The 288,358-nt window shown below is 37.2% G+C and overlaps 1 long non-coding RNA gene and 1 pseudogene across 3 annotated transcripts; one reads left to right on the top strand and one right to left on the bottom strand.

Annotated features, from left to right (window-relative positions):
* Positions 1-131,307: 131,307 nt before the first annotated feature.
* Positions 131,308-254,237, bottom strand: LOC144456921 (uncharacterized). 3 transcript variants are annotated; one of them, XR_013486145.1, is made up of 6 exons: positions 253,758-254,237; positions 162,015-162,071; positions 160,592-160,943; positions 158,252-160,126; positions 154,745-154,913; positions 131,308-131,676 (listed from the first exon to the last, which is right to left on the bottom strand). It is a non-coding gene; the product is annotated as an uncharacterized LOC144456921 (long non-coding RNA). The 3 variants fall into 3 exon arrangements; XR_013486146.1 differs by having other exon boundaries at positions 158,252-160,120; XR_013486147.1 differs by lacking the exon at positions 160,592-160,943.
* On the top strand, positions 207,829-209,072 carry LOC110215398 (COP9 signalosome complex subunit 2 pseudogene; annotated as a pseudogene).
* Positions 254,238-288,358: the final 34,121 nt, after the last annotated feature.

Below are 288,358 nucleotides of genomic sequence, written 5' to 3'. Positions count from 1 at the left end.
AGTTCCAGTACCTTGGCTCTGCTAATTATTTCCTATTTATCCTGTATATAGAATGTATGTGTGTGCGTGCATGTGTGTGTGTGTGTGTGTGTGTGTGTGTGTGTGTGTGTGTGTGTGTGTGTGTGCAATTTGTTTGCATTTTATCTTCCCATTAGATTATAAGCTCCTTGAGGGAAGGGACTGTTTTTTGCTACTTTTTGTATCTCCAGCATTTAGCATGGTAGCAGGTACTTAATATATGCTTTATAATATTAATTAATTGAATAGAAAATGCCTTATCCAATTATTAACATGCATCAGAAATCATGATGATTATTGGAGGGTAAAGGTGATCTAGCAAAGAAAACAAGACTTCTGACACAAAAACAGATGCCAAATGGCCTGGAACTTCCCCACCAAGTGTATCTTCAATAGCACTAACCTACTTAGCCCTAAACCCAGGATGAATAGTGGTGAGTAGCTGCAGACTCATTTGCAAGATTCTGTCATAAAAATCCTACCAGCAGCTATCTCTGGATGGAGGTAAATCATCCCATAATTCTGATCAAGGTGAGACTGAATCTGAGTACAACTAGGAATTTTAAAATGCTACAAAGGCTATTTAACCTATAGAAAACACCTTCGTTGGCTGAGGAGAGAAGATCAGTGCAGAGACAGATACTTTTATTGCTGTTACAACTCCTTTAGCTGCGGAAAAGAGCCCAAGAACTATATAAGGCCCTATCCACTCAAGGACTGAGAAAATCTCAATCACCCTGAGGTATTCTGGCTTGAACCACAGTCTGCTGGATACTATGCCTGAAAATAGCCTTCCCCATGGATAATAAAGAAATAAAACATGCTGAAGTTTCAGTAAATCACAGACATGTTCACATTATTTGTTCACCAAAGGAGTCATTCGTGAGTCAGTAGTATAGAACATAGATGCTTGCAGATACATAGCATCATATTTCATCAAGAGGAGTTTGGTAGATAACTAACAGAGTGCTCATAAAATGTACTGTATCTGAATGTTGCATACTGTATAATATGTATATGTATTTTATGTGAATATTTTGCAAGTCTGGTGTAACTTTAAAGTTCTTCAAATGTTTTAATGAAAGAAGAGTAATATAGCCATGGTTAGATGCATTATTCTCTTATCCCTCCAAAATGAATGTTCCTTTCATTTGAAGTTATTCGTTTTGATAGATGAGGATGATAACTGGTAGAAACTGGAGAAATAAAAGCAGAGAGAGCTAGAGAGTGGGAATGGTGACAACAGAAGAAAAGAGGAAGGCCAAGCACCTGGCCTCTAGCTGTAAGCTGTCTTCAAAACTCTCCAGATTAAAATGTAAGAGGAAAATGTTTAACAAAATAAATATAAATTTAATACAACATAGATAATGTTAATACATGGTTTTCTAAGTCTACATACCTTCTATTTGAGTTTGATATCATTTCTCCAGAGGTTTTGCCCTAATTCTGTATAAGTAAAATGGCATCAAATGTAGTATTCACTTAACTCACCCACAACAAGCCCAAGAAATTGTTGGATGAGTGGCCATTCTATAGAACAGGGAAAAAAATGTGTAAATTTGGAAAGATAGAGACAGAAATGCTACTTTCCTCAAAGGCCAGAAAGACAAGACAGGTCAAGTCAAAACTTGAGGATGAGAAGAGGGGTGTTTTCCTCATATGATTCTTCATTTTTAGGACTATATTTGATTCAAGAAAACAAACATCTAACAGCGTATTGAACTGAATAAAGTAAATGTTTGTTGAATTGAATTGAATTTGCATACATTCATTTAGACTAATAGTTTCTTGTACAACAGCCTCTGTTTTGTATGTCTCTTTTTTTAAATAAATTTTTCTTTCTGATATCTCAAATTGTGTGCTTCCAAAGTAAAAATCTAGGCTTGCTATACTTCCCGATACCAGGGTTGTATATTCTCAAGTTTTTGTATCATGAGAGTTTCTGACACAATAACTCGTAAATTGAAGCAGAGGGTGGGGGTGGGGCAGTGTTTGAAAAGTAATTAATCAGTACCATTTATAAGGTACTTACTATTTGCCAAGAAACATGTTAATTGCTGGGGATATTAAAAACAAAACAAAACAGTCCTTATCCTAAGGATCTTACATTTTAATGGCAGAAACAATGCATGAAAAAAAAATGTGTACATTCAAGGTAAGTGCCTACTTACAAGGTATTATCTAATTAATGTTCCTGTGTGGTTCAGCTCAATTCCATGTCAATTAGCAGCTTTGTTTCCTTATTTATTGAATTTATTGAATGAATACAATAAAATGAAGTCTTTATGCTTTCTATACCTCAACTCTCCTTCCTTGATTAAATGTAAAAAATTGTTACAAATCTCTTTTGACTCCATAAGAACAAGGAAAAAGGCTTAGAGGTAGAAAGAGAGAGATGAGATGAAGTCTTGGCTCTATCCATTAATAGCTAAGTGACCATTGATAAGTGACCTCACCTCTATAAGCCTTTGTTTCCCTACCTGTAAAATTATGGTGTAGGGCCAAAAAATCTTTAAGGTTCTATTTGGATCTCACATTTTAAGATTGTATTTTTTATTTCCCATTTTTACCCCAGAGCCAAGTATAAATCTAGACATCCAACAGACTATAAAATGAAATTTGAAGAATTCAGCATAAACCAGAGCCAGAAGATAGGTCCATCCCCTCTCCCAACCTTTCTGTGACCATGCCTCTGTGGGAGGAGCAAAAAGACAGATGACATAAATATTTACTAAATATATTATTTGTTCATAGTACCAACTAGCAAGGGAACTTGCTCACATCATAAGGTGAATTTCCAAAGTCAGCTAATTATGTTCATTTTCACTATCCAAACCCTTCATTAACATTGCCTAAATCCCAGAGAGAAGGGGGATAATCTCTCTGACCTCTCTCTATTCCATTGTAATAGGGTAGTGTGCTCTCTAGAATAGATTTCTTTAAGGTCCCCAATGCTCCTAGGGTATAATCCCTCAGAACTGCATGTAATGGAGCTTGGGTTGAATGAATAAAAACAAAAGAAATGTATTGCTATATCCCACCACTCAATTTGATAAGTAAATAAGATTTTAAATCCTAAGCCAGTAGGTACTAGGCAAGCTACAGAATGGCAAAACCAATCAATTTAGTTGCCTCAACCATCTGCTCAGACTACACCACAATCAGCCAAGCTCTGGTACATACAGGCAGTGGAAAGACTGGTCATTTGAACGTTCTAGTTTTACTAAAGTGTGTTCCAGAGTAACCCTAGCCCTTATTTCATTTAATATTGTGTTATCGTGGAACAAATTGATGATGCCAAATGAAATACACATATTTGAGACAACACATAGTTTTTCTGAAAATAAAAATAATGATATCAATAGTAATTACAATTACCACAATAATAAGAGTCAGAAGTTAAATAGCATTATAAGGTTTACAATGTGCTTTATAAATGTTATCACATGTTATGCCCACAATAACTCTGGGAGGTAGTGATTTTATTGTCCCTATTTTACACATGAGGAAACTAAGGCAAATAGAGGTTCAATGATTTGCTCATGATCATGCAGCTAACAAATGTCTAAGGGTAGATTTGAACTGAAGTCTTCCTGACTCCAAGGCCACTACTTTATCTTCTATATCAACAAACTGCCTTGGTGGCAGAGACAAGATGGTGGAATGAAAGTAGTGACTTGCTGGAGCTCTCCCCCAAACCCCTCCAAATACCCATAAAAATGGCTCTAAACAGATTCTGAAACAGCCAAACCCACAAAAAGACAGAGTGGAACAGATTGCCAGCCGGGATGATTGATCAGAAAGGTGTATTGCACAGGGCTGGGAGCTGAGTGCAGGGCTGCGTGGGCACACAGGCAGCAACAAACCTGGAGCAGGCCTCAGAGGATTGAATCTCGGGCAGCTGTGAAGGTTTCCAGACTCCTCAATCCACAAATGCCAAAGACAACTTAGGAGGTCAATGGGAAAAGTCTGTTTCTGTCGGTGCTGATAGAAGAAGGTGGGGGTCTCAGCTCCATTCCCCAAGAGCATGGCCCTGGGGGGGGGGGCAGCTGCTTCCCAAGCTTCCAGCCCACAGACTGAGGGGGAATCCAGTGGTTGATCAGACAGGGATTGCACGGATCTCTTTGCCAGTGCTGAGGCAGGAATCTCTTGGTTTGCTTGTCTTTGGACCTGGGTCACAGTTCTGGGCGGCAGTGCTGGGGTGAGGAGGAGCACTGGTGTGGTGGAGCTTGTAGTGGCTGTGGAGAGGAACCCCTTCTCACAGTTACAGGACAGAAAGGAATACTTGCGGTCACAGGCCAGGAAAGGAGTAAACACCTCGCCCCTTATCATACCACCTTGGAAGAACTGAAAATTTACAGGTCCCTAGAAGTATCTCTGAAAACAGCTGTACAAACCCTGAAGCTTGGGGACAGTACATTCTCCACATTGGAAGCAGACTCTTACCTTAACAAAGAGTTTAAAACTCAAGTAATTGGCCGGATCATGAGCAAGCAGCAAAAAGAGTCAGACTATATTATCTTACTTTGGTGAAAAAGAAGATCAAAATATACAACCAGAAGAAGACAACAAAGTCAAAGCTCCTACATCCAAAGCCTCCAAGAAAAATATGAATCAGTCCCAGGCCTTGGAAGAGCTCAAAAGGGATTTTGAGAAGCAAGTAAGGGAAGTAGAGGAAAAACTGGGAAGAGAAATGAGAGTGATGCAAGAAAATCATGAAAAACAAGTCAACAGCTTGCTAAAGGAGACCCAAAAAAATACTGAAGAAAATAACACCTTAAAAAATAGCCTAACCCAAATGGCAAAAGAGGTCCAAAAAGCCAATGAGGAGAAAAATGCCCTAAAAAGAAAAATTGGCCAAATGGAAAAGGAAGTCCAAAAGATTACTGAAGAAAATACTTCCTTAAAAATTAGAATAGAGCAATTGGAAGATAGTGACTTTATGAGAAATCAAGACACAGTAAAACAAATCCAAAAGAATGAAAAATTAGAAAACCTGTGAAATATCTCATTGGAAAAACAACTGACCTGGAAAATAGATCCAGGAGAGAATTTAAAAATTATTGGACTATCTGAAAGCCATGATCAAAAAAAAGCCTAGACATCATCTTTCAAGAAATTATCAAGGAAAACTGCCCTGATAGATTAGAACCAGAGGGCAAAATAGAAATGGAAAGAATCCACAGATCTCCTCCTCAAAGAGATCCCCAAAGGAAAACTCCTAGGAATATTAGCCAAATTCCAGAGTTCCCAGGTAAAGGAGAATATATTACAAGCTGCCAGAAGGAAACAATTCAAGTAATGTGGAAACACAATCAGGATAACACAAGATTTAGCAGCTTCTACATTAAAGGACCGCAGGGCATGGAATATAATATTCCAGAGGGCAAAGGAGATAGGATTACAACCAAGAATCACCTACCCAGCAAAACTGAGTATAATCCTTCAGGGGAAAAAATGGTCATTCAGTGAAATAGAGGACTTTCAAGCATTCCTGATGAAAAGACCAGAGCTGAATAGAAAATTTGACTTTCAAATACAGGACTCAAGTGGAACATGAAGAGGTAAACAGGAAAGAGAAATCATAAGAGACTTATTAAGATTGATCTTTATATTCCTGCATGGAAAGATGATATTTATAACTCATGAGACCTTTGTCAACATTAAGGTAGTTGGAGGAAAATAATTATATGATAGATAGATATAGATAGATAGATAGATAGATAGATAGATAGATAGATAGAGGCAGGGTGAGTTGAAGATTAAGGGGTCATATCTGGAGAATAAAATTAAGGGATGAGGGAGGATTATACTCAGAGAAGAAGAAAGGGAGAGGTAGAATGGGGTAAATTATCTCACAAAAAAAATAAACAGGAAAGAAAAGGCCCTTACAGTGGAGGGGAAACAGAGGAAGGAAGAGGGAATGAGTGGATCTTATTCTCACAGGATTTGGCTTAAGGAGGGAATAAAATACACATTCAATTGGGTATGGAAATCTGTCTTAACCTACAGGAAAATAGGGGGGGAAGGGGATAAGAGAAGGGGCAAGGGAGAGATAGAAGAGAGGACAGACTAGGGGAAGGGATATTCAGAATGCATGCCACCTTGGGGTAGGAGGAGGGGTGAGATGGGGTGAAAATTTGGAACTCAAAAACTTGTGGAAGTGAATGGTGAAAACTAAAAATAAATAAATTTATATATTAAAAAAACTGCCTTGAAAAAAAGAGATAAATTTTAAGTGACACTGTAGTCTCAAAGTATTAGGGAAAACAAGAGTAATAACCCAGGCCCACAAAATATTTTAGTTTATAATAAGCTAAAATAAATCAGAATCAGAGAATTTCAGAATGAGGAGAGACTTAGAGATCACCTACTCTAACCAAAATTGAACATTGAACCCTCTTCCTTGTATTTTGTTCAAAAGGTCACACAGTCATTGCTGTAAGATCTTAGGGAGAGGGAATACACCACCTCCTGAGGCAGCGTGTCCCACTTTGGAATGGTTTTACTTGTTTTTCTTTACATAAAGCCTTGCATAGACCAACCTCATTGAAAATCTGTTCCCCATGTGTCCTAATTCAGTAATTTCTACATCATTTACCAAAATACCTAATGATGGAAATATGATTGTACAACTTTGTTTTACAAAGATGCTATGGAAACCTGATGGGTATATTTTTAGAGAGGGGTACTTTAGTTAATATTAATATATTTTCTTAGTGCAAAGAGACGAAATTTTTCAATCAGTCAGTTCAAAAGTAGGAAGAAGCCATCAATATCAAAGCAGAGCAATTTGTGTATAGCTAATTAATGATCAATTTATTCAGCTCTATTAAGTATATATCTATTTTGGTTTTTTAATCTGCTTACACACATTAAAAAATTTAAGTCAACTAGTCTAAACGTATTTCCATCTAAATTCCACTCTTGCAATATAAAAAGTATTTATCAAATTTAAAGTCTTTTGCATCTGAAAGGGTAGGCTTGGGGCTTTTTCAGGAATGTATGCTTTCTTTTGCAGTCTTCATTGTTTTGCCTGCCTTTGTACACTTTATAGATTTACTGATTGAGAAACTTGTATATAGTAGAAACAGCAGAAGACTTGGAGCCAGAAGCAATAATAACAAAAATAAAAGCAACAATAATAATATTTATATAATACTTCAAGATTTGAAAACCTCATTATACATATGTTATCTTATTTAATCCCTACAACAACCCTGGGAGGCAGATGCTATTATTACCTTCATTTCACAAATAAAGAAATTGATGCAGACAGAAATTAAGTATTTTTTGAAAGATCATACAGCTAATAAGTGTGTGAGACAGGAATGGAACTCAAGTTCCTGGTTGCGTAAATGGGGAAGAAGTAACTGAATTTTTATGAAACTTGTTTTCTTTATTTATTAGAGATAAAGACACTAGTACTACCCAGAATTCTAATTAGTTATTTTGAAACCTGGCACAAGCTTACCAAAGTCTTTCCAAAGAAAGGAGCAGAAAATGGGACTTCAAATTATCTTTTTGAGAGAAATTGGATTAGATGGTGCTGAGAATGGAAGAACATTAAACACTGGCCCTGCGAATAAAGATCCTGGGAACTATGAAGAAATTGTTGGGAAGCCAGGGTACTAAGCTCATTTGTTTAGCTGTAGTAGGAATATAAATAGCATCAGTGCCCTCTAAATTTTCATATCTTGGTGCAGAGTCATTGTCACCTTGGCTTAGTTATGGCTATGGTATTACCTATTTCACTGCATTCTTTATTGAAAAACTCCTTTGTTTAGGATTCTGATGGCTTATGTAATGAGAAGACACTTTAGAATATTTAAAACATGGATTAGGTACTTTGAGATGTTATATTTACACACACACATATACATATACACATGCATATACACATATACTCATATACATGCATATGTATATACACATGCACATACACATGTGTATATATGTGTATATATATAAAGGTGGTATATGTGTGTCTATATATGTTGATATGTATAAAAATGTGGGGATATATATGTGTATGTATGTATTTGTGTATATATGTATATAAATGTGTATGCATGTATGTATGTATGTATGTATTGTTCACAGGGCACTGCAAAGCTTAGTAAAACAACAAAAATACCATCCAAAGGGTACCAAAAAAGATTGTGTTTATGATATAGCATGGTAATTTAATATTCAAACTAACACTTTCTTTCAGATGGTCTTCAGCTAAAGTTCCTCCATTTCCATCCCAGATTCCAGCTTATTTGTTTGTTTCTTTTTTTAAATTAGTATGAATTTATTAAATACTTTTAAAAAGCTGTACACAATAGATTCATAATTTTATATAAAATCCTTTTTTTTTGTCCTTGCATATGGAAATGTTTGTCAAGTTTGGAATAGTAAGGTTTTTTTTTTATTCATTTTGACAGTTGTATGGAAGGTGGATTGGGGTGAAGAGGGACTTGAGATGGGCAGACCAATAAGAAGGTGGTAGTGGTGAGGCTCTGAACTGTGGTGGTGGCTGTATGAATAAAGAGAAGGGGTTGTATGTTTGGGGAAAGAAATAACAAGATTTGCAACTAGTTGAATATATAGGGTGAGTGAATGTGAAGAGTCAGAGTTCACACTGAGGTTACAAAAAGTGGATGACTGGGAGAATGGTGGTGCCCTCAACAGGAATAGTGAAGTTTGGAAAAGGGAAGGGCTTGGAGAAAATATAATGAGTTCTATTTTGGACATGTTAAGCTTGAGACGTCTGAGGCATCCACTTCAAAATGTCCAATAGGCAATTGGTAGTGTAGAAATGGAGCTCACGATAGAGGCTAGGGTTTGGATACATAGATCTGAGAATAATTTGCATAGATAATTGAGTGCATGAGAGCTGGCAAGATCATTCAATGAGAGTATAAGGAAAAGAGGAGAGAACAGATCCTTCGGGGACACCCTAAGTGTTAAGTGGGCATAACATGGATGAAGATCTAGTAAAGGAGACTGAGGAGGAGTCAGACAGGGAGGACAACCAGGAGACAGAACCTCAAAAACCTGGAGAGTAGAGACTATCACAGAAGAAAAGGTAGTCAATTGTGAAATGTTGCAGAACGGTTGAAGATTGAGAAAAGGCTGTTACACCTCAGGGCACACAGTCCTGGCTACTCTTGGGGGGAAAGAGATTTTTTTGCTATTGTTTTTCCTTTACAGATTGCCTTGGTGAAAATGCAAGCCTGGCACCCAATGGCACGAAGTCCCCAAAAGACAGGAAATTACCAGTGGGCAGTCTCTGAGTAGGAGGAGCAAAAGAAGGTTTTTCTCAGGGAATCTCCCCAATGAAACAAAGGGAGGTAGGATCTAATGAAGGTTTTTCATGGATGAAGGAGATTGGGGTATATTTATAGCCATCAGGAAAGGAACCAGTAGATAGGGTGAGATGAATATTAGAGATGGAAGGTGAAAAATAAAAGAAAAAAAGAAATGAGATTTAGGGTACACATAGAAGGGCCAATTTTGGCAAGAAGGAACATCTCTTCCTTGGAGCCTGAAGTGAATAACGAAATGGGAGGACAGTTCATCTGTTTCTGAAGGCTATCTGAGGCTTTGAGTCAGATGAATTTCAAAGTTTGGTTTCACACAGGCCAAGAACCACTGGCTTAGTATCATATCATAGAACTAGAGTTGTAAGTGACCTCAGAGGCCATCTGGTTTTCCTCATTTTAGAGATAAGGAAACTGTTCAAATTTGTAAAAGTAGTAAATGACAAAGGAAGGATCTGAACCCAGCTCCTCTGCCTTTAGAGCTAGTGTTTCTTTCCACTCTACCATGGCAACTATTTTAAGTGAATCTACCTCAACCCATTCTCCACAGGCCCAAGTGACACTGGCTGCTGTGGAAAGTATTAGAGCTGATTTAACAGTATTTGTCATTCTAGAGTGCTCTTTTTCTAGGCAGCTAGGTGGCACAGTAGGTAGAACACTGGACTTGAAATCAGGAAGACATCTTCATGAGTTCAAATTTGGCTTCTGATATCTACTAGCTGTGTCCATAGGCAAGTAACTTAACCATGTTTGCCTCAGTTTCTTCATATGTATAAATGAGCTGAAGAAAGAAATGGCAAGCCATTCCACTGTCTTTGCCAAGAAAACCCCAAATGGAGTCACAAAGAGTTGGAAATGACTGAGTAAAAACATTCTTTATAGCATGCATAAGAGGAGCTTGCCATAGGACTACATTTTGTTTCCATGTGGGAGTTATCAAACATAGGAATCCTTAATCAGCTAAACCACTGTGTCTGTACCCAGTGAGGTCAGGAGAAGAAAGTCTACATTTTAAGCCCTATATAAAAAAAAAAAAGACATTTGCAAAGTTGATGAAGACATAATCAGCACAATTGAGCTAGCTCTTTGAACCTAACTGTGAATCTAACTCCAATGCAGAGACTTAAAGAAAGGGTCAAGAAAATTTTCTTCCTCCAACCTCAAACTTGGCAAGGTGTGTTGTTTTTGCCTTATTGATCTAGAAGAATGTCATTGGAGAACATATTCTTAATGGGCTTACATTGGATGCTTAACAATATCCTCTTTTTGCATTATAATTGTGTTTATGCTCATTTAAGACAGGTGTTTTCAATTGAGTTTGGGGTATCTATATATAGGTAGGCTGTTTAACTTTGTGACAATTCTTTTTTATTGTTGTTCAGGTGTTTCAGTTGTGTCTGACTCTTCATGATCATATTTTGGATTTTTTTTTTTGGCAAAGATACTAGAGTGGTTTGACAGTTCTTTAGTAAGGCATAAAAGGTTTTATGATTTGGCTTTTTTTTTGGCTTGGTTTTTGAGGGCTTTTTTCCATTTTTTCCATAACAGAAGAAGAAGTATTTGTGGATTTGTGAAATATACCTTTTGGTGATGTCTGTATAATGGAGAGACTACAAAGGATTGCAAAGTGCTTTTCAGCCATTTATAAATTCCTCAAGGGTGTGTCTGTACAATCAAAAGAATGCCACTTGAATGTAGACTGTTTGAGTGGTGACTCCAGGGAGACTTGTGTCTATGTGATAAATGGATCAAATTTGACTGTTCATTTGATTTTGTGGGTGATTTAGTAGCAGCACAGACCCCTTCAAACTAGATTTTCAAAGTGCTAAAAGAGCAGGTATCGGATATGCTTGGGGCACAGTTTATTTGGATGCATGTAGGGAATATGTTTAAGAAAGCATTATACACATATTCTTCATGGGTTGTCTGAAACATAGTCAGGGAACCATTGGTGCTTAAAGTACTAATCTCTTATGGCATCAATATTCATGAAATTTTTTCTAGCTTTTATTCAAAATTGATTTACTTATGACATTTAATGAAAGAGAGGCAGCCTGGCATAGTAGGGAGTAGGTCAGTCTTAGAGTCAGGAAGTGCTGGGTTCAAGTACTTTTCCTGATACCCTAGTGACTGCATGACCATTAATAAGTCAAGAATCACTGCCTCCCCCACACACACACACAGAAGTCTCTCTGTGATTGTAGAGATAAGTTGCTATTGTGCATTTATGAAGGGAATTTTCAAATTCAGAGTTCCCTCAAACCAATAAATCTACAGTTCTTGATCAAAGAACAAAAACAAACAAAAAACAAAAAAGTCATTTTATAATTGGAGATCTTATAAAAGCAGCGTTAGTCATTCAATTAATTTTAATGTTTCTGTAGTGACACCTAAGAACAAGTGAGGGTAGATTGCATTTGAGGGGCCGTCTTTTGATCCACCAAAGCAATCTACATGTTGAAGATATTTGTAAAACTCTAAAATGCTTATTACTTTATTTTCTTTTGAGCAGTAAACCTATGGCCCTAGGTCTCTTAAAATGTACCTTCTTTTAAAAAGTGGCTCTTTAGGTAGACTCAGGTATATATTGTGACACTAATTTGCCCCCCCACTTTAAGTATTATACCCTAAAAGATGAATCTAAACAGTAGACTATCTTCCAGGGCACATAGGAATTACCCAATTTGAGTATTAGAGCAACTCAAGAACATCTTTTTACAAACAAAGCCCCATGAATGGTGGTATCTTAACATAGGCAGCAGAACAGCCAAGAAGAAATTTCGGCCTCCTATTTCCCTCCTCATGGGTTTAAGTCACAAGCTTGACATTTGTGAATGTAGTTTACAGTGGTTTAATTACTATCATTATTATTATTGTAGATACAGACGTAATTATCTCTTCCTACTGTCTCATTATGTTTTGATCAATTCACATAATAAAAGTTTACTGTAAATATAAGGTTAGGTAACATTCAAGAAAACATGTAATTATGGAATATATAATCATATACAATCTAAACAGCTGAACATTTTCCAACATTTCTAACAATTAAATGTTTAGAAAGTAAAGAATTAGTGGCTTTTTAATAACATGGATGCCGCTCTGGAAGCAATGACTACAGAAGGCTTTATTTGTTGACCTAAAATTGCTTTACTTCTGTTATATTAATAACATCTAGGTTTCTCAAAAACCTGCTGGCAAAAAATCTTTTCAGCTTTATTAATGATTCATATGGCAGTTTCTGAAGAGACAAGTCCCACAGAGAAGGAGCACTTGATTAATGACCTGGAAACACTTTTCCTTTTCAGCTGATTAAATAAAATTGACTGGATTTTTACATTTTTATAATAAAATGACCCGCAGGGCTGAGATGACACAGTGAAAGCAGCATGTTCACTCTTCAGCAGATTTTTATTTTGTCACTTGTAAAAATGAAAGGGCTAACCACCCAAGCAGAAAAATGCACTTTATCACCGTCCACTGCCAACATGCTGACAAACGCAGCATACAAATACCACAACATGGAGGAAACTGTATGGTGGTTATAGTAAGCCTGATTTTGTCTAATGATGATAAAGGATTCATCACTTCTTAGGACAGAAAAATTGATATTATTTAATTGTTATTTAAAAAGAAAATACCAACATAAAAAGCTTAAACCATTACCTACCATCAGAAGAGGTAGCATGCCCATGTATAAACAAGGCCATTCTAAGTCATTTCTCAGACTTAGACTGGATCATATTTTTTTTCTCAGTTACAGAAAAAAAAAGGGAGAGGGGTAGATTTTTTTTTTAAAATAAGCATTCTGTTTATTATTGAAAGTCTATTTTTTCATTTACAGTTAATGTCATGCTCACAGATTTCATTTATAGCTAACCTCAGAACCAATAGGTTTCATCCTGAGCTCCATAACTCTTCAGAACACAATATTCCATTCCTTCCTACATTTTCTAGTGGGTGTAGAATAGTCTTGTGTTATTCAAATTTCCTTTGTATTTAAAGGTCTTTCCTTTGATCACTTATAATAATTATTGTTTCTGTTTGCAGTTTGGAGGCATTTTCATTTTCTGTGTTCAAGACTTCTGTACAATTCTATTACATCCAGCACTATTATGTTAAGGTCTTTTTCCATGTCATGGTCTTTGGGGAGATCTATGATCCTTAGGATCTACTTATCCTGATTTCAGGATCAGTATATGTGGTTAATGTAGTGAGCGTATTTTCTTTTAATGTTACTGTTTTTTACTCCTCTTTTTCTAGATTATCCTTAACTTCTGTGTATTTGTATTCCCAATCTATTGTTCTCTTTTTTATTTCTTTTGTGGAACTTGCCATCATAAAGTCCAGATTTTCTATCTGTCCTTTATCTTTACTGTGCATTTCATAAATTCTGCTCTCATACTTCTCATTTCTCTTTTGAGCCACCCGGGAACAATATATTGTAGTTTGATGTTCTCCTCACATTCCACAGAGTACTTTGTATCACCAAGTGTTAGACCGTCTTCCTCCTTTTGTAGTACCTATTCATGAAAGCCTAAACTATTTTCCTAAATCTGGAGGCCACATCTCCTTCTGTGGTTAACTACCAATTTGTCTGTTTTATGTTGAAGGAGTTTGAGTGTTCTTCTTCCATAGACTTTTGATAACTTTTCCCCCAATATTCCCCTTTTGTTCACTTTGTGACTGTCTTCCCTTCCAGTGATTTCCTTTAGGGTCTAGGTCTCAAAATGTCTCTGTCTCCTCCCACACAACGCAATTCATGATTCACCAGTGCAGATCTGCTCCAAGTGACTATGAGTGAACAGAACCAGCCCCAGCTGGATACTATGCTCTTTCCCTCAAGTTTGCGTAGTTCTGAACAGTCCTGTTCTCTCTCCCCCACCCCATATACACAGTGTCTGTCCTAATGCCCTATCCTATTCCTCTGCTCCTTAGTTCTATGGACTGGTGCTAGCAGTTCAGAGCTTTGCAGCATTGGTGCTATAAGGTTTTCTTCCGTGGTGTTGGCTATCTGTTTTGACCTCCAGCAGACTTTTGCTTCTGAAGCACTGCCACCACAGCAACCTTCTGCACCCTGGAACCAAGATCTCTCTGACACCGGAAAGAGGGAAGGGGTAAGGAGGTGCATTTGGATTGGTTTTCAAGCCCATGTGTCAAGTCCTTGGGTCTGCTGGTGCAACCTTACTGCTGGTAGAATGGGAAGGGGGAGGAGCAATGGTTGCTGAGTGAGTGAGCTCAGATTCAGGGAGCATCAGTTCATGGTTTGCTTTTTTTAAACCCTCTTTTAGAATCAAGGTGCCTACCTAGGCCAACTAAAGTTGCTTCATTTTTGGCGTATAATTTCAGTTTGGGAGAGACTTTAGAGTTCATACAGATAAGAGAAAATATCTAGCCATTCATCTTGTTGCTTAATAGACACAGAAATCAAGTCAAAGCTGTTTTTTTTTCAATATTAATCAATTGATTCAAAAATAGTACAGTCAGAATTATAAAGTGGAATTTTTTTTACTACCCTTTGCATCTTTGAAATTCTTTTTTTAAGCTTCCAAAAATCCTCATAACATTCTAAGACTACTCAGTAGGCCATTGAGTTTACTTTTTGCTGGACTTGTTGAAATTCCCTCAGGGAAAACTTTCCATGCCTTCAAAAAAAGCAATAAGTTAATTAGAAAAGACTAAAAGACATTCCTGGGAAGAGACCTTTCCCTGTAGAGCTCCTCTGGCCCTTTCAGATGACAGAGGTACATTTCAAACTTGGGCTCTTTTGAAGTTAAATCCCCAACATCATTACTTAATCTGCCAGGGTAGCCCAAGACCTACCCAGAACATCACTTTTGAATGCATGCAATGGACAAAAAAGACACCAACTAACCTCATTAAAATTTTGGCAGGTTAACTAGCTGAATTTTAGGTTACTGTCCAATTAATAACCAATAGCATTATATAGCATTTTAAGGTTTGCAAAGTACAAATAGTACCTCATTTTGTTCTCTCAACAACCCAAGGAGAAAAGCACAATTATTATCTCCATTTCATAGATAAGGAAATTGAGGTAGGAAGAAGTTAAATGATTTTGCTCAGGGCTATAGAGCTAGAAAGTATCTGAGACTGAATTTGAATTCAGGCTTTCCTGACTCCAGGCCCAAAGCTCTAACCACTGCACTTTCTACCTGCCTCCAATTAAGCTGCAATCACAGAGAACCAGACTTATAAAAAGTGGTGCAAGACTAGGTACTCATTGCAGATTTCTTTGTTGTCCTGATCTCCCAAAAGGACCTGATGGTATAAGGCATGAATAAATCAATCAAAAATATTCTGTACTGCTTAATTTCCAAGTGCGCTGGGTATCTATAGGGGTATGATGAACAGAGCACTGCATAAGGAATCAAAGGATCTGAGATCAAAACCCAACATTTGCAGCCCTGCGGAAGTCATTTATCCTCTTGAGAATGCATTTTCTTGTCTTCAAAATAAAGGTTTTGGATTAGAAAATCTCTAATATTTCATGAGTCTTACTATCCTATGATCTTATAATAGCTTGCAATTAACCTTGAGATAAGTAGTGAAAGCATTATTTAATATCGTTTCATAAAGGAGGCACAAAGAGATTTTCCCTTGTCCATAAAATGGAGTTTTGACTAAAAGCCCTGTAAGGACAGACTTGTGATCCCTCCCTTCCTCTGCTCTATCATTGTCTAGCACAGCATTCGGCACACCACCTTTTGATACTTTGACTGATTAGGGATCTCAACGTACGGGATGTTCCCTCTACTGTTCAAAGTTTGGCTGATTCTTGAACATATTGTGTTTTGTCTTGTTTTAATAAATTCTCCATTGTGCTCAAGACTTCTATCTAAGCCATTTAAAATTTCATAGACAGTTTTGAAATACTTGGGCTTGGCATCTGGGGATTACAATAATCCTCTTTTTACAACACAGTTTCCTCACTTCTTTTTCCAGTCACTGGTGTCATGGACATGATCTTTTACATCATTTCCAGAACACAATTCACTTTTCATAATGTGCCCAAGTCTGCTTAAATCAGCTATGTATCTTTCCATTGCCTTTTGGGTCACCTACAATTTTTATTCTTCTGAGATCATGGTATTACATAATTCCTAGCCAGTGTCACCAGGAACATATCAGGATTTTTGTGGAAAGAAGCAACTTGTAACTCTTAAAATATATGTACTTTTCCTAATGTTACTCAACTTGACTTGCTTCTGCTATTCAACTATCGACCCAGCTTTTGGTTCATCTGTAGGGCTTATCCAACTAGTCAATCAATAAATCAATCAATAAGTATTTATTATCTGTTGTATGCCAGGAATTCTGCTAATTTGGGGATAAAAATGCAAAATGAAACAATTATCCACTCACAAACAGTTAGCCTTCAAATGTGGCAGACATTACGAACATATGTAAGTACATACAGTATAAATACGAAGAAAATAAGCATAAAGCAAAAACATAGTAGTTTGGGAGAGAACAAATTCAAAGGGAGAGGGGAATCAGAAAAGGCTTCAAGTAGATGTTAGTATTTGAGTTTCATTTTAAGAGAGAGATTCTTGAGGCTAAGGTAATTAAGAAGTACATTTCTGGACTAGAAGACCAATGGTGGAAGGAAACTAAGATGGGAGGTAGAGTGTCACATGTGAAACATAGACAAATCCAGTTAGGCTGTATCTTATTGTGTGGGTGTCTGGGTTGGGTCCAGGTTGTGAAGGGTTTTGAAATCTAAATGGAGGGGTTTATATTTGATCCTAGAGGCAATAGGTAGCCATTGTGGTTTATTGAGCAGGAGAGCAGTCAAATTTATGATTAAAGAAAGTTATTTTGGCAGCAGTGTAGGGGATGCACTAAAGTAGTGGAATGGACAAAATAAGGGATACCAATTAGGAGATTCTTGCAACGATCTAGGCAAGAGGCAATCAGGTCTGAACTAAGGTGATAGTGATATGAGTAGGAAAAAGGGGTTGAATATAAGAGATATGGAAGCAGAAGGGACAAGTTTTGGCAACTGAGGAAGGGAGGAAATAAGGAAATAAGCATTCATTAAGCACATTATTGCTAAGCATTTTGCCTAGCACTTTACAAATATTATCTCATTTCATCTTCACAACAATGCTGGGAGACAGGTGCTTTAGTATTCCCACTTTACAGTTGAGAAAACTCACATAGAAGGAAGAGATGAAAGAGTCTAAGACCATGCAAAGGTTATAGGCCTGGAAAACTGGAAGAATGGTGGCACCTTAGATAGAAAGAAGAAAGATTTAAGAGGGGCAGGTTTGGGAGAAAGGATAATGAATCCAGTTTTGCACATGCTAATTTGAGATGTTACTGAATGTAGTTAGAAATAACCAATAGTCAATTAATTATATGGGACTTCAGTGCAGGGGAGAAAAATGGCATGAATGTACATATCTGGGAGATATTTGCGTAAAGATTCTAATTTAACCCATGGATGCTGATAAAGTTACCATAAAAGAGTGCAGTGAGAAAGTAAGATGTGTCCATTGTGTGTAATAATAAGCTAATTTGTTTCAGTATATCATAAGATCATGAAAGCACAAATTTAGAGTTTTTCAAAAAGGATCCTGAAGATCAAACATGCAACTGGGCAATAATCTGGTTGATATTCTTTCTCTTTTTAGTATTCCCTCTGTGAGTTACTGAGCTTACCTCCTGGAAGTAGCCAAGTAGCTCATTGCAGATTACATTTCTTGTCCTAAGTGCAGATGTCATTAGTACAATATCATCCACAAAGACTTGAAGACAATATGGCTACTTAAATGGAGGCAGAAGCTACAGCTTCCACATACATACTCTAGTCAAAACCTGAAGTTTACATGAAACTGAATAATGGTCAAGATATCCTTTGAGAAACTAAGTAAGTTACTTTTTCCGTATCAGAACTACTTAAGAAATTTAAAAAGTATTGATTATTTCTACATGTGTTTATATTGAATATCTGTGATATGTCACTTATTATTGTTTTTACCTTATTGATATGGTCACATTTAAATATTAAAAAAGTCATACTAATATATAGGACAATAGGAAAAGAAGTAGCCAGAAAAGTCAGCTCCAACATGTTGCAAACAACCTTTGCCTCCCAACAGCCATAGGCTTGAAATATGCACAGCCCCAAAGGATCTGACTGAAGGTAGAAACAAATATAAAGACCCATGGGAAAGCCTAGGCAGGTCAAAAAGACCCAAGGCAGTAATCTTAGAAGCCTTTGGGAGTGTCAGCTACCAGAGCAGCAAAACAGAGTTTAAACCAGAAGTCCTTAGTAGGCATGAGATCTTTAGTATAAAGTCATGAAACAACATTGAGGGCTCATAAAATTCAGCACGCTGAACTTTAAAGATCTGGAGGTAAGGTAACCCTGGAAACTGGAGATGAATGCGGGAACCCAAGAGACCCAGAATAAGATCAAGCAGGACTGACCACATGAAAAGTATAGAAGAGAACACAGCCTGGCCCTAGAACCCAGCCCTAATTTGGAAACGAAAGTGAGAGAGATGAATGAATCATAGAAAACATTGACCAGCATCAAAAATTATTGTTGCACTAGAGCTCCCGTAAAAGAATGAGGGAGGGGCAGCTAGATGTCACAATGGATAGCGTACTGGCCCTGAAGTCAGGAGGACCTGAGTTCAAATCTGGTCACAGACCAAATACTTGACACTTCTTAGCTGTGCAACCCTGGGCAAGTCACTTAACCCCAATTGCCTTAAAAAAAAAAAAGAATGAGGGAGTAACTTATAACTACAAGACATAACTCAAAAGAAAAAAAAGTAGTTTGCCTAAATATTATGTGCACAATCAACATATAGAGGGTAAGGAGACCAGGTGAAATGATGACAAAAAAAAATTAAACGAATGCTCTAGAGGACGGAATTGGAGAGGAAGAAGAGTTTAAAAGAGAAAGTGATGAATTTTACCTGAGTAAGAGACAATCTGAGTAGTAAGTTATAACAAACAAAAATCAGTGACTCCATAAGGCAACAAGAATATTAGAATAAAATTAAAAGATTGAATATAATAAAGTATATGCATCATGTGAAAATTAAAAAAAAAAACTTGGAAAATAGGTCCAAAAAGATAATTTAAGAAGTATTGGACTCCCTGAAAAATCATAATTTTTTAAAAAATCTGGAAATTAGATTTTTATGAAATCATAAATTAAATCCCCAGATCAATTAGAACCAGAAGGTGAAGTAAGGATAGAATCCACTGATCATATTCTAAAAAAAAAAATGACCCAAAAGTCCCAGTGTTATCATAGCCAAAATTCAGAGTTCCCGCATCAAAGCAAAAGCACTGAAAGCATCCAGAAAGGAGTTCAAGTAACTTTCAAGTATTTGTCAAAGACTGGAAGAAAATTCAAGGTTATTTAGCTTTGAAGGAAAGAAAAGTCCATATCATTTAGTCTCTGGGCACCTAATTACATATGAGCCGGAAAAATTCTGGGAAAGCCCTGGAGACCAGAACTAGAACAAATGGGTCATCATTGGAGAAAGGCAGATTTGGATTTGATATATTTTTTAAATGTCTTCACAATTCAATCTGTCAAACTGTAGAATGCAGTAGAGGTAGTGAGTCGCCCTTCACTCAGAAGTCTTCAAGTAGAGCCTGCACAACCACTTGTCAGAGGTGTTGTTGCAGGGATTTAGTCAGGTGTCCATTTGACTGGATGACCTCTGAGATCATTTTCAACTCTGAGATTTTTGTGTTTTTCTGAAATGTGTGTTTGCTTAAGCTTAGTGAGATGAAGTCAGGAAGGAGGGTAAGTGGTATAGCTAGATAGGATTGCTTTTTAATAATAAGATTAAGGGGACTTTTGTGAGGTGTTGAAATTTTAGGGTGGATAAGTGGGAGGAGGCATGTGACAATACTCTAGATATATCTGCAAAGACACACGTAAAAATAAGGTAGAACCACCCCCAATGCTTTACCAGAGACTATATTTGTACATTGTTTTCAGGGTCCTCAGAGTTGTGCGTATTGTCTCATATATTCCAAGATGTTACTGATGGTATGTATTTAGCTTCCTTAAATTCAGTACATTGCTTCTAAATCTTTTCAAGATAATTGAAGCCTGCTCCATTTCTGTTTGGAGGGATATCATTTTTGCTGTTTTGAGTTACATAATGATTTTAGCTTTGAAGTTAAAGGTCAGACTCAGGTCAAGGAGCACTTTACTGTGAAGCTTAGAAATATAAAGAAGTGTGAGTTTTACTCTTCATGGCCCCCTGCTTTTCTGTTAGTCAGGACTTAAGCAAGAATTTGAAGGATGTCAAATGTCTTCATAAAAGCAGTGTAACATTCCCTCACATACAATAAGGCAGGTGACATTGGACACATGGTGGTATGCCTGCAGCCAGGCTGAGATACATTACAAAGCAGTGTTTCTCAGGAGAACTTCGTGAAGCTCAGCACTTTTTCTAGATTTTACTGTGAACCTACTTTTGTATAATCTCCATGAGTGTTTTATAAAGTTGGTAAGGGATGGCTGAGTGTCCATATTTTTCATTTGAATTAAGAAAGGTAAAGGAAGGTGAAGTGAATAGGCAAATGTCACAGTAAGTCAAAGGGAAAACCATGACTAGAAGAGCAACACTTCACACACACACACACACACACACACACACACACACACACACACACACACACGGTCCTGGGAGGTCTAATTGAGACCACACTGTGAGGGTGACCTGGGAGAACAATTTCATGCTGCTTTCACTTTCAAGTTTTATAGGTTTTCAAAAGTTCAGAGGTTCAATTTTGGTGACATCATTAAAAGTTCAACAGTTCAAATCCTCCAAGCTCTAAAATGGCATGACGATAAAACCCAGAGGGCCATTCTTTGGATGTGACTTGAAATGTCTCTGCTTCTGGTTAAACTGTGAATTTCCCAAGAATTCCTAGGGCAGGGAAGGTTGCGCATTTCTTGTCCTGATCTATTTCTCACAAGACAGGTGTGAAAATGAACAATGGTGGGAAAAAGAAAGAATTGAAACTTTGGGAAAAGCTTGAAAGGTCAGGTAGCTTCCTCTTCATAAGTCATTGGATTTTGTCTTGGCAGTTGTCTTTTTTTTTACTATTAAAAATCTGCTTCTTGGTGGGAAATTCACATTTCTTTGGATCTAGTCAGGGCTTCTTTCATTTTTTCAAGATGACATTAAATTTTGAAGTCCTAGGTATGACTTTCCCCTGCTTTTGTGAATCTCCTGTGCTAGCACAGGCCTAGCAGTTACAGCCCAGAGAATACCATTTGATCATTATCCTCGCTTTATTACTTTTAAAACCTAATAAGGTCAATAAAACTCACTCTGCCAAACTTTGTGGGGTTTTTTTGGAGGGTCAATATTAAAATGTTGAAATAAGACCTAATGAAGAAGAGCCTAAAAATTGATCACCTTGGTTAAGCCTACTCTGTTCAATTCCAATTCGACAAATATTCACTAAATGGTCTTTATGCACAGAGCATTGTAGTAGACTGGAAGACAATTTAAATAAGACTTGGTTCCTATCTTCATGGAACTTATACTCTAGAAAGAAGTAGAGGATGGGGTGTTGAGTTTTATATACACAAATGATTATAGTGTACAATACCAGGTGCATATTAGATACAAATTACCAATGTTTTATGAAATCTGAGGTGATAGACTATTATAAAAGGAAGCTTCAAGAATTTCTTAGAAGCATAATCATTTGCTTTGTATTTTTAAGGATAGGTAGAAATTTGACAGGCAAAGAGGAAGAAAGGAGGGGGCATTCTCAGCATAAAAAAACGTAATGAGCATAGGCATCAATGAAAGAAATCATGCATGGTTTCTGACAGACTGTCCCATTCTTCTAACAGCAGAAATGATATCAACAGCTGAAATGCAACTCTGACTTTTGAAAAGGGAGAACCATTTGTGTAATCAGAAACAAAAGCTGATAGACAGACAGACAGACAGACAGACAGACAGACAGACAGATAGATAGATAGATAGATAGATAGATAGATAGATGGATGGATGGATGGATGGATGGATGGATGGATGGATGGATAGATAGATAGACAGAAGGATGGTTGGATCATTAAACAGTTTTAAGAGCCTACTATGTGCTAGGCACTGTGCTAAGTTCCAGGGATACTAAAAGAGGCAAAAGGCAGCTGCTGCCCTCAAGGGCCTTGTAATCTAATGAGGGAGACAGTAGATAAACAAATATAAGCAAAGCAAGCTACACACAGGATGAATAGGAAATGATCAACAGAATGAAGGCTTTGGAATTAAGAGAGGATGGTGAAGGCTTTCTTTAGAAGGTGAGACTTGAGTTGGTTAGTCAGAGAAGAAGAGCATCACAGGCATGGAGGACATCCAAGGGAATGCTCAAAGCACAGAGATAGAGTATCATGTTTGTGGAGCAGCCAAGATGCCAATGTCAGGATAGAAGAGTACAACTCAGGAGTGAGATTTAAGAAGATGAGAAAGGTAGAAGACAGCTAGGTTTTGAAAGGCTTTGAATACCAAACATAGCATTTTGTATTTGATCCTGGAGGTGAAATGAAGTCTCTGTAGTTTAGTTTAGGGTGAGGGAGAGGGGTGTTATGGTCCAGCTTTAGAAAAATCACATTGATGCCTTAATGGAGGTTGGATTGGAGTAAGGAAAGATTGGAGGCAGGCAAACAAACCCACCTGAAGGTAATAATCTAGGAGTGAGATTATGAGGGTCTGCACAAAAGGGATGACTGTGTCAGAGGAGAGGAGGGGGCATATTTGTGAAATACTGCAAAGGTGACATTGATAGAACTTGGTAACAGCTTGGAAACAGGTGGTAAGAGATAGTGATAAATCCAAGATGATTCCTGGGTTGCAAGCCTGAGGTACTTACTGGAAGAATGGTATTGTCCTTCACAGTGATAGGAAAGTTAGGAGGGCTGCAGGATAGGGAGGAGAGTTTAGGGGAAAGCTCTGTTTGAGATATATTGAGTTTAAGATATTCACTGGATATCCATTTTGAGATGTCTGAAAGGCAATAGAAGATACAAGATTGGAGTTTTGCACAAAGATTGGAGCAAGAAAGGTAGATTTGAGGATTATCAGCCTCAAATGGCAATTAAATCCTTGGGAGCTGATGAGATCACCACATGAAATAATATAAAGGGAGAAGAAAAGAGAGTCTAGGACTGAACATTGAGAGATAGCTACAGTTAGAGGGCATGGTCTGGAGGAGAATGCAGTAGAGGAGAAAGAGAACGAACAGACAGATAGGTAGGAAGAAAACCAGGATATATTTGTCTCCCAAAAAAACTAGAGAACAGATGGCATTACAGAGAAGAGAGTGATCTGCAGTGTCAAAGACTGCAAAGAGTTAGAGAAAGAGGACAAAGAAAAGGTCATTGGAGTTGGCAACTAAGAGGCGATTAGTAACTTTGGAAAGAGAGTTTTGGTGGAATGACAAGGTCAGAAGCCAGATTGCAAGGGTTTAAGAAGAGAGCAAAAAAAGGAAAAAGCTATACAAAAATGTGGATATGCCAATGTATATATCTATAACTACACATATGGCTATGTATATATAACTATACCTACACATATACAAAGCAATATTTTCTTTTTTTTTGCCTCTTTTTGGACCATCTCTCCGTCTTCCACTAATTCTGCTGAACTGAAAAGAATCAGATTCATTGACTGCCTAATTCCCCATCTAATTCTAAACATTTTCATTTAATGTTAAGATCATTTATTAAGTTCTCTCTTTTTTTTTCTGCAAACTGTGGAGGTTGTAGTGGATATGTTGTGCTTATATGGCTTTCGGCATTAAGTTCATAAAGATCTATAAAGTGAACTGCTGCAATTTCCTTGGGGTGGATGGAGGAGGTATTTTTCTATAGCTTGTTATGGGTTGAGGTATAATTCATATGTTTTATAGAATCATTTCCAAAAGGTGACTTTACCTTTGCCTTACTGCAGTTTCTGTATAGCAGGTATTTAGAGGTTTTTTAAGAATATCTTTTTGACAATATCAGCTATATCTCTTTTTATTTAGAATTCTCATAGCTTGGGGCAGCTAAGTGGCACAGTGGATAGAGCACTAGCCCTGAAGTCAGGAGGACCTGAGTTCAAATCCGACCTCAGACCAAACACTTGACACTTACTGGCTGTGTGACCATGGGCAAGTCACTTAACCCCAACTGCCTAAAAAAAAAAAAAAAGAATTCTCATAGCTTTCACATCTATACTCAGAAATATGTACATATAATATATAGATATATACAATTTATTTTGTGTAAAAATTTTTTTATTGCTCCTCTTTTAAAAAAAAAAAGGCCTTCCAAATTTCTCTGGCCTTTACTTCTAAGATTGGTTATAAGATTGCGTATACTTTGAACAAAAAGAGCCATCACTGATATATTTTTTAATTAAACAGAGCCTCTGTTCCTTCATGGAGTAGAATCCTTTGCAATATTCAAAAACGGGGAAAATTTCACAAGTTCCCAACTTTAGACAAGGAAGTTAGCATCAAGCATAAGACTAGAATGCAGAGTAGAACCAATAGCTGCTGTCAAACAATATTACTCCATCCAAGTGTTTTCCAGATGTAAGAAGAGGTTAGTAAAACCATGCTGATGCTAAAATAATAGCCAGGACCATTTTCAATGAACTCAACGAGTCCTATTCTCATGATAGTTGTAAAAATATGTAAAGATCTTCAGTCTACAACTTATTTGGGATAATGCAGATGTAAAAAACTAACACAACTCTTCTTCTGCCATAAGAAGTGACCCAGAATATTTACAATGTGTTTTCAATGACAATATGAAAATGTAGAGAATGCAATATCACTAGCCCCAGTTAAGAAAAAATAAATATCTGCTTCTTTTTACAATATGTTTGAGTCAAGGCATCATATTTTAAATAAAACGGCATTAGTATCTTTCTGTTTTATATTACCTGGATTTCTCTCAGTCTTTTTCCACCTTTGCCCTCACAGAGATCTATCCCATATAACAAGGAACATTTTTAAAAAAAGAAGAGAAAAAAATCATCAAAATTAAAAATATTTCTCAACAATGTTTCTCAGTCTCACTTGGATACAAAAGAGGAGCAAGAGAAAATAAATTGATTTCCCTAGTCCTAATAACTACCAGCTTTGACCACTGATTTGAATAGAAGACTTGTAAATCTCTGACTAGGAAGTTACTGAGCTTTGACAGTGACAATGATGATATGAGCATCATTGCCAAGAAACACCCAGTTCCTTTGGATGAGACAGAAAGAATATGAAGTCAATTTACTTCAAGGTTATGACAGGTCTGTTCCTCAAGATTAGTGGCACTAGCAGAGAATAACTTAGTTGAATGAATCCATAAACAAAATTCCATTCCTTTTTTTTTTTACAAACCTATTCAAACTTTGGCAGTCTTAGTTGTTACAAGCTATTTATGTGAATCTTTCAAAACTAGAATATCTAGAAAAGCAATACAATAAAATATTCCAACATCTCCTCAACTCAGTCATGATTTTGTACATCATTTTTCATAGACTTTGCTTTAACAGCTAATTATAATTATACAACTGAGAAATTTAAATCTTTTACACTTGATAATCCTATTCTCTAGCAATGAAAGAGGAAGAAAATTTAATCTATTTGGGTCAGTTTGGGTTAATTCATTATCTTGTTAAAGCCTAAGAAAAGTGACTGTATCTTTGTATATGTCTGCTTAACAGATGTGGGCAGGGGGAGAATGTGTGTCTCATTTTTTTTTTTTGGCTAGGCAATGGGGTTAAGTGACTTGCCCAGGGTCACACAGCTAGTGAGTGTTATGTGTCTGAGGCTGGATTTGAACTCAGGTCCTCCTGGCTCAAGGGCCGGTGTTCTATCCACTGAGCCACCAAGCTGTTCCACATGTCTCATTTTTAAAGCAGTATTTATTTGCTAATTTAAAAAAAAAACATTTAAGTTTATTTAGCATGCATGATTAAAAAATCATTTTGACCTAACATTAAATAAATATCCACCTCTAAAAATTATGACTAAATTCCCTAGGTGCACACACTTCACAATAAAATTCAAGGTACATGACTCTCTAAGCATGGTTTTATCTATTTCAATCACAGGGTGATGTCTTGACTCATGCATGAATTGGATTTAAGTGAGGTAGAGTTGCATAAAGTCATTAGCCTTACTCACTCTTCCAGAGTCATGGAAGTCCATTGGCAAGACAAGAGGCAAGATGACTAGTGATTGTCTTATTCATTTATTCATTCATGGTCAGGTCCTCCAGATTTTCATCTTTTTGCATTATATTATATGTGTTGTATTAAGCCCCACAACACTGAAGATCCTCTTGGAAGAGATTTGTAACTTCTCAGATGATCTTGGCCTAACATCCATAATCCATTAGAAAGAAAATAAAAAAACAAACAAAGATGAAGACTGCCTACTGCCCAGATTATGATATGTGATACCCAATACAGATGAATAATGAGTAGGGCAGAATTAAACAAAAGATGGTCAAGCTACATTGCCTTAAGGACATTCTAAAAACCCCTTAATGACCTGAATCTTCTTCCACAGGTAAAGCCCAACTTTTTAATACCATTTCTGAGACTGTACTATGGAATACTTCAGTATCTGAAGAAATAGAAATTAGTATCATTTGGGGGCAATAGAGAAGTACCTGATAAGCTTCATTATGGAAATGATGATTTCCACATTTACAAAAGGAATTAAAGAATCTAAGGTGTTTCATTGGGCATATTCCAACATAAACATTTATTCATTCATTCAACAAATATTTACCAAAAGCCTACAGCATTCTAGATTACATGGGGTATGAAAAGATGTGTAAAATACAGCACCTACTCTCCACAATTGTATTATCTAGTAGAAGTCCACTAGTGTAATGAGCTTATGAAATAGTGAAGGGTCACATGGAAAAATAGAAAAATAACTGGATTTAGCACTGAAAGAACTGAGTTCAAGTCCTAGCTGTGACAGTGACTTGTTCTAGGAGTGAGTAATTAAACTTCTCATAACCTGTTTTCTCATCTGTAAAATGAAATAATTAATGTTAAATTACCTAATTGACAAGTTGCTATAAGGAAAGAACTTTGTAAAATTTAAAGCACAATAAAAATATAAGCTGTTTTGTTTTGTTACGTTTTTATGTATGAGGAATATTAATATCTCTATTGGGGGCAGCTAGCTGGAGCAATGGATAAAGCACCAAGTCTGAAGTCAGAAAGACTTATCTTTCCTGAGTTCATATCTGGCCTCAGACACTTATTAGCTGTGTGACCCTGGGCAAGTCACTTAACCCTGTTTGCCTCAGCTTTTTCATAATAAAAAGATTTGGAAAAGGAAATGGCAGCCACTTGAGTTTCTTTGCCAAGAAATCTTGAAATGGGGTCACAAAGACATGGACATGCCTGAACAACAACAATAACATCTCTATAATACCAGTTTGATGCTGATAAGTAGGTAAAGATTAAATGAAGTTGTAGGATAATACATCAGTCACTAGAGTAGGGTTCCCTAACTATTTGGGAATGATAATATTTTAGAACTGCTATTCAATTACACGGCATGTCCCTCTTAATATAGTATATAGAATTTATGTTTTTAATCAGGGTAAATTTCAATTCAACTTTATTTGCAGGAATTTGTGGCACCCCTCAAATTTGTTACATGACCCTAAAAAGTCACTATATTTAAGAAGGACTATCTATATAGATATCTGCCCCTCTCCAAGTCATGACAATTGAAATATTATTTTAGGTGATTCTCCTATGTGACATCAAGAGAACTGTCTAAGCCTAGTAGTTTCCAACATTATTTATTTCCACAAATGTTTACTTCTGGTTTTCTAACGAATGGTTGGATATGAAAAGACTCTTAAACAACATAACATCAACTTGAGGTTTATATATTTAATTTTTAAAAGTAAAATGTTTAGGCTTTGTGAATTTATTTGAATAGCTTGATGTGCTCTTGGCACTCCTATTGGCCCTTTTTCTCGATTTTAAGGGCAAAGAAAATGAATTCAAAATGAATACATGCAGAAAAGCCATTGTGTCCTGCAAATAGAATCACCACATGTATGAGGAGGATTTCAAATGCGATCACAGCATGAGCTGAGATTGCCATGTGTATGTATGTTCTCATAAGCCATATTTCTGGAGAATTCTAAGAACTTACATGGCATGTGTGTGCAGCAGGTCTCACCAAGTTAATCTCCCTAAAATAAGCCATATGATCATGTCATTCTGTGTCTGGGAATAAATGTTAGATACAAGAGCATTACATAACCCAGCAGGGAATATCAATAGTCCTGGAAAAGATTCAGAGTTATTGTCAGCAAAATTTGGCTCTACTGCAAGTTAGGAAAAGAAAACCAAGAAACAGCCTTCAAAAACAGGTACATGGAACGTTTGAATTAGAAGGCATTTTAAGAGATCACAGAGAGCTCCTCATCTCTGCACCCTCAGGGCATACCTTCTCCCACTTCCAGACCAACACTTCTCAGTGCAAAAATCTTCAGCAGCAATGTGTTGCCTCTGCTATCAAGTTCAGCATTCTATGTGTTCCCCAATGAGACCCACCCTTCCTTTCTAGCCCTATCCCAGATTGTACCCCTACAGGCATTCTATGCTCCACCAAAAACTGAACTAATTAATCTCTGACCCCTGAGGATGAATTCCTGCCACTGTGTATTTATTCATACTATTCCCAGAATGTCTTCACATGCCTTTCACCTGTCAGTCACCCATATTCCTGTTCCACCCACTGGCAGTTATGACATTCACTTCAGACTTTATGTAGCACTTTGTTTTGTATCTCTCTTGTATACTTATCTCATATTAGGAAATTATTTTAAATTGATTTTAAAGTCTGACATCCCTTTAATGAGATACTGTAGGATCCATGATGGCAAAAACCATGCTTTATTTAAGTTTGTATCTCTCTTTCCAACCATAATGCTCTTCACACAATGGATGCTTTAACATGTACACTGATTTAATTGAATATGATCCAGACCCTACATTTAAAAGGTGAGGAAAGTCCCAGAGAGGATAACTGGATTACACCAGGTCACACAGCACACACACGAATTCAGGTCTCAACATCTATTCCAGTTCTCATCTTTCTACACCAAGGAAACATAGAAGTAAAGCAAAGCTAGTGTGTCCAAGGACAAAATCTAGACCATTTGTCATATCTAGAGTGTGTCTCATGACACACTTGAGCTGCCTCTAGCAATAGTAACATTGAAAGGTAGTAGACAGTGTTGGACTTAAAGGCAGGAAGTCATGGATTTTAAATTCTGTGACTGACATGTACTACTTTGTGTGACCATGGATAAGTAACTAATTTACCTTACTGATAAGATTCTTTGTCACTATAATAAAAAAGTAATGACAGTAGGGGGCCCCTGAACATTGGGAGGGATGGGCTAGGGCATGGGGTGGAGGGGGTTTCTGAAATGAATGATCATAACCATACATTACAAAAAGTACTGATGCTTTAACAAACTAGACCTATTCCTTACTATACACAGACTTATTCTGGTTGTTTTTTGTTTTTATTTTTAGACATTTGGGGTTAAGTGACTTGCCCAGGGTCACACAGCTAGTAAGTGTCAAGTGTTTGGTCTGAGGCCGGATTTGAACTTAGGTCTCCTGACTCCAGGGCAGTGCTCTATCCACTACACCACCTCGCTGCCCCCACAGACTTATTCTGGACCAACTTTCCAGTACTCTAAAATCATAAATGAACCATATGAAGAAAAATATCCTTGACCCTCCAATAAATCCTTCACACGGCTACTAAAGTGATATACCTAAGTCACATCTGATCATATCAAATGCAATCTTGTACAGTAAGTAATTCCAGATTTGGAATCAGAGGATTTGTGTTCAAATCTCAGCTTTGTAACTTTCTAACTATATGGCTCTGGGCAAGTCATTTAACCTCCATGGGACTGTTTCCTCAGCTACAAAGTGAGAGTGATGGAGAATTTCTAAGGTCTCTTCCAAATTTGAATCTATGATCCTATGATCAAATATCACTTCTGTGCTCAAGAAGCTCCAATAATTCCTTATTTCTACTACAATAAAATACATATGTTTGTTATTTTGAAGTCCTTAACCATCTGAATTCAGCCTACCTTTCCAGGCTCATTGCATATTATTCCTTATCATACTCGACATTCTTGCCAAAATGACTTACTTGCCTTTTCCCTATGAAACCAGAGGCTCAAAATCTACCTGCATAAGACTCTTTTCTTTAGTAGAGATTGATTACTCAAATGTTCTGTGCCTATGTGAAGAGCAGAGTTGGCAAGAATTAGGAGAGAAGAGATCCTTGGTATCCTTGTTGCCACTGCCAAGAAAGAAGACGTGTAGTTCCAGATTCTCTTCAGGGAGAAGAAAGAGAAATATTCTAGGAAGAAGCCAACACGTAGAGGAGCCAACCCTCAGCATCTTGATCATGTACCTCTCTCCAATTTCAAACAATAGAGACTTCAGAAAATGTCCACTTGGGTGATATCTGGGACTCTCGACTGGTTAAGCTGAGATATCTTCCTCCTAGTGGGTGTGATCATTCACTCTGTGTATTTTCTGATATATTTTCACCTGTATAAAGTCTCTGGGTTTTGTTTGCTATTGGCTTATATAAATAGATTTACTTGCTAATCGCTGCGTATGATCTTTGCATGGGTGGAATTTGGTGGGGATGGTGTTAAGCATTAGATCTAAAGTTTGGGGTACCTCTTAACCAGTGAAGATAGTATTTAAGAGCATGGCTAAAACTAAATAATCATTGCAAACCACTCATCTAGGGAAAATATTTTTATTGTTGTTCCATGAGTCTCTTTCAACAACAACAAAAAATGCATAATTTGAACTCCTAGGATAATAGTTTGTTCATAATATTATTTTAGATTTATTCATTAAGTGCTTACAGCAATAACTGCAGTGATAACTTTTTGCCCCCAAAGGTTACATATTATAATTCATTTTATGTAATTATATTGCATAACATATTATGCTACACATATTTGTGAAAACTCTAACCATATACTCTAATCTCTAACAATAAAACAATTAAAAATATTATATAAGAATTAAAAAATAAATACCGACCCAGCAGGATCTATTGACTGAAAGAAGGCTTCATATTAAATATCTTTGTTTTATAAATTTTATTGAATATAAATAAATAACATTTTAATGAAATAACTTCTAATTTGAAAGATGTTTTACATAATATAATAATCACATATTAACAATTTCAAAATTGAACTCTTATTTGAACAAATATTTGCTCATCAGCAAACAAACACTCTTAAATCTGGTTTTGCAATGAGTTTATTTCTGCATTTTAATTTAAAAAAGAATAAAGTGAAATGTTCCCACACAAATATGTGATAGAAAATGGTAGGAGAATTGTATAAACTCTCTTGAAAGGAAAGAAATTTTTTTTAATTTAACTAACTATTCAATGAAAATGAATAGCTAGTTATGATATAGAATGTTCTAAGTTGAATTACATTTAACACCTAATTTGTGACTTTTTTTCTCTTCTATCTACCACCAGTATAGCAGCAACACTCTCGCAGAAAGAATATTTAATGACTGATCATTATTACTGAGTAGTTCGTTGGAAAATCCACTAGAAAGAATGGTGATATAAATGGAATCTAAGTTTAAATCATTATAACCTTAATGTTACAATGAGAAGTGATATAAAGTTTGTTTCTGTAGAATATTTGTGATGATCTGTCACAGTTTCCAGATGACTGTACTGGACACACCCAGCAATTATGGCTTTCAAATATGCTAACATTTGTGCTGCAAGAGCCAAATGTTCATAACATCTTGGTCATGTGATTTCACCACTAATGAGGCACAATTACAGAGTAATAGCAGAAAAAAAAGAGCTACTCTGATGCATTGTAAGGTTGTAAATAAGGGTATGCACATTCCTCTGGCCATCTGTTAGGAATTAGTTTGCACTACACAGAATATTAAACTCTTGTGGTGATTTAAAAACAATTTGATAACTTGTTGAGAAACTACAAGAATATGTACTTGGCCTGAAACAGTCAGTTTGATGTAATTAACCATAAAAAATACCAAACTCTATGTGCATGTTCATGACACCTTTGAAACACTGCAGAAACAAAGTTTAGTTCAAACATGCAAATGCTTGTTGCCACAGAGAAAAAAAAACATCTGTAACAACACCGGACAATTATTTACTGCTTAAAGTGCCATTAAAGAATTTTTTGTCGCAAACCACATGGAGCATTTTTGTAAAACCTAAAGAGGTGTGTGAAACTAAACAGGTACCATACCCCTAGAATAACAATATATAACGGGGTCAGATAGATGTAGCTCTATCTTTGTACCCACTCTCTGAGGAGAAAAGAATGGCTAGCCTTTTGGCCTTAATCTTTTCCGCTCACCTCCTCGCAGGAATAAACATTTTCTTTGGAGAAGAGTGGGCAGAGGAAACTCTAGAGATATGTATTAATGCTTCTATGTAATCCACATCTGGATAGACCCATTCAGATATTCATAATCTAGGGGAAAACACACACACATATTTACCATATGCCCATAAATAACATTCCATCTCCAATCTACGTATCTTGGCATAAACTGCCCATTCATGACTGGAATATATTGCTTTTTTAACCTTCGGAATCATCTTTCTCTTTATGTCTCAATGTCACCTACTTTATACAAAGCTTATTCCCTATTTGCTGGTGCCCTTCCCCTACTGAAATTACTTTGTACATATCCTGTATATCTTTATTTGTATACAGGTTTTCCACCCTGCAAATACATACACACCTATACATATCTATGAATGTATGTATATGTATATATGTATAACATGTGTGCATATATACATATATTCACATGTGCATATATGTTCGTATCAGTACACATGTGTATATATACACCTGTGTGTATGTTGCACGTTCTTGCTGGCAAGGGTTGTATGAACTTTGTCTTTGTATCCCTAGTATTTGGCAAAGTGATATTTATGATGCTGGTCCCCTTACCTGGAGCTGTTGCCTTTCTTAATTCTACAAAAAGTGGGATGTTACTGCATTAATTAGACTGTCCATCAGATGACATTTTATTGAGCACCCTCAGCTCTACTTGCAAGTTTCTTTCTGATTCATAGTCATAATAGTCTTCCCAAGAAACTGGAGTATACATGTTCATAACCAAGGGGCATTTAGTTGACAAATGCCTAATCTCTGTCTAATACTGTAGCTTCCTTATGTGGAGGGGAGGGGAAGGAAAAGGAGAGGATAGAGGAGAGAATAAGGAGAAGTAGAGAGGGGGAGAGAGGAGGAGAGGAAAGGGGAAAGAAGAGGGGAGAGAAAAGGGAAAAGGAGAAGCAAGTGAGGAAAAAAGAATAGAAGGTAAAGAAAGCGAAGAGAAAGCAAGAGAAGGCAAGGCTCAGGATGGGATCAACTGGCATGGAAAGACAATTACCTAACACTGCACTTGCTGGACACCTGCCTAGGATAATATTGCAAGTCATAGATAAAATAATTTCAGAACCTGACAGGGGTGGCTACCCCTGTGACGATCAAAATAGAAGGCATTGTGGTCCAGTGGAAAGAGCACTAGATTTGCAATCAGAGCTACTGGTTTCAGCCTAGTCCTGCTACTTATCTGTGTAAACCTGGGCAACTCACTTAACTTCTGTTGGCATCAGTTTCCTTCTCTTTAAAATGAAAGAGATGACCTCTTAGGCGTCTTCCAATTCAAAAATTTATGATCTTTTTATGCTCTAGAGTTTTTGATGCATTTTCTATCCATTAGTCTATAAGTAAAAGGGTGTTAGTTTTGTTTGAACTTCGTGTATTTGCATGCTTATCCTCATATTTGCAGGTGACATATATAATCACTAAAAGAGGTTCAAACTATGCACCTTCGATTTCACCCTCCCCCACCTGGAAAAGGAAGGAGTGGGGAGGGGTAAAGGGTGAAACTCTCTTTTCCTATGAGAAGGATTAACAGATACCCTCTTGACTCATGGGAAGGGAGTGGGAGAAAGGAGTGACCAGCTTTGTAAGGAGTTTCTTTCTATTTTTTTTTATTAATTTATTTTGATTTATCAACAATCACTTCCATATGCTTTTGAGTTGAAAATTTTTCTCCCCCTTCCTCCCCACCACCCTCCCCAAAATGGCACCCAATCTGATATAGGCTTTACATTTACATTCCTATTAAACATATTTTCACATTAGTGAAGTTGTAAGTAAAAATTACAACCAATAGGAGGAATCATCAGAAAGATGAAACAAAACTCAACAGAAGGTAAAAATAAGTGAGAGTGATTTGACTTCCACAGTTCTTTCTTTGGATGTGGACAGCATTTTCCATCCTGAGGCCTCTGGAGATGTCTCAGATCCTCATAATGCTGAGAAGAGTTCAGTTTAACAATCTTAGTCATTGCATAACATGGTTGTTATTGTGTACCAAGTCCTCTTGGTTCTGCTCACTTCGCTCAGCATCAGATCATATAAGTCTTTCCAGGTTTTTCTGAAGTCAACCTGTTCATCATTTCTTGTAGCACAATAGTATTCCATTACATTCATATACCACAACTTGCTCAGCCATTCCCCAATTAATGGGCATCCTCTCAATTTCCAATTCTTTGCCACCACAAAAAGAACTGCTATGAATATTTTTGTACATGTGGGTCCTTCTCCCATCTATTTGATCTCTTTGAGATATAGCCCTAGAAGTGCTATTGCTGGATCAAAGGGTATACACATTTTTGTAGCCCTTTAGGCATAGTTCCAAATTGTTCTCCAAAATGGTTGGATCATTTCACAACTCCACCAACAATGTATTAGTGTTACAATTTTCCCACATCTTCGCCAACATTTATCATTTTCCTCTTTTGTCATGTTGGCCAATCTGATAGGTATGATGTGGTACCTCAGAGTTGTTTTGATTTGCATTTCTCTAATCAATAACGATTTAGATCATTTTTTCATATGACTATACATGGCTTTAATTTTTTCATCTGAGAACTGTCTGTTCAGATCCTTTGACCATTTATCAATTGGGGAATGGCTTGTGTTCTTATAAATTTCTCTTAATTCTCTATATATTTTAGAAGAGGCCTTTATCAGAGAGACTGTTGTAAAAATTCTTTCCCAATTTTCTACCTTCCTTCTAATCTTAGTTGCATTGGCTGTGTTTGTGAAAAAACTTTTCAATTTAATGTAATCAAAATTATCCATTTTGCTTTTCATAATGTTCTCTATCTCCTGTTTGGTCATGAATTCTTCTGTTCTCCAGAGAGCTGATAGGTAAACTATTCCTTGTTCTCCCAGTTTACTTATGATATCAGCCTTTACATCTAAGTCATGAACCCCATTTTGACTTTATTTTGGTATATGGTGTGAGATTTGGGTCTATGCCTAGTTTCTGCCATACTCTTTTCCAGTTTTCCCAGCAGTTTTTTTCAAAGAGTGGGTTCTTATCCCAGAAGCTGGGGTCTTTGGGTTTATCAAATAATAGATTACTATAGTCATTGACTACTGTGTCTTGCATATTTAACCTATTCCACTGATCCACCTCCCTATTTCTTAGCCAGTACCAAGCAGTTTTGATGATTGCTGCTTTATAATACAATTTAAGATCTGGAATTGCTAGGCCACCTTCCCCTGCATTTCTTTTCATTAGTTCCTTTGATATTCTGGACCTTTTGTTTTTCCAAATGAATCTTGTTATTATTTTTTCTAACTCTATAAAATAATTTTTTGGTAGTTTGATTGGTATGGCACTGAATAAGTAAATTAGCTTAGGTAGGATTGTCATTTTTATTATATTAGCTTGGCCTACCCATGAGCAACTGATGTTTTTCCAATTATTTAGATCTGATTTTATTTGTGTGAAAAGTGTTTTGTAATTGTGTTCATAGAGTTCCTGGGTTTGTTTCGGGAGGTAGACTCCTAAATATTTTATAATGTCTACAGTAAGTTTAAATGGGATTTCTCTTTCTATCTCTTGCTGTTGGGCTTTGTTGGTAATATATAGAAATGCTGATGATTTATGTGGGTTTTTTTATAGCCTGCAACTTTGCTAAAGTTGTTTATTATTTCAAGTAGTTTTTTACTTGATTCTCTAGGATTCTCTAAGTATATCATCATGTCATCTGCAAAGAGTGATAGCTTTGTTTCTTCTTTGCCTATTCTAATGCCTTCAATTTCTTTTTCTTCTCTTATTGCTAAAGCTAAGGTTTCCAGTACAATATTGAATAACAGTGGTGATAATGGACATCCTTGTTTCACCCCTGATCTTATTGGAAATGCTTCTAGCCTGTCCCCATTACATATAATGCTTGCTGAAGGTTTTAGATATATGCTATTTATTATTTTAAGGAAGACTCCATTTATACCTATGCTTTCTAGTGTTTTTAATAGGAATGGGTGTTGTATTTTATCAAAAGCTTTTTCTGCATCTATTGAGATGATCATGTGGTTTCTGTTGGTTTTGGTGTTGATATGCTCAATGATGCTGATAGTTTTCCTAATATTGAACCAACCCTGCATTCCTGGTATAAATCCTACCTGGTCATAGTGTATTATTCTTGTGATAAGTTGCTGCAATCTATTTGCTAGTATTTTGTTTAAAATTTTTGCATCTATATTCATTAGAGAAATTGGTCTATAATTTTCTTTCTCTATTTTGACTCTTCCTGGTTTAGGTATCAACACCATATTTGTATCATAAAAAGAATTTGGTAAGACTCCTTCTTCACCTATTTTCCCAAATAGTCTATATAGTATTGGAATTAATTGTTCTTTAAATGTTTGATAGAATTCGCATGTAAATCCATCTGGCCCTGGAGATTTTTTCCTAGGGAGTTCATCAATGGCTTGTTCAATTTCTTTTTCTGAGATGGGGTTATTTAAGTATTTTACTTCCTCTTCTGTTAATCTGGGCAATTTATATTTTTGTAAATATGTATCCATTTCACTAAGATTGTCAAATTTGTTGGCATATAGTTGGGCAAAATAATTCCTAATTATTGTTTTAATTTCCTCTTCCTTGGTGGTAGCTTCACCCTTTTCATTCTTGATACTAGTAATTTGGTTTTCTTCTTTTTTTTTAATTAAATTAACCAAAGGCTTATCTATTTTATTTTTTTTCATAAAACCAGCTCTTAGTTTTATTTATTAGTTCAATAGTTTTCTTAATTTCAATTTTATTAATTTTTCCTTTGGTTTTCAATATTTCTAATTTGGTGTTTAGTTGAGGATTTTAATTTTTTCTTTTTCTAGTTTTTTTAGTTGTATGCCCAATTCATTAATCTCCTCTTTTTCTATTTTATTTATGTAAGCATTTAGAGATATAAAACTTCCCCTAAGAACTGCTTTCCTGCATCCCATAGGTTTTGGTATGTTGTCTCATTATTGTCATTCTCTTGAATGAAATTATTGATTGTTTCTATGATTTGTTGTTTGACCCAATCATTTTTTAGGATTAGATTATTTAGTTTCCAATTATTTTTTAGTCTATCTTTCCATGGCCCTTTATTACATATAATTTTTATTGTATCATGATCTGAAAAGGATGCATTTAATATTTCTGCCTTTCTGCATTGGATTGTGAGGTTTTTATGCCCTAGTACATGGTCAATTTTTGTGTATGTGCCATGTACTGCTGAGAAAAAAGTATATTCCTTTCTATCCCCATTCAGTTTTCTCCAGAGGTCTATCATACCTAACTTTTCTAATGTTCTATTCACCTCCTTAACTTCTTTCTTGTTTTTTTGTGGTTAGACTTATGTAGTGCAAGAGGGGAGGTTCAGGTCCCCCACTAGTATAGTTTTGCTGTCTATTTCTTCCTGTAACTCCCTGAACTTCTCCTATAAGAATTTGGATGCTATACCATTTGGTGCATATATGTTTAGTAATGATATTACTTCATTGTCTATGGTGCCTTTTAGCAGGATGTAGTTTCCTTCCTTATCTCTTTTGATTAGATCTATTTTTGCTTTTGCTTTGTCTGAGATCAGGATTGCTACCCCTGCTTTTTTCACTTCAGCTGATGCATAATATTATTCTGCTCCAGCCTTTTACCTTTACTCTGTATGTGTCACTCTTTTTCAATGTGTTTCCTGTAAACAACATATTGTAGGATTATGGGTTTTTTTTCTTTTTTGCAATCCATTTCCATTTTATGGGAGAGTTCATCCCATTCACATTCACAGTTATGATTACTATCTGTGTCTTTTTCTCCATCCTTTTCCCCTATTTATGCTTTTCTTTCTCCTTTTTCCTTTCTCCCCTTCACTAGTGTTTTGCTTTTGACCACTGCCTCCTTCAGTCCCTTCCCCTTTTATTATCCCTTTCCCTTTTCTTCCCCTTTACTTACTGCTTCTTCCCTCCCTTCTTTCCCCTCCTTTTCTTTCCCCTCCCTTTTCTTTCCCCTTTTCCCTCCTGCTGCCTATAGGGCAAGTTAGATTTCTATACCTAACTGATTATTATGCCCTTCTTGAGCCAAATCTGATGAGAGTAAGGTTCAAACAATGCTCCCCCTCTTCTTTCCCTCTGCTGTAATAGGATTTTGTGTCTTTTCCTGTAATGTAATTTACCCTTTGCCTCCCTCCTTTCTCAGTACATTTTCTAAGATCAGATTGATCCACTTATTTGGATCCATTTAACCCACTTGATTAGATTTTTTTTTATCATTACATCAAAGTCAACTAATATCCACCCTCTTTATGTATACTCCTTTAACAAGGTGTAATAACAATACAGTTCTCAAGGGTTGCAAGTCATATTCCCTTGTAGGGGTTTAAACAGCCCCCCCCTTATTAACAACATATTGTATCCTTCTGTCCCATTTACCTTTTTAAGTCCTTCTTGAGTCCTGTACTTGAAGATCAAATTTTTTGTTGAGCTCTGGTCTTTTTATCAGGAAAGTTTGGAAGTCTCCTATTTCATTGAATATCCACCTCCTTCCTTGAAAAATGATGCTCATTTTTGCTGGTAATTGATCTTGGCTGCATCCAAGCTCCTTTGCCTTATGGAATATCATGTTCCATGCCCTGTGGTCTTTTAATGTAGAAGCTGCAAGGTCCTGTGTAATCCTGACTGTGGTTCCATGATATTTAAATTGTTTCTTTCTGGCTGCTTGCAGCACCTTCTCTTTCATCTGGTAATTTTGGAATTTTGCTATTATATTCCTTGGCATTGTCAATTTGGGATCTCTTTCAGGTGGTGATCGGTGGATTCTTTCTATGGTTATTTTCCTTCTGGTTCTAGGACTTCTGGGCAGTTTTCCTTTATGATTTCCTGAAAGATACTGTCCAGGCTCTTTTTTTCATCATGATTTTCAGGTAGTCCAATAATTTTTAAATTGTCTCTCCTGAGTCGATTTTCCAGGTCGGTTGTTTTACTGATGAGGTATTTTACATTTTCATCTATTTTTTCATTTTTTTGTTTCTGTTTGACTGATTCTTGCTCTCTCATAGAGACATTAGTTTCCATTTGTCCAATTCTAGTTTTTAACAGATTGTTTTCTTCTGTTAGTTTTTGTACTTCCTTCTTCAATTGGCCAATTGTGTTTTTTAGGGACTTGTTTTCTTCAGTGTATTTTTTTTCCAATTGGCCAATTGTATTTTTGAAGGACTCTTCTACCTCTCTCATTTGACTATTAAAATCCTTCTTGAGCTCTTCTAAGAAGGCTTTTTGGGCTTCAGACCAGTTCATATTCCCTTTTGTTGTTGCAGATGTGGGTTTGTTGACAATGTTGTCCTCTTCAGAATTTCTGTCTTGATCTTCACTCTTCTCATAATATGAATCTATGGTACGTTTCTTTTTACTCATGGTGTTTCTTTATTCCCTGGCCTTTAAAGAGATTGAGCTCTCCTGCTGGGGAGGGGCTGACCCAAGCTTCTTGTGTTGGGAGCCTAGGTCTTGGTCACTGGCTTTGTGTGCTGGGGCCTCTTATGCTGGCAATTGGAGGCTGTAGGTTTCTGGCAGCTTACCTGTGTTGGGCTGGAATCAGCAAGGCTGGAACTTTCAGGCAATTCTAGGTTGCCTGCTTTTCCTTTCCTTTAGCTTTCTTCAGCTCCTTTTAGATGGGTGCTGCCTGGGGCCTGCAGTGTTGTCTCCCTCTTTCTGCTAATGCACTGGGAGATTCCTTTGTGGTGGAGTGCCGAGGCTCCTGGTGGTTTTCTGAGCTGGTTTCCATCGGTTCCCCCTTTCCTCACTGAGGCACTCAGAGGTCCAGGTGTTGGTGTTTGCCTGCTCTACCACCTGGACTTCAGGATTTCTTCACAATTGGAGGCTTCAGGGTTCCTACAGCTCACCTGGTGTTGTGTTGGAATCATTAAGGCTGGGGCTTTAAGAAGCCTTTAGGTTGTCTTCTTCACCTCCTTTCAGATGAATGCCACAGGGTACTTGTCTGCCTGGGGCCCCTTGTAGTTCTGCCTCCCTTATTTTTGCTGAGGCACTGGGAGACCCATTTGCTGGGCTGCTGCACTGCTGCTCCCTCTTTCTTCTAGTTCAGGTGTTCCAGGGCTTTTTTCCTGGGGCGATATTTTCTGGGTTTTCAGAGGTTGATGGGGGAGAGTGACAGCAACTACCTTTTCACTCTGCCATCTTGGCTTCTGGAAGCGACTGTAAGGAGGAGTTTCAAAACTCCTTAATGATCAATCACAAAACCTACAGAAGCTGCCAAGATATTTTTAGCTGTTTTAACTTTTCCCTGTAATCTCCATGAAAGAGGATTCAGGAGTGTAGAGGGAAGGGAGTAAGTAAGACTCAGGGAACCAAAAAGCAACTGCAGTTCTGCTGAACTGACAGAATTGGGTATACACTTCCTTTTAGAATGTGTGTCCTTGTGCTGTGGAACGTGTACCTAGGTCCATGGCCTTGAACTGAATCAGTAGACCGAGAGCCTGAGAGCCCCAGGCCAAGTGTGAGACAGCCTCATAACTGTCTGCCTGAAAACCAACTCCAAAGCCTTGTTAGTTGGAGAGTGACCCCAACTGCAGAGCAAGAAGGGTGGGGGGGGAGGCTTACATACCTTCCAGTCTTGGCTAGAGAAGAACTTGGGATTAGGCAGTTTCCCAGTATGGGCCACCAAAATGTTGAGGTTTAGAGGTTTAGGAGTTCTGGGACCCCAATATCACTACACATGGGTGCTGCCCAAAAGAATTTGACCCAAGCCTTCTTTCAGTCAAAGACAAGGTTTATTTCAACATCTGTCATATTGGGCAGACTCTTAACGAGTCTGAATGTTAGTGAGCTATTGGCTAGATCATAAGAATCTGATTAGTGACTAGATTTTAAGAATCTAAGCCTGGAGAGCTCAACTTTAAAATAAAGGGAAGAGGCCCCCAAAAAAGATGAGTGAAAAACATCAACAACAAAAAATTCTGACCATAGAAAGTTAGGAAAGACAAAGACACAAACTCAAAAGAGGATAACAGTGTCGAAACACCTATGGACAAAACCCCCCCAAAAAATGGGAAATGATCCAAACCCAGAAAGAATTCATGGAAGAACTCAAAAAGGAGCTTAAAAATCATATAATAGAGGTAGAAGAAAAATATGGGAAAAGAAATGAGAGTGATGCAAGAGAATTATGAAAAAGAGTCAACAGATTGTAAATCTGCTTAAAAAGTAGAATAGGTCAAATGGAAAAGAAGATACAAACATCCACTGAAGGAAACAACTCCTTAAAAAGTACAATTTACCAAATGGGAAAGAAGTACAAAAGCTATTTGAGGAAGACAACACCTTAAACATTAGAACTGGGGAAGTGAAAGCTAATGACTCTATAAGACATCAACAACCAATCAAGACTTCCACTTCCAGGAGCCAAGACAGCAGAGTAAAAAGGTAGTAGCTCTCACCCTCCCCTATCAACCTCTGAAAGCCCAGAAAATATCACCCCAGAAAAAACCCTAGAACAGCTGAACCAGAAGAAAGATGTGGAGCAGCAGCTCAATAGCCCAGGTAGCTTGAGGGATTAACGGGAAAGGCCCCTCTTCCCCTGGGGGAAAGGGTGCAGTGCTGAATGAGGGCACCCCAGCCAGCTAGCAGAAAGCCACACTTTAGCACACCAGGAGGAGATCCTGGTGCCTCGAGCATTCTACATCAAAGGAGTCTCCCAGTGCCTCAGCAAAAATAAGGGAAGCAGCACTACAAAGGGCCCCAGGAAGATAAAGACCCTGCAGCATTCATCTGAAAGGAGCTGAAGAAAGCAACCTAGAGTTGTCCTAAAGTTCCAGCCTCACTGATTCCAGCCCAACACCAGGTAAGCTGTCAGAACCCTACAGCCTCCAATTGCCAACATAAGAGGCCCCAGCACACAAAGCCAGAGACCAAGACCTAGGCTCCCAACACAAGAAGACTGGGTCAGTGTCTTCTGCTCCCCAAAAGGAGAGCTTAATCTCTTTACCAGCCAGGGAATAAAGAAACACCATGAGTAAAAAGAAACATACCATAGATTCATATTATGAGAACAGTGAAGATCAAGACAGAAATTCTGAAGAGGACAATACTGTCAACAAACCCACATCTGCAACATCAAAAGGGAATATGAACTGGGCTGAATCCCAAAAAGCCTTCTTAGAAGAGCTCAAGAAAGATTTTAAAAGTCAAATGAGAGAGGTAGAAGAGTCCTTATGAACCAATCAAACAAATTCAAAAGAATGGAAAAAAAAGATGGGAAAAAATGTAAAATACCACCTGGGAAAACAATTGACCTGGAAAACAGATTCAGGAGAGACAATATCAGAATCACTGGACTACCCAAAATCTGTAATCAAAAAGAGGACCTAGACAGCATCATTCAAAAAATTATCAAGGAAAACTTCTCTGATGTCCAGGAATCAGAGAGCAGAATAGGCATTGGAAGAATCCACCAATAACCTCAGGAAAGAGATCCCAAAATAAAAACCATGGAACATTATAGCCAAAATTCAAAACTATCAGGTCAAGGTGACCATACAGAAACAGTTCAAATATCAGGGAGTCACAATCAGTATCACACAGGACTTGGCAGCCACAACATCAAAGGATTGGAGGTCATGGAACATGACATCCAGAGAGCAAAGAAGCTAGGACTACAATCAAGAATCACTTACCTGGCAAAATCAAGCAAAATACATCAAGAGGGAAAATGATCATTCAAAGAATTAGAAAAATTTCAAGCTTTCATAAGAAGGAGATCAGAACTGAATCAAAAATTTGACCTCCAATATCAAGACCCAAGAGAAACATAAACAGGCAAAAAGGGGGGAAAGCATAAGGTGCTGAGTGGAGTTAAACTGTTAACATTGCTACATGGGAAGATGATACTTGTAACTCTTAAAAATTGTAACACTAACAGTATAGACAGAAGGAATATACATAAACTGAGGGTACAGGTATAAGGAGAATTTGAAGGAATGACAAAAAATTAAGGGATGAGAAAGAGGAATACAATGGGTACAGAAGGAAAGGAGAAGTAGAATGGGTAAATTATCTCGCATAAAGAGGTGAGAAAGATTTGTTACAGCAGAGAAGAAGATGGGAAGCTGGGCAATGAGCATTGCCTGAACCTTACTGTCAATGGTATTGGTTTAAAGAGGGAATAATATACACAACCAGTTGAAAATAGAAATGTATCTTGCCTGACATGGAAGTAGAAAGGGAAGAGATTAAGCAAAGGGAGGAGGGGCAGATCAGCAGAGGTGGTAGACAGAGGCTAAACACTGGTGAGGTGGGAAAGGGTGAAAGGAGAGAGAGGACAAACAGGAGGAAGAATAGGATGGAGGGAAATACACAGGTGGTAATCATAACTTAGAATGTTCCATAAAACACAACTGGGTAGCAGAGTGGATCAAAAACCTGAAAGCTAAATACATTGCTTACAAGAAACACATCTGAAACAGAGAGAGACACACACAGAGTAAAGTTAAGGGGCTGGACCAAAATTTATTATGTTTCTGCTGAAGTAAACAAAGCAGGGCTAGCAATCCTAATCTTAGACAAAGTAAAAGCAAAAATCGACCTAACCAAAAGAGATAAAGAAGGAAACTACATCTTGCTAAAAGATATCATAGACAATGAAGCAATCAAATTAGAAGAGTAAGGGATAGTCTACCTGCCAGATCTATGAGGAGGGGAAGAATTCATGAACAAAAAGAGATAGAGAGCATCATGAAATATAGAACAGACAATTTTGATCACATTAAATTGAAAAGCTTTTGTACAAACAAAACCAATGCGACCAAGATTAGAAGGAAAGCAGAAAACTGGGAAATAATCTTTACTACTAATGTCTCTGATAAAGGCCTCATTTCTCAAGTATATAGAAAACTGAATCAAACTTATGAGAATACAAACCATTTCCCAACTGATAAATGATCAAAGGATATGAACAGTCAGTTTTCAGATGAAGAAATCAAAGATCTCTACAGGCATATGAAGAAATGCACTTTTGATTAGAGAAATGCAAATTAAAACAATTCTGAAATCCAACTCACATCAATCACATTGGTTAATATGACCAACAAGAAGGAAAATGATAAATTTTGGAGAGGATGGATATGGGAAAATTGGAATACTAATGCACTGTTGGTAGAGTTGTGAACTGATCCAACCATTCTGGAGAACAATTTGGAACTATGCCTAAAGGGCAACCAAACCGTGCATAGCCTTTGATCTAGCAATACCACTAATAAGTGCATATCACAAAGAGATCATTAAAAGGGAAAAGGACCTACATGTACAAAAATATTTGTAGTAGCCCTATTCGTAGCGGCAAAATATTGGAAATTGAGGGGATGCCAATCAACTGGGGAATAGCTGAACAAGCTGTGGTATGTGAATGCAATAGCATATTATTGTGCAATAAGAAATGGTGAACAGGCAGATTTCAGAAAAAAACTAGAAAGACTTCCAAGAACTGATGCAAAGTGAAATGAGCAAAACCAGGAAAACATTGTATATGGTATCAGCAAGATCATGGGATGATCAACTAGGACTCAGCTCTTCTCAGCAACATAATGATCCAAGATAAATACAAAGGACTCATGAAGGAAAATGCCATCTATATCTAGCTAAAGAAATGATGGACTTTGAATGAGGACTGAAGCATATTTTTTTCACTGACTTTATTCTTTTTCATGTTTTTTTTTCTTTTGATCTGTTTCTTTTTCTACAACAAGCATGTTTTCCATGACAGCACATGTATAGACTATATCAAGCTACCCTTTTCAAAAGAAGGGAGGGGAAGAAGGAAGAAAAACTTGGAACTCAAAATCTTGTAAAAAAAAATGCTAAAATTTTCTTGATATATAATTTTGGGAAAAATTAAATACCATTTAAAGCAAAACTAAATTTAATTAATATATGATATTATATACTGTTATATATCATAATATAATAATAAATAAATAAAATAAATTTTAAAATCTTATTTGAAAATTAATCTAAAATGTACCATTACATTCTCTAGCTTCCTAAGCAAGAAATACTGAATATCATTTAACCTTTCCTTGATGAATCATAGTCACTCTCATATAAAATAGTACATCTTATACTCCAATGAAAAAATATCCTCAAGGCTTACTGATACATGTACAGATGTTTGCCTGTGCACTATATGACCCCAGAAGATTGACATTTTGAATTTTCCCCACCTGTCTTTTCCCTAGTGGTCAAATTGTCTCCTTTCTTCTCATTGTTCTAAGGATACCATGCCGGACTATAATAGGCTATTCCTCTTTTCTTTTATTTGCCACTTTTACTCTGCTTAAGCTTTGGAAATCAGGTAATCAAGAATGTTTGAATTATATCTAAATTGGGAGTAAATACATTGGGTAGTCAAGCATAATTATTGGTTTAGCATAACTTCCTGTCACAGAATATGACATAAAATTTAAACATGGCTATGGAAACATAAAAACATTTTTATTGACTAATGGTCATATTCAGTTCAAAATACAATACTCAAATAATCTATTGGCTCTCTGTATAGAAGTACAAACAGAGAGAAAAAATGTGTTCATTGTGCTTGGCTGTAGTGAGCATTACTCATGATAAACAAAAGGTCTATGGTAGTAGCCCTTATAGAAAAATCTAATATCTGGGTGCAAAATGGTTTTTAAAAGTGGTCTTCAAATTGTAAGATAATGAACTAGACTAGAAAACTGCTACAGTGTGTTAATAAAGAAACTGTGAACACTTTAAAAAAAGAACCAAATATCACCTATAATCTTATCAGAAACTAGTCATGACAGATTAGTACCATTTACCTAGTGAAGCTCACAAACTTCTACCTAATGCTTTTCTCATAGTGATGCCAAGATAATCTTTGGTTCTCTAAGGCTATGCTAGCTGAGGTCAGGTCTTACTAAGCTGAGCTATAATAATAATGAAACCAATCTTCCAGGGCTATTGTGAGGATAATAACTCATTATCTTTCCTCCTAAACCTTCCCCTGTCCTAACTTCACTACTACTACCCAGGGCACCACTATCCTCCCAGTCCCTTAGGCTCATAACCTAGATGTCATCCTCAACTACTCTTACCATCATCCATTTCTCATCTCAAGACCCTCCATCTCTCATCTTTGGGCATTTTCTCTGGCTATCCCCCATGGATGAAATGTTCTCTTTCCTCATTTTCACATAATTGGCTTCCCTTGCTTCCTTCATGTCCTAACTAAAATCTCACCTACTACAGGAAGCCTTTTTTTAAAAAAATCATTTATTTAATTTTTAATTTATGAAATAAAACATGTATTTCCATAACATAGTATGAAAAAAAAGATGATTGCACATGAAACTGCGGATCTATTATGTAAAACTTGCTATTCCTTTTAAATATATAATAAAATTATCATGTAATTTTTTTTTCATTTTTTTCTTCCCTCTCCAAAGCAGCCCTAGAAATGGCTATCTTTAGACACAAATATGTATGTATAAGTGTATATACATATACATATATATGTATATATACGTAAAATCATTCTATACATATTTCGACTTATCAATTCTTTTTCTGGTTGCAGATAGTGTCTTCGTATGTCCTTTGTAGTTAATATGGATATTTATAATAGTCAAAATTACTTATTTGCTCAAAGTTGTTCTTAAAATAATATTGCTGTTACTGTATACAAAGTTCTCTTGGTTCTGCTCATTTCACTCTTCATAATTTCATAGAAATTTATTTTTATTTTTCTAAGATCATCAAGCTCATCATTTCTTATAGTACAGTATTATTCCATCACAATCATTTACCATGACTTATTCAGGCATTCCTCAATTGATGGGCATCCCTGCAACTTCTAGTTCTTTGCCACCAAAAAGAGAACTGCTACAAATATTTTAGAACATAGAGGTTCTTTTCCTTTTTTCCAACAATCATCTTTGGAAATATGCAAAGTAGTGGTATTGCTGGGTCAAACCTCTTTCTTAATTATTGCCTATTCTTTCTGTATATAACTTGGTTTTTTATATTTATTTTTTAATTTTTTTATATTTATTTTCTCATTGTCTCCTGCACGGAGCTTATGAATTCCTTGAGGTCAGGGACTATCATTTGCTTGTTTTTTATCTCTAGCACTCAGTACAGTGTCTGGCACACAAGAGACACATAATAAATGTTCATTAACTGATTGACAGAACTGCAAAGGCTTTAAGAATAACCAGGTTACAAACTATTTCTATATTCTGCATTTCAGCCAAATAAGTGTGTCTAAGGACCCTCCTAAGAAGTAATGTTTAACATAATAATAACAGAACAGAAATTCTCAAAGATTTCAATAGATAGTGGGTGATTCTAAGAAGCTGAAACTCAATAGAGGTAAATGAATTCATACAGACTTGAAAAACATATAGGCAATAAATTTCATGGAGTTTTGTTAGAGTGTTAGTTCAATATGAGCTAATGGTATGGAAAGAAAGCCAAAAAAGTTACATAATCTTGGACTGAATGAACAGAAGCCTGATGATCAGAAGAGGATAGTTTCACATTTTAGGACACTGCAAGATACTCTCTCCTCCCTTGCCTTTTGTGCCTTTGTATACATGTGTGTGTGTAGACACAAACATACACCCCTTTAATATGTGAACACATATATACATATATGTGTGTATGTACATACTATGTACTAAAATATATATAATATATAATGTGTCTAGTATAATAGTATATACAAGTACACATATACATATATGCATGTGTATGTATATGTGTATGTACACACATCATTAATATATGCATATATGCACATATGTGTGTATATACTATATATGTGTAGTATATACTATCACACATATGCACATATGCGTGTGTGTATGTATGTGTGAATATGCACACCAATAATGCATGCACATATATACATATGTGTATGTGTATATACTATATGTATGTGTGTATAGTATATACTATTATGCATATATGTACGTGCATGTGTTTATGTATGTGTGTGTGTGTGTGTGTGTGTGTGCACATAACTTGCTGTACTTAGTCCCTAAAGGTCAGCAATAGAAGCAAGAGGGGGAATTTGCTGAGAGGCAAATTTTGGTTCAATATAAGATTATCTTTCTAATAATTCAAGCTAACCAAGTAGAAGGAATTGCCACAAAAGGAAATGGGCTCTCACTCACTAAACGTATGGTTGCACAAGTTGGATAACCTTTTGTCAAAGCTTTTTTAGAGACGTTCTTAGATTCATGAATAGATTTCAAGGGGTCCATAAACTGGATGAGAAAAACAATTACATCTTTATTTCAATATAGCTAGTTTCCTTTGCAATATAATTTTATGCATTTAAAAATACATGATTCCGAGACAGAGTCTACAAATGTCACCAGGCCACCCAAAGGGTCCTTGGTACATTAAGAACCCCTGTTTTAAAGGGCAATCCTCAGAAACAAATTACATTTATTGACCTCTGATGTTCTTTACAAATTTGAGGTTTTATAGTTCCGTGGTTTCATTTCATTTCTTTCTGTTTAAAAAAAATCTAAAATCTCTAGAACAATATGTAAACCTGGACTCTCCTGTTTCATAAGCATGTTGGGTTTTTGTTGTTGTTGTTGTTGTTTGTTTGTTTGTTTTGTTTTGTCTTTGGTTAGGCAATGGGGTTAAGTGACTTGCCCATGGTCACACAGCTAGTAAGTGTTATGCGTCTGAGGGCAGATTTGAACTCAGGTCCTCCTGACTCCAGAGCCAGTGCTCTATAATTTGTGCCACCTAGCTGCCCCACAGCGTCTTGTTTTCAAAGTGAAGAGTGAAGCATCACTAATGTTATGGACAATATACCTTTGAATCTAAAGAGAATTTCCATTTAAGTGCTGCTACCCCTGCCTTTCTTCACCTGCCTTTCGCTTCTGAGCTATCTCTCCATCTGGTATAACTAGAGTAAACCATTTCTTGAAACTTTTCAAATATGGTCTGCCTAGACATGCTTTTATTTTCCTTTTGGAAAATAGTTCTTAAATTACTTCTAAAAGGACCTTTGCCTTTAAGAGAGGGAGAGAATTTTGCTGTCTCTGAAATAAATAATGCCCTTTGGCTTTGTAAGCAAAAAACACAAAGGTATGTGATTTATGAATGTCATCTTTGACAGGGAGCATGCTCCTTTGCTATGGTACTCCCAAATGAGCATCTTAAGACGTTAAAAAAAAAGGCAGAGATATAGAGAGTTCAGAGGAGAGCAACAGTAACAAAAGACTATCAGGGACGATTTGCAAGGTAAGCAACATTGCTTTCAGTGCAGCAAGCCTGGCCACCGAGTGGGTCAGTGTCCACAATAGAGCAATCATGAAGAGATGAATTGTTAAAAGAGTCTTAATGAGAGAGAAACAGTGGAGTGAAATTGAGCAAATAAAAACTTAGGGAGAGGATTTGGGAGGAAAAAAATTGCAGCAAGTGAACTTTTTAGACAGTGGCATAAAATGAAATATTTTAGATAAAGTGGTCATAGCCCTAATCTTTGAGACCTCTAACTCACTCCCATCTCAGTGATATGTTGTAAGGAGCTGCCACCCAATAGCATAGGATAGACAAGATAACCTACTAGGTCTTTTCAGCCTTTAATATCTATGATTGTATAATTTTGTTCCAGTACAGGAGTTTAGTTCATCTCAAGTGTGTAATACACTTCAATTGTGAAGTACTACAATTTCAATACTAATATGTTTGAAGGACCAGACCTGTTCTTTATGTATCTGGCAGAGCTGTTGGAATAGCTCCTGACAAAGCAGTCCCTCCTCCCTGCAATTTTGTGTGTGTGTGTGTGTGTGTGTGTGTGGTGAGAGAGAGAGAGAGAGGGGGGGGGGGAGAGAGAGAGAGATTTGTGTATGTGTGGCATGGGCACCCTGTTATAGGAAAGAGGTACAAGAATACTCAGGCTTAGTTTAAGAATTTTTTAACAGCTCAGTGGTATGAAAACAGTATACAAAGAGAGAGAGAGAGAGAGAGAGAGAGAAAGAGAGAGAGAGAGAGAGAGAGAGAGAGAGAGAGAGAGAGAGAGAGAGATTTAAAGATATTTTAAAGCAAGGTTTGTAGTTCTCTAAAGTGAAATATTTGCCAGCACCAAAGTTCTGATCATTATTGCACTTTCAAAAAACTCTCTCTCTCTCTCTCTCTCTCTCTCTCTCTCTCTCTCTCTCTCTCTCTCTCTCTCTCTCCCCCTCTCTCTCTCTCCACCAAAATTATGGACCAAGAAATCTGCAGTGTCCAAATGATGTTTGTAGTTTGACTGCTGCTATGCGTCTATTTAGCCATGTGATTTGTTCCATCACTGTGTCCAGTTGCAATACGGAATGAAAAAATCTCTGGTAACCTTCTCTTTGATTCAGCCTGAGCACTTTTTTTTTCACTTTGGAAATGTAATTTTTGAACTCCTAGGTCATCCCCTTGATTACTAGTGAAGATGAAGGAAGAGAAAGGATGCAGTGACTGAATTATATCAGCTCCATTTTCAGGCATGAAGCTTCCTTTGAAGGTGATGGGAGCTCCCAAACCCAGTCTGATCACTCAGTTGGACAAGGAGCAAGATAGGAAATGAGTCCCAGAGACAAAGGCAACTCAAAGGCTCTCACTCACTGATATCATGGGCTGAGAGGAGTGTTTCTCATTTATCTCTGTTATCTCTTATTCTATCATTTTCAGAGCACTTGAAAGGAAGAAAATAAAAATGTAATATGCTGGCCAGACCAGTAGATTCATTATTAACCTTTCAGTTGATTGAGTGCTTTCACTACTCAAAGCTAAAATGAGTTCTGGGTGTCTGTTCACTGCAGGGACTCCTGTTTAGACCCCATTGCCAACACTCACATGTTCAGACCAATGTGCAGGCAGCCTTGTCCAGCAATGGGTAACTCTTCTCATAAGAAGAGCAAGGAAACACATTGTCAATTTCCTCACAGGAGGTACCTTCATCTTTTCCTCATCCACAGATAACAACTTGGATTGAATTTCATTACTTAAAAGTAGTTTGATCCCTATTCAAAAATAGGAGGAAAGAAATGTAAGAGAAAAAATAGAAGTTACTTATGCCTCTTTTAGTTTTAAGGCATCTCTTTCAGTGGTGTCACATTAATCACGTGAGGGTTGAGGGGATAAAAAAGCAGTGGGAAAAAAGTGAGTTGGTGGGGGCAGTATGCACTCTGAGTTATAATACAAATCTGAGCATGTTCACTAATGGGCTGAATAAGAAATGTCAAAAGAGAGAAATCTGTAGCTCACTCCATTTGAGGTTCCCAGGACATGATGATTAGGACCCCACTAAAAAAAAAAAAGCTGATGGAGGTTCTTCTGATTGGGGAATGAACTCATTGGCACTGGTAGCTTGATGAACTTTAGAGTTAATATTTATTACAAGTCAAGTATAGAGCAACAGTACCTTTGGAACTCTTAGGTACTGGAATCTAGAACCATTTCTTTGCTTTATACGTAACCATTGTGGTTTGTGCTAGGTTCACTACTGGGGAAGCCTGATGTCTTCATTACGGCAATTAGGCTCCTTACTATAAAACTTACTGGATTGCGATTGACTCTTACTTGGTGTCCTAGGAATGATGTTAATAACAGTAAAAATATGGCTCACAAATATGAAAGGATGTACAAAACAAAAAGGAAAATAGGTACCTAATGCATAATGTAGCTTGGGTATGTCACATAGTTTATTTCTATGCATAAAAAATACTAAATGTGAAAAAAATAACATTGCACATTGAAAGAATTAGAACAGAGCTCTACAGCAACATGACTGTGGTTATAATAAGCTATACATCTAATACTTATGCACTGTCAGAACTTAGTAGTCTTTCTAATTATCTCTGTTACATTTGACCTTAGTTTATATTGTCCTAACCACTCACAGGACTTATTCATTGCTAAAGCAGCAAGCTTCAGGACAATCCTGTTGTCCATTTTCTCTGGTACGAAAGATGACTGAGCCTATGAGATCTCCCTCAGCTCCAAATCTATGATCCTACTATATTGAGTGGGCTCTGACTCCTTTTTCCCACAGTGAGGCTTTGATACCTTCCCTTTAGAATTTTAGGGTACTCTGAAGGAGTTGAGGTATCTTCTCTCTAATGTTATCAGCTTGAGACCCCACAAATTGTGTTCCTCTCACTACCATGCACCAGTGACTGATTGGGGCCCTGGTTCTGTTGCAATAACTTAACATCAGTTAGTTTTTATGAAAGGATATTTACTTCAAAAATATAGCAATAATAAAAGTACAAATACCACCCCCCAACACCTCAGAGGGATACTTTTCCCTCTCCCACTTTGGACTCTATGGAGAATGGGTTCAAATTTAGCTCAGTACTTTAATAAGATTGGTCCCATCAGGTTAACACCTAGATGCAACATGACTATCAAATGAACTACCATCAGGCTGGCACCTTAAAGTCACTTCTTGCTCCTCTAGGCACAGATGCTGAATTGGGTATGAAAGCTGCCTATTGGGAAACCCTGATATTCACTTTCTTAACTTTCTCAAAATGCACAAGTTTGGAAGCTCCACCCCTTTTCCTAGAATGAAAAAGAACAAAGAGAAAGACCAAGGAATAAGGCCTAGTTCTCTGGGTCATATGACCTTAAAAAGGTAAAGGGATTCCAGACCTCTTCACTTACAATGTTGTTTCATACCAGACATCATTAGTGGTGGGGTAAAACTACCAGAGCACAATCAAATCGAATGAGAAGAAGGCAGTAGGCTGAGGCTGACTCAGACCTTTTTGAAAACACCACCAGTTTCAGCTATGTAGTCAATTACCAAAAACAAAGAAAAAAGAAAAAAAATTAATCACTTCTCTTAACCATGTAAATAGCAAACTAGAACCAATTACAGAATGTGCACATGCTCCACAATCTTTCCAATTTCTATCCCACAGCATCATGGTTCTCTTTGAAGTAGCATTCTTAGCCTCTCTACCTGGGTAAATTACATCAGGCAAGCAAACCAACGAACTGCAGAGCAAATATGTGTCAATTCTCCACTATGCCAGGTAACAAAGCAGGCTTGTAAGGGGACAAAAGAGAAAAAAAAGTGAGATTAGTATAAGATGGGGAGAAAGGGAAAGGGAAGAGATGGAGTTCACATTAGAAGGTGAGAGACAGAGCCATGTAGAAAGAACAGACCTCTGAACCTTTTAGAACTCACATTGCCACTGCCAATCCTGGACACATCCAATATGATATGTATTCCCTCACCTAAAATCAGGAAACAATAAACTTAAAAGGAAAAAATGTGACCATTCACTCATGACCAGATAAGCTTCATCAAGAGGATGAGTGGAAGAAAACCATTGCCCCTACCCTTCCTGATTCTTGGGAACTTGTCTGAAAAATAGTCCACAGTCTTCACAGTCAGAAAGGAAGATAGAGAGGGTTAAATTAGGGTCTTTTATAATGTACTGCACTTATGTTCAGGTATTGAGTCATCAGCTCTTACAGCTCAGTAGTTAAGACTTCATTATCTTCCATTGCAAGTGGGACACACACACACACACACACACACACACACACACACACACACAACTTCAACATAGTTGTCTGGATACTGGAATGATGACTGGGCATGCGACATTGGGTATGGGAGTGGGAGAGTACCCACTACAACATAAGACTTACTCTAATGAAAGCAACATTACTGAGCAATTCATAGAGAGTTAACCTTCTTAGAAACAGAATCTGATGCCAGGTACATTGTCAAAGACTACTAGGAGATTATTTTGGTGTTAGAATCAGTCAGGGAGAAGAAAAGGTTCTGAGTAGATTGGTTGTAAATAAGAATTTCATTTGTACGAGGCAGATTTTTAACCAGCTGAGTAGTGAGAAAGAAAATCTGGACTTCAGTCTCTCAGGGTTTGTAGAGGGAGGTAAGGTCTGCTCTTTTTGGCCATCTCTTACTCTCTTCCTATAAATTGAACTCCCTCTTCTCTCTTCTTCCTCCTGCCAATTTTATACTGTTCATATTTTTCTCCTTTTCCTCTTCCCTGTTTCCCTTCTTTTAAAATATCATTGATTTAGCGCTGGAAGGCACCTCAGCCTCATATGTTAAAAGATAAAGAAATTGAGGGGGCCAGAGCCAAGATGGGGGAATGAAAGCAGTGACTTGCTTGAGCTCTCCCCCAAACCCCTCCAAACACTCATAAAAACTGGCTCTAAATAAATTCTGAAACAGCCAAACCCACAAAAAGACAGAGTGAAACAAATTGCCAGCCCAAGACAGCCAGGATGATTGATCAGAAAGGTGTAATGCACGGGGCTGGTTGCTGAGTGCAGGGCAGCGTGGGCACACAGGCAGCAACAAACCTGGAGCAGGCCTCAGAGGACTGAATCTCAGGCAGCTGTGCAGGTTTCCAGACTCCTCAATTCACGAATGCCAAAGACAACTTAGGAGGTCAGTGGGAAAAGTCTGTATCTGTGGTGCTGAGAGAGGAAGGTGTGGTCTCAGCTCCATTCCCCAAGACCATGGCCCTGGGGGAGGGGGCCAGCTGCTTCCCAAACTTCCAGCCCACAGACTGAGGGGGAATCCAGTGGTTGATCAGACAGGGATTGCACGGATCTCTTTGCCAGTGCTGAGGCAGGAATCTCTTGGTTTGCTCGTCTTTGGACCTGGGTCACAGTTCTGGGCGGCAGTGGGGTGAGGAGGAGCACTGGTGTGGTGGAGCTTGTAGTGGCTGTGGAGAGGAACCCCTCCTCACAGTTACAGGACAGAAAGGAATACTTGTGGTCACAGGCCAGGAAAGGAGTAAACACCTCGCCCCTTATCATACCACCTTGAAAGAACTGAAAATTTACAGTTCCCTACAAGTATCTCTGAAAACAGCTGTACAAACCCCTGAAGCTTGGGACAGTACATTCTCCACATTGGAAGCAGACTCTTACCTTAACAAAGAGTTTAAAACTCAAGTAATTGGCCGGGATCATGAGCAAGCAGCTCAAAAAGAGTCAGACTATATTATCTTACTTTGGTGAAAAAGAAGATCAAAATATACAACCAGAAGAAGACAACAAAGTCAAAGCTCCTACATCCAAAGCCTCCAAGAAAAATATGAATCAGTCCCAGGCCTTGGAAGAGCTCAAAAGGGATTTTGAGAAGCAAGTAAGGGAAGTAGAGGAAAAACTGGGAAGAGAAATGAGAGTGATGCAAGAAAATCATGAAAAACAAGTCAACAGCTTGCTAAAGGAGACCCAAAAAAATACTGAAGAAAATAACACCTTAAAAAATAGCCTAACCCAAATGGCAAAAGAGGTCCAAAAAGCCAATGAGGAGAATGCCCTAAAAAGCAAAATTGGCCAAATGGAAAAGGAAGTCCAAAAGCTTACTGAAGAAAATACTTCCTTAAAAATTAGAATAGAGCAATTGGAAGATAGTGACTTTATGAGAAATCAAGACACTGTAAAACAAATCCAAAAGAATGAAAAATTAGAAAACAATGTGAAATATCTCATTGGAAAAACAACTGACCTGGAAAATAGATCCAGGAGAGAGAATTTAAAAATTATTGGACTATCTGAAAGCCATGATCAAAAAAAGAGCCTAGACATCATCTTTCAAGAAATTATCAAGGAAAACTGCCCTGATTATTAGAACCAGAGGGCAAAATAGAAATTGAAAGAATCCACAGATCTCCTCCTGAAAGAGATCCCCAAAGGAAAACTCCTAGGAATATATAGCCAAATTCCAGAGTTCCCAGGTCAAGGAGAAAATATTAGCTGCCAGAAGGAAACAATTCAAGTACTGTGGAAACACAATCAGGATAACACAAGATTTAGCAGCTTCTACATTAAAGGACCGCAGGGCATGGAATATAATATTCCAGAGGGCAAAGGAGATAGGATTACAACCAAGAATCACCTACCCAGCAAAACTGAGTATAATCCTTCAGGGGAAAAAATGGTCATTCAGTGAAATAGAGGACTTTCAAGCATTCCTGATGAAAAGACCAGAGCTGAATAGAAAATTTGACTTTCAAATACAGGACTCAAGTGGAACATGAAGAGGTAAACAGGAAAGAGAAATCATAAGAGACTTATTAAGATTGAACTGTTTACATTCCTGCATGGAAAGATGATATTTATAACTCATGAGACCTTTGTCAGTATTAGGGTAGTTGGAGGAAAAAAATTATATGTATGTATATAGATAGATAGATAGAGGCACAGGGTGAGTTGAAGATTAAGGGGTCATATCTGGAGAATAAAATTAAGGGATGAAGGAGGATTATACTCAGAGAAGAAGAAATAGAGAGGTAGAATGGGGTAGATTATCTCACAAAAAAAACAGAAAAGTCTCTTACAGTGGAGGGGAAAGGAGGGAAGGTGAGAGGGAATGAGTTAATCTTATTCTCATAGGATTTGGCTTAAGGAGGGAATAACATACACATTCAATTGGGTATAGAAATCTGTCTTACCCTACAAGAAAATAGGGGGAGAAGGGACAAGAGAGCAGGGATGATAGAGAGGAGGGCAGATTGGGAAAGGGGTAATCAGAAGTAAATACTTCTGAGGAGGAACAGGGTCAAAAGAAAGAATAGAATAAATGGGAAGGTAGGATAGGATTAAAGGAAATAGAGTTAGTTTTTCACAACATGTCTACTATGGAAGTGTTTTGCACATGTACAAGCTATATGGAGTTTCTTGCCTTTTCAATGAGGGTGGGTGGGGAGGTAGGAAGAGAGAACATTTGAAACCTAAAGTTTTAAAAACATATGTTAAAAAAATGTTTTCACATGCTACTGGGAAATAAGAAACACAGGAAATGGGGTACAGAAGTCTATCCTGCCCTACAGGACAATAGAAGGGGAAGAGGATAAGAGAAGGGGGGAGAGATAAGAAGAGAGGACAGACTAGGGGAAGGGATATTCAGAATGCATGCCATCTTGGGTGGGGGAGGGGTGAGATGGGGTGAAAATTTGGAACTCAAAAACTTGTGGAAGTGAATGTTGAAAAGCAAAATAAATAAATTTGTATTTAAAAAAAAAAAAAGAAATTGAGTGACCAAGGGGTCAAATGATTTGCCCAAGATCACATAGGTAGTAATTAAAAGAGGAAGAATTTGAACCAAAATCCCTTGGTTCCAAATTCACTGCTCTTTCCATGCTGTCTCTTACCATACTTAACTCTATATGTATAAAGTAAACATGTATATGGATATATATGCTAATAAATAATATTTCTCTCAATAATTATTTTTATACATTTTGCACTACCACTTATTAATTATTAGGTAAGATAACTTGCTTTTTTTTCTATTTCTCTATGTCTATATGATTCTTAATTATTTTCCCTCTTCTAAAAATCTCTTGAAGGGAGAGAGGGAAGCAATTTACTCACATTTGCCTCAGCTTATACTCCAAACCTTCAACTTTCTGTGACTTTCTGGATGTAGGTACTTCTTTCCAAGACACAGATCAAAGTCCTACAGTACCTTGGCAGATAAGTTGATGAGTGGCTGGAGTCAAAAAATAGTCTACTACTGGCCAACTGTCTATGGTTAAGCTTCTCCAAGTGTAGCAAGACTGGGCTATGGACAGCAGATTGTAACCAGAATCATCCACCAAACTTTTCTAGCCAGGCAGCATCTGCCACAGTGTATGTTCCAATGGCACTGCCTTTAAAAAAAATAAAAATAAAAATAAATAAAAATAAATAAAGTCACTTCTGCCCTAAAAATCCTTTTCAGAGAAGGATCTTGGCAGAGTGTGACATGGATCAAACATATATATCAAGCACTTAGGGCTGCATTTAATTTTTCAAGTTGATCAACTATTTATAATTATAGAATCATGAAAATTTAAAACAAGAAAAGACCATATTCACATGGTAAGCTTCAGTGCATTAAATATTTTCAGTTGATTCGGTGAAACAATGCAATAAACCTGAATGTTACAAAATCTGCAACTGGAAGTGCATTGAGTGATCACCTTCATTTTACAGAATGAGAAAACTGAAGCACAAAGAGACTAATTAAATTGCTCAAGATCACACATAAATAAATAAATGAATAAATAAATAAATAAATAAAAAACAAACAAACAAATAAATAAATGAATGAATGAATAAATAAATAAATGAGTAAATAAATAAATAGATAGATAAATAAATAGATAGATAAATAAATGAATGAATGAATGAATGAATGAATGAATGAATAGAAGGGAATAAAGGTTTTGGAGTAGTTAGCTTCATTTTAAGGCAGGGGCAAAAAGAAAATTAATTTCACAGTATACTTATTTTCTCTCTTTCAGTATTTGTAGGACCAGATTGGTTTGCTATTTTCTTCTCCATGTAATTTTACAGATGAGGAAACTGAGGTAAACAAGGTTAAGTGACCTGTTCAGGATCACACAGCTAGTAAGTGTCTGAGGTTGGATTTGAACTCAGGAAGATGAATTTTTCTAGCTCCAGGCCCAGCACTCCATCACTGAGTGACACAAGGAAAATGCTTACATGGTGGTTAGAAGAAGTGATACAAAGACACTCCCAAGGTCTCCCTGAAGAACTTTGGAATTGATTGCATGACATGGGAAACACTTAAGTAGTGCTTTGGATATATTCTGCAAATTTTGGTACATTGTCTCATTATTGTCATTATCTTTAAAAAGATTGTCTTGTTATGATTTGTTCTTTGATCCACCTGTTCTTTAGGATTAGATTATTTAGTTTTCAATTGCTTTTAAACTATGTTTCAAAAATCCTTTATTGAATTTAATTTTATTGTATCATAGTCAGAGAACAAGACATTTAAAATTTTTGCTCTTCTGAATTTGTTCCTAAGGTTTTTATACTTTAATATATGTTCAGTTTTTGTGAAGGTGCCATGCACAGTTGATAAATAGGTATAATCATTTCTATTCCCATTCAGTGTTCTCTAGATGTCTATCATATCCAACCTTTCTAAAATTCTATTCCTCTCTTAACTTCTTCCTTGTTTATTGTATAGTTAGATTTATCTATGTCTTACTATTTATTTCCTTCTATAATTCATTAAGCTTTTCTTTTAAGCTTTTGGATGCTATGAATTGGTGTATATATGATCAGTATAACTATTAATGCAATGTCAATGCTACCTTTTAGCAAGATAGTTTTCCTGCTTATGTTTTAATTGAGTGTATTTTTGTTTTACTTTATCTGAGATCATTATTTTCACCCTCACCTTTTTTTTTTTGCACCTGATATATAATAGATTCTGTTCCAGACCTTTATTTCAAGTCTATGTGCTCTTTTCCATTTCAAGTGTGTTTCTTGTAAACAAAATATTATTGGATTCTGGTTTCTATTCCATTCTATCTTTTGTTTTATGGGTGAATTCATCCCATTCACAGTTATGATTACAAACTTTTTATTTCTTTCTCTCTATTCTTTTATACTTATCCTTCTATTTTTTTATCCTGTCTCTTCAAGAGTCTGTTTTGCTTCTGATTACTGCCTCTCTTGGTTTTCCCTCTTTATTCCCCCTAACCGTTTTCTCTCTTACCTCCTTGTTGGGTAAGATGAATTCCTGTAGCTAGCTGGGTATGCATGTTTAATCTTCCCTCCTTGAAACATTTAAGATGAGAGTGGAGTTCAACTGTTGCTCCCATTCTCCCCTCCATTTTATAAACTCTTCATTGTGTACCCCATTTATAGGAGATATTTTTCCTCTCCTTTCTTCCCTTCTTCAGGCATCCCCCTTTCAAACCCTTCCATTCTTCTTTTGAAATCATCCCAGTATAATGGAATCACCTAAGTCTACTACCTAAATACATTTTCACTAAGACCCCTGTTGATAATACATTTTGAGAGGTTACATGTATTTTCATTCCTTTTAAGAATGTAAATAGTTTAATCTTGTCTGGTCCCTTGTGATTTCTCCTTCATGTTACCCTTTTATGTTTTTCTTGAGTCTTATGTGTGAATGTAAAATTTTCTCTTCAGCTCTGGTCTTTTCATCAGAAATGCCTGAAAGTCATCTAATTGATGAAATATCCATTTTCCTCCTGTAGGATTATGTTCAGTTTTGCGAGCTGTAATCCAAGATTCTTGACATTCTGGAATGTTATATTCTAAGCCCTCTTGTGTGATCCTGACTGTGGTTCAACAGTACTTGAATTATTTCTTTCTTTTTAGAAATTTACAATAATTTCCCCTTTATCTAGGAGTTCTGAATTGTAGTAATAATATTCCTGGGAGTTTTTATTTTGGGGTTTCTTTCAAAAACGTGACTGGTGAATTTTTCCAGTTTTAACTTTGCCTACTGGTTCTGAGATATTTGGTTGGCTTTCCTTTACAGTTCTTTAAAACATGAGGTCTAGAGGCAGCTGGGTGGCACAGTGTATAAAGCACTGGCCCTGAACTTAGGAGTACCTGAGTTCAAATCCGGCCTCAGACCAAGCACTTGACACTTACTAGCTATGTGATCCTGGGCAAGTCACTTAACCCCAATTGCCTAAAAAAAATAAAATGAAATGAAATAAAATAAAGTAAAATAAAATAAAATATGAGGCCTAGGACATTTTTGTTGTTATTCATGAATTTCAGGTAGTCTAATTTTTTTTTAATTATCTTTCTTCAATCTGTTTTCCAGGTCAGTTATTTTTCTTATGAAATATTTCACATTTTCTTTTATTTTTCTTCTAAAGTCTTTTGACTTTGTCTTATGATTTACTAATGTATCATGGAATCATTATTTTCCCTTAGGTCAATTCTAATTTGAGAAGGTTTTTTTTTTAGTAAAAAATTCTTTAGTTTTATACCTCTTTTAAAATGGTATTAATTCTCTTTTTGTTGCTTTCTTTTCCCAGTTTTTTCTCTCCTGCCCTTATTTTTCTCTATCTCTAAGAATTCTTGTTGGGTTTGTGTCCAATCTGTATTTTTCTTTGAAGTTTTGTTTGCAGATGTTTTTAAGTCATTGTCTTTTGTGTTTGTGTTTGGTACTATAGTAGTTCATTATGATAGAGTTCTTTTGTTTGTTTGCTCATTCTTCCAGTCTACTTCTTGGTTTTGAACTTTATGTTATTGTTGGGCTCTGCTCATGTCTTTGGCTCGATGTTTGGCTTGAAGCTCCATTATTTTCACATCTCAGTCTGGGTGTCTGCAAGTTTTCAGTGCTTCCAAAGTGGTGTGATTCAGGGAGAGATCCGTTTTCTGCCTTCCTGGTCTGAGTTCTGCAATTTCGTGACCAAAGTTTGGGTATGTTGGTTTGTACATAGTTGGATTTCAGCAGAAATTAGCTGGACTTAATCACTGTTAGCCCACAGGGAGGTTCTGTAGGTTCAGACTGACACCCCTTTGGTCATGGTCACTTGACCTGGTTTGTCCACTACAGGCTTACTCTATGGACCAAAGGTTAGAACCAAGTCACTATTCTGCTGCTGTGTTCAGAGTCACACAGCTAAATTTCTGGAATTCATTTTGTGCTGCATGCCCAGCTAGGACCCCTGTCTTTGGTTACAACCACTCCTGTCCACCCTGGATTTGTGACCTGGAACTGGACAATAGTTTTCAGATTGCCAGAAGGCACCTGATCTTGCTCCTAGGGCTAATTTAGAGGTCTCCTGGGATGTTTTCTACCCCAGTGCTCTTTGCCCTGATATTTAGTTTCACCCCAGCCTCCACTGTTGTTTCACTATGCTCCTGGCCAGCTCCTTATTCCAGTGTGTGCAGACCTCTCTGTCCCTCTTCCTAATCTGCTCTGGGCTGAAATAATTATTTACTGTGACTTTTTCTTGGCTTTTCCCATCAGAAGTTGTCCTGGAATGTTATGGTGGAGATATGTTGGGTGAACTGGGCAAAAATACTGATACTCAACCATCTTGATTCTACCTCAAGAGCTACTTAAAAAAAACACACACTGCTATTATTTTCCAGTAATCCCTCAGTCCCTGTTCCTGGACTAATAGAACTGTCCTTTCTACCATAGTATAATTAGGCCAAAGCAAATGGACACAATTCCATACCTGACTCTGTAATATATTTTATTCTGATGTCTTCTGAAATGGTTCTTTTGCAGAAACACCATATCATACAGCTGGTATGGCAGGTTAATCCTTCTGGGCTTCATATCTCTATCTCAAAAACTTATGAACTTATATATAGAAAAAAATAAACATTAAAGTTATTATTTATAAATATATGTATTGTGTATATATTTAGTTATATCAGTTTCTCAGTAGGTCTTTCTTGATCCCCCTCCAGTTCCTATGATTGTACATTCATGAGTATACAAGTGATACATCTCTAAGTAAAATCTAAGAGTTGTCACTTTTTTTTTCTCACTTAGTGTATCATCTTTCTCCCCTGACTTTGTTTCAGAGTACAAGGAGGAATTAGCTTGTAGCATAGTCATAGATAAAAATAAAATCCTGTAAAATGTTTCTTGACAAAAATAAATAGGGGTTAAGGACAATTTATTCGGCAAGACACTTCTGTAATTATTGGCAGCTTAATTACTTCTTTGGTTCTCTTTGAAATTGCTGGTTTTCGAATGACCTTTCTACTGCAAGTGAAATGGGCTGTGACCTTCTCTTCGATTAAGCGCTGCATTCTAATAGGAGACTAGAAGAAAGTACCATTAGGAAAGATGTCAGAAAGTAGGAACTAACCACTATGCCAGCAAATCTGGGCCTCCAAAATCTGTTGCAAGTTCCTGAACTTTCAATGTAGAACAGTAATGTATAAGCAGAAAGTGTCTTCATTTTATTTTCCTAAGAAATATCACTGAATTTCCTGCCACGAGAAAGCTGATTAGAAAAACAAAATAAAACAAAAAACATTTGGTTAGCATCTAGTAAAGCAAGTGGTACCTTCTGCTGGAAGATGACACAGAGGTCAGGAACACAGTGACAATTACCTTTAATTTCTACATAATGGCTGCTCAAATGATATCTTCAGATTTTGCACAATATCAAGAGACTTTAAGAGTAGCCCTTTATAACACATTATTTGGATCATATAAGATAATCAGTCCTTTGTTCATGCCTGAGGCTGCATCTTGATTCCATATAGCATCTGGTGCCTTACAGTTAGAAACAAAAGTTGAATAACACCACCAAAAAAATCCAAGAGTAATTTTTTGATCCAATGGCAAAGCATTGTGTACACCCAAGAAGTTTCCTGCTACTTCTAACTTAATCTAATCACTTCTATCTATCTAATCACTGTCTGTCTATCTGTCTCTATCCACACATATATGAGAAACAATGCCTGTGTATAGGTATATACACATATACATAAATACACATATACATAATACATATATGCACAAACATACACACACACACACACACACACACATACATATGTGTGTTTTCTACACTCTACCTCTGTCACACCCTTAAGCTAAACTAAACTTCTCTATCTACCATTATGCCCTGTTCTTTTCTACAGACAGTGTTATTTTTCCACCGATACTTAGTCCCAGGTAATATTCTCTAAGCCATAGTAGAAGATGCATTGTTGTTTCTGTGGAAAAAGACAGTGCGGTCCAGGACTCAGGCAGGTATCATGAGTCTGGATGCTGTTCTTTGATCATGAAATACATTTTTCACCACTGATTTAGGTAAACATGTGACTTTGGAAACCTTGCTAGAAATTGTGGGCAAAGAAAAGATATCATTTAACTAAGCCAAACACTTCCTCTTTCACATACATTCAATATTACAGCAGTGGTGATTTACTTGTCACTCCCCATTCACAGCATTTTGTTTCCCACTTCTTCCTTTGTCATGTCTAGAATCATATCCTTCCTCCATGTCTTGTCTCTTAGAATTTCTAGCTACCTTCAAGGCTCATCTCAAGTGCTACCTTCTACAGAAGGTCCTTCCTGATCCCCCTACCATGAATGCCTCTCCAATGTTTCTTTGTACTTCCTTGTAATGTACATATAAAGCTCCTTGAAGGCAGGAGCTGGTTTATGTTTGCCTTTGCATCCCCAGTGCTTAATAGTGCCTGGTATATATTAGACACTTAAAATCATTGTTAACTGAAAAGATAAATGAATGGAGCTATAAATTATTCAGAATGCCAGGCATGACTAAAGGAGTAATAACAGTAGTACAACAACATCAAGGATCTGTGTTTCCATTCTCATGGAAATAAAAAAAGTTAACTCAAGCAGATTTGCTTACAGAAAAGGAAGGGATCAAGACAGTGACACAAGATCAGGTCCTTGCTTCCAGTACCTGCAGAAAGTTCATTCTGGACATATTTATTGATGAGAATTTTCCTAGGAAGTGTTATAAACTGTTCAAGACAGCCCTGTGAATTGAAAAAAAAAAATTAATACCTATGCAGGATTGAGGAAGAAAAGGTGAGCCAGCCAGAATCACACACATAAAGCTTGCTGTTCTTGCCATAAACTAATATATGGCAAATCCATATATTACAAACACAAAGCCAAAAATATCCTTGAGAATTCAATGAATAAACTATACTTGAATTAGAGCAGTATTGAAGACAAAGCCAGCATGTATTGCATTTACAACACACATACACACACCCTCAATAGATGTCACCATACTGAACTCTCAAACCTTCAACCTACATGGAATGGGAACAATTCTCAAAATTTAGATCGTAGATCTAAAGGTGGAAAGTACCTGAGAGATCATTCAGTCTAATCTCATTATTTTAAAATTGAGAAAACTGAGGCCCTGGGAGGCTGAGTGACTGATTTACATGTGATCACAGATTGCAGAAAAAGAAATCAAAACCATGCAGGAAGCAGATGGGGTAGACATCAATCAATCAATTCACATTTATTAATTGCCTACTATGTTCCAGTCACCATGCTAAGCTTTGGTTATTATGCCAGTCATTCTGTCTGCTATAAGAGTTGCCATCAATACTTTTTATCAGTTACCAAAAATACTAGATTTTATCTACCTGAGCAATAGTCTGCCAAACAATAAATATAAAATTATTGCAGGACATATGAACTTGTCATTATTTTCTCTCTGAATGCCATCAAACCCAAAGATGAGAATAAAATACCTTGGATGAATATGCAGCAGTGCATTAAAGTGTATAGAACATTTTACATTTGTTATCTTATCTGATCATAAATCCAAAGAATATCAGTTTCTTCATATGTTAAGTGAGGGATTTGTGCTAAATGTTTCTATGGTACTTTTTAGTTGTATGATTTGGTAAAGAAAAGTCTGGAAGAATATCATTGACTTCAGTCCTTCTATTTGTGTAAACCCCAGTGGATTTTAATGGGCTTGAACCCAACTTGATTGCTTCTGAAAACTATTTTAGCGTTCTGTAAAGGTAAATATTTATTTATATTGTGTTTCTGAGACCTCATTCCACCAAACTGGAAGAGTTTGTTTCACCCTGTTTGATTGTTCCAGGAACTAACTGCATTGGCAGTGAGTGAGTACACAAAGACACACTAAAAGTCTTATTTGCTCTATATCTCCTTTTCTAAACACTTCTGTTGAACTGTTTTGTTGACTATGCAGCTATTGGAAGAGAGATAAAAGGTGACTATAGGTAAGTTAGGTGAGTCCCCAACTTTTAGTAACAAGTAGTGAAATGGGATGACAGTATCTTGCTACCTAACAAGCACATTCCAAATCTTTTTTAATAAACATGGAGTGAGCAAGAATATCATATTAACAAGTTATATTTTAGTGAAAGAATTGCCACTTAGGTAATTTAGCTTTATGTTCAGAGCAGATAATTTCCTCTGATGAAGTTCTTTTCACATGTGTAAGGCATATTTACCCCAACATGTGCTGGGAAGTTGCAACAGAAGTTAGGAATTAACAGAGACCTACTTCATGTGTGCTTCATTCTTTCAAAGGTGGGATCAATAGCAGGCAACAGGGAGTAAGACTGAGAAACTCCAGACTGGGATTCAGGACATGTGGCCTGGAGTCCTCCCTTTGACAACAACTGGCCACGTCACCCAGGGCAACTCACTTCACAACCTAGGCTTCACTTTTCTCTTCTGTAGAATGAAGAGGTTGTACATAGTGACCTCTAAAAATCCTTTCCGACACTGGCAATCTATGTCCTTTCTTTGACATGTGACCATGTGTCCATGTAATCCGTGTGCCATGGATTCTCTGGATAAAAATAGTACCAGCACTACTCATGGCTGTTGTGAAGATACAATGAGCTACCATTTGGAAAAATTCTTTGCAACTCTTAAAGGGCTATATAAATGCTAGCTATTTTTAATGATGTGATCACAGTTACTTCAATCATAGAGTTGAAATCTCTGGATGATCTCATTCAGTGGTGTCAAAATCAAATACAAATGGTGCCATTAAACCCTTCATAAGGATCCCTGAAACCACATATGACTTAGAAAACCACATAACATCATTGTCTCTACTCTACTATATTTTTGTTTGTTGCGTTAAACATTTCCCAATTACATTTTAATCTGGTTCTGTACTCTGGGCTGTATGTTCAACAGCTCTGATCTCTTTTTCCTCTTTGACTCACAGAAGATGAGACTCAAGCTATCCTAGAGAGACCAGTTTTCTGTCTCCCCCACCCCAGATTAATAAAATAGCACATTAATGCTAAATAGCACATCCACTTAATCCATCCTAGATTTTAAAAAAAAGTGTTGAAAGTAGAATGAAAGCAAAGGAAAACAATGAATATCAGCATTCATTGAAAAGTTATATTTATTCAAGTAAAAATAAGATATTGTAATAATAATAGCACAGAGCACATTTACATTTACTATTTTGATCCTCAAAGTAAATAGTGCATTAGCCATAGCCCTGTTTTTCAGGAAATTTAGGCTCATTATATAATTTGCCTAATGCCACAGTTAGGATATAGGGCAGCTAGGGGACATAGTGGATAGAATGTCCAGCCTGGAATCAGGAAGCCTCATCTTCCTAAGTTCAAATCAGGCCTCAGATGCTTACTAAATGTGTGACCCTGGGTTAAGTCACTTGCCTCAGTTTCCTTATTTGTAAAATGAACTGGAGAAGGAAATGACACACTACTCCAGTATCTTCACCAAGAAAACTCCAAATGGGGTCATGAAGTGTAGAATACAATCAAAAGAAATGAATAACAACAGTAGGAAATGGCTGAACTGGGACTGGAATTAGATCTTCTAGCTCCCGGTCTAGTATTCTTTACACTAAACCATACTGCTTTAAAGAATGATAAGCTATTTTTTCTCAAATTTTACATGTCCTTAGAATTTAGTAAGTTGGTTTTATGTTGTCTCAGAGAACTGCTTCTGCTGTTTAGCTCAGAGTGATGATTTTACAGGGCTGGGTTCGCCCTCTACTGGGGCAATACTGGTGATGCAATAGAAAGGGCGCTGGATTTGGAATAATTTAAGACCCTGTGTTTGAATTCTAGCTCTCCTACTTAATAGTTCTGTAACCTTGGACAAACCTCAAACTTCTCTACTTCTCAGTTTCTTCACTTATAAAATGAAGACTAGATCATCCCTCCTCAGCTACAAATTGCATGATTCTATTAACCAATATATTATACATAGTTTACACACACATAATATATGGATGCACAACTAGGTGACAGCAGACAGAGCAGGGGGCCTGGAGTCAGGAAGACAGATCTTCCTGAGTTCAAAACTGGCCTCAGAACCTGACTAGCTGTGTGACTCTGGGCAAGCCTCATTTTCTTATAATCTATAAAATAAGCTGGAGAACAAAATGGCTAACCACTCCAGTATCTTTGTTTTAGTTGTGTCTGACTCTTCATGACCTCATCGGGGGGTTTCTTGGCAAAAGAACAACAACAAATATACATATAAAACATGTATTGTAATATGTTATATTATAGTACATATAATTTTACATATTACATATTATGCAGTATATGCAATATATACATTATACCGATACATATGGGTGTGTATGTGTGTGTATATATGTGTGTGTTTGGGTATGTGTACATACCCACAACACACACAGATAGAGAGAGAGAGAGAGAGAGAGAGAGAGAGAGAGAGAGAGGAGAGAGAATTTTTTAAAATAGCTTAATGCTGTTCCTCTGGCATTGAACCCCACAAGATTTATCTAGGTTTCTTTTCAGATCAGACATGTAATCCGCTGCTGGATCCATACTGAAATAATTAGATTTTTGTGCGTCTCATTATCCATTTACTTGTAAGTCCATCTCTGCCATGTGGCAGGAAGAAGCCTCATGGATCTCTTTAATTGTAACAAGGTTTATAGCTATATATGAAGTGTAAACTCATGGGGACCCTAGTAACTATGACGTGGGAAATGCATCCTAAAAAAACATATGCATAGAGAAGGGACCCCATCAACCCCCAGGAAGAGAATCTGGCCTGGCAAATAAATAGTCCATTAGTTAGTTATTGCCAGCCCTAAATGAATAAAACTCTTCAGAGGGAATCGGGACTGTGCTGTAATAATCTGCGTTAGGCCTGTTGAATGCTATGGAGAATGGCCCAAGTGTTCACCTGGCTGCCGTGAAACAGGGGAATGCAGGTGCAGAGCCAGGCCCGAGGATGTGTCTAATTTGAAACGTGGTGTGCTTCAGTCACTTAATGGCATCCTGAAAAACAGCTGGCTCTGAACCCTCAAATATTGATTCAGTGTTTGGAAATCTGGTTGGGTTTCTGGGCAAACAGCTTATCTAAACACATTGTACCATCTGGTTTTATGACTTGAGTGTTTCAAGCCCCTTCCCTCACCGTCTCGCCCTCTTTTTTCCCTCTCTCCAAGGGCAGAGAGGATGATTAATTTGAACAATTTATAGGAGTCCCTCACTTCCCTCAAGGTGGAGGAGGACTAAGCCCCAGTGGCTGCAAATGCTACTGTCTGGCATTAGGTGGTTTCGCAGTTAATGGTTAATGGCCAGAGCATCGCCAACCATGCATTTCTGTCCGGTAGGATGATAAGCTTCGGATCCCATAGAGCATAAACTTGCAGCCTGACAAGGAAGTAGATTTTTCAAGCAGTGTGTGCTTTTATGATGCCACATTTACCACACATTATCAAAGGCAAACAGAGGGAAAGGAGAGGGTTTGAAGAGACAAACGGGTTGTGGACCTTTTGCAAACAGCCACAGACGTTTTAAGTCTGGTAGCCAGGCAGTCCTGAAAGTGGAGTCCGTTTTAAAGTCTGTGGAATTCAGTCAGTTGAAAAAAAAAATAAAATGTTGGCGCTCACATTCCTTTCTCACTAGTCTGATTCTCCCACAGCACTGCCCTGGAAGGGTCGTCTGAGGCCTTGCAACTGGAGGAGGCATCTTTGTTGGACTGGGCTGGGAGCTCATGTACAAGATACATGTTCTTGTCTTGGGAAAGTAGGTAAGCAGCTATTACACACACACACACACACACACACACACACACACACACACACGCACACACACACGCCTGTCTCACAACATTTGACAAACGTTTCAATATGCAAAGAACAAAAAGGGTTGTATGGGAAACCAAATTCTTGTTGCATCTGGTTTAAGTGTATATTAAATTTGACAAAGCAGTAACAAATTGGCCTGTGTCCCCTTTGAAGTTTTTATTTACTTTGGTTTTGCTTGTTTATCTTTTTTTCCTAAGTATTTTAAATGATTTCTTTATGCTCTGGGCGTCTCTAGCACTCCCCATTAAATTGCCCCCAACAGGAAGAATGGAGGGCCTCTCTTATAATAAAGTAAGCTGTAAATAAGTTACAGTAAGTTATAAGTCAAGGAAAACACATCAGCACATTGCTCCTATCTGAAGATGCATGGCTCATTCTGAACTGCTGGAGCATCAACTCTCCACCAAGAGGTAGAAGACATTAAGCAGCTATTTCCAAGAATGAATTAGAGTCTAAATCAAATTCAGTAAGCCAAAGACTCTCAAGGAAATTTCTGTGGTCTGTTAGCCACCTTGTAAGGAGTGGACTACTCTTATCATCCATTTTCCTTATCCTTGAGCTATTAAAAAAAAAATCCCCCTTTAAGTTATTGCTCCAGAACAAAATGGAGTCTTTTTTTTTTCAAATTTTCAACAGAAACACTTAAAGCTTCACTTGTTCTCTTTCATAAGACAGTTCAATTCAGTTTAACAAATATTCATGAAGAGTCCAGTATGGACAAAGCCCTGTGATAAGAGCTGGCAGTCCTTCACTTCTAGTAATAGAAACAAAACAAACAAAACAAAATGACACCCTGCCCTCAAGGAATTTGCATTCTACTAGGAACATAAAACACATACACAAATAAGTAAATACAAATTATATGACATATAATGTAATTGCAACAGAGAGAAAGTACTAATAACCATGGGTGTACTGGTAAATGTTTCAGTAATAACTGAGGGCAAGAAACAGGGTTTGTCAGGAAGGACCTGGTGTAGAAGATGGCACCTGAGATATGCTAGAAAGGAAGATAACCTATAAGATAGAAGAAAAGAGGAAAATATTTCAATCATGGAAGACCATTTGTGTAAAAACATGGAAGGGTGAGATGGAATGTCATATTCAGAGAACAGCTAGCAGGTTGGTTTGACTAGTGCAGATTTTATATGAGGAGGGAAGGGCAGAAAATAATCCTGGAAAGGGAGGTAGGACAGAGATTGCAGAAAGCTTCAAATGCAAAGTTAATTAATTGGCATTTTATCATCGAGGCAATAGGGAGCCAATGAAGATTTTCTTTTATTAGAGAGAAAAAAGGAGTAAGATCAATATTTTATGATTATGGATTTGGCAGATTATGGAAGAAGAGAGAGACTAGAAGCAGAAAGACTATTTAGAAGTTATTGCAATAGAATTGACAAAAGGTGAAAAAGGAAAAGGAAGGAGGGAGGAAGAGAGGGAGGAAGGGATGGAGGAAGGGAGGGAGGAAAGAAGGGGAGGAAGGAGGGAGGGAGTTGAGTGTAGTCTTCCAGAATATTAAGAGTCTTAACAATGCACAAATATCTCAATCATACAGCAACTGTCAGGAAAAGCTTCCAAGAGAAATATGCCGTCACAAAATTGGCAGTTATTCCAATCATAACTATAAGAATTGTGATAGCAGATTTATAGTTAGTGACCTTAGAGGACACCTCACTTATAGAGGCAACAAGTGACACATGAAAACACTGGGCTTCAAATCCAGGTACTTTGACTTCAGATCTGACACATCTTCTTCTCCAACACACTACCTCCTTAAGCAGCAACCAGAATTTCCTCCTGCTTTTCTCTTCTTCCAAATGGAACTGATTTTATCTATTATGTTTTCTTGTGCAACATTGATCATAGAATAAATAAGTACCACCAAAAACCACCAATAACCCCCATTGTACCCAACATGGAGGACTCCCTATGTTATCTATACTATTACTCTATAAAGGTAGTTTTTTTTAAATTTTTTTAATTTTTCATTGGGTCTTTTAAAAAATTTATTTATTATTTTATTTTCCCCAATCACATGTAAAATATTTAACTTTTTTTAAAAACTTTGAGTTTCAAACACTCTCCCTTCCTCCCTCCCCACCTACCCCCCATTGAGAAGGCAAGCAATTCAATATAGGTTATACATGTATAGTCATGCAAAACATATTTCCATATCAGTCATATTGTAAAAGAAAACAGACAAAATATATAACGAAAAATAAAGAAAGTTAAAAAAAAATAAGCATGCTTCAATCGGTATTCAGACACCACCAGTTCTTTTTCTGGGGATGGATAGTATTTTTCATCATAAGTCCTTCAGAGTTGTCTTGGATCATTGTATTGCGGAGAATAGCTAAGTCTTTCACAGCTGATCATCTTACAGTATTGCTGTTACTTTGTACACAGTACATTTCACTTTACATCAGCTCATACTTTGCATCAGCTCATGTAAGTCTTTCCAGGTTTTTCTGAGAGCATCCTGCTCATCATTTCTTACAAGACAATAGTATTCTATTACAATCACATAGCACAGTTTGTTCAGGCAATTCCTAATATAAAGGCGGTTCTCAACCTGTAGTCTCTGAACTTAATAATAATGATAACTGAATTTCAGTATAATTTGTTTCCTTAGGGATCCTATGTAATTCATGTTTATTCATTTAAAAGCGTTATTCTGAGATGGGTTCATACACTTCGGATTGCCAAAGTGGTGCATGGCACAGAAAAAGGTAAAGAGAGGTAACTACTATTTTGGCTTCTATTGTCAAATAAGAAGAGAAAGCCTGTTAAGACTCAAGCATGAAGAGTCCAGAATGCAGGTTTGGCACCATTTCTATACCTCTTGAGTTTCCACTCTCAGCCTGGCTATTTCTCCTGCTCCTTGAAATTGGTCCTGTCCATGGCCACTGTCTCCTGGGTAGTTGGTGTGGTCCATGGACATCATCATATTTTGCCCCTAGAAGGGTAATGATTTTTCTGTCTCTCTCCCCTTCTTGTCCTCTCTCTCCCCCTCTTCCCCTTTCTCCCTCCCTTTCTCCTTCTCCCTCTCCCTCTCATTTCATTCCTTTTCACTTTAGTTCAGGAAGAACTTGAAACACGTTTGTCATTTAAAAAAAAAGAAACTTCTAATAGGAAATAAAAAAAAAACAATAACAAAATCTCACACAAAAGAATAGAAACAAAGTGATTATGTAGTGTAGATTTCTGAATTTAACTTTAACTATTTTCTAGAGAAAATTGTCTTTCACAACATAAAGGACATCAAGCCTCTGTTTTCTTCCCCTTACCTTAACTGATTCAGGTATACATGCTGAACAAAGGTACTCAAATGTCTAACCTGACATAAATTTGACTTGGCAACATTTTCATGTCTGGTGGTCTCCACAATCCCTGGCATAACCGCATCCCAACCAGTCTAATCTCTGAGTAAGGGCTATTCTCTCTTCTTGAATTGTATTTATTTCTTTTCTGAAGCTCATCTTGAATACAGGACTGTCTTCTAAGACCTATAATACCTCAAATGAGGTGAAGATTTTTACATCCACCCCCCAACATTTCCTCCTTAAACTTCAGATCATCCTGCACTGACCTTACATTTGACAGAATTAATTAGTTTTAAAGAATATAATAATATTCACCATGTTCCAGGCACTATAACTGCTAGGGATAGCAATGCAAAGAATGAAACGGACCCTGCTCTGAAGGATGTTATATTCTATCAGGGGACACAATGTGTATGAGATACAGAATAAATCTCTCTCCCTCCCTCTCCCCCCACAAAAAAAAATTCAATGTATTTTAAGGAAGAAGGGAAAAAAGGCACTACATTTAGGAAGTTCAGGAAGCATTTCGTGTATAAGGTAGTACTTGGTCTGAGTCTTGAAGGAATTAAGTAATACTAGAAGGCAGAGCCAAAGCAAGAGTATATTCTAGTCATGGAGGAAGGCTAGGCAAAAGGTATAGAGATGGGAAATGTAGTTTTGTTTATAAAATTTATGCTTGTGAAATTTTATGAAATTTTGTTTATGAAAATTATGAAATTGTAAAATGGAAAAAAGAGAGTATTGATGAATGAAGTCTTAAAGGTAAGTTGGGGCCACATTGTGAAAGGCTTTAAAAGCCCAACAGATAAGCTATTCTGTGATCCTAGAAGCAGCAGGGAGCCATTAGAGTGTACTGAGCCACTGTGCAATGTTCACACCTGTAATTACCCAACATCTCTTTGGCATTTACCTCATCTAGTCTTCCCAATAAGCATATGGCCTCCAAGATACATGCTATCTTTCCTTAAACTTGGTTCAGTTTGAGGCCATGGACCTGGGCACACTTTCTGCAGCATAGAGAACAAGGATGGACGCCCTATCTGGAAGTGTATGCCCAATTCTGTCAATTCTCTCAGTGCTAGGGAATTGGGGAAAACTACAGTTGCTTTTTAGTTCCCTGAGACTTACTTACTCCCTTTCCTCTACAACCCTGAATCCTTCTTCATGGAGGTTACAGGGAAAAGTTAGAACAGCTAAAAATATCTTGGCAGATTCTGGAATTTTTGATTGATCATTAAGGAGTTTGGAACTCCTCCTTACAACCTTGGTAACTCTCTTCCCTTGAGTCAAGAGGGTATCTGTTAACCCCTATCATAGGAGAAAAGAGTTTCACTATTTCCCCTTCACCTTTGATTTCAACCTCCCCCACCTGGGGAAAAGAAGGAGGGGGAGGGGCAGCAGCTACAGCATGGGCCCCACTGGCAATGGCCTTAGGCCCTTGGGGCAACCTTTGCCTGGAAGCATCACCCAGGTTCAGCACAGCCTGCTCAAGGTAAAGAAGCTAGCCTCTGAACTTGGGTAAGCATGCTCTTTTAAATTTGTAGTTTTAATGATGAGATGTTGATTCTATGTGTAAAGTAATTTGAAAATGAATTTAACAAAATTGAAGTCACCTGATTGATAATGGTTTTGTTTCAAGTTTCAAATTGGTGAACTTTTTGCATCCGTTATGTTAAGCAACTCTTCATAATTTGGCTACTGCTAAAATAATTTGGCAATTGTTGATTATTGTTTTAATGTATAAACTAGACAAAAAGCTTGTTTGGATTATGGCTTGCTGAGAATTTGTAAGTGTGTAGAAATCTCTAATGACTGGATTTTTACACCAGGACAAATTTAAGTTTGAGACGTAAATCCTGAAAAAGTTTATTTTTGGGGTTTTTTTTGTTTGTTTTTAAAGCTGTGATTAGTGAAACTTGCTGCATGAGGTAAAAACAATTGGGATTTTATTTGGAGTTGTCTGATGGATCATAATAATCCATCAATAATCAATTATCCACCATCTGAGAGTAATGCCACAAGCTAATCAGAGAATTCGATACTGGTAGGAAGTCAACATTAGGAAAAGCTGAGAGGACAATTTTAGCCTTAATCTAAGATGAGATCCTCCTGGCTCAGATTCCCCTTTATGTTCCTTTGAAAAGGAATGTTACCTTCCTGAGTCTGGCTATGAGGTGGATTTGATATTGCATGGTTGGAAAGCTGAATTATCTGAATCCAGACATAGCTAAGGATGTTTTATCTTGTCATACCTGGGCCCTACAGTCTTTTCTGTCAGATTTGTGTCTTCCAAACTACAGGCCATTCACCCACAATTGATAGCAAACAGTGGGTATCAGCAAATGTCCCCCCATCATTCCCTGGGTGCAGTCTGTGCTAGGTTCCAGCCAACCTCCTCTTTGGGATCCCCTCAAGGCAGGGACAGCTCTATGCCCCCTTGCCAGCAGGAAGCAATTTCAGAAGCTGAGACTTTCACTCCTTACCCCAAAAGAATTTGGGAGTTTGAGGGGGGAATGATGAGGATGGGATCAATTCTTCCAAGGTGGTATGATCAAAGGCGAGTTGTTTATTCCTTTCTTGGCCTGTGCCAAGAAAAAAAGAGCAAGGCCCAGGATAGAATCAGACTGGGCTATTAGTGACTACAAGCACTCTTTTCTGCCTTGGAACTATGAGGAGGGTTCCCTCTCTACCACCACCACTAGCTCTACCACATCAATGTTCCTCCTCACCCTAGGACTGCCACCCAGAGCTGTGGCCCAGATACAAGCATGGGTAAAGCAAGAGAATTCTACCTCGGCACCAGCAAAGAGATCCCTGCAATCCTCCTGTGATTAGCCACTCAATTGCCCCTCAGTCTGTGGGCCAGAAGCTCAGGAAGCAACTGCTGCCCCCCAGGGTTGTACCAGGACTGGGGCTGGGACTGAACTTCTCTCTCACCACAGTCACAGACTTTTCCTACTGACCTTCTAAGTTGTCTTTGGCATTTCTGGGTTGAGAAGTCTGGAAACCACCACAGCTGTCTGTGATTCAGTCCTCTGAGGCCTGCTCCAGCTTTACTGAAGCCTGTTTTGCTTGTGCACCCAAGCTGAACTGTGTTCCTCTTCCCACCAGGTGCAATAGACCTTTCCAGTCAACCATCCATGTTGTCTTGGGCTGGAAATTTGTTGCACTCTGTCTTTTTTGTGGGTTCTGTTGCTTTAGAATTTGTTTAGAGCCATTTTTTACAGGTATTTGGAGGGGTTTGGGGGAGAACTCAAGGAAGTCACTGCTTTTAGTCCATCATCTTGAAAAGGAAAGCCCACCAAGTGGACTAGTGTAGAAAGAAAAAAAGAGCAAGGCCCAGGATAGAATCAGGCAGGGCTAGCTTTTCTATCCTTGGGTCCTTCATATGAAAAGTAAAGACCTTTCACTTTGTGGGAAATGGATAAAAAGGGTCATTTCAAAAAGCTTCACTTGGAGATCAATTGCTTTATTCTCAAAAAACAAGGAATGTACACTGTACTAGTGGAGATAATAAACAGTTGCAGACATTGCCTAGACCGAGGTTTTGATTTTTGTTTTCTTATAATGTCCAACCAAACATTCATTCTTATCTCACATCTCATATATATATATATATATATACACACACATACACATATATATGTATATGTATATATGTATGTGTGTATATATGTATATGTGTTATATATATATATTCACATATATATTTATTATATATATGTATAAATGCAGTAGTCCTAGGGAGTTTGTTTATTTATTTATTTATTTCATCATGTGTAAGTTGGGAGATATTTCTTCTAGGCTTCCCATGTTTCTATGTTAAAAGCAAGAGAAAAGTAGGGACTAGAAAAACAATATGGCTCGAGTATGTGATCTCAGATATTGGAGGACTTGGCATTGGGGCACACAGATTTAAGCAAATTTGTGTGTTTAAGTGCTGAATATTTCATTTCTGCAGAATCAGGCAATATTTTATCTTTTCCAGTAGCTTAAGTTTACATTGTGTTGTCATCTGCCTGGCAGCAGGCCGTGCAGGTGGCAGAAGGAGTCAGAGGGAGCGTTTGACAGCTGAGTTAATTAGTAGATAGCAGTTTGGAGTGTTGTCAAGCTGCCAGTAGAAACTGTAGGTGCTTTTGGTGGGAGTATGCAAAGATGATCTCAAAGGGTCAAAATATTTGTGTTTCTCACATGACTTTAAATTTTTGTATGCTTTCACACTTTGGAGGAAATTACCAGGAATTAATTTGTAGATGTTGTTTCTATTCACGTACGAGTCAAGTTTCCAAGAAGTCTACAAAAATCACAATGTCTTATTATTGACTTGGTTTACACAGAAAACCTCATACCAAGGTGCTCAATCTACTTTTCAATGACTATAATATTCCTTGGTGGCACAGTGTATACAGTGTCAGACCAGGAGTCAGGAAAACTCATGTTTCTGAGTTCAAAAATCTTACCTCAGATACTAACTGTGTGACTCTGGGTAAGTCATTTAACCCTGTTTGCCTCAGTTTCCTCACCTGTAAAATGAGCTGGAGAAGGAAAAGGCAGATCACTCCAAGATCTTTGCCAAGAAAATCCCAAATGGGGTTATGAAGTGTCAGATGTGACTGAAAATGACTGAACAACAAATAATATTCCCACAGTGTATTTTCTTTATCAAGTTTTCAATGACTTCTCTTTCAACACTTTCTAGTTCTTAGGTTATATAAGATAATGACAAAAATGTCATTTTCTTTTTCATGTAGAAATAAATGATCTTTCTTTTTAGATAGTTTTTTTCCTGAGACCTTTAAACATATTTCTCTCAATTAGTAATTTTTAAGGGAGATTGTCTTTCAAGTATCTCTTCTGTTTCCTTTTACATTTTCAGTCTTTTTCAGCTGTGCCTGACTCTTCATGATGTCATTTGGGGTTTTCTTGGCAAAGATACTGGAGCGATTTGCCATTTCCTTCTCTAGTTCTTTTAGCTCATTTTACAGATTAGAGAATTGAGGCAAACAGGCTTAAGTGACTTGCCCAGAGTCACACAGCTAATAAGTGTCTGAGGCCAGATTTGAACTCAGGAAGATTAGTCTTCCTGACTCCAGGCCCAGCATGCTATCCACTGTGCCATCTATCTGCCCCTCCTTATGCATATCCTCATGTAACATGTAATCCATCTCTATAGATCTTTCTTTCAATGTGTATTTCTTTAGATAAATAGATATAGATAAATTATATATTATATATTAAAACTCTCCCAAAGTCTCCTTCCTGATGTGTCTGTAGTATTTGAATTCCTACCCACCATGTCTTCTCTGGGTTTTCATGACACTGCCTTCCTTCTTTATGATGGTTTCATCTCAGTTTCCTTTTATGACTTGTCATCCAAATCATGTTCCTAACTGGGAGAGTTTTCTCCAAGCTCTTTCTTGGACCTGATTGATAGTGACCTTCCTTGCTAACTAATTTTTATTTTTCTACTTTTTTTTATTCTCTTTAGATTTGTTCCATATGTACATATATGTTCTTGCTTTCTCCCCCACATGAACTCCTTGAGAGTAGGAACTATTTCATTCTTTGTATTATACTCTCCAGTGGTACATGGCACATTGGAAGTACTTAAAAAATGTTTGTTGATTAATTATAGAGATTGAATGTGTGTGTGCATACATCTGTATCTAAATATGTATAGATACGCGCACACACACACACACACACACACACACACACAAATATACACTCAGCCTCTGAAGCTGAGATGCAACAAAGTTTGGATCATTTCTCTGCTACTTGTGCTAATTTCGGCCTAACAATTAACACCAAGAAAATACAGGGACTCCATCAGCCAGCACCGCACCACCCATACATGGAACCATTGGTTACAGCAAATGGAGAAGTTCCGAATGCTGTGGATAAGTTCGTTTACCTTGGTAGTGTACTTTCTAGGGATATACGCATTGCTAATGAGGTTGACAGTCATATTGGCAGAGCTAGCTCAGTGTTTGGGAGGCTCAGAAGGAAAGTGTGGGGCAGAAGAAATATTAGACTATCAACATACACACAGATATACAGACCTATATACATATATATATGTATGTGTGTGTGGTATATACAAACACATATATATATATATACACACACACAAATGTATATATATGTATATTATATATTTATGTGTGTTTATATACACACACCTATACATATATATGTACATATATAAACCCCCATATATACATTTAGATAGATAAATAACATGACAATATTTATATATGTATATGTATATGTATATGTATATGTATATGTATATGTATATGTATATGTATATGTATATGTATATGTATATGTATATGTATATGTATATGTATATGTGTATGTGTATGTGTATGTGTATGTGTATATATATGTGTATGTATATATACATATGTATGTATGTATGAATGAATGTATATAGGCAGATAAAATCTAGAATTGCTTCGTATTTCCCTGCTGAAATTAAGTAACTCAGTTTCTGACTAAGGTGAGCAATCAATCAGGCCTTCTCACTGAGTAACAGCTACTGAACAACACTGAACAACTGAGCATCTCTTCCCATTCCCACTGTATTTTCCAGATGAGAACTTGAAAGTGTTTCACATAAATTGAACCAGGTTTTCTCAGTGTTACTTATCTTGGAATGAGTAGATACTAGCCTTTGCAATGCTCTACCAACTCTTTCAGAAAATTAGTGGAGGGAACCTGAAAGACTTGACAAAAGCTTCAAGAAAATCTAATCTGAAAGGAGCACTGTGGAAATTAGGCTAATTATCTTATTGCCACATGTGTCTCCTTATAGATTTAAAACCACATTTGATATTTTTTAAAGGCTCTGTAATTTGTAGCTAGATGGCACAGTGGATAGGCCTGGAGGCAGGAAGACCTGAGTTCAAATTCAACCTCAGACACTTACTAGCTATGTGACCCTGGGCAGGTCATTTAACCATGTTTGTTCCTCATCTGTAAAATGAGCTGAAGAAGGAAATGGCAAACCACTCCAGTATCTTTGCCAAGAAAACCCCAACAGGGTCATGAAGAGTTGGACACAACTGAATGATGACAACAACAATCTACCTGAACTAGAGATTGATGATGTTTCTTCTCAAGGATGAGGAAGTAAGTGCCTTGATTACCAACTTACTGGTCTTTAAGGACCTCTTTAAGGCTAGCAAATATCCATTAAACTGGGCCCAACCATGGCCAAGTTGGTTAGCTGTTGTATTTTGGCAGTTATTGATCATTATGGATTATGTGATGTACAACATTGATTGTTAAAATGGGCCAGAATGATTACAGGCAGGTGGTACAGTGAATAAACATTGTTTTTGGAGTCAAGGATCCTAGATTCCAAGTCCAGACTCTGTCACTTATTACTTTTGCTTTGGAAAAGTCACATAACCTCTCTGGGCTTCATTTTACTTCTTTAGAAAATGAAGGGCTTAGACTAGATCAGGGGTGGCCTTGAGGGCACATGTGGCCCTCTAGGTCCTTAAGTGTAGTGCTTTTGACTGAATCTGCACTAGATGCTCTCCAAAGCCTCTTTCAGCCTTAGACCTATGATTTGATGATCAAGTCAATAATGGCACGATTCAGTCCCTTTGTATGAACACAAGTAAACTATGTCAGAAAGATATTCAGTTCAACTACAACCCTTATGCCAGGGACACTCAGCCTAAAGAATCTACCTATGATTTGGGTGCTTGATTCAGTTCACTGAGTGTGATATCATTCACTTCTCTTGAAAGCGTGCAAACGAAGAAGAAGAAGAAAAAATATGGAGAAAAAGTTTCACTACTACTGGGGAAAATGGGGGAGCAAAACAAATAACAGCTAATAGAAAAAATGAAAACATGAAAGAGCAGCCCTCTCCTAGGCACTTGTAGATTAGGTAAGACTTCCTTTTCTAGTTCTTCACTTTCTTGCAACTAGTGCAGTTATCCACAACTCTAGGAGGCAGTACTCGTTTCTCATAGTCCTTTATGTGGACCACCAGATTTCCAACTGATTTTTCTAGTCCTGCAGAAACCCTATGGCACTATTGTACTATTTCAGTGATTTTTGCCAGCTCCAGAAGGTGGCAACACTACCCTTTTTCCAGAGGAGTAGCTTTCTTTCTGTTGGAAGATTAAATCTAAATGAAAGAAATAGGTGTTTCAGATTCCTTATTCTCATGGCATTACTACTAAATTACAGAACCAGATCACATTGTTCTCAACCTGCAGTTTATCTCTTCCCTCAGGGTTCTCACATACCTCTACCAACACACAAAAGTTTGGCCAGAAGTTAAGAACACGTGCACTCTTTTTTATTTTTGAATGGTTCTCCGTCGTTTAGGTCAGAGTAAATTAGTATTGTGATACCATACATCTCCCAGCTCCCAGAAAGGGTTTTCTCTCTAGAAACTTAGCAAAATACTCCAATTCTCTTCCAATTATCTCTAGGGTCCCATTTGGCCATTTACAGTCAACTTGATAGGGTTATTCAAATTACCATGTTCTACATGACAACATCCATTGTAAAGGGATGGCTGATGAATCCTTGGCATCATTGTATACTCACAAGAGAAAAATTTTCAATCCATCCTTAACATTTGTTCAAGATTTATTATGTGTATAATATTATTCTAAGTACTAGGAAACAGAACTTAGGTAAGATGGAGACCCTTCTTCCATAGAGTCCACAGTGTCTGGTATCAATATATTACATTCATACATTTGTAAGTACTCAAATGGATTTGTGATTTTATTGTGGTTGACTATTTCCTCCAATGATGCAAATCAAAATGCATCTATGCACTTACATTCATGTAAAATGCAGATTGTGCTGGTCTAAAATGAATATGGGTTTACTATTTCAGAATATCTTCTTCTTTCCAAAGGCAGTTTATTTTAAATGTTCTTCTTAATTCAATACCTTACAGCTCCATGATTTCATAAATGAGGGCATGTTGTGCATTGATGGAGATCACACTATTTTCATTCATCTCAGTATTACCAACCATAGCATCAATAAATCAATAAACATTTATCAAGCGTCTGATATGTGCCAGGCACTATAATAAGTGCTGGGAATACAAAAAGAGGCAAAAGACAGTCCCTGCCTCAAGAAGCTTATAATCTAGGGCAGCTAGGTGGCACAGTGGATAGAGCTCTGGCCTTGGAGTCAGGAGGACCTGAGTTCAAATCCGGTCTCAGACACAAAACACATACTAGCTGTGATACCCTGGGCAAGTCACTTAACCTCAATTGCCTAGAAAGAAGAAGAAGAAGAAGAAGAAAAGAAGAAGAAGAAGAAGAAGAAGAAAGAACAAGAACAAGAACAAGAACAAGAAGAACAAGAACAAGAACAAGAAGAAGAAAAAGCTTATAATCTAATGGGAAAGACAACATGCAAATAAATAAATGTAAAGTAAGCTACATACAAGGTAAGTAGGAAATAATTGAGGGAAAACACTGAGATTAAAGGGAGTTGGCAAAGGCTTCCTGTAGAAGGTGGGATTTTAGTGGAAATTTCAAGGAAGCCAGGGTGGGCAATAGAAGAAATAAAGGACAGAGAGCATTCCAGGCTTGGGGGACAGTCAGAGAAAATGCCCAGAGCTGAAAGATGGAGTGTCCTGTTCATGGAACAGTGAGGTGTTTAGTGTCACTAGATCAAAGAGTACATCACAAGGATTAAGATGTAAGAAGACTATGGGGGTAGCTAGGTGGCACAGTGGATAGAGCACCAGCCCTGGAGTCAGGAGGATCCAAGTTCAAATTCAACCTCAGATACATGATACTCACTAGCTATGTGACCCTGTGACAAGTCACTTAACCTCACCAAAAAAAAAAAAAAAGGAGGGGAATAGGTTATGAAAGGCTTTGAATACCAAAGAGCACATTTGTGTTTGTTCTTAAAAACAATAGGAAGTCACTGGTGTTTATGGGCCAGGGTGGGGATGGGGGTAGGAAGTTGTTTCATGATTGAACCTTTGCTTCAGGAAAATATTTTCATGTCCACAGACTAATGATTATAGCTTTAATTATCTCAGTGGTACAATACATTATTTCTCCTACATACACACATATCAGCAGTTGTAATGGAATATATAACTATATCCATGTAGCAAAAATAGGTAAATACATGATAGAGTATTGATTCTTGCTATTCCTCATATGTCAAAAACAATTCATAACTAAGTCATATTTAGAGACTTTTTAAATTGATTGGATCTGCAAAATTTGTGGACTAGAAATACTGTCTTTGAGAACCAAGAAGTTTTCCATGCCACAATGAGGCACTGAAGAAGCATTTTCATGAAAGAATTCTCTTTTTGCCATCTACAAATTGCTATAGGACTTTCCCATTTCCTTTAGTGAGCGATATACTTCATAAAATAACATTTCTAATCTCTGCAGTGTGCTATCAAAATATCGAGGCAGATACCTGAGGAATGAATAAATGAACAAGTGAAAGCAAACAAAACAAAGCATTCATTAAGAGTGGTCAATGTGCCAAGCACCATGTCAGCTCTGGGCACAATATTAAAATAAAATCATTGTTCCTCTCAAGAGCTCACATTCTAATTAGGGGAGACACACATGTGAAAAACAAAGAAGGAAAAGCCCAATAGTCTCTAAGGTGGAGTTGTAAGATGAATAGCAATGCCCAGCAGTCCTTAAAGTGTACATCCAGGGGTCCATATGGCATCAGGGTGGAGTAAATGGTAAGGTTCAGTGGATCTTAGGGAGTAACGGCCTGCAGACCACAAGGAAGAGTGGTCCATGATTGTATTTGTTTTATTTTATTTTGTTTTCTGTTTATTTAATATTTTAGTTTCCCCAGTTACATGTAAAAATAATTTTAACATTCATTTTTAAAAATTAGAGTTCCAAATTCTCTCCCTTCCTCCCTCCCCATCCCCCTCATTGAGAAGGCAAGCAATTCAATATAGGTTATACATGTATCGTCATGCAAAACAAACATAATAGTCATGTTGTGAAAGAAAACAGACAAAAAACAACAAAAAAGAAACTCAAGAAAAATAAAGTTTAAAAAAGTATGTTTCAATCTGCTTTAAGACACTATCAGTTCTTTTTCTGGTTATGGATGTCAATTTTCATTATAAGTCCTTCAGTGTTGTCTTAGATCATTGTATTGCTGAGAATAGATAAGTCATTCACAGATGACCATCTTACAATATTACTTTTATTTTGTACACAGTACATTTCATTTTGCATCAGACCATGCAAGTCTTTCCATGTTTTTCTGAGAGCATCCTGCTCAACATTTCTTATAGTACAGTAGTATTCCATCACAATCACATATCACAGCTTCTTCAGCCATTACCCAATTGATGGGCATATACTCAATTTCTAAGTCCTTGCCTCCAGAAAAGAGCTGCTATAAATATTTTTGTACATATAGGCCATTTTCCTTTTTTCATCTCTCTTGGGATACAGACTTATTAGTGGTATTGCTAGGTCAAAGGGTATGTATGGTTTTATAGACCTGTGGGAGTTCCAAATTGCTCTACAGAATGGTTCAATCAGTTCACAACTCCACCCTAATAATGAGAAAGGTCTTACAACTTACAAATATCATCTCCTCATATAGGAATATAAACAGTTTAAATTTATTAAGTCCCTTATGAGTTCCCTTTCCTGTTTACCTTTTTATACTTCTCTTGAATCTTGTATTTGAAAGTCAAATTATCTATAGCTCTGGTCTTTTCATCAAGGATGCTTGAAAGTCCACTATCTCATTGAATGCCCATTTTTCCCCTGAAGGATTATACTCAGTTTTGCTGAAGAGGTGATTCTTGGTGAGGAATGTGCAACTAGAGCTTAGAAAAGAGAGCGGAGCACAAGAAGTGAATGCAGACGTGGAAATTGGTATAGCTATAGCTGTAACTATAAATATTTGGTGATTGACAAATGAAACAAGCAGACCATGAGAAAACACTAACACAGAAGTCAAGAGAGGAAAGAACAGGAAGATAGAAGGGGAAAATCAATAATATCAAATGTCATTGCAGATATTAAGAAGGATGACAACCTAGCAAAGGATGAAGCATATCAAGTCAACAAGCATTTATTAAGTGCCCACTATGTGCCAGGTGATAAACACTGGGAACACAAAAAGGCAAAAATACTCAAGAAACATACAATCTAGAGGGGAATAGGGGGAGACAATATAAAAACAATTGTGTACAAACAAGCAGGATATATCCAAGATAAATTAGAGATCTCAGAGGGTATTAGTATTAAGGATGAAGTAAAGCTCCCTGCAGAAGATGAGACTTATCTGAAACTTGAAAGAATCCAGAGAAGATGGGAGGATCCTGTGGAAGAAATAGCAAGGATGCCAGTGTCTCTGGATCACAGAGTACATGGGAGGAAAATAAGGGGCTAGGTTATAAAGAAATTTAAAAACGCAACTGAGAATTTTATATTTGATCATTGAGGTAATTGAGAACCACTGAAGTTTACTGGGGGGGAGGGAGGAAGAGTCACATGGTTAGACTTCACCTTCAGGTCTGAGTGGAGGATGGACAGGAGTGAGGAGATTTGAAGCAGGGGGCTAACCTGAAGGTTATTATGATAGTCCAGGTATGAAGTAATGAGGATCTGCACCAGGACAGTGTCAGAGGAGAGAAGGAAGTATGTATAAGGGATGTTTCAAAGATAGAATCAAGAAGAGTAGGCAACAGATAGGATGTAGGGTTGGTGGTAAGAGAATGAGGAGTTGAAGATGACACTTAGGTTGGTAGCCTAGGTGACTGGGTCTATGATGATATCCCTGGCTCACATACAGAACTTTCAGTGGTCTAGTGAGCAGGCATCACACATCACTCATTTCCTGAGCTCACAATCAATGACCCATCCAAGTAATGTTTTTTCCCATAAAATAAAAAAGCAAATTATCTCCGATATGTTGCAGCCATAACTATCTAGTTGAAACATTTTATCATGTCCATAGATGCTTAACATGAAGGGTTAATCAGAGAACAAATTCTTACATAATAAGGTTTTCCACAATCTGCTATTTCAATTTAACATCTTGCCCCTACAACTGATAAAATGACCAAGTATGGTGTGATATATTCAGGTCTGTCTGAAACTGGTTGCTGGTTGCTAGAATCTGATAAACAGAGCCTATTAAAGTGTCATGCACTTTGCAGCTGCTGAGTGAATATTTATTGAGCATGGTGATAAAGAGAATATTGACGCTAACCAGAGTGGATCATATGTTTTCCTCCCACAATGCACACAATGGTTCAACCCCAGCTGCTAATCGTCCTAGTTAAACAGTTTCCAGTTAGGCAGTGTAGAATTGTGGAAAGGAAATAAACTCAGAGGACCTGGATTCCAATCCCTACTGAGCTATTAACTGTTTGTGTGACACTTGACAGGTCAGTTAATTTCCTCCTGAGTTTCATTTTCTTCAGGAATAAAATGAGGAGATTGTTCTAAACCAGGGGAGGGGAACCTGAGGCCTCATATGTCCCTCTAAATCCTCAAGGTCCTCAACAAATTTGTTCTGTGAAGTTTGGATTCAGTCAAAGGTTCTCACTTGAGGACCTAGAGGGCCACATGGCCTTCAGACTGCAGGTTCCCCACCCCTTTCTAAACAGTCCCACTAGTCATTTTCTGCTTCACCATGCACTCTTTGCCAACAGCTTCTTTATCCACCTTGTAATCACTGAACTAGCTGTAGGATAACAATACAATGGTACCATAAAAGAAATGTGTTCTGTTATTTTTTATTGCAGATTAGACTTTTAACACATATGAAATTTTGGTTCTTCACAATGCAAAATATCACATCAATTATTTTTAAATGGTATAAATTATGTTTAACTGAATCTACTTCATCTAACTTGAAAATAAGCAGACCAACAAATTAGAATGAAAAGAGAATTCTGGAGAGTTCTGTAACTCAGCATTAACATATATGAATCACAGGATCTTGGAGTTAGGACTAGAAGATATCTATATGACCTTATAAGTCAAATAGTCCAATCCCATTATTTTACAGATTAGGAAACTAAGACCCAAAAATGTTGAGTGGCTTTCTTGAAGTTGCATTTATAAGTGGCAAGGCTGAGACTGGAATGCAAGTCCTTTAACCTTGTGCTAGCCACAGAGGATATCCTTGTAAAGGAGAGACATTTCCATCCCTCAAGGAGCTTACATTCCACTGGGGAGATAGCTTTTGAAATTCACTGCCTGTGGCCTTCAGCAAATCATTTAACTACCCTGGGCTTCAGTTTGTTTCTTCATCTGGAAAATGACAAATTGGATCAGATGCCCTCTGAGTTTCCTTCTAACTCTGGACATTAAAGTAAATTTTTTTTGTTTGTTTGTTTCCATCTCTGTGACCCCATTTGGGGTTTACTTGGCAAAGATACTGAAGTGATTTGCCATTTCCTTCTTCAGCTCATTTTACATATGAGGAACCAAGGCAAACAGCATTAAATGACTTTCCCAGGGTCGCACAGCTAGTAAGTGTCTGAGGTTGAATTTGAATTCAGGAAGATGTCTTCCTGATTCCAAGCCTAGTACTTCATCCCCTGAGCCACTTAGATGCCCAGATAAAGTAAATACAAGATGTCTACAAAATAAATACAATGTAAATTGGAAAGAAGAGGCACTAATGCCTCTGGGAATCAGGAAAGGTTTTCTGAAGGACATGTCACTTGAGCCGAGTCCGGAAATGAGCTAGGGATGCTAAGAACAGTAGCTGCATGCTTGCCTGTAAGCATTATTAGACTTTATGAAAATATTGTCTTGTCTTTGCATGAACTGATGCTGGGTGAAGTGAGCAGAACCAGAAGAACATCATGTTCAGTAACAGCAATGATGACAAACTTTGATAAACTTAGCTCTTCTCAGCAATACAATGACCCATACAAAAGGACTCAAATGCTGTCCACAGGCAGAGAAAGTCTAATGCAGATTGAAGCATACTATCTTTCCTTTTTTTTTCTTCTCTTTCGTTTTGTTTTGGTTGGGTTTTTTTGAGAAGGCTTCTTTCTCATGGTTTTCCCCTTTGGTTCTAATTCTTTTTTACAACATGATCAATGTGGAAATATATTTATGATTGTACATGTAGAGCCTATATCGAATTGCATGCTATTTTGGAGAGGGGGGAAGGGAAGGTGGAGGAGAAAATTTAGAACTAAAAATCTTATAAAAGTGAATGTCAAAAACAAGAAATAAATAAAATGTTTTTAAAAAAGAAAATACTGTCTTGTCTATAAGCATTCATTGTTTTGCTTCCATGTTGCCATTTGCGGTCTAAGTTCTCTCTAATTACTTAGGTGTTGCTTTTTATTTCTCCAAATAGATATTATCTCCAAAAAAAAATTGATTATTATCTTCAACCTGGCACAGTTGATCTCCCATTTCCAACTCTCTGAAAGTGTCCTGTATAGACAAGTCAGATGCTTTCTCACCAACAAGCCGTGGGGCCTTGCCTCCCTGATTGTAGGTAATATCTCTTGGACCATTACTTTCAGTTAAAGCCCTAGCCATTAAACACTTCACTTCTGACTCTCAAGTCATCTCCTCTATAACCTCACCAACTGCTGGACCCCACTTGAGTATGCTTTCTCCACCCCAGCCCACTTCCAGGTTTGGAACCACAAGTATGATCAAATTAACTCTACTATTGCTGCCCCATAGAACTTCCAGGACTAAAATATCCCTTTCTGGCACTATTTTAAGCTTTCTCTCCCATTAGAATATAAGCTCCTTGAGGGTAGAAATTATCCTTGCTTATTATATTTATATTTCCCATGCTTAGCACAGTGCTTGGCATATAATAATGGAGATAGATAACTATCTAAATCTATAGACCTCTTTAAAATCATTATGATTGTACTTTAGAATATAATATAAAGGATCTATAGCACTCTCTCTCTCTCTCTCTCTCTCTCTCTCTATATATATATATATATATATATAATATATACCCTTTATTATGTACTGTATGTGTGTGTATATCATATGCCATGTGTGTACATGTGTGCGTATTTTCCTTATTATATGTCAAGCACTATGCTGTCTATATAGACGTGTCAGGCTTTTTCATTCATCCATTTACTCATTCCATGTCACCTTTCTTCTGCACCATTCATGCTATCTCCCACCCCCCTGAAAAAAAATGGAGCTGGACTTTTCATACACAGAACCATGTTCCATGGAACTTTTTAAAATATGTATTTCTATTCAAAATGAAAACAAGTAAATTATTTAATTATGTAACAAAAACAAGGTGAGTGTTTAATTATTATTCTAAATTTGAATCAATGATTTTAGAGTTATATGGCTTTAGGCATTTTGACCTCAATACATGGGGTGAAAATATTTTATACACATTTTAGCAACACAGAAGTTTGACTCTATTGACTGAAAACAGTTTGAATTAGTCACTTTCTTTTTGAGGTAAAAACAAAGTTTTGACTAAATTATTTACTTTTTTCCACCATTTATTTTAGGTTAGGTAGCTATAACCTTGCACTTTTTTCTAAGTGAATGCCCTTTTGGAATGGGAAACTCATGAAGTCAAGCATATATGTCATAGGGAAATTGTGCATCTTCCCTGAAGTTGTTTTAAAAGCACCACTACACATTTATCATATATATATTACAGATTTAAGAGTTGGCATATTGTAAGAATATGCTCAGTCATGTGGAAGTTAGTATCACAACTGAACTTGGGTCAGTTTTACTTTTCCTTGGAACAATATTTTATTTTTAGAAGAGAAAGTCCTTTCAAAAGATTGAAACTACTTCTTAAATATCAAAATACTTGAACCACTTTTTATTTACCTCCAGCTGAATTTGCGTCAAAGAATATATGTAATGGTACAATCTGTAACATGTCATATTAAAAGTCAAACTTAGGTCAAAAGGGCTAAATGATATCCCCAAGGTCACTCAGGTAGTAAAAAGCAGAATTGGAATTTGAATTCACATTCCATGACTCTATATCCGATATCTGTTCATCTATACCACAAAGTCCTGAGAATAAAAATCAAGAAACATTTGGAAAATGGATTGAGATAATTGAGAGCAGCTAGGTAGTACAATGGAGAAATTGCAGGGCCTGGAGTCAGGAAGACTTGGTTTCAAATCTGACCTCAGATGTGTACTAGCTGTTTGACCCTGGACAAGTAATTTAACTTGGTTTGCCTCAGTTACTTCATCTGCAAAATGAACTGGAGAAGGAAATGGCAAACTACTCCAATATATTTTCCAAGAAAACCCCAAATGGGGTCAGGAAGAATCAGACATGACCGAAACAACTGACCACTTGATTAATAGGAAACGCAGATGCAATTAAATGACTGCATTTAGTTATTACATATAATGTCCAAGTAATACACTATGTCCAAGCAATACAATATGACAAGCTCTTCACAGCTGGATGTGGGCGTCATGCTTCATATTTCATGAGAAAGAGGTCCTGGCATGCTGTCAGTTCAAAAGCACAGAAGCAATTTCTAGACTGATAAATGATAGTCAACTGCTTCATGGAAAGTCACAACAAGGCAAATACAAGGAAGCAAAGAAGAAGAAATGCTATAAGAACATGCTAAAGCAAACCTTTAAAATATACATTCTGCTTCCATATAACATCTCCATATGGCACCTATAAAAATAAAAAGAATGTTACATGGAAGAAGAAGCATAGGCTATATTTTCTATTATGATAGCCCATATCGCTTTATCTGAAATCAGTAACATATCTTGTACATAGTAGGTGCTTAAAAATGTTTGCTGCAATGAATATTGATGGAGGTAGAGAGAAGAAACAGGAAAAGTATGGAATATGAGCTATTGCTTCCAGTGGGTGAAAGATAAGCCAGGAGAAGACAAACTGATACAGAGCACATGGGTCATGTGTGTAGATGAGACATAGAAAGGTAAGGGAAGAAGCTTGCTTTGCCCTTGGCAAAGTCTTGTTGAGGTGTGGCTTGGGAGAAAAAAAAACTTCTTTATTAATGTGTTCAGGCAAGACTAACACTTCCCTTGCCAGTTAACTTTCTTATATAAGACTTTTATTACAGGCAGTTATGATCTTTGAGAGAGAAAATTAAAAGGTGGAATTACTATGGTAAATGGATAATCATTATAAAATACAGAATTTCAGGTCTCCCTTAATGCTAATACATTGCTTTTTTGAATTACCTTCAATTTAACCTGTATATATTTTGGTTGTATATAGCTGCTTACATCTTGTCTTCCGCCATTAGGCTGTGAAATCATTGAAAGCAGGGAGTACCTTGGTTTCTATTTGTATCTCCAGTGCTTAGGACAGTGACTTGCACATAGTGGATGCTTAATAAATGTTAGTTGTCTTATATTCATATAAAGGGGGTATTAACAGAATGAGTGACTAGTATAGCAAGAAAGAAAATAAGAATTACTTGGGCTAAAAGCTTGGTCACCCAGGTAACTCTATCCTTATTAAAAGTGGGGTTATGGTACTCTAGGAGAAATCTAACAGTAGGTAGCAAAGGCTTTATTCTTTTCAGTTTACACACAAAATTCAGCTATGGGAGAAAGACAAGGAGTACATTATTAAGTCTAGGCAGCAATATGAAAGGAAGATTAGTGAGTGTCTTGCTCACATTGGCAAGGATAGTTACCATTAGCAAGCCAATTTATCCAAGAAAAGATTTCTTGTTAGCTAACCTACAGAGTTATGTAAGCAGGTGTATTTAGTTCTGACTGTAGCTACAGTGGGCTATATGCAGGTCTATGGAACTAGAATTGAGAGGAAGAAGAAAAGATTGAGTAGAGTAGCAACTGAGAACTGGGGTTAGTGAGCTAGAATTTGCTCATAACACTTGAATATATTGTTTCTTCAAAATGTCTTCCAAATTGAATTTTCCCTGTTCACTCATTATCTAACTCATAGTATTATTTTGAAAAGGACTTTTTTGTACAAAAAAACATTCAAATGCAAAAGTATATGGTTTTTTTCTGAATCATCAATAATCTATGTCTGGAATAAGTCTACTCATTGGGTCCAAGCTATATTCATTGACATTATCCACCTGGTGACAGTTGCTACAGTTGGGGACATAAAAACAAGGAATTAATCAACATCTAGAAGACATGCTTCAGAAATACAATCTATTGAGATGAGTGACAGCAAAGTCACAGTGTAACTAATAAATACATCAAGCAAAGGAAGAAAGGAAAAGGATGGAAGGAAAGAACGAAAGGAGAGAAAAAAGAGAGAAAGAAAATACTAATGAATAGTAATTATTTTCCTTACTAAGGATATTAGTCACTCTCAGTATATGGGCAGGATATATACATAATTGAAATGCAATTATACATATTCATATTTTCATATTTCTCATATACATATAATAAATACACATATATATGAACCAAAATAACAATAAATATATAGATATGAACCAAAATATAATCACATACATGTATACTCATGCATATATATATATATAAATATATATGTAATATACAAAACCACACTCATATGAAACAAAGATGTTCATATAACATACATATGTATATGTATGTTAGATATGGGAAGAGTAGCACAGCTGCTGAATCTCTCTCTAATGGCCTAGAAAGCAAAGCACATGCTTTAATCTGATGTCTAGGCTGCATTTTAAGAAATTGGATTGAAAAGGATTAGATTAGATTAGACCTTCTGGATTTAGAAATGTTAAGGCTCCATTTATGCTTTAACATAATCTCCTTCTATTCTCTGGAGCCATCAAACTGAACACCAGTCCGGGGAAGCCTTTTTATATATTACATAAATTTATTATTAAATTTGTGTCTTTTTTTTCCATTTTAACATTCTGATTTCATATTTGCAATTGAAAGAAATCCTCTGAGAGTCAGTTGAAAGTTCTTTTGACCTGGTGAAGAAAAGGGCAGCCACTTAAGCCTCAGGATTTTACAATGATTTTTAAGTATTTGCACGGTCACAAATGTAAATATTAGTAGGTAGTTTTTATAGCCAAATGACAGTGAGTACTTTTGAGAACTTTGAATTTTTCTGGAGTCTTATTTTCCATTACAACAATTTATTATACAGTATTATTATTTTTAAAACCTCAGTTAAAGAGGCGTTGAACAGTATATCCAAATCTGACATACCTATTACCTCCAGGCTCAGTAAATAAAAAAGACAAATTACTGTACACTGTTCTCAGGCTACTGAGATTCAGAATACAAATAGGTTTATATTGCAATTTGGGTTTTCATGAAATGAAAAAAAAAGCATAATGAAGTTTAAAATTCTGTGGAGTATTCTGAAAAGGGAAATTTGAGAAGTAGCTTTTGTGTGATAAATGTAGCATTTCCCTTTAGCAGATTGTTCTTAATTCCCTAAGATTTAATTATCACCTCTCTCACACATACATATACATATACACACAAGGGCAGAAATTTGCTCACAAGAGCTTGGCCTGTTATGTTACCACTGTCTTTGGGCTGCATTTTGCCTAGACAAATTATGATTATAAATGATCATTTTAATGCCTGTAGAATCTTATATGGAAGACTTATGGTTACTTTCAGACAAATTAAAATTACTGTGCATCTGAGCCATAACAAACACTGTCATCTATCAAAAGAGCCCACGGGATATTAACAGTTTAATTAAAAAACTAAACTAAATTATATGTAAGGCCACCAGTCTAGGAAAACCCATGCTGGTCTATTCATCATTATCAACACCCTACTTAGTGAGGACATATAACATACAAGATGCTATGGGAGGTGGTATATACTAGACTGGTTTTTAGTTAGTGCTGATAATGTGATAATATTGTTACAAGTAATGGTTTACATTACTCTTTTATAGGGGCCCAATAACATATCTTTGGTCTTAGCCCATTAGTTTCATTTGGGGGCTTTAGATAAAAGTACTATTTTTTTTTTTGCGGGGGAAGGGAAAATGAAATCCTATTTTCAGAGTATCATGCGTAAGTGCAAGCTATTTCCCTTCCTCAATCCCAGATCCTGTCTTCGTATATTTAAAGAATGTCAGAACTAGAAGAGAAACTCTAGATCATCTAATCTAACATCCTCATTTGATACATATAGAAACTGAGTCCCCAGGTATCTTGATTACTAGGGCCATTGTCCTGACCTTTTCTTGCCCTCCAATTATAAAGGAGCCACTGGCCTCTGAGCTTCTAATTCTCCTCTTTTGTTTTTATGATTTGATAAGATCCCAACTTGGCCTGTGACAAAGGCCAACTACAGGAAAGCTATACCAATTCCATTCTGAATTTCACTAAAATCTCATGACATTCACGTAGTACTTTATGGTTACCAGGTAACATCATGTGTACTTCCTACTTGATCCTCCCAGCCTTTAAGTATATTGGACATTCCAGAGAGCAAAAAAGTATCTGCAAGTTAAGAAACTTGTACAAGTTAATGTACCTTGGTGGACTGGGGTGGAAGGTGAAGTAGATTGGGGGTGGAAGGGAGGGAAAGATGGGAATGAATATTTATTAAGTACCTTCTATGTGCCAGGTGCTGTGCTAAGTGATTTACAAATGGTATTGCATTTGATCCTCATATAACTCAGTGAGTAGAGTGCTACTATTATCCTCATTTTTATGGCTGAAGAAACTGAGGTCAACAGAGATTAAGTGACTTGGCCAGGGTCACACAGTTAGTAAGTGAATTCAGGTCTTCCTAACTTCAGGCCTAGTGCTATTTCCCCTGGGCTTAAATACCTACAAAATTAATATTAACTTTGGAAGAGAGTAGATAAAGTCCAACTCCAATATATCTCTCATTACATGGCACTGTCTGTTGTGATAACATTGCAGCTATAAGAAAGTTGAATTTAATAGTTTTAGTAATAATTTGGGTCTCAAAAAGAAAATGACAAATTAATTTAAAACTCAAATATATCTGATTTCACTGAATTTGGGTATTCATTCCAGGTTTACAGATTATAACCCATCCATAAAGGTGTGTGAAGTTATGAATGTATTCAATAAAACCTTAAATTAATCCAGAAAACCCAGGTGATTCAGTACATTTGTATTCTTGGACAAATCTAGGCTCAACTCTTCACATCTATTAAATAAAGTCTACTCTCTGGTGCTTCACACCCACCTCCCTAACCTCCACAGTTTCTAAACTGGAATGTACCTTCTCTTTTTAAGTCACTTATTAGCCCAGGTCCTGGATAACCCCCCTTTTCCCAGTATTCCACGCCTGGAAGAGGTCTGTTCATGCTCTACTGTAGATTAGAACAGGAATGATAGAAAATCCTTTTTGGAGATAACATGATCGATTGCCTGGGTCACAGGGCAAGTCATGAGATGTGTCTTTTCATGTACTATTGTTTATTATAGGTTTCATACCGCTATCATTTTAGCCCATGTGTTTTTTGTGCTATAGTCATCTCCAAATAAAAATATATTCATCTGTACATAAAGAATTGGGAAGACAGAGAAGAAATATCTAATATCTCACAAGTATTTTCATATCTTTGAAAGAAAGTCAATTTTTCAAACATTTGGCACTGTGATTTTACTCCATTCTTGCTCTGCATCCATGGTATACACTCACAGTGCCCTGTGAATAGTATGTAGACTTAGAAAACCAAAAATTAACATCATCTATAATTCATTTAAAAATTATTTTTGTTAAACATTTCCCAATTACATTTTAATCTGGTTCTGAAGGAGTTTCAGGTACCAAATTTGACACCCAGGCTCTAACACTAACTTCCTTTCTCAGATACAACATCAAATCAACAAGTGAGTACTGGCTTCCTACTCTAGCAGGGTATTGTGATAAACACTGGGACACACACACACACACACACACACACAACATGCAACACATAATCTGAGTCCAAAAGGATTTTATAGTCCAGATGAGCATATAAAGCATAAATACTACAAAAGTTAAATTTGGTTCAGTTCAACAAACAAGAAGTGTCAGCTACGTGCAAGACACTAATCTAGGCTCTGGAGATGCAAAGACAGAAATGAATCCATGTTATTTTTATTGTTATTGCTGCTGTTAATTTTATTATTATAAATTCAAATTGTTATAATTGTATTAACAATAATAGCTAACATTTATATAGTGCTTATTATGCACCAGGCACTGTGCTAAGCACTTTACAATCATTATCTCATGTAAGCCTCACAACCATTCTGCAAGGCAGGTGGTATTATCATCATTTTACAGATGAGGAGACTGAAGTAAACAGCAGTTAAGTGACTTGCCCAGAGTCACATAGCTAGTAAGTGTCTGAGGCTAGATTTGAACTCAGGTCTTCCTAGCTTTAGACCCAGTGCTCTATCCACTGTACCACCTAGCTTGTGTAAAAATTATGCAAGAAATGTTGCATATGATGCAGTGCATATTTGATTCCCAGCTTTATGGACAGAACAAAAACTGATAATTTATCCTGATGCAGCACAAGAAACAGCATGTAGCAGCTCTCAGTCACATTTCATGCAGGAACTGAGAAGTTGTGAAGAATGGCTCTTATAGGCAGTATCTTATTAGCTACCAAAGCAGTTGACTGTATCATTGTACTTTTATAAAAGGATAAAGGTCTAAGATAGTACATTTTAAGAAGCTCTAACTCTTGAAAGAAATTATGAAAGGGGACAAAAAATGTGATGATGCAAAGAAGAAAAGGAAAAGCACGAAAAATTAAAATCCGCAGTGTGGAAAGAAATGTTTAAAGTTGTAAATGAATTTTTTTAAAAAATATGCTTTGGGATGAAAATGAAGTATTAATGAGATACACTTTGAAAGACAGAAAAATGCACAACAAAAAAATGGGGAGGAGGGAATGCCATAGCAATGGGAAATTCTCAAACACATTATGTTAAAAAGTACTTATTTCATTTGGAACTTGTATTTATATTTTTTATGTGGAAAAAAAGACCAGCAAGTAATACATTATGTTAAAAGGTACTTATTTCTTTGTAATTTCTATTTAAAGAAGTAATAGCCTTAAATTACATATAGATTGAGTATGAATCTCTATTATTATGTTGTACTTTTTCCAAGCTCACAGTGATATACACTATTAAAAAAGAAAAAAGAAAAAAACTTTTAAAGAAAGCCATAATTATTGGTGCATTTTTGTTTGCTCCTTAAATGGTAAGCCCCATTGCAATGTTTTATACCAAGGTCTGTATGCAATGGTCCAATTTGGTCCCTGAACTTCAAATAAATTATTTGGGACAGAATCTTATTCTGAATTCTTCTTCCCATTTAACCACAATGAGATAGGTTCATGGTTTAAATCTCTCAGTTATCTTTCAAAAGGGAACTTTACCCTTCACAAGGATAAGACATTCAGCTCTATCAAATCAGGAAGGAGCCAGAACACTAGGGATTTGGAAATAAAGAGACAAGACTACCCTAAGAGAGCTTTATTCTAAGGATATGATCAGCATCATGAGCACCTTTACATGCCCTCAGTTGATAGATGGCCTATCAGGAGCTATTTGAGTTAATTGAAGAAAAATTCAAATAATTGGACAGAAAAAATTTGTGAAACCAACTGATTACTACCAATTCAATGTAATCAGTAGAGCCATTTAAATGTTCATTAGTATAATTTTATAAACTTCCTCATATTTTTCCCAATTATTAACTTGTTCTCCAAAGAAATGGGAGGTAGCAATGAATCTAATGTATTGGCACAAAATGTAAGTTTTTTCTCAGCTTTTTGGAACCTTTTACTAAATACTACTTTAGTTTCTCTTTGGCAATAGTTACTGAAGTATTTAGACATCTTTAAAAATGGACTCTTTCTCCTAGAAAGCAATTTATAGTTATAAGGAATCTTGGACACCAATTGCCAGATCCATAACTAGTAATGTTTGTATCCAGGGTCAGTAACATGAAATAACTTGGGCAAGTGCTATAAAATATGCCCTCTTCAAATTCATATGAAAAGGATAACTTGCTAGGAAAGCAAGGAATAGGCCAAGGAATAGCGTACTTAAAATGTGGCTACCGGTGTGACATCTAATAGCTCTGTATTTAATAGATCATTCATAAGTAGATGGTGCATTCAGGTGTTTTCATGCAGCTAACAAGCTGCAAACGCCGTCTGGATTAAATTTTAGGGAGCTAGGGAAAATCTCCCCTTGTCCCACCCTAGTTATGGTTATATCACTTACATATACCAAATAATTCACTGTAAACCTGAAGAATTATTATGGTCCTGAAATTATTAGGTTCTTATTCCAGCCTGTTTTTAAGAGTGAGGTTTTGGTTTTCATTGTGTTTTTAGACTGTCAGATCATTATGGAAATTTTCCCATCACAAACTATAGCTTTCATGATCTATATAATTATTTTTATAGCATCTTCAAGTACTAGCATTTTTTTACATTTTATTACCATCATTGAATCAATAGTAATCAGTTGAACTTTACCTTTTGGAGTAATGATTTAGAGTATGATAATTTTTAAATGATTCATAAGAATCATGCTTTTATTTCACTCATTGACTTAACATTTAGTTCCCTAGGAATTAATAACTTATTTAACCTTAAAACACTGAATCGCTATGAGCTTTCCTCTAAAAGAAGTTTTTATTCTTCTTTATACCTACTAAGATGAGGTTATAGTATCTGAATTGCTTAATGACTAGGAGTTGCCACAGAGGAATACACTGTGAGCTAAGAAAACACTTTTGAAAGTATCTTATATTTTGCCCTATGACTCACTCCTCGACATTAATTCCTCTCTATAAGGGATTAATGTACTACAGAATCAATATGCTTTCAGACAGCTACTATATCAGTGAGTTTCTTAGCTGGTCAGTATTTTCATTATTAACAACTTATGTCAGCTATATTCTCTGTTCGTTTGGTGGTATTTGAATTTATTCTTTCTTCTTAGACTTGACTGTTAAGCATTACGATAAAGAGCCTCTGGTAATTTGATTTAGCAAGGAAGACAATTAGGAAATTACATGTGCACTCAGGCTTTCCAGGTCCCAGGTAACAGAGGCAGATGGTAAGAGGTAATTAGATAAGGTACATGTATACTAAAGGTACTTCTTCATATTCTGTAGCTGATTGGGATTGTCCCCTGGATTTATACTAGAAAAATATGCAAGAAATTTTTTCACAGTTAACCATAGACACATTCAAAGTACTGTGGTGTAGGCAATCTGAAGTAGTATGGAAACTCTTTGAGTAGTACTGAATCCTTTGAAGTATACAATTGACAAGTCAATTTTCCCAAGACAAACTGTCTAGGACCGAGTTAGGCTCTGTGGAAAGAGTGGGCCTCTCCAAGGCAGGAGAACTATTTAGAAAATAAAGTGATTTTTTTTTTCTAAATGGTACCAGAAGAATCCATGTACCTTGAAAAGGAAAATGTACTGAATTGTCTTGTTCCTTTTCTCTGAAAAAAATAGCAATTATTTTTGGCAGGAAATAAGGCTATGAATATGATTATGTATTGGCGTATATAAACATTCTGCCTTTTGTTTTACTCCAATTTGGAAATTTGGGCTTATACCCTTGTAATTTATTATAAAGTTGCCCTGTAACTGGATTGTCTCCTGCAGAGTTCTCATGGGCTTTCTAAGTTGTTATTTAAACTTATGTCCTAGAAAGGGGAGATGAATAAAGATTTCGTGGTGTTTAGCTCATTTGTACTTCTTTTGTTTGTTTGTTTGGTTGGTTGGTTAGGTAATGGGATTAAGTGACCTGCCCAGGGTCACATAGCTAGTAAGTGTTATGTGTCTGAGGCCGGATTTGAACTCAGGTCCACCTGAATCCAGGGCCAGTCCTCTATCCACTGTGCCACCTAGCTGCCCCTCATCTGTATTTCTTAACTGTATACATTTATATCAGCATAAAATTGGTTTAAGGTTCTTTGACAGACTATGTTTCTATAAGTGGAATTCTAAGATCAAACTAGTCCAGATTCATTCCTTGGGGGCCAAGAGCCAAAAAAGCTTTAGGAAAGTTCAAGATTAAAACAACCTATCACCATATCCTCCTCATGAAAAATCTACCCAGTTTTACTATCTATAGGGCACTCTTGGCATTGGCTAAATACCAACAGATCCAACTATCCATCACTCATCCATATGTGATCCTGCTACGTGACTGGTTCACCTCCTTTTCTGATTATACCTCTCTCCAATGAGATTCTCACTCTGGTCTGTTAGGTGCAAACCTTGCTCTCTTTCCACACTACTTCCTTGTGCCTTTCTACCTCAACCCCATCCACCCTACCCAATGTCATACTCTAGATCTACCCATCACTTGCATTATGCCCTTTGGAATTCCTATCCAATGAAAAATGCCCTTCACTTTAAACCTGTTTATGACTCTCAGTCTTCTGCTCTTCACTGAAACATTGCTTCCTTTCCCTGTTCATGTACTACTGGTCATAACTGAACAACGCAATTAAAACATACTGCTCATCTCATATCACTCACATCTTCCGCCATTATCTCTCCCTTCATTACAATCTCAGTAAAGTGGTCTTTCTTTTTGGCAAATTGGACCCTTCGATATATGGCCTTGATCCCATTCCATCCCAACTTCTCTAACAAATGACTGCCACTATCATTTCCACGTACTCTTCTCTTCCACTTTTCCCTGTCTATTGCCTCCTTCCCTGCTTTCTAGAAACATGCCCATGTTTTCCCCATACACAAAAACCCGCATTTGATCAAACCATTTCCACTATAATCCACATCTCTCTTTCCCTTCGTGACTAATTTCCTTGAGAAAGCTTTCTGTAAGTGATGCTTCCACCACTCTTCCTCTCACTATCTTCTAGATGTTCTGAAATCTTGTTTCCGGTCTCATTGTTCCACTGGAAACTGCTTTCTGCAAAGTTACCAATGATTTCATAATTGCCAGATCGAAGGAACTATTCTCAATCTTGATCCTCCTTGATTTCTGTTGATACATTCATTTTTTTTAAATTTTATTTACCTTCTCTTCGTGGATCCTCTTTCTGCTCCAGTGGTTCTACTCTTAATGACTATTCCTTTTCAATTTCCTTTGCTAGCTCTTTATCCATTTCACATTCATGTGTTATATCCACCATTTCACATTCCAAGGTCCTATCCTAGTCTTTCTCTTTTCAGTCTATACTACCTCATTTTGTGATCTCACTAGCTCCAATGGGTTCAATTATTATATTATATATTATTATAATTATGCAGATTCCTACATCCGTATCCTATGCCCATTTATCCAACCCTAATTTCCCTCCATGATTCTTCTTCAGTTACATATTAGACATCTCAAACCATATGTAATATAGCCATCTCAAACACAGAATTCATTATCTTTTCCACAAATCACTTCCCACCTCTAAATTTCCTTCTTATGATTGAGAGTGCCACAGCTTCCTAATCACCTTAGTGTCATCCTAGACTTTTAACACTCTCACTCATCCTACATATCTAATCCATTGTAAAATCTTATTTCTTTCTTTATAACATCTCATGTATACTCCCCCCTTTCTTAACTCATACAGCCATAAACTTAGTCCAGATCCTCATCACCCCTTTCTTGGACTATTGCAATAGCCTTCTGACAGGTCTTCCAGCTTCAAATCTCTTCCTATTTCAATCTATCCTTCACTCAGCTGCCAAGGTAAATTTTTAAAGCATAAATTTATCTATCCCCTCATCACACACACACACACACACACACACACATACCACTCACACCCTATCATAAGTTCCAATGGCTTCCTATGACCTCCAGGATCAAAGAAAAACTCCCTGTTTTGATATTTAATGCTCATCATAATCTTGTCTATTCCTGCCTTTCAAGTCTTCTGACACTTTCCTTCCCTCTAAGGACTCATTCTGCATTTTAAATCTATCACTTCTCTAACAGGAGGTGGGTAACATGTTTCCTCTTCAGTCTTTTCAAATAGTGGTTTATCACTGAATTAATCAGAGGTCTAAAGTCTTTCAAAATTCTTTTTCTGTATAATGCTAATGTCATTGTGTAAGTTGTTCTCCAAGCTCTGCACACTTCTCTGTGTCATTTCCTAGAGGTCTTCTCAGTTTCCTCTGGCACTGCCCATTTCATTATTTCTTGTGGTACAGTCATATTCCTTTGTATTCATAGACCTTAATTTGTTTAGCCATTCTCCAATATATAGGTACCATCTTAGTTACAAGCTTGGAGCAACTGTGAAAAAGAGATATTATAAATAGTATTGTACATTATGGGTTCTTTTCCTCTGTGATGATCCCACATTTAATAGACTAAGAGCTAAGTAAACCTTTACAAATTACCTGAAAACTGTTATTCTTGGGCCCTTCTGCCCCCCTTTCTGCTACTCTTCCCATGTCACTGTAGAAGTGGAAGCAGGGCTGCACAACACTGAGGGCCATTTTGTATTTTTCTTTGCTTCACAGATTGTTATGGTCAAAGAATTAATAAACCAAGTGGCTAACCTGTTGGTAATTAGCTTCTCCATATTACTTTAGGTTTGTCCACAGAAAGCAGAAATAGTGTGTCACTTGAGCCATACTTGAAGCTTTTCCAGCAACACAGAACCTGTTAGAGCCTGCAGAGGTAGACTTCAAGGTCACTCAGGGTTACCTACGCACAAATATGAAGAAGAGGAATTGAGTCGTATGATTTTTCTAATGTCAATTTCACAAAGATCAACAGAAAGGGTCCTGAATAGTAAATCATACAGTTACAGAGTTAGAAGTCACCTTCGTTGTCATGTAGGATAATTTCTTGTTTTACAAAATAAGGAAACTGAGGACAGGAAGGTGATATAATTTGCTTAAGGTCATAAATCTAGTTAGTAGAAACCAGAATTAAATTGTGACTCTCAACTCAGTATTTATCACAGAATACTAGCTTACCTCTCTATTTCCCTCCACATGCTAAGGTAAATCATCCAAGTGATGGTACCAAGTGGGAAGACTGAGCTAAGAAGCAGAACTTGCAGCTCTACCAAAGACCTTGCCACCTTTAGCCGATCTTTCACCTTCTGCCTTTCCCCACCTCAGAGAAATATTGGAAGGATACAGGAGATAATAACATATGCTTTCATAGTCATCAACTCAGGGTGTTACCCATTTTATTTCACAGAAGATAAGACTCTTTGAGCTTGTAGTTTTCATGGAATGGTGAAGAGGAAGGGAGGAGGAGTACACAAAGGAGGCTTCTCAGTTCTGTGCTTTTATCACAGCATGCAATGGAGAATAGTGATCATTTCTTACTATATTCAAAAGCACTGAGATAGGTGCTGGGGCAACAAATATGAACAATGAAACAATTCCTGCTCTCAAGGAGCTATTCTTCATTTTTTAATATTACAAAATGATATCTTTGTCTGTATGATTGTTTAATTCCAAGTATTCCTAAGCATTAAAAAATGCATGCAAAAAATCCAAGACACATAGTAAGAAAAAACCCTACATATGCAGGTTCTGAAATGAGGACTGAAGAAATACGAGTCAGCATATATTAACCATGAATAATTCTTCTAGGGGCATTTCTTCCAGGGATGACATAACCCCAAATTTAGTTCCTTGGGCACTTTCTCTACCAGGCTTTGTAATATCTAGACACCCTAAAATGACTATGAATTTTCAGAATTTTATTAATAATCACTGGGGAGGACAGTGATACATGTGGTTTTATAAGTGTATAATTATATACCACAAATATATATATATATATGTATGTATATATACATGTATATATATATATGTATGTATGTATACACACACACATAGTATATATACATCTATATCTCTCTATATTTAGAGAGAAAGAATGAGAGTGCAGTAAGAGCCATTCCAGAATTGTTGACTTTTTACTAATACAAAGAAAACTGAAAGATAAAATAAGTCATTTCTTTTAATGACACATGATCTGAACACATTGTTATATTGTTCTTCAACTGTAGAGTCCCTTTTATCTCACCCTATATTTTTCAGAAGAAATATTACATGTTTCTTCAGATTCTACCATTTCTTCCAGGAGAGCTGTCTTGATTTCAAACTCAGCCACTGTTCCAAATGTATACAAAGGAATTGTTTCCTTGGCAACAGTCACCATGTACATAGACAGTTCCTCCCTGCTCATTCAGTTCCTTTCCAACCCAACAGTTTGCATAAAGGTTTGTATACAGAATTAAGGCTGAAAACTCAAATTCAACACCCAAGTGACAAGCACAAAATGAAGGTGTAATCAGAACTAAATCAGTGTTTATACTAATGCTCTGGCTAGGGCAGCTGAATAGAAAATAAGGCAAAGTTGAGAAAGCATACAAGTGTCACGATAGGAGATTGAAGGATATGGGAACACTAAGATACACAGTCCTATGGGTCATTAACTCTCCCCTCTCCCCATTGTCAGAAAGAATGAGAAATCATATTTGTGCCGTCTGTCCATAAGAACCTTGATAGTTTTGAAGGGGGAATAAAATAGAAACTCGTTACAGTGAGAGAGGTGCTTAGAAGAGTAGATTATGAAGGGTTCAATGCGGGCAAGTCAACTGAGGTGTAAAAAGTAATAGAATATTAGAGGTGTTACTGCTTCCTTATGGAAATAGTCTAGTATAGTGTAAAGAACAATGAGTTTGGAATGAGAAGGTCCAGATTTGAATCATGACTCTACTTCTTATGTGACCTTGGGAAAAATCATTTCACCTATCTGTCCGTCAGTTTCCTTACTTATAAAAGGATGGAGTTCAATCAGATGACCTCTAAGGTTTCTTCTATTTCTAAATATATGATCTTATAATCAATCACCTAACTCTTTAAACAAAAGGCAAAAAAAAAAATTTAAGCACTTACTATACACTGATGCTCTAAGGTCTTTGTACTCAGAGAATAAAACACACAAGGCAGTTCAATACAGGATGCATGAAAAGGCCTGATGGTCTTAAGAGGAGCAACACAGCTGACTAATAGAAAAACCCAGGGTTCTTTAAGGTGTATAATCTAGTGAGATAGAATAGCCAGGGGTCTTGAAGGCAGAGTAACAGGGCAGTTAAATGGGACAAAAGTTTTAATTTGCCTTGCACATTTTCTTCACATACCAAATTTGTAATCTCATTAGTGTAGGAAATTCCTGATGAGTCACCTGGGGAACTAAAAAAAAAAAAATCAAATTCTTTTCCCAGGGTCACATGGTGTGTGTCAGCAGTAAAACTTGAACCCAGGTCCTTCTGACTCATGAGACCAGCTCTCTACCCACATCATGCTGTGCCCCTCCCTCCCCATTTACATATAATAGGTTCTTAATGAATATTGAAGTAAATTATAAATCAGTCTAAATTAATACAAATAAGCAATGCCAGTAGCCAAAACTTCATTTACAGGTTGTTAATATCAAGCTGGAAGAGAACTAAAGATGTGATGAGATACTACCTGCCTCAGGTGTTGATGTCAAGATCAAATCAGAGAATGTACATAAAAGCCTCTTGTAACTAGACAGCCCTATATAAATGTAGGGCAGCTCTACTCCTCTCCCATACTATTAGGAAATGAATGACTAAAGCATCCAAGAATAGTCTATTTTCTCTTGATTTCAAATATTTTATCTCCCAATGTTTAAAAAACAAAATGAAAGGCCGCTTTGTATCCAACCCAAATGTTAGCTTTAACCCAAGCCTATGTCCTCATTTAGGGTCTTCTAGGCACAAGGAAAAGCCAGCTGGGGTTCCACCTCATAAAAATTCAGTAATAAAGTCACCACCCATTAATTGTATATCTTTAGGGATTAATGCCACTTCCCTTACTCTTTCTTCAAAGGAACTGTTTTCTCTCTTTTAAACTATTCTCTTTACTCTGCTCTGGACTCTCCAATTTTCTCACATTTTTTTCAAAAGGGTAAGTACCTTTATCCTCAGGACATGCCAATTTTCTTACTTAAACATAAAATCACTTCTACTTAAGTTTTTTTTTCTGTTTAAATGATATAAAATGAAATATGAATTTGAATTTTAAACTACTTCCAAGGTTTCTTTATTGTATTTTTAATGTTTTCCCCTACCCCAATGGGTTTAATATTTTATCTTTTTACTTGTAACAAGGATCAGAAAAGTCCCTGACTATTTGATGATCTGATAACTGAATTAGTATAAATAAATTCAAGAAACCCTTTTCAAGCCCTGATGTATCCAAGTCACTGTGCTAGGTACAAGGGATACAAAGACAGTTGACATAGATTTCAACCACGTTGTGTCTTAGATCAGTAGTTTGTATCCATGACTTGCTCCCATTATCAGATTAGGGGCTTCTTGAGGGTAAGCGCAAAGCAGCATTCTAGGACAAAATACCATGAAAATCTTTGAGAATTCCCCTGCTGGGGAAGGGAGTAACAGGATAGAGATCAAGGAAAGTTTCTTTGGGGAGGAAGGAGCTAAAGTGAGGCTTAGAGAAAGTTAGAGACTTCAGTAGTCTCACCCTGGGAGTAGGGTTGGGGAGTTCAGTTCTCTACCACTTTTTTTTCTTGATTCTCCTCCTACTTGACTGCTACTTCTAAGTTTCCTTTGCTGGATGTTCATCCAGGTTCATATCTGCTAACCCTGCATTTCCTCCAGGAAACTGTCCTGGGCCCCCTTTTCTTCCTCTATATAATTTCACTTGGTAATCTCATCAATCACCATGGATTCAACTATCATCTCTGTGATGATGATTCTCAAATCTACTTATTCAGCCCTAACCTCTATGCTGATCTCCAGACTCATATCTTCAATCACAAGTTGTCTTCTAGTAGACATTTCAAATTGGATGTCCGTCCCATACACATCTTAAACTCAAAATATTCAAAAATGAATTCACTCTCTTTCCTTTTATAACTGCCGTTCTTTTTAAATTCCCTATTAGTGTGGAGAACACCACCATCTTCCCAGTAATTCAGGCTCAAAACCCAAATATCATCTTCAGCTCCACACTCTCTCTTACTACCACCACCACCCCCATGTCCAATTTGTTGCCAATGCCTGTCAATTTTACCTTTGAAACAGCTCTCAAATATATCCACTTCCCTTCTCCGACACTGCTGCTGCTCTAGGGCAGGCCTTTATCACCTCATGGTAGACTATTGAAATAGCTAGCTATTGGGTCTGCCTGCCTCAAGTCTCTTCTTACTCCAATTAACCCTCCAATTCAGCTGTCAAAGTGATTTTCCTAAAGCACAGGTCTAACCATTTCACCTCCTCTACTCAAACTTCAATGTCTCCTTAATCACCATTATGACCAAATGGACCTCCTTTCACTTTGTCAATATTATTAGTGGTTTGGTTTTACAACTGAGTTCATGCATTTTTTTTTCCATTTCACAGGCTAAATGCTCAAGGTAACACATTAAGGGTCACTTGGTAGGCAAGTGAAATAAACAGACCGAAGGACACTAGAAACAACATTAAGGAGAGCTGACAGGGCCAAGAATTGTACTTAGGTAGACAAGAGAACAGGGAATTATAGAGAATGTAGAGCTAGGACGTGAATTCTTCCCCAAGCCAAAAAGAAGTTGTGGACACTGGGAAGCTCAGATTTTTCCCTTTTGAGGGCAATTGAGGGTAAGGGAAAGGAAGTACAAATATCACAATGTAGATTACACCATTGTTGGCAACTTGGCTTTGGGTTCAGTACACCATGTGAACAGAAGAAGTGTACCTGTTTGCTTCTCTTAATCTTACCAGAAGTGATATTGTACAAAGCCAGAGACATTTATTTTATTTCTTCTTCCACTCTAAAGAAATCAAACCAACAACAACAACAAACTTTTCTTACAGCCTCACTGAGGCTATTTCTACACAATAATATGTCTATATAACAATAAGCATATAAACCATGAAAAATGTGCTCAGTTCATGTAAATTTTATCCTCGTGACACTGCACAACTGATTTAACATCACACCCCAACCCTTAGTGGACTTTTTTTCCCTACTAAAACAATTGGTTTATATGTAATCTATAGGCCAAGTCTTCCACAACATAAGTGAAATAACTGATACTGCTGAGATATGAGATATGAAAAAATGAGGTGTTTAATACAGCATTATCAAAGAGTTCTAAGTCACTTGGTTGATTCCTTGTTGTAGTAAGAATTAGAGTAAGAAAGGATAGAGATAAAGTCTTTGAAGCTAGTGATTATTAGTAAAATAAGCTTAATTTTCAGTGGCAATTATGCTTCATCTGAATAGTGTATAAAAGCTTGAAAAATAATGAAATTGAAATCCAATACAGTCCCAAAATACAAGGGTCTCACTAGTAATTGCAGGGTAGGTTCTATGTTGTCAACTCTTGTTTAACAGAATGAAGGCACCAAAGCAGATTTTTCCCACCATCTCAAATGTTAATATTAATTGAACTAAAACAAAAAGATGAAAATGGATTTGATTTAGGTATAAAATCCACTGTTTTTGTAGTCTTCAAAAAGCTTTGTCATATTGGTAATTCAAATTATGACATATATTTGCTTTGTTTGGTATATATATATATATATATATATACAATGCCAGTTAGAATATTCACAATAAAACAGGAAGATAGCAACCATCTTAATGTTGGGTGCCTTTCACTGTTTAACAACTAAGGAACTGCATAAAGTCACAATTCCACTCTGGGCCTTTCATACAAACTATTATAAATTGCTGTGATCTCATTATACAAGTTAGATATCCTAATGATGCATGTGTGTCATCCTGTCTAGAATTTTCATAAGATGTTCTGACAAATTATGTTCTGGCTTCTTCATGATAAAAAGATATCATTTTCTTCAGACAGAAGGACGACAGCAAATGTATCCTGGGTGCATTAAAAAAAGTCATCATCATGCATGTCTGTGCATCTCAGGCTGATGATATACAAGGTAGACTCACAAAAAAAATAGACATGCAAAAGATGGATTGCCATTTCTTCTGTCCTCGACACTTTCTACTTATTTCTCAGATTATATTTGATAATATTTAGTCCAGTCCCACTCTAAGTAACCCAAGTTATGGGAGTTCCCAATATTTACCTTGAAAGATAACAGCTTAATGGATGAATATATCAAAATATTTAGCCCAAATTACTCTGGAATGAATCACATCCCTCCGTCTCTTCCAAAGGAATAATTTACCTTGTGACAAAACCTAATAACATCAGATTTTGGTTGGGGAGGGGATCTAAAATTATTTTTAAACTTTCACTCATTTGAGTTGTATTTCCAAAAACTGAACATTTGTGATATGTATTAAAATGTCTTCCTTGATTTAAAATATATTTATATGTATGTATATATGTATGTATGTGTGTGTATATGTATATGTGTGTGTGTGTGTGTATATATATATATATATATATATACACATGTAGGTATATCCAGTATCATGTTTTAACATGAGGTTAAAATGAAGAAAATATACACAGTAAGTGCTGTTATTGTTCAGTGTAAGCCATGAAATGGGAATGAAGGGTCAGATGACCCACAGTGGACAAGCTACCCATAGCTACAATGAATTAAGCAACTTCTTGGAAATCAGAGCCCAATATTTATCCTGAAGCTGATTCTCACTAACAAGGATGCACTGATCACTGTATAGGAAATGATGGAAACCTCAAAAGATGGGGAAAGGTTGACCATTCTCTCCTAAAGTCCATGATAGAGAAGAAGAGAAAATCAAATCATAGTCTGGCTTGAATTCTTGATTTTGGGAAATCAAATTGCAAAGGATCAGAGGAAGGATAGCAGCCTATGAATTAAAATTTAACTCAAGAAGGATAAGAGAAGCTTAGAAATGAAACTCTTAAGATACTAAAGAAAACAGTTACATGGAGGTAGAAAATGGAATTTATCTAAAGAGACCAATACTTAGGGAAATCATCAACCCACTTGGATTTTAAAAGAAATATATTGAACATGGAAGCACAGGCAGTTAATAAGATGAATGTGTTGTGGTCCTGTAAAAATATCGTGAAGTCAACAAGGCAACAAGCATTTAGAAAACACTTACTGCACACTCAGCACTGTGTTAAATGCTAGGAATGCAAATACAAGCAGAAAGAAAGGCAGTCCTTGACCTCAGGAGCTTATATTCTAATAGAGAATAAAAAGGAAACTGAAAAGAAAGGTGGAGAAGAAAGAAGATATCTATGCAGGACATGGTAGAGAAAGGTCTGGAAAGCAAGGAGGCAGACGTAAGGAGGAGTGAAACAAGGCTGTCATAAGTGTTTTCCTAAAAATGGAGGTTCTGGGAGGAACCAGTCAATCAGAAGAAAGAGCCATAGAAGCAAGTATACTTCTAGTGTTAGAAGTCTAGGGGTGAAGTGAACTTCAACTGTGAGTGGTCATTGTGCTTCTCACCTAGGCAAAATAGGGAGTCCTAATAAGAAGGAAGGAAAAATAAAATAAAATAAAATAAAGAAGCAAGGAAAAGAAAAAAAAGATCCAACTTAATGTAAAGTCTTACACTGGTACAAAATGGAAGTACAATGTGGGAGAGGCATGGTTAAATATCAGTTGTTCAGAAAATAGATCTAGGGAACTTAGTGCATTATTAACTGAGTTAGCCATGGGACACAGAAGTCAAGAAAGCTAATGTGACCTTGGGCTGCATTTGAAGATACATTGCTTTCAGGAAGAAGAAAGCTAGAGAGTCTGGGAGCACACTAGTATTGGGGGGAGGTCAGAAGGAAGAAAGGGGTATGAAAAAAAATCATTCTCCTAAGAAATGGAGAATGCTGGGCAAGTTGCCTGGCTTTACTCTTCTCTAGGGCCACACTCCCCTCTGGTGGCTATCTTGGGGAATTGTAACATCTAGGGCCACTGATTGACAGTCCTATCCCTCCTTCCCTACCTCCTCCCATTTCTCTTCCTTTCCACATCTACATTGGGAATCTGGACCCATGGAATTACAGGCATGGCCTTGGTTGAGGGAGGAACCATATGCCAGTACCCTCAGAAGAGGATAATCTTGGGCTGAGACCTCCCCTTTCTCGCTACTCTTCTAAGCCTGAGTAGGCATCTTGTCAGCGTCTCCCACCTCCTCTCATTCTCTTCCTGCATTTCTCATGACCCAGATATAAAATTTTAAAAAGAAAACACACTTTGAGAAAAGATAAACAACTGTTCTGCCCACATCAGACATCTGGATTATCATGATCAGCTCTGGGTATAAAAGTTTAAGAAAGATATTGATTAGCTAGAAAGGATCAAGAAGAGAATAACTATAATGGCAAAGGGCACTGAGTCCATGTCTTATGAAGATTGGTTGAAAGAACTGGGTTTTTTAGCTTAGAGAAGAGAAGGTGGGGGAGTAGATATGATGGCTGTCTCCATGTATTTGGTGGACTTGTCATGAGGAGGACAGATTAAAATTCTGTTTGGACACAGAGAGCAGAACCAGGAACAAAGGGATTAAATTGTACAGAAGCCAATATGAGCTTGATGTCAGTAAAATAACTTTCTAATAATTACCGCTATTCAAAGGAGAGATGGGTGCCCTCTCCTTGGAAGGGTTCAAGCAGAGGTTGGATGACAATGTGTATGGTGTGTTTTAACTGGGGTTCCTTTCATGAATGGGTTAGACTAAGTGGACAGTTTCCTTCTTTCAGATTCTATGATTCTATAATTTCTGACTACATTCACCAGAGGAACACTTTTTACTTTCCTGATTCTCAGTTTAGTTATGGAACTAATATGATACAACAGCGTATGCCAAGGCAATAACATGGGAAGTAGCACCATTTCTTCTTCCCTAAATGAGCCCCTTCCCTCCCCTATCATCTGTGACATTCATGTCACTCTGATAGCCTTTCAGCCTAGTTGAAGTAGCAAGGTACTTGAAAGGAGAGATAAGAGGCAGCATGTGCCTAGCAAATCAAACCACTACCACTACTTTGACCACCATCTCCCCTCAGATCCCAGTGGAGACAGCTCAGGACCCCGTGCCCAAAAGCTTTGGGCAAAGCAATTCTTCTAGCCCACTATCTGTAGCCATCATCCTGGAAAACAACCCCTATAGAAATGCAGTCTAGCTATTGTTCCTGTAGGTGCTAGGGCCATAGCTACTGAAGACCAAGAAAAAAAAAAGTTCTTGCCAAAGTCCTTGGCACTTTTAGATGCTTCAGTCACAAATTAATATTATTTTGTATATGGAAATGGCATTTAAAGAGAGGCATTACCATCTGCTTTGCTGCTACATCCTAAGGGGTGTAGGACCCTTCCATCCAACTTGCAACTGAAACTTCCATGTGTTTTGTCTCCCCAAGTAGAATCAGAGCTTCTTGAGAGCAGGGACCATCTTACTTTTCTATTTGTATCCACACTAAACATCATAATGCTTTGCATCCAAAGTAATCACTTAATAGATGCCTTTTTATTTCTCCCAGTGACTTATGTGCTTCAGCTTTAGGGAGTGGAAATGTCCTGTAGGTAGCTGGCATTTGGGGATTTGAGCTCAGGAGACAGAATAGGTCCTCAGGGCTTACCCCAAATTAAGAGACAGGCTATAGATGATAATCCAGGAAAGGAGCCAGAGTTGTTGGACGAGGGCCAAAGGAGAAGAATATCACAAAAACACAAAGACATCATCCAAGAACAAATGCTTAATAAATATTTATTTGATGAATGAAAATGAAGGAATGAAAGATGAAGATTCTTTAAATACAAAATATGTATAATAGTTCTTTTTCTGGTGGCGAAACCAAAAACAAAACTGGAAATTAAGAGGATGCCAAACGATTAAGGAATGACTGAATAAGATATGGCATATGAATATGATAGAGTACCATGTGTTATAAGAAATGAGAAATACATTATTTCTAAAGAACAAGGAACTTATATGAACTGATGCAGAGTGAAGTGAACAGAATTAAAAGAATGATTATACAAAAACATCAATATTATTAAAATGAATAATTTTGAAGACTTTTATAAATGGAGGAAGAATGAAATGAGCAAAACCAGTGTAATTTATATAATGACAATAATGTGAAAACAAACAAATTTGAAAACTGCAAGATTAATACAAAGACCGTTTATAATTCCAGAAGACCAATGATGAAGCATGCTAACCATGTCAGAGAGGCAGTGGATTTAGAGTGTGGAATGAGATGCATTTTTGTATATGAAAAGTGAGAGGATTTACTTTTCTTTACTATGCATATTTATTACAATATATTTTTAATTAGATGGGAGCTGGGAAGGAGAAAAAATAAATTTCTATTAATTTTAAAAATAGAGAGATGTGTGCTACAGATGTGAAATATTGCATGCCCTTGCAGATTAGGTCATTATGTTATTAGTTTTAATTAGATGTTTTACTTTGTTACAAGAGACCTCTAATAAAATGAGAGTAGTTTCTAAATATATGTAATGTAAAAAACAAATACATCAGTAAAACTTTTTAAAAAGTGGTCAAATAACTTACAAATACTCAAAATGTTTGGTAATGATTTGAAATAATCTTATCTCACTACTACTGGGGGATAAAGTTATAGGGAAATGCCTGGTTATAATTGGAACTGAACTTTTTAAGAGTGCAAGTCATCAGAACATGTTCTCATCATGAGGTTGGCACCTTCTCCTTCAGTTCTAAAGAGATCAACTCTAAACCTAAATACTTGTTTCTTTTTTCTTACTATTTCAAAATGTTCAAAATTGAGTTTATCACTAAGGCACCAAAACGATGAAATAGAATGTGACATCTGTGCGTTGAATGTGTACTTGACTGCTTCAGGGTTCTGTGGTTTCCTTGATTGGACTACTCCCTCCACCAACTTTGGTTTCATTCTTTCTGCAATTTACTAGATATTTTTTGAGAGATCTGAATTATAGACACACACACACACACACACACACAAATTGACCTGAGGCCAAAAGAAAGAAGAATCTCTTCAGTCAATAAACTATTCCAGGCACTGTCCTAAAATCTGGGTTAAAAAGATAGTGAAAACTAACGCCATCCCTCAAGAACCTTGCATTTGAATGGGAGAAAAAAAAACATGTGAATAAGTAGGTGTGTATAAGGGTATATGGAAGTTAGACTCACAAAAAATACAGAATAGATGAAAAGGTAATATATTAGATGAAAGGTAATATATTAGGAGAAGGCACTAACAATTGAGTTGATTGGAAGGACCTCCTACAAAAAGTAGAGCTTTAGGTAAATCTTGAAAGAAGCCTAGGAAACTAAGAGGAAAAGTGAGGATATGCCAGAAATGGGTCATAGTCAATGCAAAGGCAGACAAATGGGAGATGGAGTGTTATATGAGAGGAATAGAAAGTAAGTCAGTGTGACTGGATCATAAAGGACATAGTGGGGAGTAAAGCATAAGAAGACTAAAAAAGATCAGGAGAGGCAGGTTATGAAGAGTTTTAAATACCAAAAGGGGAACTTCATATTGGTTATGAAGGTAATTGGGAGCCACTGGAGTTTATTCAGTATGGAGATGATGAGGTCAGATTTACCCTTTAGGAAAATCGCTTTGGCAGCCCAGTGGAAGATGGATTGGATTAGGGAGAGCCCTGAGGCACAGAAATCAATTAGAATTCTATGGCAATAATCCAGATTTAGCTGTGCTAATCCTTAATGAAAGAAACAGTCTGTCACTGGGTCCCACAGTGACCTCCTACTCTGGTACTTCAAGGTAGGCATTAACCCTGCTTTGCCAGCAAAGTACAAACTCTAAAAGGTCTTACGATTCTAGAAATGTTTCAGAAATGGGCCTCATGATTATGAGAATGGATATCTAATTAAAATCTTCTGCAATGTATAGGACGGCCTTCTGCCTCAGATTTAACCATACCATTCAAAAGGTATTCAAAGATCACCAGAGACTCAATAATCTCCCTCAACAACTCATTCTTATTGCTAGATTTCTTTTTGCTGTTGTTGTTGTTGTTATTTTAGGCAATGGGGTTAAGTGACTTGCCCAGGGTCACACAGCTAGTAAGTGTTATGTGTCTGAGGCCGGATTTGAACTCAGGTCCTCCTGAATCCAGGGCCAGTACTCTATCCACTGCGCCAGCTAGCTGCCCCATAGGTAATTTCTTACAATTGTAGGCAGCGTGAAGAATCATAAGAGTGGTAGAAAGGAATGGGCTTAATTGTGGGGAAGTGTAAAACTGAAGGGAGAAGGGAAGTGAAGGAAAGAGGTTCCTAAGAATAAAATACACTCCATTAGGTATAGATCTTGTAGTGACATCTCTCCTCCATGTCATTCTCTCTCCTCCCTAATACTTTCAGGCCCTGGCTAACCTTCTTCAAATACTCTGGCTTCCTCAACTTTCATTTCCTTTATCTCCAGTCTCCTTCAACCATACTTGAGAATGATCATCCCATATATTCCTTGACTCAAATGAATTTATCTTAGGTGCCAGGATTCCCAGGTGTAATTCTGCCTCAGTTATTTCACAAACTTCTAATTTAAAAAACAACAACAACAACTCTCAGAACTAGACTGAAGACAATCCAACCCAAATGTGAAAGCTGGATAAACAAGAGTCTCATCCCTTTCTACCCATCATTCTTAAGATTACCTTTCTTCATTAACATTAAAATAAGTTATCTGCTCATTGTTTACACATAGCAAGTAATAGACTTGGATCTTCCACCTGGATATTTCACTGGTCACAAAAAATCAACATGTTCAGGGAAGATGACAGAGTAGGTCAAAAATTTCCAGGGCATCCAGTTTTCCTCCACAAAGAGACAGAAAATTACCTCAAAATGAACATAAAGCAGCAAAAATAAAGGGGTAAAGCCGTCGTCCTCCTATGATAAATTGAGAAGACCTCAGAAAGGATAGGACCTCCAGGAGATATGGTTTGGCCTGAGTGAAATTTAGACACCTGGAGGCAGACTCCGCTAAACTTACAAACTAGACCCTGAGGGCAGCTCCATCAGGAAGCAGACTAGGCCTCAAGAAATTTCACCTCACAAGCTTGCACCTCACTACCTCAGAAACTTTACCTCACAAATTTTCATCTAAGGAACAGCAAATGCTAAATGGGCGGGGGGGGGGGTGGAGGGCGGGGAATTGAAGCACCATCTCCACACCACACCATCTCCATTTCTGGAAGCCAGACCTAGAAGTACGGACCAAATGTGACCCCAGACTGGCTGTGGACCAGGAGGAGTGAGCACATTGACAGTGAGTACGGTACCACAGGAAGCAAGAACAACTTCAGGATGGCATGGGTGAGAGCGTTAACTGTGGCTTGGTTGATCCCCCAGATTAAATTCAGAAATATAACTATGTAAATAAAAGTAATTCATTATCTACTCCCCCATCCCTACCACCTCCAAATTTCCCAGTTTTTTAGAGACATCATTAACTTCCCAGCTCAACAACTTAGAAGTCAATCTGGATCAATGGATCAATTCCTTTTACTCACCACACAGAATCATTCAGTTGTCAAGTACTGTGGTACTATTAGTGCCATGTTCCTATTCCACAATGAGATTAGTTCTATTTAACAATGAAATTCAACAAGTCATTTATTAAGCATCACTATTACATGTGCAAGGCACTGATGATACCATAACAAAATAGCCCCTGCCCATAAAGAACTTAGTTTCATGTATATCATTAATTCCATTCTATAGATTATATTCTACTTTTGACTAGGACTGAAAAGCCCAGAAAATATTAAGTCTTTGAAGCATAGTACAGTGGAAAAGAACATTTCAAAAAAAAAAGTGAGTTCAAACCCTGGCTTTGCTTCTATGATCTTGAACAAGTTGCTTCATCTTTCTGGGTCTCTGTTCCCTCATTTTTAAAATAAGGAGGTTGGACTAGATGACCTCTAAGGCACTTCAGGCTATAAATCTAATACTATTTGATCCTCACAACTTTGTGATGTGAGTACCACTGTATCATTTAATTTACTGAAGCTAAAAGAGATTTACATATATTCCAACAGCTAGACAGTGCCAGAAGTGAGATTAGAGCCCTGGTCTCCTCTGAACCCAAATCTAGAACTTTTTCTACTATCGACATATTTGTGCAGGTTGGTATAAAGTTAGCAAGGCTATTCATCTTGTTCCATTGAGTTTAGTAGTCAACTTTCTAATCTTGTGTCAAATAAGAATAAGAATTAACACGCTAATAAGTATTAACAAATAGCATTTTGTGAGGCTCTGTAGCATTGTGTACTACAGAAGTCCAGACCAACAATAAATTGGATATAAAAAAAGTAAGAATAAAAAGTAGCAAAGAGGAGAAATAAAGACTGCACCTGCAATTTCACTGGTACTCCCAGATGAAGAAAATTCGCCTATTAATGCAGGTCAGCACCTCCTCTGCAACTTGCGATCTGAGAGATAGGGGTTGAACTCAGGTCTTCATATCTCTGAAGCCAACTAGTTAGCTCCTATACCTTACTACTGCTGCCTCTTCCCACTACTTGCTACCCATTTCTTCCCTCCTCCTTTTTCTCTTTCCAAGCACACATGGTGCACACACACACACATACACACACACATCCCTTCCAAGAATGTCTGCCAAGCACAATAGCACTATATGTCTATTACTTGATAATCAGTAGAAGAAACTGGAGGTTTGAAGAAGAGGAGATTTGGAGAGACATCACTGTTGTCCTCAAACAATTTGAAGGGCTGTCATATAGAAAAAAAAAAATAAGTAGATTAATTCCATCTGGCTCCAGAGGAAATAGCTAGGACTAAGGATAGAAGTTTTGGGAAGGCAGATTTGGCTCAATATAAAGAAGGACTTTCTTAATAATTGCAACTAGCCCAAAATGGAAAAGGTTACTCCCTGATGTTGTGAGATCTGTCACTGAACGTAATTGAGCAAAGATTGTATTCATGAATATGTCAGAGGAGCAGGGTGGACTAAATGAATTTGCAGGTTGTTTTAAACTATAGGATTCAAAAATTCTAAAAGAAAATAGATTGAAATAACAACATAGAAATTTAGGCATTTCTAAAATAAAGTAAAAAAGATTATAAATCATGAAGGACAGCATGACAAAGCAGAAGAATAAAGAAAGTGGGAAGGCAAGGCAAGACAGATATCTACATGATGATTTATATGTATTTCCACAGAACTGTATGTGCGTTATTTCATGTTATCCTCATCAAACCCTGGGAGCCAGGTGATATTATTTATGCCATTTGACAGATTATAGGATCATAGACATAATTAGAAGATGGTCTCAGAGGTCATCTCATCCAACTCTTTCATCTTACAATTGAGAAAACTGAGATCCAGCTAGGTTAAGCTACTTACCCAAGATCACACAGGCAGCAGCAGTAAATAGAAGAGGAGAGATTTGAACACAAATGTTCTAAGCAAATCCAATGGTCTTTCTACTGAACCACATAGCTTCATATGAGGAAACTGAGCCTCTTAGTATTTACTTGACTTGTTCAGTGTCATACTGCTAGATAAAAGGCAGAGCCAGAATGCTAACTGTCCTAGTGAAACTATTTCTGACTTCAAAATCACCTAACATTGATCTGGTCCCCAAAGACTGGTTTTGTACTCATAATTCAAGAAAGAAAAAAGTGCCTGAACTTGGTGAAATAAAATCCATTACTTTGATGAGGTAATCAATGCTCAAAGAAGAGTTTTTCCATGACCTTCTTGTTAATACCTCTTTCCAATATGTATCCCCAAAATTATAAATAAAACTATGTAGACCTCTGAGAAGCCTTAAAGAAGTATGTTGTGCAAGTAGATATTGAATGCTATTTAAGGTTATCAACTATTCTTGCTCCCTACCTCCCTCCAACCCCAGATCTGTGCTGCAGATAGCTTTCCCATGAGTACTTGTAATCCTCAAGGATGTTAATTGAAATGGCTGTCCGCATATGTTTCATCTCAACCATGAAATAAAAGTGTAAGTACAGATGTTCTTATGCACAGTGGAAAGCATGCTCCCTTGACATACATAGAGATGATTGCAAGTACAGTAACGAAGAAACAAAGGAGAAACACAGGAAAATTGAGCAATACTACAACATCATGTCAAGTTTATCATAGTGGATAAGGTTATGGCCTTGTAGTGAGGACAACTTGAGATCAAGTCCTATTTCTGACACATGGAGGCCATGTGACCACAATGAAGTCATTTAACATCCTAGGGTTACAGGCAGCTCTCTAAAGTTAAGTTGTACAACAAATGTTATCTGCCTTGGGAGAGGGATTTTCCTCACCTGGAGCTCATTGTATTGGTGAAGTGACAGGTCTGGACTTTGCTGAATTTGGTTTAAAGGATTGTGAGCTTCATAGGAACTCAGCTAAATCCATTCCTAAATCGGCAAATTTATTCACACTTACAAGGTCCTCTATCTTTCACAAGATTATATATCATTGAGAAGAGTAATTTCTCTGACCCACCATTTTGTAAGAGTCAGATGTATTACATTTCATTTCCTCCCAATATCCTAAATGGGGTGGGAAGTATCTTATCTCTACTATTGGCTCAATCCATTTGTTTTCCCCCAATTTTAGGGGATCCTTAGCACTCCAATTCCATTTCAATCACTTAGGTTAGCTTATAAGCAGTAATATTTACTTCAAAGGTATAGCAAGAACAAATGTATAACATTCTTCCTCAATACTTGGGGAATAAAATACCCCCCTTACACTAGTTCAGTCTCTGGGGAAAGGAGGCAGATTATGCTTGCAGTTTAACTCAGTTCCTTGTAGCATCAGTCCCACCAAGTTCCAGGTACAAACCCCCCCCCACCCATCCCAAACATGGATGCTGGGACCTTGGCTTCTCAGGGCTTCCATGATAAGCAAGGAGTCACAGATTGCCTAGAATCCTCTCTCCAAGGTCACCATGGCTTGAGACCAGGTCCAGGAATCTTGCTACCTGCACCTAGAACTGAAAAGGACAAATGAAATATACCTAAAACCCAAACTCAATTCTCATACAGGCCTAACAAGGAGATCAGGATGATAGCCCTTCCCCATCACCCAGCTTAGTGCATGGTGCCCTTGTTTCACATAAATAGGACCTCTTATCCCTGAATACCACCAGAAAAAGTGAGACTCTCCCAGTCTAGTAGTTTATATTCTGGCTATAAAGCGCTAGATAAAGGCTATTCCCACCCATGTGCTAGAGGAATGCTGAATATCTTCTTAGCCATCTCTCACCCTGTTTCTGTGGTGAACTACCATCATGACCTATAATCACACACATTTTCCCCTTGCATGAATTCGAAAAAATCTGAAGAACCCTTGGCCTAGGTCAAATCTTTTGAATATTATTCAATAGGAATTTGTTTTGTTTTGTTTTCTATATATGGGTTAGCTGGTTGTTAAATGTTACTTGATTATGGTAATGTCCAAACAGAATACCACTTAACACATCATTTCCAGGAATTCAGGTATTTGCAATATTTCTATGCATTTTAGTTTTGAACTTGTAGTACAATTTTACTCTATCTTTACTTAGCACAATAACTAAGTGGTACCTATAACAGTGCTTTACACATAGTAGTTACTCAATGTGCATTTCTTTAATGAATGAATAATGGGTTTGTGGATGAAGATCATTAACTTCAAACATTGTATAACAGAGTTTTGAATCCCTTCAACAGTCCAGTGATGCCTACAGACAGTTCAGAATATTTTAAATGCATAAAAGACAATATGCAAGAATACAAAGGAAAGCAGATCATATTAAAATGTAGGTTAAGAACCTTATCTATATGAAGAATAAGTAATCAAAACAACTCAAAATGAGAGCCTTCCAATCCAAGTGCTCTCCTGAAACAGATGTGCCTGTAAGGCAAAAACACCCTGCTTTGATGATGAAACAAGTTGACTACTAAAAGCCAACTTGAGGATGAAATTCACAAATGGATAATCCAATGAGTTTAAAAAGAGACTTTAAACTAAATAAATAGGTAAAAGTCAAATAGCTTTGTAAAAATCAAGCAAAAATCTGAGTGAAAAATGCTATGATAATTAAATTATATTAATTACTAAATAATTAAAATAATTAAATTAAATAATTTTTAAAAATAGATAAACCTAGGTTGATTTGATTTAAAAAAGAAAGAAAACAAAATAACCAGTATTAAAAATTAAAAGAGTGAATTCACAACCAATGCAGAGGAAATTAAAGCAATAATTAGAAGCTATTTTTCCCAATTGTATGCCAATTAATTTGACAATCTAAGTGAAATGGATGAATATTTACAAAAATATAAATTGCACAGATTAAAAGATCAGGAAATAAAATACTTAACTCTGTTTTGGAAAAAGAATTGAACAAGACATCAATGAACTCTCTAAGAAAAATCTCCAAGGCCAGATGAATTTCCAAGTGAAGTCTACCAAATATTTAAAGAACAATTCATTCTAATATTATATAAACTATTTGGAAAATAGGTGAGGTCCTACCAAATTCCTTTTATGACAGAAATATGGTGCTTATACCTAATCCAGAAAGAGCCAAAACAGAAAGAAAATTATAGACCAATTTCTTTAATGAATACTGTTGCAAAAATTTTAAATAAAATGTTAGCAAAGAGATTACAGCAATTTATCATGAAGATAATACAATATAACCAGGTGGGATTTGTACCAGGAATGCAAGGATGGTTCAGTGTTAGGAAAATTAATAACATAATTAACCATATCAATAATAAAACCAACAGAAATCATATGATTATCTCAATAAATTCAGAAAAAGCTTTTGACAAAATGCAACACCCATTCCTATTTAAAAACACAAGAGACCATAGGAATAAATGGAGTTTTCCTTAAAATGATAAGCTGTATCTATCTAAAGCTATCAGTAAGAATTATGTGATGGGGATAAGCTAGAAGCATTCCCAATAAATCAGGGTGAAGAAAGGATGCCCATTATCACCACTATTATTCAATATTGTACTAGAAATATTAGCTTTAGCAATAAAAGAAAAAGAAATCAAAAGAATTAGAATAAACAATGAGGAAAGAAAACTATTACTCTTTACAGATGATATGATGGTATACTTAGAGAATCCTAGAGAATCAACTAAAAAGAACTACTTGAAACAATTAACAACTTTAGCAAAGTTGAAAGATATAAAGCAAATCTACATAAATCATCAACATTTCTATATATTACCAACCCTGCCCAGCAGCAAGAAATAAAGAAATTCTGTTTAAAATAACTATAGACATTATAAAATATTTGTGAGTCTACCTGCCAAGACAAACCCAGTAACTATATGAACATAATTACAAAATTTCACACAAATAGCATTAGATCTAAACAATTGGGAAAATATCAATTGCTCATGGGTAGCCAAGCCAATACAATAAAAATGACAACTCTGCATAAATTAATATACTGTTTCAGTTCCTTACCAATCAAACAAAAATTATTTTATAGAGCTAGAAAAAATAATAAAATTCATCTGGAAGAACAAAAGGTCCAGAATATCATGCGAATTAATGAAACAATGCAAAGGAAAATGGCTTAAGAAGTGTCAGATCTAAAGCTATATTATAGAGTGGCAATCATCGAAACTATTTGGTACTGGATAAGAAATAGAGTAGTGGATCAGTGGAATAAGTTAGATACACAAAACACAGTAATTAATTACTATAGTAATCTATTGTTTGATAAATCCAAAGACTCCAGTTTCTGGAATGAGAACTCACTATTTGACAAAACTGCTGGGAAAACTGGAAAAGAGTATGGTCAAAAACAGGCATAGACCAATATCTCACACTCTATTCCAAGATAAAGTTGAAATGGATATATGATTTATACATAAAGGGTCATACCATAAGCAAAATGGGAGAGCAAGGAATCGTTTACCTGTCAGATCTAAGAAGAAGGGAAGAATTTTTTGACTAAACAAGAGATGGAGAACACTATGAAATGCAAAATGGATAATTTTGATTACATTAAATAAAAAGATTTTGCACAAAGAAAGCCAATGCAACCAACATTAGAAGGAAAGCAGAAATCTGGGGAACAATTTTTACAGACAGTGTTTCTGATAAAGATCTCATTTCTAAAATATATGGAGAACTGAGTCAAATTTATAAGAATACAAGTCATTCCCCAACTGATAAATGGTCAAAAGATATGAACAGGCAGTTTTCAGAGGAAGAAATTAAAACTATCTATAGTCATATTAAAAAAAATGCACTAAATCACTATTGATTAGAGAAATGCAAATTAAAACAACCCTGAGGTACCTCATATCTCTCAGATTGGCTTATATAACAGAAAGGAAAATGATAAATGTTGGAGAAGATGTGGGAAAATTGGAACACTAATGCATTTTTGGTGGGTTGTGAAATGATCCAACCATTCTGGAGAGCAATTTACAACTATGCCCAAAGGGCTATTAAACTGAACATACCCTTTGATTCAGCAATACCACTGCTAGGTCTCTGTCCCAAAGAGATCATAAAAAAGGGGAAAGGATCCACATGTACAAAAATATTTATATCAGCTCTTTCTATAGTGGCAAAGAATTGGAAATTGAGGGGATATCCATCATTAGGGAATATCTGAACAAGGTTGTGGTATGTAAATATAATGGAATACCATTGTTCTATAAAAAATGATGAGCAGGCAGATTTCAGAAATACCTGGAAAGACTTGTATGAACTGATGCTGAGTGAAGTGAGAAGAACCAGAAGAGCACAGTGCACATTAATAACCGCATTGTATGATGATCAACTATGAGAGATTTAGCTCTTCTTGGCAATACAATGATCCAAGACAATTCCAAAAGATGCATGATGGAAAATGCTATTCATATCCAGAGAAAGACCTATCAAGTCTGACCACAGATCAAAGCATACTTTTTTGGTTGTTGTTTTTTTCATTTTTTCTTTCTTGTGATTTTCCCTTTCGTTCTAATTCTTCTTTCACAACATGACTAACGTGGAAATGTGTTTAACATGATTGTACATATGTAATCTATATCTTATGGCTTTTGTCTTGGGGATGGAGGAGGGAAGAGAGAGAGGGAGAAAAATTTGCAAATCAAAATCTTACAAAAATAAATGTTGAAAATTATCTTTACATGAAATTGGAAAGATAAAATACTATTAATAGGAAAAAAGCTGATTGAGAGATGGGACACTGTAACAGCTGTTCAATTTGTGGATGCACTGGCCCATAAATACCCTTTCTGACATCAACCCCAAAGACCTCCATTGTACTTCACTGACCTGATGCTGATAAAACATAAGAGGACAATTCTAGAGCAATGTTAGAGGACCTCAGCAGCTCCCAGATAAAATTCTTCTCCATTTTGATGGCACAAAAAATTAAAGTTATAGCCTATACTTTATCTTACAAGGGCAATTTAAAAGATGACTAGCATACCATTTAAATCCAAATCCACTCTGCATCATTTACATGAAGAGGATTAAAGGGAGGTAGGGAAATTTCCTTGAATGTGTTTACCCTTGCTTATACTTTTCCAATTACTAGAGGGTAAGACTTGTCTTGTCCATGTAAGATGTGTGTATGACCAAATGGATGTCCAAACACATGAAGACGTGGCTTGAAAAGAAGCATTGATAGATATATCTGGAATCTTGCCAACTCCTCTCCAAATGAGACTTTATGTACTGTATTGAGGGGTACAGAAGACAAAGTCATGAGACTAGCCTCTCTACTTTTCTCTGAGGAAGGTACACAAGAATAGAATTATACTTATTTGCACTTCTTCAGTATTGCTGGTCTAGGGGCACTATTGATTTAGAACAAAGACCCATTTTTCTTGTGGCTATTCATTAAAGTAATAAAGTTACCCCAAACCTATACCCCAAAGCTTGGTATTTCCTTCTAAATACAAATTACACACACATGTACCCATACATGTGCACACATATACACGTGCAGATGTGTACATGTGCACACATACACACAGACATGTGTGTGAAATAATGAATAGTATCCAATTATCCAAGCAGATAGTAAAAATTAATCAGAGAGATTCCATGGATTAGAATATACCAGAACATGCACAAGAATGACTAAACTCTTTAAATGGGAGCAAGATGATATCTTGTTCAAGCAAGGAAATGACCACAATCTTACCCAAGTGGAAATTTCCCAAATTCTCTAGAAAGAATGTAAATCAAAGGTAGAGGAACTGGCTGGCCCCTGAATATGTGCAAGAAAGTTTTTCTCCTTCTTAAACGGCCCCAAAGAGAGCTTAGATCTACATGTGTCTTGCTCAAAGATGGAATGCAGAATGTCTCTCTTCTTCAAAGGTCTCAGATTTTCACTACCAGTTAGGAGGGTGCCATAAAAAATTTTCTAGCTTTGGCTGAAAACCTGAATTACAGCAACATCTATATTTAAAATGAACATTATAAAGCTATCATCTAGAGTTAATTCTTTCCTTACCTTGTTCTTGGCCTGCTAAGGAAGTAGAAGGCTTTTGTTTATCTATTGGGTGGTATTTTCTTAACTGGTAATTCTCTGATCTGTTTGACCCTTTAAAAAAATCCACTCTGTAAATGTCAAGTATCTAAATGTAAGTTATTAGTAGCATTAAAAGGTGTAGGGGGGAAAAAAAGGTTTCTTGATGAGGAAACTAGAAACATTCATAGCCTAATTCTCATATACCTGTATTTTACCCACTTTGCATAATTTCCTTAAATTTCCCCTGAGACATCTGTATTTTATGTTTCTGCGACCAATATGATGGCTATCAGGACTGTTGTTTATACTAAGAAACTGATTTTCATCTAGAATGAGCTGACATTTAATGAATTCCTACTGGGTGCCAAGTTCATTAGTTAGGTATTTTGGATAAGTAAAGACAATATAAAAGCAACACTTTCTGACCTGGTATAGTTTATAGTCTGTGAGGGAAGACAAGATGGATACAAATGTTTCCTGCCTTACCACTTTCATGTTGTTAAATGTGTTTCTATTGCCTTTCAGTTGTCTACCATCAAGACAAACACTGGAAAATATTGAAACAGGATACTAAGGAATATCAACATTACAGAGCAAGTTATTTATTTACCGATCACCTTTCCTATAAATATAAAAATCACTAATCAATTAAAAATTATTTATGAAGCACCTACTATATACCAGGCACTGTGCTAGGAATTGTGGATATAAAGACAAAAATGAAACCATTCTTGTCCTCAGTGAGGACTGTATTAGCAAAATAAATCTTTTTTGTTTTGTTTTGTTTTACCAGAACAACTTAAAGTATTAGTTCCAAAATTAAGTCTGGAGACATAGGAAAACCTTTCAATTATTTTAAAAAAAAGTCAGCAAACAGTCATGCCAAGTGATAAAATTAACCATTTGGAACTCGATGGGACCTTAAATCACCTAGCATAACTCCCTCATTTTACATATGAGGGAACTAAGACCCACTAAGGTGAAGTGACTTGACCATGTTGTAAGTGGTAAGGCTGAGATTCAAACTCATATCCTCCAAGTCCAGACCCAGTATCTTTTCCACTTCTTCCAAATATAATAATGTAAATGAGTTTTTATTTTTTCATCCTATCTTCATTAAAGCATGTTTGCATATAGGTATGTATCCTCTTAGCTAGTCAGGGAGTTGAATGTCATTTGTCGACAGAATATTTGCTACTAACATATGGCTCACTGGTTTCTGGGACAGTAAGAATCACTAATGGACTTAATGGTACCATTTCTTTGTGCTGCAAAATATCTAATGAGAGCAGTCACCACAGTGCACCATATCTATATGTGCTGTACAAAACAGTGCTTGGGAATTGATTTTTTAAAAGTCAGGTAAGGAATGGAGACAAATCATCATCAAGAGAGGTTTTTGCTACAATAAACCACATGGGCATGTATGAAGGAAAATGGGCAGTTTGGAATTGGTTATAAGATATAAAGACACTGACCTCTTAAACACTGATTTGAAATGAGGTTTGATCAATAGTAGCCAGATGTCCTAACATGTAGCCTTTTCAGTGCCATATGTCAGATGGCTCAACAACATGGAACGACAAAGTGAACCTAAATTGTCAACTGGTGAACTCAAATCAGTAGCCTAGAAACTAATAGAAAACAATGGCAACCAAGGCACTCTTGTTGGATGTGGCCAAGCCGGGATGGGAAACAGACTTACGTTTAATCTTTGGAGGATTTCTACCTTTAAACATATATACAAGCCAGATCTAAAATTATACAACAGGATCCATGAAGTATAAATATCACATTGATTCAACTGTTTTTCACAATGAGGAATATGCATATTGCTGGTGGTGACTGGTGCCAGAGATGGGTCCTCAAAGGTGAAAAATGAGTATTTCATTAGTAGTCTTAAAACAGAGGAATACACTTTAAATTCTAAATTCAAAAGCACTTTCTTATAATCAAAAAGATTATAATTTGGGAATATGCATAATTACAAATTGTATGCTTGACCTTTTTGTGTATCATGGACCCCTTTTTGTAATATTGTTTTAAGTGAATAAAGTACATGAAATGCTAAATTTCTCTTATGGATTAGTGAAAATGAAGATGCAGTATTTTCCCATACAAGTTCACAGACTCTAGATCCATGGATCCCAGGTTAACACTCTCTATACTAGTGCATACAGTGAGAAATGAGGATTTGTGTCTTCACTCTACCAGTGACTCCTTGTCCTCAGGGAAATCATTGTTTTCTGTGGCTCAGTTTTTCCAGATGGATAATTAATATAATAAAGCTTTTCTATTAGGATTTTCTGCAATGCTATGGAATATTTAGTTTACCTAGCTAGAGCAAGCTCAGAGATTGCTTTCCATCTAAGCCAATCTACATTGCAGAAACAAACACTATTCTATGGGCACAGGTTAAATCCCTTACCATGAACAGCCATCTTTCAGATATGAGTCATTCATCACAATGGGACCAGAGAATAGAGAGAGGCTAGATCAGTACAAACCCATGACCTTAATTATAAAAACAAAGCACGATGAATGTTATGCTGCCTGGGCTCTTTCTTTAAATACAAAGTTTCAAGCCTTCAGACGTATAAAATATCAACACTTTTCAAATTAAATATCATTTCAGCAATGAAACTTACTAATTGTGTCATCTGTTCTGTTTTTGAAAATATCAATATTTATTTTATCAGAAAACATTTATGAATTTTAATTTATTTTTTTGTAGTGCCTAAAATACTCATGTAGTTTCTGGTTGTTATGACACTGGAATGTCTTCCATGTGTTTCCAGTCGCTGGTTTCCTCTTTTTGGTCATTGGAAAGAAGTTTCTGAACTGTCAGACAGTGTTTTACAAGCAATAGAGTTCTATCTCTAATTAGACATAGTGAAAGGAGAACTTTGGAAGGATAAATCTATCTTGTTCTTTCCAAAGCAACCAAAGGTCTACAAGGAATGCTATTCTCTTTTTGATTTCAAGTGTTAATGGTGTCAGCAATTGTTGCAGTAAAAACACATAACTCTACGTCCTCAGTCTTGACAGGTAAAATGCCTCGCATTTAACCATGGGGTCATTTCTCTCTAGAAATAATGTCTTCAGGTTCTCACATGTAAAACTTCAGAACAACGAAGCAGCAAGGACTGCCAAGGAGCTCATAGTATCAGAGCTTTGGCAAACCTGGGAGGCCTCACTCAGAAAGTGTTCCAGAAGGAGACTGGGAAATAACTTCCATTACTTAATGGTCTACTTACATATTTCATATGTGCCTAATGCAAAGCAAGTTCCCTTGTGGGGACTTTCATCCAGGGTTAGAAAATACTTAGGCCTGCTGGGCCCTGAGTGATGTGAAAATGTGAGCCACTCAAGAAAAAAAAAGTATTGGTAAAAAAAATAAAGTGTTACATACCCTGTTGTTTTCCATCATATTGTGACGTGGTGACAGCTTTTCTAAGTTTTTAATAAAAGATTTGGGAGTGGGGGGAAATTCATGGAAAGGAATAACAAAAGCTCAAACTTGGTACTCTAAGTGACCTATTAGAGCTAATGAAATTGTCACTGTGATTATTTCATTATTGGTAGTCAAGTGAAATGAAAAGATCAGTTTGAAAACTATTTTCCTACCACTCGATAATAATTCAAAATATGAATATAAACACCCCAACGGGGCATTTGGTAATTTTAAAATACTGTTGAGTGGGTGGTCAATCACACAACTTCAAAAACACTTGATGTATATGCTAAATAGTCATGAGAAAATATAACATCTACCTGTACTGATCCACAGTGACACTCTCCCAAAGGTTCCAGAAATAGTTTAGAACAAGTATTCAAAGGGCAAAAACCAGATTTTGCTTCCATAATTCCTCTAGGATTCTGTAATTTCTTTAAAAGGCAGCTGGTGGTGAGTGGATAAGAGTGCTGGGCCAAGAGTCACTAAGATCTCAGTTGAAATCCAAGCTAGCTGTGTAATCCTGGATAAGTCACTTAACCTGTTTGCCTCAGTTTCCTAACCTGTAAAATGAGGATAATAACAGCAACTATCTCATAGGATCGTTAAGAGTATCAAATGAGATAATACTTGTAAAAGCATTTAGCACAGTCCCTGACACATAGTAGGTGCTATACACATGCTTGTTTCCTTTCTTTCTTCTCCCTCTAGGCTCTGCCCTGTGATATCTTCAACCAGTATCGGCCTACAGAAAGATCTCAAGCAAGCATCAATCCTGTATGCTAGTATCTACTAAACTACAACACTATGAAGTTGGGTCAATTTACAGAATCCTTTTTTCCTTGCTCAGAGCTTTGAGATGTACTATAGAGTAGTGAATAGATACTAGGTTCAGAGTTCAGAAGATACGGGGTTAAGTTCTACTTCTGACACTGACTTTGTGACCCTGGGTATTGACCCTTAACTTCTCACTGACCCCAGACAATTCTTCAAGACCGTCTTTGCAGGGGAAGTGTGCTTCTGTCAAGCCTAGGTAGGGGGAAAATAAGTCAGTGAGTCTGGAACTGATCTAAAAGATCAGTGTCTTTATCGGCTATGCTCTTAGTGAGAAATGAGCTAGAATGAATTTCAACAAACAAGCATCCATCTGATCTCATCAACTTCTAACCAATCAATTTATTCCCACTATAGTTCCTTCATTCAGTTAAAAATTTCCAACCAAAAGAAAAAGAGACTTCAATCATGAAATGTTATCCTATTATGCCTTATAATGAGATGAGGGCTATTAGTTCTATTTACTATCTTCCACCATGCTGTGTCTAGACTATCTTAGGGTCCAGATTTCTCATTTTGTTTAGACTATTCTTCCTGGTCCTCCTAGCCTACCCAAATTTTCCCTTTCCTTCAAAACTTCCCTGAGCTTGATCGCCCAAGCTGTGAAATGATCTTTTTACTCGGAAGTGTTTTCTATATCTCATTTAGGGCTTTGGGACAGATTTATTCTAGAACCTTCTACCTACTCGTCATACTCCTTATTATGTGGCTAGAAAGTACCTCAGTTTAACCTCTCAATTTCCTGTTATTTTATATCCTGCAATGCAAAGACACCTTTCTAGTTATTCATTTCTTTCACCTAACACCTCTCTGTTTATCTTTATTCATCTTATCTCAACCTCTTTCTCCCCACCTATAGCTTTATACTTCCACTCTGCCTTTTGGAAATCACTCTGTAAACACCTCCTCCCCCCAACTTTGAAATCTTCCTTTTATGCTTCTTCATGTCCTACCAAAAACCAAAGTAATGTATATGCTCTGAAATCACTATCCCAAAGTAAGAGTTGATAAATATGTCTGTTAAGTTTCTAGGGGTACTCTGAGGGTTTGGAAGTTTGGCTCAAACACCAACCAGTTGTGCCACCTCCATCCATTGTTAGGTCCCAGTACTAGCAAGGACACAGTTCCATTGAACCACTTGATACTGGATAGCTTTTACAAAAGGATATTTATTTAAAAGATATGACAAAAACGAAAGCACAAACATTTCCCCCCGACATCTCAGAAAGCACACTCCTCTATCTTACATCACTCTCTGAGGAGAGTGGGCTCACTCTTAGCAAAGCCTCTACATGACATTGTTCCCACCAAGTTCATAATCAGATGTGATAACATTGCTGGGTCCTCATTTCAGCCCCCATTAGTCTGGGATCTGAAGGTCACTCTTTGCTCTTTGGGTCATCAAGGTTGAGGGGGCTACAAAACTCAGAAGCTGGAATCCTGGGATAACAGTATACCCGAAGGCTTGCTCTCCTGACTTTTTGAAACTCATAAGATCAATGTCTCTAATGTCTTCACCTAAAATGAAAAAGAAAAAGTGGTGAGACAAAAAGCCCAAGGGCCACTTCCGTGGGGCCACAAGTAGGCTAAGTGAGAAGGTCGTAAGACCTCTTCCTTTACAGTATTTGTGTCTCGCCAGATACCAAAGGGGTCAAAGAGATTCAACAAGAGCAGAAAAGCAAATAACAATGTCTCACTGAGAGTCCTTTCTAAAAGTCACCTCCAGTTCCAAATACTTAGCCAAAGAGCCCGACGTTCCTCACATGGTTGGCAGGCCAGTAAAAATTATAGAATGCCTACAAGTACAAGTTACAAGAACGTCTACACAGGGCCCAATGTCTGTCTCCAAACTGTTCACATTCTATGTCCTCACAACTCATGTACCAGTCCTCGTTACACGAAAATTTGGATTTTTTTTTAGGCTTTCATAATCCTCCTCTACCCTTTCCAATGCCGACTTCTCTTTGTTCCATGTTCCTTAACTCGCTAGGCCTAGAAAAAAAATGGGTATGTTCCTTGCTTTTCAGGTCCACTTTCAGATCCCAGCCCTGATACTATTTACTCAAACACTTTCTTTTAAAAAAACGGAGTCATTTGATAACACCATGATTCTATCAATGGACCTCCAGATATTTTCTCATCCGACTCAATGAATCAAAGCCTGGTTTATGGTTTATCCCTCAAGTCTATCTCCTACTTTCATCTTTAGTTACTTCATTATTCATGACCCAACACCCTGCTCTTGAAGTAATTCAACCTCACAAAGCCCCTATGATCTGCTCCATTTCAGTCTCCCATTGGGGCAGACAAATTCTAGAAGATGCCATTATTTAAAACTATTCAGCCTCCAAAATCCTTTTATTTCATGTTTCCATTCCAGAATCTGCTTTTAGTCCTTACAGTGATCTTCAGTTCCTTGATAGGCTGTTAATCACCCGATCTACTAAATCCTTGTTCTGACTTTTCTTCCTCTTCAATATGGATACTAGAGTTAATCCAATTCTATTTTATAAATATTTGTTAAGTACCTATTATGTGCAAGGCACTGTGCTTGAAGCCGAGCACATAGATTTGAAAAGTAATACATACTGCTTATCCTCAAGGAGTTTGAGAAATTATATTAGCTAACATATATATTGCAGTCTATGAAAAACTTTGCATGTCTTAACTTCTCTTTCCTTATAACAAAGAACTCGCAGAAGTAAATATTATTTGTTGTTGTTGTTCATTGTTTCAGTCATGTCTGACTCTTCATGACCCTATTTAGGGTTTTCTTGGCAAAGATACAGGAGTGGTTTGCCATTTCCTTCTCTAGCTCATTTGGCAGATAAAGAAACTGAGGCAAACATGTTTAAGTGACTTGCCCAAGATCACATAGCTAGTAAGTGTCTGAGGCCAGATTTGAACTCAGAAAGAGTAGTTTTCCTGGCTTTAGGCCCATTATTCCATCCACTGCTCTACCTCACTGCTCATGGGTATTATAGGTATCATCATCTCCATTCTACAAATGAGGAAACTCAAGCTTAGAAAATTTAAGTGATTTGTTCATCAGAAAATTTGTAAATTCTTGAGGTAGAATTTGAACCCAGTTCTTCCTGACTATACGTCAAGTGCCCTTACCATCATGCTAGATTGCCAATCTAGGAAAAGACAGGTTTCCACAACTAGTAAAAAGGGAGACCTAGGCATGGCAAGGGTGGAGGAGGGAGATGGAATGGAGGAGGTAGCTTCTATGAAGGTACCAGAAAAATTAGATTGTGCTTCCTGGCAGAATAATGACCAAGGAAGGATTGGTGGCATAGGTACAAACAACTAGAATCTGAAAGCATTTCTCCATTTTAGAATTCATGATAAAGAAAAGAAACCAAAGATAGTATAACAAGAACTGTAGATTTGGAGAGAGAAATGTACAGGTACTAATAAAGAATAAACTATCAAACCCTAAAATCCAATAGGTGAAGTCAATCCAAAAACGACTGAGAGCTCTCAAGAATTGAATTCCAAAGCTGTTAACTGAGACAATTCTAATGAAGAAGAAAAAAGGGAGATTGTCTCAAGGAACTAATGAAGATGTGCAAGCAACATATAGAGGAGATGGAAACAACAAAATGAATTTAAAATGTAGCAGATCTTATAAGACCAATGTGAAAGACAACATAGCTTAGAGTGAATCAAGGCTACCAGTGGATGCTAAAGACAATAAGGAGTTTTTTCAAAGTCAGAATAGGAGAATAATAAAAGCTAGCGTTTATATGGAACCTACTATGGACCAGGCGCTATCCTAAGCATTTTACAAATAATATTTCATTTGATCCTCACAACAACCCTGGGAACTGGATACAATTATTATCCCATTTTACAGTTGAGGAAACTGAGGCAAACAGAGGTTAAGTGACTTAACCAAAGTTGCCTGTGTATTAAGTGTCTAAAGCCAGATTTGAAAGCAGGTCTTCCTGACACCAGGTCCAGCATTCAATCCTCTATGCCATCTAGCTGCCAATTATCAAAGAAGGAACAGAATCAGATAACATGGTGGATAGGATAAAGATAATAGTTAAAGGAGAAATGGCAGAACTATACAATTCATTTACTTCTGTTTTCTTGACCAAGGAGAATCACCTTTAACCTGGAAAGAACAGCAAAAATCATTAAAAGGGATTCAAAACAAGGTAAATAAGGGGAGATCATCTAACTGGTTAGTTCAAATCACCAGACTCAGTCAGTCAAACATTTATTATGCACCTACTAAGTACTAGGCACTGTGCTAAATTCTAGTTAGAGGAAGAAAGGTAAAATACAGGTCATGCTCTCAAGGAATGCACAATCTACAAATGACATTCCAGAATACTGAGAGAACTGCAGGTGTTATGGCTTAGCTTCTATCAGTGATTATTGAAAAGTTATAGAGAATGAGCAAGAGATTTCTGAAAACGGCCAAATATTATTCTAATCTTCAAAAAAAGTAAAGTGGAGTCTGAAAACTATAGTCCAATGAATTTGACCTTGATTTCCCAACAAAATTCTAGGAAATAATGAAGTGGTGACCTTTAAGAGTCAGCATGGTTTCACCAAGAAACATGTCTTGTTGGACAGGACTAATGGGCAAATAGGTCATCAGAATTTCATAATGGGAATTTGCTCAGATTTCAGTACCACAATCGACAAAGTAACTTCTGATGTACTTGTGGACAAGATGAAAAGATATAGGGTAGATAGCAATACAGTTAGGTAGATTTGGAACTACTTTAAAAATTCAACTAAAAGAATAGCAAGTAATTAATGGCTTAATTTCAATTTGGAGGAGGAGCTCTAGTAGTAATAATAATATTTATGTATTGTTTAAGCACTTTACAAATAGTATCTCGTTTGATCCTTACAATAACACTGGGAGGCAGGTGTCATTATTGTAGCATCTTCATTTTATTTGAGGACATTGAGGCAAATGGAGATTAAGTGACTTGTCCAGGGTCATACAACTAGTAAGCATCTGGGGCTGGATTAAAACTTAGCGCCTAGTGTGGTTTCTTTCTTTAGCTGTTTTGTCAACATTTTTTCAATGACTTGAATAATCACACAGGAGGAATGCTTAAAGTTTCAGATGACACAAAGCTGTGCAGGATAGGTAACTTATTGAATGACCAATAGAGTGTCCAAGATATTTTTCCTTTTATTTTGCTTTTTTAATTGATTTAATTGATTTTGATTTATCAATAATCATTTCCATAAGCTTTTGGAGTTTTAAATTTTTCTCCCCCTCCTCCACCTTCCTCCCTAAAACAGCTTGCAATCTGTTATAGCCTATGCATATACATTCCTATTAAATATATTTTCACATTAGTCATGTTGTAAGGAAGAATTAGAAACAATAGAAGGAACCACAAAAAAAAGGAAACAAAACTACACAGAAGAAAACAATAGCAAATAGTATGCTTCAATGTGCATTCAAACTCCATAGTTTTTCTTTGGATGTGGATAGCACTTTCCATCATGAGGCTCTTGGAAATGTCTTAGATCCTTGCATTGCTGAAAAGGGCTAAGTCTATCAAAGTCAGTCATCACATAATGCTACTGTTGCTGTGTACAACATTCTCCTGGTTCTGCTCACTTCACTCAGCATCACTCCATACAAGTCTTTCCAGTTTCTCTGAAGTCTGCCTGCTCATCATTTCTTGTAGCACAATAGTATTCCATTACATTCACATGCCACAACTTGTTCAGCCATTCCCCAATTGATGGGCATCCCCTCAATTTCTAATTCTTTGCCACCACAAAAAGAGCTACTATAAATATTTTTGTACATGTGGGTCCTTTTCCCATTTGTATGCTGTCTTTGGGATACAGTCCTAAAAGTGCCATTGCTGGGTTAAAGGGTATGCACATTTTTATAGCCCTTTGGGCATAGTTCCAAATTGCTCTCCAGAATGGTTGGATCAGTTCACAACTCCACCAACAATGTATCAGTGTTCCAAATTTCCCATGTCTCCAACATTTATCATTTTCCTGTTTTGTCATGTTGGCCAATCTGATAAGTGTGATGTGGTACTTCAGAGTTGTTTCGATTTGCATTTCTCTAATGAATAATGATTTAGAGTATTTTTTTCATATGACTATAGATGGCTTCCTTCATCTGAGAACTGCCTATTCATATACTTTGACAATTTATCCATTGGGGAATGATCAGTATTCTTATAAATTTTACTTAAATCTCTATATGTTTTAGAAATGATGCTGTTATCAGACAGTCTGGTTGTAACTTTCTACTTTCCCAGTTTTCTACTTCCCTCCTAATCTTAGTTGCATTGGCTTTGTTCGTGTAAAAGCTTTTCAATTTAATATAATCAAATTTATCCATTTTGCATTTCATCATGTTCTCTATCTCCTGTTTGGTCATGAATTCTTCTGTTCTTCATAAATCTGACAGTAAACTATTCCTTGCTCTCCCAGTTTGCTTATACTATCAGCCTTTATATCCAAATCATGAACCCATTTTGACTTTATTTTAGTATATGGTATGAGCTTTTGGTCTATGCCTAGTTTCTGCCATACTCTTTTCCAGTTTTCCCAGCAGTTTTTGTCAATTAGTGAATTCTTATTCCAGAAGCTTTGTCTTTGGGTTTATCAAATAGTAGATTATATAGTCATTAACTACTTACTGTGCCTTGCATATCTAACCTATTCCACTGATCCACCACCGTATTTTGTAGCCAGTACCAAGTAGTTTTGTTGATTGCTGCTTTATAATACAAGATCTGGAATGGCTAGGCCACCTTCCCCTGCATTTCTTTTCATTAGTTCCCTTGATATTCTGGACCTTTTGTTATTCCAAATGAATCTTGTTATTTTTCTAGCTCTATAAAATAATTTTTGGTAGTTTGATTGATATGACACTGAATAAGTCCAAGATATTTTAACAGGCTAAAATATTGGGCCAAATACAATAAGAAATGTGTTAGCAATAAATGCAAAGTCTTCTTGTTTTCAAAAAAATAATTCCACATATGAAAGATTGAGGAGTTGTAGCTAGATAAAAGATCATGTTAAAAAATCTGGAGGATTTAAGAGCACTAAAATTTCATTATATATAAATAATGAGCAATATAATCATGTACATATGTAAAATTTATAAAACAACTGAAACAACTTTTACATAAATAAATGAAGGCAAATAATTAGAGTGATATTCACTACTTATGGTGGGACTATATCAATACAATAAAATGACAATACTACCTAAATTAATTTTGTATCAAAACAGTCAAAACACTGAAGAGCTATTTTTAGAACTAGACCAAAAAGTAGAAAAATTAACTTTTAACAAAAGTTCTAGACTCTCAAGAAAAATAATAAAAATAGATTATGAAGGAAGAGAGAATTCCATTACCTAATTTCAAGTTAAATTATAAATCAGTAGTCATCAAAATTATTTGGTACTGATACTTTTGGTTAACATGGCAATATGAAAAGTTATAAAGGAGCCTGTACCTTTTATAAAGATGATAGATCTAATTAAAGCCATCAGGTTAAATGGAAACATAAATACTATACTGTTTATCAACTTGGGAAAAAAACTGAAAATTGTAGCCAAAATCTGTTTTCCAGGCCAAGAAAAAGTACTTCAAATAGCCAGAAAGAGCTCACATGTCAAGGGACCAGTAAGGGATAACATAAAACTATGCTGCAACAAATATAAAGAAGAAATATTAGAATATGACATCCTAAAAGATAAATTTTTAAAAAGCTTACAACCAAGAGTGACTTAATAGACAATTTCCAAGCATTCATGATGAATAGGACAGAGTCTAGTAAAACATTTGAAATGCAAATGTAAGAGATGAGAGAAACCTAGACAGGGAATTAAAGAGAAGCTAAAAGGTTTCTTTCCCCAGTGGTCTTGAAATAAAGCAAGACCTCAGCCAGCTGACTAGAAGCATCACATACTTACCTCCCCCCTTTCTGGAGCTGCTTCAGAACTGTGACTATGAAAGAAATTTATGTTGCCTATTTCTTCCCACAGAAGTCTGAAGCTCTGCTTTCACATTAAGAGTCTTCAACATGGAACTACCTCAGGTCAAAGACTCAGACTTAAAGAAAACAATTGGTCAGTTGGGAATAAGCTTTTTAACTTTAAACAATTTTATTACACAAAGATCATCACTAAACTGGCTATATCTCTACTTTGTATACAATTTTAGTCTTTGCACAGAAAGGCTGTTTCTGAACACTGTTTACAGTTATGGAAAACACTAAAATTCTAATTTAACACAATAATAGTAAAAATGCCATAGTTGGTTTAAGTTGAAAGCAGAACATTGGTAGATGGATCTTGCAGTATTAGGAAGATACAAATGTCTTTATTCAAAACTGCAAAATAAATTATCTGTAGGCATGGATGATGACAGCAGTAAAACATTACAGATTTTGTCAACCAAAACCAGTAATTGATGGTTAGTGATTTTCTTAAATATCAGCCTTTACTTCAGTCCTCTCTCCAATCGACTTCTCTGAAGTTAGCAAAGAATACTGCTTTGAGCCTTGCTTGCTTCACAATTCATAAAGATAGAGGATCATTGGGGCGGAGCCAAAATGGTGGAGTAAAATCAGTGACTTGCTTGAGCTCTCCCCCAAACCCCTCCAAATACCTGTAAAAAATGGCTCTAAACAAATTCTAAAGCAGCAGAACCCACAAAAAGCCTGGAGGAAACAAATTTCCAGCCCAAGACAACCTGGATGGTTGATCAGAATGGTATATCGTGCTGGGCTGGGAGAGGAACACAGTTCAGTATAGGCACATAGGCAAGGCAGTCCTCAGTGAACCTGGAGCAGGCCTCAGAGGACTGAATCTCAGGCAGTTGCAGTGGTTTCCAGATTTCTCAACCCATACACGCCAAAGACAACTTAGAAGATCAGTAGGAAAAGTCTGTGTCTGCAGTGAGAGAGAAGCATGGGTCCCAGCCCCATTCCCTAAGTGCAGCCCCAGGGTGGCAGCTGCCTCTGGATCTTCTGGCCTACAGACTGTGGGGGAATCAAGTGGCTGATAAGAGGGGGATTGCAGGGATCTCTCTGCTGGCGCAGGATTCTCCTGCTCTGCCCATGCTTGGATCTGGGTCACAGTTCTGGGTGGTGGTCCAGGGGTGAGGAGGAGTGCTGGCATGGTGGAGCTTTTAGTGGCAGGGAAGACAGAATCCTCCTCACAGTTCCAAGGTAGAAAAGAGTGCTTGTGGTCACTTATGGATCAGAGCACAGCCAGGAAAGGAGTAAACACCTCGCCCTTGATCATAGCACCTTGGAAAAATTGAAAATTTTCAGGTCCCTAGAAATATCTGTGAAAACAGCTGCACAAAACCCCCAAAGCTTGGGACAGTACAATCTCCCCACTGGAAGCAGACTTTTACCTTAACAAAGAGTTTATAACTCAAGTAATTGGCTGGGATCATGAACAAGTAGCACAAAAAGAATCAGACCATGGAATCTTACTTTGGTGATGAAGATCAAAACATACAACCAGAAGAAGACAACACAATCAAAGCCCCTACATCCAAAGCCTCCAAGGAAAATGTGAATTGGTCCCAGGACATGGAAGAGCTCAAAAAGGATTTTGAGAAGCAAGTAAGAGAAGTAGAGGAAAAAACTGACAGTGATGCAAGAAAATCATGAAAAACAAGTCAACAGCTTACTAAAGGAGACAAAAAGAAAAAATACTGAAGAAAATAACACCTTGAAAAATAGCCTAACCCAAATGGCAAAGAAAGTCCAAAAAGCCAGTGAGGAGAAGAATGCCTTAGAAAAGCAAAATTGGCTAGATGGAAAAGGAAGTCCAAAAGCTTACTGAAGAAAATTAGAGATGAGGGGCAAGTAGGTGGTGCAGTGGATAGAATACCAGCCCTGAAGTCAGGAGGACCTGAGTCCAAATCCGACCTCAGACCAAACACTTGGCTCGTACCAGCTGTGTGACCTTGAGCAAGTCACCTAACCCCAATTGCCTCATTAAAAAAAAAAATTAGAGATGGAGCAAATGGAAGCTAATGACTATGAGAAATCAAGACACTGTAAAACAAATTCAAAAGAATGAAAAAAAAATAGAAAACAATGAAATATCTCATTGAAAAAACAACTGGCCTGGAAAATAGTTCCAGGAGAGAGAATTTTAAAATTATTGGACTATCTGAAAGCCATGATCAAAAAAGAGCATAGACATCATCTTTCAAGAAATTATCAAGGAAAACTGCCTTGATATTTTAGAACCAGAGGGCAAAATAGAAATGGAAAGAATCCATTGATCTCCTCCTGAAAGAGATCCCCAGAGGAAAACTCCTAGGAATATTATAGCCAAATTCCAGAGTTCCCAGGTCAAGGAGAAAATATTGTAAGCAGCCAGAGAGAAACAATTCAAGTATTGTGGAAACACAATCAGGTTGACACAAGATTTAGCAGCTTCTACATTAAGGGACTCCAGGGCTTGGAATATAATATTCCAGAGGGCAAAGGAGATAGGATTACAACCAAGAATCACCTATCCAGTAAAACTGAGTATAATCCTTCAGGGTAAAAAATGGATATTCAGTGAAATAGAGGACTTTCAGGCATTCTTGATGAAAAGACCAGAGCTGAACAAAATTTTGACTTTCAGATACAAGACTCAAGAGAAACATGAAGAGGTAAACAGGAAAGAAAAATCATAAGAGACTTATTAAGGTTGAATTGTTTACATTCTGCGTGGAAAGATGATATTTGTAACTCATGAGTCCTTTGTCAGTATTAGAGTAGTTGGAGGGAAAAAATATATATGTATGTATGCATAGATAGACAGATAAATAAGGGCAAAGAGCGAGTTGAAGATGAAGGGGTGATATCTGGAAAACAAAATTAAGGGATGAGAGAGGATTATACTGGGAGAAGGAAAAAGGGAGAGGTAGAATGGGGTAAATTGTCTCATAAAACAGAAAAGAAAAGGCCTTAACAGTGGAGGGGAAGTGGGGTAAGGTGAGAGGGAATGAGTGAATCTTATTCTCATAGGATTTGGCTTAAGGAGGGAATAACATACACACTTAATTGGATATGGAAATCTATCTTACCTTACAGGAAAATATGTGGGGGAGGGGACAAGAGAGCAGAAGGATGACGGAGGGAAGGGCAGATTTGGGAAAGGGGTAATCAGAAGCAAACACCTCTAAAGAGGGACAGGGTCAAAAGAGAGAATAGAATAAATGGGGGGTGGGATAGGATGAAGGGAAATATACTTAGATTTTTACAACATGACTACTATGGAAGTGTTTTGGATGACTACACATGTATAACCTGTATCGAGTTGCCTGCATTCTCACTTCAGGCATTATGGTTTAAGAAAAAAGTTGTTAAGCTGATAGTAAAAAGATGGGATGGTACAGAATGTCTGGAGTCTATGGCATGTGAGTTTTGGTTGAAAGAACCGAATATGTTTAGCCTAGAAAAAAAAAAGATTCAAGGTACATGACAGGTTACTTCAAGGATTTGAGGGGCACTCAGGTGGAGGAAGACTTGTTCTTGTAGAAACAGGAGCAGTTGATTGACCAGGGAAGCTGGGGGAAAAAAAAAAGAATTACATGGATCCAATGTATAGCGCTTTTTTCTTTACTTCTTTTATTTGTTATAATGGAGAACTTCATGAATAGGCATGGGAAAAGTTGTAGTGGTACAGTGAGCATGTTGCAAAAATAAATAAATAAATAAATAAAGGGAGGAAAGAATTTTCAACATATTGAGTTTGAAAGAAGAAGGAAGATAGAGAAGGATGGAGAAAGGAAAGAGCACCAATGAAACTTTTTTTAATTCACAAAAAATGGGCAGAAGGAAATTCACAAGCGGATACAAGCAAGCAGGGCAGGACTGTTACTACAATTTTAACTTTGAAATATACTTACAAATAACTTGTATATAAATATTTGTGGTTCTATATAAATATTTTTTCTATTCTTTGTGCATAGAAATGTTCATGCCCATTGATGTTTAGTAAGTATTTTAGTAAGTAAATTTAGTAAGTAAATTTAAAAATAAGCTATTTAGTACTGCTTAAAGGTGTTTTTTTTTCAGTAACTCGTTGAAATTGACTTGATAAATAAGAAATAAGAAGTGACAGAAAACAGTGCTTTATGAACACAATAACAAATTATTAAGGGCAGGGTGACTTTTTTTTTTAACCAAGAATGACTGGGAAAACTGGAAAGCAATTTAGCAGACCAATATCTTATACTGTATGCCATGATAAACTCAAACTGGAAATGTGACTGAATAAAAATAGTAGCACCACAAAGAAGAGAATGAAATCAGGTACCTTTCAAACCATGGCTTGGAAGAGAATTCCAAATTGAATAAGGAATACAGGACATCACTAAAGATAACAGATAATTTTGTTATATAATTATAAAAATATATAATATTAAAAATATTTTGTGCCTGCTTCAATTAATTGAAAGATATTTTCTCCCATGCTTTTGTTAGTTTTCTCTTCATGTAGATATCCTGTAACTCTATCCTTCAATGTCTTCATGATTGTATTGCCTCTAGCTCAGATTTCCATAGATAGGATAGATAGACAGATATCTCTCTCACACATACATATGACAGAGAGAAAGGCGGGGGGGGGGGGAGAGAGAGAGAGAGAGAGAGAGAGAGAGAGAGAGAGAGAGAGAGAGAGAGAGAGAGAGAGAGAGATTGTTTTTAAGATATTGAAATCCATTTTTATTGACCCTAAGCTTCCCATAACAAGACACTTTTTTCAATACGTACATTTTACAAGTATTACTGTATGCCAGTGAGACCTGGAATACCCTTGCTTTTGAAGAAATAAGGATGACAGAGAGCATGACAAAGAGGGCAATGGAGAAGTTCATGGTAGATGTGAGCAGCTTAAAACATATAACCAATGAGGAACTCTGACAAAGAACAGGAGTAAAAGATGTCATCAAGGAACTATGTAACAGAAGAGAGATTGAGGTCACATGATGAGAACAAAGGGCAACAGGTGGGTAGCCAGAGTCTTCCACTGGTACACTCAGGATGTTAGCAGAAAGCAAGTGTGTGGGACAGCTGAAAGTCTCTCATGTGAAATGGAAGCTGTACTCCAAAAATTTAGTTAGAGGCTTTAGCATTAGCGGGGCCTAAGTTTCGTTTTCCTGTAAATCATGTGATCAGATCATACATCTGTTGCCCACCCCCTCCCTTGTTTTGTAACCATCACCCCAGCCTTATCTTTGCCAAATAAGGCAATCTTCTAGCTTCCAAGCTTGTTTTGGGTAAAATGTATCTCTTAGTTTCTGGATAGAATATAAGGTCTCTTACCTCAACCAATGGGGATGAAGAAATTCAGGTTAAAAGGTGGGAGGGTGGGGTTTTCTTAGAGTTTGTTTGCTTATGGGTATATAACTGCTTGCTTGCTACTTGTATCCTTCCTCCCTACTCCAGTCCGCCCTGGATAGGTGATGCCCAATTCTCACGCAAGACTTGCTAGAATAAAACTTCTGTTTCTACTGAGAGAAACCTCTGAATTTTTATTTGGGTAAGTGGTCTCAGTCCCATTCACAAGGAAGGTCTTTATAATGTTGGATGGGCCTACAAAACAAAATTTTGGAATTAACAGATAAGAATCACACAAGGATGGTCAAGTAGGGATGGATTGTGATTTGCTTCATTGAAATCAGATCCATATGAGTATTTGCTGAAATTCAAATCAGTGAAGACAGAATGGGAAATGATAGAGCAGGAATATTTCTATCAAATGCCACTAATTAGGACTAGTTCTTGGGGTGGTAGTTGTCACGAAAACTTGACTCAAGAAGCTAATCCACTGGGGAGGGAAAATAGATGTTTGCTAAGTACGCAATTAAGCCATCGTCTGAAATTTCACTTGGGATTGGGGCTTCTTAGAGAAAGATCAGGCTCCAGCTACAGCTAAGTGTACTAGACTTCTGTTCAAGGTTCATGGGGTGAATCTCAAGGCATGAAGAATTGATTGGGCTCTCCTTATTTCCCCAACATTTAGAGATACATATTCTTTAAATAGATAGTTATATAGTGAATGTTAATTCTATACTACTAAAAAGTGAGAGGAAAATTCAATACGTGATTCATGTAAATTCTATTGGGGTTTATTGAAAGATGTTACATATAGCCATACAATTCTCGGATGGATAGCAAGTACCAGAAATGTAAAAGAGGCCAGGACTCCCAACCCCAGGTGCTTCTAAAAGGGTGTGTTTCTCTGAATCTGTAGAATTCCTGGTCCTCCACCAAATTGCAACATGCTAATATAAGTACAATCTATCCTTAACCTTTGTGAGGTAACACTCCTAGAAAATGCTGCGAAAGTAAAAGTTACGAGTGTTGATACATTGAACCTATGGGAAACAAGTTCTTAGGTTCCTGAGACATTGCTAAAATGCACTTTTTAACATAGAATTCTTTGTAAGAAAACATGAATTCTGACAGTATGCACTTTTTCTAACATAGTAGCCATGAAGAAACCCCTAAAATGCAGTACAAAATAAAACTGGCAACATGCAAAACATTTTTTCTCACTAGTAACTCCCTAGAATCATGTGACCTTTTGTATTACTAGACCTCCCAAAAATTGATCTCAGACAATATTCACTTTTCATAACATGAAATCTATATATTCCTCCTTTTATCAATGTAACTAATTGTCAATCTATTAACATCAAACTCAGGGCCCACAAGTCCTAAAGACATTCCTTCATGAAATGTATCTGCTACTTCTATTTTCTCACTGTCACATCACTGACTTTGTACACTTGGGCTTAGAGCCCAAACGACTTGCACTATGCTTTGGGGGTATTATCGCAACACAAAAATTGAACTTCAGAGGCAAAAAAATGAAAATATGCAAAGAATGCATGGGGAACTCTTCATAATGGTAGAGTGAACAAGACCAGTGAAGGACCTTGTAAGATGCCAGCCACTCCACAAACTTGCATGCATCAAGCCTCTCATTTTTTTTTCTCTCCCAGGAATAGCTGTTTGCACCACCAATGTGAAAGCAAAAATGAGGTAACTAATAAAATCATTGGTGAATGTTTGAAGTTGCAAAAGTTAAACATGCAAATGTTGAAGATTGACTGTATGAACAACCATGTGAGTCACAGGCAACAATTCCATTTGAGGCTGGATTGTTCTTGCTTATGCAAAGAAAAAGCTCCACTTCTAACACTATCAAACAAAGTCTCATTTCCTACCAGTTTTAAATATTTGGTACCACTAATTGACCAGGTCATTTGTATTTGAGTGTGTGCACAATCTTTCCTTGTGATTGGTCTTTCCTATATCTTGGCTTTGGCACTCATTCCAGACACTCATTAGTCTCAGAGGCAGGTGACTCCTACAAGGAGAGTACTCTATGATGGACAGATTCTTGTAATTAGCTTAAGTATGCTGTACTGCCAGTGACCTAGACAGATATATCAATTATATCAGGATGGGCAGCTTACCCAGTTCAGGTATGAATAATTATCTTGAGAGTGACCTTGTAAGAAGTTATTATTATTTTGGGGAAGTGGAGGTGGCTCTCAGACCTTGGGAAAAGGTTACAAAGGAAAAAGAAAATTTAATTTGCAACATGGGAACCATGAGGTTATAAGCACCAGTGACTCAAAGAAAGCTATTAACTCAACACACAAGCAAAGGATAGGGACTGAATGTATGATTTCATTGATATATGAAACTCATTCTCCCAATGCAGGTTGACACCTCTGCAATTTATAATCTCAGAGAGTTGCCTAGAACAATGTTGTTAAATTTAAATAGAAAATGACCCATACAGGCTGCATTTTGACCTAGAAAACCACAAATATTAACTGATGTATTTTTTTTTATTTTTTAAACATTTCCCAAATATATTTTAATCTGATTCCAAGACACAGGGGAATTTTATAGCCAAGAGTTGGATACTTCTGGTACAGCACTCACAATTTAAGTTCTTTGAAGAGGGTCACAAGGTCAGTATGTGTCAGAAATAGAACTTGAAGTCAAGACTTCCTGACTGGAAGGGGCCAGCTCTCCATCTACTATACCAGTGGTTTCAGACTCGAAATAGAAACAAGGGCCACTAATTAGTACATAAGGATCCCAGTTGGCCAGATATTAACTTGGTGATGATATCTAAGTTTTATCATGCTTTTGTTTATCTCATTAAAATTTCCCAATTATACTTGAACCTGATTCTGGCTGTACCTGGGAGTGTTGCAGTGCTGCGAGCTTGACACCTGCAATTATACTGCACTGCCTTTAATGCAAACCATCAAAAAAAGAATTACAATCAACTGTGTTTTTAATACAAGTGTTCAACGGGTGTTTCTTCTATTTAAGAAAGGAACATGTCAAAAAAGGAATCATACTAACAGTTTCAATATACAATGAGTAATATAAATGTAGGTGCTCCATCTATCTCTTTGCTTCACTTCTCCAGGTAGGAATTACTATATCCATAGAGCCTCAAACTGTGAAGTGGGCCACAGTAGCCAAAATAGAGCACTAGCTAATGAAAAAGCCACCCTGAGCTTCTTCCTCTGAATACCAGTAGAACTTATTTTCCATGTGATTTATCTGGTATTTATCACATTCTGCTCTTCACTGCACTATTTCACTCCTCATCTATGTACATCCTCTCTCCAACTAGACTACACACTCCAAGAAGACAAAACTGTGTCTTATATTTCTTTATATGCCCTAAAATGCATAGACCAATAGATGCTCAATGGTTGTTTCTTGACTGAGCAAATCTATTGAGTAATAAAGTAATAACAACTAAAACTGAAGCATTCTTTCTAAGCCATTATTTTCCTTATCTTTCAAATTTGTGGAAATAGGCATGTTTGATTACTCTTTCCCCACCCTCCCACCCCCAATATTACCTCACCTCTTAGATTGAGCCAGATTAAAATGGAACAGGGAAATATTTAACAAAATTAATAAAAGTACAATAGAACACAGATAATGGTAATATGTGATTTTCTAAGTCAATATTCAGCCAATAGGATACTTAGTGCCACCCTCTCTATTTGAGTTTTATACCACTGATCTACAAGATCAGGTAAGAAGTTGTTGTCAGTGATAGTACTAGGTAATTGGCCATAATATGCTAACACAGACTTCCCTATTCCCCTGATCCTACCTCCAAAAGATTTGGACCACAGTGAGTAGATGCTACATTGACAAACAGTCAGTGACTAAACAACACTGTCCTTTCTTATATACTACCCCTTTCAAGGGGTAATGATCAGCCAATATTCATAATATATACTATAGCAAAAAATAACTCCAATCAAAACAAGGAGAGCAGCAATGGCTATTCAATAATAACAGGCCTACCACATATAAATTATCATGACACATATTAGGAATACAAACATTAAATGAGACATTCCTTGCTTTCAAGGTGCTTAATTCTGTTGGGGGGAAGGTTCAAGTTTATTATAGACAAGAAATAGGTGATTTTGAAAGCTGAATGAGGAACTCTGTACTTATTTCTGGGTTTCATCTTTGTTTCTAGGAGTATCAATCCCACCTTGATGTTCCTTTCTTTTTCAACCACGGAAATTTCAGACATTATTGTAAAGGATCACATATTTTTAAAAAGTATACTTATTAGACAAATGAGACATTGGGGCAGCTAAGTGGCACAATGGATAGATCTCCTGCCTTGGAGTCAGGAGGAGCTGAGTTCAAATCCAGTCTCAGAAATACAACACATGACACTTACCAGCTGTGTGACCCTGGGCAAGTCACTTAACCCCAATTGCCTAGCAAAAAGCAAAAAGAAAAAAAAAAGACATACCAAAGAAATGATGATAGAACTGCAAATTATCCCATCCATTCTAGAAATCAATATGAAGAGATTTGAATAAAATGGCTAAAATTTCTGTATCCTTTGAACCAGAGATTACAGTGTGAGGCAAATACCCCAAGGAGATCAATCACAACAGCAGACCTAGGTACACCAAAATATTTATAGCAACACTTTTTGTAGTAGCAAAGAACTGGAACAAAAGTAGATGCTCAAGGAGTGATGGTAAAACAAGTTGTGGTGCACGATAGTAATGGAATATTATTGTGGTGCAAGAAATGATGAATATAATATTACATAGAATCACGTGCACTTACATAATAACCAGAACCAGAAATAAAGTAACTACAACAATGTAAATAGATAGAACAATAACCATAAACAATAAAAAGCTGAATGCTACAATATTCCACCAACCAAGCTCTTCCCCAAAGATGACATGTAAGAAGGTTCCTCTCCCTGATTCTCTGTAAAGGGATGTGGTGGGGAGGCATTGTAGGTGTAGAAACATTGCATATAATGCTAGTTTTTTGAATATGTTTGTTTAATTTAACTTTTTACTTCCTTTTTATTATTATTATTATTACTATTATTATTATTTAATAAGAAATTACTCTCTGGGAGGGAGAAATATACATTAGGAAATGCTGGTGATATAAAAACAAAATAAATCAATACAATTTTAAAGGACATTCCTAGTGTATCATTCAGACAACTAGGTCCTGGCCTGGAGTCAGGAATACTTGAGTTCATATCCAGCTTCGAATACTTACTAGCTGTGTGATCCTGGGCAAGTCATGTAACCCTGTTTGCCTCAGTTTCCTCATCTGTCAAATGAGCTGGAGAAAGAAATGGTAAACCACTCTAGTATCCTTGCAGAAAAAACCCCAAATGGGGTGACAAAGATTTGGACACAACTAAAACAACTTGACAAAAATTCTACCACATAAAACATAGTCACTGAGTGGCATCTGATAGCTGTTGGCGACATACCATTTCTCATAGTTTTGTATCTTAGGCTTGCTCTAATCTGTTCTCCAGTTAAAGGCCTTGCATCCTAACCTTGCATCTGATATTTACCTGTGTGACTTTGGGGGTATTAATTCACCTCTGTGGGCCTCAGTTTCCTTATCTGTTAAATGAAGGAACTGGACTAGATGATCTCTATCCTTCCCAGCTCAAATCAATTATCAAAATGTAAAATATTTATATCAAGTTTGTTTTCCTCTAAATCACTGAATTTAAATTACGTCCAATATTCTCATGGAGAATTTATTAGACAAATAGTTCAACACCAGAAACAAATATAATTTTATATATGGAAATAGTAATAAAGAGGCATTACCCTCTCCTTTGCCACTGAACCCCAAGTACCATGGGACTTTTCCATCTGACTTGCTTCTGCAACCTTTAATATGACTTGTCTCCCCCATTAGAATGGGAGCTCCATGGGAACAGAGATTGTTATACTTTTTATTTATGTCCCCAGCTCTTAGCATAGTGCTTTGCACATAGAAAGCACTTAATAAATGATCTATATGATCATTTATACTAGTGACACTTTATCCAGATTTAATGATAAATATGTGATGATTCCATAAAGAAGTATAGATTTCCCAATATTCCCTTCTAATATTTCCAAAACAGATTTGCCTACCCTGTTAGGCAAGGTCAGTGCATTGCATATTTATAGTCACAACCTCTCCAAGCCTAAGTTTCTTCATTTGTAAAATAAGGGAGTTAGACTAGGGAACCTCTGGGGTCTCTTGTAGCCCTAAGTCCATGATCTTTCCATCTCTGATAATGCCTAGCACAGTGCTAAAGCACAATGTCCTCAAATACTTGTTGATTTCTTGATAAAGAATTTTCCTAGTAAGAGAATAGGCAGAGGATGAGAGGGTTAGGGAAGGGAGAAAGGGAAGGATAAAAGATGATCAAAATATCAAAGCTCTAGCCTCTTCCTTCCCTTTTACCATCTCTTTTTTGTCCTTTCACCCTCTTCTTGTCCTAAACCTATGACAGTGGCACAGTAGGCATTGAATACCCCTGCTGTCAGCAGTTTGGACTAAAGAGTTTATAGACTTCTAATATGAACTATATATAGGATGCAATTAGGTTTGTATGTAATATTAAACAGGCATTTCTCCCTTGAATTTATTAATTCACATTTCATAATTTTTCCTTAAAAAACAAAAAAACTTGCGGATGTTGACGAAAAAAGCTAAAATAAAAAAAATTCTTCTCTACTGGAGATAACATAGCAACAGACGATGTTACAGAACTAAGTCAGTGAAAATGTTTAGTAAATAAAGTAAACATGTAGATATTAATTGATAGGTAATTTAATTAAGAAAAGATGTGTGTAGCCACCTGTGTTAGATGCAGATATTAACTAGATAGAGAATTCAGCAACATGTTGTCCAGAATAATGAATCAATTTGACTTCTTGTCACTGAAGGGGGCTCAATTTCAAGACACTAAATGTATGAAAAATGCATTATGAATCAACATTGTGGTTAATCGAAATGTATGTGGATGAGGCTAAACTGGTATTTATTTCTTCATTGTATTTCACACTAGATCAATAGTCACTTAAGGGTATTAAAAATGTTTTGTTATGAAATTTCCTAAGTTGGTTCTCAAGCAAAATGGAGCCACGAGAAAGCATATTGCAAGCAATATACAAAGAACACTAATAGACAAATGGAAAGCCAAGTCATTAGAATTCACAATTCCCTTATATTAGAAAGGACACTTGACAACATTCTTATTCTAGATTGTGTGTGATAAAAGGACCAAAACATTATACTTAAAAACAATAGTCCATGGTATCAGTAGCAGAGCTGAGATTGAACCTACATATTCTTCTTCAAATACAATAGTCCCCCACCTGCTACAACCAGTAAACTCTCTTCAATTCGGTGGCATGATGTTTCTGTTATGAAGAAACACAGAAGGGGTTGTTTTGAGAGGCAGCTGGTTTTCCTTCACTAGAAGTTTTTAAACAAAGGCAAAGCAGCCATTTTGTTGTGGATTTTAGAGAGGAACATTTCCTAGGCAGATGTGAGTTGGACTAGTCAGCCTTTGAGTTCCTTTTCACCTTTGTACAGGAAAGAAAGGAAGAAAGGAAGGGCAGGAGAGGGAAGGAAAGAAGGAAGAGCAGGGAGGAAGGAATTAACCTTCTACTATGTGCCAAGCACTATGCTAAACATTTTATAAATATCTCATTTTGCTGTTCATCTTTCTTTCTCCAAGAGGACCTATTATTTCATTTGATCCTTACAACAACCCTTGGAGACAAGTGCAATTTTTGTTCTCATTTTATAGTTGCAGAAAATGAGTCAGACAGTGTCCCCAGGATCACAAATACCTAGCAATTGCCTGGGAACAGTTTCAAACACAGTTTTTTGGGGGGTTTTTGGTTTTGGTTTTGGTTTTTTGGTTTTTTCCCCAAATCCAGGCCTACTGATCTAACCACACCCTACAACATCTAGCTATTTCACTGATGTGGTATGATTTCACTGTCTTCCTACCCTACCCATCCAGAAAATTAAAAAAAAAATCTAATGGACAAAGAAAAGACTATTTAGTTGTTCTACATAAATAAAACAGAAGAAAGTACAGTGAGGTGCAGACATGAGGTTGGAGGGGAGGGGTGTGGAGGATGTTGACTTGAGTTTCAAAACTCCCAATCACATTTGAAACTGTCTGAAATGAATTCCTTGGATTCCTAACCCTTTCCTGTCAGAGAATATAGAAAGCTGTAAATGGAAAGTGGTATGAAGTCCTAGGTCCCTCCATCACCGTTTTCACAATCTTTTGAAACCCCTAAAGACTCAACAAACATTTTTATTATTTCTAGTGTCGTTCCCTCAAACTTCTCTCCACTTTCTCTTGAATAAACCAAAAGCTCTTCCTGCTCTAACAGTTCTTAGTGCACACTCCCTTCTTTACACTGTACCCCTTCCCTTCTATGCCAAAACACCAGCAGTAAATGGCTGGCACCTTTAAATAGGATGAAGGGAAGAGTAAACACCTGCTCATGCCTCTCCTCCCCACCCCCAGCTTTTGGCCTACAGTTGATCCTTCTTTCCCATTTAGCCCTATAGCATCATCAAGTTCTGACACAGGATGAATTAATGTGTGTAAAGCCCTTTATAATTGTAAAGTACTTTTATCACAGGGCCAAATCCACTAAATTATTGCACAAAATAGTGCATTGCTTCCTCACACCACCAACATTTTGCGTGCCCCACCCCCAGCATCCAGCTCAGTCAGATTTGCTCTTTTTGCTAAAATCCTCCCCTGCCCCTTCCAGAAACAAATCAGGTGCTAATTTACACTCCCAAATACTGAGTATTACTGGCTTATCTGGGCAGTATGATAACTCTTACCCCAACCATGGAATAGCTTTCATTCATATTCATTGTGGAAGTACTACAGAGGCATCAAACAGTCTACCCAGGTCTGAGTTTCTTATTTGATTATCTACCTTAATCCTATTAGACACTGATCTTTTAAATAGCGGGAAAACTGCTGACAAAATGCTGCTGCAAACATTAAAAATTCCCTATGTGGAGAGAATTTAATTTCACAATTAGCTGCTATGGAGGCTGATGTTTGATTCATTTAACTATTGATTTGGAGGCAAACTTCAAACAAAAGTGAAAGGCAATCTGAATCTTAAAAAATAAACCTTGTCTGACTTCATGCAAGCTTAGTGGGATTAGCTGACCTCTTGCTCTTTCATTCAGGAATCGGGGGCATTTCAGGTCCCTTTGTTCAGAAACTGGCCATATTACACTAGTTCAAATTTTCAGTTCCATTTGAATGAAAAATGAAATAAATATTCTAACTTAAGGGGGGGGCACTTCAAATGTTAGTAAATCAGCAAATATTTGTCCCATGCCCATTGTGTTCACAGCACTGTTTGAAACTGAGGTGGGGGAAGGCATCACCTCTTTCTTTAAGGAAGGCATATACTCACAGAAAAGAAATGAACATATGTTTAATTATGACTAATATAAATATAAAGCAATATTAAATGAAATTATGTAGATGGGCATGGAAGAAATATATCATCAGAGGTTGACCAGGGAAGGCTTATGATAAATGAAAATTCTATTCGAACTGGTAGAGTAGAAAGCCAAAGTCTTCATGACCCATAATAATGATGTGTGTGTGTGTGTATATATTCATATGTGTATGTATATATTTGTGTACATTACATGTATATATATTGTCCATGTCTCCATTTCCTCATAAATGATATAATGATATAATGACATAATAATATATCCCCCATTCAACTTCCAAGCAATTTAGGAATATCATTACATTCATATTGGTTAATAGCAAGCTCTTTCCTGATAAGGAAATTATTTAATTACTATTGTGTTGTTGTTGTTTAATTCTCATATTTTCTTAACCATGCAACAAAATAAATTAAAAGAAAAAAAGTCAAAGTAAAGGAAAATAATTAGAAAAGGCAAAATTAAGCTTTACCCCCAAGACAGAAACTCAATTCTAAGAAGTCTCTGGCACAGTAGTTCTCAAACTTTTTGTTCAAAATACAAAACATTTTGCTCTGAGGAATTATAGCAAGCTAATAAGTTGGCAACATACCTAAAAAGTCAAAATATTTTTGATGTGAAATTTTCCTTCCATAAGGACAATCATTTTTATTAAACTCTCTACTAGTTCAAGATTTGATGTGTTTTGAGAGTAGGGAGGATTTGTAATAGGCAATTTCCTTTTATTTTTATGAACACTATACTTAACATACTATGTATGTTGATCAGTAAGATTGATATTAAAATTATTTGTGATATTTCATCTGTAATATAATATCCAAAATTTCATGGCTCAGGTAACAAAATGTCCAGCACATATGTGTAACATTCATTAAGAATCACTATTTTCACAACTATAATAGTGCATTAGTATTCCAAAAATATACATTGCATGAATAAGGCAGTATGGTATAGTAGAATGAATCTTGAACCTGGAGTCATTAGATTACTAGGGTTGGGTTCTAACTCTTACAAATAACAGCTATGTGATTAAAAGCAAGCCACAGAACCTCTCTGAGACTCAGTTTCCTCATCCATATTCCAGGAATGAAAGTACTTCCACAGAAGTGAAATGGCAGCTATTAATGACAATAAATAAAAATAATTTGTCCAGAGGCAAATGGTTTATATGTCAAAAACTTTTATCTTCTAAAGATCACCTAGGTTTTTTTAAGTTTTCTTTTCTTTTTTAAGTTTCCTCCTCTGTTATTACATGAATGAATTAGTTAGAAACAAAGGAAATATTTTGTTAAATGGTCAAGTCCAACTCTGAGACCGACCCCTAGAATATTGGCATGAGTTTGTGCAAAGAAAGATGAAACTAAACGAAAACTAAATTAAAGCCAGTCATAATCACTGCTGTTGGATTGAAAATTAAAACATCTTTCACTGGTTTTTCTCGACCATACCCACCCCTTCCATCCCTTCACCTCCACCCAGTCTCTCACCTTATTGTGTTTTCTTCTGTCTCAATTATGTAGGTAGTAGCCTACCTACAATGCATGACTTCATGAACCAGGAGAGTTCCCCCCTCAAACACTCTTCCTCTCACCCACTTACCAATGCCTAGAATTCTACCAACATTGAAACTGTCCAAGCTTTTTGTTCCATAGAGGAGATTAGCTATTATGGAGGAAGCTAAAACCTAAAAACATTGGAGAGAAACAGCAGTAAATTTAATTACTTTTGTTAGAGTCTTTTCTGGGAACAGGTTTAGGGAAGGAGCACCAAGTCATAGAAACAAGAGTGTCAGGGAGACATTCAGGAGGAACTGGTTTCCATCACAGTTCTTCCCACAGATGGCTTTGGTGGGCTAGAGAGTTCCTCAAGAATTCATAGACTCTAAGTTTTACCTTAGGATAAAGGGAAAAAGAACAATTAAAAAAAAAACAACAACCATGATTATTCTGCCGTTCACCAACTCTTTAGTTATCAGATGTTAATATTTATTGTTGCAGAAGCACATGGACACTTGTTAGTTCTCTGACACTTCTAAAAAGTTATGAAAGGACAAAAAGAAAAAATAACCAGCTATACAGCATTAGAATGAGAGTGGTAAATTGTTACATAATTTTTTTATCATAAAATAAAAAAGTCTTTGTTACATTTTGCATATTATGTGCAACCCTATGTATTTGGTTCATATTGTTTATGGGATATGGTAAATACCTTGGGACAATTCATTTCTATAGCACCATGCTTTCCCTCCCCACCCCCTTCCCTCTTGAAAGTGCCAGTAAATGACTGTAAAATGTGTGTTACTTCTCAGAAAATCAATGATAATTGTTTGGAATTTTCAGATGTTTTTACAACTCTCAAGCTCCTAGTTTCTCCTCAGTTTCACTCCCAAGATCTCTTAAGGCTTTTTTTTTGCGGGGGGGGGGGTAATTTAACCATTTAATGGTTAAAGAAAAGAAAAATTGCCATGGACAAATGAAAGGAAATTTGGAGGCACAAAGACACATGTGTAAGAGCTGGGAGGGAAGACAGAAAGACAGACAAAGTGTCAGAGATAGGGCCAACAACTAGTAGCTTTGGATATTCCTTGAATTCTGTGCCACTCACCTCAGGGCTTAGTTTTCTTTTAGAGAAGAGAGGCAGCAAAATAAAAAGTGACATGTGAGCCAATGTAACTTTCAAATGGTCACTTATTAAAAGCCATTTAATGGGCCTAAGTGGAATTTGTCTAAAATTCATCTGATTTCTGAAACCTGATTTCTCATTTTTTTGTACTAAATTTTTGTTGAGAAATACTCACTAGAATTTTGTCTTAAAAGGAATGTAGTGCTCATGTTTGTAGTGTGATTGGATAAAGTGTTTTGTTTTGTTTTTTTAATGAGCATGCCTTTTAATCACAGAATCCAAGTCAAAGGAAAGACTGGATTTATCAATATTTTAATTCAAATGGAAAGACAAAGAAAATCATGCCATTTAGGATACTTTCTTTTCTTTATGCATTTTAAAATGGTTTAAATATGGATTGGATCACGACAAACTTTCTTGCCTCCCTCTGAATTTTCCCCATAATGAACTTATTTTTAATTTATCATGTGTTTGTTTTCGTTTGATATTCTGGGGAAGTGGGCAAGGAAATGGGGACATCAGGTTTTCAAAAAGGAATATGTCTGTTTCTCAGTAATAAGTGCTGACCAGGACAAATCAACATCAAGCACACAGGACTGATGCAAAATAGACATTTGCTGCCCTCTTTTGGAACAAATAATGGAACAATGCTAAAATGCTTCCCTATTTTTCCTATTGTCTGCTTTCCACTATCTCCACATTGCTCAGCAAACAAAGGGCCATGGCCCTATGAAGTAGAAAACTTGCAATGGAGACTGTTAGGTTCATTTTTAATATAACGTCATACATGCAAAAAAAAAAGGCAAAATTCTTTTCATGAGGCAGTGGCCTAATCACAAATGCAATGTAATTAAAGCTGTTCTGAATGCAATAATTCCAAATTAAATGGTTCCTCCCCCATGGGGTGAGTAATTTCCTAATTAATATTTGGAGTAGTATTGAGCCTTAGGCAAGATTGCAATTAAATAAACATTTGTGAATTTGTGGTATGGATCAAAGAATTAATGGTCTTCAATAAGGCTGAAATTAGAAAAGTGTTGGATTCATCTTAATAATGAAAGAACACTGAGGATTCCATAATCATGAGTGTATTTAGATTCAGCTTTGCTATAACATAAATAAATTTGTGACCAGTGCTCATGTTGTCTCATGAAAGTATATAATCATCCATTCGTCTCTTGGGGAATTTTAAAATATACTAGAATATTGTTAGAAGGCTTATCGTTGCAGAAATTCATATGTGATTGATACCTCTCTCTAAACAGATCAAATACATGCAGCAAAACCCAGATATAGCACCCATCCCATAGGTTAGTCTTATCTCATGATACCAACATTATTAAGGGCTTCCATAGTATAAAAAAAAATTGGGCTATATGCTGTGGATGTATTACATTCAGAACCAAAGGTGTTAGGGGGTTTTGTTTGCTTTATTTAAAAGCCCAAGACTCCTGTGGGCTACTATTACAATCCCAGCTCATAGTTTATGATTCTGCTTTGAAAGGCTCTGCTCCTAGTTAGGCTGTGAGATAAAAGAAACATTTCTGGAGACCTCGTGGAGCTTAAGACTAGCGGGTTATTTGGATTGGCTATGGACTTCATGATAATTATGAGAAAGCCACCTGACCGCTTAAGAAAAGGTTCCTTAGGAAGAACCCAAGAGTGGACATTTTGAAATGATTTCTAGCTAAGTCAAGAGGCTCCACCATGGTGAGGTTACTAACTAATGACTGATTGGACAAAGTGGTTGAACAGAGACTCATTTCTTCCTATTGCTACCTGAGGACATAGTGGGAAGAAAAGTGTGTCATTTCAGCTATTAAAGCTTAGAAGAGCACTAAGACTTTTGGAATGCCCTGTATAATATTGCTAAAGTCTGTGAAGCTCTTGACATCCATTACATCTCATTTAAGTCTCACAATAACTCTGAGGGAGGCACTACATGTATTGTTATCCCCATTTTACAGTTAAAGAAACTGGGCTGGAGTGGTTAAGTGACTTGCCTGGAGTCATACAGTGAGTAGGATAGGAGGTGGGTTCAAATACAGGTCTTTTTGCCTTTGAACTCTATCAGGTCATTTCTTGTTATAAAGAAAACTCATTTATGGTTTGGCTCTAACAAGACAATTGGCACAGTGGATAGAGCAGGCCTGGAGTCAAGAAGACTCATCTTTCTGAGTTCAAATCTGGCCTCAGACACTAGCTGTGTCACCCTCGGCAGGTCATTTCACCCTGTTGGCCTCAGTTCTCCCATCTGTAAAATGAGCTGCAATAGGAAATGGTAAACTACTCTAGCATCTTTGCCATGAAAACCACAAAAGGGATCAAGAAGTCGGATGTGACTGAAATGACTAAACAACAAACAATAAAAGAGGCGGTGTGGTACAGTGGAAAGAGCATGGGCTCTGGAATCAGAGGATGTGGGTTCCAATCCCGTCTCTGTTCCTAGGTGAGTGACCATGAACAAGTGACTTGACCTCCCTGGACCTCAGCTTCCTCATCTGAAAAATGAGGGAACTGGACTAGGTGACTTCTGAGGTTACTCTTAGCTCAATATCTATTGTCCTGTAGTTTTAACTACTAGAGAGAAAAACAGAAAATCTGCTACCAGGCTTCCCTGAACAATGATTTCATATGCTTCTAAAAGAAGGCAATTCTCTGCCATATCCAGTGTCTGTAGGAAAAGAGATATGAAAAAAAAATTCATTATTAACCCAGCAAAATCTATATATATTGGAATTATAATCAATAAAGTTTTTTTTAATATTGAATATAAATTTTATACAAAGTAATATCTGGTTCTATTGTATTACATTTGCAACTCAACAGCAAATAAATCAATTCATTTCCTGTGATTTTTTTAGCTGCCTGAATTGAAATGCTAATGAATATTTGTGAACTTACCAACACTTATATGGTTCAACTCAGACATATTAAAAATAGCATAAAGACATCAATTCAGCTATAAATCTACCACTGAGGGGGAAATGAAAGATTATTTCTTTCAATCTGGCTACAAACTAACATTGTAAACCGATTGACAAAGGTTTACATTATAAGGAAGAATTAATTTCTGGGTTGCCTTCAGGCTAAAACAGGGCAATTCAGTGTAAATGAAGTCAAATGATATGGTCCAACGATGAGTCAAAACATACAGGTGCAGCTAGTAATATTGGATATCGTAAATTATGTTTAGATCTATAGACAAAGAATTTGCCCAATTGTACACAACAAAATTAAATAGAGTTGTCTAGACAGAATGATCTCACAGCATATATGACCTACCATAGACAAGAATCTAATGAAAATTTCTGAATGTATTATTAAATAAATTTCCCTATCTGTGCCTTCATTTCAATTTTTACCATTATTACCAATTTAATTTCAACATTTACAGTGGCAATTTTGCATAAATGTTATCTTGTTTAAGAAGACAGTGTTAGAAAAAATCATAAATAATATGTAATATTCACCAATTTCTGCTATTGCAATCAAACAGAAACGGGTCTTGCTTGAGCAATATTTTTCCCTTTCTAGGGAGGTGTATGATATCCAGCTTTTCTTAAACTATGGGTTGAGAGTCATAGATTAAGAAGCACTGAAGGGGTCACAAATAGAAAAAGTTTCAGAAGCCCTGGATAGGCTAACAAATAACCATGGATTGGTAAGCACAGAATCCCATTGGAACTAGAAGCAATGGATCTCAGATGCCATCAAGTCCAATTTTGTCATTACAAATGAGGAAACAGTCTCTGGAAGAGATTAAATGATTCACCCCAAGTAACATAGTTAGGGGCACAGCTGTTAGAGTGGCAGTCCTGGAGTCAAGAACACCTGAACTCAAATTCAGACTCAGATGCTTATTAGCTATGCGATCCTGGGCAAGTCATTTAACTTCTGTTTGCCTCAGCTTCTTTATTTGTAAAATAGCCTCTCAGGGTTGTTGTAAGGATCGAATAAGATAATAATTGTAAAGCATTGCTCACAGTGACTGACATATAGTAAGCAATATATAAATGTTATCTATCATTATTATTAGTAAGGGGTCACATAGATATTGAATATCAGAAGCAGTATTTGAAACCATATCCTCTGAGGAAAGAATGGAGTTTGGATCTAGACTATACATAATTACTCCCTACATAGACTTATCTAAGTCACTGCCTCTGTAGAGACCTCAGAGCTGTTTCTGAAATTCAGAGGAGAAGTAAAACATTACATGTATTATACGGACCATATTGACCCTCACTGCCTCAAGTTAGATTTCACCCTTTCACCCTTCCTCCAGGGAGACTTGGATCTCTCAATCATAAATATATGAAAACTTACCCCCCCCCCAGCACACAGGAGTCCCAGATACCCTGGCTTGTCAGGGCTTCCATGCCAGGCTGGCTGGCTGCACCATCCCACCTGAAATCCTGGCTCCAACTATGTAATGGCTCGAAATCCAAGGTCCCATGAGAATTACCTCCAGCACCTGAAACTGAGGACAAATAACACAGAACAACAACAACAACAACAACAAAAGACTCTCCCCACCTCCCCATAGCCATTTCTTGGAGCAGGAGTAAAAGAGAAGTAAGGGAAGAAGTCCTTCCCCTCTCAGCAGTTCAGTTCATGGCATCCTCTCTGTAGGTGAACTGGCATCTTCACTCTCAGGGCTCAGCAAAAAGAGAATGGGAAAAAAGAGCAGCCAGATGATCAAGTTGTACATTCTGGCCAATTTTAAGGACTCAGTGAGTTAACCAAAGGAAGCTACCTTTAATCATGTAGTAGAGGATAAAGATGCCTCCATATTAGGCAATCATTTTTCAATTTATTTTGTTTTTAATTTATGGAACAAAACAATCATTTTCATAGCATAGTATAATGAAAAGATGATTGCACATGAAACTGCAAACCTATTATGTACAATTTGCTATTCCTTTTAAATATATAAAAAACTTACGTAAATTTCTTTTTTTTCTTCCTGCTGTATACAATGTTGTCTTGGTCTTGTTCATTTCACTCTTCATTATTTCATGCAAACGTTTTCATGTCTTTTCAATATCATTGAGCTCAATATTTCTTATAGCACAGTAGTATTCCATCACAATCATATACTACAACTTGTTCAATCATTCCTCATTTGATGGGCATCCCTATAATTGCAATCTAAACACTGTCAGAAGACTTCTCAGGACACCTGGAACTGGGCATGCTCAGACAAGCCAGTGTAAAATATAAATGCCATCTATTTTCTTCATGATTTGCAAAAGTTTATTCACTGTATTTGGAGTTGGTACTATTGGGAAGGCATCCTAAATAATCAGGGGATAAAATATTGGTCACACAAGATGTATAATCAAAATTTCTTAGATAAAGCAAATATGATAATAGTTCACATTTATATTGGGCTTTTTGGACCACAAAATAGCCCTATTAGGTAGGGACTCACTTTCTGCATTTTACAGATGAGGAAACTGAGAGATTAAGCAATTTGTCCATTGTCAGTTAGAACCCAGGTAAAATTTGAACTCAGTTTTCCAATGAATTAGTGTGGCACAGTAGGTAGAGCACTACATTTATTCAGGAAGATCTTGTTTCAAATATTGCCTCTAGGGGCAGCCAGGTGGCACAGTGGATAGAGCAAGAAGTCAGGAGGACCTGAGTTCAAATCCAGCCTCAGACCAAACACTTGACACTTACTAGCTGTGTGACCCTGGGCAAGTCACAACCCCAATTGCTTTAATGAAAAAAAAATTGCCTCTAACGTTTACTAACTATGTGATCCTGAGCAAGTCACTTTAGCTCTCTGAGATTCAGTTTCCATATATTCAAACAGAGAGGGTGGGACCTTTTGGTCCTCTAAAGTCCCTTTCAGCTCTATATCTGCAATCCTCTGATTTTTCTGACTCTAATTCCAACACCATTCATGAGGCAAAATAGCATTCCCAAACAAATGTCATCTCCTGCCTTGTTTTTATCAATCTGGATCATTTTCTTTCAGTTTGTTTCCTATGGTTTGGGCAAAGAAATATCCATTAATAAATTAATCAATAAGCATTAGTTCAGGCACTGTGTAACAGACCCCACTGGCCCCCACTGTCTGATGGCCAGGTATGTTAAACTTTATCCTTCTCCCACAGAAATTTGGATCCATTAAGGAGATTGAAGGTTGTCTAGGCTTTCTACAAATGGCTCTAGCCCATCCCTATGGTGGTCTCTCAATTGTAGGGGGTGGTTCTTTATACGCCAATTCCATTAAACCACTGATAGTTGCATTAGCCTTTACTCAGAAATATTTACTTTCAAAGACATAATCATAAATATACAAATTTATTCCCCCCCAGCACATGGGAGGCATAACCCTCCCCCCCTGCTTGTATTACCTTAGTCTCTTGGGAGGGGAAGTAAAATAGTCTTTGTCTTCAAGCAGTACATTCAAGCTAGCAGGCAGAAAAGAAGAAAGGGATGGTCGATGGTGAATTAAACAGAACACAACATATTAATTTTGTATTTTTTATCGTTAGTATGCAGTACAATGCCTTGAACATAATAGGCACTTAATAAATATTTGTTAATCAATTATTTGATAAACTGATTTAAGAGGCAGGAAACATATTGGAAGCATGTGATAGTGGTTTAGAAAGAGCAAATTGAGAAACATGGAACAATTGGCGATAAAAGAAGGAAGCAAAAAAGTAAAGAATAGCCATGTGGTAGAAGGAAAATCCAAAATTATTTTGGATAAACCATCACTATTCCCATAGTTTGGCCTAATGATGAAGCATTCTTTGAGGCCTTGGGAGAGTCTGTCTAAGCAATACAGTAAGGATTCACAAGCAGAGTATTTTTTTTTCAGTTGTAGCATTATAATGATTTTATCAAGAATTTTAACCAGTATATAAATTAATTACCCCAAATGGAGACCAAATGAGCTTTAGTCAGCAAACATCTAGCTTACTTGCCAAACAGAAAGAGATGGCTGCCAAAGGCAATACTGGGTTAGCATATAAATTTGCTTGTAAAAACTCTTATGCAAAAAAGAGCGATGGACAATTGTAAGCAGAGTTATCTCCTAAAGTGGAGGAAAGAAGTGGAAGGTAAATCCAGTTTAAAGAAAGCTTGGCAAAAGCCCCAACTTAGGAAAATCATCTGATATTCAAATATGAAATGGAAAGAGGACTAGAAGAAGAGGAAAATGAAAAAAAAAAGCCTTACAAAATCATGATAAAAATTGTTTTCTTCATCAGATATGGTGGACTTAGACATCACAATTTTGGATATACTAGAAAAGGAAGTAGAAAAGACACCCATGAGAACAAAAATGGAGGGGGGGGGGAAGAAGTCAGATTTTACCAAGCACATATAAAGACATCTGTACTGGAGGCAATTCTGAAGGAACTGAGACACTCAAATTAAAAAGTACCAGAAAGAGGAAAATAGAGCAAAAACATGGAAGAAATCTCAAAATGTAATGATGCTAAAAAAAATTGATCAAAAGAGCATTAAAACTACTTCTTGGAGGGTGGAGCTAAGATGGTGGAGTGAAAGCAGTAACTTGTTTGAACTCTCCCCCAAACCTCTCCAAATGCCTGTAAAAAAAAATGGCTATAAACAAATTCTAAAGCAGCAGAACCCACAAAAAGACAGAGTGAAACAAATTTCTAGTCCAAGTCAACCTGGATGATTGATCAGAAAGGCATATCATGCCAGGCTAGGAGAGGAGCATAGTTTGACATGGGCATACAGGCTGCAGCAAACCTGGAGCAGGCCTCAGAGGACTGAATTGTGGGCACCTGTGGTGGTTTCTAGACTTCTCAACCCACCAAGACGAAAGACAGCTTAGAAGGTCAGTGGGAAAAGTCTGTTTCTGTGGTGAAAGAGAAGCTAGGTCTCAGCACCCCCCCCACACTCCCTCTCCTTCCTAGGTGGAGGCTGCCTCCTGAGCTTCCAGCCCACAGACTGAGGGGGAATTGGGTGGTTGATCAGAGGTGGATTGCAGGGATCTCTTTGCCAGTGCTGAGGCAGGAATCTCTGGCTTTGCCCATTCTTGGATCTGGGTCACAGATCTGGGTGGCAATCCTGGGGCAAGGAGGAGTGCTAGTGTGGAGGAGCTTGTAGTGGCTTGGGAGAGGAAATTCTCCTCATAATTCCAATCTGGTCACTCATAGACCAGAGCACAGGCCAGGAAAGGAGTAAATGCCTCACCCTTGATCATACCACCTTGGAAGAACTGAAAATTTACAGGTCCCTTGAAGTATCTCTGAAAACAGCTATACAAACCCCCAAAGCTTGGAACAGTACATTCTCCACATTGCAAACAGACTCTTACCTCAACAAAGAGTTTAAAACTCAAGTAATTGGCTGGAATCATGATCAAGCAGCACAAAAAGAGTCAGACCATAGAATCTTACTTTGGTGACAAAGAAGATTAAAACATACAACCAGAAGAAGACAACAAAGTCAAACCTCCTACATCCAAAGCCTCCAAGAAAAATACAAATCAGTCCCAGAGCTCAAAGAGCTCAAAAGAGATTTTAAGAAGCAAGTAAAGAGAAGTAGAGGAAAAACTGGGAAGAGAAATGAGAGTGATGCAAGAAAATCATGAAAAACAAGTCAACAGCTTGCTAAAGGAGACCCAAAAAAATACTGAAGAAAATAACACCTTAAAAAATAGCCTAACCCAAATGGCAAAAGAGATCCAAAAAGCCAATGAGAAGAATGCCCTAAAAAGAAAAATTGGCCAAATGGAAAAGGAAGTCCAAAAGATTACTGAAGAAAATAATTCCTTAAAAATTAGAATGGAGCAATTGGAAGCTAGTGACTTTATGAGAAATCAAGACACTATAAAACAAATCCAAAAGAATGAAAAATTAGAAAACAATGTGAAATATCTCATTGGAAAAACAACTGACCTGGAAAATAGATCCAGGAGAGAGAATTTAAAAATTATTGGACTATCTGAAAGCCATGATCAAAAAAAGAGCCTAGACATCATCTTTCAAGAAATTATCAAGGAAAACTGCCCTGATATTTTAGAACCAGAGGGCAAAATAGAAATGGAAAGAATCCACTGATCTCCTCCTGAAAGAGATCCCCAAAGGAAAACTCCTAGGAATATTGTAGCCAAATTCCAGAGTTCCCAGGTCAAGGAGAAAATATTGCAAGCAGCCAGAAAGAAACAATTCAAGTATTGTGGAAACACAATCAGGATAGCATAAGATTTAGCAGCTTCTACATTAAAGGATCACAGGGTGTGGAATATAATATTCCAGAGGGCAAAGGAGATAGGATTACAACCAAGAATCACCTACCCAGCAAAACTGAGTATAATCCTTCAGGGGAAAAAATGGTCATTCAGTGAAATAGAGGACTTTCAAGCATTCTTGATGAAAAGACCAGAGCTGAATAGAAAATTTGACTTTCAAATACAAGACTCAAGTGGAACATGAAGAGGTAAACAGGAAAGAGAAATCATAGGAGACTTATTATGGTTGAACTGTTTACATTCCTGCATGGAAAGATGATATTTATAACTCATGAGACCTTTGTCAGAGTTAGGGTAGTTGGAGGAAAAAAATTATATGTATGTATATAGAGATAGATAGATAGAAGGCACAGGGTGAGTTGAAGATTAAGGGGTCATATCTGGAGAATAAAATTAAGGGATGAGAGGATTATACTAGGAGAAGAAGAAAGGGAGAGGTAGAATGGGGTAAATTATCTCACAAAAAACAGAAAAGAAAAGGCTCTTACAGTGGATGGAAATGGGGGAAGGTGAGAGGGAATGAGGGAATCTTATTCTCATAGGATTTGGCTTAAGGAGGGAATAACATACACACTCAATTGGGTAGGGAAATCTGTCTTACTGTACGGGAAAATAGGGGGAGAAGAGGACAAGAGAGCAGGGGGACGATAGAGAGGAGGGCAGATTGAAAAAGGGGGTAATCGGAAGCAAATACTTCTGAGGAGAGATAGGGTCAAAAGAAAGAATAGAATAAATGGGGGTGGTATAGGATTAAAGGAAATAGAGTTAGTTTTTCACAGCATGTCCATTATGGAAGTGTTTTGCATAACTGCACATGTATAACCTATATTGAGTTGTTTGCCTTTGCAATGAGGGTGGGTGGGAAGGGAGGAAGGGAGAAAATTTGGAACCCAAAGTTTTAAAAAACCCAAGTTTAAAAAAATGTTTTCACATGTAACCTGTAAATAAGAAATACAGGAAACGGGGTACAGAAATCTGTCCTGCCCTATAGGAAAATAGAAGGGGAAGGGGATAAGAGAAAGGGGTGAGAGATAGAAGAGAGGGCAGACTAGGGGAAGGGGTATTCAGAATCCATGCCATCTTGGGGTGGGGGGAGGGATGAGATGGGGTGAAAATTTGCAACTCAAAATCTAATGGAGAGAAGTGGAAGTAAATGGTGAAAACTAAAAACAAATTAATTCGTATAAAAAAAACTACTTCTCCCCTTTATGTGGAATCTTTATGAGAATTATTGATACATGCATTGAGAACATACTCTGTGAGGGAATCAGTATGTAACAAGTAGGCTTTCTTCACAAACAATAATCCACAATGGACTGCATCTTTATCATTTTATAATTAGCTGAAAGATATAGAGGCCATAAAATCCCATTGTGTTCATGTTTGTTGACTATAAAAATAAATTTGATTGGATAGAAAAAAATCATTGCCTTATGAGTTTTTTTACAACATTTTCCATTCACACATCTAAAGAATTTCAATATTCCTTGGAGTTATAATAATAGAAATAGTCCTGTTTAATCATCTTCTGATGATTAAACATCAGGGGAGTCTATGCTCAACAAAAATATTCAGTACTATCATGGAAAATGTCCAGCACAGAGTCAAGGTCAGAGAAGATTTCCCCATGGATTGTGTGGTCCTCCAGATGCTTTTGTTTGTGGATGGCATTGCACTGATTTCATCAAGCTCCAGAATATTGCAGAGATCTGCAATCACTCAAAGGAGTTTAGCCTGTCCAGAAAAGACCAAGTAAATAAAGAAAATTATTGCTCACACTTCAACCTGCATTTGGATAAACCAGTCCATCAGAGTGTTTATCTGGGACAGATAATATAGATGAATAGTTAGTGGACCTAAGATCTGAACAGGCGGGTAAGCACAGGATGGATTGATGTCGGAAAATTGCAAAATTCTAATGAAAGAAAAATCCCATCTTTTTAGTGTAAACGTTCTACCAAAGTTGCTATATGGCAGTGAGATATGAAATAAGCTTCCTCTGAAGAAATAAGAGTGACTATTACACAGAAGTTAATGGAGAGAAACATGGTGGGCATAAGCAACATATAAACATGGACCTGGAAGGATCCTCAGAGGCTGTTGGAACCAACCACCTTACTTTACAAAAGAAGAAACTGAGTCAAAGTAAGTTAAGTGACTTACTCAAAGTCACACAGGTTGAAAATACCAGAGCTGAGATTTGGACCCAAGTCCTCTGACTTGAAAACAAATTCCTCTTTTCTGTGAACCACACATCTTCAAATAAGCAATAAGGAACTCCAAAGAAAAACAAGAGTAAAAGATGTCATCAAGGAACTATATAATAAGAAGAAAAGATAGACTTATCACATGAGAGATGTCAAGTAAATTGCCAGATGATTCAGTGACACCATTAGAATGCCCAGAGGAAGTGAGGAAGGCACCAGCATATTGGGTGGAACTCTTATGGCAAACTTATGGGAAGACATGGATAAGAGTCATACAGCATAGAGGGGCATAGGTGGGTTGAGTTTTGGATCACTAGAAGGAACTCTTAGGAGGATACAGATCCATTTGAGTTGCCATTCCAGAACCAACACAATTATGCCTGGATGTTTATGTAGTGAAATATAAGCACTTTGAGGGTAGGGATTATTCCATATTTGTTTTTGTATTCCCAGGGCCTAGCCTAGTGCCTGGAACATAATAGGAACATAATAAATGTATGCTAAGTTCAAATATTTTGCATACATTACATTAGAAAGTAAGAGCTCAAGTGGGTTTTCTCAGCCTAGAATCAAAGGGAAACTGTCAGAGGGCCAAGAAACTTAAACCTTCTATACAAATATCTGAAAGAGCAGCAGCGTACGGAGACTGGAAATCAGTGTCATTCAATTTTTGGCTTAAGTTTGTAACACAGAAATAAAATAGCTTAGACTGATTATATATTGACTTTCATTGCAGTTCCAGGTTTAAGACTGAGGCCCTTTTTCTTCATGCTAAAATTAGCCAGTGGAGTTTTGCTGAGGGAGATTAACATTCTGACTGATCATATGGTTACTAAAAAAATTAACTTAAAATTTTGGACCTCATCCTCTTCTTGAATATGACAAATTTCTGTTGATCCATGTATGAACAGTAGGATTAGTCCCTGCAGAGGCTGACTTAAATATTTATGATGAATTGGTTAAATTAAGATACAAACAAACTGAATTAAGCAGATCAGGAGACTATATGGAGAAAAACAATAATCTCCAGTTAATGGCACACTGAAGAAGTCACAGTGATAATAAGGAAATGAACTGACATCATCTAGGTTACCAGGTATTGTTTTCTCAAACTGATTTCAGAATCTGAAAATCTGTTAGCAACAATTTCCCAGTAATCCATCTCTATACAGTAAGTACTGTAACACAAAGGATAAGTACAGCGAGGGAGACATAAATGCACATAACAGTCCTTCAAACACAAGACAAATTCTGCTGACTCTGCTCCTTCTAGCAAAGCTATAAAAACATATGGGGCATCAGCATTCCTTATTTTAGAGATGATCTATTCTGTATGTGGAATACTGTACTGGGAGCTGTCTACAACATATTCCTATGGTTATTGGCATGTTGGTCTCAAAGCAAACCCATCTTTCAGTTCAAACAGTGTTGGCTTCTGGCTGTAGGTTGCTAGCTGCTGGCTGTTGCCCCCTCAGTCATCTACAGAAGGGTATTGCTTAGTATCACCTCTTTGAAGCGCTGACTAATACTTCCTTAGATGTTGTCTCTTACCTTCACTTTCAGGTATCAGCTATATTTTCTTCTGTGATTAATTCAAAGAAATTGGTTCTAGGGAACCTCAAAGCTCGAGCATTTGAAATTTGATCCTGCTACTGCTTCAATTATGGCAAAGACCTATGCTTTTGCTAAGAGTTTGTAATCTACCCTCTTAGAGAAGTAAAGGGACTTGCCTGTGTTTACACAATTCGTGAGACAGCATGCTACAGTGGCAAAAGTCAATGGATTTGCTATCAGGGGATCTGGGTTTGAATCCTGGCTCTGTTGATAGCTATCCATATGACCTGAGCAACTATATGACTTTTCTTCAATTTCCTCATCTATAAAATGAGGAGGTTTAACCACATATCCTGGTCCTTTCCATCTTAAAATCCATGACCCTATCAGAAGTAGAATTTGAATCCTCAGCTTGCTGACTCTGAGCCTAGCACTGTATGCTTTATATTACATGGATCCTCAAGTGTAAATAGTTTTTAATGAAATTTTTTCCAGGAGATGGATGAGACATCACAGGATACCTCATTAGCTTCCAGTTGGCTCATCAGTTTTAGAGAGCTTTCCTTTGATCTAAGGGAAAAAATTGCCACCAAAAGGTAAGCAGTGAATCAATCTCTCAAGAAATATTTATTGGCTATTGACCATGTGTCTAGAATATACTTACTGTATTCATGCCAGATCCTGCTTATTTACCCAAAATTTCATCTCTGGTCACTTAGTCATTCAATTCATGAATGCTGAATTTAGAGAAATAAGGAGCTATTTCCAGCCCAATGATGTTTGTAAAATTGTATGACTATATGACAACTTAATCCATGAGAGATTGAAATATTAGCTTCTTTAAACTGACTTCAATTTGCATCATGATGCTGATGCAGCAGTCACAAACAGGTTGCTCCCTCATATAGAATCATCAAACAAATCAATCTTATTAAATCCAGGCCTTAGGGATCAAGTAATGTAGAGGTTCTTAAACTTTATTGTGCCATGGACTCATTTGACAGTCTGGTGAAGCCAGACTATGCCCCCACAAAGAAGAATATTTGTTGCCTATATTACTAATTGAACATTAGTGAAAATACAGATGAATTGTTTTTTTTTTCTCATCCATGTTCCTGGACACCTAGAATATCTACATGAACACACTGAGTGTCCATGTATCTCAGGTTAAGAACTCGCTGATTTAGTGCAACATATTCTTCAATATTTACAAATAAGTAAACTGATGCCTCAAAATATTAACTGATTTACCTAAATTCTCATAGCTAGTTGGTGGTAGAGTTAGTACTAAAATGCTTCATGGCAGAGCTGGCTCTCTTTGAGACCTATTTTAAATTTTGTGTCTTTTATGCGGCTAGTTCTTTCTCTCTCTCTCTTCTCTCTCTTCTCTCTCTCTCTTCTCTCTCTCTCTCTCTCTCTCTCTCTCTCTCTCTCTTTCTCTCCCCACACACCTTCCCACCCTCCTCCCACCCACAAGAAGCTATCTTCCCTCTTTGAATTCTCCTGGTATTTTATGTTTTTCTTATGTATCCCTCTCACTACACTTTGGATTTTCCTAATTTATGTCCATGTGTTCATCTCTCTTGGTTTGTAAAGTCCTTGAGGGCAACTATTGGCCTTACTGATATTTGTTTCCCCTCGGTGCCTAGTACAGAGCTTTAAATAGTGAGGTGCTCAATAAATGCTCCTTGAATTGAATTTCATCTGTACAATCCTTTTCTCATGTAGCTGAATGAATTATAGAAAGACATTTTACTCTGCCAGGTGAGTCAAATAATTTTTTTTTAATTTATGAGGAAACAAAATTTTCTGATTCACTTTATTATGTTTTTTTTTATCCAGAATGTTCTTTCTAGACACAACCTTGTGGACCTTTATGGGAATTTTACTAAATAGTAAAAGCTCATATTTATATAACACTTTAAAGTTTTCAAAATACATTCAATAAAAGTACCTAATCTGCTCATTACAACAACCCTTGGAGGCAAGTGAGAAAACTGAGGCTGAGAGAGGTTAAATTATTTGCTCTGGATCACACAGCTAATAAATTCCTAAGTGAGATCAAATGCAAGTTTCTATATATACATATATACTTGTGTGTGTGTGTGTGTGTATACACATATATATATGTATGTATATATATAAAATTTGTGCATATATGTATGCATGTATATGTATGTGTACATATGTATGAATATGTAGGTATGGATATATCTACCACTACATACATGAGACCATGTTTGTAGCCCCTCAGGTTTAGAAGGAGGGTCAGACCAAAAAGGAAAAAGGCCCTAGTTGTTGGAACCTATATTCTTTCCCCTGCTACAGCTTCTTATCTAAAGGGAAGAAAATTTCTAAGTAATTGTTATTGGATGCTGATGATAATGAAGGCTGTAGAGAGAGTGAGTGCAGGTCAAATCAAGCTCTCTCCCATTTAATTCATCCCAAAGTGAAATTACTTCACCAATGTACTTTTATCTCATTTGCCTTATTGGATGCAGATTCAAACACAATTATCCAATCACTACACTTATGTGCTCCCACACTCAATTCTCTTTTTCACTCTTAGAAATTCACGAACAGAAATGTATTCTCTAATTATTAGGAATATGGATAAAAACTGGAACTATAATTTCTTGGAGGAGGGAATCCCTTGAAGGAATTTTTATGCCAATGCAAACTGGCACCTTCTCTGTAACTTGTGTTGTGTCCTTTGTTCTCGAAGAGAACCATGACATAAGGGAGATGATGACATGACTTGTTTCCAGTGAGGGAGGGCTGTGCAAGGTCACCAGCCTCACTTTCTCCTCCAGAGCCATCTGGGTCCAATGGCCAGATATTCATCAGGACAACTGGAGATGGCTCAGGATGCAATGGGAGACCCTGGCCCTTTTAAGCTAAGGTCTTTTCAGGTTCTCACTTTGGATGAGGTAACGCCCATCTAGTGATTAGGTCTTTTTAAGAAGTGAGCCAAGAGATGAACCCTTTTAATTAAAAAAAAAAAGTCTGTAACTCAGAAAGTTGCCTAGATCCCAGAGCACTCAAGGGTGATGAATTGTCCAGAGTCAGTATGTGTTGGAAGTTGGACTTGAACCTATGTCTTTCTGACTTCAAAGCTGCCACTAAACTATGCTGCCTTTCTGGGTATTAAGGAAGGAAAAACTCCTTTCCTCTTTCTAAACTCATCTTGGAGCTGGTAACTTAAAGGCAGCACTGGGAAATTGAGGTGGTTTGTGTTTGTTTTCCTTACATTACATCTAAATCTGGGTTGATAACATAGAGCCATCGCTCCTAGTTCTGACCACTGGGGTCAATTATGAAAAAAAAGCAGTCTGGTCCTCTGCCCCGTGACAGAAACATCCAGCCTTCCTTCCCTAACGCATCCTTTCTCCTGGCTGGATGGCTCCATTTCTTTTCATCAGTTCTCCTATGGCATGACCTTGACATCTTTCAGCACTCTAACAATCTTCCTTAGAACACTCTCCATTTTATAAATGTACTTCCCTAAATACGATGCAGAGAAATGAACATAACATCCCAGATATGATCTAATCAGAGCAAAGTAGAGCAGGTTGATGACTAACCTCATTCTGTAATCTCTCAACGTAATATGAGATCATGGGGAAGCTGGGTGGCACAGTGGATAGAGTGCTGGGCCTGGAGTCAGGAAGACTCATCTTCAAGAGTTCAAATATGGCCTCAGACACTTACTAGCTGTGTGACGCTGGGTAAGGCACTTAACTCTGTTAGTTTCCTCATCTGTAAATTGGGTTGGAGAAAGAGATGGTGAAACCACTCCAATACCTTTGCCAAGAAAACCTCAAATGCGGCCATGAAGAGTCAGACACGACTGAACAACAACAATATAAAATCATGTCTTTCATATTTTATGCAGTGCTATTGACTCTCTGAGATTGTAGTCCACTAAAACCCCCAGATATTTTTTTGGACAAATTGCTGTTTAGTGACATCTTATACTTTTAACCCGAGTGAAGGACTTGATCCTTTTTCCCTAATAAGATTCATGTTATTAGATGTAGTCCATTGTTCTAGCCTATCAAGATATTTGTGGATCCTGACTCTGTCCTTCATATACTGTGATATTCCACCACCTTATTTACCTATTCTATTCTTTTTTGATAAGTTAGTCCTTCATCTTAGTCATTTTCTAACAAAGAATCTTATCTCATTAAGCCTCAGTTATATCTAAGAGGTCAAATTTTCTTCCCTGAATTTGAATCTCTAGACTTTGAGGTTGGTTATCTGTTTTACCATGTTTTAATCAGGATATATGCAAAACAAAAATGTAAGGACAAAAGATAATAAAAAAATTCCACAAGATGTATAAGATAAAAAAATTTTTTGTAAATACCCCAAAAATAAATGCAGATAAAATAAATATGTATATACAAGTATAAAGAAACAAGAGAGACACTATAATACTAGAATTTGTGATCAGATGGATAGATAGATAGATATGGTCAGATATAGTTGATAGAATAACACAGATGCAGATCTATTTATATACTCATCATAGAGTGAAAGAAGAAATATGTTAAGAAAACTTTTTAAAATCCTATATGTGTGTACCATAAAAAGGATTCTTAAGATGTTTCCTCAAAAAAAAAACACACATTAACTGTGATAGAGTGATGATAATGTCACAGCACTCCTGACAAATCAGTGTTTTACATTGCTTTGGGGTTTTTTTCCCCTCTGTAATCATACTTCAGAGCTGAGATCTGCATGCACAGGTTCACAAATATAACAACACAACACAAGAGTGACACCTTGAGGTCTTGAGCTTTTCAGACATTTCCATGGCATTAGCAAGCAGCCACCAAAATATCAAAGTTCTACTGATGATAGAGATATGGGCCTTTAGAGCCTGTACATATATATATATATATATACACACATATATATATATACACATATATATATATATATACATATATACACATATATATATACATATATATACATATATATACATATATATACATATATATACATATATACATATACATATACATATATACGTATTCACACATCATATATACATGTGAAAAGCATTTTGGTTCTAGATTTTTGTTTGATTTTGGTTTTTTTACCATTCTATTGATTAGAATAAAAGGTAAACTTGTTTTGATTTATTATGCTTACATGATTCAAGGATTCTCTATTGCTTTCTTGCTTGCTTGTTCTCTCTTCATTGGGCAAAGGGAGGTAGGAGGGAGAGAAAATTAAATGTTTAAAACTTGAAAAAATAAAAATCCATTTTCAAATGAATAAAAAGTAAGATGAAAACATTTGGAGGCTCTAAAAAGTGACACCCCCAAAGATATTTCATACAATTGTGTTGGGATCAAGGAACCAATGAGTCACATACTATGGTAAAATTAGGCATCTTCTAATTTACTATTTTGCCTTCGATAGAATTTTGGGAAATGCTCTTCTCATCCTCATCCCATATACAGTCAAACAATCAATACCCATTTATTCAGTGACACTATGACCCAGGTGCTGGAGCTACAAAGAATGAATGAGCAAATGAATGAATGGCCATTTATTAATTACTGTGTGCAAAGAACTGTGGTAAGTACTGAAAATACAACTAGAAAAGCAAGACAGTCTGTCCTCTCAAGAAGCTCACATTCTAATGAGGGGAGGTACCATATATAGAAGTTTCACATGCAAGTCAGATGGAAAGGCTTCATGGTCCTTAGGATACAGCAGCAAAGTAGATGGGATGCTTCTTCTTATAGACTGAAACAATTCTACACAGAAAAGTCACGTGCATTCTAAAGGAGGGCAGTTCACCTGTAGGAAATCCTAGTCCTTAAAACTAACTTCTCTGGAAGAAGATGATCAAGCATTTTGCCTACAGTTCTCTCCTCAGTGCAGCAAAACCGTAAATTTTGATGAGACATTTTCTCTAAATATTCTAATAATAGCTTTGGAACTAAAAGGAACATGAGAAGTAATCAAGTATCATTCTACTCCTCATTATTCTAAGGATGAGGTTAAAATAAGGTACAGGAAGGTTTAGGATACAGTCAAGGTCACTCCAGTAATAAGTGAGTGATCCAGGATTCTAACCCTGGACAGCTAAGCCCAAATTCAGTGTTCTTCTCATTGTACCACTTTGTCCCTCATGGATTTTTCATTAAGAAAGTGCAAACTATATACATACACACTGATTTCTCTCTTGTAAGATTTTTTTCCCTCTTCTTTTTGGCCACTCCTAACGTGGTCTTGTTCACCTGAATGGAACTTTTCCTACCCCTACTTAAACAACCTCAAACTTAAAATTGTAGTGGGGTAGGGGATATGATGACATTGACATTTACAATGAACAGCAGCTGTTAAATGTCAGAAGGTCACAAATAGCAACTTATCTTGTAGACATTTTGTTTTCTGGACACTGATGAACTAGAGTGGGAAAAAGCAAGCCCAATTATCTGTCCCTTGTGATTTGACTTTCTCCTGGTGTTCAAAACCAGGAGGTGTAAAGGTTTGTGGGGTGTGAGTGTCTGTGTGTGTCTTTTAACATTTGGATCATCTTCCAAGGCTTTCAGAGGAGTTACTATGTTGCCACAATGTGTGGCTGTGTGGTTATATTGCTAACTATTCAAAAATTCACCTGAGCTTTCTTAGCTCTCTGAAGGATGTCAGAGACTTTAACCAGATGAGTTTCTATTTTCTTATTTCAGTGAAAAGTTTACAAATAATGAAGACCTGATTTAAAGCATCATGCATATGATTCTTTCAATTGCATTCCTAAGTATGCAATCACAGAAACACACCTGAAGGTCATGGAAATCACAATATGTTACAAATAAATTTCACTAGATGCTTTCCTCATGTGTCCCAACCACAAATTAACATTCACCTTGTCTCCATGTCTTTCTTCTCTCTCCACCTGTGCATGTATCTCCCTCCCCCCAGCCCCAGGAGCCTAAATTGAAATGACTGTTTCTGTCCCAGGTGTTCAAGTTTAACAGGCAAGGGCCTAGTGTGGTAGAGGAGTCTAATCCCTAAAAACCCACGGAGAGCCTCAGCCTTGTGAAATAGCTCCTCTTTTCCAATCCAGTCCCTTATGTGAAAAAAAGAAAAATCTTGCTGTATAGTTGTTAAAGCCTAGAAAGCACGATACATGTCGATTCCTAGACCGAATTTTAAATTAAGCAGTCTTTGGGGCAATATAAAGAATGCTTTTTCCATCTACTACCACATGACCAGTCAAATCCCTAAATGCCCTTTGTCCACCAACATTCAACAGAATAACCAATCATTGCTGGAATTTATTGCACTGATTGTAGTGTGTGATATTTAAGGACTTTTCATAAGGAATAAAATATTTCCTCTTTTGAAGAAGAGTATGCAGAGTAAAGGTTGACACTTGTCATATTGAATAGTCTCACGCATCCTTCCTCTGTTCAGGGTCCAAGTCTGGACTCTTAGAGTCCATTTGGTTTCGTCAGCAGAATAAAATCACGACAGCCTGCACCTTTTTTTTTTTTATTTTTTGAGACCTCACAGTGACTGTGGCTCCTTCACACTGGCTACTTGGTATCATCTGTATGTCTCTCTGAAGAATCTCAAGGGGCTGGCATAACAGGAAGGAGAGAGCTAAGGGCCAGTGAGAAAGTGAAGCTTAGCTATCAGCTATTTTACTATCAATTTTAGCTTCCTTCAGGGGTTTAAAACTGTCATTCTGATCAAAGGTCTGGGCACTTGAAGGAGCCTTAGACAGCAAAAAGATAAGAGTTCTCCTACTTCACAGCATCCTACTATAACCATTCATGTGTTTATGCATAGAAATAGACATGCATATGTGTCTATATATTGATATATACAGGCATATAGATGTCTATAAATATAGACTACAATTTATATGATATCTAATATAACAGAACATATGGGTGTCAATAAATGTACATTGTATAGTATATAAATTATATATTCATATATAAGCATTATGTAGATATTTATATAGTCGTGCCTATATATTACATGCAAATAGCATGCACATTCTATAATTCATATATGATATGTGTATCTATTTGCCCATGTATGCATTTATGTTTATACATGTCTGAAAATGCACATAATATATAATATGTTTTAGGCATTTGTATGCATGTACATGTCTATATATAATATTTATAAACCATATTATATAATTTGTATAATATTGCATGATATACACTGGTAGACATTTGTATGCATGCATGCATGCCATATATACATTTATATGTATATATGTATATTATCTTATGAAGTAACATTAAATATCAGATCTTTTTAGATCTGTGATACCCTATTGATGGTTCCATTCCTAGACATCTGCCCAGCCTAACAACCCCCAAAGTATTTAGATAGAATTTTAAAAATTAAAATAAATCAAAATTTATTTTATTTTAGAAAATTCATGAAACCCCACGAAATGAAAAGTGATACTTCATACCAAAATAAGCAATGGGAATCACTACATTATCTTCACATGAACATGAAGTAGTGTAAAAAGTTGAATATTTTGTAGAAGCATAAAAACAGAATTATTCATCCATTTGTTCATAATAAAAACAACTTTAAGAATAAAATCAAGAGAAATATGGCAATCTAATTACATAATATATGCACATATTCACTGAGTTTAACAATTGGGAAGACAGCATCATATACTTGTGTGCTGGGGTGTTCCTTTAGTTTAACATTCATAAGTTTTGAGTTTTAATGATGTCCTATTTCTCTAACCAAAATCTTACAATCCCAGAGTAAACAACACAATTCAGAAGCAAAACAGCAACTCCTGGTTCAATTGAAGTTGGTATGGAAATTAAACTGAAATATTCTAACACTTGAGATAAATATTTTGTCGACTGAAAAACTGATAGAACTCATGTGAAAACAATGTTAGCGCTGCAGTAAAATACTATAAAATGCTATCTGAGAGCCAGTTGAATTGGGCTGGTTTTCAGCCTAAGTAGTTGAAATGCTTAAAATACCCAAAGAAGAATAAACTAGAAATGATCATCCATTTCAGCCTCATGCTCTATCTGTAAAGTGGCTGTAAGGACCAATATTCTGCTGGTTGCGCTCATTTTGGCCTAACAATTAACACCAAGAAAACACAGGTGCTCCATCAGCCAGCAGTGCACCATCCATATGGGGAACCATTGGTTACAGCAAGTGGATAATCCACCTACTTTGGCAGTATACTTCCCAGGTATGTTCACATTGATGATGAAGTTGACACACGCATTGCCAGAGCTAGCTCAGTGTTTGGTAGGCTCAAAAGGAAAGTGTGGGAGAGAAGAGGTATTAGGCTTATTACCAAACTGAAGGTCTACAGAGCCGTTGTGCTGACCTCACTGTTCTATGCCTGTGAAACATGGGCAGTATACCAGCGCCATGCTAGGAAACTGAATTGCTCCCATTTGAATTGTCTTAGGAAGATTTTAAAGACCATCTGGCAGGATAAGGTACCGGACACTGAGGTCCTCTCTCAAACTAAACCACCAAGCATTCGGACTACTACAGAGAGCACAACTCCAGTGGCCTGGCCACATTGTTCTAATGCCAACCATACACTTGCCAAGACAGCTATTTTATGGAGAACTCACACAGAGCAAGTGCTCACATGGTGATCAGAAAATGCAAAGTATACCCTTCAGGTCTCTCTGAAGAACTTTGGAATTGATTGTGTGACATGGGAGACACTGGCAGAGGACCACTCAGCATGGGGCGCCCTCATCAGAAAAGGCGCTGTGCTCTGCGAGCAAAGAACTGAACTAGCTCAAAAGAAATGTGAAATGCTCAAATTTAGAGAATCCACCCCAAATGTTCACATGGACTATTTGTGTCAGACATGTGGTAGAGCACTCTGAACTTGTATTGGTCTGATCAGCCACAGTAACACACACTGTAACTTGATTCTAACGTAGTGATGTCATTTTGCTTCTCTTCAAGAATGAAGTTCAACAACCAACCAGCTATGAAGTGGTAATAATTTAAATGATCTCATCTACCTTCTCTTGGGCAAATCTAAGCAACATCGTGATGTACCAAGACGGTTCAGCCTGCCTTAATAGAAATAAGTACTCTGCTTGCCTCTCCCTGACACCAAATAAAATCCTTGATCCGTTCTTTCAGTATTTTTTTTTCAATAGAGTACATTCAAAAACAGGTACCATCTATTAGAATTGACCAAAATGCCCCCATGAGTGTCTGAGATACTCTAATTTTCTGGGTGTTACTGATGTCTCTGTAATTGGGAGATAATTCTGTAAAGTTTTCATCCAAGGGCATGCTGACCACTACTATTGCTTTTTTAACTGTTACGTCTCACGTTTGGGTGCCCAGAAAAGTGGAAGGATGTCAGCTTCCTTTTGAAGTCTCAAAAGGTCCCATACCAAAGGAAAGAGGTACAAGCAGAAAGTGGCCCCTCCCAAACACAGGCTTGCCTAGGAGCCTATGTGCTCATGAGGTCAGCCTAGGGGGGGACAGATGTTCTCTCACTGACCCTCCAGAGTTTACAAAGTCATTCTTAAACCTAAAGGCCTTCTGGAAGGAGAACTTTGCCCTGTAAGATGCCTTGTAAGATTAGCTCAGCAGCCAATCAAAAGATTCCTCATCACAGACAACAAGCAGTCAGAGAATATCTGTACCTGCTCTAAAGTGTGTGTGTGTGTGTGTGTGTGTGTGTGTGTGTGTGTGTGTGAAGATTAAACAGAAAAACAACCTTAGGTAATATCTCTTTCTCAGTTTTCTTATCTGTAAAATGAGGGAATCCTCTCCATTTGCAGATAAGAAAACTGAGGTCCAGAGGAGTTAATTCACTGGTCCAAAGTGACAGAAGTAGTCAGTCACAGAGAAGGACAAGAATTCAGGTTTTCTGGCTCCCTATCCCATTCTTCCTCTATTAGCTTTATGGTTACAGTTTTAAACCCACACATTTTCACATCTATAAAACCAAGCTGCAAAAAGTTTTGGGGGGGGATGAAAAGAGTTTCAGTTTTGCAAGAAGGTAATTATAGGCAGTTCTTAGTTTTCCTATGTTTTTCTCTTTGGCATTCTCTTCATCAAAAGAACCTCCTAAAATATTTTCAAGGAGAATTGTCCATGTCCAAGAGAAAATGTTACCTGGCATTTTTACTTCATCAATTTGAAAAAAAACATAAAATTCTAAAAATGTCTTTGTAAAGGGGAAGACATTCTAAATAGTTATTGTGGATGTGTTTGAATTGTCCTTCCATCAAGGAATTGGTTTTGCTTACACTGTTGGTAGCAAATGGATACACATCCTCAAAACAGCAACACTGAATGACTTGTGAACAATAACTCATAGTTTTGTTTAATGGTGGTGTGAAGACTTACCACAGTCTTGGGCCAAATGTAGCCAAATGTGAGCAACTCTAGAGACAGACAACTAAATTACATTGTTAGATGATTTAACAAGGAAAAATATGGAAAGAATTTGAAAATATTGAAATATTGATATAGATATAAGGGACCAGTCTTTTCAGTATTTCATTTTCAGTACGCAGCCTATTTCCTGACTGAGGTTGTTCTGAGTCAGGGCTCCAGAAAAGCACAAACAAGGCATTACTTTCAAAGGTGCATAGGATCATAGATCTAAAGCTGGAAGGTTCTTAAGAAGCCATCTGGTCCAAACCATCTCAGTGGAAAGGGCCAAAGTGCTCACGAAGAACCCTGATCCCAGCACTCTGGCCCTTTCCACTGCACAGCACAGCATCTTTGAGATGGGCTAGAAAAAGTCCTAACTACTTGGGATCACTCAAAGATCCCATACACCTTCACGGTATTCGTATACCATGCCACAGAATCTTCCTTATTCTGGAAGTTTACTCTACACCTGGAGTTCTCACACCAGTGGTGCCCTCTCCCCTATGGTCCTTCCTCTGACTATGGTTCCTCCCAGAACCCTGATTTTAGGCAAGCACCAGGTCAACCTTGTCCTCCCTTCTCTCCAGGCTATACTCCTGACTCTCTGAGCTTTCTCTTCCATTACCCCAATCAGCACCTTCTTCCTTTCCTCCTCTTTTTTAGCTATCTTTTTTTCTGTTGTTTCTCCCCATTAGCATGTTAGCTTCTTGAGGGCTGGGATCGTCTTTCTGTTTGTATTCATGTTCTCAGTTTTTAGCACAGTGACCAGCACATACTAAGCACTTAATAAATACTTAATTGACTGACTGAAAGCAGTAAGGTTATTAACCTACTCTTCCTAATAATTCAGATAATCACATTTTCCTGGCAGGAAGACTTGTATAGTTTTACATAGATTGAGAAGCAAATTTCTTTCCTGAATCATTGTATAGTCTCTCTCTCTCTCTCTCTCTCTCTCTCTCTCTCTCTCTCTCTCTCTCTCTCTCTCTCTCTCTCTGTTAGGCATTTGGGGTTAAGTGACTTGCACAGGGTCACACAGCTAGGAAGTGTTATGTGTCTGAGGTCAGATTTGACCTCAGGTCATCCTGACTTCAGGGCCAGTGCTCTATCCACTGTGACACCTAGTTGCCCCATGTATAGCATCTTTACTTGCTGAACAGCAACTACATTTCAAATGGATAAGTGATGACTGTATGCTGTTATCATCATGTGGTTATAAAGCACTATACATTTTAATAATGTTTCTTAATTATTTCTCCTAACCATACTGTGTAATGGGATAGTATTATTCCACAAGGCACCTGGAATCATTTGACAGGTTCACTTACTGACATTTGCCAGCTCCCAAAGGGAACTCTTTGCCCCAGATAATTCACATTCACATTGTCTGTATACGACATTCTCATAAAAATGTATTATTTCTCAAAGCCAATATCCTAGTGCCTATAAGGAGCCAGAGGGACTAGTTTCTGTCCTTAGTAAGTCAAAGGTCCTAAGAGTGTTGTTTTTTTTAGAATGGTCTAAGAGTATCCATTACATTGGAGTAGTTTAGTTACAGTCTCTGGCCGCAAGAAGCCACTGAATGTCTGGTGGATGGAAACAATGATAATAATAATAATGATGATAAGAAGAACAACCACAATAGCAACAATAATTGATAAAACTTTTGATAATTATGAAAAGCATTTTGCACCATATCTGGACATGTCCAGTTTGCCTTACATGGAGGTCCCTTTGAGGGACTTTTGGAATATGTCTAAATTGCCTAACATGGAGGCCTCTTTCTCCCCTACCGTGTGGGTGCTGGCAGCCTCCTTTGATTGGATGCCTATGTCTTTAAAACTGCTGAAATAACTAAGTGATTTTTCTCTTTTTTTTGCTTTTTTTTTTTTTGCTTTTAGGCAATTGGGGTTAAGCGACTTGCCTGGGGTCATACAGCTAGTGTCAAGTGTTGGTCTGAGGCCGGATTTGAACTCAGGTCCTCCTGACTTCAGGGCCAGTACTCATCCACTGCTCCACCTAGCTGCCCCCCAAGTGATCTTTCAAGAGCTCTTTTTCAACACTCTTTCTACTGCTCTCTTTTTGGCCATTTTTATCTTCTTTATCCAGAGGGTAAAGACCCAAGTTCACCTACAGCAACAACACTCTCTACTCCCTCTTTTACCCAGCCTCTGAGAAATGGGCCTGTGGGTATTTGTTTCTCTTCTGAGTTGTTTGTGCTCTTCTGTTTCAGGTGCCTGCAATGATCCTCATAGGACCCAGGAGCTTTTGGCTGTGGTGACCTTCAAGCCAGGATGACAGTCAGAATGGTGCAGTTGATTCACCCGGAATGAAAGCCTTGAAAAGCATTTGAGCCCAAGGTAGGTTTTGGACTTGGAAACTGAGATTGCACTCTATGAGAATGGAGCTAAACTATGAACTAATCCCTTTTCCCTCCCCAGAGGCTGAAGTAGCTGACGGAGGACAGAATCATGCCTCCTACATGTTGGGGGAGTAAGTTTATAGACTGTATTTGTAATTATGTCTTTTGAAGTAAATATTCCTTTGTAAAAACAAATCTGATTTTAGTGGCCAAATAAACAGGTACAGGAGACCACCCCCTAGAATTGGGAGAGCACCGTTAGTGGAGGGGATGGAGCCATTTGTAGAAAGCCTAGTTACCCCCAAATCCCTTAAGGGTTTGGGAGAATCCGGGGGAAAATGTTAAAAATCTAACCTACCTGGATTTCTAGGCAGTGAGGTCCATGATAGTCTATGTTTCACGTATCATTATACATCATTTGAGTTTCACAACAACTTAGGAAAGTAGTTATAATGGTTCATATTATCTCCATTCGATGGACTTGGTGCTAATGGTCAAGTGACTGCCAAAGGTCACACAGTTATTACATGGCAGAATCTGGATTTGAACCCAGATCCTTGTCTAACACTCTCTGCTGTACCACTATAACTTCTATTTCTGGACCCCATGAAATCAGATATTCTAAATGTTATTTCTTTATTAGGCAGTGAGGAAAGGCTATTGGCATGTTTACGTTGCAGGATTTAAAATTTTGTGTTAAATTTAACAGAAAAGTAACATTTATTTTAAGATTTCTGGATAGATTATTATTCCTCAGAAGACACATTCCAACTACATAGAACACCTTGAACAATACAACAAAAGCTACCTAGATCAGATGAAATCCTTTCAGGTGAGTGGAGGCGGGGGAGGGGGGGTTCAATTTCTTTTTTTCTGCATAATGAAAGAGTTGGATTGGCTCCTTCTTGTTCGGAGCATCTCTGACTCCTACCATCCATATAGTAGAGTAAGGTTCCTGGACACTTTCACCCAAGTCCTGTGATACCCGTGGAAAATCTGCTCAGGCACCATGCTTTTACTGAAGAGAAAGGAAAACTGATCTGACATCTAGAGGCCATGCTATTTGGAGCCCATTTCATTTGCTTAATAGTACTACATACCAGTCTACTCCTCATTTCAGCTCCATTACTTTAGGAGGAGTATGACCCACCATGACATGCCTGGCCATAACCCAGTGATTTCCAAGAAAACATGTTTAGATTAGACTGAATAAAGATCTGTGAAGGCAATAAAGCAACCTGACCCATATTAGCTTATAAATAATTAAGTTGCTTTGGGAATTGGGAATTGAATGTCTGTCGCTAAAAGTATATTTGAGAGGACAAGCACAGTCACTTAGACTGAGACACAAACATCCCAGACCCAGGAAACTGCAGCGTGATTCCTTCTTCAGAACTAGATGCAAATTACCTGGCTAACATTGCAGGAATTCTCAATCACACAGGACACATTCTGAGGCTCTGCACTGTGTGTTGGAAGACATCTGGAGGATGAGAGTCTGACTCATCCTTGCTTTTTTGAATTGTTTAATTAAAATTATAAAGAATGAGACATATGATTTTGGATATGGCCAATATCAGGAATTTGTTTTGCTTGACTAGGCGTATTTGTTAGAAGGTTTCCCCTCCCAGCCAAGAGAGAGGATGTAGAGGAGGAGAGGGAAGGAGAGAAAATAGATGTTTGTTAACTGAAAAAAAAATTAAAATTATAGTAAATTATCTTAACTGATTTGTGTTAAGAATGCTGAGTTACAAAGTAAGGGATGGAAAATTACATTTTAGCACAATTTAACAGACATATTTTAAAATATAATAAATATTAAATTGAAAACTGCCACATCAATTTTATTTGCACCAAAGTAAAGACAGGGGGAAGATATGCCCTCCATATGACCTCAGTGACAACTAATAAATGATAGAGACTAGCTATGTCTTGATCTGGGAATAGCCAAGCGGCCCATAACATATCATATTTTAGTCACATTTTACTTTCAACCACAATAAAGGGAAAATTTTTAAAGGTTGGAGAGGGTAGAATTATGAGAACCCAGGACAATGCTAACACTGAATGTTTGTCCATATTAGGGATTGGCAGCTGGCCTTCAAGCCTTTCACTACTAGCTTTCTTAGCACAAAGGATATGTGAATAGAAATTTTTCCATGAACTAGAGTAGCTGTAGATATCATTTTGGTTCTCAAACTAACTCTTAAACATTTCTATCTTCATAGTCGACTAGTAGGCTGGTGGAATACTATTGAACCCAGTTAAAACAAGGGCTAAGACATCCAGACTTTCATCCAAGAGCAAACTTCCCTGCAGCATGACAAACTGGGTGAGGCCACAGATGCATACTGTCTTGTAAAAAGAACAATGGACCAGGAGTGAGGAGATCTTGGTCCTTGCATCAGCTCAGCCAGCTCTATGATGCTGGACAAGTAAAGAATATTCTGCACAGCACCATTGACCAAATAGTGGAAGAGACCTTCAAGTTCAACCCTTCATTTTACAGGCGAGAAAACTAAGGATCAAAAAGATTAGTGACTTACAAAAGCACATACACGTATTAAGTGGCAGAAATGATGTTTGAACCCAGGATTTCTGACTCCAAATGCATCACTTTCCACTCCCCCAGAAATAAGACTCTCCCTGCTTTGACTTCACTCATAGAGGATCAAATTAGGAAGAGTTCTGAAAAAAGATGAAGAACCATTGAAAAGCAGGTAGTATTATTATTACTCTCTGTGACAAAACAGAGAACATCACCATAATGTATAAGAAAAGATGTTAGATACAATGGGCTTTGAATCAACATTATTAGAATCACCATTATTATTGAATCAATCGTTATTAGCCAATACAAAGTACTTTCAAAACACTTGGAAGTTCAAAGGTATTAAAGACTACACAACCTTGAATTTAATTTGTTTTTGAAAGATCTTTACCAATGCCTTTCTTGTCAATGAGAAGGAAGTTTGTAAGGCCATAAAAATGGGGAATAATATGGGAGAGAAGCTTGATGTGAACTAGATTTGTGTGTGTGTGTGTGTGTGTGTGTGTGTGTGTGTGTGTGTGTGGTGTTTTGTGGCTCAGTACAAAGCCTTTGGCCACAACATCAGAGAGGTAAACTGCCCTTCCCTGCAACAAGGCAGTCTGGGAAGCAATGGGCAGCTCTGCAAAAGAGCATGGAGTCATGTGGTCCAACTGTAAAATAGAAAAATTGCATGTAATTATTTTACAAGCTGAGAGCAACGATATGAAAGGGAAGAACTAATGATGATGTACTCTGCTTGTTAGAGAGAGGCTTTTCCTTCTAGGGAGCTCAAGGCTGCAGGAAGTGCTGCTCACTTAGGTTTTGTTCCGTGTGTGTTGTGTGTGTGTGTGTGTGTGTGTGTACGTGTGTGTGTGTGTGTGTGTGCTGGTGTGCTTTCTCTCCTCCCCTCACCCGCGCACTAGAAATGTGATAGTTATAATAATTCTGCACTGAGAGGGTTAATAATGTTGCAAAGATGTTTTAAAATAATTTCAGCGACCAAAGCAGGAGATACAGGCCTGGCAATAATTCTTCCTGACTTCAGGCATCCTGTATTGATTGATTAATTATTCCACCAATGAACTAACAGATATTGACCTTATCTGGTTGAGCAGCATTTAGCCAAAAGTCAGTAATCTACATCGATCACTTAATGGAACATCAAAGCTCAGCATTCTGACAGTTTTATGTCATTCAGCAAAAATCTGTCTGTGTTTTGCTGATACCTTGACCTTTTATATTAAGCATTGTTTTTAGAAAACTAAAAGTAATGGGAAATTAAATATGGGAAATAATGCTTTGTTATGTAAAAGGAGGCTACACTAATCCAGCTACAAACTGCTTCTGCCAAGATTATATGTAGTGGTTTCTTAGCAAACTGAAGAGCACCCTTATGTCAACTTGGTGATACAGGATGCTTTGCTAGACCTAGACATTATCCGTAACAATAGGTTTTCTTGTAATGAGGTTCACAGCAGAACTCCACAGACAGGAGAACACAATGAGCCAGATCTTCTCCATAGGAAGCTCTGAGTCATAGTGCCATCATTCTCAGGGGTGACAAAGAAGGGAGAAAGGGAAATAATAATGACTGGCATATATATGTTTTGTAAAGCCTTTTGTATACATTACCTCATTTAAATCTGTGACATAGATGCGACTACTTGATATAATGAACCTTCCTATACAGATGAGGAAACTGAGAGTCAGATTGATTTGAACCAAATTCTTCCTGACTCCCCAGCACTGTATCCAACAGACCGCAGTTCCTCTCTAAGACACTGGGAGAAGACAAGGAAAAAGACAGAGAAAGAGCCAGTTTTCTCATTTGGATCAATTCAACAGAAAGAGAGGGTTCAAGATGGAAAAAAAAAAAAAGAGCTTTTATGTCCTGATCAGCCAAGGTGCAGGCAAGATAGGATCATAGCTTCAGATTTGAAGGGACCCCAGAAACCATCTAGTCCAATCCCTTAATTTTATAAATGAAGAGACAGGCCCAGGGAACGACATGGGATCATGGTTCTAAAGACAGGCCGTCAGAAAACATCTAGTACAACCCCATCATTTTATATCTCATATGCTTAGAATTCTTCAAAGCAATATTTTTAAGAGAAAATTTCAGACAAAAAGGTAAATAGGATAATTGAAGAAAAATAGAATGGAGACTCTGCTGGAACTTTTTACCCTCACAAAACTAAAGGAAGGGCAAAATAATGTTGGGCACTGAGACAGATTTTGTAATAACCTTAACATGAGAAGAGTACAGTGAATGATCCCTCCCCCAAAGATGAGCCGTTCCTCTTGGAACAGTTTAACAAAAAATAAGGTTTAAGAAGTCCAAACTTTTTGTTACCATTTTTTTTTTGCCCCAAATATGTGAATTTGACTTACTGACAGCCACATTTTCAGTACAAGACTGAAGCAATACCTGAACCCAGGTCTTTCTGACTCAAAGGCTTGCTATTTAGCCCCTCTATCTTGGTCTCTCCTGGAGAGATCATTCAGGGAATAAATAAAGAATACAAAGTGCAAATCTGTAGCCTCCTAGGAAGGAGGGAGTATTTGGACTTTCAAAGAGTCCTCTGAGTCTCAAACCTTTTGTCATTCAACTATCACAAGAAAGCATAGTGAATTATTCAAAAATTCCTTTTAAATGGCTCATTTGCACATTAGGATGATTTCCCCTTGAAAGAGGAACTAATTGTAAAGTACTGAGGTAGCAGAAATAACATTTGAAAAGCTGAGGAGAACAAACACGTTCTGCATCCTTTTTGTTCAGATTTTGTAGGACAGAGAAAGCCTTTTGTCTCTTAATGATCTCTATATTTGGCCCAGAAACATGTATCAACATCAACCAGTAGCTGGCTTTTCAGTTCCATACTTGCATGTTTTCTTGTTGTTGCTTTAAATGAAACTGGTCCAACTCTTACAGAAATATGCAGTCTCTTACTATAGAATTAGGACGATCATTTAAATCTCTTTAGTATCATCTGTGCTAGTTGTTGCATATAGCACAATGCCTTTTTTGGATGAGATGCTAAGAGATATGTATTTAAATGATTGGAAACTCTTTATCTTCCTCCTCTAGATATAAACCGGAAACTCCTTTTCTAAAGACACCAGCATTTAAGCCCCATTTACCACAAAATAATTCAAATACATATTCTTAGTTCATCAGCCAATACAGAGTACCAGAATTGTAAGCATGTCACTGACCTATCTCCATTTCAGCAGGACAGGGGTTCTTGACCTTTGTGTGCCATAGACCACCTTGGCAGCTTATAGCCCCATTCTCAGAATATTTTTTTTAAGTTCACAGTTGAAGAAAATGCCAAATTTCAGTTAGAGATTAATTAAAATAAAGATGTAATTTTTCCATCAAGCTCACAGATCCTCTGAAATCTAGCCACAAACTTCAAGAACCTCAATCTAGTGTATGTCCACCCTTCTTTATATAGCAAGAAGAGTAATCTGCCTGATATCACACAGATATAAGAGGAGAAAGGGAACAGACATTTATTAAGTGCCTACTATATGCCAGGGACTATACTAAGCACTTGGCCAATATTATCTCATTTCATTGCATCATATGATGAAAATACATCATTCCCTTGATTATAAACCTTTGTTGTCTCCAATTGCTTACCAAACAAATTACAAACTCCCAAGCCTTGAATTCAAGGGTCTCTGTGATTTGACGCCTTCCTATCTTGTAGGTTATACCTTATGACATATTGTTCCCTTTCATGCATCCTGCTGTCCAGACAGGCTGCTCTGCTCAATATGCCCCATCTAACCCTACCATACCCTATCATCATTCTTTTGCATATGACTGACCTGGGTACCTGGACTAATCCCCTCAATCTATGTCTTCAGTTGTGTGAATAGTCTTCCTTCACAGCATTGTCCAGGTACTACCTCCTCCAGAAGGTTTAAATGTTCCCCAATTACAAGTAATTTTCCCTCCTCCTTGAATCTTATGCATCACTGTTTGATCTTCTTCCATGAACTGATTATTTTCTAACTTGTATAACAATCACCTTGTGCTTGTCTCAGCCTCTTCCGTTAGATTATTCGCTCCTTCAAGGTATGGATTAGACCTTCCTTTATCTTTATATCCCTGGTACCTAGAAAGGTGCATTCCACATAAGAGGTGTTTAGAAAATGCTTGTCGAATTGAATTCAACAAATTATTAAAGGTCTTCTCTTCCTGCAAGACCCGATTCAGATGCCACTGTCTTCATACTGACACCTTTCCTGAGCACCCAGTGAAAGAGATCTCTCCCTCCTCCTACCATTTCTCCTGGAGCTCTCCTTTGCACTTACTCACATTTCTCCTCCTATCATATTTACTTGAGGACACATCTCTTCCCCCTTCTATTGAACTGTAAACTTGAGAGGAGTCAGTGTTGTGGCTTTGTTTTTCTCAGTGTCTAGTGCAGTCTTGCGTTGAGTATGTGCTTAAGAAATGTTTGTAGAATTGCATGTGTTAAATTGAATCTAGATTGATCAAACTTCAACTTTTTTTTTAACCTGTAATGAGCTTACTGGGTGACATTGTGAGATGATGCTATGTCATTAGCAGTTCTACAGACATCACAGTACTTTTCCCATAATGCTGCCAAAGAGTAAAAATAAAGGTTTTCTCCCTTTTAGTCTATAAAAGCCAAAAGCTGGGGTTTAGCACAGTGTTACATTCAACAGTTAGCTCAACCTAGCAAGTTGGCAGTGATAAAGACAGGGAAGTAGCCAAGCCAATTCCATATCCCTGGACCTAGTGAAATTGTAGACCATTATCAGAATCTGGCATTAAAAACAAAACAAAACAAAACAAAATGCTATCTGTTTGCCACTTTTTTATACACACCTACATAGACACATACCTTAATAGATGCATTATTGAAGAAAAGTGAAAGTAGCCTTTCAGAACCCTGCTACACATAAACTATGCTTTAGGTACAGAAAGTCATTTTACATGGATAGAAAACCCAAAGTACAACGGTGATTTCTGGCAGCTAATTTTCCTTTACATTTTGTGGAGGTGCCTTCTTCATAATGGTACATTTGGTTTCTACTTTCCCTGAGTTCAGCAATCAGTGTCAATTACCATTGGTTTCCATAGGAACCAGACAACTAACGGTTTTAAAATCTTCATTCATCCACTAGTTTTACAAATAATGGAGAGTTTGGAATGACTGCTTACTGAAGATACAATAGAAACAAGCACAGATAAATTTAACCCCTTCAAATGATGTTTAAAGTTTCACAAAATAGTTTTCACTAATAACAAGCTACACATTTATTAAAAAGTCAGTGATCCATGGCTGAAACACTACAAGGAGATTAAGGGTCCATCCCTAAAGGAGATATCCAATGGATTGAATAATTTGGAGGCAGCTGTTGGCCAGCCATGATACATTAGTTATAAGTACATGGGGGATACAATGACCTAAGATTTGCAAGGAAGTATTGCTCTTACTGATTCCACGTAGTTGTTTATATCTATATCTATCTATATACTTTTGTGCATGCATGCATATACAATATGTTATGCATAGATTTAATGATTCAAGTATACAATATTAATTATATAAGTATACAATATTATGTATTTAGGCATATATCGTATTATATGTGTGCCTATGTGTTGTCCAAATGTGTGTATAATATGTAAACATGTAATATATACATAACATTTATACATACATATATGTGATTCCCTGTCCTTTACCTCTAAAGATGAGGACCAAAGGAGGAAACAATAATAATTTTGACAGTGTATCATAAAGTATATTTTTCTACTTATATATTAATATTATTCATAAGTGATGTTTAGCTTGGATAAGGCTTAATCATTGCTGCCTAGTCATTGGATTTAGCTATAATACCATTCAAAAAAACATTTGTAAAGTGCCTATGGTGTGTAGTATACTATTAGACGTGGGGAATGGAACAAAATTCATCCAAGGTGTAGCCCCTGCCTTCATGAAGGCAGGAAGTAGGTCCCAAAGAGGTGAATGGACTTGCTCAAAAACACAAAGATAATAAGTAGCACAGTCAGAACTTAAACCCAGGTGATTGTTGTTTTAGTTGTTGTAGTTGTGGTTGTTGTGGTTATTTTCCTCCAAATTCCATTCCTTTCCTGCTATATCATGCTATCTCTCTTTGAAGTAGACAATAGAGAGCTAGTGAAAGGTTTTCAACAGAAGAGGGACATTACTTGAATTAATCTCCAGAAAGAAACTACATAAGATTAAAAACAGAGATATGATTACAGAATGCACCTTTGAAGAAGAAATTTGGACAAGTCATTTTTCTTGCCCTCATTTTCCTTATCTAAAAACTTAGGGTGCTATGTTATTCAATTTCTAAGTTCTCTTCAGGTCTATTTTATTAGAAATATGGTTTTATTATTTCGGGTATATTTTTATCAGTCTATTTGTTACATCAATGTCAGCTTTTCAGGTCATATCCAAATTAGTATGTTCATTCTTTTTAAAGACCAAAATATTGATAACAATGAAATATGCGTTGTTTCTGGTAGATACATTTCTTTTGAGGCAGAATCTATGTCTCAATGGACAGCTTGTTAAACTAGGAGTTAGAGGATCTGGATTCAAAATCAAACTACCACTCACTGACTTTCTCACTCTGAACAAGTTAATTCACCTCTTAAGGCCCATTTCCTCATCTGTAGAACGAGTGGTATAGACCAAATTATCTCCAAGATCCCCAGGTGACCTGGATTTAAATCCTGGTGGTAATGCTGATGTCTCTACCTTTGTGATCTTAGTTAAATCATTTAACTTATCCGGGCCTCAATTTCCTCAACTGTAAAATGAGTGGATTAAATTATATTACCTGTAAGGTCCCATCCACCTCTAAATCTCTGCTACCGTTTTTCAGAATTCTAGCTTTGAAAAGAAGTTCATATCTAATTTTATTATTTCATCACAATAGTTTTCCCCTTGAGTTTTTAAAATTACCATTAGCCTTCTCTTTAATTTCCCCCCTTGACCTCTGGAAAGGGGCGCCATCTTAAAAGCTCAAGTAATTCTAGGATAAAATTTCCAAGGTATAATCTAGTCTTGTGGGACTACTTGAAAGGGAAGGTGCCATTTATTCCTTGACGGTGTGAGTTTTTATGCATATATTCATTTTATCAGTGTAATAGAAGAATCATACCCCTCTCCTCTACTTAAGCACAAGGTGTCAAATTCCCACTTTAGAGCCAAACCCTCTGGGCTCCTCCAGGGAAGCTGAGTCGTCTCACTTTCTCAGTGACTGTAATTTACAGCCATCAGAAGTGCTTTATCTGTGACACTAAAGTTAAATCAAACCTCCCTTACACTTAGAGCAGATTACTTCTACATTTGTAAGGTTGCTCTCAAGTATAGTATTTGAGTTGTTGTTGTGTCCCTCAGTGGGGTTATTTGTCCCACATTTGTTAAGTTGAAAGGAATGTCAGGAGTTTACTACATATCAAGTACTCTGTTATCTAGAATTTCAAAAGTGAATTTTAAATCCCCAGCAGGGCCTTGCTGAAGCCTTTTCTTTCAATGTAGTCAAGCTACAGGCATAAACTATAATAGTAAAATATACAACAGAACAAAGTAAAAGGCCTATAACATATCCATTGTCATGCCACTACAAGGATTTCATAACATCAGCTACTGTTTTTCTCAATTGACATCATGTAGGCCTTGGCTAATGGAAAGAGACACAGAACATAATGCACTGCAGAGATGCTGGAAGATGCTGGATGGGAAATGGAGAAATGGACCGTGAACCCAGGCCCCCCAGCTAAAAGCAGCAGAAGTTTGAATAGCAAGGGTGCTAATGTTGGGAGCTAACCTCCCAGTCAAAATCCAAAAGCAGCATTGAGTGTTTTACTTTTCCAGGCCCCATCCCCACCCCTGTGGTGCAAGCCAGCCAGCCTCAATCAAAAGCATTCACTTTTAATGAATCCTGGCAACACAATAAAGATGCAACTGGCAGATTAAACGCAAATAGATGCCACAGGCCTGACTCACATCAGCATAGACCAAAGTGCAAAATTACTCAAAGTCAGAGCAAGTTCATCTAATCCCATGCCATTGCGGGCAGGTTGGAAGAAGGAACAGGGCTGCATCCTGGGTACAGTGGGACAGTCTTTGGGCTGACAGCACCCACTATGGCTGCATTAAGCCATTTCTGAATTTAATGATATCATCAATATTCCTGACCTGTCTGAAATGACTTTTAAATGTTCTTTAAGTCAACATTCCTCTTTCACTGTAACAAAGCAAAGCCTCAGGGGATACACAGTACCACATCAAATCAGGATAAAGGAAGGCTTTACAGACAAACAAGAGAGAGAGAGCATCACAACATATAAAATGTATAATTTAAAAAAAAAAACCTTGCACAAATACAACTAATGTAGCCAAAATCAGAAGGAAAACATAAAACTAAGGAAAAACTTTAACAGCAAGTTTCTCAGATGAAGGCCTTATTGCTCAAATACATAGGGAAATCAGCAAAATTTGTAAAAATAAGAACCATTCCCGAATTGATAAGTGGTCAAAGGATACAAACAGGCAATTTTCAGAAGAATAAATCAAAGCTGTACATAGCCACAGGAAAAAAAATGCTCTAAATCACTACTGATTAGAGAAATGCACATTAAAAACAACTTTGAGATACTATCTCATACATATCAGATCGGCTTACTTGACAGAAAATGAAAATGAAAAATTCTGGAGGGCATGTGGAAAAATAGGTACATTAATGCACTATTGGTGGAATTGTGAACTAGTCCAGCCATTCTAGAGAATAATTTGGAACTATGTTTTGACTCAGAAATTCCACTATTAAGTTTGTACCCCAAAGAAATCAAAGGAAAAAGGACATATTTGTACAAAAATATTTATAGCAGCTCTTTTTGTGGTAGCAAAGAATTAAAAATTGAGGAGATATCTATCAACTGGGGAAATGGCTGAACTAATTGTGGTATGTGACTATAATGGAATATTATTTTGTTATAAGTCATAATGAGCAGAACGATTTCATAAAATCCTGGGAAGATTTATATGAACTCATACAAAGTGAAGTAAGCAGAACTAGGAGAACATTGTACACAGTAATAGCAAGCAATATCATAGGGATGGCCAACTGTGAAAGGCATAGCTATGCTGATCAAGAGAAGGATCCAAGACAATTCCAAAAGATCCATGATGAAAAATTCTATCCACCTCTAGAGAAAAAAAAAACTGATGAATTCTGAATGCTGATTAGAGCATACTTTTTTTTTATACTTTCTTTATTTTTCTTGTTTTGTTTTTTGTCTATTTTCTTTTGAAGCATAGCTAATGGGGAAATGTGTTTTCCATGATTTCAAATGTATAATGGATTTTAAATTGCTTGCCTTCTTAAGAAGATGAGGGAAGTGTAGGTGGGAGGGAATGAATGTGAAACTCAAAAAAAAATTTTAAGTGATTGTCAAAATTATTTTATGTGTAATTGGGAAATATTTAATGAAATAAAAACATATCCAAAAGAAACTGAATACCAAAAGCAAGGATAAATTTTTCTTTTCAAGGATATACTTTATAAAGACTTTATGTGGAGAAAGCACCAGATAAATAGAAATGGAAAACCACTTGGAAGGCAGAGGGAGGTTAGTGGGTCAACAAGCTATCCCCTTTCTCACTGAAGGCTTATATGGGATTCTTTGTATTGTGGGGTAAGGCAGGGCCTTTGCATCTTTTGCCAATGAGTGAAGGTGGTAGGACTCAAATGTATAATTTAGAGCTTAAGTAGTAAGGCACCCTAAGGAAGAGACAGAAAGCAGAATGTATCAGGAGAGTTAAATCACCACCACTACCTCTCCTCAGACATTGATGGAGAGATCCAAGAATCTGAACCCAGGAGTCCTGATAGTGATAGCTCCCAAGCCCCAAACTATCAGCTTTGCTTCTAGCTTGGCCCTCAGAGCTATCATTCAGATAAGCAATCTGAGGAGAAGAAGCTCACTTTCCTCACTAAAAGCAACACTAACCACTAACCACAGCCTCAAACAGGCAGGTAAGCCCAAGAGCCTGGGGAATGGCAGTACCACCCAAACCACCAGTCCTGATTCCAGCTCAGGCCTGGAAGATATCTCTGGAAGTCACAGCTTCAGGAGCAACCCCTGTGGTGGTATGACTTGGCAACTGTTTTTGCAGGTGCTAAAGCCCCTTCCCCCTCAGCAACCAGCCTCTGAAGACCCAGAAAAGAAAGTTGATTTTCTTTTTACACCAAAGTCTTTGACAAATGGCTCAAAATCTGAATCATGATTATATCAGCAGAAATGTTAAAGTGGATGGATTCATTACCAGCTGCTTTGTCAATGCACCCTAAGTACTACTGGCCTTTGCCATCTGACTTGCAGCTGAAAATGACTATATATGTTGGCTCCTCCCCATTAGAATGTAAAATTCTTGACAGTAGGCACCATCGCTGCTTTTCTGTTTGTGTTGCCAGTGCTTATCATGTAATAAATACTTGTTTATGTGTCTTAAGAACTCCACTTTAGGTTATTATGGTGCTGCCTATAGTCCTTGTTCAGGATCTCTATGTTATACAATCTGGCATTGTTATCCTTTTGTCTACAATGGATACTCTTCTTGCCTTGGCCTCTTAAAATCAATGATTTTCTGTAAGACTTAGCCCAAGCACTACTTTCCACATGAAGTCTTTCCTGGTCCTTCCAGCTTCTAATATACCCAATTCAAATATACCTTGCATTCATTTTTTTTAAGTTTTGTTGATTTGTTTTGCTTTTATATTACAAATATTTACAGATTGCCCCCATTCCTTGAGAGGTCTCATATAACAAAGTAAAACAATTAAGTAAACATTTTTTTAAAAAATGACTCATCTGAAAGTACATGTAACATTTCATATTTGGAACTCTGCCTCCCCATCTCTATTTTTACAAAATTAGCAGAAATCTATTTTTTTTCTGTACCTCACTCTATTGAAAAACAAAAGAAAAAATATATTGTAATAAATGTGCATAGTCAAACAAAACAAGCTCCTTCAATGGCACACCTTATATGTATCACTTCTCTATTATATATCCATTTTGCACGTATTCCCTATACTGCCACAAGTTTCTTCCCACCATAGTTCTCTACTCAGCTGTCAAAATGATCTTCCTAAAGTGAAGGTTTGACCATGCCATTCCCCTACCGAGTAAACTCCAGCGGCTCCCTGTCACCTCCAGGATCAAATAGAAAATTTTTTGTTTCACATTCAAAGCCTGTCTCCCACAATCACCACTTTTCCGGTCTTCTTACACATTACCTTCCTTATTTACTCTGCAATACAGTGCCACTGGCCTCCTTGATATACCATCTGGCTGTTCCCCAGGCCTAGATTCTCTTCCTCCTCATTTCTGCTCCCTGGGTTTGCTGGCTTCCTCCAAGTCCTGTTTATGTCAACACCTTTTCCAAGAAACTTTCCTCAGTTCCCTTTCATTCCAGTACCTTCCCTCCGTAAATTATCTCCCATTTATCCTCCATACAGTGTGTTTGTAGATAGTTGTTTTCATATTGTCTCCCCCAATTAGATTGTGACCTCCTTCAGAGCAGAGAGTGTCTTTTGCCTTCCATTGTGCTTAGCAGAGTGTCTGGTGTTTAATAAATGTTTATTGACTGACTGACTTATATGTGTCTGTGTTATCTCGCCATTAGAATGTAAACTACTTGAAGGAAGGGGCTGTTCACTTTTGTCTTTGTATCCCTAGCACTTAGCCCAGTGCCTGGCACACAAATGTATGTTGTTTGATTAATGACTAGGGCCTGCACAAATGCCTTGAATTTCTATCTGTGCCTAGTCAGGCCCTTAGGAACCAAAGCCTGGGTAGAATGAATTATGCTTGTACCCACTACAGGGTTGGACTAGCACTGGATTACCTCTAAGATCTCTTTTAGACACCAAGTCCTCTGATTCAATCAGAACAGAGTATAAACCATGAAGAGAATCAGCAGTGGATGGAGAATTGTCAGTTTATTCAGTGACCAAGTTAATTAAGGGGGGGAGGGGTTATAAGTCAGAGACTGAGAGGTTGTGAGCAAATGTGAGTAACTCAGGGTGTGTTCAGATGTGGAGCCAAGGAAGTGACTATAAGAAAGGTAGGTAAGATGTGTCCAGATGTGGCAGCGCCAGAGGGTTGCATTTGCCCTCAGGGTGAACTTTTTTACTTAAGGAGTGTGGTAAGAGTGAGGATTAGAGTGGTATGCAGAAGAGCAGGCCCTGTTTGCACTAAGTCCTAGTGCCCTACCTATACAGTGATATCCGTATCTGAAGAACAATTATGAAGTAAGACTAATACTTTCAACAGGTGATGAGAATATGAGGTGAGGCCCCAGAGCAGCTCAAACAGAACAGAGCTCAAATTACCCAGCTAGAAAATATCAAACCAAGTCTTCTGAATCCAAGCTCAGTGTTCTTTCCATCATACCATGCCACTTTGGGTATGCCAAAGCAGACTTCCCTAGTACCTTCTGATTCTATGTACATGTGAGTATAGCCAAAGATACTCTCCTGAGCCCTCTTTTCTTCTCTCTCTGTGTCCCTGTGTCTCACTGTCTCTCTGTCTCTGTGTCTGTCTCTGTTTCTCTCTCTCTCTGTCTCTTTTATCTCTCCTTCCTGTCTCCCTCTCTCTATCATCTCTCTGTCTCTCTCCCTCCTCTTCTCTCTCCTGTCTCTCTGTCTCTGTTTCAGTTTGTGTCTGTCTTCTCTTTTCTGTCTTCTCTATTCTCTCTGTCTCTCTCTGTCTCTCTCTGTCTCTCTCTCTCTCTCTCTGTGTCTCTCTCTCTGTATGTGCATGTGTGTGCATGCATGTCACTCCCTTGCTCAGAAAACTTCATTGTCCCCCTATAACCCCTTTGATAAAATGTTAATTTACTGACAGAGCTAACATTACTCACCTTTATGAAATCTACATTCCAACCAAGGAGGCCTACTCATTATTCTCTGTACATGACATTCCATTTCCCACATGTATCAATGCAAAGGCTTTTTCCTATACTTGGAGTGTTATCTCTCCTCACTAAGCTTATTTCGTATGAAAATTCCTACATGAGGCCATTCCTGATGCCACCCTCCCCTCATACATCAGTGCCATGCCACAACATTCCATTGGGTATGTATTTGGTATAGACTTTGGCATACACTTGAGTATACATGTGATTGAATTTTGTATTTACTTATTGTATTTACTTATCTGTGTAATATTGTTTCCCACAATCCCCAGTGGAATATAATCACTTCAAAAGTAGGAACTGTTTTGATCCTGTCTTTTTATCCCCAGTACCTAGGACAGCATCTTGCAGATACATATAATCAGTACTTAATACATTTTTGTTGAAGTGAATTTGTTTTGGACACATTCGCCAAAGAATGTTGTATTTGTCAGTGTTCTGGAGCACCAGCAACTTTGCAGGTTTCACTAGTCTCCTTTAAATGCTTCATCATTTATCAGATGCTTACACCTGAACCTATTCATTGAAAACTATCACCAATAGTCAACTTGTGTATGAAACTATTAGGATATAGATACTAATGCCAAACTTGGCATTGTAGTACTGGTTCTGATACCAACTTTAGTATTTGTTTTAATGTCCACTACCATGAGTATTGAGAAGTTCAAATGAGATAATGGATATAAGGCACTTAGCAAAGCTTAAAGAACTATATAAATACTAGTTGTCATTATTCTAATTGGCCTATAATCAGTGGGCCTTTAGTCTAGTGAGGACTTGCATTTCCTGAGCCTTTTGCTGTTCTGCTGAGTTCAAGCAATGTTTATAGAACAACTTGACAACCATGCCATTTGGTAATCTCATCAGTTTCCATAGATTTAATTACCATATCTATGCTGCTGATATCAAATCTGCCTATCCTGCCCCAACCTTTCTGATGACTTCCACTCTCACATCTATGACTGCCTTTCAGAAATCTCAAACTGGACACTCAGTGGACATATGTAATTCAATATGCCCCAAATCAAACTCATTATCTTTCCCCCTAAATCCCATTCCCCTTTTCCCCCTTCTACTTTCCTTATCGTGGCAAACACCACCATCGTCCCAGTACCTCAGGCTCACAACCTAGCTGTCATGTTCGAATTCTCACCATCTCTCACCACAACCCCTCCATATCTAATATTTTGGCAAAGCCTTTCAATTTCACCTTTGTTACAGCTCTCTACCCTTTCTCTCCTATGAAGAGAAGGAGAAGGAAAAGAAAGAAGATGAGAAGAGAGAGAGAAAGAGAGAGAGAGAAAGACAAAGGAATGAATGAAATGATCTCCAAGATGACTTTCAACTCTATAATTACGTCAGCTGTCCTAAAAAACTCACTGCCCTTAAATTCCCTTCAAGAGTATGTACTGAGGTTTACTGAGAACATGGGTTGAAAGGCATTGGGATTTTTGTTCTTTATATCAGGTTGATTAGGATCTTTCCCTATGATTAAAAAAAAGTGTAATTAGTGTGAACCACCATACATACTCCATTACCTACCAATGCTCTTCTCCAAGCTTTGCCTGAAGGTCCAATAGAATAGAGAATAATCAGCTGCTTATTAGAAAATGAACTGCTTCTCAGAAGGACTCTCCTGTTTCCTCTAAATTAAATATGTCATTGTAATTTCATGTTCTTATTTCCCAGGGGCTTACTGATCTCTCTGAAAAGTCAAGACATATGGCATGGCTATCCTTTCTGTGAGGATGGGACTAATTTATCCTAATTAAAAATGACTTATCAGATCCAGACAGATCTTAAAAAAAAAAACACCTGTAAGATAATGTGGGATCATATTACTAATTTTTTTAAAAGCAAGCAAATGTTCTTTTTCTGGGAAATTTGGATTACTGTGTTTCACTGAATGGATTGAGAGGCAGTAAATCCTCCTTGTATCAGATCAGACAGAAAGAGAAAGACAGAGACAGACAAAGAGATAGAGAGATCCCTTGCAGTAAATTTGAAGAAAACCCAAGAGTCATCACTGAGCTAATTGAATCAGAAATGATATGCCTGGAAAAGATAAAACACATTTAAAAAAATGAGGATTTTTTACAGTGCAGATGAAGTTTGAAAATTCACCTCTGAGGTGCATAAGGTGAAATACGTATAATCATAGCAGATGGAAAATCAAATTTGAAGTGTAATTAGAGGAAACTATCTACTTATGAGTGAAACCCTAAAATCTCTGTTATACATTTTGCAAGATAGATGTGATTTTTTTAAATGATACTTTCCTCATTTTGAGTCATTCTTCATTTTTTTGGTGAGGGGAGGGGTGGAAAGTTGTCGTTTATTGGTAATCACACAGTTCTTTTTGGTTGAAAATTCAGCTCTTTGACAGTAGGTTTCCTTTTGTGTTCATAACTCCAGTGTTTCTAGGAACAATTTTGTGTTCTCACTATATGCACAATGACTTAAATTTCAATCTTTGTGGGAAAAAAAAATGAAAGCAGTCACTTCCATTCCCCCTTCTTCTCTCTAGCTACTGCTGTCAGCTTTTTTTCATCTTAATCTCTAGGTTCTCTTTCTGTTCCTGACCATTCCTGGATACTCTTAGGATAGTTTCTCCGATGATTAGTCTTAGCTATCTGCTTTTTGAATGTGCTTTGAGCTCCCTAAAACTTCTATTTTCTTTGTTCTATATACACCACTTTCTATTCAATTTCTCCAATTGATTTTTCCTTCTGGCCCTTCCTTCTTTGTCCATATCTGGTCTTAGCCTACTCCCAAATTTATATTTCTTCATTTCATAATTATTCCTGCCATGTGCTTGGAAAGAACAGAAGGTAAGGAATAGAACAAAACAGGATATAGAAAAGGATTAGACTTGTATCAGCTATGCCAAACCTTCAAAGACCTGTGAACATGTCCATGGGGGAAACTCTCATTCCTAAACAAAGCTTAGTGACCCCATCCTTTCATGAACCATATTATAAAGTTGATGTGACAGAAAAAAAATATCTTGCTCTGGCCTCTCTAGTATTTTACATTGCCTAACCTTGGCAGTCTGGTCCTCTGATAACACAGAACCACAGAGTAAACACAATGAAGGCTTGTTGATTGATTGATTGGCTCTTCTTCTGGCCAAGACAAACCCCATGGATAAATGATTACATTCCATCCTATTGTCTTCAGTAGATTGCCTCTTCAATCATCTGTATTATCTCCCTAATCTTCATTCTCTCCTTGTCTACTGACTGTTTTCCTACTGCCTACAAACATGCCCAATCATCTCCCACCCTCAAAAAATCCTCACCTGACCCATCCCTATCCACTAGATAGCTTCCTATATCTTTTCTCTTTTTTGTAGCTGAACTCCTTGAGAAGACTGTCCTCTACTTCCTTTGTAGTCTGACTACAGACCTCATTGTTCAACCTTCTCCAAACTACTAATGATCTCTTAACTGAAAAACCCAATGGCTTTTTCTCAATCCTCCTCCTTCTTGACCTTTCTACAGCCTTCGATACTTCTGATTACACTTATCCTGAAAATTCTTGTCTTTAGGTTTTTGTGATACTGCTCACTTCTATTTCTCTTCTTTCTTGTCTGACAACTCCTATTCAGTCTTTGATATATCTCTATGTAGGTCACATCTTCTAGCCATGAGTGCTCCTGAAGGCTCTGTCTTTGGCCCTCTTCTCTTTTCTCCCAATACTATTTCATTAGGCAATCTCATGAGCTTCCATGACTTCAGCAATTATCTCTATGAAGATGACTATCAGAACTGTTCACCTATCCCTAACCTGTCTCCCAATTTCTTGTTTCACATCTCCTACTGCCTAGTTGACATCTCAAACTGGATGTCCCATAGGTGTCTCACACTCAACATATTCAAAACTGAACTTATCATCTTTCCCTTCAAGTCTTCCCCTCTTCCCAAATTTCCTACTACTGTTGAGAGTACCACCACACTACTGGTTATCAAGGCTTACCACCAAGGTAACATCCTCAGCTCATTGCTCTCTCTCTTACCTCTTATATCCAATCAATTTGCAAATCCTGTTTTACCTATCTTTATAACATTTCTTATAAAAATCTTCTCTCCTTTCACGTTACCACTACCCTGATATGGGTCATTATCACCTCATGCCTGGGCTATTGAAATAACCTGCTGGTTGATCTACCTACCTCAAGTCTCTTCCCACTCCAATCCATTCTCCACTCTAATTGCCCTTCCTAATCACCCATCTGACCATGCTACTCCACTATTCAATGAACTCCAGTGGCTCTCTATTATCCTGAAGATCAACTACAAAATCTTCTTTCTGGCTTTTAAAGTCTTTTATAACCTGACCACTTCCTACATTTCTAGCATTTATACCTCACATTCATGTACTTTGAGATCCAATAACAATAGCTTCTTTGCTGTTCCTCAAACATGACATTTTTAATTAAAAAAATCTAATTTGAATAATAGAAGAAAATCAAACTGCCAACATCAAAAAATAAAAAGAACTCAAAGCAAATGTAGCAAAAATAAAGAATATACTTAGAAATTATTTTGTCCAACTATGTGCCAATAAAACTGACAACTTACAGGATGAAATAAATAAATATTTGCAAAAATGTAAAATACTCACATTAACAGAATAAGAAGTAGGAAGGATATAACCTAACAATCTCAGAAAAAGCAATGAAATGAACCATAAATGTATGCCTAAAGAAAAACAGCCCTAGAACCAAGTATATTACATCAAACATTCAAAGAAGAAGTAATTTTAATACTATATAAACTATTTTCAAAAGTAGCAAAAGAAAAGATCTTGCCAAATTCCTTTTATTACACAATATGAACTTGATACCCAAAATCAAGTAAAGTCAAAATAGAAAAAGAAAACTATATAATGTTATCCCTAAAGAGAATCAATGCAAAAAAAAATTAAATTAAATATTAGCAAAGAGATCACAACACATCTCACAAAGAATACCATGATCGCATACATATCAGGAATGCAGAATGGTTTAATATCAGGAAACCATAAATTTCATTAACATATTAATAACTAAAAATATAAAAACTTTGTAATTATATCAATAGATGCAAAAAAAAGCCTCCAACCAACTATAACAACAATTTCTGAAAAAAAAAACACCAATTACACCACAAGAAAACATAGGAATAAATTAACCTCTCTTTAACATGATAGCACATTTCTAAAATGAAGAGCCAACATTATCTGTGATGAGGATAAACTAGAATGCCTGCTGTCACTATTTCTTTTTGACATAGTTCTAGAAATACTGTCTGTAGTAATAAGACAAGAAAAAGGACCTGAGGGAAGAAGCTTAGATAATGAAAAACAAAATTATCACAATTGCAGATGATATGATGTTGAACTTAGAAGGTCAACTGAAAATTAACTGAAACAATTTCATCAAAGTTGCAGGATATAAAATAAACCCACACAAATCACCAGAATCTGTGAATATTACTAATAAAGCCCAGCAGCAAGAGAAATCCCATTTAAAATAGCTACAAAATGTATAAAATCTTGGAAACCTACTACCAAGATATAAAAGAAATATATATCTATAAATGACTACTTTCAAAAATAGAGACCTAAGGAATTGAAGAAATACTAATTACTCATGGGAAAGCTAACCTAAAATAATTAAAATGGAAAATAATGCCTAAATTTTTATTTATTTAGTACTTTGCCAATCAAACTACCAAAGGATAAATTTATTGAATTAGAAAAAAAAATAAACTTCATATATAGGGACAAAAGGTCAAGAATTTTAATGGAAATTATGGGAAAAAATGAAATTTGAAAAGGCCTAGCAGTACCTGACCTCAAACTACAATACAAAGCAGTAATTCTCAAAACAATTCAGTACTAGTTAAAAACTAAAGAGAGGGATCAGTGGAATAGTTTAAGTACACAATATGGAGAAACAAATAAATTTAGTAGCCTAGTCTTTGGTAAATGCAAGGCCCCCAGCTACTGGGGTAAGAACAAACCTTTGATTCAAAAACTACTGCAGAAATTGGACAGCAGTATGGCAGAAACTAAGTTTAGATCAGCACTTTATACATATCTCATACCAAGTTAAACACCAAATGGATATGTGACCTAGATATAAAAGGTTATATCCTGTACAAATTAGAGAAAGAAAGAAGAAATTTGTATATTTGTATATATCAGATATTTGCATAGTGGAAGAGGTTTGATCAAGGACGGGATAAAATCACAGAAGATAAGATGGATAATTTTATTACATAAAAGTAAAAAGGTTTTACTCAAATACAATATTTAAAAAAAGAAAAATCTTTGCAGCAAATTTCTCTGATAAGGTCTCATTTCTAAGATATATATAAGGAACTAATTCAAAGTTATAAGAATGAGATATTCCTGCAATTGAAAAATAGTCTAAAGATATGAATAAGAAGTTTGCAAGAGAAGAAACAAAAACTACCTTTAGCCATGCAAAAAGAATGCTTAATTAAAGAAATGCAAATTAAATTAATGATGAGGATCCACCTCAAATGTATTAGATCATTAAATATGAGCAAAAAAAAAAGAAATTAATGTGTATTGGGGAGCAGAACAAGATGGCAGAGTAGAGAAGCTCTTAGCCAAGCTCTCCCAATATTCTGCTCCAAACAACCTTAAAATAATTCCTCAACTTGAATTCTGGAGTGGCAGAACCAATAAAAAGTCAGAATAAGACATTCTTCTAGCCCTAGATAACTTAGGAGGTCGGAAAGAGAGATTTTGTGACATAGAAATGGAGACTAACCCGAAGAAAACACCAGTGATGTGGCTAAGTGGTGGTGACAGAAGCAGCAGCAGCCTCAGGAACTCTCAAGTCACAGATGGTAAGGTGACCTATCAACTGGTCAAAAAAAGATTACCAAGTACTCCTGGGCTAGCACTGGAGGCAGACCCAGATGCCTACTTCTGGGTCATAGTTCAAGGGCGTAAAGGAGCATTTTCAGTCAAGAGGGAGTTGAAGTGCCAAGAGGAAGTATCATTTCCAGTCCTAAGAGAACAGGGACTGTGAGAAACAGTATCATTTCCATAACCAAAGGAGGAGGGACCCTGAGGAGTAGTATTGATTACAATCCCAAGGGATCAGCAAAGGAAGAAAATTATGAAAAGATGATTAACAACTTGGTAATAGAATAACAAAAAAATTGAAGAAAAAATACCATGAGAAACAGAAGTTGCCAAAAAAAAAAAGGACAAAAAGTCACTGAAGAAAATAACTCCTTAAAAAGTAAAGTTGGTCAAATGGAAAAAGAGGCACAGAAGCTTATAGAAGAAAATGATTCCTTAAAAATTAGAATTGGGTAAGTGGAAGCTAATGACTCTATAAGACATCAAGAAACAATAAAACAAAAGATTTAAAAAATGAAAAAATAAAAATGTGAAATATCTCATGGGAAAAACAACTGGCCTGAAAAATAGATCAAGGAGACATAATTTAAGAAGTATTGGCTTACCTGAATGCCATGATCAAAAAAAGAAACTAGACATCATATTTAAATAAACTGTCAAGAAAAACTGCCCCAACACCATAGAACCAGAAGGTAAAATAGAAATAGAAAAAAAAATCAGTTACCTCCTAAATGAGATACCAAAATGAAAGCTCCCAGGAATGTTATAACCAAATTCCATAGTTCCCTGGTCAAAGAGAAATTATTTCAAGCAGCCTGAAAGAAACCATTCAAATACCATGGAGTCACAGTCAGGATCACACAAGATTTAGCAGCTACAAAAGGAGTGGAGGACTTGGAATTTGTATTCCAGAAGGCAATAGAGCCGGGATTACAACCAAGAATAACTTACTGAGCAAAACTGAGTATAATAATTCAAGAGGAAAAAATGGATATTTAATGAAACAGAGGACTTTCAAGCATTCCTGATGAAAAGACCAGAGTGGAATAGAAAATTTGACATTCAAATACAAGACACAAGAGAAGCTTAAAAAGGTAAAGACAAAATCATAATAGATTCAATAAACTCTTTACCATTCTTTACAGGAAGATGATACATGTATCTTCTAAGATCTTTATCATTATTGAGGCAATTAGAATAGGATTCTACATAGACCAAGGGTGCAGAAGTGAGTTGATTATATTCAAATGACTTTTAAAAAATGGATATTTGAGAAAGAGGGATACCCTGGGAAAAGAGGGAAGGGAGACAAAGAATGGAGAAAATTATCTCAAATAAAAGAAGTATACAGGTAAGAGCTCTAACAGTGGATAGGAAAATGGTAGGGTAGGGGGTGGGCAATGCTTGAACTTCATTCACATCTAAATTGGTACAAAGAAGAAAAACATATAGACATACTAAACTGGTAATATAAATCTATCTTACCCAACAGGGAAGTAGAGGAGGAAGGGGATAAGGTAAAGAATAAGGGAGACAAAAGAAAGAGGAGTGGCCAGAAAGTAAAATAGACTTCAAAGAGGGAGAAAGAAAAGCAGAAGAAAATAAAACAGAGATAAATGCATATTTAGTAATCATGACTTTGAATGTGAATGGAAGGAACCCATCCATAAAATGGAAATGGATAGCAGAATAGATTAGAAACCAGGATCCAACAATGTTATTTACAAGAAACATACATGAAACAGAGAGAAACACAGAGTTAAAATAAGAACTGGAGTAGAATCTATTATGCTTCAGCTGAAGTAAAAAGTCAGGGGTAGAAATCACGATCTCAGACAAAGCAAAAGCAAAAATTGATTAATTAAAAGGGATAAGCAGGGAATCCATATCTTACTAAAAGGAACTATAGACAATGAAGTAACATCAATACTAAACATATATGAACCAAACAGCATAGCATCCAAATTCTTAAAGAAAATGTTAAATAAATTGTAGGAGGAAATAGATAGTAAAACTATTCTAGTGAGAGACCTCAACTTTCTCCTCTCAGAGCTGAATAAATCTGTCCATAAAATAAATAAGAAAGAAGTTAAGAAGATGAATAGAATCTTAGAAAAATTAGATATAACAGAAATCTGGAGAAAATTCATTGAATAAAGGAACATACTTTTTCTCAGTTGCACATAGTCTCTTTACAAAATATGACCATATATTAGAGCATAAAAATCTCACAAACAATCGCACAAAGGCAGAAATATTAAATGCACCTTTTTCAGACTATGATGAGATAAAAATTATGTTTACTAAAGGGCCATGGAAGCATAGATTAAAAGCCAATTTGAAACTAAATAATCTGATCATAAAGAATGAGGTCAAAGACCAAATTATAAAAACAACCAATAACTTCATTCAAGAGAATGACAAAATAGAGACAACATTCCAAAATTTCTGGGATGCAATCAAAGTAATACTTAGGGGAAAATATATATTTCTAAAAATGTACATTAATAAAAGAAAGAAAGACCAAATCAAAGAATTGGGCATGCAACTAAAAAAAAAAACTAGACAAAGATCAAATTTAAAATCTCCAATTAAACACCAAATTAGAAATCCTGAAAATCAAAGGAAAGATTGATAAAATTGAATTTTTAAAAACCACTTAACTAACAAATAAAACTAGGAGCTAGTTTTATGAAAAAAAACAATTAGATAAACTATTGGTTACTTTGATCAGAAAAAGAAAGAAAACCAACTTAATGGTATCAAAAATGAAAAGAGTAAATGTAACACCAATGAAGATGAAATTATAGAAATTATTAGGAGTTATTTTGCCCTATTACATGCCAGTAAAACTGATAATCTAGGTGAAATGGATGAATATTTACAAAAATGTAAACTGCTGTGGGAGGCAGTTGCCTCCAATTTCTCCTCCCCCTGCCTTTCCTTTCCCTGCACTCCAGGCCAGGATGTCTGACATGGAGGATGATTTCATGTGTGATGAGGAGGAAGACTTTGACCCGGAATACTCTGAAGATAGTAACTCTGAACAAAATGTAGATTTGGAAAACCAGTACTACAATTCCCAAGTGTTGAAGGAAGACGACCCAAAAGCAATGTTAAGCATTTTCCAGAAGGTTTTGGAGCCTGAAGGTGAAAAAGGAGAATTGGGATATAAAGCACTGAAACAGCTGATTAAAATAAACTTCAAGTTGTCAAACTATCCAGAAATGATGAATAGCTATAACCAACTACATTTGCTTTTCAATTACGAAGAATTATTCTGAAAAGTCTATTAACTCTACGCTTCATTATATTTCTACTTCCAAACAGATGGATTTACTGCAGGGATTCTATGAAACAACACTGGAACCTCTGAAAGACAGTAAAGAATGATAGGCTGTGGTGTAAGACAAACACAAAGTTTGGAAAATAATATCTAGAACAAGAAGAACATGGAAAGCTTCAAAAAATTTTGCTCCAGTTACATCAGTCATGCCAGATGGATGACGGGGAAGATGACCTTAAAAAAGGGTACATAATTACTGGGAATTTATGCATTAGAAATTCAAATACATACAGCATGGAAAAATAACAACAACAACAAAAAACATAAAGAGTTGTATGAACCATCACTGCACATCAAATCAGCCATCCCCCATCCACTGATCATGGGTGTCATTAGAGAATGTGGCAGTAAAATGCACTTAAAAGAAGGTGAATTTGAGAAAGCTCACACTAATTTTTTTTGAAACATTCCAGAATTATGATGAATCAGGGAGTCCCAGTCAAACCACTTACTTAAAATATTTGGTCTTAACAAACATGCTAATGAAATTGGGAATAAATCCATTTGACTCTCAGGAGGCTAAGCTGTATAAAAATGATCCAGAGATTCTGGTGATGATGAATTTAGTAAGTGCTGATCAAAGTAATGACATCACTGAATTGGAGAAGATTCTGAAAACAAATCACAGCAATATCATGGACGATTCCTTAATAAGGGAGCCCGTTGAAGGAATTAAACATGGATGTAGCTGACATGGAGAACTTGCTGGTAAAACACATATTGGATAACACTATTCATGGCTGAATTGAACGAGTCAACCAGCTCCTTGAAGTGGATCATCAAAAGAGGGGTGGTTCCCAAGATACTGCACTAGATAAATGGACCAACCAGATAAATTCTTTCAACCTCAGTAAACTGGCTTAAGAGAGAACAAGCTTTTACAATACATACTTAAAGGAACAATGCAGTGACATAAACCTTAAAAGAACTGGGAATGGCAAAAATTACCATTGCTTGATGTGCCTTGAAAATTAACAGAGTTATAGCAGAGGTGCTTTTTTGATCAGCTGGGTTGTGTTTTGCTGCTGCATTTATCACAGGAAAAAAAAATAGCTTTGATCTCCAGAAGAAAATCAAAATGCCATGGAATTTATGCTGTATTGACATCTTGCCCTAAACATACAACATCATAGTAATTTGTCAGGGACAACTAATGACCAGAGAGATTTTTGTCATTATTTTAAATATATTGACATGTTACTGTTGGTTAAATTTAAACATGTTTTACCTGCGAAAATTCTCTCACAGAAGTAACATCCCATAACTTTTGAACACTTCCTTTTCTCATGTATAAATTAAAATGTTTGCTGCATTTTGCAAAATGCCAATTTTCCAAAAAGTGTTTGCATATTTCTGTACCTGCAGTGCAGCAAAGGCTTAAATGAAACCCTATAATGATAGTGGCATACCATCACTTAGGCTTCAAACAGCAAAATAAACAGTGTAGCTCAGAAATTATAAAGATAGATAGATAGATAGATAGATAGATAGATAGATAGATAGATAGATAGATAGATAGATAGATAGAGATGCTGCCCAGATTAGTAGAAGAAGAAATAGAATAATTCAATAACCCTTAGAAAAAGAAATTGAACAAGCCATAAATGACTTCCCAAGAAAAAAATCCATAGGACTGCATGGATTCACAAGTGACTTCTACCTAACATTTAAGGAATAATTAATCCCAATACAATAGAAACTTTTGGTAAAATTAGGTAAGGAGTCTCAGCAATCTTCTTTTGTATGTATGCTTAGAGAAACCTAGAGAATCAACTAAAAAACTAGCTGAAGCAATTAACAACTTCAACAAAGTTGCAGGGTACAAAACAAACCAACATAAATCATCGGCATCTCTGTATACTACCAACCAAACCTAGCAGCAAGAAATAGAAAGAGAAATTCCATTTAAAATAACTGCAGATAATATAAAATACTTAGGAGTGTACATGCCAAGACAAATTCAGGGACTATATGACACAATTATAAAACACTTTTCATTCAATTAAATAAAGATCTAAACTACTGGACATATATCAATATAATATATAAGCCAATATAATAAAAATGATAATTCTACTACCTAAATTAATTTATTCAATGCCATATATATCAACTACCAAATAATTACTTTACAGAGCTAGAAAAAATAGTAACAAATAGTAACAATTCATTTGGGAGGACAAAAGATAAAGAATATCAAGAATATTAATGAAAAAAATAAAGTGCCATAGGATAATTATTACAAAGTAGTAATCATGAAAACAAACTGGTACTGGATAAGAAAAAATGTGGTAGATCAGTGGAATAGATTAGGTACACAATACACAGTATCAAAAGACCATAATAATCTAATGTTTGCTAAACACCAAGATATAAGCTTTTGAGACAAGGACTCACTATTTGACAAAAATTGCTTGAAAAACTAGAAAGCAGTTTAGCAGAAACGAGGCACAGACTGATATCTCACACTGTATACCAAGATAAAGTCAAAATGGACTAATGATTTACATATAAAGGGTGATGACATAAGCAAATTAGGGAAGCATGGAAAAATGTAGCTGTCAAGACTATGGATAGGGGCATCTAGATGGTGCAGTAGATAGAGTACCATCCCTGGAGTCAGGAGGACCTGAGTTCAATTCTGACCTCAGACACATAACACTCACTAGCTGTGTGACTCTGGGCAAGTCACTTAACCCCAGTTGCCTTCAAAAAAATGTCCAAAAGAAAAGAAAAGAAAAAAGAAATCTTTGGCACATGTGCTGTACTAGGGGGCAATGTATCTGCTTCTCACGAGAACTGTAATAAAGGCTTTCCTTCACACACACACAAGACAACGGATAAGGGAATGTAAAATATATAAGTTTGATTATATGAAATTAAAAAGCTTTTGCATAAATAAAACTGGTGCAATGAATATTAGAAGGCAAACAGGAAACTGGGGGAAATTTTGCAGTAAATTTCTCTGTTACGGACTTCAATTCTCATATATATAGGGAGCTAAGCCGAACTTATAAAAATAAGTGCCACTTCCCAGTTGATAAATGGTAAAAGCATATGAACAGGCATTTTCAGAAGAAGAAATCAAAGCTATCAATACTTGCATGAAAAAAATTTCTAAATCTAAATTAAAACAACTATGAGATATGACCTCATACATATCAGATTAGCTAAGATGACAGAAAAAGAAATGACAAATGCTGGAGGGGATGTGGAAAAATTGGGACACTAATGCACTATTGGCAGAGTTGTGAACTATACCAACCATTCTAAAGAACACTTTGAAATTATGTCCAAAGGGCCATAAAACTATATATTCCCTTTGACCACTATGAGGTCTATATCCCAAAGATATCAAAGAAAAGGGAAAAAAATTATGTATAGCAACTCTTTTTGTGGTGGCAAGAATTGGAAATTGAGGGGATTCTCATCAATTAGGGAATGGCTAGACAATTTATGGTATATGATTGTGATGGAATACTTCTGCTATAAGAAATGATGATTGATGGTTCAGAAAAACCTGGGAAAACTTATATGAACTCAGGCAAAGTGAAGTGAGCAGTACCAGGAGAATATTGTAGACTTTTACAGCAATACTGTAAGGATGATCAACTTTCAGACTTAGCTTCTCTTATCAAGACAATGATCCAAGACAATTCCAAAGGATCCATAATAATAATGAAAAAAAAAATCCTTATACCCCTCCAGAGAGAAAACTGATGAACTTGAATGCAGGTTGAAGCATACTTTTTTCATCAATATTGCTATAAACTTTTGTTGGGAAATCTGGATGATTCATCACAATTTGGAGTATTTCCCTTTAGAGCCTTGAATATACAAGTCACATCAGGGGAGACTTCAAGGAGGAAACAGCACCTGATTTGAGCCTTGAAGTGAAGGAGGAACGTTAACAGATGGAGATTTGAGGTCAGTTTCAAACATTAAGGACTGTGTGAAAAGAGTCATAGAACCAAGTGAGGGTAAAAAGTTTGATGGGAACACTAAGATTCAGTGTTCTAAGCACCACCCTAGGGCTAAAATTGGAGGAACCATCACTAATCTGCAGTGATGGAAGGAGTTTCCTTATGAGGGTATCTATGTACCAATGAAATCACAGGATTCAGTCGAAACAATTTTCCTATGGTGTTCTTTCTCCTCACTCAAACATGCAGCAATCATAATCATTTTTTTTAGCCAATTAGAGTTAAGTGACTTGCCAGGGCCACACAGCTAATAAGTGTCAAGTGTTTGGTCTGAGGCCAGATTTGAACTCAGGTCCTCCTGACTTCAAGGCCGGTGCTCTATCCACTGTGCCACCTAGCTGTCCCAATCATAGTCATTTCTTAACTGGGAGCCTTCTCATCAAGAGTACACTCGCATTGTATACTTCCCATACTTCAATCATTAATCAATACGTACTTTCTCAAAATCTATTCTATATTCAGATCTATGCATGGTGGTTCAGTGGAAAGAGTGTACAATTTGGACATAGGTCTAGATTCTAATCCTATCTGTGCCCCATGACAAATTAAAAGTCCAGAAGACAATTCCTGGGTAATGAATAATCAATTTATTAATTATGGCTAGCAAATAATTAATAGATTGAGAGTAGTACTTTTTTTCTCATTTCATTTTTTTGATTTTGTTTTACAACGTCATGATCTCTCATAAAGTCACTAGCTTCCATTTGCTCCATTCTAATTTTTAAGGAAGTATTTTCTTCAGTGAGCTTTTGGACTTCCTTTTCCATTCAGCCAATTCTGCTTTTTAAGGCATTCTTCTCCTCATTAGCTTTTTGTACTTCTTTTGCCATTTGGATTAGATTATTTTTTAAGGTGTTATTTTATTCAGTATTTTTTGGGTCTCCTTTAGCAAGCTGTTGACTTGTTTTTCATGATTTTCTTACATCACTCTCATTTCTCTTCCCAGTTTTTCCTCTACTTCTCTTACTTGCTTCTCAAAATACTTTTTGAGCTCTTCCATGGCCTGGGACCAATTCATCTTTTTCTTGGAGGCTTTGGATATAGGAGCTTTGACTTTGTTGTCTTCTTCTGGTTGTATGTTTTGATTTTCTTTGTCACCAAAGAAAAGATCCTATGGTCTGACTTTTCTTTACAAAGTTTGTTCATGGTCCTAGCCAATTACTTGAGTTATAAACTCTTTGTTAAGGTAGGAGTCTGCTTCCAGTGCGGTGGATGTACTGTCCCAAGTTTCGGGGATTTTGTGCAACTGTTTTCAGAGATACTTCTAGGGGGACCTGTAAGTTTTCAGTTCTTCCAAGGTGCTATGATCAAGGGCGAGGTGTTTACTTGTTTCCTGGCTTGTGCTCTCTTCTGTGAGTGACCACAAGCACTCTTTTCTTTCTTGGAACTGTGAGGAGCATTCTCTCTGTACCAAGACACAAGCTCCACCACACAAGCACTCCTCCTTGCTCCAGGACTGCCACCCAGAACTGTAACCCAGATCCAAGCACGGGCAAAGCAAAGCAAGAGATTCCTGCCTCAGCACCAGCAGAGAGATACCTACAATCACCCTCTGATGAGCTACTTGATTTTCCCCCTCAGTCTCTGGGCCAAGAGCTTGGGAAGCAGCTGCCACCCTGGGGCTGAGCTGGAACTGGGGCTAGGACCAAGCTTCTCTCTCACCTGGTCACAGACCTTTCCTACTGACCTTCTAAATTCTCTTTGGCCTTCATGGGTTGAGAAGTCTGGAAACCACCACAGCTGCCTGTGATTCTGTCCCCTGAGGCCTTCTCCAGGCTTGCTGAATCCTGGTCTTTGCCTATGCACTCACGCTGAACTGTACTCCTCTCCTAGGCTGGCATGATAGACCTTTCCAATCAGCCATGCAGGTTGTCTTGGGCTGGAAATTTGCTTCACTCTTTTTGTGGGTTTTGCTGCTCTAGAATTTGTTTAGAGCCTTTTTAAAAGATATTTGGAGGGATTTGGGGGAAGAGCTCAAGCAAGTCATTGCTTTTATTCCATCATCCTGGCTATGCCCAATAAAATATTATTTTAAAAAATAAAGTACATCTCATCAGGTCAAAAAAATAAAATAAAATGAGAGAATTGGATAGATAGCCTCTATGGTTCCTTTCAGCTCTACATTTATGACAATGCCTTCCTGAGAGAAGCTTTGATTTTGACTGGGAAAACAAAACTAACACATAGGAAACAGTAATAAATAATAATGAAGAGAAACTGTTTCCCTAAAGCATTTGTCAAGTTCAGATTGGGCTCTTTGAGGGTGTAAATTTTGCAATACAAATGTTACTTGGAATCTGTGAAATCTTAAAGGAGAGCCTACCTATCTCAATCTCTAATCATATTTCTGCCTTTATGTATATTCCTTACCTAAGCACTTGCTGTTATTCAACTCAAAACTACTTATTGGGAAGCTAATCCTCACTTGCATTACTTCCCTCAGTGCCACTTAGCACAGGATGGGAACAAAATCTCTGACTGTGGTTAATTATACTCCATGTGCCAGGATAGCCAGGTTTGGGGATATGGGCAGTATTTTCAGTACAAATATTAAGGGAACAGAAGCAAATCCAATATCAGGCAAGACCAATGATTTTGTTATCATTGGGGAAAAAAAGTAAGAAGGGAGACCAAAAGTAGCAGTTATGTCTAAGATCTAAAAATGTAAATCAGCATTGTGGATAAATAGAGATTCAAAGGGTAAAAGTGACTGGCTTTGCCTGTCATGAAAAATTCCAAGGACATTCATCACTGTGCCTTCTTTGTACATGCAGTGCCCTGTGCCTGGAATGCTGTGCCCCCCTCATTTCTGCCTCCTGGCTTCCCTGACTTCCTTCAAGATTCAGCTTTTGCAGGCAACCTTTCCTGGTACCTCCAGCTGCTAAGGATCCCCCTTTCAGACTGTCTTCATCCACTCTGTTGTTGTTGTTTTGTCCTTTGCTCTTGAAGAGGACCAGTGATATCAGGAGGGTGATGCCTTGACTTGCAAGTGAATTGCATTTAAGTGAAACAGAGCTGTGCAGAGTCATCAGGCTCACCTTCCTCCAAAATCATCAGAGTCCAGTGGCAAGACATAGGTGAAGACAATTGGTGTGGGCCCCAGTGACGGTGGGAGAAATAGGGCTTTTTAAGTCAAGGTCTTTCCCAGGTCTCAGTTTGTCTTAAGCAATGTCCATTCAGTAATTACAGGTTAGGTAAGAAGAGAGGCGATAGTTGGTGAAGTGAAAAAGAACATTGGAAAAAAGAACTAGCTGGATTTTGACCACATGGGGGAACTAAAAACTGTGGGCAATAAAAACATGATCTTTAATGATGAGGAAGATATCTACTATGGAATTATACTTTTTTTCAGGAAAGTAGAACAGACTGGAGGGCAAGTGGGTATCCAATGTGTCAGGACACTGGCTTCACATATGATAGTGTCAGGCCACAAGCTAATATGAAACCGTCACTCAACAGCCTATCTGCACTGTGACCTAGCTTCCAATAATTATATGTAGGTTCTCTGTGGTTTTGATTCCCAGCTTCTCTGTTATAGATTTTTTTTTCCATTTAGCTTATTCTTCTGTACTATACTCAGCTTTATTCTCTAGTCAACTTGATTCCTGTTTGGGCTTTGCTTCAGCCTTCCCCCCTCCTTGCCCCGCCCCCTACCTTGGATTTGACATTTCCAGCTCCTTTCCTGACTCCTGCTTATTTCACCAGATTTCCTTTTGACAACAAAACCAACTCAAATTTTCTTCTTTTAGAAGGAATACCTGTACTTCAGCATAGTTGTCATCTATTAATCCCTTGACTTTTCTGTGCTTCATCAGGGCTTGGAAACAGAGTTGTATAGGAGTTGTCCCAGAACCTGTTCCTTGTCAACCTGAGCTTTTGTCACTTCAGCATTGCCAGGCATGGTACTTTAGTTTTCTTAGGCTGCCTAATTCATGGCTAGAGTGTGGGTGGAAAAACAAAAGGCAGCTTTATATGGGAAAAAGAACAATTTTATATAGGAAGGTTTAGTTATCCTGGCAGTATCATACCACCAAAGGTATTGCTCTGCTGTTTTGTTTATTCCATTCATTTTAGCCATCTGTCTATAGTTCATGTATAGGACATAGATATTCCTTTACTTGGAGGTAGGAGAAGAGTATTTGGCCCAAATGGAAGAGAAATTGAATGCCTTGCTCTGAAATAATGATGTTAGGTAGCCTGTAGAGATAGAAAATATCCCTGTCAGTGACAATCCTGGGAATCCCTTTTCTTGGCAAAGTTAATGAGTCCAAAACTATTAACATAGAGTAGCTCATGGTCAATGGAAGGTTAAAAACAGCTACATAAAGCCTTAGTTTTCCTGGTGGTACCCCAGACCCCACAATTTTCTATGAGACAACACAACTGCTCTTATCCTCAGCTATGTGTATCCAGCAGGCAATGATACAGAACCTTCCTTTTTATATTTTAATTGACTAATCTGCATTGTAGACAGCTTGATGTTCTCTTTAAACATCTAATAAATTCAAAACATTATTTCCAAAGCTGTCCTGCTTATCTGTGTTTCCTATTGACCTTCATTCTGTTCTTTTTTATGTATTTTAAAATTTGTCATTAATCCTTTTTTTTAACTTTTATTTTCATTTTGGTAACTGTATTATTAGCTTCCCTCTCTCATCCACTCAACCTTTACTTTTTTTTTCTTTTTGGTGAAGCAATCGGGGTTCAGTGACTTTCCCAGGGTCACACAGCTAGTAAATGTTAGGTGTCTGAGGTCAGATTTGAACTCAGGTCCTCCTGACTTCAAGGCCAGAACTCTATCCACTGTGCCATCTAGCTACCTCCAACCGAGTTTTTGGTTTGGTTTGGTTTTGGTTTTTTGGTGAGGCATTAGGGGTTAAGTGCCGTGCCCAGAGTCACGCAGCTAGTGAGTGTTATGTGTCTGAGGCCAGATTTGAACTCAGGTCCTCCTGACTCCAGAGTCCATGCTCTATCCACTATGCAATCCACCTGCCCCATCAACTTCTACTTTTAAAAGGAAAGAAAGAAACATACTTGTACCAGATATTCATAGTCAAGCAAACAAAATGGATAAGGAACTTCCAAACAGTCAGTCAACTAGCACGTATTAAGTAAGTGCCAAGAATTGTGCAAAGTGCTAGAGACATAAAGAAAGACAAAAAACAATCTCTCCTCTTAAGGATCTCAGTCTAATGGAGGAAACAGCATGCAAATAACTACATAAAAACAATATATACAAGATAAATTGGGGTAGTCTCAGAGGGAAGACATCAAGATTCAGGAGCCTGGGAAAGACTTCTTGCAGAACATGGGACTTTATTGTACATCATTGCAAAAGCCGAGGTGCTGGAGACCTTCAATGAAGAAGGGGTAAATGAATGAAGAGCTATGACCTTCCTCCTTCCACTGAGTGTGGAGAAGACCCATGGCACCCTCATTGACTGATCAGCCTCAGACTGACCACAGAAATTCTACTTAACAAATATTTATTACTCACTTCTTCTATGCAAGGTGCTGTCAATGGGTTTGATGGCTCAGGTAGAATCAGGTACCTGAAGGCCTCAACATATCATTTCTGAAAGTCTAGCATTTTACAGGCAAGACAACAAGAATTTACTAAGCATTTATGTGAGGGAATTAGAAGGCTAAACCTAGATCTAGAAGTTAAACTGATAAATTAATGTCAATGGTTTTGTCACTAGCTACATTTATAATCTAGATATACACTAGATTTCAATGGTTAGTGTGTATTAACTCAGCAGAATGCCCTTGAAGGCATTCTACTTTTTTTTTTCACATTTGAAACCGATGCATGGTGCTTGGAACAAAATAGGAGCTTAATAAAGGTTAGTTAATTGATTGATTGCACTATGTTGCAATCACTATCTTTACTGAGGAGAATGGGGCCTGAGTCCTCCCCAAGGAGGCAGTTCAGAACAGGGATTTTGCTGCTCTTCATCCTAACAGAGATTCAACTCAATTGCTGCCTTATACAACGATCCTCCATTGTTCCTACTAGATTTCACCAAAACCTACAGATCTTTGGTAGATTTCCTGTGTCTTTAACATTATTCCCCTTCACACATTCTGTGTCTAGCCAAATTAGCTTACTTGCTCTTTTGCCAACTAAGCATTCCATCTCTGGCCTCACTGTCTCTGCAAGGTTATCTTCAATGGCTGATATATATTCTGTTGTCACCTCTTACTCATACTCATACTTATCTTCCCTGATCTTCCCTCAAGACTCAGCTCAGCTGCCATCTCCTACAAAAACAACAACAACAACAACAACAACAAACCTCTCATGGTCCTCCCATTTGCTAATACTCTCTTCTTCTTCAGATTATGCCTTACTCATTTATCTGGTTACTTTTTCACTGGTGAATATAATGTAAGCTCCATGAGACTAAAGACCAGATTTCATCTTTGTCTTTGTATACCCAGCACCTAGCACTTCCCTTACCCATAGTGTGCATTAAGGGCTTGTTGAAATTCTCCCTGTTCAAAGGGTCCTAAATAGGCCCTATAAAACTCCATCTCAAGAAAGAGGAGCCAACCTTGCCTTACTTCTATTTATGTATTCTATTTATTTATTGGCACCTGAAGAACTCTTCAAGAGACAGTAATAAGGAATTACCATAAGAATTCAAATCCTTTAGAAATGGCTACCTTGTGCTGAGGATAAAAACAAGGTAAGGTAAGGAATGAATCTTTATCCTTTTCTTTGGGTGGAGATGGGGAGGGGAGGGAAGATAAATAAGTGAGAGAATAAATTTTCATCAGAGAATACATTTATCCCTTTCACTTATTTTAATTTCAATCAATCAATAAACATTTAAGTGCTTACTATATGCCAGACACAGAACTAAGAAATGTAAAAACACAGTCCTTGCTCTCAAGGACTTCACAGTTCAATGGAGGAAACAATATGTAAACCACTATGTACTAATTACACATACACACAGAGAGAATAAACTGGGAGTAGTCTCAGAGGGACAACATCAAGACTAAGGACTGAGAAAGGCTTCTTGGAGAAGGTGCTAATTTAACTAAAACTTTAAAAAATCTAGGGAAGCTAGGGATCAGAGAAGAAAAAGGAGAGAGTTCCAGGCATGGTAGACAGCCAGTGAAAACCTTCAGATTTGGAAGATGGAGTGTCATGTTCAAGGAATGGTAAGGAGGCCAGTGTTATTGGGTCTCAGACTGGAAATGTAGGAAGGAACCAGGTGATAAAGGGCTTTAAAAGCCAAACCAAGGATTTTATATTTCATCCTAGAGTCAATAAGTAATGAAAAGAGTTTATCAAATAGAAGAGTAATATGGTCAGAGATGCACTTTAGGAAGATCCATTTGAAAACTGAGTGGAAGTTGTATTGGAGTGCGGAGAGACTTAAGGCAGGGAGATCAACCCACATGACTGAGATATTCCAGATGTAAAATGATGATGTCCTGAACAAAGGTTAATGGCCATATTATTAGAAAGGGACATGTACAAGAGATGCTATAAAAGTTAAAATTACAGGACCCAAAACAGAGTCTTGAGGGTTAACAAGTAAGATCTAGCAAATGCTGAGAAGAGCATATAAGAGCAGGATAGAGCAATGTCATAAAAACATAGAGAGAAGACAATATCAAGGAGAAAGGTTAGGGTTGAGTAAAGGCCCTTAAATTTGGCAATAAAGAGATCATTAGTAACTTTGGATAGAGCAGTTTCAGTTGAATGATGAAGTCAGAAGCCAGACATTAGTTCTACATAAAACTACAAGAGGTAATTAATATATCCTCCACATCCAAAATGTAGGGGCTTAAACTCTGGGGGGAAAAAAGTTAATAAAAGCTATGAAAATTGGAAATGATTTTGTCCTTGAAAGAAAAAATACTTCCAAGCCATTTTATTTAGCCATAAGTCTTCTAAAAACCTCACTGTGATGAATGACTCTTAGCCACTCTCAGTCTCTAATGCAAAGAAAAGAATTCCAAGTCTGTTGTAAATAGAATATGTATTTATTGTATATGGTAGATCTTAATGCCACTTGTGGAGCTGTTACAGTCTATTATGTCAACTCTCACACCTCCACCACCCATCTCTGTTAGTGTGAAGCCATTGAAGAAAATGAAAAATCACAGACCCCCTCCTCAAATGTTTAGAAACATGTGGCTTACAGGAAGTGCATTGCTAGAAAACATATTTAATAAGATCAGAAAATCTGACAAAAGCAAGTAATTCCTTGCAGCAGAAAACCAGAATGGTTTTCCTGCTGGGGTACTCAGAGAAAGGTTGGCTCCAAACCAATCCATCCTCAGTCTCAACTGCACCCAGGAATTGACATGAGACCATTCCTATTACACTTCTCAACTTCACTCACTTCCTAGCAACCTGGAAAATCCTCCCAGGAAGCAGGATGCTCTGCGGTGGAGAGGAGACAGGCTATAGTCAACCACTTTAGGGCACACCAACAAAGCAGATTTCTGAACTAAGCAGCAACGTGCAAAGTTGGCAGCCCAAGATTTTCTCAGGGGTTGCTTCCAAAAACAAGTCACCTATAGTGGCACATGCCAGGGTGAGGTTTTCACCTGAGGGGTGAAAGAATTCATGAAGGCTGCTGATAGGACTGGTTCACTCATTCCTTTAGTTTAAGTCTCTACTAGACCAATAAAGAAACTCATTCATCAGGAACAGTCCAGTTAGAGCGGGATCCTGGATGAGAACATATAACCATATAACCCCTCCTGCCCCAGGGCACCAATCATTCACTGACAAGGGAAAGACACTAATCCTTCTCTTCTGCCCCATCATCACCCTCATCTTCCAAGACACAATTAAGCCTGCTACCAATCTAACTAAAGAAATATAATGTCTTTTGTTGTTGTTGTTGTTTTTAATCAGTCCTACAATTTCATTAATAAAGGGGACTGTGTGTGAAGAAATTCACTCTGTTGATAGAGTTTGGCACCTGCTCTGAAAATTACAGTCTAAAAAAGTTGCCAAGGGTACTGAAAGATTAATAACTTGCCCAGGATCAGGCAAGCAATATATGTCAGATGTAGGACTTGAACCCAGCTTTTCCTGGTTCTAAGGCCAGTTCTCTAATCACTACCTCATGATACCTTTTCACCTGAGCTGCACTACCCAAATAACTTCCATGGGAAAACAAATGGCCTGAATACATCTGGGACCCACTCACCTAAGGATGAATCCAAAGCAGATGACTTTCCAAATACAGGAGAGCAATGGAGTTAGTTGTACCCTGTGGTTCAGTTTTTTTGTTTATTTGTTTTTAGGGAAGAGCTTATATCCATTGCTATGCTAGCTAGCAGTGGGGCGGGCAGACTAGCCTCAAACACTGCGACTCAAAAGAAGAGCAGCATAGCTGTTACATCAATTTAATCAAATTGGAAGATGTACCTCTTATCTGAGCTCTATTCCGTTTGGATCTTGTGCTCCTTGGATGCGTGCCTAACTACTGGCACCACCTGCCTTCTGCCTTTTTGTATCCCAGTGTTCTGGTACTGCCATTCCATCATTTCAGAGTTTAAGATAACTTTTCCCACCTCTGGCTCCCACCCAGCTTCTCCTTGATGATAATCCACCCCTGTTTGGCTTCACTACTTGTTCCAGGTCCTCACCAACAGTTGGCCATTATGACCCTTTGTCTCTCTTCCCCTGATGCCAACCCCTGACTGTTCCTGCCTCTGATACCATGTGGGGATGGAGTCAAGGGAAGTATTACTCAACCCTCTCTCTGTATTGCTTTCTTTGGCCATGGACCTAGGCCTCAGAAGGCTTGGCCAAGATTCCAATTTTTAACTAAGGTAACATTGTTGCTTTGCCTCCTGACTCCATAAAAATCAAGTGTCTTTGATATCCACTGAAAGCCTCACCTCAGCACTTCTGAAGCAGTAAATCATGGTTTGGGGGGCATTTGTATTCCACTTGGTAACAAAGGCAAAGGAGTGTAAATCAGAATGGACTAAAGTTAGGCAGGAAACACCAGAGAGGAAAATTTGACCATTCTGTGCAGGTTGGGCAATATTTTTTCCTTCAAATCTCATCTATCCTTTATGCCCATGATTCTTTACAGTAGTGAAAGCTCTTTCCTGTCCAAGGTTATTGAGAATGTTTGATCAGGCACCAGCTACCTCCTAAGTAATGTCAACGCTCTTGGCGCCAACACTACACAGGCAGTACTGCTGGATTGGTTCCTGGTTCTACGGGCTTATGCTTCTCCTAGCCATCCATCTCCATCATCAGAATGGGGAGCAGCCAATGTCTGGTAGTGAGTGCTGTTGGGGGAGACTGCTGGCAGACCGGCCCCACCTATCATTGGAGCCGAAGAGAATAACACCTGACAAATCACTTCAGGTAAGGCACTTCAAAACAGGCAATTCCCAGAGGTTACCCAGTGTTTAGGTACTGACCTTGGACCGTACTAAGTGGGCAGAGCTATAAGATTTTGCATTGACTCTCCCCTAAGTCAGTAATTCCCACCTCATCTCCACATCTTAAATCTCCTTATTTCCTTCAAAACTCTGCTCAAGCTGCACTTTTTACTTGCAGTCTTTTCTGATCCCCTTAGTTGCCAAAGCTAGCTATTTGCAATTATCCCTTGCCTTTCCCTTTTGAAAAATTAGTTTGTATTTATTTTGCACATACTTTGCAATTAGGTATACAACTTATCTCCCCCAATGGAATGTAAGCTCTGCTTAGGGCAGGTATTCTTTAATTTCTATCATTATATCTTCTGCACCTTGCACAAGTCATGGCATGCAATCAGTGCTTAATAAATGGTTGTTAATTAATTGATTGGACACTGGCTATATAGTTATGGGTGACCAGTCCATTCTTCTTTCTGTTGTGAGTTCCATGGAGGATTCAGTCATTGTCTTAGAACACATAGCTGTCTTGTTTCCCATGTGTCTGTGACAGCATGGTCCTGCTATGTGAATTACTGGGGTTGACATAGACTGCACACAGTTCTTGGACATCAAGAGGTAGTCTTGTGGTAGCAAAAATACCAAAAGTCAAGGATCTATAAAGAGCCTGGCTTAAAATTGTTTTTTTACGGTCTCTCACCTGACTTAAATAGGGAAGAATGCAATTGGAGAGCTAACCAAACATGACAAACAAGGAGAAAATCTTTATTTAAAAACTGGTTAAGACTAAACAAAACAAAATGAACTGGTGAGACTTTAGCTGCAGTAATGATAGGAGGCCTTCATAGGATGTTCTACTCCAAAAAGATCTCTCCTGCTATTTGAGTTGCCCTATTGGTCAAAGACAGACTTAAGGTAAAGGAGCAAGTGAGCTACTCTCACCAGGAGTTTCCAGGAAAAATTCTTGCCCCTCAATTGAAGGCTTGCATTGGCTCATATCACCACATTTGTCTTGTATCAGGAAATGATGCCTAGGACAACTATTCTGGAGAGATTGCTAGCAGATATTTATTTGTAGGAGTAAGATTTCTGAGAATCAACAAGTCATCATTTATTAAGCATTTATTATGCACCAGATTCTATTCTATGTGCTGAGGATACAAATACAAAAATGGAACCAGTTTTGCCTTTAGGGACTTTAAAATATTTTATTTATGATCTATTAACATGTAGACATAGATAGCATATCTATATTTCTGAATATTAACTATGTGGAGGTGGCACAGTGGATAGAGAATCAACCCTAGAGTCAGGAAGAGTTTAAATCCAGCCTCAGATACTTAGTAGCTGTGTGACCCTAGGAAAATCACTTAACCCTGTTTGCCTCAGTTTCCTCATCTATAAAATGAGTTGGAGAAGGAAATGGTAAGCAATTCCAATATCTGCCAAGAAAACCCTAGATGGGGTCACAAAGCATCAGACATAATTAAAACAACTGAACAACAACAAAATATATACACACCCATATATCACATACACATACATTCTTATGTATATATGTGTGGATATATGTATATGTAGTCTACATATATACATATATGTGAGTGTGTATATTATTTGCATATATAATATATAAAAACTACAAACCTGTTCATTCAAAAAAATCATAAGGAGCTAATCTGGCATTTAGAAAAGTATTTTTAAGACAATTATACAATTAGATGTGCTAAGCATGTCAACTTGGAAAAATGTTCTTTATGTGCTCCAAATACAGACCTTGGGATCAGGAAGATATGGAGTCAAGCCTTGCCTCTGACCCACACCCATTGTGTGAGCCCTAGGCAAGTCACTTACCCTCTTAGATGGAGGGGTAGATAGATACAGTTACAAACAAACATATTGATGATGATTGTTGTGATAATAATGATGATGGGAGGGGGATGACTTTTATTAAATGATTTACTAACCAGGCACTGTGCTAAGTCCTGAAGATACAAATATACACCAGCAAAACAGTTCCTCCCCTCAAGGAGCTTATATTGGAAGAGGAGGAAGATAACACTTAAAGGGGAGTAGGAAAAGAATAGGCTAAGCATTCCACATTATGTGGAAATGGTCAGAAAGTGCTGTGGACATCTGGTTCCAGACAAGATAAGGCAAAGATTCACCTCTTAAAGCCCATTGCAGTCCAAGACTCTGGTGGAGTGGGATGAGGATGATGGTTGGAGTGAAGGCAGCATAAAAGCCTGGTTCTTATGGCCAGCACTCACCAGTACCCAAGGCAACTTTCTTTTCTTTTTATTCTTTCTTTTTTTTAGTATTTTTTTTACAATTTATTTGTTAGCAATTCATGGAACAAAATAAGCATTTCCATTACACAGTACAATAAAAAAAAAAAGATGATTGCACATGAAACCACAAATCTGCTATGTACAACTTGCTAGTCCCTCTAAACATACAACAAAGTTATCATGTAAATTTCATTCTTTCAAGGCAATTTTCTAACACTATAAGCTGAATAACAGATGCCTATCTCCATGGGAAGAGGGAATTTCCTACATGGAGCTCCCTATAAGTCCTGTGAAAGAAGAAAGAAAGAGAAAGAAAGAAAGAAAGAAAGAAAGAAAGAAAGAAAGAAAGAAAGAAAGAAAGAAAGAAAGAAAGAAAGAAAGAAAGAAAGAAAGAAAGAAAACCTCTAGTTTTCAGTTTTAGTTACTTTATCATCTTTGATTTCATTTCCCTTTAGAAATAGGAGTATGAACCACAAGTCAACATAAGTGAACAGAATGTCGATGATTAAAGATATATCTAAAAGACCTAGAATTATTCATGAATCCCCAATGTGTGTTCAATAAAGATTTTTGGACAAATCTCTTAGTGAAAACATTAATGAACAGCATGCTAATTGTGATCTCACCAATTTCAGAAACTTTCCATTCAATTAACATTGTGTCTACTATGTGCAAGACATTGCTAGGCCATGGGGATGATAAAATGTAAGAGAACATAGTCTCTACATTCAAGGCAATAGCAATATAGTGGGAGGAAGATATGGTGTAATGCCACAGGGGGCCCTGTAACCTTGTTATCTTTCCACCCTCAAGCCCAGGTCTCAGCTTGCGTGTACCCCGCTCCAATTCCTGATGCTACTGTTTCTCCTTACAGGACAGCATTCCCAAACCAAGGAGCCCTGGGAGGAAAAGATCATAGGTACTTCTTTACCCCCTACACTATTATCACAGCAAACATCCTGCTAGGTCTTTAAAGGCAATTTACTTTAGCGCCGTTCAAGGGGAAATACAGTAGAGAGGGAAGGAAGAGGTTCAGGAACAGAACAAAATGATTAACAGCTAAGAGACGGAAAAGGTTTCTCCTGGGCCCTCCAACAGCTCTAGGATACTTGAGGTTCTTCTAGTTATAGATATTCTTGCTGTTTATTTAAGCTAAATTTGACCTGTGGGAGTAAGTTCAATTCAATTCAATTTAAGAAGCATTTCTTAAACACTTACTATGGGCTAGGCATTGGGGACAGAAATTTTTAAAAAATGAGTCCTTTTCCTCAGGAAGTTTGTATATTCTAGTTTATTCTATTCTAAGAGGCAGCTAGGTAGTAGGATAGAAAGAGCTCTGGAATCAGGAAGACCTGAGTTCAAATTTAACCTCAGATACTTATTAACTATGTGACCCTGGGCAAGTTACTTAACCTTTCTCTGTTCAGTTTCCTCAACTATAAAATGGGAGATAATCACCTACCTCCCAGAGTTGCTATAAGGATTTAAATTAACCTTTCTCTCCTATTCCTGAACCTCTCTCTTATACCTCTACTGCATTTTCCCTTGGGGAGCTTTATAATAAGTTATCTTTTTTTTCTTTTTTTTTATTAACTAAATTATTTTTAGTTTTCAACAATCACTTCCCTAAGCTTTTGAGTTTTAAATTTTTCTCCCTCTCCCTCCCCATCTCCATCCCCAAAATGGTGTGTAATCTGATACAGGCTCTACATATACATTCCTATTAAACATATTTTCACATTAGTCGTGTTGTAAGAAAGAATTAGAATCAACAGGAGGAACCACAAGAAAGAGGAAACAAAATAAAATAGAAGAAAAAAAAGAGTAAATAGTATATTTTATCTGCCTTTGAACCCACAGCTCTTTCTCTGGATGTGGACAGCATATTCTATCATGAGACCTTTGGAAATGTCTTAGATCCTTGCATTGCTGAGAAGAGCTAAATCTCTCAAAGTTAGTCATCTCACAGTGTGGCTGTTACTGTGTACAATGTTCTCCTGTTCTGCTCACTTCACTCGGCATCAGACCATACAAGTCTTCCCAGGTTTTTCTGAAGTCTGCTTGCTCATTATTTCTTACAGCACAATAGTATTCCATCAAATTCATATACCACAGCTTGTTCAGCCATTCCCCAATTGAGGGCATCCCCTCAATTTCCAATTCTTTGCCACCACAGAAAGAGCTATTATAAATATTTTTGTACATGTGGGTCCTTTCCCATTTGTATGCTCTCTTTGGGATACAGCCCTAGAAGTGCTATTGCTGAGTCAAAGGTATGCACATTTTTATACCCCTTTGGGCATAGTTCCAAATTGCTCTCCAAAATGGTTGGATTATTTCATAATATAGGAAGTTACCTTTAAAGACATAGGTGGGTGATGTGTTGTTGTTAGAAAGTAACGCAATGGATGGGTAAAGGAAAATCTGTGTTCTTTTCTTCCAGGGCACCTTGGTTTGGGGCTGGTGATAAGTTAAGCTGATGTTTAAGGAAGGTAAAGATTCGACAAGTTGGAAGTGAGGAAGGAGGGCATTCCTGGCAGGGGACAGCCTGTGCCAAGGCACAGAGGTGGGAAAGGGAGTGTTGTGTACTGGGAACATGAAGCAGGCCAATTTGGCTAGAACAAGAGCATGTAAAGAAGAATAATGCACAATAAGCCCCATAAAGATGGAATGGAATTCATTATAGAAGGGCTTTAAAAAGCAAACAGAGGCTCATAGATCAAGAGATCACTGATTTAGAACTGAAATGTTCAAAACAACGTTGCAGTCCATCTTTCTCGTTTTGAAAATAGGAAGATTGAGATCAAGAGTGTCAACTTCCAGAGTTCAGCCTAAGAAAGACAAACACATGTTTATTTTCTTTCAAAATGGCAGTCGCCATGAAGGCATGCATATGGAGCTTGAGTTGGAACTGAGCTCTCTCTGGCGTTAGGCTGCACAGATTATAAAGAAGAGAAACTGCAAAACTAAGTGGGAATGGCTGTATCATGGCCCAATCAGGTACCACCATGGGTTTGAATTTCCCCACCATGTCATGGCCCAATCCAGTATTGCCATAGTCTTTTGGGTTCTGTTTCCACTTCCCAGGGAGGGGCCATTTCACAGAGACCATGAGACACCTACATGGAACAAGGAAGAGGGTCAGATTGAAAAGCCTCCAAGGTCCCAGAACTAGGATGCTCATGATAATACTCTCCGTTAGAATTGGTATGAAGCAGCTTAAGTCATTTCTATGGTTGCCAGCAGAGCAGAGGGAGTTCTGGGTTCAGCAAGCAAATACTGCAAGTCATCTCTTGGTATGGCCAACTTAAAGGATGCTCAGTCTGCTTCCTGACTGGCTAATTCTGATTCCCAGGTCAGTTGGGCCTCCTCTGGTTAGTAGGGAAGCTCAAGCAAATCAAGGTGGTTAGTAAAGTCAATTTTCACAAGGGGCAAATGAGTTGCCCACAATCACATAAACCGAGTGTGACAAAGGTGCACTTTAAACCCCAGTCATCTGAAAGAGATAAAACTCCCTATAATGGACTTTCCCTTTTTCTCATAGCATCCTATGGTTGGGCCTGGACATAGGTTAAGACAAGAAATAGACTGAACTGACAAAAAAAAAAAAGAACCAGAAAGACACAAATGCCGAAAGAAGGAAATGGACCAAGAAAACTATAATATCTGAAGAGACAGGGCAAAAGAATCAGAAGTAGAAGACTCCAATCAGAGGGGCCTTGATAAGAGATCGACAGACAAAGAAGGGGAAGAAGGAGCAAGAGAGAGAAACAGAAACAGATGAAAGAGAGAGAGGGAGATAGAGACAGACAGATGCAGACACAGAGAGAGACAGAGACAGAAAGACAGAGAGAAAAGGAGAGAGAGAGAGAGGGAGAGAGAGAGAGAGAGAGAGAGAGAGAGAGAGAGAGAGAGAGAGAGAGAGAGAGAGAGTGACCTCCATCAGCCAGTGAGCTTTTTGTATGTTTCTCCTTCAAGGCAAAACTCAGTCCTTGACTAGATTTGGGAGTATGGAAATAGATACAAGTCAAGGCTAATTCTTGGAAAAAGCAAATAGTGACATCCCCACAGTGCTCAGCACAGTTAACTATTGGCTATATTCTTGAGTTGAATGGAATTTAGCCCCTAGAAATCTGTTCTATATTTTTTCCAGAACTGATGAAAATAATTCAAGAAAACTGGGCAGGTTTCGGGGGGGGGGGTGCGGACAACACAGTATTGTTCAATATAGTTTTAAAGCTAGGAAGAAAGGAAATGCTATTAAATCCTTGTATGAACCATCCAGGTAAACTTAGTTTTGTTTACTTAACCTTTATTAAGGAAGAAACTACATTAACATTAAGAATTGCTATCATTTAGGATTGTACAGGATTTAAAGAGATATAGGATGGGTGGGGGTGTCATTGTTCCTCAGGTTTGTCCACAGGGCCTGTGCCTGCCATGTGTGTGTGTGTGTGTGTGTGTTGTGTGTGTGTGTGTGTGTGTGTGTGTTGTAATTGGGACCTGGAAAAAGGGACTGAGAAATATATATATTTTCAGTTGGCTTAGTGCAGAGAAAGAGTTTGTCAATCGAAGCATAGTATAAAGTAATAATCTACATATGGGACTATAATGGGAATTTTCCAAAGCAAGGCACGGTCCTGCCTTGTAGAAGCTCTGTTTTTGACAGAAAACAAAGACAAGAACAGACATAGTAAAGGCTTACAAACAAAAGAATGAACCCATGAAGTATTTATATTATTAAACACTGGCAGAGGGAAGGTAAATGAATTTCCTGAAGTGGTGAGTGAAAGGAAAGTCACAAGAAAAACAAGTTTGGACAGGGTTGTTTTGGGGAGTATCATCATTCCTACTTTCTAAGTAATTAGTCAGAGAGGACTTCCTGGAGGAGAAGAAGGGATTTCAAGATCCAATTAAACAGAGACCAGCCAGAGGCTTGGATCCAAACTTGAGGTAGGTATTGTCTCATTCTTTACATTTTTATCCCATGTGCTTATTTAGCACTGGGCCTGGCACCTAGCAGATGCTTTTAAAATGTTGATTCCCTGATTGATTGATTGATATTTAAATTCAGGCATAGGATTTGCATTCTTTTGAGTACCTAGGTGTTAGAGCCAAGGTTTGGTAGAAAGTCTTGGGGTAGGGGAATTATTTTGGGAGGTTTTAAGTGAAATTTTATACACCTGCGTGAGCCTGGCTTCCTTTTCCAAAAGTCAGTCTGGCTGACACAGTTTTAAAGTTGACTTGTATATCAATGTGTGTCAGATATGCTTTCATCTTAAGAGAAACAATGATGAAGGGTTTCTGATGAAAGACCTGGGGGAAGGGGGAGAGGGAGAAAGACAATATTATTCTTGTTTGTAACTGGAATTTATAATAAGTGGAATTGTTTCTCTCCCTGATTCACGCATGCAAAATTCCTCTCACAGTACATAAACACAATCAAAGTCACTGCCAACTCTACCCAATAAGTAATGGAAAAAGCCAGCTCTTCATTTAAGTACCCCTCCGCCTTCTAAAATGAAAATGGGATTCTTTAGCATTGTCTATTGCCAAAATTAATTATAAGACATCTGCATTCATTCAGCACCATGCACAGAAATTTATTCAAATAGCCTTTCCTAGGAAAAGAAATCGAAGGCCCATTTTTCATCTGAAATAAGCAGAGCTTGTTTTAATTTGGAGATTCTGGATATAACACTCCAGCTGTTGATATTTCACCAACCAATAATGAAATTTATGCAAGTACCTCCCATATATTGCATTTGCAAATGCTTCCTTTTACCAAAGTAGATTCTTCAAAAACTGAGAAATTTGCAAGAGACCAGCAATGGGCAGCTATTGAAACAGCCTCCTGATAAATGGGGTGGGCTTGGTTTTCCTTCATGCTAAGAAGATGTTACTTCCATCTTAATCCTGTTTAAGGGAAATTGTTTTCTTACATGCAATCCCAGGAAACCACAGTTTTCTTTATTCAGGATATCTCATTTATAGATTTCACTGGAGCTTTAATTTTTTAAGTACCATCCAGTTCCTCTTTCCAGATAATTTTAACTAAGGGTACATTTTCTAGCTTGTTGTCCCTAGTTACACACACACACACACACACACACACACACACACACACACACACACACACACAAGATTAGAGCTGCCCCCAAAACCAACAAACTGAATCAAAGAGTCTGTCAAATATTATGCAGATTGTGCCTCAGATTTCTTTTGATGACATAAGAGGGCATTATTTGATTCTTCCTTTAACCTCTGTAGTTATATAAAATCACCACCACCACCATCATCATAACTGGCATTTATATAGCCCTTTATATTTGCACAAACTACTTTTAAATATTGTCTCATTTCATGTTCACAACAATCATAGAGGATAGATCCTATTATTACTTCATTTTACAGATGAGGAAATTGAGGTATATAAATGTTAAATGACTTGCCTAGGGTCACATAGCTAGTAAAGACATGAGGCAGGATTTGAAATCATGTCTTCTCGACTCCAGGTCCAGCACTTTAACTACTGAGCCAACTAGCTGCTTCTAAAAGAACTAAAGGAAAAGCTAGTACCTGGAAAAGGATCATATGAATATAGAGGAAGATTAATTTTTTTCAGAATTTTACAGAATGAAATATGAGGATGATTTGTATTTATGAAATTACAAGACAGTCAACACTGGAACTTGGGCTAGAGGCTTTTGGAAAAGCAAATAGAGAACAAGTCTTGGGAGTGAGGAGGTTTGGTTTCCAGTTCCATCTCTGACACATCTTGGCTATATGACCATGAAGAAGACACTTAGCATCTCTCATTACCCTAGGTGGCTCTCTTAAGACTGGGAGCTGAAGAGCAGGTACTAATTGGCATTGGCAGAGGGAGTCTCCTCACTGGGAGCTCTCCATACCAATAAAATCACAAGTCCAGTCTAGTGACAAAGACGGCGGGGGGTAAGGGGTGAGATAGAGATAGAGAGAGACTGAGTCAGAAAGGAAGACACTGAGACAGAGACAGCCAGAGTTGGGGGGGGGGGCGGTGGCGGGAAGAGCAAAGAGCAGGGGAGGAGGAGGACAGAGAAGGGAGGGGGGAGAGGGAGAGAGAGAGAGAGAGAGAGAGAGAGAGAGAGAGAGAGAGAGAGAGAGAGAGAGAGAGAGAGAGAGAGAGAGAGAGAGAGAGAATGCACTTAGGACAGCACTGTGTACATTGTATCATAAGCTTTAAATCCTACTCTTTAATTTTAAACAACAGTAACAACAAAGCCCCTGGACTTCATTTCTTACGTGATGAACTTGATCCTAACAATAACAAAAAGCTTCAGGAAGTTTCTTTTTTTTCCTTAAGCTGACAAAAAGGTAAAGCACACAGCTTTCTGAGTACCTTTAAAGATCAACACTACCATCTTGTGGTAGATATGGAAACCACACATCTTAATTGATGTGCTTTCCTGTGAAATAGACAACCATTCATTAAATAATAGTGAAAGACTTTTACAACTGTAAGCAACCTCAAACATCACTTAATTCAGTGCCTTTGTTTTTAGACTAAGAAATTGCGCGTTCACACATACACACACACACACACACACACACACACACGCGTGCACGCACACACATATTGAGTTAAATGACTCACTCAAGGTCACATAACTACTTTAAGGCACACTTTCCTTGAGACTATCTTGGAAAGCAAGCAGTGCCAATGTTCAGATCCTCTGTGGGTGAGCAAACTGAGATTTGAGGGAATGAAGTAACTTGGGGTGGGAGGATGGTTTCAAATGTCCAGGTCAAGTATTGAACAAAAAATTGTGACTGTGGGACAAGTTATTTTTCTGCCACACCACTCACCCTTCCATGGGAGGACTTCACAACCAGGTCACCTAAATTAGTCCAGTGCTAAATCTACTCTCCCACATTAGTATAATATTTATGGAATGACATAAGGACTAGACTTGTAATTCCATTGGTTTGGGGGACTTTCAGCTTAGGGGATCTTCTCTGTCAGTTCAGGTCAGCCTCTTCTTTGCAACTTATAGTCTTAGAAAGAGCTATCTTGAGCCCTGAAATGTTAAGTCTTATCCAGGGTCACACATTCAGCATGTGTCATAGGTAAGATTTGAACCCAGGACCCCTTGTCTTCAAGGTCAATTATTTGTTTCCCCAGGGTTCATCACGCTGCTTTGCACATGCTTTGTTCAGACACTCATTCTATTCACTGTCACCCTGCTTCTATCAATGGATTACTAAGAAAATCTTGTTTTAAACTATTGCCTTTTTAAAGTTTAAAATTTATTCTGCTAAGGGCAGCTAGGTGGCACAGCAGATAGAGTGCCAGGCCCGGAGTCAAAAAGACTCATCTTCCCAAGTTCAAATCTGACCTCAGACACTAGCTGTGTGACCCTGGGCAAGTCAATTAACCCTCTTGGCCTCAGTTTCCTCATGTGTAAAATGAACTAGAGAAGGAAATGGTAAACACTCCATTATCTTTACCAAGAAAACCTCAGATGGGGTCAAAAAGAGTCAGACACAACTGAAAAAAAGACTGAACAACAAAACTTCTTCTGCTAAAGCAACAAAGCATTGGAATCTGTTTAAATACTCGGACATTTTGCCCACTGGATACATGGTGACTTCATTTGTTTCTAAATAAGAATGGCCTTCAAGAGCTTGCTGTTAGATAATCATGAGATCCCAGACCTAGAGCTAGTTGGGATTTTGGAGGTCATTTGGTATAGCCTCCTCATTTTAGAGACAGGGAAATTAGGGTCTAGACAGGTTCAATGTTTTGCCAGGGCCACAATTGCTATTGAGTTTCAGAAGTGGGATTTGTACCCAAGGTCTTTCTGACTCCAAGTTGAGAATTCTAAATACTACATCATAGGCTTCTATTGTTAGATCAATGCACAGCTGTGCTCACTGAACTGTACCAAGTACTGTGATGTGTTGCTTTTTGAGGAAGAAAATACAAAGGAAAAAAGTCTCTGATTTACATTCAGAGCTATAACTCATATTAAGTAAATTTTCAAGAATTTAAGAAGTAGCTGTGGTCTGGTTATGCTCCCCTTACCCTGCAAAAATATCTAATTTGAAATTTGAAATTCTAGTTTTTCCACTTACCTGTGTATCCTCAGACAAGTTACTTAATCTTCCAGGGTCTCAGTTTCCCCATTCAATCCAGTCCAATCCAATTCAATAAACATTTGTTAAGCATCTACTACGTGCTTACTGTGGTAAGCTCTGGGGATACAATTAATAAAACAAAAGGCAGTTCTTTCCCTCAAAAAGCTTACAATCTAAAGGATCCATTAATAAAATGAAAGACTTACATTAGCTGATCTTTAAGATCCCTTCCAATGCTAAATCCTATAAATTACTCTTGTGGGATTACTAGTTAGAATGATACCAAGAAACTTCTAATACAGAACCTGGTCATGTCCTTCCTCTATTCAAAAATTGTCAGTGTCTCTCTGTCTTCCCTTCTAAGACTGTTCAAAGCCCTTTACAACCTGGCACCTTTCTACTTGTCCAGCTTATCTTATATTACTCCACATGTGGTATGTGTCAGCCAAACTCTATGTTCTCTTCCCCCTTGTAAGCACTCCACCTTTCCATTTCTATGTTTTCCCTCTTTTTGCCTGATGGATTCCTGCCCATAGTTGAAACTTGTCAAATATCACCTCCAATCACTTCCAATTCTTCACCTCAAGCACAGTAATGAATGACCTTTATCCCTTTAAACTTTGACATAACACTTTGTTTTATACCTCTCTAAAATATTTTAACACTCACGTTGCATATTCAAGCACAGGAATGGGAAAGTGGAGAAGTTTAACCATGTAAGACCCTGATCAATTTGATAACTTCCCCCAACCAATCTGAGGGACCTTTGTTTGGCCATATCTGAAGGGCACCTCCCTGTGTCACATAGACATGTTCAAATTTTTAGATGCTATTGATGATAAAGCACAGAGAATACAAGATTATCACCTGGTTGAGACTCCAGGTTGTAGGAGCAGACTCCTATCAAAGGACTCCTCTCTCTCTCTCTCTCTCTCTCTCTCTCTCTCTCTCTCTCTCTCTCTCTCTCTCTCTCTCTCTCCTTCTTCATTTTCCTCCTCCTTCTCTTCCTCCTTTCTCTCTGTCTCTGTCTTTCTCTATCACCTTCTGTCTCCATCTCCTAGAAAAGACATTCAATATGCAGCAAGACACATCTGAATTCTGGGGTGGGGTAGAGGAGATGAGGGAGAGAGACGAGATGTCTACCCATGCATAGTATCTTCCCTTCAGGAACTGTAATGGCTGCCTAAGGAAAAGAGAAAATAGAAATTGCATGTGGTCACCCACAGCATCTAGATGACAATCTCTCAGCTCAAGACATGTTAGTAGCTTAGGCATCAAGATACTTGCTGGAAAAAAAAGAGAGAGAAGCACACATGTGCAACCCTAAAAACATTAGTTCATAGATTATGTTCATGAACCCAAATTCCCATAAGGAGGAGGCAGCAAGATGAGTTCCCTAGTCAGAATGATCCTATAATCTCACCTTCTAGGTAGAGAAGGGAGACTTCATGGGCAGTACCTGATTGAAGAACTGGTCACCCTAGCTCAAGAATTCCCAATTTCAAGATTTGGGGATTGCATCTTCTAGAGAGATAGAGATTTTCTGATGCCATTTGTTCCTTAGAGAAAGAAGAGAATTATCTATATAGTTCATAAGCAGCATCCAACTTGGAAAGCAAAGACCTAATGAAGTGAAGACCACCTAAAGAGAAGATCTAATGGGAAGGGAATTGGTTATTCAGCAAACCTCAAATTTTGTTTCCTTCCTGAGGTGAGACTAAGTCCTAGCTCCTGGAATTGTGTAGGACTTTGTGAAAAAGAGAGACCCTACCAGATTGCCTACAAGGCAACCCTAAGTTCACTTTCCTTCCAGTGTAAGCTGAATGGGCTGTTTGAGGGTTTTATGTATCTTCTGTATGTCTTATAGAGTCCTCCAGGTCCTCCACATTTTCTGAATTTTCTGTAGGATAAAATAAAAACCTAGACTTAATTAGAATGTGACTCCTTTGAATGCCTTGGAAGCTGGGGACCCCCTTTATCTATGTTTGGAGAAACCAAGAAAAAGCTATCTTATGAGTAAATTTTAGAGATTTTCTGGAATAACTATAGATGGGGAAAGAAGTCAAAAGAGAAAATGACCCTTGTGGGTTAACCATGTCATCTGTGTGAGTCCATTGTCTCCCAGGGCACTAGCCCACAAGTCACATATATTATAATTACCTATGTTTTTGCTTATTCCCCTGCTGGATTGGAAGTTCTTTTTGGTCAAAGGTTATATTTTCGCTAAACTTTGTATTTAACAGTGTTCTGTATACAGTAGGTGCTTAATCAAGTTTCACTGAATGACTCCATGAATCAGTGCATCAATGTAACACAGTAAGGGCCAGGGGCTCTAAAATGTAGGCATCCAGGAAGAAGCAGACCATGCAGTCACATTCAGTTGAGTCATCACAATGGAAAGCTTAAAAGAGAGCAATAGTATAAATGCATGGTAAGAAGAACTCTTCCAGATATTGCATTTAGAACAAAAATTCTCATTAGTTACTACCCCTAATGAGAGCAGATACTAGAAGTAACTCTGAGTTCAAAAGGTTAGAGGTCATCTAGTCCAATCTCCAGTTCAATACAAAAATTCCATATATAATACACCAGAAAGGTTGTCATTCAGCTTTTGTTATGTACTTTCCAGTTAGAAGGAATTCATTACTTTGCAGGTTTTGTACTCATTCTGGATTACTCATGCTCAATATTTGGGTCTTTAGAGAGCAGTTGGTACCAGAGGGTCTTGAAGTAACCCTGTGAAGCTGTACTTCTAACATTGTTATTCACAATTCCCAACTGGAGAGTATCCCATTATCAATAAGCAGGTAAATAGAATCATCTTAACAACGGCATTTACTGAAGTAGTATAATAAAATAAAGACACTATAAAACATTCCGCCTGTAAATGGAGATGTACTCTCAGAGTTTCCATAGGAAGAGTTACTTTAAATTTAAGATAAAATAGAAGTGAGGCACAAATGTTGGATATAGCAAAAGCAACTCACAACTATTAGTGTTGTAGGGATTTTAAGTCTGTACTCTCTTTTTGGGGTCCTCATGAAGTTCCTCTTACATCCAGTGTCTCTGCTGGGTGGGTTGCTCATTTGGCTTCCCAGAGTATATTCTTCTCCATGTCTGTCTTTCTTTTCTTCTACTACTTCCCTTTAAATGACTGCATTTCTGTATCTTCACCTATTCAGGTGTCCCTGCTTCCTCAATTGTGCCTCAGACTCTCTAAAACTGATGAAATCTGGAACTGAGTATCTCCCAAAGGGCACGTTTCTCATAGATGCCATGGCCAAAAGTGAAGGGAGAGCATGAAGAAGAGAAATATTTTCTCTTATCCCTACCCCTTCCTCCCTTGTAGGGCAGGGCTCATCCAAAATGTAATCTGAGCCTATGTTCTTTCACCTCTTCATATTTTCACTATTTAAAAACCTCAGGGATGTGGCTAATTTGTTTGCTCAGCCAATTAAATTGTTCCTTTCTAACTTAGAGAAGTTTTTATAATTTCTAAAGTGTTCACCAGGTGTGTTAACACATTAACTCACCATTGCCTCTGTTATCTCCCCTTTCCTTTCTGTGAAAATGCCAACTTTGTTTGAAGGGAGGGGAATCACACCTCTCCCCTTAGCATCTATTAGGGCTTCTTATATTAATTAGGTAGAAATACCTAATTTCTTCACCAATCACCTTTCTTAGTTTGTTTTGTTGTTGTTGTTGTTTGTTTGTTTGTTTTTGTTTTGAGAGAGAAAGAGAGAGACAGAGACAGAGAGGTTACTTTGGAAAAGACTCTCTAATTCTACAGCCAGGACACTCATATGAGACCTCAAATTCCTGAGCATCCTTCTGCTACTGTGTCTGTGATTGCTTTCCCATTTTTTCTCTTACATAAGTTTCTGTTTGTCCTTATGAATGAGCTCTTTGGAATGAAAGAGTCAGTTCTATACTTTGGATTTTTTAAAAAATTTAACTTGTGAAATGTACAAAGAATACTCTCCATGAAAACAATTAAGCAAACTAACAATGGAGAATAACTATAGCAGATGGTACATGCAATTCTTAGTTTAAAAAAAAATTGTCATTTAACCTCTAAAAGGTAGTGCTATTATGTTGTCTATTATATTTTACATGAGTTTTAATGCTGTTTAATTTTTTATTAAAATTTTGTATTTTTAATGAGCAGAAATCTATTTTATTTCCTTTCTATGCACATACCCACTATCCCGTTTGGGGGAAAACAAGTCTTTACAACCACTATACATAGTTATGCAAAACAAATCCACTCATTGCCCTGCAACCTGAAAAATATCACCTCTCTGCCTCTTGGCAGAGAGCAATGAGTCATTATCAGTCCTTTGGAATCAGAAATGGCCATCGCATTGATCATACTTCTTCCAGCTTTCAGAGTTGTTTATCTTTACAGTACTGTTGTTATGCTATAAATTATTCTTCTGGTTCTATTCATTTCACTCTTTACTCATTTGTAAAAATAAATCTTCAAAATTACTTGTTTTTAAACTATTGATTTTATTGTACATAGATTAGTCTTTTGGTTCTATTCACTTTATGCTATAACACTTCATACAAATCTTTCCCTGTCTCTTTTTAGTTATCTATTTTTCCTCATTTTTTTTACAGCACAATAGTACACCATCACGTTTATATACCACAATTTGTTAAGCCATCCTTAATTGCTAAGAATTTCCTTACTTTCCAATTTTCTTGTCATTATAGAGTTACATAAAAATACATATTTTTCTTTCAAAGTTTTCAAGGATTCCTCCTTAGGGACATCTCTGGTAAGCCATATCTGCTTCAGATGGTGAGAACAGTCACTTATGAGAACTGACTCCAGATTAGGCTTAAAAGACCTTTGTCTGAGAGAGGGATTCTGAGGCTCACCCTGTTTCTACTCTCCAGGTTCAATAGAGGGCTCTTGAAGAGAAAGAAAGAAAGGAAAGAAAGAAAGAAAGAAAAGAAAAGAAAGAAAGAAAGAACAGAAAGAAAGAAGAAAGAAAGAAAGAAAGAAAGAAAGAAAGAAAGAAAGAAAGAAAGAAAGAAAGAAAGAAAGAAAGAAAGAAAGGAAGGAAGGAAGAAAGAAAGGAAGGAAGAAAGGAAGAAAGGAAGAAAGGAAGAAAGGAAGAAAGGAAGAAAGGAAGAAAGGAAGAAAGAAAGAAAGAAAGAAAGAAAGAAAGAAAGAAAGAAAGAAAGAAAGAAAGAAAGAAAGAAAGAAAGAAAGAAAGAAAGAAAGAAAGAAAGAAGAAAGAAAAGAAAGAATGGAGGGAGGGAAGGAAGAAAGAAAGAAAGAAAGAATGGAGGGAGGGAAGGAAGGAGAGAGGGAGGGAGGGGAGGAAAGAAGAAAGAAAAAAAGGAAGGAGGGAAGGAAGGAAGGAAAGAAGGAAGGAAGAAAGGAAGGAAGGAGGGAAGGAAGGAAGGAAAGAAGGAAGGAAGAAAGAACGGAAGGAAGGGAGGGAAGGACGGAGGGAGGGAGGGAGGAAGGGATGAAGGAAGGAAGGAAGGAAGGAAGGAAGGAAGGAAGGAAGGAAGGAAGGAGGGCAGCTAGGTGGTGTAGTGGATAGAGCACCAGCCTTGAAGTCATGAGGACCTAAGTTCAACTCCAGCCTCAGACCAAACACTTGACACTTACTAGCTGTGTGACCCTGGGCAAATCATTTAACCCCAATTGCCAAAAAAAACCAGAAGAAGGAAAAAAAAGAAAAAAAATAGTGCTAAAAGATTATTATTATTTACGCTTCCTAGACATTTCCAAAATTGCGCTTTGGTCATCCTTTTTATCCCGTGCCCACTGGAACTCTTTCTCTGGTACTTTTGCTTTTGATCAATGAACATTCTCACCTTCCATTGTCTGGAACCATGTCACTTTCTCTCCATTTCCAAAGAATGACTTCTCCCCATTCCATCTGGCTTCACTCCCTCTTCCTATAGCTCTCTTCTATATGTTATCTTTCTCAATTAAAATGTAAGTTGCTTGAAGGGAGAGACTATCTTGCTTGCTTATATTTGCATCCCATAGCTTACCAAGAGATTTAACTGTGTTGCCCAAAGTCACATAACCAGCTATCAGAAGCAGAACCTGAACCCAGGCCTTTCTAGCTTTGAGGCCCATTCTCTCTCCAGGGATGTGCTGGAGCCAGCTCAAAGTCACTCAAGAGAACTGATTGTTACATTTTTCAGAGTGCGCATTTACACCTTGGAAATTGGCAAATACAGCAAATCAGGTTTTGATTTACAGTACCTGGTTGTTTAATAAATGTGTTTTCATTCAGTCATTCAATCATATATCAAAGAAATTCTTAACCTGAGGTATAGGAACTTTAAAGAAAATATTTTTGTAATCATATTTCAATATAATTAGCTTCCTCTGTAATCCTCTGTATTTTATTTTATGCATTTAAAAACATTCACAGAAGGGTCTACAGGCTTCCCCAGACTACCAAAGGAATCTATCACACACACACACACACACACAGAGAGAGAAAGAGAGAGAGAGAGAGAGAGAGAGAGAGAGAGAGAGAGAGAGAGAGAGAGAGAGAGAGAGAGAGAGAGAGGAGAGAGAGAGAGAGAGAGAGAGAGATTAAAAACCCCTAATCTAATCCAACTGTTTTATTTTACAGCTAAGGAATCTGAGGCCCAAAGGAATTAAATGAATAAAAATGCTACCTGTAAAATTATATAAGTTAAGTACCCAGAGAAAAAGGTATCCTGACACCTGGTTCCAGAGACATGAAACACAAGTAGATGTAGAAATGGTGGAAGTTCTTCTAGCTCTGAGGTGCCATGTTCTCATTGTGTTAGAGGGTACTTAATCAGGGCAGTGGGTATGCTCTGGAAATGTATCGACATAATGTCAATTTATCTAAGCAGGGTAAAGGAACCTTAACCAACTAGCATCATTTTTCTGATCAATTTTTATTAGTCTGTACACTCTAGGAAGGAAAATCCGTGCTTACATTTATAAATTGGATGGAGACGGGTATGCTGGTAAATGTTTTACAACTGGCACTACCAAAAAAATTATAGCAGGACACACTGTTATGTTTTATTTGAATTATTAATGTTTTCCTCCATCACTTTAATAAATCTTATGAAGAAAACAAGAAATCAACACCTGATTTATAGCAGTTTGCCAATTTCTAATGTATAAATGTTCAACCTGAAAATTTAACAATTAGTTTTCCTGAGTCAGTTTGAGCTAGCTCCAGCACACCTCTGAAGAGAGAAAGGGCCTCAAAGCCAGAAAGGCCTGGGTTCAAGTTCTACTTCTGATAGCTGGCTATGTGAGCCTGAGCAATACACTTAATCTCTCCATATTTAGGCAACTGTCTAAGACTGTAAATTGTAAAGAAAGTGTCAGCCGGCATGGGTAAAGAGTTTCACTGCACCAATGAAAAACAGGCCCGGTGTCTTTCCTATCTTAATCTATGGTTCTTCCTTAAGATGCTAAGAATCCACTTCTTTCAAGACAGCTCCCCATAGACGACCCACCAGCACTAACAACAACAACATTCACAGTTGCTCGTCATACAATATTGCTATTACTGTGTCTAATATCCTTCTGGTTCTGCTCATTTCACTTTGCATGAGTTGGTATAAGTCTTTCCAGGTTTTTCTAAAGTCTTGTCATTTCTTATAGCACAACAGTATTCCATCACAGTCATATGCCATGACTTGTTCAAGCATTCCCCAATTCATAGACATTACCTCAATTTCCAATTCTTTGTCACCACAAAAAAAAACCCTGCTATAAATATTTTTGTACAAATACGTCCTTTTTCCTTTTTTTAAAACCTCTTTGGGATATAAACCTAGTAGTGGTATTGCTGGATCAAAGGGTATGCACAGGGTAACATTGCTTTAAAAAAACCTAATTTAAATGTTTATCTCAAATGAAACAATAATTAGAAAAAATCTATATAATTCTACCTAGGAGAAAAAGAAAAATTACTTAGAGTGAGAACCATATGTGGGTATCTCTTGTATAGGAAGTTCTGCTAGAATGAATGGTAAAAAACTAAAATGCTCTATAAAAATACTTTTTAAAATGATATGTAAGTACTGAGTAGTCACCAGTAGTTAGGATCCAGATCCTTTATGTGTTAATTCTTTTGGTTTTTTGTACAAACATAAAAGATGCTGAGACAGCTGATAGTACAATGGATAGAGCACTGGGCTTGGAGTCAGGAAGACTTCAAGCTCAGCCTTAGACACTTACTAGCTGTGTAACCCTGCACAAGTCACTTAAGCTCTGTTTCCCTCAGTTTCCTTATCTGTAAAATGGGGATAATAATAGCACCTACCTCCAGGGGTTGTTGCAAGGATTCAATAAGATAGTATTTGTTAAAAAGTACTTAGCACAGTGTCTGACACATAGTAGGCACCATATATGTGCTCATTCCCTCCCTTCCAATTCTTCTCCTTTCCCTCGCTAAGAAAATAAAGACTTCATTTTCCTGTTCCTAAAATAAACCACATTATTCAAAGTTCTCTCTCTCTCTCTCTCTCTCTCTCTCTCTCTCTCTCTCTCTCTCTCTCTCTCTCTCTTCTCTCTCTCTCTCTCTCTCTCCCTTCTCTCTCTGTTTGATTTTCACCTACCAAACCAAAAACATGCTTCCAGATACATGCTCACAGTCAAAATTTGCTTACCACTTGGTTAGATCTATGAGTTTGGGGGGCATGAACTTATGATTTCATTAATACAAGGATCTCTTGGTAAGGACTATCCCTCTACTAGGACATATGAGTAATTTATACTTTTAGAGAGGTGCTTGAAGGCAGTGACTTGCCCAAAGGCAAACAGCAAGAATGTATCAGAAGCAGAACTAGAATCCAGATCTTGACTCCAAAGTGAAATTTCTACCCACTATGAGACATCACCTCTCTTAGAGATCTAATTACTATCTTATAATTATTTTCATTCCCCCAAAACTACTCATCAGGATACACTTATGTGGATTTTACCAATAGAAGCAGAATGGTGGAATAAGAGGTTCAAATACCATCTGAAGCATCTATAGGGTGTGTGTATTACTGAACATCTTAGAGCCTCAGTTTCCTCATCCGTAAAAAAAGAGGATAATACTTGAATTGCCTATCTCACAGGTCATCAAAGGACAGCCTTCAAAGTACTCCTAAAAGATTTCTTCACTACAAGAAACTTGTGGGCTAGAAACTCCTTTCTACAAGTCACTCCAAAAGGCAGCTATGACTTAGGAGACAGATCACAGGGAACAACTTAACACACAAAGAGGTCACATGAGCTGGCTAGTGTCAGGGATAGGATTTGAACTCAGTTCTTCTGACACCAAGTCCAGTATTTCATCCACTATGACACACTGACTCAAAAGCTATGTAAACATTCTATAAACATGATTTATTATCTGTAAGGTTTTATTCTCCCCCAAATTTCATAACTTCAGGCTGAAAGTTTGCCTTAAAAAATGTAGACCCAAATGCATTTGGTATCTAGGGATAAGGTAACAGCAAATTTTCTATATAGTCTTTCAGAATTTATTTGTTATATTAAGTGAGCTGCTGGCTACAGAGGGACTGAGTGAATGTGCTATCTCTGCAAAAGAACACAGGAGGTATAATTGTCTTCACAGTCTGAAACAGCCCCTGAGGTCATCCCTTCAACATCCACATTCCCGACTTGCCACTAGAGTTACCTTTGAAAAGGAGGTACCAAGCTGGGCTACATACAATGACCAAATTAGCACACCACTGCTTCTTGCTATTGCTGAATTCCATCAAGCTTTCTTCTACTGAATTAGGTTATTAACTTCTGCTAAGAGGAGCAATTGAATTAAGTACACACATAAAGCAGATGAATTTCATCCAGAAGTACTATCTACATTCAGAATCTCTAAAACAATAGAATATATATATATATATATATATAATGCATAGTACATATACATACATACATTCTGTATATGTATATACATATCTATGTTGGGTATATATACACATATGGATTATAAGTGTATGCATTAGGTGGATTATAATGAGACAGCTGGGATTAGATCATTAAACCTGTCAAGGACATGTCACTTGTACTGAACATACAAAGGATGCCAATTTTTAAAAAATATCCAATTTCATAACAATTGAATCAGCAAATTTGAAGTGGGAAGTAGAGAGTTAAGAGGGAGAAGACAATGAAAATCAATGAAATCAGTGGGAAAAAAAGTAAAACCAGTGGACCCCAGTTGTCCCCTTGGTTCAGGAGGAATGTGAATTGGTTGACAAAGGTACAATAGAACCCATGTCTTCCATTATTCTAGGGTCATCTATCTACTACTATCTAGTATACCACTATGCTCTGGGTGTATGCACATGTATAAAATATGTTTATAGTATGTGTATATATGATAAATGTGTATATGTACACACACATATCTATATGCACATAGATGATAGATAGATAGATAGATAGATAGATAGATAGATAGATAGATAGATAGATAAGTAGGTAGATATGTCTGTAGAAATATGCTGCTAATTGTTTAACAACTGACTCTCCTGGTAAAAAAAACAAATATATATATTCTCAAGGCCCATTTTAAAGTTTAATCAGTATTATTAACCTTTTCTTCACTACTTTCTTAAGTCTAGACAATAAAAAAAAAATTAAGCCTGACATGAAACGTTTGTCAATTTCTAAGGCATAAGTACACTGAAAATGTAACCATTGGCACTAATGAACCCATTTAAGCTGACCACAGCACACCACTGTATTATGCATATATTTATTAAACTATATAAAGTTCACCTTTTTAAATATCTTCTCAATACTTTTTGCACATTTTCTTATTAGTTCTCTATAGTTTATCTTTTGCAGAAGGATGTTTCATAAAATGTAGCTAAGACAAAGTGGGTTGACTCTGATTACCTTATCTATTATATATTAACTACATGAAGAAGAGGGTAGAGTGAGGAGTAATAAAAAGAAAACTAATGTAAGAAGAGGAAATTTTTTTAAATGTGCAATAAAGCATTCAAGGTAGCTGAAGTACAAATGCATGGATAATTCCAGTGGGAATCAAAATTTGTGATGGTTAAATGAAACATTTTCCTTACTATTATCCTCCAAGTCCTCCACCCCTAGTCCATTCTTTTAAAAGAATTTGACATTGCAGAGATTGCCCGGGCAATTCAAGTCCTAGGCTGCAGTTCAATTTGATCACCTCATAATTTTCCCTCCAAGGCCCAAAGTTAGAGAAGAATCCAATAGAATGGAACCTCCTTGAAGGCAAGGAGTGTTTCATTTGTAACTTTGTATCTCTAGATCCTGATATAGCCTGGCACATAGAAGGCACTTGTTGAATAGAATTAAATCCAATTGAATGAGTAATCCCAAATAAGGGTGTTACTTCCAGTGAGAAGAGAGGAAACATGGTAAAGTAGAAAGGGCAGCAATTTGAAATCAAAAGACCTCCACCACTGACTAATTCCATGATCTAAGGAAAATCACCTGTCAATATCAGTTTATACATCTATAAAATGTGGCTAATAATATTGGCATTATCTACCTTGATAGGGCTCTCATGAGGATTATATGAGATGATGGATGCTGAATGCTCCATACCCACAAGCCATTCTTTAAATGTACTTCCATAATCCAATCATCCAATTAAATCAACGTGGATGAATATCTCATCCAACCTCCTACCAATGCACAGCAAAATCTTTCTATGCCTTGTCCCAGGGCCAAAATAAATCAGTTTATCACCTGATGATCAAGTGTTGACTGATGAGTCTCTCTGGTCCTCAAATTACACCATAGTCCAATGCTGGACCTGTATTCAAAGCCTTTCTAACTTGTTGGGATCTGCTGGGCCTTATGTTCAGCCTTTAAGGACTCAGAGTTACCTCTGCACAGTGGTGGGTTATCACAATGAGAACTTATAAAAATAATTACTATGTCTCAGGAAGTGCTTACTTTTGAGAAATCCATAAATTTCTTGAGATCCAATCACCAACCCTTTTCCTTCATGCTACCTGGTACTCTAAAAATATGGAAAATAAATGACTAACCACGTCCCTTCTCCCTGCCAACTTGAGTCCTGCTTCTCTAAAACCACACTTGACCACTCAGGTCTTTTCACCTAGCTCAGGATAGAATGCCTGACAGGATAATCTCTCCCACTTCCTGTATAAGCTTGAGGAAAGACAGGACATACAATAAGAAAACAGCCATTCTACAGAATCTTTCAAGTTCTGTTTTTGTAGGGTTTTCTTTTTCAGTGTTGATCTGTAATTTTGCCCTTCCCCTCATATAGATTTTCTATAACTTCATAGATGGTCATTACAAGTTGTTATGGTTGGAAAAAAAAAAACCTGAGGCAACCATTGAGGAGGTGAGCCTTTCAATCAATAACCTCTGCTTATGTGATATTTCCTACTCTTGTCACTATTCAAACTATTCTTCATTCAGTCATTTTATTCTGCAGAGCTTACATTGGTAGAACCAAGTTATAAGCCATGAAACTGTCTTTGATTTTTTTGTTTGTTTGGCCTGCCTTGGAGCAGAAAACAAAACTTGGATAAAGTAACTGCTTCATCTGACTCCCAGGAATGCTGACATTCATCATTGGGTATTTCATGGTCTCTTCCAGAATCCCATCAATCTACTTAAGTTTCTGGGAAAACCAACTGAATGTCCAGGCCTTGAAAAAAAGTTTGCAGGTATCTCATTCACATGTGGAATAAAACCCGATCAGTTCTTCCATGGCAGAGGAGGGAGGAGGCAGTTCTCAAATGGAAATCAGTTTGTTTTGCAATAAGCAAAGTGTGAAAGAAAGTGTGATGACTAGTGGAGATCATAGGTTCAAGTCTCACCTCTGATACACACAGGCTTCATGACACTGGACAAGTAATTTAACTCCTTAGTGGCCCCCCAGAGAACTCTCTGAGACTATAAGTTGTAGAACATTTTCAGAAGGGAGAGCTTTCTACAACATTGACATCATATTGTGGGGAAAGGAAGAAAAGAAGAAATATATATATATATATGTATCCCCAGCACTTAACATGGTGCCTGGCACATAGTATGCCTTCTTTGTCTGACTATTTCATGCAACTCCCTAAGTTTCCCCTACTAAGTCATAGTTGAGTTCCTTAGAGGAGAGTTTCTATATCCAGAGTTCCTTAATAATAATAGTAAAGTGATTTATATGTTTGATCTAATTTTATTTGATCCTCACAACACCCCTGTGATGTAGGTTTTATGGCATCCCATTTTACAGATAAGGAAACTGAGGTTCAAAGAGATTAAATGAATTGCCAGTTGGTCAATGCCTGAGGCAGAACATTATCTCTTCCTGTGTCCAGATCCAGCAAACTATGCCGCCTACCTCCCTAAACTGATGAAATCACTAATTTTCTGGGAATTTCTCTAAGCTGTTACATACAAGGCATTTTAAGGTACTAAGGAGTCAAGGAGTACTAAGTCAAAGAAAAGCGCAACAGTAGAATCTGGACTGTGGGAAAGTCTTTCTGGGGATATAATCATTTTCTTCTAATTTTCATAATGTTTGCCAGTACAAAGGAGCACAAGTGAAAATATTGAGATCATAAGCACTACACTTAGGCCAAACCAGTTCCTCATCCTTCCTGTTCTGTTGTTGATAGTTAAACCAAGGAGTATTTATAGGTGACAACATGATAATTTTCTATCATGCCTCACCTCCAGTTATTAGGAAAGGGATCTTCCCCTCTCTCATTGAAATCCCCAACTTCCCTTTAACTTCCACAAATTAATCTCAACCTTTCATTAACCTATTTATGTTGTTAGCCTGCACAATTGCTACAGGACATGTTTAATGAACTTATTATGCTTTATATAAAGCAATACTCTCTTCAGCTGATCTAAAGATTACTTTAACTTCAAGTTTTAACTCCCCTAATTCTAATATGCTGGTATCTGGTGAAATATCTATGATTACTCTTTCTGCTAATGCCAAGTCACAACAACCTTGCACCTTTATATAGTTTCTTTGTGGGTTGCTATGATCCAAAACATTCATTTTTTAGTGGGAAGTATTTTAGATTTTATGCCAGTTATTTTATTTACTTTAAAAGCATCAAAGGGTTAGAATTACAATGGATCTTAGAGGTTAATGAGTACAAATCTCTCATTTTACCTTTGTCAGATGAAGAAACTAAAGTCCAGAGAGGTTAAATAATTTGCCCAGGGTCAAATGGCTAATAAGTGCCTGAGGCAGGATTTGAACCCAGCAATTTTTGACTCTGAATTCAATGTTCTATCCACTACACTGTATTGGTTCTCAAATTGCATTCTAATATTTTTTGTTTTTACAACACAGTCATTTCCAGAAGTATTAAGCTTATTTATTAAGCCCTTATTTATAATTATTTATTTAACTCTTTGAATTGCATTCTTCTTTATAACATATATCAGAGATTTTAAAGGAACTTTACAGTGGTGGGCCATCTCTATTTCTTACTTTCATTTTACCTGTAAGATGTCAGTCAGTCAACTAGCATTTATTAAACACCTGCTATGTGTCAGGCACTGTGCTGAGTGTTTACCTCAGACAACAGACACACTATCTGTGTGATAAGTCCATAGCCAAGGCCTTTCCAGCTTGGTAGGCCCTACCTGGGCTCCTGTTTCGCTGTCATGGCCAATAGAACCTTTACAAAATGATGAGGCATCAAAGGAAGTCATTAGTGCATATTGCCCTATTCATATGTTTCATCATTTTAGAAAGTTAAATTATTTCTCTTTTGAGAAGAAAGTTCTATGTTTTGCTTGTAGAGAAATCATTTTGTCATTTTAGTGTACTTTTTCTTTTCCACCTTTTGGAATCTTTCTATGTCTTTCTCATTGCTCAGTTTATATGCTTGCCCAAGGCATTCTATGGTTTTGATTAAGGGTGAAAAATCTGTTTGAGTTTTCAATACTCTTTCCAAGAATACATAATTTTGGCAAGCCTTTCATTGGTCAGATAACTATCCACTGAACTATTGTCTTCAAGTAGAAGATGGAGGCCATAAATTTATGTAAAAAATGTAGCAAAGGTAGGATTTTTTTAAATTTAGTTAATGACAAACCAGCTATCATTGCAAATTTTGCAGAAGAAATATAGTGTTGGACAGAGCATTCAAAGTTTAATACCATTTGCCAGCAGTTATTTAAGATTAAACAGAAACTAGATGATAAATATTGAATATAAAATTTGCATTGAAAACCATTTCTTCTGATAATATGAAGATGATGATTTTCTTTTATGCCTCAGTGCTTACTAGGCCACAGTGGAGCCAATCCAAGGAGAACTCTTAAAATTGTGAGTTCTGTGTTAACAAGCTCAATCCAGGACTCCCGGCACTCACATTTGTTTACTCTTGGCAAAATGTATCTTCCTGCTTTTAGAAGAAGAGGGCTTAATGAGGCTTATGTTCTCCTGTACATCAAATTGCTTCTGCCAGACATCTTTCCAATTAAATAGAAGTCAGAAATATAGAGCCATTGCAAATCACATTAAAATGACCAGCAAGAAATGCAGAAGGCATTTGCCAAAATGGGTCCTAACAAATCCCAAACATTGGAAAATTCCTTTGAGGTGCTCAAGGAATCCAAATTATATATGAATTCCTACCTCTTTCATATAAATCCATCCTTCCTACAGAAACCTGATGCACTGACAGTAGGGGAATTCATCAAAAATTCTACCTAGCGCCTGAGGTCGCTCTGAACAAACGTGATGCTTGCTAGCACATGTATCACCAAAATAAATAAGATGTGTTGTTTATATTGCTAAATATCTATAGGTTCACATAAATTTGTATGGCATAAATCAACCAAAAAAAAAGAGAAGAGGGAAAACAATTTCTGAACAATTATTTCATTCTGTCTTCACAATATCTCTGTGAAGTTGGCAATGCATATATTATTACTCTCATTTTATGGAGTGGAGAAAACCAAAATTTGGAGCAGTAAAGTAATTTGCCCAAAGCCTCATGACTATTAAGTGGAAGAGTTACATTTGGACAGACTTTCTATCTCTAAGACAGGGATTTTCTTCCTTAACTGTGCCCACCACTAGACAGAAAACCAAAAGCTGACTTCCTTTGAGGCTGCTGTAGTGATAGAAGACTATTAATAAGCATTGAGAAGCCCACTTGTAAACATCCCTTTTAGAGTTAGAGAATGCTTTACATACACTAACTATGCATAGAGAATGCCTTACAGAATCTCATTTGACCCCAACAGTAACCTTGTAAGTAGTATTATTATTATCTACAGTCTACAGGTAAGAAAACTGAGACTAAACCAGCATCACTCAGTAGCTGCCTAAGGTTGGATTCAAGCCCCAGGCCTTCTGACTCCAAGTCTAGCCTCACATCCACTCTGCCTTTCTCTTCTGTGACATGAATTCAATGTTACAAAAGCTCTGGTCATAGGAGTAGAAGATTTCTTGAATAGGGAAAAGCCAAACCTTCATTAGACTTTCAGTGTTCCTCTCAAAGGACCCTTGCTTTGGTTTGTAATAATTCCATTTTAAGAACTGAATCTTCTTTCATCTACTGATCATTGTGGCTACAGGTTGAATATATGTATTCAACCTTAGAAAAGCACACATCCCAAAATATATTTTTCCTGTTCTATCTCATTAGCCAAACAGTCCACAAAGCAAGCTCAAATAAATCAGTTGTAGCGCCCCTGGAGAGGCCAGGCCACAGAAGGCCCTTGAACCACAGGGGGAGTTTGTGTCAAAAAGGGAAGACATGAGCTTCACAAATCACCTCAGTCAATAGGAAGCTCCTCCCCCCCTCATGTCCTGGATTGACCCTAGAATCTGGGATGCGTTAAGAAAAAGTGCACCACAGACCTCCAACCCAGGGTGTGCACACTGAGAAAAAAGCAATGTCTAGAGTAAGCAAAGCCAACTTGGGTTTCAGAAAGAACTTTTAAAGAAAAAGTCCCTCCCATCTCTAATTCCATCATCCTAAGATCCTATGAGCATAGAGTATAAAGAAGCTATTGACATAGGAGTAAATATACGTACTTCAAGCAAAAAAAAAAAACCAGTATCCTGGATGGGGAAGTGATAAATAATGAGGCATTGTGACTCCTTTGCAATAAAAATTTGCACACCTGACATTCATTAAGTGGACAGAAGCCTGTTGGACACCAGTAATACCCTGAGCATCTGCCAGAGGAAATGGAGAGCTTTAAGGAGAAAGAATAACAAAACCAGTGGTGGGAGGATAGAGCAGATGTGCATCTTCAGGCTGGCCGGACTCTCTAGTGCAATCCCTTGGCATTCCTTATGGCAGCAGAGCTGAGACGTAAAGAGCACAAGAATGAGTGTAGTGTAACTTTAAAGAACTTGAAGAGGTGTGGCTGGTCCCAAAAGGAAGAAGAAAGGGCTGTATTATGTGTAGGCCTACATCTAAGCCCAGCTCTGAGATTTTCAACCTGGGTGATCTTTCAAGCTATCTCCTTCCTGCTTCCCAGACCTCTCTATTGTGAGCAACATCTTGCCTGGAAAATGTATGTGCTGTGTCAATGGTTTTAAATATATGGCACCAACCAATTTTATTTTTATATTAAAAAACCTGATAATTGTCAATATGAAAAAAAGTGTTATTTTCACCTTTTAGGGTGGGGAGGAGTGGAATGGGGTAGGCTGCCTTCCAGGAAAATTACATAAAGTATTTTTTTTCCCTGAGGCAATTGGAGTTAAATGACTTGCCCAAAGTCACACAGCTAGTGAATGTTATGTATCTGAGGCTGGATTTGAACTCAGGTACTCCTGACCCCAGAGCCAGTGCTCTAACCACTGTGCCACCTAGCTGCCCCCTACATAAAGTACTTTACGTGGCCTTTATTTGATGGGGACAGGGAATTAATAAAGTACAAATTTATCCGATCCTCCATGGGGTGAAGAAAAAGGGATACCCCAAAGTCATCTTAGATCAGGGCACACTTCATTTGCAGGGGGATAAAGAATGGAGAGGAGTCCTAAGTTACACACAGCTGAGGAACTAGTGAAAAATTTAATCAGTAATAAATCAACAGGCATTAGTAAGCAACTTAGTGTGTGTCAGGCTCTGCACCAGGCTTCAGAAGTTAGTGCAACTCCCTAAGGGCCTGAAATTCCCAGGCATCATCTTATGGATGGGACTGTATAACCCACAGCCATTTTAATTAAGATTACATTTTCTCTCAAGGAACCTTAACTTTCCCTGGCAAGATGATGGATTCAATGACAGAGAAATGGAGAGAGATATAGACACTGAAGACAAGAATTGAAATTGACACAGATTTCTGTTTATTTGAACTTGTGATTTTATCAGTATAAGGAACTCCTGCAAAGGAAACTCCCTTTACCAATGCAGAACAGCATTGGGTCTGCAATCTATAATGTCAGATAGAGCATCACTTGGGACCCTGAGGAGTTAAATTTGTCCAGGATCACATCACCAGTAGCATCAGAGGGGGTACATGAATAACATCCTTATGCCGTGACTGGCTCTCTATGCACTATGCCACACTGCCTCTCCTCACTCTTAACACAGTTTTGCTATTTAGAATCTGTTTGAAATCTGCCTACTGAAAACAGCATATGCTATTTCAACTTACAACCACAAGATAGCAGGAGAACTTTTAATCTGAGCTCCAAATACTGAGGTCTTTCAGAAAAGATTCAGAAAAGAAGAGCAAATCAGGAAACCCATTGAAGTAGCACTACTGCAAAGTAGTACAGAAAATAAACCAGTTGTATTTCACATCATTTAAAGTATTTCTTGCACAACTTAGTTATGTTTATTTTAATGGCCTAACATTTAGAATGTTATAAAAATTTTAATCTATTGATTATTCAACATAAAGAACATTTTTTTTCATAATTAAACACCTTCTTTCATTTTCATTTATCAAACAGGATATGCCTAAGTTTTATTTAACATTATAATACATAAATAAATACCTCATATACCATTTTCCTCATCTACAAGTTGAAGAGTCTCTAAGTTCTCTTCAAAGTCTATATATGTGCTTCTAATATACAAGCATGGCATATGGCCTCTGAATATAAGATTGAGCTTGAAGTAAGCTATACCTATATACAAATCCTGTCATTGACTCTTCCTAGCTATGTGGCCACAGATAAGCTAATATCTTTAAGCCTTTAGGCAACTATCTAAGACTAATCTATTAGGTTAAAGACAGGATGCAATATATGATTTGGTAGATATAATTTCCCATGCTGATGAAATACCCCTGGTATTTTTAGATATGTGATATACTTACATATATATATAAAAATACATGTTTATAAATAAACATTTATGTATAGCAATCGATAAGCATTTATTAAGTGCCTGCTTTGTACCAGGCACTCTACTAAGCACCAAAAATACAGAAAGGGGCAAAAGACAGTTTCTCTGTCAAGGAGCTCATAATATGATCAGAGAAACAACAAACAATTACACACACACACACACACACACACACACACACACGCACGCGCGCCAAATACAGGGAAAATAGAAAATAGCTAACAGAGGGAAGACACTGGAATTAAGAGGGGTTATGAAAGGTTTCCAGTAGAAGACGGGATTTTAGTTAGGCATTAAGGAAAGTCAGAAGGCAGAGAAGAGAAGGGAGAACATTCCAAGCATGGAGGGAAAGGGAGAGGAGTCAGAGAAAATTTCTAGAGCCAAGATATTGAGTGTATTATTCATGGAAAGGAGGAGAACCGGGAAGTAGCAATGGAGATCAAGAAGTATTCCAATTTCCCTACCTTGACCTGAGCCAAGGCAAATAAATGAAGGTATAGTCCATACTGATAGGGTATCTAAGAAGGCTGTGTCACCAGTCTGTCCTCCTTGATACTCTCTTCTCTCTAGGTTTTCAGGACACCACTCTTTTCCTTGTTCTCCTCATCCCTATCTGACTGCACGTTCTCTGTCTCCTTTGCTGGATCCTCATCTAGATTACCTCCAGTAACCATAGGTGTGCCACAAGTTTCTATTCTGGTTTCTCTTCTTCTATACTACTTTACTTGATGATCTCATCAGCTCCATAAATTTAGTTACTACCTCTATGCTGATGAGTCTCAAATCTTCCTATTCTGCCCCAATTTCTCTGTTTACCTCTAATCTTAGATCTCCAACTGCCTTTTAAATATCCCAAACTGGATACTTAAGTAGACATCTTAAACTCAATAAATTCAAAACAGAACTCATCTTTCCCCCTAAACCATCTGCTCTCTTTCACTGTTGTTCAGTTGTTTCAGAAGCTTTATGACCCCATTTGGGATTTTCTTGGCAAAGATACTGGAGTGGTTTACCATTTCCTCCTCCTGCTCATTTGACAGTTGAGGAAAGTGAGACAAACAGGGTTAAGTGTTTTGCCCAGATTCACACAGCTAGTAAGTGTCTGAGGCCAGATTTGAATTCAGGAAGATGAGTCTTCCTGACACCAGGCCCAACATATCTACTATGCCACATAGTTCCTCTCTCCTACCTTTCCTGTTATTGTAGAGAGCAAAACCATCTTCAGAATCCCTCCAGCTTGCAACCTAGGAGTCATCCTGCGTTTTTCACTGTATCTCACCCCCCCCACCACCACCACCATATCCAATTTGTTGCCTAGGTCTGCAGATTTCATCTTTGTATCAGCTCTCCAATATACTCTATCTCTCCTGTTACCGCCACCACTCTAGATCAGGCTCTCATGCCTCACACTTGGATTATTGCACTATCCTACTGGTGATTCTGCCTGCCTCAAATCTTTCCCCATCCTCCATTCAGGAACTAAAGTGATTTTTCTATCCTGCCATTCAGGCACTGTTTTTCCTAAAGTACAAACCCAATCGTATCATCTTCCTATTCAATTAACTCCAATGGCTTCCTATTGCCTCCAGGAGCAAATACAAAATGTTCTTTATGGCATTCAAAGCCCTTCATTAATCCCCTTTTACCTTTCTGGTTTCTTATACCTTACTCATATCCATGTAGTCTTCAATCCAGTGACTCTGGCCTCCTGGCTGTTCTATGAGCAAGACTCTCTTTCTCTCAGCCCTAAGCATTTTCTCTGAATATCCCTCATGCCATGATCTCCCTCACCTGCTCTGACTACTTATCTCCCTGGCTTCCTTTAAGTGTCAACTAAAATCTCACTTTCTCCAGGAAGCCTTTCGCAACCCCTCTTAATTCCAGTACCTTACCTTTGCTAATTAATTCTTATTTATCCTATATGTGGCTTGTTTTGTATATATATTTTTGTATGTCTATATATACCTACATGTATATTATGTGTGTGTGTTTACATATATATACATGTATATATGTGTATTTACTTTCTATATATTTGCCTGCGTGTATCTCTTACATTAGATCATAAGCTCCTTGAAGGCAGGGACTATCAACAGACAGTATCTTTTTGGATACCTAGCACTTAGCACAAAGCTTAATAGATGTTTATAAATAAACAGCCTGTGTCATCAGGGGAACTATTTTTCATTAATATCTATTATATGGAAGAAATGGAAGAGGAAAGGATTTAGGATGAAGAAAGCTGATTGTCTATGGAACAGTATTCCAGACTTTGGGGTGGGAGGGTTGAGAGGAATGGGAGTAGGAATCAGAAGGGTGGGGGATAAGGATTAAATGATGACCTAGAAGGGTTCAGAATCACTGAGATCTGAGGGGAATGACCAAGTATTAGAATGTTCGTCACTGAATGGAAGGCACTGCTCCACTTCCCAAAGAAGGCTAGAGATCAAGCTAGAGGAATGTGCAGTATGAGATGGGAGGCACAGGGTCAGATGGTCAAATATGAAGTCCCACTTCCCTCTTCCCTCTGAAGGGTGAAGATTAGGCAAGAAAGGGCATAGCCAGAGATTGAAATTGAACTTAAATGTGCATAGCAGGAGAAAGAATTCCCATTCCTCAACAATTTTCCTTTTCCTCTTCCCTCCAGGGACAGGCATAGCAGGAGACAGAAGGCCTGTGGTAAGAGGGAAGATTGCTCCTCTTTGTACTAAAGGTTCTACATATCGCAGTAGGGAGGTCAGTCTGGCAGCAGGAGGTGGGAAAATTGTTGTTTAAGGGATATGTGGCTCCCTGAAAGAAACAGAAGGCATGAAATATACAGTCAGAGGAAGTTTGGGTTCCTCATCTCACCTGAATAAGGTATATGGATGGATAGATAGATAGAAATATATGATTCTGTATGTATATGTGATTCTATATTTGTTATATATAAGAATATATATACATATCTATATATGATTACAAGCTACATATATTATGTATATATTAGAATAAATCTATATGTATATACATGTGCATTGTGTTACATGCATCATACCTATATTTATAAACACATATGTCAATATGTCAAAAATCTATAATTTCATCAGCATAAGGGATTCTCTCTACTAGTTCACAGATTATAATCAGATCTATAACTTAGAAAATAAACCTTAGACAGTTTCCTGGGATTCATAAAGGTTAATTGATTTTCCTAAGGTCAGATAGCTAATGAGTCAAAAGAAGGATTTAAAAACAGGTATTTCTTATTCAAGTCAAGCAGTCCCCAATAGGTCATAGTGAGATAGATATATATATATATAGATATATATATATATATATATATATATGTATATATATGTATATATATGTATATATATATATATACTTGCATACATGTCTACATACTGAAAATTCATAAATTTTAAAAACCAAAAGTTCTCGTCTGTATGTGTTTGTCTGTTTCTATTAGTCATTATGAGAAAGATTCAGTAAGATACCTCTTAAATTGAATGTACCATTCTAAAAACAATTATAGTATAATTATGATCTAATAGTCTTCAAGAATTAGAATAAACTACCATCCTTGCCCTAGCTGCCCCTCCCCATTCTGCATTTACTCATCATTTCATTAATCCACATATATTAATGGATTATATTAGTAATTTCATCAATAATCATAAAATATTCTCTGAGTATATTTGAATAACAAAAAACACTAGCATCACTAGTGCTGGATGATTATACACAGCCCTAAAGTTGACAGAGATAACAATAAACATAGCATCTAAAGATTCCCGGTCTGTCTCTAGAGAGATGCCTTAAAGCTTTCTTCACATCTCTCCCCCAGAGCAAAAGCCTGAGAAAACAGATGGGTCTCCCTTAGTGACCTGCAGATCAACAGCCTCCCTGCCTGGCAGCTGGACCAGAAGGAGTTCAGGACTCAGGGCTCTGCATCAGAAACATGCTGCGTCCATCCCCTGGAGTTCAAAGTGAGACACTGTCCCCTACATGCCCTTCTTTGATCGACTGTTGAGAAGACTGTTTGGGAATGCGACCAGGATTGCTGTCCCAGTGGATTAAGGCAATCCTGGAGCCAAAGCAGTAGGATTAGGAAAGGTTTTGAGGTGGTGGGGGTGGACAAAAAATTTAAAAGGCATATTTATTTGCACTAGAGAAATGAATGGGTTTTTAAGGCAGAACCTATCCTCCAAAAAAACTTTTATAAGAAATATGGAGGTTGAAATTTAAATTTTGAATTCATTTCAATGAACTAAAACTAGGTAAGTTGATGTGGTGGTGACTGATGAGAAATGGTACAATAAAAATTTAGCCTACCAGTGACCATACATAAATCACCCTCCAGAGAGTGGCAGAAGCACAAGTGCTTTTAGCTCTTGGACACTCATCTGCCTATTCTAATGCACATACCTAGGGCAGACAAGAAGTCAACCAAGAACACTCATTGTGAACATACACAAGGACTGACCATGCTGAATACAAATGAGGTTGCCTAATATGTTTTTCCTAAATTACGTTGTCAGGTAAGTTCCAGGGCTGTGCATTTCAGAGAAGACTAACATTTCTCCAGCAGGGCCTCATACAAAGTCCTTGAGTGTGCAAATAAGGTGCTCTTAAGTGAATTTGTCACAACATAATGCTGTGACTTGGTTCCCCATGCAACTCAGGTACCAGACTTGGGTTACTGCTCAGAGCCAGTGGGGGCAGTCTGTCAAGAAGAGAAGGAAAAGACGCTGCAGAAATATGTGCCATCCATATGGGGCAGGTAAAGAAAACCTGAGTTCAAATCTGGTTTCCGATTCTTACTAGCTGTGTTACTGAGTAAATTACTTCACCTCTTTCTGCCTCATATTCCTCTACTGTAAAATGGGGGTGATAATAGAATCTACATCATAGGGTTGTTGTGAGGATCAAATTAGATATCTATAAAGTTCTTATCACAATACCTGGCATATAATAGGTGTTTAATAAATGTCTGTTCCTTTCCTTTCCCTTCCCCCTTCCTATCCCACTCTGTTACCTCCACAGGGGCCTTTACTTATAAAAATATCAAATGCCTGAGAAGACTGAAAAATAGAAAAGGATTAGGCATGATGTAATTCATGATTCCCGTCCAATGGACCATAAACCCCTAAAGGTTTGAAAAGCTATGGAGTCCTCAGATGCATATATGAATCCCTAAGTAAGCAAACATACTTTTTGTAGGGTAAATAAAAAGTTGTACAAATATGGATTGTATAAATTCATTTAAAACGTGACAAAATTCATACCAGCTTTTTGTCATCATATATTTTCTGAGTCAATGGATAGTAATAATATGACTACTATTGTGAATATCTAAGAAAAATTTTTTAATTTATTTTTAATTTATGGAATAAAACAAGCATTTCTATAGCATAGTAAAAAAAAAAAGATGATTGCACATGAAGCTGCAAATCTAGTATGCACAACTTGCTATTCCTTTAAGAAAACTTTTGATACCAAAAAAGGATCCCTGTATCCTGAAAGGAGAGTTTATTAGAAAGAACCCACAGAAGTAACTTCTGGCAAAGATGGTAATATGAAAGGGTCAACCCAAACCCAACTCTCCCCAAAACCATCTAAAGAACAACAAAAATAAAGGAAAAGATCAACAGATAAACAAGATGCAAGTAAAGAAACTGCATGATGTAATCACACACAAGGATAAAACAAAAAGGGAGCCTGCTATCTGTTCTGAATTCCAGTCCTCTGAACCAGTGCCAAGAGGACCCCATAACCTGACTCAAAAGGAATCAGGGCCCACAATTCCTGACTTGATACTAGACTCTATAGAGGGTTATGATGGGAAAGCACAGAAACACTATCAACCAGGCTCACCAGTTGACCTACTAATTGCAAAGACAACGAGGCCAACATGGCTGGTAGCAGCCTGCTCTTCCCACCCTCAGCCCTGAGCTGAAGGGTTTATTAACAGTAACTAGCCATTACAGAGCTCAAAAAAAAATTCAGAAGGAAGGGCAAAGGAGAGAGAGGGTCACTACTCACCCCTAGTGGAGAAACATAAGAAAAATTGTAATACTGTAAAGAAATATTGTGGGCTAAAAGAACTCAAGGATAAAACTCCAGAAAAGAGCAACTTAATAATAATATTATTGAAATAAATAAAATAAAATAAAATAAAAACTAATAATAAATAGAACACCAGAAAAAGTACCGAATAGACTATATTGACTCAAAGAACAAGTGGACAACTTGGTAAAAAGAAATTAAGGAAAAGAAGGGAGAGAAGAAGAATCACGTCAGAGCTCTTAAGGATAAGTGATTTAAACAGAAGAGAGTAAACCTTTCCATAGTAGAATTCTTTTTTTTGTTTGTTTGGGTTTTTTTTGGGGGGGGGGGTTTTTAGGCAATTGGGGTTAAGTGACTTATCCAGGGTCACACAGCTAGTAAGTATCAAGTGTTTGGTCTGAGGCCACATTTAAACTCAGGTCCTCCTGACTTCAGGGCCGGTGCTCTATCCACTGCGCCATCTAGCTGCCCCTCCATAGTAGAATTCTTGAAAAGGAAACAGAACCAACAAATTCAGTGTTGCAAGACACATAGAGAAAAGTCAAAAGACAGAAAAATGTAGGAAAGTATGAACTTTCTTCCATCAAAAACAACTGACCTAGAAATTAGGATGAGGAGAGAAAATTTAGGAAACAATCACTGGGCTTCCACCATTAGCCTGATAAAACAAAAAACCTTGACACCAAATTTCAAGAACTCGACACAGGAAACTGCCAGAACTATTAGAGCCAGAGGACAAATTTAAAATAGGTAAAACCCATCTGCAAGAAACTCCAAACTTATAACCGGAAATATGATTATGAAATTCCAGAGCTTTCAGGTCATAGAAAAATGATGAAATCATCCAGAAGGAAACAAATCACATACCAAGGAACCCAAGTCAGAATTACACAGGAATATGCAGCTAATAATATGGAGGAATATTTGAACAAATTGTTTTACATGGATGTAATGGAATATTACTGTGCTTCAAAAAAAAATAGCAAGAATTCAAGGAAACAAGATTTATATAAGCTCATAGAGACTGACGGAAGCAGAATAAAGAGCATTTTCTAACGTGTCTCTTTTGGGCCTCACACAGATGCTGATCTTAGCCTCTCACACATTCTTGTCCTGTGCCATTCTTGTCCATGTGTTCTCCCATTAGGCCTCCCTAAATGATTTGGAAGCCTTGATCTAACTCTTTTCTGCAGCAAGAGTAGAAAGAGGACACATGGGACAATAAAGTCATATTATATATTTCTGTTTTCTGGGTCAGCATGACTAAAGAACTCATCATATAGTATCCCTCTTTGGGGCAGCTAGGTGGCACAATGGATAGAGTGCTAGGCCTGGAGTCAGGGAAAAACTGAGTTCAAATTCAGCCTCACACACTTACTTGCTGTGTGACCCTGGGCAAGTCACTTAACTGATGCTTGCCTTAATCCACTAGAAAACAAAATGGCAAACCACTCCAATATCCTCTCCAAGAAAACCCCAGACATAGATACAGCTGAATGAGTGAACAGCAAGAAGTATCCAACCTAATGTGGATGAGCCTCTGGGACCTAATCTAGGCTGCTCCTTGGACAATGGAAACAGTCTGCTGCAAGAATGGTGTTCAAAGAGACAGCTAGGTGGTACAGCGGATAGAGCTCCAGCCTTGGAGTCAGGAGGAGCTGAGTTCAAGTCTGGCTTCAGACACTTGACAATTACTAGCTGTGTGACCCTGGGCAAGTCACTTAACCCCAATTGTCTCACCAAAAAAAAAAAATGGTATTCAAAGCTTTTTTCTGGCTTTACAGAACTTGTCAAAGTAGAAAATCTGCTAGGATAGCCTTAGAGAACACAGGATCACCTAACTAGTATGATAAGGCATCAAAACAGTACTTTTTGGGAGGATGACACAAACAACTCGTGAAAACTCCCTTTATCAAAGCAGATCAGCACCTGCTCTGCAACTCAGAGACTTAATTATCCGAGGCAATGAGAAGCTAAGTGACTTTCCCATGGTCATATAAGCAATATGAGTCAGAAGCAGGACTTGAACCCAGGTCTTCTCAACTGAAGTTTCTGCAAATGGGGACTGCCCTCTCCCTTCTCTAGCATTCTCATAGTGATGAGCTGTTCCACTGATGTACGCTAAGGCCCCCTACACATTTCCATTCATCTGTGTCTGAACCCTTAAGCTCTCCAAATCTTGGGACTTAACTGCAGTCATAGCAGTCAGAATATAGAAAGAATAAATGGAAAGGCTGTTCATAGAATAATTGATTTTGAGGTAGATAGGCATGAAAAGTCTCTAAGTCGCACCTTGTTTGTTGAAACATGAGAAAATTGAGGGACTGAGAGGTCCTGTTAAGTGTTAAGAGGTTAAAGTTAAGTTCAGGGTCACACAGACAGGAAATGTCTGAGGTAGGATTTGAATTCAGATCTTCTTGCCTCCAAGTCCAATGCCCTTTCTGCTGTGGGACTTGTGTTACAAAATTTTAAAGGAGGAAGGAGAGAATGGGATCAAGTAAGCAAGTTAAGAGATTTATCTTGTTTAGAAGAATAACCCTTCTGCATCTAGAGCGAAGAATAAAATGTGCATGTTGTAAGTGGAGGTACTCTCAGGGTGTCCGTTAAACATGAAAGAGGTTCTAGTTAAAAAGTTTGGGGAGTAGAGTAGGCTGAGAATAGAACTGGGATTCCAAAGAATACCAGAGAAGGGGGAAGGACACAGAGAATTGAGGTTATAGTGAGCCTGGGCAGGAGTATGAGTACACCATTTATACTTCAATAATCAGACAAAGTCCATGGGATCAAAGACCAGACACAGCAAGTTACGATAAGCACATCATAACTTCCCAGACATTGCAAGAAGTGATCGTGTTGTCTGCTCTGGTTTTTGTTTGTTTATCTTACATAGAATTAACAAAAACAAGAGGAGATGAGTTGGATGCCAGAAGATGTACCTCACTACCACTAATGTATTTAAAAACCTTTATTCAAACAACTTTTTTCTGTTCCTTACTGTGCAAATAGTATTTTACTAAGTAAAGTTTGTATATTTTTTAAATACCAGGTGCATAATAAACAGTTGAAAAATATGTGGTTGAATCAAGTTTTTTGAGGTAGTTAGTGGCATTGAGATACCTTTAGGCTTCTTACTCATCCACTATTCGTTGTCTAGTCTGCAAATCACTGTAAGGACTATAAACCACATGGATGGACTGTCTTGCATACCTACAGCTAGATAGGTATAACTGTTGCCCTGAAGAACAAGTAAATCTTCGGGCCTAGAAGCTCATAAGGCTCTGGGAGACCTAGCTTTCCTGATTTTCAGCCTACTGCTTTTTCTATTACATCATGCAAATTTCAAGTAGATTTTAGAGTTAATTATAGTGCTGAACTTATGTGTAGGCGGATTAAGTCATTGCCTGTGTGTTATGCTTTCAGGGTCACCAGAGAGACCTCATTGAAAATACGATAGATAGATATCTTTGACTGAGGATTATGTGTGTATGTGTTATGTTTTATGCATATACATGTGTGTATATAGACATATATATGCATACATGCATGAACATGTACGCATACACCACACTGAGATATAAACATACCTATATACCTGCATATGTATAATGTGTATGTATGCATTTTAATACACACATACATGCATACACATATAAGGCAACTAGATAATGCAGTGAGCAGAGTACCAGTCTTGTAGCCAGGAAGACCTTCATTCAAATCCTTCCTCCACATATTTACTAGATGTGTAACTCTGGGCAAATCTTTTAACCTCTCTGACTCTAAGTTTTTTTATTTATTAAAAAAAAGGGAAGATGACTTCTAAGGTCCCTTCACAGCTCTAAATCTATGATCTGATGATAGATATGCTCATTCACTCAGTGAATGGTAGATGAAATCTCCCAAATTTTGGTTTCATTTACATAACTGTGGAAGAATGATAGCAGCTTAAAATGCTATTCTACAAAGTAATATTTGCATTTTAAGCTATTCTCAGCCATATGTATCTTAGCGTGAATGAAGGATCTGAAGACACACTTGATAGGGGAATGGGAAGAGAGCAAAGGTATATAAGTACTTGAGCAAAGGAAGAGAGATTTTACAAATAAGGACAGGGAAGAGGGATGGAGAGCTAGGAAAATCAGCTTTATCCACTTCACAATTTTGCCTAGGGCCATCCTAACTTAACTGTATATTCACAGACTGTGGTCCTCTTACAAAGTTGTCCTTCATACTGGAAGAGGACCAAAATGGCATCACTATGTCAGGGTCAACGTATAACATGTCTGCCTGCAGCTGATAAGATCAGAACAAGCTTGGAAGGTTCTGCCATAGGTCAGGTACAAATAGTCCATATGTACATTTAGAATGGAGAGGTGTCCAAATTTGAGCACCTCACATTTCTTTTGAGCTACTGCAATTCTGCTTTGCTCATAGAGCACAGCAACTTTTTTGTGCAGGCACATCATGCTGGGTGGTCCTATGCAATGTCTCCCTTGTCTCATACTCAATTCCAATGTCCATCAGAGAGACCTTTAGAGTGCCTTTGTGTCACTTCTTCTGGCATCTCTGTGAGCACTTTTCTTGTGTGAGTTCTCCATAAAGTAATATTTTAGGCAAACATGTTTTGCATTCTAACAATGTGGTCAGCCTATCAGAATTACAGTCTGTCCAATAGAGTCTGAATGTTTGGCAATTCAGCTCAATAAAGGATTTTGATGTCTGGTGCTATATCTTGCCAGGTATCAGTGCCTGCCCTGTGGTAGAATCTTCTAAGCTCATGTTGGTCTGATCAGCCAGTCAGATAAACTGTATCTTGACCCCAAGACAGTGATTTTGGTCCTCTTTGAGAATGAAGAACAACCAACCAACCAATCTTGCCAGGTGATCTTCAGAATCTTCCTAAGATAATTCAAATGGAAGTGATTTAATTTCTTGGCATGGGGCTGGTAGACTGTCCAGGTTTTACAAGCATACAACAATGAGGGCAGCACAATGGTGCTATAGATTATTGGTTTGACAGGCAGCCTAATAACTTTTCTCTCCCATACTTTCCTTCAAAGCCTCCCAAACGCTGAGCTAGCTCTGGCAAAGCCTGTGTCAACCTCATCATCTATGCGTACATTCCTGGAAAGTACGCTGCCAATAAGTGAACTTACTCACAGTATTCAAAATTTCTCCATTTGCTATAGTTGATGTTTCCATGTATGGATGGTATGCTGCTGGTTGGTGGAGAACCTCTGTTTTCTTGGTGTTAATTGTCAAGCCAAAATCATCACAAATGGCAGAGAATTGATCTGTACTCTATTACATCTCAGCTTCAGAGCTTGAATTGACTGCATAATCATCTGTGAACAGAAAGTCGCACACCAATTCTCCTTCCCTCAGCTTTAGTTTTGGACAACTGCCTTTGCATAATATTTAATTAACATGTAATAAGAACCTACCAACTTTAAGGCACTGATCTATGTAGTGATGGTTTAAAAGACAGAAATTGGGGAGATGGCTTGTCTTTGAAGAGTTTAGAGTTTAGTAGAACACATTTTAATGCAAAATCATTTAAAAAATCCAGCTTTTAAAATAAGTACATCCTTGTAAAAGAAATAAAACTAGACTGAGGTCAAAGGAAATAGGGCAATGGGCCTAGAAAAATGTTGACACACTCTTTTTGTTTGGTTTTCATGGTAATCTATGTCAATGATGAGTGAGAGATAGGGAAAGGAATCTGAGTAAATTTTTCTCTAGTCAGATGCTTGGATTTTCTTAATTCAGATATGATAAAAAATGGGTGAAATAGAGGAGAAAGATTCAGAAAGAACTGAGAGGAACAATATTGAGTCTGAAATGATGCAAATAGTAGGATACAGTTTTAGTATTTAATAGATTGAGGTTTAGCATTCAATATTTAGTAAATTTAGTTTTAGCATTTAGTAAAATATACTTTTTGTGTGATGGGGAATTTTGGGGTTCTACTTCTGCGTCTGAGTATAGTCAAACATATATGAGGTACAATATATATGTTCAATAAACGTTTTTGGAGAAAATACATGGATGCGGAATAGCTTATTGTGGAGAATTGTGATTTATACCTTCCCAGTGAATTTATTTCCTTAAGGAGATAAGTTTTGCTCTTTCTTAAAGGTTTATACTGGTAGGAGTATAACTTTACAAATTGTAATAGACAGGCATAGAAGACAGATAGACAGACAGCCAGACAGATAGATAGATAGATAGATAGATAGATAGATAGATAGATACATTTTAATCCAGAAAAACATATTCTTAAAGTCTGTAATAAGGTGCAAAGTTCTAAACCAGGAACTGAGACTGGAGATATGAGTAAACCAAAGAAGACACAAAATACTTTTAAGAAGAGCCAAGATATGCACAAGAGATAAATTCAGGAAAAAAAAAAACTAACTCAACAACAAATACAAGCAGAGTCTTAGAGGGGGAATAAATGGTCTGGCCACAAGGACTACAAGAATACCTATAGGAAATAAAACAAGAGATTTAAAAAATATATAAGTGAAATAAGAGCTCTGGAGGAAAAAAAATGGAAGAAGAATAAATGGCTTAAAACAGAAGGTTGAAAACCTTAGCAAAGTTATAAACTCCCTATAAATTTGAATACACCAAAAAGAAAGCAATTCATCCATGAGAAAATAAATATTGGAACAAAATGAAAAGACTGATAAAAATAGAAAGAAATATAAAATATCTTCTTTATGAAACAAGTGACTTGTAAAACAGGTAAAGGAGAAATGATGATGATGATGATGATTGCCATTATTATTATTAAAAAACAAGTATTATATAGGAATTTAAAGTTTGCAAGAGTATTACAAATATTATTTTATCCTTACAACAATCCTGAGAGGTACGTGCTATTATTATCCCAGTTTTACAGATGAAGAAACTGAGAAAGACAGAAGAAAAGGGATTTGTGCAAGGTCAAACAACTAGTAAGTGTCTGAGGTAGCATTTGAACCCAAGTCTTCTTGATTCTAAGACTAGTACTCTCTCCACTGTGTGACTTAAAAGTCATCAGGCTCCTTGGAAATCATTACCAAACAAAAAAATGTTAGAATCAGAAGGCAAACTGAAAGTTGAAAGAATCTAATAGTCACCATCTGAAATAAACCCCAAAATGAAGATTCCCAGTAATGTGTTAGCCAAAATCAGAAGCTTCCAGGTCAAAGGGAAAAAATGCTACAATTATGCAAAAGGAAAGTTTTAAGTATGAAGGAATTGCATACATGACCACATGAGACTGAGCAACCAATACAATAAATGAAATAAAATCTTGGAATATGATATTCTGAAAGACAAAGGCTTATATCTAAAAATAACTAATCTTCCAAGAATGAGTGCAATCTTACAAGGTGAAAAAAAAATAACCTTTAATAGACTATGGGACCTTCCAAGCATTCCTGATGAAAAGACTGGTGCTGAGTGAAAATTTAGAAATGCAAACACAGGAGTACAGAGAAACTTCGACAGGTAAGATCATTTGAACAACCACAAATTACTCTTTTGTTTTTTGTTTCGTATTTTTTTTGCTAGGCAATGCCCAGGGTCACACAGCTAGTGTCAAATGTCTGAGGCTGGATTTGAACTCAGTCCTCCTGACTCCAGGGCCAGTGATTTATCCACTGAACCACCTAGCTACCCCCACAAATTACTCTTTACAAAAATAGACAAACTTAAGTAATTGTAGAGGGATTGATTGCTAATTGTTCAGCTTGCCAATATACCAAAAAATGACAGTGCTCCCTGAATGACTTGCTTCTTTTTAGTTTTGTACCAGTCAAAATACCAAGGTTACTTTATTGAGCTGGGGGTGGGTTTGGGGGTGGGGAATAGTAAAATTCATCTGGAGGAACAAAAAATAAAAAAGGCTTTTTATAAAAAATAAATAAATAAATAATGGTGGGTGGGAGGGGGTCGAAGTGAGAAAGAAGAAAGGCCAGCAGTACCAGATCTCAAACTCTACTACAAAACACTAATCTTCAAAGCTATCTGATAGTGGTTAAAAATAGAGAGTGGCATGGAATAGATTAGGTACACAACATAAAGAGGTGAAAGAAAATAATAGACTACATAATAGTTGATTTCATAAACCCAAAGATCCTAGGGTAAGGACTCACTGCCAAGAAAAATGGAAAGCAGTGTGGCAGAAATTAGATTTACACCAACATTTTATACTATACACCAATATAAGCTTCAAATGAATTACATGACCTAGTTATAAAAGGTTAGTCCATAAATAAAATGGGAGATCAAGGCAGGAGATAGTTTTGCAATTCTAGATAGGGGAAGAATTTTTAAACAAGTGAAGATTAGGGAGCATTTCAGAAGACAAAATGGACAATTTTGATAAGATAAAATTGAAAAGCTTTTGAACAAGCAAAATCTATGCAGTTAATATGAAAAAAGAAATAGTTCTTTGGAAAAAAGATCTTTGTAACAAGTTCCTCTAATAAAAGTTTTGTATCTAAGATATATGTGGACTTTGTTCAAATATAGAAGGATAAGAGTTATTCCCCCATAGATGAATGGTCAAAGGACATGAAAAAGCAATTTCCAATTGAAAAAAACCTAACACGTTAAAATTACGCCAAAGCTAATAACAAAAATAATAACTATGAAGGCAAGTGAAAATAGCTTTGATATCCCTCTTAAACTCATTAGATTTTTGGAACAGACGTGATAGACAGACATATTAATGCACTCTTAAGAAAATGGTGAGATGGTGTAGTCATTCTTGGATGTAATTGGTACCTATACCCTACCCCTCAAAAACAAAGAATTGGAAACCAAGGAGAGTACCTACCAGATGGGACATAGCTGAACAAAATATGATGCATGAATGTAACAGAATACTATTGTGCCATAAGAAATGAAAAAGTCAGAGATTTAGAGAAACTGGGGAAAACTTGTATGAACCTATATAGCATGAAGCGAGTAGAAGCAGGAGAATATATAATGAATTTTAAGTTATAAAGAAAAGTGACTTGGAAATACTTAATAACTCTGAACCAATGCAATGACCAACTCTAGAGTACTGGTGGTGAAGTATGCCTCATTTGGGGTACATGTCTAAAGTGAACATCAATTTTGTTTGACTAGGCTTATTTGTTACAAGGGATTTGGAAGGTTTTATTTTGGCTGGAAGGGAAAACTAAGGGAGGGGCAAAGATTGTAATAGTGATGCTCCCCCAAAAAGTGGAAAAGAAAGAAAGGAGCGTCAATGGAGCATTTTCAAATGTGCAAATAAGAAAATGGGGAGGTTCAGAGGGGAATACAGAAAAGCAGAACATATATATTTAATTTATTATATTGTTTATTATATATAATTTATATTATTGTATTTATTATATTGTTTATTATATATTATTATATTGTTTACAAAGGAAAATGTGGAGATTTGTGATTTCATATGCAATCTTTATTTCTTCTTGGCATACAGAAATGTTCATGTTTGTTATTGTTCATCAATTCTGAAAAGAAAAGCACCTAAAAGTTGAATTCAGAAGAAAACAATACAGTCAATTAATGTTTTAGGTTAATTCCTGCCTTATTGCTGCATTTAGTTTAAGAATCCACATTACAAAAGATACAAAAATTTAAAGAAGACCTAACAAAATGAATAATAGATTCTTTACCTATCAGCAAAAGTCAAAGAAACTGTTTCAGTATAAAGGAAAAAGCACTGGACCCTAATCCAAATTCTATTTGGGTTTGAATCCCAATTCTGCCACTAACTTGTTGTGCATACTTAAAAAAATCTTTTTACTCTCTAATCTTCAATTCCTTTATCTAAAAAATCAGAGGATTATGTCTTCCTTTCTAGTTCTAACAATTTATGAATCCTCTGAGGAAATAAGATACTGGAAAATGATTTAGGCTAGGAACTGGACCTGTGAGTTTATTGACATAGGAAATCCTGGAGGAGGAAACATCTTCTATCAGTTGAGGCCATCATCTTTTCTGCTACTTATAACCTTAGACCAACACCTACCCTAGTGACCTCTTCAACGTCCCTTAAAAACTGTGAGCTTTACTTCTGTCTCTCTTTTATCCCCCTACAGGTTTATGATCTCATCATTCAATGGACATTCCTCTCATTAAAGTTACAAATTCCATCTTAAAAAATTTGATGTTCTTTTCTCAGTCCTTATCCTTCTTGACCTGTTACATTTGACATTGCTGACTATCTTTTACTCCTGGATACTCTGTCTTCCTGAAAATGCTGTCCTCTCTAGGTTTTTATGATACTGTTCTCTTCTGTTTCTTCTCCTACCTGAATGAGTATTCCTCAGTCTCTTTTGCTTGCTTATCATCCATATCATGCCTGCTAACAATAGTTGTTCCTCATGGTTTCCCTAGGCCCTCTTCTCTTCTTTCTTTACAGTAATCTCATCAGCTTCCACTCACTTAATTATCTTATAGGCAGATATAAATATGCATGCAGAGATCATATTGTGAGTATATGTGTGTGTTTATGTATTATATGTGTGTGTATATATGTATGTATGTGGTAGACAAAGAGAGGGCACCCAGTCTCTTCCCTGAGCTGTAGTCCCTTGTCACCAATTACCAATTGAACTGGATGTTACGGAATCATCTGAAACTCAAAATGTCCCAAACTGAATTATTATCTTTCTACCCAAACACTCCCTTATTCCAAATGTCCCTTTCCTGTTAAAGGCATTACTAACCTTTTAGTCCCCCAGGGTTATAACATCAGCATCATCATGGACTCTTTGCTCTCCTACAGCCCACATGCCCAAAGCATTGCCAAATCTTGCTCTTTCTGCCTCCACAACATCTAGAAAATCTGATCCTTTTTCTCCATTCACACAGATATCACTTTATGTCAAACCTTCGTCATCTCTTGCCAAGATCATTTCAACAACCTCCTAATTAGTCTGCTTGGATCAAGTCCCTCTCCACTGCAGTCCCCTCTACATATTACTTGGAGTCAAGGTAATTTTCCTTAAGCACAGATCTAATCATGTTACTTTTCTGCTCAACCAACTCTATTGGCTTTCTACTGACTCTAGGATAATATATACATTTTTCTGTTTAGTTTTTAAAGCCTAACATAGCCCCACCACAACCTATCTTTTCAGCCCCATTGAACATTGTTCTTCTTCCAACATTCTGCAATCCAGCCAAACTGTGTGCACAGCACTCCATCTACTTATCATCATACTTTTGCACTGATTGTCAACCATGCCTAAAATGCACCCCCTCCTAACTTATGCTTCATAAAGACCCTCTCTTCTTTAAAGATAAAACTCAAGCACTATCTTCTGCATAAAACCTTTCTTGATGTCCTCCAACCACTAATGCCCTCCTCCCAAACTACATTGTATTTAACTACTTTGTATATATTGTGTGTATAGAAGTAGCCCCCTCACACACACACATTATGTGTGTGTGTGTGTGTGTGTATATATGTATATATACATACACATATACATATGTGTGTGTATGTATGTGTGTGTGTGTGTGTATCACTGTATCTATGTATATAGGCACCCACTGACCTGTTGTCCACCATTAGAATGTAAGCTTATTTTGAGTAGGGATGGTTTCTTTTTTTATACTTGTATCATTGTATCCTCAGCATCTCTCATAGTGTCTGACACATAGCAAGTGCTTCATAGATTTCTGTTGATTGATTGATAGGAAGAATAATTTCATATAAATAAAAAGATGGTCAAAAGGCACCTATTTAATAGACAATTAGGTAGAATGTTGTACACTGATATGAAGATTCAAAAATAAATATAGAAAATGCATATAGGGTATTAGGTGAAGGTAAAAGATAGAAAAAGACAGGAGAATATCATTACAAAGACCTATAATAACCATGATTTAGTAATACATGATGTGAGCCATTTGAGGGAGATGAATGTTGTGCTCCTGATACAATTTACAAAATCAGCACATCAGCCAAGATGCAAAAAGAGGTTTCAACCATTTGAGCAATCTTTTTGAAGTCTTGTTCACTAATATAACGTCTCACATTTTTTAAACTTCATTTGTTCCTCTCTTATAAATTAGAAAAATTGACAAAGGAAATCTGGACCTAATTGTGACCAATAATGAAGAAGTTGCTGGTGAAGTGGAGATGAATGAACCTTTGGGATGAAATCATGATGCTTTTTTTTATTTGTGATAGCTGAGGTGGAAATAGTGGGACTATTCATGCATTTTTCCTAGACTATAATGAAAAAAATTTCAAAACAATTCAGGAGAAAGGTAGGCATTATCTCACAGCCCAAGAGAAGCAGTTCAAGGAGGATGGGAAATTCCCAGAGATGAAATTCTGACAGTAAAATTCTGAATGATCACATTAATGAAGTGAGAGGAAAGCTGTCAAATGAGACTGATGTGACTACAAAGAGAACTTGTCAATAAACTCAGGGTTTAAAAAGGAAAAGTATAAAACAAGAAGGCTAGATGGTCAATGACTTATACAAAAGAGTGGCTGAGAAATGTAAAAATAAGCTCAACCTGAGGACCATAGATTTGTAGTTGGAAGAAATTATAGAGGTCAGGTAATCCAACCTTCTCACTTTATAAATAAAGAAACTGAGGCCCAGAACAGTTTAGTGACTTGACTAATCATCACACAAAACTCTGGGTACAGCCATCTGACCTCTTGATGTATCCCTGCTACACCCACCCCCTTCCCAACAATGCTGGACCTTCAGGTCTTTCCCAAGCCCTCTATAGCTGAATTCTCTTACATGTATTATTTCCTCCTTTCATAACATAAGCTCCCTGACAGCAAGTGCTATCTTACTTTTTCTATTTGTAAACCCAGTGCATAGCACAGTGCTCAAAGTGTTTACTAAATATTCATTCATGCTTTTAATTCTTTCATTTTATTTATTCACAAAAACAGAAAGTAGTAGAACTGGGATCCAAACCTCAGTATTGTAAGTCCAAATCCAGCACTTTGTCATGCTGGATGTGAGCAAAGACTTATAAAAATACTAAGGAGAAAAAGAGTATTCAAATTTATAAGAATACAAGTCATTCTCCAATTGATAAATGGTCAAAGAATATGAACAGGCAGTTCTCGGATGAAGAAATTAAAGCCATCTATAATTATATGAAAAAATGCTCTAAATCACTATTGATCAGAGAAATGCAAATCAAAACAAGTCTGAGGTACCACATCACACCTGTCAGATTGACCAATGTGACAAAACAGGAAAATGATAAATGTTGGAGAAGATGTGGGAAAATTGGAACACTAATGCATTGTTGGTGGAGTTGTGAAATGATCCAACCATTTTGGAGAATAATTTGGAACTATGCCCAAAGGGCTATAAAAATGTCCATACCCACTGACCCAACAATAGCACTTCTAGGTCTATATCCCAAAGAGATCATAAAAATGGGAAATGTACAAAAACATTTATAGCAGCTCTTTTTGTGGTGGCAAAGAATTGGAAATTGAGGGGATGCCCATCAATTGGGGAATGGCGGAACAAGTTGTGGTATACGAATGTAATGGAATACAATTATGCTCTAAGAAAAGAGGGGCAGGCAGACTTCAGAAAAGCCTGGAAAGACTTATATGGTCTGATGCTGAGTGAAGTGAGCAGAACCAGGAGAACATTGCACATAGTAACAGTCATGTTGTGCAATGACTAACTTTAATAGACTCAGCCCTTGTCAGCAATGCAAGGATCTAAGACATCTCCAAAAGTCTCATGATGGAAAATGCTAACCACATCCAAAGAAAGAACTATGGAATTTGAATGCAGATTGAAGCATACTATTCACAATTTTTTCTTCTGTTTTGTTTTGTTTCCTCTTTCTTGTGGTTCCTCCTATTGATTCTAATTCTTCCTTACAACATGACTAATGTGACAATATGTTTAATAAGAATTTATATGTATAGCCTATATCAGATTGTATGCCATCTTGGGGAGGGAGATGTGGAGGGAGGGGGAGAAAAATTTAAAACTCAAAAGCTTATGGAAATGATTGTTGACAAATCAAAATTAATTAATTAATAAAAAAGCAAAGGAGTATTCTTTTAATACACAATATTTGCAAAAAAAAAATGTGAAGAAGAGAAAAGCCCACTACTTAGGGGAGAGAACATCATGTTGACAAATGAAAGAAGTCTGAACATTTGTTTTTTCACATTTTGTTTCCATCTTCTTTGTAAATAAGATTGTTCTTCAAACTGGAAAAAAGAAAAACAAATATTATTAAAAGAGCATTTAAGCCCAGGATTATTGATGGGATAGTGATAGAACACCTAGTTGTTCAAAACAAGTTCAAGTTTGATGAGCTGGAACAATGACATTCCAGATTATCGAAAGAAATTGCTGAACTGCTCTCCATATTCTTTGTGAAGATAAATGGTGATGGATGTCTGTAAGTGGGCAAAGGCTGTTTCTTAGTTTCAAAAAAGCTTCAGGAAGGCAGGGATTCAGGAAGCAGGGCAACAGCTTTGCAAGAAACTACAAGCTTTTGAAATTATGGTAGCCAGCAGAACTCTGGAATGGAATCCTAAATCAACAGCTTTAGAATACTTATAAAAGGAAGAGCTGCTTGGAGTCAACAAGAACAAGCTTCACCAAGAATGAGTCATGGCAAATTAACTGACCAGTGCTTGCTAACAAGAAAGTAAGCTCCCTGCAAACGGCATTTTCACCACCAAATTCCTTGTTACTATCCCATCGTTGAATAGTTCAGAAACAGTTTAACTGGGAGAGAGCACAAAAAAGGAGAAGGATTGCTGCCTGCTTTCTCATTGCACACTAACACCCATTGGGCCTTTCCATCTGATTTGCAGTTGAAATCTCTTCTCTGTGTTGTCTCCTCCTATTAGAATGTGAGCTACCTAAGAATAGGGACTTCCTTGTTTTTCTATTTGTGCAAGTTCCCAAACTGGTATGTCAGGGGAATGCTATAGATATAGTACATCTAGGTTTCAGCAAGGCGAAGAAATATGAGTTGAATTATAATGCTGGTAGGTGGATTCACAGCTAGCAGTACTGATTAATGGACTGATATCAGCATGGAAGAAAAGCTCAAATGGCCTGCCACAAGGCTATTCTCTTGACTTAGTCCTGGATGTCATTTGAATTGTGACTCAAACTACTGGCAACATGAATGACTGATTTACCAAATATGAGTATGACACAAAACTCCCAAGAATAATGAATGAGAAGATCACAATGCAAAAAAATTTTGACAGGCTGATCTCATAGGCTGAGATCAAATGGAAACTCTTGCAATTAGCTTTTTCTGTTTATTTGTCTGTATTTATAGAAATCAACATACCAGAACAGATGGAAAAGATCTTCCTTAGCAGTGATTCATGTGAGGGGCTTAGGAAGTATGGTTATTTGCAGACTTAGTCTGAGTTAACAGAATCAGTAATGTGTCATCCAAATTTACATGATTGCAAACTGTACTTATCAAACTATGGTTTCCAGACCAAGAGAAGTATCAGTTCTTTTACTCTGTGCTAGTCAGACTACAACTGAAATATTAAGCTTATTTTGGCTTGTCATATTTTAAGGTCATTGATAATCTAGAGATTGTCCAAACAAGAGTAACCAGAACAGTGAGAAAACTGGGAAGTATACCATTTTCAATTCAACAGTTTAATGCAACAAGTATTTATTAATCACTTAGTACATATCTGGTGATGAGTTAGGTGCTGGAGATACTAAGGGAAACATTGTATTAAGTGTTTCCTATGAGACAGGCATCGTGCTAAGCTCTGAAGGCAAAAACATGTCTCTGTCTTCAAAGAGTTCACATTCCAAAGTGGGGGGGGGGGGAAGACAGCATGCAACACAGAGCACTGAGTGTGGCAGTTGCATCAGAAGCCTCTTGCTCTAGCCATAGCAACATTGGTCCAAACACCATGCCTCAGTTGTATGGTCATAGAGTTCTTGACCACAGCTATTTCCCTGTCGTGATCCAGGTGGGGAAAAAAACAGTGTCTTAATTGGGGGATGCAAGATCACAGCCTTGAAATAAAAGAAAATAATAAGGGAGGTTGTGATATTTTTCATCAAATACTTGAATTTCTGCCATGGAAAAGAGACCAGTGGGTAGAAGTCCCAAAGAGATTAATTTCATCTAAATATAACAAACAACATCCTAAGAATCAAAGCTTTTGGAGAATGGAATAGCCTGCTCTGTTAGAGGATGAGTACCAACTCTAAGACACTATGATTGATGGCCTGATCAGGCAATACAGAAAAGTGGTAGGCTAAATTTTCATACTCATTGAGGAAAAATAAAATGTGCTTAATTTCAGCAAGTGAGACAATGATATTATTTTGAACAAATATTGATCATTTGGACTGCTGTGCATTAACTTGATTTTCCCTAAAAAGTATGAAATCTCCTCTGGAGATCTTCAAGAATAGATCAAAGACAAACTTATAGTTTTATGGTGATTTACAACAGTACATGGGACCCTGTGGTCTAAGACGTATGCCAAAGAAATAAATGCAAGATGATTCTGAGTAAAATAAGAGTAAGGACTAAGAGGGAAAAGATACCTTATACACCCTGGGTATAGGAGACCACTTTTAGAAATGGCATTTTCAATTTGAGGTTAAGAAATAATAATCAAGATTTGGGATGAGTAGCTCAAGTTTTCTCTCCTCAAATTTATCATGTCGTCATCATAACTGAGACTGCCAGGCAACCCTGAACAAAAGCAAGGGTCATTTAGCCATCTTATTTCAAAACTGAGTGAAGTATAACAAATTTTGCAGTCAGCATATAATCCCTTATGAAATAGCCAAAATATCAAAGTAGATCAATAAAACTATAAGCATTCCAATTATACAAACCAACAGAACTTGAGGTGCCAGATAATCAAAGTCAAGCCTTCAGGTCAAGTTCTAAAAACACAGAGAACATCATTAAAATGAATAGCATGGACATCAAAAGCATAAAAGCAAGTATTAGAATATCACAGCATTAAAAACATAAACACAAGGGCTAAAGTATTGCCAATGTCCTTTCTTAATTAAGTCAGTCTTCTATATGCCTGAGGGGCTGGGAAACATCAATTCCATGGGGCCATGTGGCAGCTAGAAGCACTGAGGAACAATCAATGAGCAGCTTTCTGCCAGGACAGAAGTCAGAAGAAGGAGCCAATGGAAAGCGGAAGCTCTCTGAACAGCTTGAAGAAAAAAAGACATGATGACTCCTCATCTAGTCTTTAATAGGTCCAGGGAAAATGCAAGCAGTTCATATTACCCTAAAAGTCTCTGGCTTCCTGGAATTTCTATTAGAAATTCCAGCTATACCAGCAGTCATTGTCAAATAGAACAACTTTCAGACACAAACAATTTTTGCTAATGTAGGGAGACAATAAGGTTTTTTCTACTCCCTGGACAGAATACAGCTCCAAGACAGGGATTTTTTTATTTTTCTGACAGTTAGACATAATAAAGGCAATGAATGTGGGCCAGAAGGGTGGAGGATAATGACCTTACCAGCTTGCTAAGCTTTCATATTTGCCTTCCTTAGCTTTCTAGCTTTCTTGAATTTGCATGACACACCAGAGAAGATCATAAGATTAAAACAGGTTTTGTAACTCAGGCTCCACACAGGTCTTGTAAGATTTGATAGAGTTCCCCTAAAATACATTTCAGGTGCACACTATTTTCGTAAAGAGTTTAAACTGGAACTACAATGAAATTCTAATCTTAAATTAGATAATAGATTTGGAGGACAAATTATAATTCAATCCCCAATACAGGCAGAGGTGGGTATGATAATCTGTAGGAGAGTATTTTCCCTGAGTGTGCCACTTACACACTCTTGTCGCTTTATTCATTTACTATTTGATTAAATGTCTTTTGTTTGTACTAATGTGCCCTTTCTAGAGCTGAAGCAGTTTCCTCATCCTCCCTTCCTATATCCAATCAATCACCCAATCTTGCTTTTTCTATCTTCATAGAATTTCTCTTATCCAACCCTTCTCTACTCAAAGAGGTCCTTATCACCTCTGTTTCAGATTGTAACAAAAGCCTCCTAATAGATCTCCCTTCCTCAGATTTCTCACCACTGAAGTCTATTCTATACACTGCTTGCTACCAAAATAATTTTCTTTAAACACAGATCTAACCTTTTCACTCCCTTATTCAACCTAGTCCCAACCTATCTTTCTAGCCTCATTAGCCATTATTACAGCCCCTGCCCTCTTCACACCCACTCTTCAATTCAGCCATACTATCTTTCTCTCTGATCTTCACATAAAACATTCTTTTCCTTTCAACATCCCTTTGGATTAACCAACTCTTAGGACTGGAATGCACTCCTTCCTTCCTTCCTCTCATTTCAATGAGTCCCTCTCTTTCTTTAACATGCAGCTTAAGCACCATCTTCTTCAAGAAACCCTTTCTGATCCTTCAAATGCTACCACCTTCCCTCCCAGACTACCTTGTATTTAACTATTTTGCACATATTTGTTCTTAGTAACTTTAGACATGTTCTGTGTGTGTGTGTGTCTCCTCACATTTATATATAATTCTCCCAAATATATGTATTTGTACTTACTAACTTTAGACTTATGTTCTTTATATAGAGAGGCATATGTAACAAAGTAGCCATGTGTATATGCACATGCATATATATGTACATATAAATTATATATGTAAATATTAAATTATATATGTGTGATATGTAAATATTAAATTATATATACATATAACTATATATACATGTTAAATTATGTATATATGCATATGTAATTTAATATTTACATATATAATATATTTTAGATGTACTTATTGCAAATAGGAATTGTTTCATTCATCTATCCTCAGTGCCTAGAACAGTACCTGGTACATAGTAAGCATTTAATAAATATTTATCAATTAACTGATTGATTGATCATATCATAATTTTGAGTGAGTGCTAATGCAGAAAATACTGTGAATCTGGAAAACTTTTTCTGGTTGGCAAATGGGTAAGTGACCCATTTGCTAACTTCCCTTCTCTGAACACACTGGTGTACATAGGTTTGAGCTTGTGGGTTACTGAATTTCACATAAGCATAGGACCTCACAATGAACTTCCCACAAAGTACCCTCCGTGCCACCTTCCTACCACACCCACTCATAATCACAGTATAAAGTACCCGTGTAAAAAGGTCCAGCTAGGTAAAGTTGTGAATTTTATCTTCAGAGCCCTGAACAGCCCATTTTTCAGACTTCCTACTTGATGATATGTCCTCCCCACCCCTTTCATGCACCCCAGTGCCTTCCTGTTCATTAGTATCCTCTGTCCATCAAATGGGAATGGATTGTCTTTTATAGACCATCATAACGTGGCCCCACCCATTTTTTTTCAGGCTCATTCTCCATTATCCTCCTTCATGTACTCTATGGTCCAGCCAATAGCAGCTGGGCTTGCTATTCCTCACACAAGATGTTGCATCTCCCCTCTCCTTGCCTTTACACTGGCCATTTCCCATCCACAAAATGCTCATCACTTTTACCTTACATAGCTTATTTTTTTCAAAATTCAGCTTAAGCACTACCTTCTAATTGAAACCTCATCTGTTTCTCCTAATTGCTAAGATCATGCCTTACTATGTTGTAGTCATTTTGCATTTATTCTGCATATATTCACATATGTACATGCTATATCCCCCCATGGAATATAAGCTCTTTGGGGGAGCTTACTTAGACTGTTTTACTTCTGTTTTTGTATCCCCACCACCAAGCATGGTGCTCAACACATAGTACAGTAGATTCTTAATAAAATTTTATTTATTGGTTGACAGATTGATAAAACATACTTTGGCTGGAACTCATTCACATTATGGCACCTTTCCTAGGCCATTTGTGTTTTAAATCATTTATCACTAATTGTAGAACAAAGATTGGACACCAATTAACAACAGTTTTTGTGTAATCATCCCCTTTGGTAGACTGGCGAAGCCTGTGTACTACCCTTTCTGAGGACAATGTTTTTAAATGCATTTAATAAAATACATAAAATTACAAAGGAATCAATTTATGTTAAATTGTAGTTACATATATGTTTATATTTATGCATATGTATGCATATACGTATGTATGTATTTAAAATTAAGTTTATGGATCCCAGTGTTAGAAACCCCTGGTACACAGATTGGTTCCAAACTCAAATGCTCTGTACCCTCTCTTATCTGACTGTACACAAGTTAGATTCTCTTCCCTAGCCTCTCTTCTAGGTCCTATACCCTTCCTATATCTCATCTATAGCCATTGGCCATAGTTTAACCACCCTAAGTTCTCCAGAATCCTGAATACACAGGCCTGGGACCAGGGAATATCTGCAAATGCTGCTTTAAGGGGCGGAGCCAAGATGGCTTAGTGAAAGCAGTGACTTGCTTGAGCTCTCCAAACCCCTCCAAATACTCATAAAAAATGGCTCTAAAATTCTGAAGCAGCAGAATCCACAAAAAGACAGAGTGAAACAAATTTCCAGCCCAAGACAACCTGGATGGTTGATCAGAAAGGTGTATCGCGCCGGGCTGGGAGCGCAGCACAGCGCGGCATGGGCACACAGGCCGCAGCGAACCTGGAGCAGGCCTCAGAGGACTGAATCTCAGGTAGCGGTGGAGGTTTCCAGACTCCTCAATCCACAAATGCCAAAGACAACTTAGAAGGTCAGTGGGAAAACTCTGTTTCTTCGGTGCTAAGACAGGAAGGCGGGGTCTCAGCTCCATTCCCCAAGAGCATGGCCCTGGGGGTGGGGAGGCGCAGCTGCTTCCCGAGCTTCTGGCCCACAGACTGAGGGGGAATCCAGTGGCTGATCAGAGAGGGATTGCAGGGATCTCTTTGCCAGTGCTGAGGCAGGAATCTCTTGCTTTGCCCATGTTTGGATCTGGGTCACAGTTCTGGGCTATAGTGCTGGGGTGAGGAGGAGTGCTGGCGTGGTGGAGCTTGGAGTAGTTGTGGAGAGGAACCCCTCCTCACAGTTACAGGACGGAAAGGAATACTTGCGGTCACAGGCCAGGAAAGGAGTAAACACTTCACCCCTTATCATACCACCTTGGAAGAACTGAAAATTTACAGGTCCCTAAAAGTATCTCTGAAAACAAATCCCCGAAGCTTGAGACAGTACATTCTCCACCTTGGAAGCAGATTCGTACCTTAACAAAGAGTTTAAAACTCCAGTAATTGGCCAGGATCATGAGCAAGCAGCGCAAAAAGAGTCAGACTATATATCTTACTTTGGTAAAAAGAAGATCAAAATATACAACCAGAAGAAGACAACAAAGTCAAAGCTCCTACATCCAAAGCCTCCAAGAAAATATGAATCAGTCCCAGGCCTTGGAAGAGCTCAAAAGGGATTTTGAGAAGCAAGTAAGGGAAGTAGAGGAAAAACTGGGAAGAGAAATGAGAGTGATGCAAGAAAATCATGAAAAACAAGTCAACAGCTTGCTAAAGGAGACCCAAAAAAATACTGAAGAAAATAACACCTTAAAAAATAGCCTAACCCAAATGGCAAAAGAGGTCCAAAAAGCCAATGAGGAGAAAAATGCCCTAAAAAGAAAAATTGGCCAAATGGAAAAGGAAGTCCAAAAGATTACTGAAGAAAATACTTCCTTAAAAATTAGAATAATAGAAATTGGAAGCTAGTGACTTTATGAGAAATCAAGACACTGTAAAACAAATCCAAAAGAATGAAAAATTAGAAAACAATGTGAAATATCTCATTGGAAAAACAACTGACCTGGAAAATAGATCCAGGAGAGAGAATTTAAAAATTATTGGACTATCTGAAAGCCATGATCAAAAAAAGAGCCTAGACATCATCTTTCAAGAAATTATCAAGGAAAACTGCCCTGATATAGTAGAACCAGAGGGCAAAATAGAAATTGAAAGAATCCACAGATCTCCTCCTGAAAGAGATCCCCAAAGGAAAACTCCTAGGAATATTATAGCCAAATTCCAGAGTTCCCAGGTCAAGGAGAAAATATTACAAGCTGCCAGAAGGAAACAATTCAAGTACTGTGGAAACACAATCAGGATAACACAAGATTTAGCAGCTTCTACATTAAAGGACCACAGGGCATGGAATATAATATTCCAGAGGGCAAAGGAGATAGGATTACAACCAAGAATCACCTACCCAGCAAAACTGAGTATAATCCTTCAGGGGAAAAAATGGTCATTCAGTGAAATAGAGGACTTTCAAGCATTCTTGATGAAAAGACCAGAGCTGAATAGAAAATTTGACTTTCAAATACAGGACTCAAGGGAACCTGAAGAGGTAAACAGGAAAGAGAAATCATAAGAGACTTATTAATATTGAACTGTTTACATTCCTGCATAGAAAGATGATATTTATAACTCATGAGACCTTTGTCAGTGTTAGGGTAGTTGGAGGAAAAATTTATATGTATGTATAGGTAGATAGATAGATGATAGTAGATAGATATAGATAATATAGATAGATAGATAGATAGATAGATAGATAGATAGATAGATATAGGGCACAGGGTGAGTTGAAGATTAAAGGGCTAATATCTGGAAAATAAAATTAAGGGATGAGAGAGGATTATACTCGGAGAAGAAGAAAGGGAGAGGTAGAATGGGGTAAATTATCTCACCAAAAAAAACAAAAAGAAAAGTCCTTACAGTGGAGGGAAACGGGAAGGTGAGAGGGAATGAGTGAATCTTATTCTAATAGGATTTGGCTTAAGGAGGGAATAACATGCACATTCAATTGGATATGGAAATCTGTCTTACCCTAAAGGAAAATAGGGGGAGAAGGGGACAACAGAGCAGTGGGATGATAGAGAGGAGGGCAGATTGGGAAAGGGGGTAATCAGAAGTAAATACTTCTGAGGAGGACAGAGTCAAAAGAAAGAATAGAATAAATGGGAGGGCAGGATAGGATTAAGGGAAATAGAATTAGTTTTTCACATGTCTACTATGGACGTGTTTTGCATAACTGCACATGTACAACCTATATTGAGTTGCTTGCCTTTTCAATGAGGGTGGGTGGGGAGGGAGGAAGAGAGAAAATTTGAAACCTGAAGTTTTAAAAACACATGTTTTAAAAAAAATGTTTTCATGTGCTACTGGGAAATAAGAAATACAGGAAATGGGGTACAGAAGTCTATCCTGCCCAACAGGAAAATAAAAGGGAAAGGGGATAAGAGAAGGGGGGTGAGATAGAAGAGAGGAAAGACTAGGGGAAGGGATATTCAGAATGCATGCCATCTTGGGGTGGGGGGAGGGGTGAGATGGGGTGAAAATTTGGAACTCAAAAATTTGTGGAAGTGAATGTTGAAAACTAAAAATAGATAAATTTTTATTTAAAATAATGCTGCTTTAAAACACCAGGGAGAATGGAATTGATGGAAAAGTTCTAATCCAGGAGTTTTGTCTTTTAATGTGTAAGTGCATGTGTGCATATGTTGAGAATTAAATTGCTAGCATGAAAAATTATTGATACTGAAAGTAGAGCTTGGAAAATTAACAAAATAAGGTGACCAAAACAAATAGACAAAAACAAAACCTGCTAACTGCCAACATTTAGTTTGTCTATAAATAAATCAACTGTTCTGTTCATGACACATCCTGAATTTTGCATTGGTGCACACACAGTGTTAAAATATGGGAAAGGCCACCAATATGATGAATAGGTCCTCTACAGTAGAGTCAGAGGACAAGAACTGAACAGGAAAACAAAGTGTAGAAAGGTTACACTCTGAAGCACTGGAGGAAGTACCCACACCAGTGAGACCCTAAATCCATTAAAGCATGAAAGTATAAGTGAACTGCTCCCCATTTTTTGTCAAATGCAGTATGAACATGATTAAGTGTGTATGATGTGTATATGTTACATATATGCATACATATGGGCATATATACATAAACACAAGTGTGTGTTTGTAATGAGAGTCTGGTGCTCGTACAGATAACAGTGGATGGTGTGGAGAATACTAGGAAACTGCTTCCTGGAGAATCTTGATGACATGTGAGGGAAGTACATGCACGTATATCCTGTAACCTCTTCTGATTGGCCTGCCACATGTGTGGGAGGAGTCTTTTTCTATTGGCTGTGTAGCCAGAACTCTCTGAATATCAAAAGGACCCCTGTCAGCTCCAGCCTTCTCTTTTTCTTGCATTAATATCTTAGGGAATGAGGAGACTCCTTCACTCTTAGCTTCTTGTGGAGAACCATGCTGTAAGGGGAAAGGTCATTTGGCCATATGGACCCCAAGAAATGGCCTGGATGTTTGGCCTTTTTCTTCATTCTTTTCTTTTCTAGGTGTAGGGAATAGAGTCATCCATCTTAAAAGTTTCAATAGGTGGGAGTACATGCCACAGGAATCCACGGGTCCAAGTCAGGTTTTGGAACTAGCATGGTTCAATCATCTGGAATGACTTTGAGAGGCTGGGTAACCAGAACGTGGCATCAGTGAGACCTTTAAATATGAACTTGGTGAAACTCCATAGAAACAGAGCTAAATTTTGAACATGATCTCACCCACTACCCCAACATCCCCAAGACCAAGGTCATATAGTAGGGATTATGGTCCTGAAGTGTTGGGAGAAATGTTTGTTCATTTGTTCATGCTATTTCTGTGAGCTAAGGATTCCTTTGTAAAAGCTACACAATGTTAAGTGGATAAATGGAACCAGAGTACTAGAATTAGTCACTGGACTCTCCCCAAAAAGGAGGGGAACACAGTTAATTGGGACTCAAGCTAATTAAGGAGAAAAGAAACCCTCACAAATGCCTCAGGATAGTCTAGAACCCTGAGGGGTGATTGTAGCCTGCCTGAGTAGGAGTTAGGTCACAGTCAAAGTTTTAGTCCTGTCTGACTCTTCATGATCCCATTTGGGGTTTTCTCAGCAAACATGCTGTAGTGGTTTGCCATTTACTTCTCCAGATCATTTTACAGATAAGGAAATTGAGGCAGACAGGGCTAAGTGACTTGCCCAGAGTCACACAGCTAGTAAGTGTCTGAGGCCAGATTTGAACACAGGAAGAAGAGTTTTCCTGACTCTAGGCCTGGAACTCTATCCACTGTGCCACTTAGCTGCCCTATTGTGGGCATATATCTGTTTAAAAGTCACAACTGTTGATTCCTTGGAAGAGTGTAGAAGCCCATAAACAAACTGTTCTCGTTCTCTAAAACTAAATCTTACCCTCTAAACCTGGCCCCTTGCCCTGCTTTAACCAGCTTCTACCTCAATACAGAAATAATAATATTTCTGAAAAAAAAAAACAAATATGTACCTCCCCGGTTTAGCTGGTTAAGCTCTATCAGAAAATAGGGTTTGAATATGGTCACATCTTTTACATATTCTATTTTTTTCCTTAATTAAATAATATATGGCAGATTACAGAGAGGAATCAAAAGAGAATGGGAGAATTAGGTTGAATTCTCCAGTTGAAACATACAGAGGGGTCAGAGTTCAAGTCTGGAGGTTAGCTGCTTGGGAGCAAGTAAAGTTTGCCCATGGGCTCCTCTGTGTGTGTGTGTGTGTGTGTGTGTGTGTGTGTGTGTGTGTGTGTGTGTGTGTGTGTGCATGTGTGTATGTGTGTGTGCATGTGTGTGTGTGAAAAAGAGAGAGAGAGAGAGAGAGAGAGAGAGAGAGAGAGAGAGAGAGAGAGAGAGAGATCTTGTTTCTTGACCCAGAGCATGATTGTGACCTAACTCCTACTCATAGCATATTTTCTGGTGATGAAAACCAACAAACCATGTATAACATCGAATTCCAGGTTTTGTTCCCAATGATCAAATGACTTACCAAAATTCTAAAACCTTGCAAAGAAATAAGGAGTATTTAATCAAAACCAGAGACCTATTATATCAGTATTGATGTATACCAAAAAACTATGGCCATGCAGACCAGAGAGAATCATGCCCATGGGAATGTTAGTGCTTTAATACAGGAGCTAGGTGGCCATTCAGAAGTCTGCTTAAGCCTTTCCTTTCTTTCTGAGCTAACAGCTTCTAGACAGCTAGAAGAGGGATGTAAATCTCCAAAGTCCTTCAGATTCAGCACCCAATTCCTTTGTATTTATATACACTAAGCATATGTTTCCTGAAACCACTTCAAAAGAAAATTAACTTTCTGAAATAATATTTAAGTATGGCACTTCTGGCCCAGAAAGAAAATCGAGCTGACTTGGAATGTTTTACTACATGAGTGGAGAAAGAAGGAAGAAGTGGCAGGAATGTTATACTGACCAGTCTAGGAAATGGGTAATAACTTGTGATTAAGTGCAGATGCCCAACTGAAAATTTCGGCTAATCACAAACATAGCCTACTCCATGGAAACCATAAAGAAGCAAAGAGAAAAACTACAGTGTGTTCTCTCAAAGGTGAGCTCAGCAACAAGCAGATCTCTTCTTACTGCAAAAACACTCAGATTACTTCAGCTCTCCAGTCTTATACAAATGTTTATACAAATGAATAGGCCATTGCTCTGACTTCTACTAACCTGGGACCATTGGTGAGCTAAGAATAAATCAAAATCAGAGTGGCCAGTGTCATGAATGTTAGGTCTGTAGCAGAACTCAGAAAGAACTCATTTGAAAAACAATCCACGTAAGTCAGCATAAACCCATGCTAGAAGCATTACAAATAGCAGATGTATGTTTTAACCTCGGCATTGCTGTGAGAGCTAAATATGTCACCAGTTATATGTGGAGCAGACTATAATTCAAATAATCAGAAGTGGTGCTTAGAGACCAAAACTCAGAATTTCACACTTAATACTTCCTAAAATGTAAAATGATAGGGTATTTAAATATTCAAATGGATCTGTGATCTAATTAAAGTGACTATCTCCTCCAGTGACGTAGATGGCATCCCAGTCATGTCTACCCATGCTGTGTGACTCTTGTTCATATGTGTCCATAATATCAGCACAGGGGCTTTACCTAAAGTACCACTTTCTTTGCTTTCCCTTAACACAGGGGTGGGGAACCTACTGCCCTGAGGCCGCACGTGGCCGTCTAGGCCCTCCAGTGAGGCCCTTTGACTGAATCCAAACTTCACAGAACAAATCATGAGGACCTACAGGGCCATATGTGGCCTCAAGACCATACCACAAAAGTATCTATGGAGAATATACATTAACCCTACCTACCCTTGGTTCTCTGCACACAACTAGCCCATCTTTTCCACTCCTTTTCTTCACTTACGTTGTTTATTCCAGCACAGGTTGCTAGGTGGCACAGTGGAGAGAGTGTCAGGCCTGGATTCAGGAAGACTCATATTCCTGAGTTCAAATTTGGACTCAGACACTAACCAGCTCTGTGACTTTAGGCAAGTCACTTAACCCTGTTTGCCTCAGTTTCCTCATCTATAAAATGAGCTGAAGAAGGAAATGGCAAACCACTCCAGTATCTTTGTCAAGAAAACCCCAAATGGGGTCATGAAGAGTTGGACACAACCGAACAACAACTCCAGCACATTTTTATAAAGTGCTATCATCTACTTCACACAACACATAATGAAGTATGTTTAAATAATTCATTTCAATACTGCTACAGTGAAATCAAAATCAGAAAAAAAAAGTACAAATGGTATCATCATTAAGAATAAACATCTCGTTAAACTAAGCCAATATATGTTGAAACTTCATACAAATGATCCTCACTCTGGGCTGCCTCAAATGGCTGAACAACTTTTCTGGCAGAGCTCCAAAGCACTTATTTCACTTTTTATCACTTATTTTCATTCTTTGCTTATCAAGTTGATCAGCTCATGATTTGTCACTGTGAGCTGCTAATTCTTCAAAGTCCAACATGAGGATAGTTAGCATTTTGGCAACAACAAGAGGCCAGAAAATACAATACAATACAATAAACATTTACTAAGTGCCTGTGACATGACAGGCACTGGGGATAAGTGCTGGGCATACAGTTAATAAAAAAAAAAAAGAAAGACTGTACTTTCAACATACTTACAATATAGAGGGGGAGACGACACGCAAAAAGAGGCATGAAATCAGGTGAGATGAGATGGGGATGGGACCCCAGAGGGTACCCAGCATGGGGGTATTTTGTTGCATGGAGTTTAAACCAGACAGGGCAGAAGATGCAAAGTAGAGTCACCTGAGAGTCCCATTTCTTCCTTCCATAAAGGAAGGCATTGGAAGGAGTTTAGTGTTCTGCCCTCCAGCCCTCCAACCAGAAGGGAGAAGAGGCATGGGAGGTGGAGTTGATCAAGGTTTGAGTCAGCAGCTCTGTGGTGAGTTTAGAAGCAAGGAGCTTATCCTGGGAGGGGCTTCTTGTTCCCTGGAGCTGAAACCAAACAGGGAAGCAGATGCAAAGTGGCAAATATGAAAGATTTAGAGCTGGTAGGGTCCTTAGAGATCTTCTACTCCAATCTTCCCCTCCCACACTTTATAGATGTGGACTATAAGGGCGAGAGATATTAGCATTAGCATCAACGTTAGCATTAGTACGTCCGCATTAGCATTTATATAGTGCTTTAAAATTTGCAAAACTCCTTACACATGTTATCTCATTTGATCCTCACAACAACTCTTTGAGGTAGGTTCTTATTATCCCAATTTTACAGATGAGAAGACTAAGGCTGAGGTAAGTCACATACACAGAAGTGGCACAGCTAGGATTTAAATCCAGATCTTCTAACTCTAGTATACATGCCTCCTCTTAGAAGCTATGAAATATCTTTTACCATTCTATTATTTACTGCTCTATTATTTACCATTCTGCTTTAGAATGGTGCTTCTAGAAATTTGTTGTTCAATCATTTTAGTCATATCCAACTCTTCATGACCCCAACTGGGTTTTTCTTTGCAAAGATACCAGAGTGGTTTGCCATTTCCTTCTCCAGCTAATTTTATACATGAGGAAACTAAGGCTTACAAAGTTAAGTGACTTGCCCAGGGTCGCACAACCAGCAAGTGACTAAGGCCACATTTGAAATCAGGCAGATAAGTCTTCCTGATTTCAGGGCCATCACGCTAACCAGTGTGCCATCTAGCTGCCCTCGTT

The sequence above is a fragment of the Phascolarctos cinereus genome, unplaced genomic scaffold, assembly GCF_003287225.1.
Source record: "Phascolarctos cinereus isolate Bilbo 61053 unplaced genomic scaffold, phaCin_HiC Scaffold_4;HRSCAF=312, whole genome shotgun sequence".
In the NCBI taxonomy this organism is placed as follows: domain Eukaryota; kingdom Metazoa; phylum Chordata; class Mammalia; order Diprotodontia; family Phascolarctidae; genus Phascolarctos; species Phascolarctos cinereus.
This window is presented reverse-complemented; position numbering and strand designations above follow the sequence as displayed.